At 39.1% G+C, this 243,793-nt stretch overlaps 2 protein-coding genes and 1 long non-coding RNA gene across 10 annotated transcripts; 2 read left to right on the forward strand and 1 right to left on the reverse strand.

Moving 5' to 3' along the window:
• Positions 1-104,596: 104,596 nt before the first annotated feature.
• Positions 104,597-191,403, forward strand: RET (ret proto-oncogene). Its single transcript, XM_030030314.2, has 20 exons — positions 104,597-105,106; positions 150,785-151,036; positions 152,727-153,020; positions 153,492-153,733; positions 155,452-155,653; positions 156,126-156,325; positions 161,381-161,639; positions 162,809-162,934; positions 163,801-163,911; positions 167,727-167,846; positions 169,436-169,692; positions 171,459-171,606; positions 174,874-174,981; positions 176,545-176,759; positions 176,868-176,990; positions 179,879-179,949; positions 183,997-184,134; positions 186,079-186,178; positions 187,823-187,970; positions 189,865-191,403. Exons 1-20 carry the CDS (start codon positions 105,058-105,060, stop codon positions 190,020-190,022), a joined length of 3,321 nt encoding a protein of 1,106 aa, XP_029886174.1. The 5' UTR covers positions 104,597-105,057; the 3' UTR covers positions 190,023-191,403.
• On the reverse strand, positions 160,750-206,358 carry LOC115348154. Of its 5 annotated transcripts, XR_003925753.2 has the most exons (7): positions 206,175-206,358; positions 205,485-205,570; positions 177,542-177,693; positions 172,019-172,145; positions 168,840-168,926; positions 163,273-164,032; positions 160,750-161,543 (listed from the first exon to the last, which is right to left on the reverse strand). It is a non-coding gene; the product is annotated as an uncharacterized LOC115348154 (long non-coding RNA). The 5 variants fall into 5 exon arrangements; XR_003925756.2 differs by lacking the exon at positions 168,840-168,926; XR_003925752.2 differs by lacking the exon at positions 163,273-164,032.
• A 69-nt stretch (positions 206,359-206,427) lies between these two features.
• CSGALNACT2 (chondroitin sulfate N-acetylgalactosaminyltransferase 2) lies at positions 206,428-242,989 on the forward strand. Of its 4 annotated transcripts, none has more exons than XM_030030732.1 (8): positions 206,428-206,531; positions 225,340-226,594; positions 233,865-234,081; positions 234,615-234,716; positions 236,447-236,625; positions 238,212-238,306; positions 239,757-239,838; positions 241,019-242,989. In XM_030030732.1, exons 2-8 carry the CDS (start codon positions 225,937-225,939, stop codon positions 241,309-241,311), a joined length of 1,626 nt encoding a protein of 541 aa, XP_029886592.1. In that variant the 5' UTR covers positions 206,428-206,531; positions 225,340-225,936; the 3' UTR covers positions 241,312-242,989. The 4 variants fall into 4 exon arrangements, with proteins under 4 accessions (XP_029886592.1, XP_040983104.1, XP_040983105.1 ...); XM_030030734.2 differs by lacking the exon at positions 206,428-206,531 and adding an exon at positions 206,602-206,723; XM_041127170.1 differs by lacking the exons at positions 206,428-206,531; positions 239,757-239,838; positions 241,019-242,989 and adding exons at positions 206,601-206,723; positions 239,382-239,708.
• Positions 242,990-243,793: the final 804 nt, after the last annotated feature.

Raw genomic sequence — 243,793 nt, forward strand, 5'->3', positions numbered from 1 at the left:
ACATCCCTGTGGAAAAATCCATCATTTATGTTAACATTTAGGAAGCTAAAACAAGCTAGATTAACAAAACCACATTAGGGACATTGAGAAGAAAATAAAGTCATCTCAAAATGTAAAATTTGTTAATGCAGTTTCCACTTCCCCATCTTCCACCACACCCCAGCACCTGTCTAGAGGGTGGAAAAGAAAGTTGGAAGCAGGCAAGGAGAAGGTCATCTCCCCAAATCAAAGAGGAGGAAATGCAAGGAGGAATCCCATGTCATGAGCAGCAGTCTCTCAAGAGGAGCACGTTCCTAAATGCCTAGTGATGTATGTAAGCATGGGTCAGAGAGAGGTGGGAACGGACTTAAAGGCAAATGTCACGTGCATGTGCAATTACAGAAGCAGATGAAAGGCAACCAACCAGGCACAGGAAGTGGGAGGAATGAAGGCTGATCTTATTCCTAATCTCTCATAGGTTTTTATTGTAAAATGTGCTGGCCAGATAGCTGTACTGGTCAGCAGAGGATATAAACAGCAGCAGGAAAAGGGCAGACATGCTTACTACCCCACAGATCCCAAGGGAAGCTGCACTGCAGCTGTACCATGATACGGTGGTGTGAGATGTCTCTGCCCTTGCTTGCTCTTAGCTGCAGTTATTTCGTAGTGAGTTCAGAGCGTGGCCCTACAGGCAGTTCTGCTGGCATAACTGAAGTACAGGAGAAATTGCATGACCTGGCTTCCCCAAGTCTGAAGCCCAGACTTCTCAGAAACCTCTAGAGAAGGATAGCTAAGTCTGACTGCTCAACCAGTGTAATTCTGGGCTCCCAGCACTGTCTGGGATGTTCAGCCCCTTCTCCTACATGCGCTACTGTCTACATGCAGTCTTGCTTCACCGAGGAAGTATGTGCCATCATCTTCTTTACTGGCCTCCATTTCAGAATATGCATTTGCAACCTCTTTTCTGCTGAGGATAAGCTCCTCTGATATTTATTACTTTTTAAAGGAAAAATATCTTGGTTCCTTTCAAGTTGACTTTTGTTAGTAAAAGCCCCCAAAAGCATGAAAAATACTCACTAATCTCAACAGAACAGTTAATAAATCGCCCTTCTATACATAAGCGTTAGGGTAGAAAGTTAACAACTGGTAAAAATATTTATTCTTATGTTTCTCACGCATGTAATGACATGTTCCCTGTGAATTAGATAGAGAAGGACAATATGAGATAGAATTCTGGCAAAATGGGCTTCTAAATGAAAATATTAAATGGTTTTGAAAAAGAGACAGAGTATTCATTTGCTGGAGATCATGATTAAATTGATTTTGAAAGGGAAGAAAATCTGAAAAATTAGAATAGGGAAAGAAAAGTGCAAAAAACTAGAATTCAGCTAGTAGAACTGCCAGTGTGATTAAATGAACAATTTCAGTTTAAATCAATAAAACTGTGTACTAAAAGTAGGGTTTTATCTTTAGCTATTGAAAATTGCAACATACCTACTGAAATGAAATTGTTGTGTGCTTATACTTTATTGTTACAAGGAATGTAATTTACCATATATAGTGAAATGATACCAATAGATCTGCAACATATTAGTTCTGAGTGGTTACGAATATAACTCTCATTACTTACAAGCCAGATTGTGATAGCCATTGTTGAACAGTCCTATTCGAGGTGTGAAGATCACTCTGAAACTGTATGCAGAGAGAATGCCTGATAGGAAATTCATTCAGGTGTCAGGGGCATTTAGTTACAATTATATCCTTCAATCTTACGTTTTAAATAGTACATCTGGATGCGACAGTGCCTGCAAAACCAGGATCAGCTGACAGCCACTTCAAGATCTGTATAAGGGTCTTACTGCTTGGCCTGTAGAGACCTTGTCATTTCCTGTTAAACTACACTGAGCTGAAGAAAAGGCAGGCATATATGCTGTATAAAATCTTCTGTGCTGTGCACTTAATAAATAGTGGCTCTGCAACACATATATATTTTGGCAAAGCAAAGCAGAATACTGATATTTGGCAGCTTTGATTCGCCCACAGTTGTCTTTTCTTCACCTTGGAAAAAAGAGTGGATTAAGCCATCTGTGTGGTACTTTTCCCCATTTGAGTATAGAAATTCTGCATTTAGAAAAATCCAGTTCATTGGTACATAAGTTGTAATGGCATGATTTGATTTTATGATTTTCCAAAAGCAAGAATCAGAGTTTCCATCCAAAGCTGTTGAGGAACACCGGTGATTGGAGCAATCTGGAGACCTTTGGAAGCCTATAAGATGAAGTCTAAACTGAAAGTTTATTTAGTGCTATTGGTAGGCTCTATTGCCAATACTACGTTTTTTCCTTTGGAAGGGAGAAATATACAGAAAGGCTTGAGGAAAAGGATGTAATATCCCCTAGAACAACCCGTTTAAGACCTGTTCTGTGCATTAGCAGCCAGGGAGAGAGCAAAAGAAACTCCTCTCCTTTCTAATCTTCTTTCCTGCAAGATTTAACCTACCTTTGAATGAGAAACTCATCAGACTTCGGGTATTCCAACTTGGCCTTCTTATTAATTCCCACCAAAAATCACTACTGCTTAGACCTGTCTTTCTCCACAGTTTTTTTTTCTCCTAACAATTAAAACAGTATTCGAGTGGGTTATATCACCACAGTTATACTATCCATAGTTTTAAAAATTTCTCTGCAGTAATATTTGAAATAGATGAAAAGGATTTTTTTGTTTGTTTGTTTGTTTTTTTTTGTTTTTTTTTAGTGGCAGTAGGATTACAGCATGGTCCTGAAGATTTTACACATGCTGCGTTGCTCTGTGGTGCATCTTGGCACAAACGAGTTATAACCGTAGGTATCAGTAACATGTTAAACTGTTCAGCAGAATGCTGCAGTGCAATGTATTATATGTATTGGAGGCAAAAGAAATATTTTAAGAAATGACCAGCTGAAACTGTTTTATCCTTCATTTGTTCATTACTCTAATTGGGCAAAGCTTGCAGGGAACCATGTAGGAACAAATTATAGTTTATAAATACCAAAAGTGTCACAGTTTATTGAGCCCATTATTCTGGTGATTTTCTGGGTTAAAAGAAAAAGTATGGGAAATAGGCTCTTTTCTTTCTAAGAAAGTGCAAAGGTTACTTTTCTGTATCTTATGATACGATGCCAGGCTAACCTGTAGGCTGACAAAACCATGCCACTATTGCATGGCTGAAGTTCATCCATTTGAGGTCTTGGGGAGTGTTTGGACGTAAACCACTTTTGAGAGTAGATTGAAGAAATACAGCTCTGGGACTAGCTGATTGTTATTCTTTAAAGTTTGCAGCTGTTTTAAGTTGCTTAAGGGTATAAAATAGTTAAGAGTCCTGTGGGAAATACTTTAGAGGGTAGAAAGCAGGCAAGGCAGACAAAAGAGAATGGAAAATACATTAATTACATAGCTTTTCAGCTTATCACTTGTTTATCACTGTGACATATGTAGCATTGTAGAAACACAAGCTGTGAGAATTATGTTTAATCTGTGTATTTCCTTTATGAATTAACTTTAAAGGAATTCAATCAGTCAGTCATAGTTTTTTACTTAATTTAATTACAGAAAATATCTAGTAATGTGGTCACAAACTGAGCATAAGCAGACTGATTGAAGGTCTCATGAAAACCCAAACAAAATGATCCCATAGCCCTAAAATGAGGAAGGTGGCTTTGCTGAATTGTATACTACTGTTACTTTCCAAGAGATTACTGTATCAAAATTGCTTGTTTTAAGCTACATTACTTTGCAGATTTAAAAGAGCACTGTGCTAAAAGCTGTAATACTATGCAGGAAGGTGCATCCTTTAAATCAGGTGCACTCCTGATTTGCCAGCTCCTGGGAACAGTTGCACAGTCTCACGGTCAGTCAGGAGACTTTGTTGTGCTGGGGAAGTCCATTTCTGACCTCTTGGAGAGTTAACCATGTGGTGGGTGGATATGAAATGATAACTTGTAGCTTGTTGAGGACAGGGCAGAGACATTTAGGTGCCACTGATGATTATTTTGGATGAACCCATTTCCCCTGGCACCCCCTCTGAATTTGTAGCTGCTGCTGTTGTACTAGAACTATCTAGTACGTTTGAAGAACAAATCCATATCCATTACATTACATTACATGGCTGGAAGAGAGTATCTTTACTAGGAATTGTTAGGAAAGAACTTCAGAAAATGAGCAATGGACTTAAAATAGTAGAATTTGCAGCTCAGGTGACTGGCATGAATTTCAGCAATTGATAAAATTATATGGAGGTACTTGAAGTCCATGGCCACTTCTACAAGAATTCTTTTACTAGAGTGACTGTGAATCATCTTGGGATACAGGCAGTAATAATAACATTAAAACCCCCTTATCTAACTAAAAATGCAGCTTGAAAAGACAATTACCAGATGGCTCCTGATAAAATCAAAGGCAAGTCTGGAAAACCTGGCCAAAATTACAGGAAACTCATGGTTATGGAAGGAGTATTGTATGACTTCTTCCAGATGCAGTATCTGCTGCTTAACAGTTACAGGAGATTAATGTGCCAGGCTTTTGGGAATACTAGCCATGAATTTTAATTGGGTGGTCATCCTGCTGCACATCCCCAAAAGATTGTGCTGGAACAATTTCCTAGTAGGATGCTCATACAGGGAAGATTAGTATAACAGAATCAGTTCTGGAGTTCATAATAATGGTCAGCCAGGAGTCACATCTAGACTGTCACTTCTTTTTTGTTTTGTTTCTAGATTTGGATTATTTTTTAAGTATGTATGAGAGCTCTGATGCTCAGGATGGTCAGATGTCCCAGGTGGTATTCAGCTGCAAATGATTCTGCTCCACCAGGAGGATATAAAGGGCGTTCTCCTATTCCTGGTTCTTGAGTCAGTCCTCCACTTTACCAGGTACCTTCTCTGCCTTTATTCTGAGTGTGATGTTTCCTTCGCTTATGCACAATATTTCTAAAGGTAGTGGCAGACAGGAGTAGCCCACCCTCTAAGAATATGCCACAAATAACATACAGAGAACAAGTCTACAGTAAGGCAGCAGGCCTACATGATTTCTTATTATCAGTAATTGTTTTGGTTTAACCCCAGCCAGCAACTAAGCACCACACAGCTGCTCGCTCGCTCCGCCACCCAGTAGGATGGGGGGAGAGATTCAGGGAAAAAAGTAAAACATGTGGATTGAGATAAAGACAGTTTAATAGAACAGAGAGGAAGAAAATAATAATGCTAACAATAATAAAATGACAATAATAATGATAAAAGAATTGGAATATACGAAACAAGTGATGCACAACGCAATTGCTCACCACTCGCCGACTGATGCCCAGTTAGTTCCTGAGCAGCGATCTGCACCCCCAGGCCAACTCCCCCCAGTTTATATACTGGGCATGACGTCATATGGCGTGGAATATTCCTTTGGCCAGTTCGAGTCAGCTGTCCTGGCTATGTCCCCTCCCAACTCCTTGTGCCCCTCCAGCCTTCTCACTGGCTGGGCATGAGAAGCTGAAAAATCCTTGACTTAGTTTAACACTACTCAGCAACAACTGAAAACATCACTGTATTATCAACATTCTTCTCATGCTAAATCCAAAACATAATACTATACCAGCTACTAGAAAGAAATTAACTCTATCTCAGCTGAAACCAGGACAGTAATATATAACACCTAAAAATAAATCTGTGATACCACAGGAATATGAGCAGGAGGGAGGAGAGTGCAGGAGAAAGGAAACTTGGAGCCCAAGGAGTTAAGCAGTGGAGAAAAGAGTAAATAGTTTGTGGGCCAGTTATATTTGTAGGGGAAAGGCTGCAAAGAATATGTGAACTGAAGACAGCAATAGGAAAAGAGCTCTCTAACAGGCTAAAATGATAGGCTCAGCAAGGAGAAGATGTAAACCAGGATGCATCAGGCTTTGTTAGTGAATTGTGTTGGGTACGGCGTTCGGAAGATCTCGCGATGTCACGGAAAGGTAGAAGGCTAGTCGTCGCCTCCCGATGACATATCAGTGATCCCACCTACCGTTGTTAGTATAAAAGGAATTAACTGCGCAATAAAAGAGGAAGTTGACACTCGCACTGTGTGTGTTATCTGTCTCTTCCCTGGTCCGGGCCGACCAGTGATCTAATCGTGGTACCTTGATATGTAGCCACGCTACAGAATTGTAAGTAACTGTGAGTGGTTGTCACCCTGGAAGAGAAAACGTTACAAAATTGTCCCTTTCAGGCTGTGAATAGGTGCTACTGTGAGTGAACAGAAGGACAAAAATATGAAGAAAGGAAGAAATGCCAAATATGTGGACAGAGTATTGAGTATGCTCTGGCCTGCCCATTTCCCATCCTTGCCCTAGTGTGTCTGGAGATGGAAAGTGGAAGCAATGATCTGGGAAGCTTTTGACTTCAGTCAGTTCAGGAGAAGATAGTCAAGTAATCTTAGCTGCTCACGCTGGAGGACTGAGGTGCCGAAAACAAGCCCATGTAGATTTTTCCTATGCATTCATGGAGCCTGTTTTGACTACATGGTCTCCAGCTTATGACAACTAGCTTTAATCTCTGCTGCAAAAAAGGAAAAATGTAAGAGCCAGTAAGCTGAGTGTAAGGGGTGTGAATTAAACAGCCAGTGACTTCATGTCCCTTCTTTTAGTACAAGGTGTATATACAGAATTTCTGCAGGTTTTCTCAGAATGGCATTGTACCTGTGAACAGTAAGGCATTAATGGTGGTGTTCATATTTAGATCTATCTTTGATAATGCATACAGAGAATTCCCCAAGCACTTCACAAAGTCAGAACTCATGATATTTTTCCTTTGCTTGGTTTGTATCTTGTCATTATCCATTAAGGCTGACTGCCCTAGCTTGGGACTGCTTTGATCCAGGTAGAGAGGTCACCTATCCCCAGGAACAAGTGTTATTACCCCTGTTCACTGAGGACACAGAACGCAGGATTGGTCCTCATTTACCTTGAAAAGACAGTTCAGTAGTAACTTCAGGGATAAGTCTCATCAAGAACTAGCTTGGTGAGTGAGCCCTTTCACTTTCCTGTCCTCCCTAGCTTATGCTTTTTTGGGGTATGTTTTTGATAAGTAGGTATCAAATGCTGTGCAGAGATGCAAAACAGTCTTCCTGAGTCACCTCTGCTAGCAGGTGCTTCGTGGTAGCTAAAATCTAGTTTCGCGGTAGATTCCCCTGTACTCTGGGAAGGTCTGAGGGCAAGGATTGAGCAGTGCTGTAGGAAAAAAGTGCTAGAAACATTCAATAGAAATAGAAGCTTAGACTTTATTAAGGTACATATTGAGGAATGGAGATCTATTTAGAGTTTTTCTGTCAAGATAAGTGATAGTGTTGTGAGATGACATTTTGTCTTAGATGCATAGTCTAAACAGTTCAGCTTTTCCCTTTTTGTTTTCCCAAATAAAACCACTAATTAAATCACTCAAAATCCCAAACCTGGTGAAAGGACAGCATTTTTCCTTTGCGTTTCTTGTGCTGTTGTTCCCATGGCCTTGCAGCTGTAAACTCTGATATTGCTGTTATGGCAGATTCTCATACTGGTGTGCAAGTTACCCCTTTGTACCCCTTTTTCTACCCCTTGATTGCAGCTTTTGTTTTGCAGTAGGGGACCCAATAATTTGCCTGTACAGAGTTTACTGTTAACTAGCCATGCAGCAGCTGTCCCTCACCAAAAATGCTCCAGTCTTTTCCTTCCTCCCTCCCTCCCTCTTTTTCCCCCGAAGTAACTCACTTTTAGACTCAATATATGCCATCAGTGATGGACCCTGCTAATAAACCATTGAGAATGTGATCCCCTTTTCAGCATCCTTTGTGCAGCACTCTGGAGTTAATGTGTGCTAACCCCTGTTATAGAAATACGTTCCTATATCATATGAATGCATCCAGAGGCTAAAGCTGAGTGCTACTTTAGTGTGTCACGCTTCTGTTATACAATTCTTCTTAAGTGATAAGGTTAAAAAAATGCCAATTATAAATGGAGTTTGTAACTGTAGTTTCTCACATGTTGTTGACATTCAAGGTTAGAGTTTCAGAGTTAGGGGACTGTAAATAGATGAGCATAATTGCAAATGCTACAAAATATAGGTTTAAAAATTAATTCTCATTATAGTGTCATTATTATTAAATTAGGAAGTATATTCAGTACAGCTAGGTGCTATTATGTCACCTAAATGTTCGAGGATCAAAAGAAATAGTTAAGATTTCTTCAGGTGGCTGCTTAAATAGAATTTACAAGTTCTACAGTGGCAAGATACTTATAACTGAGGCTGCTTTTCACATTAATCAATATTGCATTTCAGAGCAGAGCATTTCTAGTCTCAGTTACAAAAAAATAGTATTTTTTTTTTCAACAACTCTGTGAATTAATTAATGCCATTTATTCTTCTGATTCTAACCAAAGGTTGTCAGGTTCCCTTAGCCTTTGTATTGATCTGTAATATAACCTTCCATTTCCTGCATCTGCTATTAAGTGGAATAAAATTCATAATGGTTGTTCTCCTGAACAGCTGTTCACCTATCCAGTATTGTCAGGTCACCAGGGAAAGTTGCTAATACTTGAGGAGAACTTCACTGGTATATTGATGTCTTTTGTTGTTCAATTAACATTTCTAATGTGGAAGAATAGAGGATAGTATTTAATATGTCAGCCAGCCTTAAGACAACTCTGCTTCCATTTTCTAATGCCAAAACCTAATACAATGTTTATGTCCATTAGAGTTAAAATACTTTCCTTATTAGCTGCCTAAGTGCATTTTTCCAACAATAATAATGAAGGGCATTCAGTAAACTAAAACTAATTAATCTCCTCAGTCTCCTTTTTGTATTTATCTGATGCCAAAAGCAATATAGTTTTTTCTCTAAAGCAGATTAAAACTAAGCTGTGGATGGTGCCTCCTTCCTAAACAAAACCTGCAAAATTATCAATTTCCGCAACTACTGTTATCTCTTCTTTCAGAAAGCTGCTGCTCATTACTAACTGGGTTTTTGTTTATGCAGCTATCTGCCAGCAAAGGTTAGGCATTACTTTCTTATTGCTGCTAGAATGCAAGGAAGCTGCAGGGATCCACAACCCAGGACCTGCCATTCATACAGGAGAGGAGCATTTGTGATTCTTGCATAACATAAAAGAGACTCTCTAGTATCAGACTCTGCTCCAGCCCACCCATTATGGCAATTTTGGGCACCTATATGCTCCCAGAAGGCTTAATCTCCATGAGTAGTAGGTGAAACAAAGTCATACCTACTTCTTATTGCAATAAAACTTATTTGGAAATAGTGGAATAGAGGAAAGAAGCCAGAGCACACAGTGGTGCATCATAAAAGACATTTCCCTGGACATCTATAATTGACTCGTGCTTCTTAGATCCAATTCAGATTTTAAAGAGTTGTATGGGACCCACTGACATAGGACAAAAGATTCCTCCCTCAAGGCAGTGTCTGCAGTGCCAGGATCTTTCAGAAGGAATGAGTATGTTTTCCCATATAGGATGCAGTAAGTCATATAGGGGTCTACCAGACACACTAAGTATTAAGTTTACACTGAATTATAATTAATTTTTTGATTATTAATGAAAAGATGAACAATATAATTGTCTTAATTGTCTAGATATGAGCTTATGCTATTGTTTTGCTGAATTATTATGTATTAATATGCCAATATTTTCATGTATTAACTAGGTATTAGTTAACATGGAATTCAGATATTGCAAATGTGTTAATGATGTAAATCATTATTAACAAAACCCAGGTCTTTTCTGCCTTCTTCCTGTCATCCTTCAACCAATGACTCCTTTATCATTCCACTGTTCTATTTCAGAATGAATTTGGAGTGCAAAATTTGTGAGTCACAAGAAAACTTCAATGATCACCTTCTCTTTTTATCAGGACAATATCCTTATTTTAAGTTTTTAACTATGGAACTTTTCTATCAGTTTGCAACCTTATCTTTGACACAAAGCACTAACTTGAAGTGTTCCTTTGTAGTTCTTTTCTTTTTTTGCACAAAAGTTGATTTTTTGATTTCCAGTCTTATTCCACAAGTGTATCTCACACAAAGGTCCATCTGACCCAGTATCCTGTATGTACTGGGGACAAACCCACACATCTTGGGAACACTGGAAGATCAGGGCAAATAGCTCTGATAATTCCCCTTAATACTCTCCCAGCTTCCAGTCATTTTTTTTGTGGGATTTCCTGAACCCAATAAAATATTTTCATTTAATAATCCTCAATTCCTGAAGCAAAAACCTCAAGTAAAATGTACGCTCCAGAATTTGAATTATTTTCTCTATGGTTCATGCTGAAATTTTCTGGCATTTTTTAAAAGATTACTTTTTTTTGTTTTGTTTGGGCTTTTTTTACTTGCTCAGGACCTTCTCCAAGGTTAAAGGAATGGCCTTTTCCTGTTTTACTTTTAGAAAGTAAAGATGTGTCCATTTTAAGTTAAAATAAGTTAGAATGAATGTTGTAATTGACCTAAGTCTTGAATACACCTTCTTAGGAAGTAAGAAGAATGATTAAAAAGTTCTGACAAAATCTTTAAGTTTGCAGTTAAAGAATAAAATGAAAAAGAAGTGTTTTTCTTAAGTTATCTTACAGAATAAGATACTATGAAAATACCACAAGGTAGGAAAGTAGAACTGGATGTGATGATTTCTAATTTTTGTCTTTAAGTATAGTTGTGAGACAAACTAGATACTGGCCACAGATGCTCTATTACTTCAGTGGCTAACTGATAGAAAGAAAAAAAAAAAGTGTTTGGCTTTTTTTTTCTTTTTGTCAATATCTTTTTGCCTCTTATTCTCTTTCAGAAGGGAATGAAGTGATCTGAAAGGAGTGTGTCTTCATTTCTCTCATGAAATCTTTTAAAGATGGTACAGACTATAATTTTTATTAGGGATTTCCCAAGGAGTCAGCCTACCCCAGGAAGCTTAATGCTATCCAAAAGGATTCCTCCAAATGTTCAAGAGGATTTTAATCTTCTCTACACAACTTGCACCTGTTCTTATGAGCCTGACTCTGTTCTGGTTATCCATCCACAAGTACAGATAATTTCCACTATTTGTACTCTTTCTCTAAGTCACAATCTTCTCTGTAAGAAAATTCACTCCTGCCAATCCTGTGGTATGTTTCATTTTGCAGTCCCACATGGTGAATAGGGCTGGATAGTACTGGACAGTATCACGTAAAGGCACAACTTTTTGTCTGTATGGTAGCTCGGTAACTTTTTCTCTCCTCACCTCATTTCTCCTCTACCTCTAGCTAACAGAAATCATACTGGTATCACTTTAACACTTAAGAAGCCGTCATCCTCTTAATATCTTTTTGCTTCAGTCTCTAGGCTTGCGTCTCCACCCTAATGGTGCACAAGTTGCACTGGGAAGATGGACTTAACCCAAGAATTGTATTCAGGTCTGGGTGCTGTCTCTCATGGTGAGCCCTGATTTATTTATTTATTTAATAAAATTTGTGAGGGAAATGTTTCATATTTGATTTTGATTCCTTTCCATGTTGTCTCCAAGTGTCATGATCTTTGGTAAGTGTGGCAGTATGAGTTGCTAAGCTTTCAACACATGCTGTAGAATGGTAAAATATAGCTTCCATCTTCCTTCCTTTTTTTCCAAAGCACTTTAAGCAAATCAGCAATCTAATTATTGATTTACAAAAGGAAAGGAATTAATACAGCCTACCAATACCCTTTGGCGGTAAGAGTATTTAAAAGTGAACTATGCTTAAATTTCATAAAAGCCTCCTCAGCAAATCAGTAGAAAAATATTGATCTTTAAATAAGTATGTGAATTCTAATTGTGTTTTGTCTTTCCACTGGAGGACCATTACTTTATTTAGCCAGAGTTCATTCTTTAATTTTATAGTCTTGGTGTGTTGTCTACGAAGACTGCCTTTACGTTTGAGCAAAGCTTGTAACGACCCAGTTTTGCTGATCTTTTCTTTTCAAAAGAATGCATTGACATGTGAGAGCTAAAGAGAAGCTTTTAAGATCACGTTACCATCACCAAAAGTCTCAGCAACATATAACTAGTTTCCTGGTATAGAGGTATCTGTTAAAAGAATAAGTCACATGCTAAGTGCAGTAATTGTTTCTTGCTGTACTTCAAACTCGCAAATCAATTTATTCTGATTATAAACCACCATCTTCATAACATACACTGCAATTACATATATATTTTAGTCTTGGAAAACCACATACATCTGTAGGTCAATGCTGCTACTTTCACAAGTGGATTTTGACTAGTAAAATGGAACGGTCTCAGCTACTTTGTAAGTTTTGAAATATCTGATCTGGCTATTCTAGCATTAGAAGAGTTTGGAAAAGAGTAAAAGAAAAGAGTCTACAACCATTACACAACTCTACAGCATTCAGAGGCATAGGGAAAAGACAGGGAAACTGAATGTTTAACAATATTTTTGTAATTGGTAGTTTTGAAAATAAAATTTAAAAAAATCACTTTTTTGTTTAAGTGGAAAATTCAAATAGAAAGTTAGCTTAAATATTCACTTTCTAAAGCTTATGACAGAAACCTCTGTTTCTCACTGAGTTTTTCACAGAATGTAACACAGGAAGATTTTGATATTGAGGTGATACTTGAATGTACAGATTTACCTTTCTTTAGCTTCCCACCATTGCATGTTTAGTTCAAGCGGAAGTTTCTTACTGTTTCCTATGTTTATAGTTAATATATAATTGTGCATTGGTTTATACCGAGTCATAGAGCCTTTTGAAATCAAATCTGCAGTACAGACATAAGTCATTTTTTAGCTGCCTCTAGTCTAGTGCTGAGTGGGCATGAGGTGTTCTCAAGGAGACCTTACCCAAGTTTTGGAAGGGAGAAAAAGTTTGCTTTGCTTTTGGTTTCTTTTGGTCTACTATTAAGCTAATAGTAGCTTAATGTATGAGGGGTATATAAGGGAAGAATGAATGATGATACGTTGTAACATGGACTCTGGGTACCCCAATAAAAGGCCCTACCTGAGTTAGCACCAGAAACAGTATGGTCATCCCAGAGCAATGGGTCACTTAATTGTAGCATGGTGGTAGTAAATATTGCTCCTAGTAGGTATACTGACTGCAGTTGCACGTCAGTCTCTTCTCTCGAGTAGCAAGTGATAGGACAAGAGAAAATGGCCTCAAGTTGTGCCAGGAGAGGTTTAGATTGGATATAGGGAAAAATTTCTTCAGTGAAAGGGCTGTCAAGCGTTGTAACAGGCTGCCCAGGGAAGTGGTTGAGTCGCCATCCCTGGAGGTATTTAAAAGATGTGTAGACATGGTGCTTAGGGACGTGTTTTAGTGGTGGACTTGGCAGTGTTATGTTTGTGGTTGGACTCGATGGTCATAGAATCATAGAATAATTTGGGTTGGAAGGGACCTTTAAAGCTCACCCAGTCCAACCCTACTGCAATGAGCAGGGACATCTTCAACTAGATCAGGTTGCTCAGAGCCCCGTCCAACCTGACCTTGAATGTTTCCAGGGATGGGGCACCTACCACCTCTCTGGGCAACCTGTTCCAGTGTTTCACCACCCTCATTGTAAATGATTCCATGGACATGACTGACAGCTTACTTGGGTAATTCTGCTGTTGTGTGCTAGAAATTGACATTTTTGGAACTTACTTCTATCTGTATTTTATACCATGTTTGCATTTCCTAAAAAATATGTTGCAGCCTAATTTAAACAATCTGACAACAATGAGCAGTTGTTGGGCTGAATTCCAGTTCTTCAGTTTAACTCTTAATTGATGTTTTCCTGACTAAGAACTGAATAATCTCTGTGTACGTAGTGAAGAAATACTTTCCACAAATCCAAATTATATTGGGTAATTTAGGTGCATAAAAGCTCAGCCTAATGAACAAGTTACTGCAGGGTAAAGATTACTCAAATTACTCCGCATTAAAATTCAGTAGGGATTTAGTAACAGATTTAGCAACAGTTACAATCTCATTTTGCGTAGGCAATTCTGGAAAAGTTACTTCAACTGCAGTGGGAGAAATCTTCATATCATATGGAGAGAAGACTTGTAATAAAAACCTAACAGCTCAGCATCATTCAGTCATTTCATAGTGAACCTACTCAGAAAAAAAAGTGTGTTAGGGAGGGAGAGAATATCTGGATATTTATGTTCATTGAACTGGAGGAAAACAGCTTGGTTCATTACTAGAAATAACAGCTAGAAAAGAATAATGTGTAGCTGACACCACTACTGCTCCTTCTGGCATTTGCCTTTACTTTTCTGTGCTTATCATTTCAATTGCAACTCTGAAACGCAATTTGGAGACTCAGTGAAGTGTACTAAAATGAAAATGGAAGACAGGATTTTTATTCCGCGCCCCCCCCCCCCGCCCTCCTTGCTTGCCCGTCATTAAATCCTGCAGCTGTTTTAGTTGGGATCCTCATGTCATGAAACTGAAATCTTTATGGGAATGTATTTTCATTTTTAATATCCATAGTTAATATTGGTATCCTATTATGTTGAACAGCACATGAATATAAGTCTTGCCTTGAAAAACCTTAAAACTTGATGAAAAAAGCAACAAGTGAGGGCAGTGAGGGAAAACATTATCTTCATTTTAAAGAGGAACAATTGACACATTAGGAGAAAAGTATTTTTTCCAAAGACGCACTAGAGGGCTTGATGACAAAAATTGATGCTCTGTCTCCTCTAGCAACAAAACCAGTTCCAAGTCTGTTTTGTTTGCTTCTGTCCACTGCTGTTTTTCAGATTTGTGTTTTGTACTCAGATTATTTGTCTAATCACAGTCTGTCCTCAAAGCAAGTTGCAATGGGACCCACAGAAGACACAGTGAACTGTGATAAAGGAAAGTGAAACTACCGCCTGAGAAACTTGAGGTTTGAAACACTCTTTAGCTAACTTTTCCCCGAGGGCTCAGGGACTTACTGGATCATTCTCAGTCCCAGTCCAGTGCCTGACCATAAGCTATCATTGCTGTTTAGAAGGCATAAGGATTTCAAAAATCTCTGCTAAATGCAGCTATTGAATGCAAAAGTGGGTGCTGAAAAGAGCACATAAATGGTCACTTTGTTACAAACATTTGTTTGAAAAATTCCCGCTAAGCGTCACTATGAAACAACATGCAGGGTTTACTCTTAAGAATAAATGTTGTATGACATGTATAAAAGATCCAAACAACCATTCAAAAAAACAGAGCAATGACTGGTGGATTTGGGTGCTCTTTTTTAAAAGTTACTATGTTTGCATATTTCAGATTTTGTTGCTTTCATAGCACAGCTTCTTTTCAAAACAAATCAGAAAGCCCCAGACAGTAGGAACTCAGAAACATACAAATGGATAGCTTTAGGATGCTGATGGGAATACTGCCAGCAAGGTAAAAAGAAATATTAAAAAAGTGCCAAACATGCAGACCTGTCATCCTTTGCCTTAATGGGCACTTACAAATGTGCTACTTGCAAGAGATGTTCTTCCACAATATGATTGTGGTTATAAAACAAACAGCATGGTCAATAATATGATCTAATCTGATTGAAGAGGTCAGTTAGAAAATTATTACCCACTTTACAACCCATTAACATCAAACCTACATTACAGGAATGTATGTGATAGATTAAAAACTTGCTTACTTAAAGCAAGAAGGTCTAAATAAACTCCATTATAAATGGGTTTTTATATTTGAAGCAAAAAGAATTACCCCCTTGGTGACTGGAATGCAATGGGGAGAGTCAGAACAAGTTGCTGAGTTTAGCTTTTTAATCTCTTTGCCTGAATCCTATTTAGTAGATGTTTGGGGAAGTGGAAAAGACATTTTTGGATTATTAGCTTGTGTCTTGTGATTGACACACTGAGAAGGCTGCAAAAAAGCAATTCAAGGGAAATTGACGCTGTTGAATGGAGTTACTGGAATTGGGGAAAAAAAAAAAAGTAAGTGTTTCGCTTGATACGGAGCAAATTATTTGCTGTATCAGGAAAGACCCAATGACCCTTCTAATCTTGTATCCTGCCTACGATGTTGATTTATACCAGACGCTTCAAATGAAGATATAAATTGCCATAATATGTTTACTTGTAATTGTATAACAGTGTGCAAGGAGGGTATGTTCTTTCTTGACACCAACCTATGATCAGTATATGCCCTGTAGCATATGTATTGAAAGCCTCTGTCTTTATTCCTAGCTGATGAAATTGCAGATGCTGATGGCAGTCATATAAATTAATGCAGGTGGATGGAGAAGCGTGTTGTGTGGAAAACCACTCATGCTCACTGAATAGCCTGAATGTTAGCTAGTAAATTCTATGGCAAATTCTATAGGATGTTATGTCACCAGGTTGGGAGGAAACTCTGTTTGCCTCTGTAGTGCCCTTTATAACATGTAGCATCCCAGGAAAATGGTAACTCAGGAGAGAAAGACTGATTTCTGGCTCTAGTTTCCTGAGCAATTATGCAGGATCGACATGTATCTGTATCATCCGCTGGATCAGATTTTATCCAATGCAAGGTGTTATGTGGTCAGCTCATTTCTTGTCTCAACTGGCTTACCTAGATGCCAGCATAGCTTTTAGATATATTGTCTGATATTTCAGATTGCATTAGTTTTATTTCCTTGTGTGATTTCCTTGTGTAAATTGTCAGATACAAGCTTACTTACCAAGAGATGTTTCTGAGGGAAATCTCTGTGGTTGTGTTTGCATCCAAGGTCCCTGGGGAGTAAGGTAAGTTGGAAGGCAACACTTGTGGGTCTGGTCCTCTTTGTTTCTAATATCCCATCTCTGCTTGGGCCACTGCATGTATCCTCACCTGTAGTTAATATTACAGCTAGTGACAGCTATGTTTCATGTACAGTGCTGGGAGCATCCTGTGTGATTTGCACTTGATCTTTGAGTTCATCCAGTAGCTGGCTATAGTACCAGCCTGACAGGTTTTGCTGGTGGTCATAACCTTTGTACTTGCTCTGTGGTCTACACAACTTCTGTAGGAGGTCCAAGAACTTGAGAGTGACTTGTGACAGTGGACCATGCTGTAAATGTGAGAGTACTGCATTTGTGTGCTGTATTCAGGATGGTGAAGAGATAATAACAAAGGCTGAGCTAGAACAGCCCTACAGAAGCGCCTGAAGCCCCCCCTACATCAGACCGATGAACACACACTAGGTCATGGGGGCAACATACACAGAGGCTTCCCCTGCTGTGCTGATACTACGGTTTTCGTGTCACCATTGTTTTCCCTGTCCCTGTCTCCAGGCTGAAAGCAGCTCTCTAGCAAGACCAATTGCTTCTGTACTGTAGTGCTTCTGGCCACAGATCAGGCAGGCTGCTGTACCTCTGCCTTTAACGTAGGGTGGCCTGTGGAGGTTTGTACTACCAGTGATTTGAACATTTCTAGGCTGGCCAAGGCCAATTTACATTTGGCACAGAGACTGAAGCTCGGGGGGAATCTTCATGCCGTCATTCCTGCCTGGCATTCTTACCTGCCTGTGTTGATCTGACTCAAAGGAATTTACAGGTGACCTGACTGCTTGCGAGGAAACACTCACTTATCTCCTCAGTGGCTGCTGCATGTCAGTGGAATGTGCTTTTTGGCTGCCTGAGGAGGAATTGGATGTCCATCAGGACCAGACTTGAGAGTGACGCAAGGTTTGTGAGCTGGATCATATTTGCTTGCCATATCCATCATAACATCTGTGACAGCAAAAAAGGGGAGGCAGGGTGACCCACACTGTGCAGCTGCAAGAATTGGAAAGTCACTTCCACACAGGAAGCCCCAAATGAGTCCTTCATGCAGAATCTATTACTGTGTGGTCACTGCTTGAGTGATGTGATTTCCAAGCTGTCTTTTTTTTTTTTTTTTTTTAAGTGATAAGAGGGAGGAAGAAAACCTTTTCCTGTATTTCTGTTAGTGCTTATTCTGAAGCACTGTATCCCTCACAGTCTGCATACTCTGTCTGGACACCTGGCTGGCTGTGGCAGACCAAACCGTAAGCCCTGGGCAACATGTCAGGTTCTCTTTCCATAAGCATCCCTTTCATACTCTTTGTTCCTTCACGCCTCTCCAGGGATGGAATGGCTTGTGACAACAGATATAGCTATAAATGAGAAATTTTTCTACAAACTGAGGTAAGAACAACAGTACAAAGTTATACCACTAGTAAAAGCAAACATAAAGAAGCAGCAAAAGTAGTTGTCAGCCATTAAACAAGTATGGCTTCAACTGCTCTAAGAATTCAACGTTTAAAATAAGAACAAGTGGTGAACTACTGACAGTTTTTAACAAAGGCAAATCTTAATGCAGCTCTGCTAGTGTTAAGGCTCTATCAGCAGCATTATAGAAACAAGCAATCAAAATAGGGGTGCTGGTGGCTTCCATCTGCCCAAAAGGAAGAGAGAGAATCAAGAGAAGAAGGTGGTGCATCTTCAGAGCAACATAGGTGACTTATCTCTTGAAAACTAGTTTGGTATGGGACAGGGCAAGAATTAAGAGCTTTGAAGCACAAAATAGTCGAGAGGAATTGTACAAAGGTTAAATTGCTCTAAATTTAATGTTAATTGAAAACAAGTTCCTTTTTTATTATATTTGTTTAAGAATATGGCAAAATGAAAAGGTTTCTGAACAAATTCTGTAGTCACTGATCTTCTGTTCGCACATCTGGGGCTCTTTTATTGAAGTACCAAAGTTTAATAACAGTTGCTAGCGCTTCTGTTTCTTTATGAATACAAACCATACAGCAGAATAAAATTGCTTCTATGCTACAGGAATTGCTTTGGTCATGAACCTGGAATCTCTGAACTGAAGGGAAAAATGACAAATGGGACATCCCAGCTGATGCCAACAGGTTTCTTTTATCACTGGTCAGTTTTCATCACAAAGACTTCATTGGCTCTGGCTTTTTCTCGGTGACAAAAAGGGAAGTGATTGAAGTCCAACTAATATGTCTATACATATGGGGGACAGTGGTGTCACTGATGGTGGGGGAAGCCTGCCTTCCTGGCAGAGGTGGCTGCTGTGGACATTGTGCCTTGTCTGTGGTGCAGGCCACAGAAGTCTGTGGCTGTGTCCATCTGCGCTGGAAGGAGTGAGGCGAGAATGAGCATGAAGCCATGGTCTTCTCTAGTGCAGTGGGCAGGATTTTAATTTTTTAATTTATTTTATTTTTAATTATTTCTATTTTATCTTAGTTGGTTTGAATTATTGTGGGTTCATGTTTGTTTTATTTAAGTAAGTAACTTGAAGTTTTGGAAAGGAGAGTGCTGTTCAATATGACTGAATTCCTTCATCTGTTCTTATGAATGGAGTTGCTCATCAGTAAGTGGAATGTGACAGAAATGAGCTGAAATGGTAAAAAGGAATGCTGGTGCAGGAGGGAATTAATGTTTTTATATTGCTCGTCCTATTTAAACTATATGCTGTCCAAAGGAGATGTGAATTGAGTTTGCTGGGAATATTTAACAGACTATTTTTGTTGGATTAATATTGATTTCTTAAAGTTCATTTTATGTAATTGCCTTGACCTTGGCACTTGGGAGGTTGGGGTCACTCTCATGTTCTTTTCTGAAAATTGGAGGTATCTTAGTCATAATGTGATGCAAAACAGGTAAAACTAACATCTCAAACAAGATTGTTAGTATAAAAATACATTCCTATCCACCTCTAGTTAGTTCTTTGAGCACTTTATGCTCTGGGGATTGTTCAGCAGTATCAAGTTTATCTCTGTATATTGACCTGAAATAATAATGTGGAAAACAACCAAAACGTGGTTTTGCATTCAAAAGTATTTAGAAAAGATTTAAGATGATATTGTCTTATGAACCCGGAAAAGTGACACTTTCTGTTAAAAAACAGAACAATTCATTTTACTTTTTCTGTGCACTTTGGTGAGGCCTACTATGAAGGGAAAGGAAGTTTTACTGAGAAATCAGATTACTCTGTTGCACTGAAAACATATGTTAAACATGCAGGTCTAGGCAATTTTTTTCCTTGTATATCAGGACTGTAATTTTGTATCTGTTCCTTTAGGTCAAATCAATTTTGCTATGAGCTTTCTTTAGGCACAGGAATCTTACTATGCTGGAGCCCAAAACTGTGGGATTTTGGCTTAGTAGGCACGCTTACCAAGAGAATGTGTCCTTTTGCATTTTCGTACATTGTGGTTTTGGTTTTTGTTTTTTCGGTAACTTAAAGCTCTTTTTCTGTATATTGTGGCTGAGATACTGCTGCTTGCTAGAGGGCCACCAATGTTGATGTTTTAAAGAAATGGAAAAGTTTAACCACATACATAAGACATATTTTATTAAAATCCTGGCGTTTTGCTAAGCATTCTTTTAGGCAAATTCATAATCAACATTTTTCCTTCTTGAATTGCTGTATGCTGCTTTGGACAGTGGGCAGCATTTACTGGCAGCATTTACCAGCAGCATAGCTAGTTATTTTCTGTGAAAGCCCAGGCATTTAGTGCAGCGAATATCGTAACAACAAGCTATTAGCACTTTGCTGCTTCCAGCAAGAATAGCTCACTAATTCAGTTTAGTAAAATATGGTGATACTTTCAGTGCCAATAATCAGATCTGGAGACTTTCAGAAACAACAATTACGGTGTATCATTTCTGTTTCCCCCATGGCAAAGCCTTTAGGCACTGAAACTGTTTTGGGAAACCAATATATATAGTATTGCTAATGTTAGTGGTTCATTTATCTACTGAATCATTTCTTTGTTTGCTGTTTTGCTCAGTTTCTGTTGTTCAGCCAAGACAAAGCAGCTCTTTTTATGGAAAGGAAATGAAAGTACATAACTAGGGTAAGATGTAAACCACAAAGCTTCTGACATAAACAGGAGGCAAATGGCCTTGTAGCAGTTATGCATAAATGAATAGGTTGTAGTAAGTTGTAGCTGAGACCATAGCTATGGCCAGGATTTGTTGTGAGTCACCTCTGCGACCTACCGAGGGGAAAGGTAATGGCTAAAGCATCCAAGCAACGTGTCAGATTGCATCTGAAGAAACCTGTTAGGAAGTCTCAAAAATTCAGCTTTCCTAGGTGTCCCTCAAAAAGCAACTTGAGATTGTTCTGAGGGAGAGTGAGTTGATGCTGAGGCATAGATATGTCCCATCCCAGTTTCCTTAGCGCAACACATATGAGATGTTGACTGAGTACAGTGATATGTGACCTTCTGCCACTGTGTGTGTGTACTCTAAGTTCTCAACTGCGTAAGCTATCAATGCAAGTCTGCTGCAATAGCAAACGCGCCAAGCTGAGAAGGGCACTTTTATTACTGCACGCTGAGTGACTTGTTCAGTCTGGTTTTATATGAGGAGGCAGCCAACAGAAGACAAGGATACTTGGGAGATGGGTATCTCCCATGGGACTCTCTGCAGTTCATGTACTGGCGTCTCTGGATTCCGGAAGCAAACAAACCCTGACTGGCAAGAGAGGTTTATACTGAAGATGTGGGAGAACTACTAATGCCAGGAGAACCTCAGAAGACCTTGCTGAGAACATGTACAGACCTCATCCAAGGTGTGCAGGGAAAAATATTTTGTGTGAAGTGTTACATGAGAGGAATGTACAGGCGTGGGTCCTAAGGCTATATAATCTTTGGGTTATTAACTGGTCCACACACAGGGGCCTTCCTGATAGCCCAGAAGTGATAGAAAGAGTTCCTATCTCCTTTCTTTGTTTCTGAATCAGGCATCCCATGGTGGGGCTTTCTCCTGCCATGTTAACATGACTGGTTAACCACTTTGGGTTAGTTCTTATGGGTGAACTAACCTGAAAAAGTGTCTGATGTTAGAATTTTTTAAAACTCCACCATGATTTTCTTTTCAGAAGAGGAGTTTTTCTGAGATGTTACTAGAATTGAGGTCAGTGCTGTGACTCTCCGTCCATTGATATTTGACAACCTTGCTTTTACAGTGGTTTATGAAACCTTTCCGCTGGGCACTTTAATTGCAGACAAATGTGGTTTAGACTCATGCTGAAGATCTGTAGGTGATGACTAAATACCTATTTGCTGAAAGCTCAATTACAATAAACCTCAAGACAGCTGTACCTCACTACAGTTTTAGAAGTTTGCTATACCCTATGTGGCATCTAAGAGAGCAAGAGCAAAGCCCAGAGTGAGTATTTGTCAGTAGATGTGGGACATGTGGCTTTATGCTGCATGGGGAGGTTTCACCCCCTTTTCATTACGATAGTAGTAATTTTATGCCTAGTTTTTGTGGTAGATTAGCATGAAGACAGCTATGAATGTGTATGCAATAAGGCAGCATCTATTCTTTGTTTTAGGCATTCATTTATGGGGGTTGAAGAGTTGGGCACATGTCCAGAGGAAGAAAGGATGATCTCTCGAGTTAGTTATAAGGTAACAAATGCACAGGCAGGTTCAAAAAATCCTAATTAGTTCCAAGTAAGGTTACAAAGGGGCCTAATTAGTAGTTAGATTAACTGTCTCCAAGGAACATAGATAAAGTGTTGTGGCAAGTGGGATCTGCAAGGAGATGGGAAAGAGAAGAGTAACCCAAGCTGAACCTTTCCTCTTGCCTTACCTTTTGCCCTGTGTGGTGTGATTCTCTGAAGCATCTATTTGAAATGGTACTGTGTATAAAATGGAGTTTCAAAGCAATGCACAGATATTTCATGCCTCAGTTAATTTGTATCGACAATCCCTGTCTGAACAGCAAAATGCAGGCTTTTGTAGGAATTTCATATAAGGAAGTTTTGGATTGGTCTTTCTCATATTTCACGTGTCCCAGTTGTTTCGATTATGGGAGACAGGGATGCTAAAAACTGGAATTCCGAAGACTATTTACTCTTTTTCTTGCAGTGCATTACAGTGCTCACAGGTGAGAGGAGGAAGTGCTGGATTCAGGAAAAAGCATCAGTATCCCTGATATTGCTGGATCACATACAGGTAAAGTACACACAATGTGCCTAAGTCAGACCTGACTAACTGGTTTCTGGAATAGAACTCTCACAAAAGCCATGTTTAGATTTTGTTGAATTGCAGTTATATTTCTGACAAAGACTAAATTTATTTATAGATAATGTATTTTAAGTAATGAAAAATGTGTGTCAGTATTGGAGGCAAAGCAAATGACTATATAAATACTCTGTACCTTTTGTTAGATGTTTCAGTTAAATTTACTGATATTTAAAGTGTTGAAAATAAATGTTCTGAGATAGAACGTATATTCTTATGCGTGTGTCTAAATTTGGATTACAGAATCAAAAAAAGAGCTAGGATACACAGTAGCCTCCTTCGTAAACCTAGCAGACTAATCTAACTCACCAGGAATCAAACCTACGACTTCCTGTCTAAGCTTTGATACTCAGTTTGGAAAGCTGTATAACTAGATGCCATAAGCAAATCAAAATGTTGTCTGGCACGATTATAAACTTCCAAATGGTAGGTAGCATATAGAACAGTTCAAATGCTTGCCTCTATTATTCACATACTATTAATGTCATTTAGAACAGTGACTGAATTAGGCTTGCCTTGGGAAATTAAGGATGTTGCACTTTTTTCCAGGGATGGAGCACTGCCGTGGCCGGAATTCACTGGTACAATAGCCAGTTAGTGTGTATGGCCTCTGTAGACTTGGGGTACTAAGTTACTCTATTGTACAGTTTGCTGTATGACACTTGTGCAAGTATTGCTGCATGCTCTACAGATTTAAGTGCACTCCATTTCCCTAGCAATTCTCTGTTTCTACAGTCCTCTGTACTATTAGCATGTCCTGGAAAAGACCTTCTCCGAGTAAGCTGCCAGCTGGCCAGTAGCTGATACATGGGCATTATCTGCCACTGGGGAAAATCAGGGTGAATTTAGTCATTTAGAATACTTTGGCACAATGAAGTGTTGATCCCCTCGTGAATGGCAGTATGTTTAGATACAGCAGTGTTATTCTACCAGTTAAGTGCCAAAGAGCCCAGTGTTCCAATGTAGAGTTAAAGGAAAGTCAAGCCTCTGAAAATAAGTTGTATTGAGAAGAGCTGGTGAAACCCTGCTAGTGAAAGGGAAAGTACATAAATGAGGTAAGCATGCCAAATATTGTGTTAAATGTTACAGCACTGGTATGGCACTAGACTTTTTGCACATGTTCTTTTCAGGTTCCTGAATTTGGTTAAAAATGAGCTTGATGAACTAGGGGAAGCATGTCTCACTTTTAGACCTTTCCTCCTGAGCATGTTCCCAACAGGGACGCTGTTAAGTATCATGTTCCCAAAATGAATGCTAATGTAATGACATCCCAACACATTGTAACAGAAATTTCATAATGCAAATGGGAGTTGGTCGTCTTATGCTGTGATTTATCTGAATTACTCATTTTCTTATTTAGAAGAATATATATATTACAGAATCAATGCCCTGAGCCATGCTTGTTGGTCATGTTGCTTTTATCGCTCATGTTACTATTCAGAAAGATGCATTTTCTTCTTTGGGGAAAGAAATAGATACATAAAATTATTTCTGTTTTCAAAGCGTAGGTAATTGACAGACCTACAGAAAGACATTTTATAACTTTTCAGAATACTTCGTGTGTTAAATTCAGATGCTATAATGTATGAGCTCTATACCCTCCATATATCTAACTGGTTCTTCTGCATAATTGCAGTTAAAAGAAGTCCACAGATGAATCCAACTTCAGTTTGTACAAAAAAGTCGTCCACTGTAATACAGCATCCCAGATAGTTTCAGACACATGACTACATTAAATAACTCTTATTTATCACTAGACTAATAGTGAGTCTGTAAAAACTTAGCCAAGTGAAAATAGAATTGTGAAGTTTCATCTGAAGTTATCAGGCCAGCTAGTAAGGGAGAGAACTGTGGAGCTGTAGTAAAGATCTGTGTTGAACTAGACTCATTTTCTGAAGAAGTTCCCTCCCCCTTCTTTATCTGATAGGAATATGAAAATTAAGTTGTGATCTGAATGATCTGCAGGTAAGAGAACCCTAAGAGTGTTCAAACCTGAGGAGATTTTTCTTTTTTTTTAATCTGGTTTGTTTTGTTCTTTTTCACTTAAAATTAGACTATACTGAGGTCATATGAATAAAGTAATATTTCTCATTTTATTTTTATTTTTGAGCGGGCAAGATAAGAGAAAACCTTCCTATAGTTAAGACTGCATCTGGCTGCATATCATCCATCTACCTTTGATCCTATGCTGCAGAGATTTACACATAGGTCATATGCAAGGGGAATCCAACTGGTGTTGACAGCAGGTTAACCTGCTGCCCCAGCCTGCAGGCCACTGCTTGAGAAGACCTGGTAAAGGATGATGATCAGAGGTCAACTTCTCACAGATCACATGCAGAGAAACTGGAGCTCCCTTGCACATATTGCAAGGTTATCAGTTGTGTCTGAAATATCTGGTATCTTGTACAGCAACAAAAAATTATGTGCAAATCATGGTGGCATTTTATTTTATTTTGTACCAAAATACCGGCATGTCTTTTCACCTGGAAACCTCGTTTAATGCTTGGATGTTCCAGGTGAAATCTGAAGGGGATTTTCTAATGGATGCATGAATATTTGAGAAAGAATCTACACAGAAAAGAATAGGAGAAGTCTAGGTTATTTATTGTAAGTAGTATTTCTTGGCTACTCAGATATCCTTAACATTATTACTCTGTGCTTTACGCGCAGAGATTTTTCTGTATGGGGAAAAAATTAGAAAGCAGAATGCTCTGAAAGATCATCCTTGTCTGCCTTTGTCCCCTTTATGCTTGCACAACAAAAGCTTAAGAGTACATTAAGAATAAATGGCATTAATGTACTGATGGGAATACTTTAATTCAAAGTGGACAATACAGGCTGGATGAAGCCCAACACTTAAGGGTATGAAGCCAGTTGATTAATCCTTAGATTCTCTTTCTCATATGTAACATTGTATGCACTTTAAAGTCTAGGAAGGTAGTTTGAAAAGAATGGTAGCTCTTATGCCATAAAGATTTATCAAAAGGTGTGTATTTGCAGGTAGGGAAGTGCCATGCACCAGGACGTACTGAGGTATGAAATAACTTTCTGGCATTCGAGGAGCTAAGAAACTGCATCATGGAGAAAGGCTTTCTGTGAAGTTTTGGGAACATGGGAACAAAGCTGAGCCAAAAAAATCAGCTTTATCCTTTTTGCTTTGCCGGGGAACTTCTTCCAGAGTCTGTGAGCTGGTGCCCCCCCCCCCCCTTTTTTTTTAAATTTTATTTTTCTTTTTTCTTTCTTTTCGTCTTAGATGTGCCATCTGGTTTTCAATGTTTGTTTCTTTTTCCAAGGAGACAATATTTTGGGATAAGGAGTGTCCTTTTGCATTCAATTTCTGTGTGATGTTGGTTTACTGTTTAGATGTGCAATTTGTTAAAAAGTTTCTAGCAACTTGTGTTCGTCTGTAGAAATGCTGTTGGCTACCAGTATCCTTTGCTTTTTACCATTGCCATTTCCAATGCTGACAATTTGTTGTCTTTCAAAGATAAATTAATTTTTTTTGGAAGAAAATTAAATGCTTAAACCTACCAGCATTTGATAATTGATGGTTGTATTTTTTCCATATTCTACGTTGTTACTCCTATACTAGCTACAGTATTCATTACCCTTTTGGATCCCAAGCTACTATTCATAGCAAAGACAAGAATCTGCACAAGAAAGCACGTGGACTTGATTAATATCCTTAATTATACTGCACTGAACCAAAGGGTAATATTTCTTACTGGGTCCCGTTAATAATCAGTTATGTCTCAAAGCCCTTGGATCAATAACCTATATTTTTTTTGCTTGGGCACTGTGTTTTTATTGTATTAGTGTGAAAGTATTAGGATGAAGAAGGCTGCAAATGTTAACTAAAATCCTTCAGAAATTTGCTATTGATTTACTGAAAGTTTGTCAAATTGGAGAGGTTCAAACAGCTCAGCAGTTGGCATTTTTTAACAGAATATTTCTTAGAGGGTATCAGCCAGCTCTGCTGAGTGCAGGGCCATTAAGCAGGGAAATATTTTATATGGGCACGTCTTCAGCTCTTGCCTGTTTGCCTGGTAAGGCACAAGCTAATACCCACTTTGTGCTGGAGCAGCTCTTTACTTAAGCAACTGCGGCCTCTCAGGAGCACACTTATATATTACTTTAGATACAGCACTGTGTCAACAGCGCTCCGGGCTGAGGCAGTGGGATCTTAGCCTGTATGTTGTACCCACATACAGACATGATTTAAACTGGCTGTCCTTTGGCTTCAACTGTAAATTCCAGGTTAAATGTGTGGTATTCAGTAGTATTCTCCGTATGCTTTGTGATGGTTTGCGCTGCCACTGGCTCACTGCACTGGGGCTCCTCTTGCTGCTGTTCGTACTCTGAGTTTTGTCATTAGAGCCTCTACACCCATTGCTAAGCAAATTATCAATATGATGTGTCCTTAATTTCTTTGGCAGCTTCATGGAGCCAAGGTGATCGTGATAGTGGATCAAGCTTCTAAAGGTTCCCATTCATCTGCATAACTCTGAGAACTGTGCTGCGTGCCTGTGTATATGCAAGTTTGAAACTGTCCCAACGTGGAATTATTTCGTACGTCCTCAGTCCATACCTGTAGCTGCGACCTAACTGCAGCCATAATACTGACAACCGACAGGCTGCTCTTTTCTCCCTGCAATGTTAAATCATAAAGGCAAAACCTTGTATTGCTGTTAGTTTTGTGGAGAGTGGGGGAAAAGGAAATCCCTGAAGTGAAAGTGATAGGATGTGGATAACAGATTTTAATTGCTTCTTTCTCAGACTGTCTGTAGTCTGGTTAAAACAGATTTTCCTGCTGATTCATGCGAAAGAAGACAATGTTTTAAATATTGATGTGTATGTGAAGACTTTCTAAAGTGCTCAGATGGACATCTCCAACTATATTTCTCTGATAATGTTTGTTATGTTTTTTCTGATTGGCAGCTACCTGGCTCCAGTCAGGGACACCATCCCTCCTGACCATTGCTGCTCCCCAGGTAGTGTGGCTGGCTGACGTTCCTCCTGCTGGCACCCAAGTATTTCAGGAATGTCACTAACATAAAACCAGAATGTATAGATTTTTTTTTTTTCCCCTTTTTTTTGGTTCTGCCTTTAATTGGTTGATGAAATATTTCATTTGAGCCAGGACAAAAGCATTTTATTTCTAAACCACGAAGATGCCCAACAACTGGGTTTTTCAAGGTAACTGAAACAAAAAGAATCATCAAAATGTTTGAAGTCTATTAATTTCAGTTTTACAGATTTATTTTTTTTTAAGTTTTTTCAACTGAAAATATGGACTGAATATATATATAAATTTCTTTTTGAACTTGGATTCACAAACATGTTTTTCAGCCCAGGACTGTTTTGTGTGAACATGTTATCCACCTTCCTCCTCTCAAACTGCCCAGCTCTCTAACCAAGTGATTTCAGCAAGACAGCCATCTCAAGGCTTCTTGATGTAAAGACATTTAAAATAAGTTCAAAGGGTTAACACACAGGACAAGAGGAAGGCTATTTCTGTATCTGAAACTTCAGTAGGAATGATTTACCATGAACAGAAGAGCATATCTCAAAAGTAATCTTTTTATCTGTCTCTGCCTGCAGAAAAATTTATGGTGACCTAAGAATATCTATAATGGCACAATTTACATGGCACCTTTTGGCTGATGAGAAATAGCAGTCTCAAAATGACTAAAGGGATTAGGAGTTTTAGCCTTGTTTTCAAAAATAATGTACTCCTAGAATTGCTGACAACTTTTTCAGTTTTAATCATTTCACCAAGGCATTTATTACATGTATGTCATAACCCAAAATAATAAAGCAAATGGAAGCCTTATCAATCAGCTGGTTAAGTTTTAATGCTCTTTTTTTCATTTAGCCTTTTTTGGTCTCTGAAATGATTTTAACAATTTTATGTGGTGTTGCTTAACACAGCTTGAAGATGGATGTTTGTTATATGAATCATGTCATCTGGTATAATTGGCAATACTAAGTGCAAAGAAGACAGAAGTGTAATTTCTAAAGTATCAGTGGTACCTTCAGACTAAAATCCTATCAATATTTAACTCAGACTTCAGGTCCTAAATGCCCAGGTTTTCTGAGTAAGTGGCACTTGAACTTCTAGGACGCTTAAATGCTCAGGATTATTTCCCTCCTTTGCTCTGAATTCAGCTCATTATGTATTTTAGATGTGAAAACCTAAATCCTGATCCTGTGCAGAGTTAGTACAGTTAAGATTGCTTAAAATGTAAATTTTTTTTAGAAAACTGACACGTGTCTTCAGATACTATTGGAGAGGTTTTTGAGGTGTCAACAGAGAAATTTTTGATGAAAATAAGGGAGGGGACTTTGGAATTGTCTGATGGCCTGGTATTAGGATACTCACATGGCAGTGGGAGTCCTTGGTTCACTCAGATGCTGTTCCTCAAGGCAAGCAGCCAAGCACAGCTTTCCTACCATTGTGGGGGAATATTTTCATCACAAAGAACTTGATTTGGGGACTGTCTCTATAACAGCTTGGTTTGGTTGGGGTTTTTATTTTGGGTTTTGGGGGGGGGGGGGAAGGGAGGAGAAGAAAAATGTGATTGGCAGGAAGACTCTGTTTTTATGGTAGTGCTTCTTTTCTTTTAAATTTTTTCTTTTTTTTTTTTTTTTAATCCATAAATACCAGATTTTTGCCTCCTATTCTCCTCCTACTATAAAGGAATATATTGGGGTTCCCAGTGAAATGCCACTTGTACTTTAAGGGTAAGGAGACAAAATGTTAACCTATGCCTATTTACATACCCCCCCCCGCCCCGCCCAGCAAAGCCATACTCTTTTATTTCCAAGATTTCATAAGAACAGCCATAATGTCTTTACACTTCTGTATTCCAACATTACTTTTTCATTGAGTTTTCATTGCTGTGACTCCACTGCTGCCGTTCAACAGTTTTTTGTGTGTCCTCAGGTGATACATCCTTCAGAAAGGCAGTTGTAAAGATCACTTATTATATCCTATGTGACCTTTTGGTTTATAATTTTAAATGACCTGCAGCAGACTCTGCCTAAGGCGTGCAGTTGCTTTGTGGCATAGTGGTTTCAAATGTCAGTATCTGTTTTCATTCTGTGTGTATTTTGCATGTAGTTGTTTGTTAGCTTAGAATAAAGAATGATGTTGACATTTCTTTTGATACACAGAGATGGCAACAATCTTGTTGGCTGGCTCCACATTAAAAAAAAAAAATCTGTTATTTCCAGTGGGGAAATGCTTGGGGGGTTTTTTTTTCTGTTTTACTTTTGCTTTCCCCAAACAGGCTCCTCAAATTATTCTTTTTCAATCATTTTCTGCTTTCTTGTTAGAGGTAATTATTTTTCTACAGATCACTGTATTACTAACATGTAAATTCATCTGTCTGGAGAACACTTAAACCCTTAAATTTGAATGCAGAGAAGAATGCATTCAAAAACACAGGTAGAGAGTGTAGGTCTGTGGTGCTCTCTTTTCCCTTCAGTCTTTGCTGTATGCTCCTGTATGTATCCTGTATGGATACATCTTTGCTGTATGAATATATTGATCTTGTTCATACTTCTTATTTTTTTCACCTGAATTACTAAACCTATTGTTGATTCATTCTTTTCAACATGGAGGTTTTAAAATGTAGTGGGGAGTTTCAAAATGTAGTGCAGTAACAACTTTGTATGTACCCTTTTTACTGGCAGCTGATTCTGTTCAGTGAGTCAAAACAACACTGTATGATTGTTACTTTTTGTTTACTGGTCATTTAGTGACTGACTTTTAAAAACAAACAAAAAAACCCAACCCACAAACAAATAAAAAACTGAACAAAAATCCACCATCATTTTAAAATAATCCTCTTGGAACTGCACCTGCTCTTGGAGTCCCAGGAAGAGTTTTTATTTCTGAAGCTATGGTCTTAGAAACCTTTACTCTTGATTTCTAAACCCTCTTTTTACTCTGTCTTTCCCTTTTTTGGGGGGGCATGTGTGTGTAAATTCTTATCACTTTTAAAAAATATTATGCCTCTTTTTTACACCAAATAAAACATTTTTTTTATAACTTAAAATGTGGAACTATTTACACAAAGTATTTTGGGTCTGCCTAATTGGCAATTAGCTAAAACCCTTTGATAATCACCAATGAGACTTGCATTCCTTTTTGTAGAGAAAATGCTGCAAACTCTAAAAGGTTTGGGGGCTCTAATTTCTTTGCAGTAAAACCATCAGAGTAGGTGAAAAGGCAGTGTAACACTCAGGGAAAGTCATTAAAGTTTTCAATTTAAATTGATTACAAGGAAATGATATGCCAGAGGAAAAAACAATAGATGAAAAGAAGTGTCCTAGATGGCAAGAGAAGATGAATGCTGTATGTTTTCCCCACCTCAGATTGTCCATGACAAAGTATGATTGTCTAATATCTCAAGATGAGGAGGCTAATACAAGGCCATAAATCACGGTGAACAGCTTTTCAAATAATAAAGCAGTCTGCCTTCTTGCCAATAGGCCCCAAGTTAGGACCCTGAAATGTTGAAAACAAGGCGAGCATTCACCTCTGTGTGGGTGACAATGACTTCTGCATATTTTGTATCCAGATTGTCTGGGGATACAGCTGAGAGCTCAAGATACTGCAGATACAGCAGATTTGTAGCCTTCTTGTTAGTTACTTATACGTAAAGATTAATAAGAAAACCATGGAAGATGTGTGATGTTTGTGTAGAATTTAACTAACATCCATTATTTAAACTCATATAACCCATATATAAGTCTAGAACTCGGTTTCTGGGAATATTGTTTGTTGTATGGTTAGATTTCCCTGCTTCCACAGAGAGTTTTAAAGTTGGAGCTGGTGCTTATGCATGAGACATCGTTATTGGATCTCTCTTTTTCTTCTGACTCTTCCTTTGCCCAGCCTTATTGACTCTGTGAGTCTGACACAGAAAACATGCTTTTTCATATGGGAGGCTTGTATGACATATAAGAGCACATATACTCTCTAGCAAGATGTTCACTTAAGACTTAATTTTATTCCCATAGTTAAAATTTTAAAGAATCCAGACTGGGACCAGTGGAACAAAGTAGTATGAGAGAAATATGTTGATAATCTATGAGCATTTTGAGCTGCATAACTATGAAGGACATTAAGCTGCCCCATACTCTTTGAAAGAATTACATCAATAGCAGGAGAAAATTAATAGCCTTGTTTTAAGCAAAATCAAATATCTTGTATGATGACAATGTGCAAGGGTTTGTGAACAGCCAACACACTAATAGTTTCCCTGATGGAAAGAGGCAGAAGAGGTCCAAATATCAGATATCTATTTTGTAATTTTTCACTAGTGGAATTAAGTCAACTTGGCACAAAGCTGCGGAAGCAAACCCAAAAGTACAAAGGTAGTTGCTAAGAAGTTATAATTCTAGTAAGTATATCTCTATTTAGAAAGAAGTTTGGTTGGTTGGTTGGTTTTTTTTCTTTCTAGTGATAGAATACGGGACAGAACACAGGAGTAAATATAGGCAGTTGAAAAAAATTAAAATTTTTGTTAATCTACGTATAAACATCTAGTTAAATGGAAGCATCTTTCCTTTCTTTCAATTACAATGGAAAACTAAGAAACAAAAAACTTCATTCTGATACAGTTTTATTTGTACGTCTTTGCCTTGAAACTTGGAGTTTGTGAAGCTGGGATTAATTTGTCTTTCAAACACTTTAAACAGTACTAAAATACAGCAAATTTGCTGTAATATTTTTTTGGCCGTTCTGTGTTTCTGAAGTTAAGAATTTGATCTTGAGTTCAATAAAGAACATTATCATTCTCCAGAAATTGGTAAAAAAAACCACTAGATGATCCCAGCTAAATAATAGTTACAAAGTAGAGTAGGTAATTTACACAAATCTGAAATTTTAGTACATCCTCACTGCAAAATTGAAAATACAAAATATTTTAATGCGAACAAAACCCTAAAATGGAACTGAAACAAATTATCTCGGTGACTGCTGAACTTTACAGCAGTGTTATCAGTTAAGATACAAACCCTCTGAAATGTATCACTTGATGAACTGAACAATGTTTGACTTTTCTTATACTAGTTATCTTAGCAACTAATTGTATATGATTAATATAAATTGGAATAATTTGACGGGCTACTCAGTGGGAGAAGGGGGGAACTTGATTCTCTTCTGAGCCCTGCTGCTATGTAACTGCTCTGCTTTTAGCACGTTTGTTGCATCTAAAATAGAATAATTTCCATCAGGTTTTGAGATCTGAGGTGGAAAAGCACAGTACTGAGAATTATTATTACTGGAAGATACTAAGATATTACAAGACTAGATGAGCCTTTATGTACCTCCCCAAGTCTCCTCACACCATCTTGCTTACTTTTGAAGCCGCCTTCATTTTTTCTACCTGTATCTCTCAACTAAAACTAAAACAACAAAACAAAACCCCTCACTTGTTATAATTGGGATAATTTAAATACAAAAGAACTCTTGGTTTTGGCAGAAAATAAGGGAAGTGAGAATATGAGGGACCAGAGCTCTGAAGTCCTATTTCCTTTGCACAGATTCTAGAAAATAAGGAAAAGGAAATTTGTGCATATCTTTTTCTCTTTCTCTTGATTATCTTCTGTTTTAGAAGAATTAAAACATAAATTTGGCCATAATGTAGCTTTTCTAGTGCTTGAAAAAACTATTTTTCATCCATTTCCCATCCTTAGAAGCAGTGTTAGCCTTTGGTCCTGCTTTCATGACAAGGCCATGAAAACTAACTGTACAAACCCACAAGTTTTTTCAATGTACATCTGGACTAATCTCACATAAAATAAAAGTACACTTAAAATAAGAACTTTACACTCAAACTAATTCAAATAAATCAGTGATTCAATTGAGCTAAAGTTTCTGTTTCCCAGAAAAGGTAGCCCTTGAGAACCTCAAGCTTTATAACTGTCTTATAAAACAGAAACTGCCTATTGATTGCCTTGATCACCAGCGATCCTTAATTGTTTAAGAGGAAGGGAAGACTTGTTTCGTGTACAGTCCATACAGGCAGCAAAGGGAAAATTCCATTTGTATGCTGTTTAAATGTCCCCGTCTTATCCTTGTCCTATAAGACAGAATCCTTTTCTTGTAAGAAGTACACAAGGAGAGGAGATTAAGACAAAATGCCATTGATTCACTGCAAGTTAATCCTCCTACAAGGGAGGATTTATTTATGTACAACAGCTTCAAAATATTCTCTTTAATGTTACTCCTTCAGCTGGTTTGCCTTAAGTTTTAAAATGATTCTCTGGTAGAGAAACCCTGTCTTATCTCAGATGCGGGTTGTTCTGAAAACCTCCTTCTCTTACAACTAATACACTTTGCAGGGTACAGACTATCTTTCTGGAAGAAGTCCTGTGCTCAACATGGGCCAAAATAGTCTCAAGGCTTGATCAATATTGACAAGCTAATTTGAGCTAAAATAGTATGGATCTCAAACTCACATCTCTGAACCACATTTGGTTTGGCATGTGGAGTGAGTGAATCCTATTTCAAACTAGCAAATCCACTTCCAATTTTTAAATATTTTACTTAATAAGAGCATTTGACTTAAAAAAAAATAAAAACCAAAAAATTTCAAACTACAGAGAAGAAATTTAGAATGGAGCTTTCTGCGAGTCATCAGCACAGGTAATCTGTGTGAAAATTCAATGAAAAATATCTGCTTTCAGATAATTCCCCATCTAAGCCCCACGTAAATTAATTTTTTCAGTGGCTAACAGATGAAATCCCTATTTTAGTCTCTCTGAGAATGCAATATCTATAAAACATATTTGGGTTAGGAGAAAAGCAGGACAAGCTAGCTTTACCAGAAGTAGCTTCACTGAATGCATGTGTAAAACAAATACTGCTAGGACAAAAATTACTTTGTATTCTAATCATGATCGTATTTCCTGTTGTCAGTTGTACAAAACCAGTGCATCAAACATCCAAATGAGTTGAGATGTGTTTTGCTGATTACTGCAGCAGATGGTACATCTCAATTAGGGAAAAATATTTTCTGTTGGCTTATTATACTTTTAAATTAAATTCAGTTTGAGTGGAAGATCAAACATAACAAAACAAAGGATTTTTTCTGGTTCTTTCATCATCAGTCTGGGTATTGCACAAAATAGTAATGTATTGCATTAAGTAGTAACCATGAATGGCAAACAAAGCTGCTTATTCTGTTTAATTTTTTCCCGCCATAATATCAGTATGATGTTGTAATAGAATATGTTAAGAGCTGGAAACTGGTAGCTGAAATTAATTTAGTTTGATTTGCACAGAAGTTACCTGGAATGTGAAGGGATGATGGAAAATACATCAACTGTGCGGGAGAGGCAGCAGGTTGTTCAGGAGGTGATGGTATCTACCACTGCCTTACATAAAGGGCAACTGGTTGTAGAAGGGGTTATCTGACTGTAAGCGTTACAAGATGCGATTTGTTTTGCCTCTAATTTTGAGAGAAATACCCTGTTGGTAGAGTAAAACTTTATAACTCACTTACTGGATGTGGCAGGCACACTATCCTGAAAAGAACAGTAATCAAATATAAAAATATTAACTTGTTGTGTTTACTTATTTTGCAAAAGAAATAGTACCAGGACAGAAATAGTACCAGGACCAAAAAACTGAATTGAGAAGGCATGCTTGCTTCTGTTTCATTTGATTGAAAGCTGCTATCATATGGGATACAGTTTTTTATAAATTGCATTATAATCTTTAGATATAATAATGTAAAGTGAAGTAGTATTTCATTGCAAACTATAGGCTGGCTGAGAAAACAGAGTACTAGGAATACACTCGGCTAAGCCCTCTCAGCCAAGCAACTTGAGGATATAATGTTAACTGCTACAATTAACACTGATTATACATCAACGAATTGGGTAGCCTTAGAATTGTAAGAAAAGGGATTAAATCATCTTTGATTTCACAGCTCCTATTGAAGAAGCAGAAACACAAAAATATTTGTGTTACTAAGGCTGTGATGTTTACTTGGAGAAACATGTACTTTCATGATACTCATTTGGAATAGATCCTTAATCAGTAAAATAGTAGCAGTAATGCTTTAATTTTGCTGCTTGGAAGACTATTCTGTCGTATTCTGAAAAAAGCAAATGAGTTTGAGGGATTCTAAAGGAAATGGCCCACATTTATTCCTGCTGCAACCTCTTTGTCAATGGATAATGAATTACATCAAAAATTAGTTTTGCCTTACAGTGAAGATGAAACTGACCTTCTTTCAAATAACCACAAATGGGCAAAAGTGGTTTTCTTAGTCATTTTCTAGCTGAATGCTAAGTGTTTAGCATGATACTTCATTTATCATTCTAAATATTTAATTGTAAGACAGCTCTTGATGTTTTAAACTTCCTGTTTGGGCCAATGAGTTTCTGCCAGGTACGTTTGGAACAGGCAGTTCTGCTTTTGGCTAAACTATTTTCACTGACATCTATTTCTCAGCTTTTTTCTGTATCAGGGTATTTTCAACTATCAGGAATATTGCACAGAATACTTATAAATTATTATTGATCCCAACCAGGTTTGGGAATGTGGCATGGCTTCCTACAATGGCTCCAGGGCAACCATGAAAATACAGTTCTCTACTGTTTCTGGGTGTAAAATATAGTAGTCTGAAGACTTCAGATATTTACAATTTTAATTATCTTTGGAGTTGTACAAAATAATTAAATAATGGAACATGGTTGAAACTGAAACCACATAATATTTCATTTTAGTCTATTCAGCTGAAATTCCTTTGAAGTGTGTTTCAGAATAGCAGACTATCCCACTGTACTTTGTTTAGTAAAAATGGTTGAAATGTATCTGCAAGTGTTTAGCAGTTATGAGAACTGGCTTTGGGGACAGTGGCTTTATTCCTGGACAATGGACTGTTTTATTCAGAAGGTTTACTGCAAAATATGGATGTTTTGATGATGGCTAAAAGATTTAGTTCAGTAAAGACAAAATACTGTACGCTTTTTTTCTGCTAACCTCTGTGTATTAGTTGGTAGGCAAGAAGCACAAGGTTCACACTGTATAACTGGCCATCCTAGCTGTCATTACTGGAAAACATTTTTGACACTTCGGGTAGAGAAGTCAGTGCTTGGATGAGCTGTAGAAACAAAATTTTACTTCTATGCTAGAGCTGAATTTTCTGGGTCAAGTTCAAAGTATGTTGGTATATCTAAATGACTCAGTTGTTCCCTGGAGAAGAGCAACACAATTCTTCATAGTTAGTTTGCTAACCTTTTACTAGTTTTTATCAGAGGTTTCTAGTCACTTGGACAACTGTTTTCTCTGTTCAGCATTAAAGACAATGAATACTGACTACAATGAGAGTAAGTTAATTGTTGTCTTAGGATATAAAATAATTAGAAACTAAAATATAGTGATCTTTTGCTTCTATAGAAATGGTTGAATTGCCAAGCACACTTAAGTTCAGGAAAAAGTGATTATGAAAGTCAATATTGGTCAGGACAGCAGCCAATGTTTTCCTCTCGACCATTTCCTTGGACAATCAAGGAGAGTACCAGTGGACTTCTCTCATCTCCTTCCTACCTACTGGCATCTCTCTCTCTTTTTTTTTTTAAAGGCACTATTTTGGCATGTTGGACTTAAAGAAAATGTCAAGAAATACAAAGTCTAAAATGTAAAATATCAGTGCAGCATGATTTTAGCTGAAATGTTTTCATGTTCAGTTTTATTCTTAATTTTAGCAAGGGAAACTTTGCTTTCACTTATTTCACTTAAAACTTTCCTTATATTTAAAGGAATTTCCTTTGTTTTGCTCAGCTGTTTAAATTAAGTCAGCTAAAGCAGAGAACCCGAATGTCTGTCCTTTATGATGTCCTGTATTTTGGCCTTGATTAGTGGTGTTGCTTATGCTGTCACTTATTAGTAGATACTGCTGCTGCTCTGCTCTTTGATCCTTTCAGCCCTTCATTCTGCCATGCCTGGTGAATAATGATGATGGGGAGAGCAAGGTCTGCTTTGTTCAAGGATTGCAGGCCACTTCACATGCATTACTTCTTCAGCAATACTCTCTGATATTTATGAATGTAAAGCCCGATTCAAAAGTAGTGTAATGTCAAATGAATACAAATCCAGAAAGTAGAATGGGGTTTGGAGCAGGCCTTTGTATTGTGTTTTCCAAAGTGAAAAATAATGGTCAGTAGCTTTTAACTGTACGCAGTGACACTTCTAATGCTGCAGGGCTGGAAGCAAAGAATGGTCTGTGCCTTCCAGCTTTACTCGGCAGCCTACTGAGTTCTTTCAGTGATCCATGAAGATGGATATTAGTCAATAAACTGTGTCAAAAAGAAGGATAAAAACAGAGCTGGATCTTAATTACCATTGGGTCTAGGGTTAGGCATGGTTAGAATTAAGTTTCTGGCCCCTGCTTTTCTCTTCAGACATTTGTCTGAGATAATTCTTGTGAGCATGTTTCTAATTCAAAAGGGAAAAGAAAAAAGTCACTGGTATACTAATAGCCAACAACAGCGATGAGCTTCCTTGTACTCAGAGAGAGAAATTTGGCCCATGTCTGTTCTGCAAGTTTCCAAACGCTTGCTGGCTGCCAGCCTGCCTTGCCTCTGCGGCTGCAGCTAGGACAGCCGGCATTCAGCCCAGGCTTGAGCTCTCCCACGTATAGGGCAGGAAATGGGTCTGTGCAGATCTGTTGAAGAAACATAGTAAATGTGACCTCAGTATCCTACCGATGATTTTCAGGGTCTCATCATGTAGCATGTACACATAGTCTGGTACATGAACAATCCCATCCATTAAAAATAATGATAATGCCACCTTTTCTCCCAACATTCAGTTAAAGATTAAGCTTAAAATTTTAAATATATTTGTTTTATTGTATGCTTTTTTCCATTATACATTTGGACATCACTATGTAAGATTATATATTTAGATTCTCTTTGAGGCATTTTTACCTATCGTTAAAACTAGTTCATTCTAAATTCACCCAAGCCTAATTATCCAAATTGGCTCTAGCTACTGCTGTAACAATTTGGCCTTTGTAATTACACGAGGTCTTTAAACCAGAGATTATTAAATGTAAAAAGTTGATATTTAAGTGTGTGTGTACAGAGAGAGCAGGAAGTACATAAGGTAAGTTGGTATTTAAATGTGTGTGTTTGTATAGAAGGAGCACAAAGTACAGAAGGTAAAAGAACTGGAAACTGTTCAGATGCTTGCATATGCTTTCTGTTTCCTTTCTACTGCATAAATGCTTCCAACTACCAAGAAAGTTAATGTTAGCTAAATGTAAATTAAGATATATTTGTGTCCCAGTAAAGTAGTAGATTAGTACGGGAGAAAGAAAAGAGTGAAAAATAAAGAAAGTGTATGTTTAGGCAATGGCATTAGCAGAAAGAGACCTTAAATAAGCTTCCATTTAATCCTCTTCATTGTAAACTTGTATACAGATTTCTCTTGCAAAGACAGCTGAGCTAAATATTTCCTAATGTCGTCTTTTGTCATTGTTTCAGATTTCCACTGCAAGTGCATAATTGTGTTGGCTTAATGCAATCAATGTGCTTTTTTCTTCCTCATTGTGGGAACTGACTAAAACTGCAGAGCCTTTTGACCTTGAAGGTGTTTTACGTAGAGACAACTCAGTTTTCGTGGCAGGTAAATGAAACTGTTAGCTTTCTCATTGTCAGTCCTATTTATAACCCTTTTTTAGGTAATTGCAACGATGCTTGTTCTTTCTTTACTTTCATAGTCCTATATACAATATGAAATTGTTATTTAATACTGTAAGTCTAATGGGAAATAAGGTAAAGATTTGGAAAAAAGTCATAGAAAGAGTCATGTTGAAAAATACTGATGGCTAAGTATCCTGTTTGCAGCATTAAAAAACCAAGACAAAGCCCACAGCCAGCCTGCAATGCACCTGGCCTGTTGAGCAAAGATCCCCTCCCTTTCCAGCTGGTTCAGACTTATTCCAAATTTTTGTCTATTGGTCTTCTGTGTGGCTGTTACTGAGCAACAATAAATGCATACAGTTTTTGCTGGTGTTTTTTTCCCCTAATACTTTCTTTGTCTTGATTCTCACCGGATGTATGAGAAGAAAACAATATAAAAGCAGGGTATCTATAATAGAAGAATAGCTTTCTAATTTGTTTTTCAATCTTCAGTTTGAAGTAGAAAACCTTTAAAAATTTGAGAGTGTCCGTAGTTTACAATTTATAGGAATAAAGAATCCACCAGTATCCATAGTTTACAATCTGTAGCAATAAATAGGAAAAAAAAAAAAAAGAGATTAAAAATCCAAAAAACTTGATAGATTTCATAAATATGTTTTGATCTTTATTCAGTTAATATGTTTGGTAGTTCCTTTGTGCACTATAGTCTATTTTTCCTTTAACAAAGACCATGGTTTTGGCAGATGTTAAATTTTATTGCTTAAAAATATCAACATCCATGATAGATTATTATGTAGGTGACTGTTCTAAAGACATTACACAAGCTGGTAAAGAAAATTGCTTTGCAAATTAAAAATACATTTTTATTTGCTGCTTCAAAATGGTATATCTCAACCCGTGCCCTATTTTATGGGTGCCAAGATTATGTCAGGAATTAGGCAACTAAATATTGTGATAGAATGTGATTTAAATTTGGATTTGAATGCGTATTGGGAAAGAACATAAAAGGTACAAAGTTTGTTTCAAAAAACCCCACAAATCTAGTCGTATTAAACTGCACTTGCAGTGGCAGATCAGTTCTGAAAGACTTCCCATTAAGCGTGTGTTTGCGTGCTGGATTTTTTTTGGTTCCTGCCAAGACTTGCGTATATACTTAATACATTACTAATAGTTGTTTTGACTGTTTATACGGTGTATATTCATGCAGCACACTACAGCTATTTGTATTCCAGTTATGCTGACAACACTAGGAAAGCTCAGAATGACTAAAGACTGAAATATTACCAGCCAGTAGCTTTTGTTCCATGGTCCTCCAGTGGGCAGGCTATTGTAATCCAAATTATTGCCATAAACTAGAAGGAAGTTGTGTATCTCTTAGGTTTAAATCAGAAACTGTGAAACCAGAATCCTGATAGAGCAGCTGTAGACATTTTTATTTATTTATTTATTTATTTATTTATTTATTTATTTATTAAAACATCAATTTTTGCTTAAGGAACAAATAGGATTATTTGGGGGAAAATAGTCTATGAGCCATGTGCTTACCTCCCCCCTTGTATGGGAATCTCAGCATTAAAAAATGTAATGCAATTTCAGGGACTGCAGAGAAAAAAATAGCACCGTGGCTGATTTATGGGATCTGTATGTTTAAAGCTTGGCCAATTGACAGATAGTTAAGAACATAATTGTTAATAGCTATTTGTGAAGGATAAACATTAAAAATTAAGAATAATTTCTCTTCTTGCAAAAGGACAAGAGGTTGTAACCTGGAATAATGTATTGTCATTGAGAAAGGAGAAATTTGGGCTGAACATCAAGAAAAGTTTCCTGACAGGAAGTTTTATTAGACAGTGAAACTGAATCTCAAGAGAAGAGATAGGAACCTGCTAGGTTCAGACATTTAAAAGAGACTGAGAAAAATGTCAGGAAAATGTACTCTAGGGAACCAGGTACAGCTATTGCATGACTGGATATTAACCTAATATGTCTCTTTCATTTCCACCTTTCATAATTCCACAGTTCATTAGCCAGCACCCTCTTTCCTCTGCCCTCTGGTACCTCCAGGACAAGTTTCAGGCAATTTGTAAAAACACATTTCTTACAAAGCACGTGTAGCTTTTGTTCTGTGGCAGAATACTATCCGGCAATCCTTCCTTATGAGGCCACTTGTCTACCCAGACTTCTGCTGTTTCTGTTGTTTTTCTTTTATAAGGCTTTGACAAAGATGCAATTACTTTCAGTCCCATGAACACTGGTTACAAATACTTTTTTTTCTTTCTCGAAATAGGGAAATTCAACCCTAATTAGAATACTCCTAAAATGGACTGAGTTGGGGCTTTTAGAGGAAAAATGTGTGTGTTCTTTCTGCTTTCAGGCATTTTAAGACCTAAGCTGTTTAACAGATGACTTGTTTCATGAGGATATGAAACAAAAGAAAAAGACCTGTAACTTCGGTTGAAAAATTCTGAAAAGGGGACACTAATTCTTAGAAAAGTTGCATTTAAAAAAAAGTTTTTATGAGTCCCTTGCTCAAAGACGAGTTGCCAGCAGAATTCATAAGCTCAAAGTCTGTTCAACTTTGAAACTCTTGTTCACTCGTTTTATAATGACAGTTAATTTTCTGGCCTTGTCCAAGGTGTCAGGGCTGTCAGCTGTGAGAAGGAGGATTAGCGAGCAAGTCAGAAAGAACATTCTCCCCAGTGTGTCTTGTGTGTTGTCAGTGGCCTTTCAGCAGAGCTCCCTCCTGTACAGCTGCTGTGTGACATCATGGTGTGCGCTAGAAATTCCTGCAGACTTTTGCTGGGTAATTTGCTGGGAAACTGTTTAATCCATCTTGGTGTCAGCTTTGCACTTTTAACTATTTTGTTGCTTTAAAGAGTAGCAAACATTTGTTTAGAAAAATGAAATATTTATGTAGTAGATGCAAAAACCTGTGATGAATGGGCTATGTAATATTTTTCCAAGCTACTCTATTAATGTACTATTTTATGTGCTCCTAAGTTACTGGTCAGTAGTAAACTATTGCTTCAGTGTGGAATTTAAGGAAATGTGGAATTCAAAGAACACAGTTCTTTGCTGGGTGGTTTTTTTTTTCTTCTCTTCTGGAATGGGTACGTTTGGATGATACAAGGCTTTCCGCCTACAAAGAGATCAGAACAAGGGTTATTCACCTCTAACCTCAGTCACATCTATTTAATAAAGTGCTCTGTTCACAGGTTACCTTGAGAATCGGATGAGGACTGAGGCTAAATTTCTGCCTTTTTCCATGTGCCTGTGGAGGCTGGTTGGTTTGTTACAACTAAGTATTTCTTTGTTGATCTGTATCTGAGACAGCCAACAAATGGGAGTCATCATGTTGATGTTGCAGAAAATCACAGTTTAAAAACAACAAGCTCAACAAATTCCTTCATCTCCCCTAATCAATATTGAGATTAAAGTGTCAGATAAAATCCTTTGGGTAGTTTGTTGTACCTGAAATTAAAGACAAACATTTAAGAATATCTTTTACTTTCAGGTTTTTCTCACAGCTCTTTACAGCTACATGGTTAGGAGAAACAAGTTGATTTCTAGAAATTAAACAATATTGCTGTCAAACAAAATTACCTTCTATATACAATGAACATGTTAGCAATCTGAATAACAGAGCATCTCATAGAAATTTGAATGCTCCGTGGGCTGAATTATCTATAAAGGTTCCTACTTTTTTTAGTTCTCCTGTTAAAAAATTCGTATAAACTGCAAATTTTTTTTTTAAAGGCAAATTGATGATCCTAATCATGTTCTAATTCTAATCGTTATCTGCCTCCTTAGTATAATTATAATTAAAAAGTGTGTAACATACCTGCTTGGTAATATGGATATTGAGATGTGAAAATGACTATGTTGCCCAAATAAAAGGGCAAAATTCTTCTTTTTTTTTTTTTTTTTTTTCCTGCACCTACTATTGATTTGCACCACTGAAATAAATGTATCTGTTGAACCAATCCACCTGAAGATTTAGACGTTGAGGGATAGTTTTTAACGTTTCTTTTACATTTTGATTGTAACGTTGAAGTTGCAAACTGCTGTAATGACGCTGCAAACACCCTGCCCTTGTGGTGTAGCTACAAGGGAGAGGGGGGAAAGGTGTCCATGCAGGTAGCGCGTGTGCAGAGGGGAAGGACACAAAGCCCCCATGGTAAATACGAGAACAAAAACGATCAGCTTACAAAACCCAGTGACAGATTTGGCTATTGAGAAAAAATGCAGATGGTGACTATATATTTCATCAAAATGCCTCATGGGACTTGATAAAGTTCTGCTCTTGAAGGTTGGCATCTTCCTTCTCCTTGCTATCCTGAGCACCTGTCCCTAGTATAGCTTCGTAAAGGGTTGTCGACTTCCAGTTCCCACAGATGTTTCTTCAAATAGTTTAGGTTGCTTTCTGGTTTGTTGGTAAATACGAATGAGAGTGGAAAGCTCTCAGATTCCTGTGTCAGACTGCATGAGAAGTTATAAATTAATTTAGTGACTGGTGAAAGGTAAACTTTAAAATTTAAACCTAAATGAAGATACAGTCACCTTTCATATCCAAGAAATTAATTAGTTTTTGACCAAAAATAGAGCTATCATCTTGGCTATGAGCTGTGATTTAACCATGGCATCCCTCTGGAAACACAGGAATATGACTCTTCCGTGGTGCCCCCTTCCGGCATTTTTCTGATTCCTGTTTTATGAGAAAGATAAGACAATCTAGACCTTTGGTCCCGTGTTTTACAACGCACCTGAGGCATTCATTAATGGTCCGGAAATTATTTGTGTGTCATGTCTTATTGGTTAAATATCACTTATTTGTTTATGGCTTCATCCTCCTTTCTAGGGCTTTAGACATTTACAGTAGCAGGCAAGGGAATGCTTAGTATAAGATTATTTGGACAGATCAGCTTTAAAGCAAAGTTATACAGAGCTTGCTAGTGGCAGTCTTTCTCTTCCCTACAACTCTTTTCTTTTTTTAATGTTATTTCTTCAGCCAACTGGATTAATTTTTTGAAATTATTTTAAATGACTGTTTTCTCCCATCCATATGTGTTAAAGGACCCACCAGCATTGTCAATTTCTTCTCTTTTTCTCCTCCCTGTACGGAAAAAGACTTGTATTTTGTAAACTGAGACCCGAGCATGATGGTTGAATGATAAGCTGTTTTGCAGTGGCTCTGACACTGCTCATCCTGAGTTCTCACTGGGAGATGAGACATTAACCACCAGTTGCCCTCTGCAACTCACTGATAAGGGACCAGGGACACACATTTAAAACTAACTTTACACCCTAATGCAGGTGCTTGTAAGCACTGTTTATACACATTAATAGGTAGAGTATTAATTTTAGTAGATGACGCTAGGAAGAATACATCTATTTTGGGCTGGAAGCGATTGATTCGTGTGTATCTGCTCCATTTGGAAAAACAGATAGTCTGATTAGTGTCTCTAAGCTGCGTGCTGTGGCATCACTAGATCCAGACAGGGAGCTGCTGTATTTTTTTCAGAACTTTTTAAGAATTTATGAAGAAATTTGTTTCTTTTATTACTTTTACCAAACATTACACTGATGCAGTCACACTTCCCGGGGCAGTGCAGTTATACAGTGGGGTTTGTCCCCATTTTGAATATCAGTAGAGGGTTGTGTTTTTTAATTTGTTTTTAATGAAAATGTTCCTGACCTTTCAATATCAGCTCTACCCAGGAGGTGAATTATCTCCCAAGCGTTCTTTTTAAGTTTGTTGGTTTGCCCCTTCTCTTTCTTTTGAGAAACCAAAATAACTTTTCCTAAAACCTGTGAATAGAAAAACAGTTTTCCTTCCTTCACCATATAAAAATAGAAAGCATGGAGTTGCAATAAGCAAAGATTCAGATTTAACTAAAAATACATTTTGAACTATTCTGCCTGGACCTTTAATTAATTGGACCTTTAATACTTCATCCAGACTTAGCTGTTTCAGTTTTTTTAAGAAAGGTTTATTTCACCATTTTGTTCCTAATCTTGTTTGTTTACTTAGGTAATTTCCTCTTTGAATGTGTGTTACTTTTCATGGTAAATATTAAAGTTATTAATGGGTCTTTGTCATTCTGAACTGTTTCTGCAACATTTGCTTTGATTTAACTTACTGGTTGCTAATGATTTGACCAATTGATTTAACGTTTTAATTACATAACATTGAATTTTAAATTCATTTTAATTAAATTTTAAAAATTAATTTTAATTTAATTGTAAATTAATTTTCTGATCAATTTTTGAGAAGGGATTCCCACCCCCCAATGTCTTTTAATATTGCCTCATTTAGTCACAGTTGTTTTGAAAAAAACCCCCACCACGTGTCTGGTTGTATATATGAGCATGATGATGGTGTTGAGTGTGATTTTAAATTAGTTTAGTCACTGTAACTGATTTTGGTGCTCCAGTAGGAAGAACAGTTGATTGTATATTGTCTTCACAGCATTTTTGTAACCCAACAGAGGATTTGTTTTGAAATTTGTTATAGACATTAACATATGTGCAAAGCATTAGCCAAAGGAGTGGTTAGGATTTCCATTTAAATTGAAGCAGCAATTTATGCCTCTGTCTCGTTTCCCTGGGACAGCGTTTAGCCTTATGTGTGACTAAATATTTAATCTATTAAGCTTTCTCCTAAGGTAGCTTCACTGTGTACTTATTTTACTGCTGACTGTTTTTTTGACTAGTCTGCAAGTAATTGAGACTGGCTCTGTTTTCCATTCCATGTGTACCATATATATTTGCAAGGTTTTAGGAGGGTATTAAGTCTTCAGTTAAAATCTTAGTCATCTGAAGTCTCAGATGATGAACTTCAACTCTGCATGTAGTATGCATTTGTTCACATTTAAGTTATGTTTTCACTGTGCTCTTTTTGTGTCCTGTCACTCTTTTTTAGTGTAAATAATGCATTTTCATTTTTTTTACTTACATGAGGAAGAAATATCAGTAATTTACATTACAATGCACATTATATCTGAAAAAATGCAATTGAAAAACTTACCCTGTGTTTGTGGCACTGTGGAGCAACCTCCCTGAAAAGGCACAAGTCTTCTAAAGACCCAGGAGCAGGGGCCATATCCTTGTCATTTACATTACTTCCCAGACTTCTGAGCTGTGCCTGCTCTTACCCAACTTGCTGAGTTTGTATCTGCCTCTGGCCACCACCTATTCACCAGTTCCCCAGTTTAGAGCAAGTCTCTAAATCCCTCCAATCCCCTTCTCAACCAACATATACACCTTGGAAAATGGAAAACAGTGAAAGCCCTTACTAGGGATTTCATTATTTCTTTCAATGTTACATGCAGGGTGCACAGAAACTGTAGAGCAATATAAAAACAAATCTAGGAAGGAGAAAAATGGTCTCCTCTTGCTGCCCATTGGTGTGGATTTAATTTTATGGTAATTTTTCCTTTACAATGTCAATGAGACATAAATTATCACGAGGTATAAATGGAAAATCTGTTATCTAATGTCTGCAGAGAACAGCCTGCAGGATGAAGTTGTCTTTTGTTTAAAACAAAGCTGCATGTTCCTTTTGTTTTCATGGAAGGATCAATTTTGGTATATAGAAAACACAGGTTTTGCCCTCCTGAATCAGGTTATTGGACTGTTTATTGGCAGTATTTGGGAATGTGTGCTTTAAAGCAGGTCAGCAGAATTAATCTGTAATCAAACTCTTAGAAAAAAAAAAAATTCCTAAGTTTATAATATATTCAAGAAAGTGATAATAATTTGCTTTAAACACGAGCCCTTCTAAACAAAAGCTCCTTTTGTAGGTGAATGTGCAGGACTATTACACATCCGAATAAACAGCTGAATAAAATCCAAATAAAAATCCGAATTGGATTTTATTGAAGGAGACTTCTAGTTGTTTGTCAAAATCTTGGCTTTTCATGCCCAGTTATTCTGACTGTGATAGTGCAAACTGCTTGACATATAGATGCAGTTTGCATACTCTTGATCTAATAATTATATGTGCAGCTTGGTTTAGCAGTTGTTTTGAATAAACAAAACACAACCCAACCACCAAAACAAACAAAAAAAAAGCCCCAAACACTTTTACAAGCTGCAAATATGAGACTGCATGCAAATCTTACATCTGCAATACCTGTTTGAGATAGATAGAGGTAGTCAGGGAAGTTGTGAGTACACAGTTAACCTGCATGTCTCTTAGTGGTGATAGTGGAAGAATGAAAAATTTTGCTTGCTTTTCAGATCAATGTTAAAATTATTATAGCTGGCTGTTGGATGTGGGTAAAAATTGTAACTACATTATGAAGTTGTCTTTGTCAGCCACCTTATTGCTACAAGTATGCACTTTGCTTCTAAAAACTGTAATGTGACATTCTTTTGAATAGTTTATCTTAATGGGAAAAAGGCATAGAAAAGACAAAGAAACGACATAAAATTTTTAAGTTACTGAGAAAGGAAAACTGTCAGTCCTTATGTTGGCATTAGTTTCACGCCTTGGTCTCTCCCTGTGGCAGTTTTGTAGGGACTTTGCAGTTAACAACCAGAGGCACCGTTTTGAAGTCCAGTTTAGTGTCAGTGATGGGATCAGCTACCATGTGTTGTACCTTACTATTTTTCTCTCTTTCCTCTGGTTCCTTTCTCTGTCAGATGAGGAAAGCTGGGGAGAGGAGGCGGAAGCAGGCCGAAAAGTGTCATTCACCACACTTGTATTAAAAAGCCTATTAAACAATAACTAATGGCTGTTTTGGTTCCTGCTACAGCTTCACAGAGCACCAAAAAGCTCCTGCTGATTGATGAGTTTGGCCTTCAGAGGAGTCCAATACACAGTGATAAGCTGGTGCAGTGTGCTCCCACCGCGGTAGGAAGTAAGCGGCAAGAACCAGGTTGCTGCGTGCCGGACAGAGGTGAGTGATGCTACGGTTTTGCATGGCTGGGTTTAATGTAGGTTTTCCCAGAACTATGAACCCTGTTATTAGTGTTTTGCATTACTAACTGGTAAGTCTTATTTTTGTTGAAGAAAAAAAACCCCTGAACTTTTAAAGTCGTGCATTTTAATTATGCTCAATGTAGCACTGAAGAGTGCTCTGCTTGAAGTCACAAACATGAAAGCTCCCATAAACATGTATAAAAAGGCTTCCAACAGAAACCTTAGCATACTGATGTTCTCACCACATGTGAGACTATCCAAACAGAAATTCAGTAAGGAAAATCCTGGGCCAAAATTGAATTGATGCTGAATGACTACCATACAGTCAGTTGGCAGCTCAGCTGAGTAAAAATTAGTCAAGTACTGCAATGTTTCATCTGGTAATATCAACCAAACCAACAAGTTATTACTGTAATCATCCCTTCCAGAAAGCATAAAAGTACTGAAGTGCCTTAAAGCCAGGTCTTGGTCCTTCTGTATCCATCATCTTCTGCTGATCCTGAATACTCTGGCTAGGTGATGGTTCCTTTGCTTAGAGTTTGCCCAGTTTATAACAGAGATGGTTCCATGACTGGACTTCCACATGCTGTGGTAACTCAAATAGGTTTTAAGTATCTCTTAAAGCTTAACAGGTAGCAAAATATGGTTATATTTCTTATTTTTATCCTTGTAAATTGGGTATTTTATTGAGCTTTAACTGTATCAACCATCCTCATTTCATTAATCCTCTTTGTGTTGGTTTTTTTCTTCCTCCAATTTATTTTTACAGACTCTTTTCTTTAAATTGCTCTAGGATTTGTAATATTAATTCTGTTCCTGTTGAAGTGCCATAGTGAATTAGACTGCAGTAAAAATTTCCTGATGGAATATCCTATAGTTGCATTTTTCAATTGTATCATTTGTTAAGAATAGAATCTTCTCAAATTTTGTGATATTGTGTCTTGTGTCAGAACAAAAATAGCAAGAATCAGTTATTATTCTGAATCAACGCTGCAAAAATCTGATGTACTCAGAAACATTTCAGAAAAGTTTAAATGTTGAAGCCATAAACAAGTGAAGTAGAACATTGCTGATGTGTAAAAAGATGCTTCTAAGAGGAGGACTATAAATCAGTTTGCTAAGATGTATATGAGCTCCCTCCACCTGTCCTCTGATTTTGGTGGAAGAAGCATCCATTCTTGTCTACAAGTTTGTGTTCACTAGAATTTTAGAGAATATCAGAAGAAATTACCACTAAGGAATAAATTTATATCTTTTCTTTTTCTTTTAAAACTTATATTTAATTCGTTATTTATATTAATGACTTTACTTGGCAATTTTTCAGTAGGACTGGCAAAATTCAATGCTTTCCTTATTAGTTTCTATCCAGAGCACACCATATTCTCAGATAAATTTGAGTTAATTTTCTGCCAAACAGTATGTTTTCTGAAATTTTTTTGTTTTGCAGAAGTCTTGACTAATTCCCATGTTCATATTGGTCCATTGGCACTTCTAAGTTGAGCTCATTAAATCTCAGGAGTCTTCTCAGAAAGTCAGTTGGTGACAGGGTGTTGATTAAATTTGTTAACTGTAGAAGGAAATTGAGTCAGCTTTGGGTTATGTGATCTACAACTGAGCTTATAGAACTCATTTGCATTCCATTTCACCCTGTAGGAAAAGGTTTTGTCTTTGTTTCCTGCTTCACAGTAGATGTGGTTGCCAAACATCCACATTTCCAGACAGGCATCTCAAGCAGTCAAAAGGTGAATGCCTCAAATAAAACAGATACATATATATATTAGAATTTATTTTTTCTTGTGCATGAGTGAACTTTTTTTTGCTATGGCTTTTCTGTGTCAATGTTTTCCCTGGCTTGTAAGTGGAAGAGGGGAAAGAAACACTATATGCCATGGGAAACAGATATTCCCTTCTTGTATTAGCATATATTAACTAATTTTTATGACTAGCTTCTAAACATCTCTTTTGTTGCATCTCAGTATTCTGTTCTATCTAGTCCTGGGAATGTGTGCCTTCATACATACTGTCACAATCTTTGATAATACCAGCCATTTCACTACCAGTAGTGATATGATATGATTTTTTTGCTACACAGGAAATCTAAATGACCTGCTGAATTGGTTTATGTTGCAAAATGATGGGAGGCATGTAACTGCCGCAGACAAATTCTAAAATGATAATTTGCATAGATAAGAGGGCTAGCACTCTTATTCTGACAAAATATAGATTTAATACTTCAGTGTGCTTGTATTTTTCCTTATCACATTTAAAAGGTAATAAAGGCTTTTTATTTCTGTGAATGAAGTACTTTACATTTTGTAGCAGAGGGAAGATTATCACCTGCTGAGTCACTGAAACCACCTTGTTCACAGGTATAATTTTTTTAGCGTTCACATGGAGAGCCAAGACTTGAGCTTTGCACACCTCATGAAACTTAAACAATGAAAAAGCCTTACACATCTAGTAACTGGATGTGGAAATTAGGGAGAGCTGGATCCTTATCAGAAGTAGTGGTCACCAATTCAAGTGTATCTGTTGTTCCTTTGAAACTCCAGATCTCTTTTTAAAAATATGCCAGTTTCAGGTGCAGACTAGAAGTTTGGGGAACTGGCTTCCATCCCCACCTCTGCTGTGATCTTAAAATGTGACTTTGAGAAAATTTTTTCTTGTTTGTCCCATGGTGATTTGGGGATAATGTTCAGCAACACTTATTTCAGTTGCAGCATCCAAGAGAAGCAGTGGGTCAACAGACCATATGTGGTCCCTATATTTGTTTATTTCAATCTGTATATAATTAGCATTCATCTGAAAGACACGAGCCTTTTATTAAATTGACAGAGTTGCTGAAGAAAACAAAGAAAAAACCTGATGGTAGCCAGGTACAGAAGTTTTATATTAACAGTATTTTTCTTGTTAAGAGTACAGTGCAGGCAGCACAGTGCAAATTACACTCTCAGCTCTCTTCGTGGGTATCTGTAGAAAATATTATGTCTCTTGTTCCTCTTGTGTGCAGAATGCTATCAATCCAAAACTGCGTAACATGAATAAACATATACTAGCAACTGGAACGAGTCTGCCAAAACTTGTGTTTTTCCAGGCCTGGGCCTCCAAAATGGAGACATGTTTTTAATTAGCCATGTGATGACAAGATTAAGAAGGCAGGCACTTATTTTTACTTACCATAGTCCCACAGCTGTTATGGGCAAAAGTATAAAACCAGCTTTTGGGGTGGGGGGAAGCGAGGGTAATAATTAGAACTGAATTCCCCTAGTTACGGCTGAATGGGTACATTGGAATACTTAAGGCACAGCATTTGTAGGAGTAAATTGCTATAGATCCATTAAGTTAATTGAAATTAAGATAATTTAAACTTGCTGAGAATTTAACTATTATGGTGAAAAACACAAGGGAAGGCCAACACGTTTTTTTGCTATTCATTTCATGGGGGAAGGAAAGACACCTTAGGGTCTGTCTTCTGTTTGCCATGTGATGGGGCAAATCTGTGACTGTTGCCATGCCTATAAAATGGTATAAGTTCCATTTAGGGATGGACTAACTTTATAAAATAGTCCCTTTATTGACTTTGGAGAACTAACCTTGGTTTACAACTTTTGTACACCATATGTAAAGAACTTGGGGATCACTGAATGAAAGGTGGTATGGAGATGCGGATGATTTTACATTAATATAAATACAGTATCACTTGCTTGCTCTTACATGTCAAATTTTAGATCTTGAATATCCTCCTTCATTAAACTATATAGTAAAAAAAGGTCTACCTCTTTTCCCCCAGATAACCGTCTTTGAAACACTCATTCAAATATCTAATTATTTGCTGACTACCCTGAAGTTCAGTTTCTATATCTTAGTGCTGTGCACGCACCCTTTTTTCTTTCTCTGTGCTGGGAAACTGTTGCAAATGATTTCCTTTGGCTGGGTCAGGAAGTATTTTTCCATTTGGCTACTCTTTATTCCTGCTTTTCATTTACAGAGTAATTTCATAGTTAGGCACTAGGCAGCTGCTCTTCTAATGTGTGGACTGGCTTAGCATATAATTTTATTATGTCTACAGTGCACCAGGTTGCATTATAAAGTTTCAGACAAGGCTATCTCCTTCCTTTCTCATTCATAGCTTTTAGCTATGCCTATGCAATTAAATGGGGTAGCTGACTCTCTGCACATCTTGATAGATTCAAAGAGGAATAGCCTCTTTGGGTACTAAGGGTATTGTTTCTAGATTAGTTTAAGCCAATCTAATTGCATGCTGTTCCTGTTGACCCTTATTGTCCCTGTTTCTCCTCCTCCCCAGCTAATTTTCAGCTGAATTGGTTCCCTGAACCCTGTTCTTGGCATAGCTATGTGTGTGTGCCAATGACAGCAAAAAGGGAAAAGTAGGAATGAATAGGAGGGAGGAAGAAAGGACTGGCATAGTCAGGACTTGGGCCGTGCCAAGCCAGGACCAGAATGGTGCCCTCAGCGATGCATACTCACCAGGCTGAACAGCTGAATTTCATTTTACTTATGAAGGTGACTTTCGTGAGCACTCTTATCTCCTCAGTTCTGCTCTGGTAACACACTATACATTAATGGCAGAATTTGTTCTACCTTATTCCAGATTCTGAATCTTGTAAGATTCTGTAAAATTTGGAAGGCATGCTAAGTTAAAGGACATGAGTACAGGTTTTTATTTTTATGGTTCCCATGTTTATGTTGAAGACAGATTAAAGTGTTCATTCTGAGATACAGTAAGTCATTTTTAGCAAGCAGTATAGCAAATGTATTTTGTGATACTACTTTTGTTTTTGCAAATAGTATAGATTTAGGACACAGTGGTACAAAGACAAGACAAAAAAAAAGTCATAGTTATATTTCATGGCAGACTTTGCCTTGAGTTTAGGAAGGCCAGCTCCAGCATGTGCTTTTCTCAGCGGCAGAGCTATTTCAACTGAACGTAGTCATTCAGAGAAAACAAATAAGCTTTAATTCTTCTTAACAGATATCAAACTGAGGCATGCAGATATGCCCATCATATGTAAAGAAGCCAGTTGCAATCTCGTTAACATCAAAAGAAAGCGTTCTAGGCACATGTTCAGAGAAAGCACGTTCCTAGTCTTAGAGCCAATAGGAAACAATAGTCAGTGCTATTTTGATGTCTCCTGTTGATACACTTGAAAGGATCCTCACTAAACACCGTCGAGTGATGCTGGGGACTAAACTCTGGAATCTGGCTGCTCTTTCTATCACTGTCTTCAGTAGGACTCCCATAACTGCATGTATTTCTGAGCTGTCTCTTACTGTAGGATTTGGGGAACATGTATACAATTACTTTTAGAAGAATGACCAGTTCTGGCATGTATGTAACCTCAGCAAATTAAAATTTCCACTAATAAAAGCCAGAAAACAATTATAACAGCAGCCTATTTGCAAAGCTGAGACTCACCACACCGAAGTGACAAATTCTGGCTTTGTGAGGCTGATAATGGCAGAAAGAGGTTGGCTATAGCGTAAGTCAGGAGCTTATGAGAAGCTGTTGCCATTTAGAAAAATATTTCCTTTCTGTTCTTTATATGAAAGAGCTATAAGTAGTTGGTACATGTAAAAATGGGGCTTTCTGTAGCCTTGTGCTGAGGTAGTTCACTTGCGTAGCTGCTGTACCTATTCACTGTAGGTTTGTGGATCCCCTTTCTGTAGTGCCATTAACAAAATGTGCTAAACCACATTAATTTAATCCATTTCCATCTGGAAAGTAAGTAGATAGCATGGGAGGGGAATGAACTTTTATCAAGGCATAATTGAGGAATGCATTACTTGTTCTTGTCTAGCCATTTCCTCTCTCTGCAATTCTTTCACAAATTTGAAAAGACTGTTTTTTCCTTTTCTGCTAATAGGGACAGAAGTCATTGTCTTTGTAGATTTCAGAAGTGCTTTAGGATGTACAGTTGATACATGTATGTTGGAGCATGTTCTGTTTAGCAGAACCGATTTTACAGTGCTATTTGTCTGATTGTAGCCTCGGAGGAGATCAGGTGCCCAGGCTGAGATTACACAGCCAGCTCCATTTGGCATAATTCTGCAGTGTTGTTGAAAGGGACAGTCCCCACCTCTGTCCCTATCACTGCCAGCTGCTCACCCTGTTCCCTCCGTGTGCCTGAGTAAGTGTCTGTGTGATCATGCCCTGCACCTAGAACAAGGGACCTGATCCAGCCTGAGAACCAATCTTTTTTACTTAGTAAGTTTTCTGTTGAATCAGGTTCCTGACCTGGCACATGTTACAGTAGCATGGTTGTTAGTGTCAGCCCAAGGTAGGAGTAAAGAACTGGGAACAGAGGGTAAGGCCACACTTTATGTGGCAGCTTGTAATGATGTTGGATTAAGAAGATTTTATGATTAACTTCCTAATTATTACTTTTACGCTTTCCTTAGAAATGAACCATGTTGAGTACTGTAAGATGTCATTTTGCTTGTATCTCACAAAAGCCTTTTATCATCATTGTGTTAATGTGCATTTAATTAAAAGTGACAATGATGCAGATGATTGCTGTGGAAGTTCCCAATAAGAGTGGATATATGATCTGTTTTGCTGGAGTCATACCTTTCCGCTGTGCTCTTTTCTTGCACTGGTGAGATTGATTGCTTCTGTTGCCTAAATCCACATATTCAGAAGGGTCTATTGCGTGTGCGCGCTCTCACTTTTTTTTTAAATTTTATTTTATTTATTCCATTTAAGTTGTTGATATGTTTGTTCAGGGGTTATAGCTGATATTACTGATTTTTTTCCTTTAGGAGTTCCAGTGCTCCACTGTGAATCCCTAAAAGGAAGCAGAGATGGGCTACCTCTCTTTGGAACATACTGCTTGGGTTTTAATATGTTTTTCCCTGAGCGACTTCTCTGTGATTCCATACGGCAACTCTCCAGCATTGGGCTGGAAAGCAATTTCATATTTCCTTGCATTTCTCTGGCAGCACTGCCTTGGACTCTGACTAATGCTAACCAGTGCAATTATCTGTGACTTTCCTTCTATGCTTTCCATTTCCACTCAATCCACAGAACGGTATTCTTCAATCCACAGCAACTATGAGTACGATACATGAGATAGCTGGAAGAGGGTATTGAGGATAAAAAAATGAGATGGTAAACTAAACCACCACTGCTAAATCAAATGCATAACAGGTCTGAACTTAAGCTCTCTTCAAAACTCCCATTAAAATCATTGAGGATTCTGCTTCTACGCTTGCATGTCCAATGCTTTGATCTTTATTCTTGGAAGTCTGTGTTTGAACTTATGTCAGTCTGTTAAGGTATTTGAAACAGACAGTGTTGAATTGTTTTTGCTCTTCTGCACGTGAGAGCCAAGGCCAGCCTGTTTTTTTTCAAACAGATGGAAACGTTGTCCGTGTTCATATAGAGATGTGTGGAGAATCATGTAAAGATTCTCGTGTATGTCCTAAAATAACAACACCCACATTAGATGACATTTGTACTGATAGTAGGGATATAAGATAGAAGGGATAGTGGATTTCTGCCTGAGTCCCAGGAAAACAGGGTTATGCGGTCAAGAGTCCAGGTTGGTTGGAAGAGTCTCATGATACTGTGTTTGCTAGATGCAAAACGTGCTGGTAAGCATCTCCTGCAGGTCCCACTCAGCTCCAGCTGTTTCTAGCAAGTGATGCACAAATCCTAGAGGGTTAGTTACCAATCTCAGATAGGCAGTACTCTTTCTTGCTTTCATTTGTGCTGAATTTCAAGATTTTTCTTATCTATTTCATAGAAATATATATGAGAGGTTTCTCAATTTCTGTTGTTGGCCTCTGACCTTTGCTTTTGCTGTTACCTCCTTGTGGATTCTGATGTGGAGGAATCCACAGACAGATGGCAATACAACTCAGGCAGACGGGCATGTTTTCTGAAGAAACTACGTACGTCCTGTATGTACCAAAAAGATGTGGTATAGAATTTGATGATTTTATAGAAATACTGGAAATATGAGTATAAGATATACATGCTGAAAGAATAGTAGCAAATCATGGAGAAAGCAAGTAATGCAAAGGACATTGTTTATTGAAGTAAATATCATCTGCATTATTAGTTAGATATTTCTGTTTCTGTAGGAAATTAAAAAAATGGGAAAAATTGTCTCAAGGCTAATGTCCTTTTTTTTGTATATTGAATAGTTAAACATGTGATTTTCTCTTTTTTTTATTTCTCATGCAAAGCTTTAAACTTTTATATTATTGTTTCTTTGTTTTACCTTTTTTACAGTGTTACGTGCACAATACAGGTTCCATTTCCTGAATGTCTTTATTTTGAATTCTATTCCCCATCCCAAGTCTTCAAGTAATATTTGCTACCACAGTATCTGCCAGTTTGGATTACCTTCTAAACTCTGCTGCAAGAAGATCAAGTTTTTGGGAAACATTTATATAGCAATGTGTAGTTTCCTTGTGCTTAAACAGTGATGCACTGTGATCATCTTCTTTAATAGCTACTTTTTTAGTTTCTTAATGACATCAGTCACCTTACCGATTCAAAGGAGATTTGAGGATGGTTGTAGTGAGGCCAAATGCTGTAATCAGAGCCCCACTGTCTTCCTTTGATAAACCTTGTGATAGAGGGCACAAAAAATATTGATACTTTAACTACTGCAAGCTCCCCACCCCAGGTCCCTGTGTGTGCAAGCGCACACACACATACACATGTGCGCATTTAATCTCTAACACTGAAAATGTGCCTCTAGTTATGGTGGATAAAGACATTACTTGAGAGCTGGTGATGCAGCAAAACAAATGAGCTGCTGAATGAAACTCTAGAGTCAGAGGGTGCCTATTCATAGTTTTCCAGAAGGCTATTGGTTCTGGTTGCCTGCAGAAACAGGAAGATTGCACAATGTTTAATTATGTTCTGAAACTTGTTTTGCAAATGTTAAACCTAGGAACTGAAATTCTGCTGTTTCACTTGTCATGTAAGGAATTAAGTGTTAGTGAGCTGCAAAAAACCATCTCCTACTGATCATTTGTAGCTTGTGGGGCTCAGAGACAGTATCAGAGTGTAGCAGCAATAAAATAAAATTCTGTGTTTAATAGTTTTGGAGAGACGTAGGACCTAATGTGTTATAGTCCTGTTGTAGACCTATGCCTCAGTTCCACTTTTTAGCACCTGCAAGTTAGAAGACTGTTGTTGGTTCCACCCAAGCTGAAAGAAGCAGAAGATTCCTGAAAAATGTTGTGGTTTTTACACTGAGTTAATAGGGTACACAGAAAGCCAGAGTATGCAAAATTCTACTCTTCATTTTACTGCATAAAGAAATAAGAGTTTTTGCAAAGAAATAAAAAAAATATAGTGATACAACACCTTCTTTAGTTACCTCATATTTTCTTAGGGGAAGAAAAAAATAATAGAATAGTTTTATGCCAATTATCAACCAATTAACCTTTGCTTTTTCCTGAACGATGTCTACTATACTAATGTCTGCTTTTGATTTTGTTTTCTGATTTTATTTATTTATGTATTTGTTTGTTTCCAGGCTGGAAAGATTATCCTGTTGCACTGTAAACAACCACTGAACATTCTGAAGAGATTTCTCATCTGGGCTGTTTTGCTGGTGAGTTGCTTGAAGCCTGATGCTATAAAGATAATAGAATTAGCAGACCTAGCAGGCCTCATTATTTTTAATTACTATTACTGCTGCTCACATACTACATGTAATTCAGTAAAGCTGGAGTGGAGTGAGGGGGGGACCCAACAACTCTGCATTTCAAAATGGGCTATCATAGAAGCGGCTGTTGTCAAATCCTCTGTGAATTATGTGTTTTTTTCAGATTTATCGTTCTAATAATATTCTGGACAAATCTCAGAAACCCAACAAAGCAAAGAAGAAAAGGGAATGTGGGCCATAAATAGGTCAAAATCTAAGTACCTTCAGCTCGCATTTTGGTTCATTTATCAAAGCAAAATCAATTGTTATTATTAGCCTATTATCATCATCCTTCCAGTGAGCTGGCTTCCTTTTAATCAATATTTCTAATTAGACTACATCAAATACAGTTTTAAATTGTAGCAACCTAGCTCAATGTAGGCTAAATTTATATGCATATCTGTATCCATTCTTTTCATTCTATCTTTATTAATAAGATATTTCTTTACAAATAAGTAACAAACAGCTGTATTTCAAACAGCTTTGATATTTCTTTAGAAGTAAGTAATAAGCAGCTGTGTTTCAAACAGCTTTGAAGCAGTTATACATCAGAGTTGGTAACAGACCAACTACTATGTTGGAATGCTGTTTGTCTTTTATTTGTATGAACTGTGTGCTTTAAATAGCTCTGAATCAATCATTGCATTTTCAGGTCACAACGCAGAGAGACGAAGGACCGATGCTCTCTGCCATGGTTTCCATTGGCTCTTTTGGACTTAGTAAGTGTTCATGGAAGTGGACACAAACAGCCCATTTCCCATTCCTTGGTAGTTTCTTTTCATCCTATAAGTATCTGTTCTGCTCCTTCAGGGTTTGTCTGATAGCTCAGTCTGTGTCTCATCATTCTGATTTCCCTCTGTGAAATTGGTATTGCTGCTTTACGCATGCAATGCTAAAAGCAAAAGCAGAATTAGTCCACACTTGGACTGTCTTGCTCTCATGTCTTGCAGTGGTCAAAGCAGGGATTTCACAGCTTCTAAATGAGCAACAAAAATGCACTGTTGAAATTGTTGGGGTATTTTTTTATTGCGGCTGCCTATTAGAAGGCTCTGCAGATGGCCCTCTTCTTCCCTCCCATTAATACAAATACAGGAACTGTGCTATGGCGAAGAACAATTGTTTTGCTTCCCTGTAGGGATTTAGACACTAGTTAATGATGCAATAGCAGTTTCCATAAGATGTACTTTCCAGGACGATAATGTCGTTCTAGTTCAAGCATTCATGACTCAGGAGTACTCAAGATCTCTATGTCTCTCCTAATTTATGACAGCGAGAGAAGCCTTACCTCCACTATGTTTTCCCTAAGCATGTGTATACATGGGTGGGTGTTTGCACACATGTTTATGCATGTGCGTGTTTATATATATAAATCAGAAGCCTTTCTTTGGCTGTCAATGAAGAGATTATTGGAAGAAGTCTAATTCTGTTGCCTGTGTATGGAAGTAATTTTGAACAGTGAGGTCAGCAAGGGCACACTTTGTACTGCATCTTTCCAAATAATTCTGTTGTAGTTTAATTGATGTGACTCTAGGGCCATGTTTTGCATTTAAAAATAATTCTAAACCTTAGCCCATTTACTTATGTATATTATAACTGGTCATCCAAACATTCCTCTTAACAATGAACATATAAATTCAGAACAACCAGACCTTCCTTGACTGTGGTCCCCTAAATATGCAGTTTCTGTGGTTTTTGCTCTGACAGGCTGTTATGTCTGTTTTGAGTCTTATCCTTCCTTCAGAGTATGCTCTGGTGTCAGCTGCAGTTTTCAGTAATACTTTTATCATAAGGGATGTTTAAAAGCATAAAACCAAAGTGACCATTACCCTAATGGGAACTGAAGTGCAAGTAACTATATCAAAATGTTATTATGTTTACTTGTATGCCAGTCATATGTGCGGTCAGTATACATGTGTAGAGTGCAAAGGAGAAAGTAGTTTTAGAACTGGGACAAGCAGAATCTCTGAATGTTTCAAGGCACATTCAATTCTTTCTTCCCAAAGTTTCTTCATTCCCTTTCTTCCTAGGAGACTGTATAATCTAACATACCCACAGCCTAAATTAGGCAGGTATTGTGGAAGAAAATGTGTGGAAAAACCATATAATCAAAGATTGGATCACAATATATTTCTACACAGGACCAAATTTGAGTTACAAGTCACAATAGTTCTGGTGTTTCCTAACTTTTTAACACATAACTCAGCATGTTTATATTTTTTTCTGTTTTTTGTATATCTAATAGTGACTAGCCCTCATTTACATGGAATATATGTACTATGTGTGTATATAAGGGCACAACAACGTCAGTTTTCTGTTGTTCATCCCAGAACCATACATGGATAGGGTGAGTACTTGACTGCTAATGCACGTTTTGCCCACAGCTCTTCAGTTTGAATTAGACTGCTACTCATGTGAGTTCAGCAAACTGACCTGCTTCACCTCTCTGCTGTCTCTTTCTTGGTCTATGCACCTCTGCTATACTTTTCCATGGCCAAGATCATAAACATTTGAGAGAGGCATTGTGTTTTCTTTAGCACAAGTGAGCTTCATATCCTAATGAGTTGAACTCTTTAGACACCAGAGAAACACAGTAGGGAGATGATAATCTTTTGTGGTAGATTTCTACAAATATGCTGAAATAGATCTATTAGAATTAAGAATACTTTTATTCATATATGTATTCAAATACATCTATATTTTCATCCAACTGTGTTATACTCTTCCTAGGATAAAAGGTTGAAGTAATTTTTGAATATTAATTCTGTCACAGGATTCATGTGAGTCAAAGAACTAAATTATTCCACAGATGGTGAAACTGATGCCCTGGAATATTATTGTTGAGACTTTTGAAATGTGAAGAGGTGAGATGCCCTTTTGTCAGAGAATTTCAGTGGAATTTCCCTGTGGAATTCCTGTAGGCTCCATTACAAATCCCATCTTAATAATAGGCCAATGATCACAGAAAAGTTAATGGAGGAGCTGGAAGGAGAATCAGGTGTCTTTTCACCCAGATATCTTAGTCTGGGATATAATTATTTGACGAGCTCATCTGAGGATACAACAAGCTTCGCAAACTTTGAAGTCAGGCAGATGGATAGTATGCATAGTTCAGCATGTGAATACTTTTCGCAATATACTTGAAGGTACCTGATTCTGTGCCTCCCACAACCTCCTTTTTTTTTTGAATGTTTTAAAGGCTTTATAAAGTTCTCAATTAAAAATGCTTCTGTACATGGTATAAAACATTCCTTGCAATAAAAAATTACCTCCTCCAGTATTTACTCTGGTATCATAAGTGTTACAGACATTCGTTAAGGATTGAGGTCTGTGATAAGAATTTTAGTGTCATATGTATTTTAGAGCATTTTCTTCATCCATAGATATGAAATATGGCACTTTCTCATGTGATAGTACTTTGTAATTTAGAAACTTATAGTTAGTTGGGTGTGAATTAATCTTAACACACAGTACTCTAAAACCAGAATAATCAAGAGTGCTAAGCTAAACAGATCCTCTGTAGAAGTTGATCATGATTTTCTCTAAGCCATGTAAGCACTATTCTGCATATTTCCAACATACTCCTTATACTGTTCTGTGTATTTTAACTCAGCAGTTGTTTGATTTATTGTATATACACCAGAACCGATCAAAAGCTATCACCCCCCACCCCCCCCCCCAAAATACTGTGGGGACTCTGTGAGGCTCTATGAGGACTGAATTAGTGTATTCCACATAATTAAAGAAATAATGGGTACCAGAGTGTTCAAGCCTCAGCCTTTTAATCCTGATTTCAATGTTGTTGCATACACTTGGGCTCCTTCTTGCTCATTCCTCCCTTTTACTCTGGTGATGGGATGTGAGATGACTTTCATGATAGAGGAAAGCTATGAGGTTTCTGATAAGTGTAACAACATACAGTCTTCTCTGCAGTGGTATCCTAGTAGAGTAAAACGTCACTTGTAGGTCAAACAAAGCGTTTTGCCACTGGTAGCTGTTAGTCTTTTCTGCAACAGCTTATCCCTTAGATTCTTGGCCCTCCATCAGGGGGTTCCTTAGCACATATAGTACAGGTGACTGAATCAAATGGAGTCAACACAAAAGGCAGTATTTACTCACTGATTTTTATTTTTTATGTGAGAATTTGTTTGTATTGTAGCTGTGCAAGACAATTTTTTAAAATTTTTTTTTTTTAAATACATGGATTTTAAAGCACATTCAGAAGAAGAGTTAATATAACTTTTCCTGACTGATGTAGCTATGAAGAAGTCATGGCATTGGGCAGATGTGGCAATGAAGACAGCAATATAAGCACCTTCGAAGAATAGGTTTAACATAGGACAAAATACATTTGGTGAATCAGTCTTTGTTCAGTTAACCATGTGCTAAAACTGGTGGCCTGTTGATGTACTTGTCACAGTATTCAAGACTAGATATGTCATTAGCTGTCATGCACTTCACAGTACACAGGCATGCTACTGTGGGCACAATTGAAATCCTGCATTTGTAAGAAAGCTTGGGGATATGTAATATGGACTGGAGTTCATTTACATGGTGGAGGGAGGAGTGGGGAGAGCAGTTAAAGTTTTAGTACCTCATGCGATTCATGCTTCTGGGAAAATAGCAACACAGTCAGTTCTGTAGCATTCCCATTCATGTCACTGCTGAACCACAGCAAAGTGGGTGAAGTTTTATGAAGTTTCTGTATTGTAAATAGAAAAATACTGGAAATAGCATAGAAACAAAAATGTAATTTTTATTAATCAGAAAAAAGTTGCTACAATACATGAATACTCACTCATTCCTTTGCTTCTGCAGTTTTTCTTCCAGGCTTTGGGATGTTGAGGTGATTTTAAGAGCATCTTTATTTCAGAAGAAAGCAATTTAAATACAAATTTGCATGTTCATTTGTGGTTCAGGTTAATTAAAGGTCAATATTTTGGGACAGATTAAGGAATATGTGTAGTTTCCATGGGATGAACCTCAAAAAGATTTCAGTGGTTTGTTCATTCATGTGCATTTGTGTGTGCATATAAGGTATGGTACTTAAACATCTATTACAGAAAACAGCACACTGGGGATTTGGGTAATAGATCATTTTAATGTATGAATAGGTTACATTCCTAACTACTAGTTGCAAAGGGTTAGTTCGTATGGGAAGGGGAATAAAGTAAATGGCCAAGAAAATTTATAGTGTTGCAATTCAACAAAAATATTGATTAGAAGATGAGGAACTCCATTTTTATAAACTTAATCAACACTGATTGTTTGATATTCAGCTAGTAGTCTGTCAGGGAGAAACAAGAGCTATGAGCCTGGAGAAGGGGGGTGGGGAAAGCAAGCCGGCAATATTCTAGGAAAAAAACCCAACCGTAGAAAAAAAACCCAAATCCAACCAAAAACACTAACGTAATTTTCCAGAAGGCTAAATATTTAACAGGGGATAGAGATTGTCTATCTTTTGTTTTGTTTGTATTGCTGTAGAGTTGCCTGATTGGAAATTACATTTCAACAAGCAACTGCTGTATATATTGGCTTATGTTTTATTATGCTAATATTCTACTAGTGTCCTGTATTTCCCTAGTAATCATCTGATAATCCATTCCACAAAATAGTAGGTTGCCAAGATCCATTTAGGGCTGTGAGTGCCATGGCCAAAGGTCAGTGCCGGCGGAGCTCTGCTCCATGGTGTGCAGGTGCCACTTGTGTCACAGCCATTAAGAGTAAAACTAAAATCAATTTCGCTGCATCTTTGCAAGCTGGCAAACATAGTAGTCACCTCAGCAGAAAAAAAGACACAACTTGCACATGTGGCGTGCCTTTATAAAGAGCTGGACGGAGTCTGAAAGAAGTTTTAAAGAGCCTGTAACTCTGGTTGTATCTCCAAAACCAGCTGTTGTGTTGTCTCTGCTGCCACCAACCAGGACCTCTCTGCTGCCTTTGTATATTGTGTTTGAAGTGACTTGCCAATGACAGTCTGTGTTCATAGATTTGCTTAATGCAGTAAGGTTTACAGTGGTATCAGAGAGAAAGTGTTTCAGAGTATGGACTTCTGACTCTGGATTTAAAATTACGAAGTGTGGCATCTCCTCAGTATGTAATCCATCATGACTGTACGCTTCCGGGCATTTCCATGCTAGAGATTTTGCTCCACCTCCTCTTTTGGAAAATTGCCTTTCCTTCTCTCATTGGTGTCACAGAGAAGATGAACTCCTGGAAAGCTTTTCCTCCTGAACTTGAGATGATTCATCAGAAGGAAATTGATGACAATGTCTTTCAGGTCATTTAGTGAAAGGACACCAAAATAATTGATGTATCAATTTTTAAAAATCAGTTGAATGCCTATCAGTTGTCATAACAGTCTTCGTTACTTTAAAGTCAAAGTTTAATTCATGGTGAATTGAACGGAAGGGAAAAACATCCTAAACCCATTTGGCCCATGAGTGCAGTTTAAGTTGTAAGTATATGATTAAGGTTTTTTGGTTCTTTATAGGAGTTGGTTGTTATTTCTTCAGAGTTTTCACCTTATTTTATCCTTATTGCTTTTATTCATGAATGATTTACAAGCCCAGTGGTATAAGGCACTGAAGTACCAGTCACAAGGCTCCATCTGCCTGGATTGTCATACACGTTACAAGCACTTGTCTTTTACCTCAAAGCCTCATGTGCTTTCAGGGCCCCAGGCTGAAGGCTTCCTGCTTTGGCACAGCTATCTAGAGCAAGAAAGAAGCTGTAATTTTCCCTGCAGATGCTCTCCCTTTTAAATAGTCCCTGGACTGGGGAGCGATCCATGGCTGTGAGGAGGGGTGAGGAGCTGCTCCCGTGGTGCACCCTATAGGACCTGGGCTCTGTAGGGTGCCTGTCGCCCACCTTGGCTGCTGGGAAAGCCTTTCTCTCTTCTCTCACATGCTTTCTTGGTTCTGGATTGACTGGTGGATCACTTTGGTTTCCATTTCCTTCTGTCAAACTTGTTTTGGGCAAGAAGGCCACTAGTGAGTGCTCTTAAATTGACATTTTCTTTAGAAGCTATCAACATCCCTGGAAATAACATCTGTCAGGGAGGTGGCAAGCTGGGAATTGGGTGCCTGCCCGGCCATAGCATAACAAGGCTGCAGGGCACAATTGACTAGAGTGAACAGGAAAATTTCTGAGCCATTGATCCACAAGCTCACATAATGTGTAAAATTGAAAATGTAGCCTGTCAGAGGAAGCTAGCCATATATTTTAGAAGACCCTTAACCATTGTTCAATAGAAAACATTCTCTGGTTTTTCACTGGGGACTGTTTTGTGTTTGGGTTTTTTTAAAAAAATTGTTTCCTACTGGTAAAGATTGTAGTTTTTCCTTTTAAAACCATTTTACTAGGCCAGTTTCTCCTTCACGTCGTGTAGCTTTACATGTGAGCACACATACATGTGTAGTTGTTTACATAAATGCTTTTTAGACGGTAGCACTAAGAAGCATTTTGCATTATAATTCTGGATGGTAGGAATAAACACTTGGCAGGACAAGAAAGAGTGCCGAGACCTGTTTAACATGCGTTGTCACCAAGACAAATGAACATGTAACTACATCCTTAGAGAAGTCTAATGATCTTCCCATTTACTTTCAAGTTATGCTTATAAATATCAGTTGATTTCAGTGGAATTATTTCTGATTAGCACATATGTGAAACAGCCCCAGAGACTGTCACTTATTCCTCTTCTGTCATTCTTCCCTCTTTTTGAAGGGTTATTACTGTGCCAGTACTATATTTCCTACCAGAGGTTTCCTAGTAGCTCTGAGAAGTTTGTTGGAGCCTGCAGCATGCCTGCCTGAAGTAGTTTCTTACCCTCTGAATGCATTTTTTTGTCTCATTTGCCAAAAGAATATATGAAATAAGGTGGCTGGGCTGGGGCAGCACAACCTTTCAGCACAGCTGCCTTCTTGTTTAGTCCATCCACTCCTACTGAGCAGTAGCAATTACCCCTTGCATGAATCTTTTTGTCGTCTTAGGCATGAAGTGAACATCAGCTATTCAGAAACGTAATATTACGGTCTTTCCTCTACTTGTGGAGGAGGAAGCGATGGCCGGTTGGACACTGACTGCATATTTGTGTTTGCAATTCTCTTCAAGTTTGGGAGATTATCTTTTGTACTAGATGACGGTCTCCTACCAAAGCCTTTTAGCACACGAAGTTCATAATTTTTGTTCTTTTTCAGCATAAAATTGAAAGCTATACATGGTTTGAGAAATAGGTGTTTCTATACGTATAGATATGTACGTACATTTCACAAACTACTATTTAGCGGTGTCTGTCTCTGAAGGAAAATAAAACAGCTTTACTACATATTTAGTGTCAGTAATGGTAATTACACAGGATATTTAAAACGAAAGATTTTCTATGAACCTCACTACAGAGATAGCAGATCATTCCTGTAGGGCCCGTTAACGTTTACAGGTTTGAGAACAAAGTACAGTTAAAGACCTTCCACCTGGCTCTGAGACAGTGAGAAACAAACTAGAATTCTAACTTACCTGATATTTTAAAGAGTCAGCTGATGTAAAAGGAAACTAATGAACTGTGATGTTATTTTGGCAAGAATTAAAAAGTGAATGAGATCATAAGCACGTGTGGCTTTTCCTACAATCTCTGATGAGTTTCCCTACTTTTGATTGCTGAGGGCAGGTGTTTTTAAAGTGTTAGTCCTGTAAATATTCTGTATTCTAAGCAGCAAAGTAATTAGAAAAATCTAGAAAATTATGACCTAATGTCCCATTTTCCCTTTGGTGCTTATCCAGGGCACATTAAAACCAGTTTCTCAAGAATTAGGCCAATCCAGTTTGTGTCTAAAGTTTGCTCTGAAAAGTAAATATTGCTGTTTTATTAAAATGCTGAAACTCATTTTTTTAAAATAAAAAAAAGTAGTCAAGAAGATATCCTTTAAATACACTCATTCATTCAACTAGTGAACTTTTAATAGATATTAAATTAAGAAAAGGAGAAAGAGCCTTTGGTGAGGAAAGTTGTGACATTTCCTTCCTTACATTGTGTACCAGCTGTACTTGTACTCTTTTATGCAAGTAGAGAGGGAGAAAGGTTGTGTTTCCAAATCTAAAAATATTTACTGTGATTATAATCTTGATAGAAAAATCAACTAGACACCAAAGAAGTTCCTTATAATTATTTTATTTAAACTTTATCTTCTAACTTTTTTTTGTATGCAACTAAACTGAGACTTATTTGTGTACGTCTCTAGCCTGTAGCCTTTAATGCTCCTATAAAGATTAGTTTTAATACTATCTCAGTGTTTCCAATATTGCTGGTTCACATAGCAATTTATGCTCTTTATAAATTACCTAAGTTTTTGTTATTGCAGCATCATATGGATAAGTAGATTCGCCTGGATTTTAAAATGTTCAAATTTTGCTTGAGAAGTTAAGAAATCATAGTAATTTTTATTGTTTACCCATATTTATCAGACATTTTGCAGATGCAGAGCAAAACTGCTCGTTGCCTCAAACATAACTTAGGTAACTTTATTTTCAGATGTAAGCTTCTCAGAAAACGTTGAAATTGTTTTTCCAAAATAAAGCATTTTAAACTTGTGTTGCAAAATTCAGCTAACAGCTTTCTCAGAGCTAGCTGATTTCTGACAGTAGAATTATTTCTAGCATGAGTTCAAAAAAACTCATGGGGAGGCATAGGACCATGTGCAGTTTTGTTGCTTTTTTTAGGTTTTATCATATTATACGTCTGGGTAACACTTTTATTCAGGTGGTCAACAGGGCCTGTTGAGCCTTTGTTGATGGCTTAATATATGTATTTATTGTATCATCCTTGTGTTCCATGGGTTTCCTCCTTGAAGGGCAGAGAGAGTCAAATTCCAGCAGTTTTATGTGAAGACCATCTAATATATGAGAAGTCAGGTAGAGGAGAGAGGCGTGTGGACCCTCACCAAGATACTTATTTTTTGTTGTTGCAATGATTCATGGATCTGTCTGATCTCGCCCTTTTAGAGTACATGTCATTAATGAACATTGTCATGACACAAAATCAAAACTAATTTCATTTTGTAAGGGACACCCACAGCTGTGACTCTTGCTGTAAATATGATCATGTTGTTTTTCTGTCATAGTGATGACTAGACGCATGTAATGTTAATAAGATAGCATTTCTAGCAATGATAGGTGAGAAGGAGTTCAAGCTGTATTGTGTAAAGCTTAGAGTTTATATAAATAGGCCGATAAAGATATTTCTAGCTATTCATCATATTAAGACAGTTCACAAATCAGGTGCAGTGTTCTTTGCTTAATTTGAAACTGTTGGATTAGGTATTTTAAAAACCTAACATCAATATTATGAAGGAAGCCTACTATAAAGCTTTTCTATACCAGAGTAGGAGGACAGCTCTGGAAAAAAAGTCACGCATGGGATTTATCAGTTCAGTTATTTTTTTCAGTACTCTTGTAAAATAAAGACACAGTGCTTTATGATTGCCATGTGTCACAACAGCAGCATAAGCAACTGAAAGGTTTAGAGGGAAAGATCTTGTATCACCTACTACTCTTGGATAAAATCACCATTGAAACGTGATAAAGGGAATTTATCCCCCCAAGTTCTCAAGGCAGTTTATCCATTTCTGAAATCTGCTGTCATCAATGGATGTATTATTATGCCATACTGTAGACTAGAGAGGGACAGAAAATTAAAAATGAGCAACTGCTCCTGGGATCCCACAGTCACAGCTGGCCATCAATTTTTCTTTTTTTCTGTGATAAATCTACATGGGAAAACCTTGCTTTTTCTGTGCAAAACTTGCTCTCACATGCTGCATGACAGTTGTTAACAGTAAGCCGTTTAGAGATTAATATAACCCAGACTGTCAAATCTGAGTCTCCCTGTTCTTTCGCTGGTGCTTTTTGAGGACTAGTCTTGAAGTCATACCTAAATTAGGCTGCTTGGACTCTTGTCCAATGGAAGCAGAGCTATTTTTGCTGCTTTTTTTCTTGAAGATGATGACTTTATTAATTGTATGTGGTATTATTTTTATTGTTAATTTTGGTTTTATTATTATGATCTCTACTTCTGACCCCCCAAATCAATGTGAAATGGCTTGGCACATAGATAGGTCAGCTGTTAACTGCATTGTTTTGAATGTGTGTGCATTGTTGGCATATCCACATAGTACTCGCCCCAGTCATAAAGATTTTTTTGGTTCACTCAAGTGCCTTAAGGCTTTGTGCCATGATATTGGAATTTTTTTAATAACAGTATTAGTACTAGCTGAGCTATTCCATATTGTGTCACTGGAGTAATGCAATCTGTACCAGTGGTGTGATCTCAAGTTTAAGTTTAGGAAGCCAAGATCAGAAGTCTGCTCTGTATTTAAATATTTAATTTTTAACTGAATTGTGACATGGACACTAAGACCATATTGCATTGAGGACCACATTTAACCTATTTGAATATTATATGTTTCTATTAAGAATAAGGGCATTTTCAAAACGTTGGGTTTTTTCCCCCCAACACAGAAAATAGCTTGCTTTAGTGGACATTTAAAAATAGAGAATAATAGAATAGAATAGAATAGAAAAGAAAACAAAACAACCCCACCATGCCAAAAAAAACCCAAACCCAAACCAACCCAACAGCAACAGAAAACCTGATTTTACCTCTTCATTAAATTAGTCAACTTTTTAGTCTATTCTTGTGTGCCTTCTCATTAGCAGGTTAGTGGCAGAAATGGAGAACTGTTAGAAACAACTGCTTCTGTTCATTCTCTAATTACAGAACATCTGTCCTCTTCCCTCTCATTTGTAGCCCACCCCAAAGGTTTGATGTTGAAACCATTATAACCATTCTCAGAACATGAAAGCGTATAATTTCAACAGGTCAGTATTAACTATTTCAATCACAACCCCTTCTTATTTTCAGGTTTTTGCTGCAAATAAAAACTAGCATTAGTCTCCACCACCCATAAAAAAGAAAAAAAAAAAAAGACTGGAAAGGAAAATTTTAATTGCATTTTTCTGAAACTGATAAAGTTTAGAATTCTCTTACAGAAGCAATCATTAAGGTCTTTTATCTAGACCTCATAACAGATGGTTTTGTTAAGCAGTTTCACTTTTTCTTGAATGTACTATGATCTTGACAAATAGGCTGTTGACTACCATGATTAAAGAGAAACAAAATAACTATTCAACTTCCAATATAAATAGGCTGCAATTATCTAGCAAGTTTATGAGATCTGAAAATTAATATTAAAGCGAATGTTCTGGATCTGTGGTTTGTAGTTCTGAGCTTGTAATGTTAGTGTCAATTAAAATTCACTCTTGATGTTTAAGTGCTTAAGGATTGGTTTTATAAATCTAAGCTTTCAAATATGCCTCACAAATAACAGAGTAGGAAGAAAGAATGATAAGCTAATGAGTGGTAGGTATAATGGTGTATGGAATCCTTAAACTTTCAAAATCATAAAAGTATGGTAGATGATGATATGTGAAGGTAGAGTAACAACATGTAATTTTCTGAGCTCTGTACTGACCCTGTTCTATTAGACTGGCTTCTGGAAACTCCTAAATTTTAAGACTGACTCTGATCACGATTAGTGTTCACCTCAGGATAGATGCACTATGTCTCTTTGCATGTTTCTGTCTATAAACAGTGAGGATGCAGACTGGGAAATCGGGAGGTACAGTATAGTTACCAAGTCCAGGCACCTCAGTGGGAAAAAGAAATGCCCATCTCTCTCCCTACAGCTTGAGCTCTGTCTACGCATGCCACCAGCATCAAGCAGTGCTCCCAGAAAAATAAGGGTGGTATTATCTGTCTTTTATTGCTTTTAGTAGTTAGTGTTTGGGCAGATGCTCATGACAATGTTTAATATATTACCACTGTTAATCCTTATTTCTAAGGCCAGCTTTAAGTGAGAAGGGGAGATGAATCCTAATCTTCTAGTGGCTTCAGCCTGTACTGTACAGGAATCATTCCCATTTGTCAGAGCATGGTACTTAGATATTAGTATTTTCCAGATTCCCTGGTCTTCCTTTCCCATCTGATTCATGTTTTGGAGATTACCTTTCCTACTTATCAGAGCTTGATGACAATTTTGAGAGAGAATTGAAAAAACCATAAACTCAAATCCGGCAAAGTGTATGGAAGGATTTGCACCGCCTTTGGTACACTTTTGGGTGAGACTGCAAGTTGTTGCAAATCAACCTTATTTGATTCTTCAGCATTACTCTCCGTCCATCCCTCCCACCCCAGGAGAGGAAGCGGCATGCATGCTGGTCTCCTCTGATGAGGACGATGCACATTGCTCTGCACTGTGCCATTTTTTCCCTGGGAACCTGAAGGTGAAAATAGAGACCAAGAGGTGCCTACCACCCTCCTGTTCTCCCACATCACCGTGTCGTGACTTAAAGAATAAAGCACGGAGCAAAGCAGCTCTGGCAGTTTCCAGCATGCAGCTCCACATGCAGTAAATCCACTTGCACAGGCTCCTGGTTGAGGTGGTCAGCCTGCTCCTCCAAGCCTAGCTGGCAGCTCCACCTTAGGCGCAGCTACAAATTGTTCCAGAAATAATTTCCAAGTCACCTCCATTTTCATTTGGGACATATTGACTATTCAAAATTATTTTTATTTAATATTTTCTCTTCCTTCTTGTTCACTGTGGATGGCGTAAAGGTGAACTAAGAAGTTTCAGTTCTAGCTAGCCTAAAGCATGTAGTTTTCTGTTTGAGGCGCTGCCTGCGGTGAGCTAAATTCAGATTGCTTGTTGGTACTGAAGCTTGAACTTCATAGGAAACAATTACCCTTGTTAAAAGAACTCTGTTTAATGTACAGTGCATGAGAGGACAACAGGGAGGATCATTTCACTTCTTAATGGACTACAATTAAACTTAAAGCCAACTTTTGTCCTCACTTCCACCAGTGTAACACAGGCCAGGATTTTCCTCCTCTGAGTGAACAAAAAGTGAAAGGTACAGTTCTGCAGCTGCTTTGTTTGCATGGACAGTTTCCTGACAGTGAAGTACCGTGCAAGAAGCAGCTGCAGAATCAGGCCCTTTGTACACATGCACTCGTAGTAATCTCAAAAGAAATAGAATGGGACCAGCAAAATGGCACTTCAGCTCAAAGAAAAATCCAGCGTCTTCCATCTGCTCCCTGCTCTTGCAGCTGCAGTGAATTATGATGTGCTGTCACATTTATAGGGTGATTTCATCAACTGATTTATTTAATTAATTTAGATTTAACATTGTACAAAGGGTATGTGATAAAGTGGTGTAACTCTTTCCTCAGCCACCACACCAGCCAAGATTTATTTTAAGTATCCTCTGCCTCACTGTGTCCTCCCTTGTTCTTTTCAAGCAGCAGCCAAGAGAGAGTGTGAAATAGTGGATCAGACCTAAAGCTGCTTAACTAACAGTGCTGCCATGGAGCAGAACTGGCAACTTCAACCTTGTGCTATGATGCTACAGATAAAACAGCCATATATTCTTTCCACCAAAAAAATATCTATCATACCGATGCATCCCTAGTGACTCTTGAATCCGCACAATGTTTCATGTAGAAGTATGGATGCATCTGTGGTCAAATTGTTACTTGGGGTGCTAACATTTTTAAGAATATGCTTCTTGAATACCCTTCTTGGATAGGATCTTGAAACAGCACAGACCACACTCTTTTATTTTGTTTGTGTGGAACAATGAAGTCTATGAGTGCTAATAGATAAAATCAGTAGCAATACAAATCTATGCTTTTTTGTGAGTTTTGTGATTTGGTGTCATGCTGGTTACAAAAATAAGGGACTCTTTCCTGGTGATGGTTTCAGTAATAACAGTGCATTTATGTTATTCTAATGTATAATGCAGAAATAGGAAAATTAGGGAACGGTTTTTGGTAGCAGCTGTATGCATACATAGGAAGTCATGATTCCTCTGCTGAAAAACTTCATATCAAATAGATAAGACAAGTTAATAGAAGTATTCCAGATTGAACATATTCTGATATACATATGTGTGTGTGCATGTGAGAAAGAGAGCAAGAGATGTTTAATTATGCTTCTTGGCTGGGTGGACATAACTGAGAATCCAGAGGAAGTCGCAGTTTCAAAATTTTTTCTCTTAATGATTCTCCAGTGCTTGCTTAAAATGGGGGCAAGGGTTATGCTGAGTAAATCCCAGTAAAATACCAAGCACAGTTTAACTACGTCAATGTAAAATATCTACATTTATAACACTTATTTTGTAGTATTGATCATGCTGCAGTTATGAGCCATAAGAATTCGGTGAGTCTCATTTATGAGGAAATAAAACCAATTATTTTCAGTGGAAGAGAGAATGCAAGCAGTCAAAAAGGACTGAATATTTATTACAATGTGTACAGAGAAGTGGTCTGAGCATCTTTTGTGTGCCCCTGAATCATGGACTAGGCTTTATGAAGCCAGAGATGGTAGGAATATTTTCTGTGTTTCATCTTCATTTGTCTTGCTGTGTTTTTCATAGTCCTGAAAAACATTCAATCTTCTGAACTGTATTTTGTTATTTTATTTTCCCATAAATGAATATTTACTAAAAACATAGCTTATTTCTGTGGAATGAGACCACAGAAATAAAAGGTTTTTCACTAGTAGCAAAACTGTAAAATAAAAGCTCTGTAAAAAAATGTATGCGTGTCATCTGAAAAGTTTCAATGTTCTGTATTGTTGGCTGTTCTGATTTTACAGTATTGGATAAAATCAGTGCAAAGGGAAAAATGCTATTACAGAAAGTAGGTTTGTTTCTACAGTGCTAGAATTATGATTGTGACCCTAGAATTCCAGGCAGCATTCAAAAAACAAAATTGAAGCAAAACCCAGTAATTTAAAGTGTTAGATAATCATAAAAGGAATCATCACACGGTAGTTTGGAAAAAAATGAGTCAAGTGTAGGAACTATATCTTGGTTTCAACAGTGACCTGGGTAATTAGAAGTTGAGAATGTCATTGAGATACAGACTTGCTTAGACATTTTGGAATTTTATTAATTTCATAATGAAAAGATAGAGATGGGAGGGAAAAACAGCATAGACTGTTCAGTATTACAGAATTATGAGCTAAGATTAAATTACACATAAGATCTATTTTTGTAATAATACCCATTTCTAAATAATTTTTACCTGATGTCTACAGCTAAATGTACATATTTATGCCACAATCAAATTAGATTTGCTTTCTACATCAGTGTAGTTTGTTTATCTGAGTTAATAAAATTCAACCCCCCCAAAAGAGGTTTTGTAATTGTCGTGTTGCAGCAGAACCACATCTAAAATCAGAGCTGGTTCCCTGTCACTACTGCATAGATTAACTGCTGTTCTTATTGAGCAATTCACCTTTTGATTATCCAATCAATAAGAACACTTACAGCTTGGTATGGATACTGATGCCTGCCGCCTTCTCTCACTCTCTATTTTCTGTGATTTCTACACCAGATACTGCTTGTCATGGACCCATGTCCTGTTTTTTCTCCCTAGGAGGATTATTTTGGCTGCCCTAGCTGAGTGCATGCGAAGTCAAGGATTCATTCTTGTCAAAAAAAATCTCTAGTAAGTGCTTTCAAATCCAAAGCAGCAAGCAAGTTGATAGTTATGGGGAAATATAGTAGAAAATACTATGTTTAGTCAGAAATTGTATCTATTAGTGTCGGGGGGGTGTGATTTTTCTGGTCCTATCACGTTTGGCAGATCCTTTCAGGGCTATGTTTAGTCTTTTTTCAGTTTTACCTTTTTTTTCTTTTCTTCTTCCTGCTGATGTTAAAGTTGAAAACTAGCACCACCCATGTAACTTCCAGACCAAACTGTGGTTTGCCTAGGAAGCGAAAATGAAATGCTTCTGAATCAGAAGTCTGATCTCCATATGGATTCTCTCAACATTACTAAGAAGCTAACAAAAAATTATCCCCTCCTGTCAAACTCGGAATGTTTGACTTTCGTATCCACTTTTTAACTAGACAAATATGTATGAACCTGCAAGATCAAGCAATTCACAGAAAACAAGCTAATCCATCAAAAGTCTAACAAATCAGCCTTTAAAAATAGCCTCAATACTATCCTTTAGTCCTTAACAAACCTTGTATTATTATTACTTTGTTATTAATGTGCTTTTACTAGTAGCAGTAGTAGTCATCTGAGAGGTCTTCATCAAACTGGACGTGATTTGGTTAATGAAGTAATGGTGCGAGATATATTATTGCCCCTAGCCCAGGAGAAGAGAAAAGTGGCTAAGAAAAAATGGATTTATTTATCTTTACTTATACTATACAAAATGATCATGAGACTTTCTGTGGACAAATCAAAACGTTCTCTGTTAGACACGTTTACAGATTCCAATGTTTTTTACACTAAACCACTGGAGGAGCTTATAGAGAAAAAAACTCTTTCAAAGATTTCTCTATAGGGTTCATTACTTGCTGTTTGATGGGAAAGGAATAGTAAATTGCTTCCACTTCAAAACAGAACATTAGTGTAGCTATTCCAGCAGAAGACTCCACATATACATAGCTAAGAAAAATATCTAGAATCACTGCAGTGAATATTACTGAGAATCAGAAAATATTTGAAACCACTGCTCATTCACGAGAGGTAGCATCTAATTAGGTGGCAGATTAAGACCTTGGTCACAGTAAGATCATCTAAGTTGAAGTAAATAACACGATGTGTGCTTACTATGCAACTTCTTGCCAACTTCCTCTAAAGTATATGTTGAAGACAAGGTTCTTGTGGATCACTATTTGAGCCCTCTAGTTTGCCTTTTCTAGCAGTACTTATCTCTTTGTGGTCATCCTCACTACCCAGGTTAGACTCCTTTTTCTACTCCCAGAATTTTCCTGCCTCATGTACTGTTTATGGCTGTCTTCCTACTCCTTCTGCATTTTATGCCCCATAGCCTTTCTCTTCAGTGTCTGCCTCTGCACTGTGTGATCACTCCATTTTCTTTCTGCCCTCAAAAATCTCATCTCCCGTGTCATGCGTTTTAATTCCATGGCTGGTTATACATCAGTGGTGAAGGGGCCATCATCTTCCCTGAGAAAAGTACAGCTTTAATGCTCTGTAGCCATCTGAAATAGTAATATCCTTCTGTGCACTTGCCTAGGCTATAAGCATGCTGCACTTAAGCAAAAGGAGCCTGTGCATCATATCGATAACAGAAGTATGCAGTGACTATTTTGGTCATTTGAAGCAGATGAACAAGAGACAGTGAGCAAAAATACCCTCTAACCAAAATCGGGAGGAAATGCTGTGAAAATTGCAAACTACATAGTATTGGCAACTCTTGAGTATTACAGCTGTGTAAATCCTTCTACTTGTTTGTCAAGAAAGGCAAAAATACCACTTTGTTTCCAGAGATTCATGCAGTCTTTTGTCTCTTTTTGCTTTCCCTGCTCTTCCTTTGACTTTTATGCTTGAACCTTTGGTAGAGTACAGGATAAAAGTCATCCAAAATTGCCAAGATTTGCCTGGTTTCACATTAAATGATACAAAACCTCTGAGTTCAGCATCATTTCCACCCGAAATCATAAATCTGCTTACAGTAACTCAGCCTGGGATCATGGAGAAAGTTTTTAAAGGGCCCAAATGTAGGTTTCATAATAAAACCTGTCAGCAGGTTTGGATTTCATTACAAACAATTTGTGCAGTTCTTTTTCAAAAGCATGCATGAAACTGAGAAACTAGCCAAAAGACAAATCTCAACTGAATCATGTAGTCACCAGAACAAGGACCTGAATTTTGCCTACTGATCATGGAAAAAAATGCTAGTAATGTTCACCACTGTCCTTTTTTTGGACAGAGAAAGTCATCTTGTGCTGCTCAAGGTTAGAATTTTGGCAGTCTATCTAGTCTACCGACACAAAAAAGCAGCCAGATTAAAAGCTTTCGGAAAGTTACCAAACACAGCACATATAATGTAAAAAGGTGCCTAGTCTACCAGAAAGTAATAAATGTACCATAAGATATCAAATCAGGAGCAGTTGTCTGATAACTGAAAGAAGACAGTAGGTTAATGTTATGTGTGAAGAAATGCCTGCCTATAGAATTATCAGAAGCCATAAAGGCTGGAGTTGGTCTGTCCAAATGTTCATGTCTTTTTGATTAGTATTGAGATGAGCAATAAAGAAAGTATAATTCTAAAGATTTCTGTCTGCTATAAGCCATGCTGCCATTTTTAAAAATTAACTTTTTAATAAAATGACAGGACTCTGAAGGCCAAAATAGCTGATATCTTTTAAAAATGGGGAAATTACTAAACCCATGACTAGAATTTGAGAAATTGTCATGAAACTACAGCATTCTTGCAGACATATCATCCATGCTCAAGATATATGACAGGACTCTGAGCACCTATGTGTAATATATCTTAAATGGCTTGCTAGAAAGGTCTTGCTAAAAATATTGCTGCCTGTCTTCATAATTGAATGGTTCTAATATGTGCCTTTTAAAATGCTTATGTCCAGAAATTGTAGTAAGGCTACTGTACTTCTAGAAGTTCCTTAAATGGGGGGTGGAGTGGGGTGGAAATCACCTGTTTTTATGTGATATTGATTAGAATATGATATATTAATTCACAATGTCCTTCTGATTTTTTTATTTCTTTAATGAGTAAAGGGGATTTCATTTAAAATATTGAATTTATTTTATATTCTTCATGAAACACAAGGAAATGCATTTCTCTTAATGGAGAGTTAACTAGTCTTAAGGCTTTACGAGTTTCTTTGAAAAACTGTGTGTCTATGTACTATCTTCCAGTCCTTTACATTGGATGTTTAAGAAAAATATTGGAAGAAGCCACGATGGTTTTAAAAGAGAAGCAAAAATCAATAGGCAGCTACTTAGAGTATTGCAGGATGCAGATAAGCAGCTTTGCAAGTCTGAACTTTGCACAGCAACATCAATACAACTTGTAGAACAATGAACTTCAATACAAATACTGTGGAGGGAGAGAGGAAAAATGCCTCTTATAAACGAAGCAGTAAAAGGTGTTAATGCATGTTGACAAGAGCCTGCTTGAGTTATTTACTGTGTTCAAATACTTTGCAAACGAATTCCTAGCAATAACTGCTTCAGAGAAAAAGGCGTGGAATTGATGTGGCCTATTTGTGTGAAATGTAACCTTCTGCCAATACGAAACTAACACATCAAGAAAGGGTTCATTTCCACAGGGTGTATCGAGAGAATAACAGATTATTTTTTAATTGCGTAAAATTTAAATGTCTGTATACAAAGAAGTATTTTACATGTGATAAATAATATTTCAATGTAAAAGAGTCGAAATATTTTGTGCATCGTAGCTTCTTAAATGTATGCTCTAAAGATTATATTGGCATGTGTCCTGGATAACTGCATTACACTTATGAGTGGTGAAGGCATGAATAAGTTATTGGTTACACTAAAGAAAGGATGTGGTGAGGTGTAAGAATTTTAAGTACCTGGTCTTTATGCCTCAAGAAAATAATTCATTGCATACCTGGCTATTTATTCAGCTTTCTAAAATGGAGTAGTGACAATGATCTAGCCTTCAGACTTTCCAAGCACTGAGTAGGGCCAAAATAGTAATTCCAGATGTAAAAGACAAATGCTTCTGTGAAAATTCTACCTTTCCTGGGAAGGCTGGCTTCTAGGAAACTCTTGGGCAATCCTTTGAAGAACTTCAAGTGATCATCTGTCCTCATGCCTGTGTCTGGGAGGTCTAATAGTCTGCCAGGCTTCTGGTTTCTTATTTTGGGGGAGCATCTGATAGCTGTCTGACTGTTTTTCCTGTCTCTTAATATGTATACTGAGGATGAATATACTGGAGACTATCTGGCTTGGTCAGTCAAAACAGTTGTTAAAATAACCGGTGGCCCCTGAACTAGTTGTTAGAAATTGCTATCAGAAAGCTCTTAGGGTCCTTGTAGCTGCTGCCCCCCACTTCTCTGTAACTTGGACTACATGTATGTTCTTCGGGGGGCGATTGTTCTTTCCCTGCCCCTGCACACCCAAGCCTTTGAACCTTGGCCTCATGGATCCCACCCCACGCTGGAGTTAGGCTTGACAGCACTGCAGGAGTTGTTGGTTTGACCTTCCCTAATGTGTACATGGAGGATTTTTAAAAATTTATTTATGTGTTTATTTTTATTAAAAGCTGCCCACAACAGTTTAGGTCCAGAAACTGAATCATCTCTGAATAATAAATTTTTTCTTTGTCCCCAAATTCTCCTGCTGCTTTATAATATATGAGTAAACACTAGTGATTTCTTACTCGTCAAGTTCACTGTCAAAATCAGATGAGAAATCAGCCACTGCTTATAATACCAAAAATTAGTTTACATCATAGGAAGTCCTGGACATTTTGGTAACGACAATACTTAAGTTTAAAATGGATAGCTAGGAAATCTAAGGAAAAAGGCTAGACTTAGTCACATGAAACAAACAGTATAAGCATGGGAAGCAATGATGTGCAGACTACGCATCTTGGTTCGATTCCCAACATACACGTATTACATACAGATCCTAGCAGAGAAAATGTACCTTCTCGACTGTTACCTAGATCGATTATAAGCAGAAAAAGTAAACATGTTCATTTTTATGAAAATGTAACAGCTAAATGTTTATCTATTTCTACATATTAAAACTGTGAATATTGCAGTAGCAGGGAAAAAAGTGGAATTGAATGTTGTTTTAATTAAATACATAACGAAAAGTGGCACTTCATTATGGCATAAGCAATTTCAGCTACTCTCATTTAAATGTTCAGAACAATTTAATATCTCATTTTTAGATAATTGTAACTTTCTAAAGATTGCAGGATTTCATGCATTGATCTTGGCCCAGAAAAGGAAAAAAGCTTTCAGTGAGCATTCTTCAGTATACAAGGGAAAACAAAAGGCTATGGTGCTGTAAGAAGCCAGAGATCAGATCCAGGGATACGCCTCGGCACCTTTGTCAATCCTTGCAGATCATTTAATGCCCCATGGCCTCAGAGAGCGCTACAGACTTAATTCTGTCTGCCCTGATGCCTCCTGAATGTCACCCAAAAGTTGTGCTTTGTCCCAGAGTACTTTTATTATGTAAGCCCCAACCCAAAATATTGTTGGGGGGGGGGGCATGTTTTGTTTTGGTTTTTTAATTGTTCAGGACAATTCAGCATAAGACCTTTAAGATAAGATGACAGTATTGCAAAACGGCCAGCTACAATTTCAGGTATGTCTTTTGGGAAATGATTCTAATACTGTGATCCTTCTGAATCAAAGACATTAATCCTGCATGAAAGTCAGTAAGAATCAAACTGTTCTTGTTGCCCTTCTGTCTTTGCTGGATACTTAAAGGTCTATCCAAACTTTAAGGCATTGCAGCTTTTATTGTTTTGTGAGTGTTAATAAAATTATGGACTTATAAAGATCTGAAAGAGTTGGTATGGTTGAAATAGGCACCCAGATTGGTAAGATGTTTTTTTTAAACTTTCTTGGAACACTTTATATCACTTTCTTTTGGAAATTTGAGTCAAGCAATTTTTTGAGAATTTTAAAATATTTTGAGTATTTCTGCTTCTAGTAAAGTTGTGTGAGTATTTTTGCTCATGGTGTCCCAGTTAGCATGGAATATGTCTAACTTCTGTTGTCTTTAGTGACAAAGAGCTACAAATCTGCTGTTTTCAGCTAGCTGCCTGAATTTTGATATTTATGCTTGCCTCACCCACAAGATAGCTTGACTGGTCTTTGTTAATAGCACAGGTTAAAGCTAACCACATATCTCTTCCTAAAGCTGAAGCGTTCAGCTCCAAGGACAACAACTCCTTAGCAAGTGAGAGGACAACACAACTCTATTTGCTTCACTGCAGCAATGCTGTGGTACATCTGCTTGAAGATCCAGGTCCATGGATTTTGCTGATCTTTTTAACGTCTGCGATAAGATATTGCTATTGTGCGCTTTGATTGTTTTCTACACTTTTCTCTCCTGCAGTGGCAAAAGTAAATCTAAATGTTCACTGTAAATGGCGGTGGCTTATCAGCATTCTCTGCTATCAATCCGATAGGGGTTTTTTTGTCACACCTCTGCCCTCTGTGACTACAGTGATTTGTTTCTTTTCTGTCCTTCTGAGACTAATGTTATGTGGTGTTGATTTGAAAAACTGGTAGAGTGGCCAGCCTTTCATTTGTCTCGGGGAGGACACTGGAACTAAATCATTACTCCATTGCTGAAGTAAAGGAATTATGCGGGAATTGTTCAGCAGTGAGGACCCTAAGCTTGTTCCCAGAACAGTTTGGCTTACTGAAAAATAACTGCTGTGTGAATAAACCCCTGTTCCTCATCTAATATGCCACAATATCCATCCAAATAAGTGAAAAGGCTGTTCTTTGATGTATTTTATGTGCTTATTAACACGAACCACTTAGAAAATAGGGTGTATATTTCCAAGGGAAGTCAGAGATAAATCACTCATCATTTTAGCTTAATCCAAAATCTCCTCTGGACACATTTGGAAAAACTCTACTTAATTGTATATTTGTTCAGGGATATCAATTTGTAATTTATGAAGTTGTGATGCCAAATGTACTGTTTCTGCAGTAGGTCATAATTCAACACTCTGAGTACACAGCAGCATACTGTTGATACTCAGCCCCAAGAGAGGGGATGGGCAAAACATTTGAAAGTCTGATTTCTAGGACTGATTTCGGCAGAGAGTAATTTAAATAATCTATCAGTTTCCATGTCTTTCACAAGGATTGCTTCCCTTTTAATTCCTATTTTCCTATATGGGAAATGGGGCTTTATCTGTAAATTGCTGCATGCCAACCTTTCCTGTTTCAATTTCTAAAGATTTTTTTTTTCTTTCAGATTTTTCACCTATGATGTTTGTATGTGCAGTATTATTTAATCTTAAGGAAGAGCAAAGTGGTGGATTTTCATGGTTTTAAGGTATGAACACTGTCATTTTTGGGGCATCTACTTCCCTTTTGACTAGGAAATGAAATTTCCAAACTTTACCGGCTCAGCTGCTCTTTCCAAACCTACTGGGCACATCTCTGTTGGATGCAGTTATATTTTGAAGAACTACTTCTTCCTACAGAGGAGAATAAACAGCAAATATCCAATGATTTGTTTTGCCTCTTAGGCTTCAGTGTTTGAAAACATTTGTTATATGGAAACAATGAGTCAGGTAATGTAAGAGGAATTATTAGTGGGTTATGGATGATGCTAAGCTCTTTTTATTCCATATTAATGAGAAATCAAATGACTTATGAGGCCTTTGACAAATGTATAAGCACAAGTTTAATGCTCTGAACTTCATGAGGAGCTGTCACTCACATTTAACATATGAGGAAAACATTGAAATTGGGGTTTTCGGTGTCAGAAAATTAAAAATACTGCTTTTAATAATGGAATATCTCCTCAGCTGTTTGGAAAATGGAAATGTAAATATGTTAAACATATTTAAAAGATGTGGTGCACAAAGTTTTATAATGAAATGCAAACCTAATACACAGACTTGGTTCACCAATATTGGCTTTTGCATGTATCAGCAAGCTGAGTCAGATTTTGGAGAGATTTAACTAATTTATGCTTACTCATTTGAGGGTTGGTTTGGGGGAAAGAGTCAGAATATACTGTCTGCTTATTCTTTTAAAATGCGGTCTGAATACTTTAAATTTTTTAGGACATAGGACAAGTAATTTTAATTTTACTGTCCAGATTGCACTAAATAGCCTTTTCCATACTGTATTTGCTAAGCAAATTCTATCTGTGATAAATGTAAACAATGTGGAACGGAAAAATGCTCAGAATTTGAAACTTGTTCTGCAATGATTTCCCACCTAATCACCATTATGGTTTTTTGAGAACTGTCTCTGAAATGGAACGCCCTAAATAGACAGTCACTTATATGCATTACTTACTCATACGTTACTTGTTTTCTGTGATTTTCTTGAGATAATCAATAGGGGCAGGGACATTGCTGCTTGAATTTTATTCAAACTGATCAATCAGGACAGAAAATTAAGGCATTATTAACATTCAAACTGCATTTTCACTTCCCACAGAAATGTTTTTTATTATTATGGCTAACTGTGTCAGCAGCCAGACTAGACATAGACTCATTGCCAATTAATATAAAAATTCCTTTCTTTGATTTACTAGGAGAGACTGAGGGGACAGAATTGTTTTATTTTATTTCATGCATTTCCTTTCCCCAGGCTTCACCTGATTGAGGTATTGGCTCTCTGTGGGTCAGTGTACTTTAAAGTTATTAATTACTTCACTTCAATCTATAATACTTAACCAATTTATTTTTGTTTTAAGCTTTAATTATGTTTGGTGAAAATGTTGTCAGCCAGATGGGATTTTAGCAACATAATAGAGCCGATAGCTTTGTTTTGTTTATAGCAATACTGGATGACGCTGAAGTGTTCATCTGGCCAATGTGGACTCTTTAAGATAAGAACCCAATTTCTTTTCTTCTCTTTACCTGGGTTAGGATTAACAGTTTGCATTATCAAAAGGATATTAGTACATGACAAGCCTACAGATATTTCTAACGTTATTTTGCTTGCTGTCATTTGCAGCCAGCATGAAGGCACTGTCAGCAGAACTCATACATGTTTGACTGCGGCTCTGGCTGTACAGAGAAGAAGGCAGCTTCAATATTTACCCTCCAAGATTTGCTTCTGCATTTCTTAAAGTCTTGTTTTGTGATTGAGCAGAAGAACGCTGTATTTTTGTTGCTCTGAGAGGCAGAATTTAGAAACGGAAAAGTTATTAGATTGAAACAGCCATTTCCCTGCATCCTTAGTACAGAGAGCAACTAGATTAAGAGGTAGGTATTCAACTCTTCCAACCATTCTCTCCTTTGCTGGAATGATTAAAGTCCAAAGGACTTTGTGTTTGGTATCATTTAAAACCAGCTGGGCAAGAAAAACCTTTTCAAAATGCCTCAAAATAGTCTGCCCTATTCTAGACATCAGTGATAGCCGCTCTGCTATTTCTATACTTTTCAGTTGCCAGTCAGGACTAGGAGCACATGTTCTCTCCATAATAAAAACAAAAACCTTTTCAGTAATCAAATCCATTAAACTCTTAACATTTTTATCCCAAATTCCACATGTATGCAACATACCATGATGCCCTAGTTTACATCCATCTGTTTCTTTAAGGTTAATTCTCTATGAGAAGAGCTTGCTTTTGATATCCTAGAGAGATTTTAATACCTTTTAAATAACGTAGAAGCTCTGTTTTGTTTTGAATAACAGCTATGGCCTCATGAGGTGCTTCCTCCCATCTTCCTCCCTTCTGTAGTACAAATGCATTCCTTTAAAGGCAGCATCTGGGCTGAAGTTTTCTCCCGCTTATATAAAACCAAATGTTAAAAATGAATTTTAAAAAGGTCATTGGATGGGCTATGAGTGCCGATCAGATATAGATGTTACTCAAAACTGAATACAGGCAAGTGCCCTTTTGCCTAAGATCAAGTTTAGCTCTGGTTTAATATCTGATACATCTTACATCTAGCGTTTTCAAGGGTCATGCTTTAAAAAAATGGTATGTAATTTCCACTACTTTTTTTTGGTATTGTGTACTCTTAAAGATCTAGGATCCAGCCTTTCAAATGTCTTTAGGTGCATGTATTCATTGGAAGTTGAACACTTTTACAATACCTTTACAAATTTGGCCCCCAACTACTCCAGCTCTCACTAGTCTGTAAACAATTGCGTGGTAACATAGGTTGCTGTGCTGCTGATCCTGAAAGACAAACCTTCCCCTTCTACCCTGCTATTTTCAGTGTGTATAATCTTCACGCTCAGAACACTGTGAAGATTTGGATTGTCAACATGTACCTTGCTGGTTGGAAAATGCTGTCTCCTGCCTCCTGGGACTGCTGGCACTCAGGAAGCAGGCTGAGCTGAGGTGCTAACAGTCACAGAGGAAATAAAAGGGAATAACCAGAGTTTAAAGAGGAAATGTACAGAGAGACAGAAAATGCATGAAAATCTCTTCTCCCCCTCCAAGTCTCATATTTCTGTCACGTGGAGCCTTTGCCGCACGGATTTGGCAGGCCCTTTAGTGGAACCTGTAGCTATCTGGCAAGAGTAGGGGCATAACGTCAATTTATCTGAATCAAAAAAAGAGACAGAGTTTACTGAAGCGTGAATTTGCAGTGTACCTTAAAGGGTAGGTGTGGATATACAAGCAGAACTTCATGTTTATATTCCCATCGCATAAGAGAGATTTTCACAGAGATTTTCACAGAGATTTTTCTCTACAAACAGTATCACATTCAGCAGAGATTCTTAACACAGAAAAGACTTACACAAGGTATGCAATTCCATGCCTGCCTTGAATACCTGGCTCAGTTACTGAATATTAAATCTTGTGGGTGTACAAGGAAGCACTGAGAGAAGATGCACAGAGAAACATAAACCCTATATATATATATTTTTTACATCTGCAAATTTTTCTTTGGGGTTGAGCATGTAGTCAGCTTCATTTTTCTAGAAAATACAAAGTTGGGAAATAATATAAACATCATACACAAGTGAAAGGCAAACAGCATGCAGCCAGACCAGAAAAATGAAATTCCTGACTGTGATAATTTTTTAACATTATGAGATATTTGTGGTTGTGTAGCCTGTGCAAAATAGATCAATAAACTGAAAAGATGTTGTTCAGAGAAAGCTTAATCAGTTTAGGTTTCCAATTGTCTTTGACTTAGTAATTGCATAACTCTGAATCCTTTCTACCTGTCGCATCTCCTCACAATTACTCTATTTCCCTTTAGTGTCACCATGTCATATCTTAAATTAGTTGATAATGACTCTGGTAGAGTCATACCTTGGATTTTATAACCTGTTACCAATTTTGCATCTGAAGTGTGGACCTCATGGTACTGTGTAATGTTAATAAATTCACACTGAATTTAGAATCTATAACTGTTTATCACTTGGCTTAGATAAAAGAGAAATTGCTGATCTGTTGGTTGTTTATGAGTGTCATAACCTGAGCCGTCAGGTATCAGGAAAACGGATACTGAGGCTGTAAAGAATTTGGTTTCATTAAACATCTTAGACACCGCTGGAGTTTGTTTTCTTTTTTTTTAATTTGATGCAAGATCTTTGCAACAGCTTACTTGAAAATGCACGTAGGTAAATTTTCTGAGCTGTATTCATTTTCCCATGTCCACGCAGATAGTGCTTTGACTTTCAAAGACTCCTAAACCGCGGAAAGAGTGATTAGCTCAGCAAGAATACTATCCTCAGCACATCTGAGAGTCACATGCAGAGGGCTTCAGTTATTTTAAGCCAACACTTTTGTCTAGAAATAGCAAACCTACTGTGAGAAAGTTGATTATTACAGCAACTGGATGCTGGCACTGTGGACAGCAATGTGGATAAAGGTGTCAGCAGAGCTGTGTGGTCAGTTATTTCTTGCATGCCCAGAGCCTAGTAGCAGCGCTACGGCTGACCAAAGGTTCGGGCTAACGCTCTGATGTTACTCCTGTTCTGGTTCCTGGCGTTACAAATCATGCTCTATTGACAGAGGGGTCAGTCCTCCGAAGGTGTTGTCATATGATAGGGGATGCTGACATTACCAGTGCTCCCCTAGCAGAAGGCAATATGTGGGTGTGAAGTAGGCTTAGAGAATATAAGCTTTGTACAAACATTGTGCTCTTTCTGCAGGTTAATCAGGTCTTTAATAAAAGACCATGGAAATGTCAGCAGTCTGAACAAATAAACCAGAATTGTAACTGAATGTTCATTCAAACAAAGAAATATAAACCCTTTTTTTATTAATGTTCTTCACATAGAGAGGGAATGGATTAGAGTTATAATTAGGAAATATATATTTTCTAAATATTATCTACAAGCTTCAGTACATACTGGAATATGCATTACACATTAATCTTATAGACATGATCACAATTTAAGGCCTGCCGTCCAAATTTTTTTGATGAAAAATGTTGCTTGGTAAACAGATTAAATAAATGGAAGAATTAACTAATTAAGCAACCCTTTGTATTGGATTAATTAAGAGATGATAATGATAGGAGGAAAGAAAAGATATTTTTTTGTATCAAGGCAAAAAGCCAATCATGTATCTTGTTGGTCAGAAATATAAAATGCTCTTTAGCCAACCTTTTCTTGCAGGTAGTGGTGAAATACAACTATCTATGGAAAAATATTTTTCTGAATACTGGATGATGAGACTGAAGAGTGACTAATAATACCTGCTCTTAAAAGATCCCATTATTGTGTCTTGAATCCTAAATTAGGTATAACCTATTATCTCTCCAGGTAGTAGTATTCCTATGATAATTTCTGGGAGGGTGTTGGGAGGTTTTGTGTGTGTTGTTTTTTTGTGGTTTTTTTTAAATATGAAAACTGGCTGACAAGTTGGTTTGCTTGCTTGCTCTTCTTATAACACTTCTCTCTCTACTCTTAAAATACTGTATTAAATTTTTCTCTGGTTTATCTGCAAAATAAGGTCAAAATAATGACAGATCTCCTAATCAGTGGAATGTAGATAGACAGGAAAACTGTTCTTTTTGTCTACTGCAGATAGATGGGAATACAGTTGGTAAAGCAAAATAGATTAAATTGCAGCGAGGAAAATTTACATTTGGTATAGGGAAAAACATTTTCTATCCTCTAATATTGAGGATATAAAGCATTAGAACAGAAAGCCTAGCCAGGCTCTGGAATTTCCATTTTTTAAAGAAATGTTAGACAAATATTAGTTAGGAATGACAGTCATGTCTGATCTTTCTCCGGAACAGAGGATAGACTGTGTAACCTTTGTAGAAGGAGGAGTATGGAAGGAATCATGCATTACCTGTCTAAAAAGACTGATGAGAAAGTCAGTATGTATCTCATAATTTTTCACCATATGGAATGGTTTCTGCTTTTGTTGTTGTTGTTGTATTGTTTCTTTTCATTGTTTCCAGATGAAATGGAACAGGTTTTCCTAAACGCGTGCCGTAGACCTTGCTGAAGTTTGAGAATACTGCAGAACCATGACCATAGCCTCTGCATCCTCCCTGTACTCTCAGATTTGCCACTATTTGCATTGCCCAGCTGGAGAGAAGGTTAAAATGAAGATTTATACTTAATGACGCAAGGTAAATTCTAACTGACATTTAGTTTTGGCGAGGCTTCTCCTCTTTTCCATGCTGAGCTCTAAGCTCTGGTGTTTGGGCAGTTTTTGAGACAGGTGTGGTGTAGTGCCATCGTGTGGATTCAGGATGGGTGGAGGCAGGAGATAGGCTTGAAAAATAAAAGTAGGTGTGGGGCAGGTGTACAGGTAGTTCAAATCACCACAGCCAAAGAAATCAAAGTGTTATTCTAGATGATCAGGTTCTGAATAGCCAGTCCTCCAAGATTTCTTGGATACTGAGCATCATTTAATCCAGTAAATTGCAGAAGCAATAAAAATATTTAATTGTAATCCAGAATTTGTTTATCACAAGCAAAACAATGGATAAAGAACAGTTGTTTGACAATATTCTTCTGTCCTAGATGCCTTTTTTCCTTGCATATCTATCATGCTTATTGCAAATGTCAATGCAGGTTGGTCTACTTGCAAGAAATTTTTGCTCTAACCATGATAGTCACCTAACTAAGCTCAGTAGCATAAATAGTGTTAATGATGCCAGGAGAGTGGAATCCAGAATGGGACTGTAAAAAGAGGCACACAGAACAGTCTGTAGTATGAATACAGCTATGGCAGTGGGACTATAAACTGTTGTATATATGGAAGCAACTAAGGCTGAAATGGGGCTTTTCAAGGAGTCCCCCAAACCAGACCATATTTTGGAGTTGCTATTAAAGAGAAATACATGGATGAGATCACCAAGTGGGATGTGAATTAAAATATAATGTGATGCATTGTGTTGCAATTGCCTATGGAAGACAAATGCTTTATGGTTTGCTATGTAGAAAATAGTAGTGCGTATTTTGAAACTTTGTAATGAGTAAAAATAATAATCATTCATAAAAATAATAATTCGTGCAATAACAGATTAGAAACCTGTAATGGCTGCATTGTTAGATGAGTATTCTGCTATTGGGTAGCTGATCTAGCTTGCTGATTTTAGACCAAAGCTTGTTGAGCAGTATAAGAAAGTTTTCATCATCATTAGTCTTTGCAGAAAGGTGTTTGAGTGTCTAACAGAGTTCCTGTTGGGTACTGTCCCTGTCACTGAACGTATTATCCAGACATTACTGTTGATAACTTTGCCAGTGTGTTTATGAGAAAGGCCAAAATCTGAAGAGGCACAGACTAAACTAAATCCTTCCTTCCTTCCTTGTCAAGGCCTTGATGCTGTATGTGGATAGGAAACCTAATGCTACCTCTGCAGTGCCTTTCTCATGGATTAATAGCAGAATTTAGTCTCCCTGCATGTTAACACGCACTACCCCCTCAGCAGCAATAAATTCACACAAAAGTACCAGCAGTTCACCAAAAACATTGAGTCCTGTGCTCTCTTGATTGACCTCAGGTGCACTATGCCTGAGATTTCATATGACTGAGTCTGCTTGATGACTTGTGCATGAGAAGAGCCTTATTACTGCTTTAATTACTTATAATGAAGGATCATGGGACGGTGATGTCATCATTTTAAGACTTGCTATGTCTAAGTGCACTGCCAGGAAGAGGAAAGATGAATGATGATTTATGTACCTTGGACAAAATTCAGATAAAAACCACTTCAAAAATGTTAATTATTTGAGGTCATTTTCTATTACATAGGATCTGTTCTTCAGAATTTCTTACAGGTTAATAGAGATGATTCAGGAGTGTTCAGCCTGGATTGGTTTGACAGGAAAAAGCAGCAACTGTGTGGGGGAGGGAAAAGAAAGAGACAAAGGGTGTGATTTATCAATGTGCACTTCGCTATTTGTGACTAACAAAGAGATGGTTCACAAATGTCTCGGACTCAAAGCTGTGATCTGTCAGAACTGCTGAGCTGGGGAAATACTACTACTAAGTAAAAAATAGATTGGTCAGCAATTGCAGACTTATCTGTAAGCAGGTCATCCCATACTATCTATATGTGCAGCAGGCAGATCATTTTGCTGGGTTAGGAGTAAGATAACTTTGTTGCAGTGTTGTCTGTTATCAATCAATGGTTTTAATTAGTTACACGATTGACTAATAAAAATCCTCACTGATTAATTAAATCTGGCTAACACTTGCTTTATTATGAAGTGAACTAAATACTTTCTTATCAAAATGCAGAAGTTTTTTACCATTTCTGAGGGAGTGAAGGAGTAAAAGGGTACGGAGGGGAAGGAATATTGACATCTGTCAGGAATAAAGATATTAAAGGTACTACTGCTCAGTGTTAGTCTGATAAAAATTATTTGGCGGCTCTGTGATAGTTGTGAGGATCCACACGTATTTTTTTGAAATCTACTGCCATTTGCCACAAATCCACTTTTTTGTAATGATGAAAGAGATAGAAGTGTAATAACATTAAACCCTATGTTCTGTAATAATGCTGATTACATCATCACCTGTAGATACTCTTATATTTACTAAATAATAAACCTAAAGCTTATTTACAGTTTTCTTAGCACTTCAACTCAAACACAGTTATATATATACACACACAAACGTTCTCTCTGCTTTGAATGAGCAAACTGTGTTATCGTGGGTAGTTCTGTGCATGTGAATTTGCTCATTATAGATCTGAGGCAGGCTGTGCTGCAACTAGCAGGACCCATCACAGTAAACAAGTGATGACATTGACTTGGCTCACAAGATCCTGATTCCCCACACATGTATGTCGTTATATCTTGTGGTAATATCTATGGAGTGGCAAATATGTTATATATATCCCAGAAACGAGTTTGCAGACTGCCGGGAAATACTGAAAGAGCAACAACCCATCTTGCATGGAGCAGTTAAGCTGCCATTAATATTAGCAATCTAAATGTGTACTTAGAAAGTAAGCTGTTAAACTGAGTCTTCCGGGGGAATGGCCTAAGCTGTACTACATGTAGGGTTGTAGCACTTTTAGATGCTAGGCTTTAAAGTGTGAGCCTTGAATAAAACAGATTCTAAGTAAATCCGATAAGCAAAGCAATTTCTCTTGGCATATGGACCAGGATTCAATTTCATTTTTCTTCCCCTCAGTGGCTTATACTATTCTAGCATTGAATACCTTTTCATTTAATGTTCCAGTGTCTGTCACTGACCATGTTGGCTGTTTCTCTTGATTGAGAAAGTGTTCTTGCTTACTTGTTTCTGTCTTGAGACATGCATTTTATTAGACTAGTGACCCAGAACGTTAATACAGTGATGTGACTGAAGCCCTCCAAAGACTATCGTCAGTTCATCCACAAGCCTAGCAATCTGACTAACCCCTGCAGGATCAAAATGAATTACATCATTATAATCTTCAAGGGATGGAGGCCTAAGGAGAAAACATCAAACTGGCTCAAGACGAAGCAGCCTAGTAACTGATTTTCAATGATGTCAAATAGTGCGTCCTTTGTGAGGACTGGAAGTCACAGGGAATGAGCAATGTACACAGCAAAGCTTACCTGGGGCTCCCCGCCAACTTCCAGCAGTCAGGTGAAACTTTCCTTTCTCTCCTCCTGCCCACCAAATACTGTGGTCCACTGAACAGGTCTGTAGATATTGACTCTGAGCTCTGTTCCCAGCTATGCTACTGAGTCTGGGCAACTCACTTCATATCACAGTCCGCCTTTGTGGTCTCTAATAATAAATGTGTTTTTCACTGAATCCCTTTCGAGATGGGAAATACAAATCTGAGAACACACAGCATGGGGTTAATGTTCTTGCAACTCTAAAAGAAATGGGCATGTGAGTTATTTCTACAAACAATATTGTATTTATATTACAGAAAGATAAATTATAAGCTTTTTCGCATAGCAGCAATAAAAGCAAAATATGTTGTTCTAATACTTGTAGTGAACTCTTTTTCTGTCAGCTAGATAGGAAGTAGTAGTAATGGTTTTGCCACAGCAACTATGTAAATGACAAATACTCCACCCCTGCTAAGGCACAGTAGCTCTTTCCTTTGCTACCTGGTGGTTTAAATGCCTATTGTTGGCTGTAGTTTCTCGAGCCATTCAGCTATTTTGGGTAGCTAATGAATGATCTGCTTTCTGCAAAGGAAGAGTATTACTGTAATTACTTTGCGTATGTAATATTTTCAGCTACAAGTATTCGTTAAGCTTTAGATCACCCTTATGCAAGAGCAGTGAAGCAGATGATGTGCAAAAGGGAAAACTGTCACTGCCAGATCCTGTATTTCAGAGCATGTCCACTCACCCAGCGGAGATGCAGCGCAGCTGCCTCAGCCAGGCTCTGAGTCTCAACTGGCTGGCGACAAACTTGCTGGGATTATTCACTGGAGCCCAGTGCAGCCCTTCTACTCCTAGCTGTGGAGTCAAGGTCTCTGCGCTGTGCTAGGGGGATAAACATTTGAACAGGTGAAATGTCCTGTTTGGGAAAGAAATTTCCTGACTCCTTTAAATTCGATCATGACTCCTGTCCCAAACGCTGCAGGCTCTAACAGCTGGGGCTAGCTTTAGATGCTGACGATGTAGATTGCGGGCTGATGTGAGCCATATGTGAGCTGCTTGCCGATTTGTACTGGTCAGCAGCGGCAGCAAAGCCACTTTCCTAGGCTTGCTGAGTAGCTTGGAGCAACAAGGCCACTCTTGCGGGCTCTGTCAGCAGGCTCTGGGCCACTTTGTCATTGTGACTTGCAGCTGGTCTGGAGCTACCCAGTACCAAAGTCTAGGAGATGACTTGGACCTGGGACCCTAACTTCATCAGGAAGCTGATCCTGGTGGGCCCTATACAGGTAAGAAGCCTTAAGTTATTCCTGACATTTTACTCAACATTGGTGCTGGGAAGGTGACTGTTGGACAGGGTATTGACAAGGACTGAGCTTGTCCTGCCTGAGGGTGTCCTGCTGGATGGTATTCACCGCTCCGTTTATGCAGTGATGCACGTCCTTAGTTCAGGTCCCTTCACTGTGCTTCGTGTTAGCCTTAGTGGCCTCGTGTCCATAGTATATGATCTTCAGGGAAGTACTTGAACCATTGTTAGCAGAAGACTCATATAGCAGAGAGAGGAATTATAGAGAGAAGTACAATAAGCTGTAGACAAGTAGAAAGAGTACCTCAAAGTTCATGGAGGAATCTGGAAGTACAAAAAAGAAAAGTTCAGAGGACAAATTTTTAGTGTGATCACACAGTGGAGGTATTTTGAATTCCTATTCACGCAGGATTTTGTAGTGACATTAAGTCATCCTGCCTAACCTAAGCTCTGAATCATCTTTATGAAGTCACTGCAGGTTTCTTATGGCAATAATCAATAGAAACTTCTTTTCAGTCTTATTTCAAGCATTTCCTGGAAGGAAAAGTTTTCCTAGGCATTCTATCTCATGGGTAATCACAGGAAGTTTAAAGGGATAGACATGTTGCTGACCCAGGTATAATGGCATTTCAGGACGTCTTTAGAAAGACTGGACTGGATTCAAAAAGAACACGCAGAATAAAATAACTTTGTCTGAAAAGTCCAGAAAATAGTTTGATTCACATTCTAGAGCAAGACTCCTAAGCTAACACCAACGAATTCAGGATCTGTGAGAGACTGTTAGGTGATGTTAAAGCCTTGAAATCCAAGGTGAAAGATGTTGAAGGCAGTAGGTCCTTTAAGATGTTTTCTGGGTTGTGGCTTGGGGTTTTTGTTTAATAGCTCAGAAGCTATTAAACAGGAGCTCATCAGCACTGAATGTTATGAACTTCATGCTCTGACAGTGTGGTTCCAATTGGTTTGGGCTAGACCCTCTTGTCATTTTCTGTCTATTTAAACTTCTTCAAGTCCCCAGTGACTTGGAAATCAGCTGTGACAGAGCAGGCATTCTTGTTTTCAGTTTTCTGCTGAACAAAACGTCAGCAGGTGACCACCAGTGTTACCTTAGTGTAGTTAACAAGGTTAAAGAGTCTTAATCTACGGCCCTTTCTTGTGAATGTCTTATTATTCTGACACGGTTTCCTACTAGCCTCTTAGATGGTGAGTATTGAGGACTGTCAGCTTAATGTCTAATGTTGTACCGCAGTGCAAACTGCTTAATTTCATGTCCTCTTTTCTGTGGAATCTCGTTAAGAATATTGTGTTGGGTGTGCAAAATAACAAAAGTAGATTCACCAAAGGCAGTGTCCCGTCTAGCTTCTTAGAAGACTCTATTAAGCCAGTCTCAGGTCCACTGAGCCAGTGCTTTTCTGTGTTTTCTGGCCAGTGGCACAGAAAGATATGCTTTGTTTCAGACAGCTAATTTTTTTCATGTGCCATCAATATATAATTCTTTTTAAATTTGGTTTGACATTAAGTATCTCTTCTGTGTAGATGTACAGCACCCCTTGAAAAAAGCAAGTACAACACCTCTGCAATATTTTCTTGATAGAGTTGGGACTGTGGTCAGCAGAGTGCAATTAAAATTCCCTCCAAAATAATATACAAATAGTTACTATTATATAGGGAGTCAAACTGTACTATACAGGGAGCCCTTATCAGTTCAGGCTGCTTCCGTGGCCCCACCGCAACTTGGGGCACCTTCAGGAGAACCAGCCTGCCAGTGTGACAAGGGACTGCATTCCCTGGCTGCAGAAGTCAACATCGTGTATGTTAACATCACTACAACTCTCTGCTCTAGGATTTTATTTCTTACAGTCTCCTTCATCAGTAGTTCAAGGGATTGCAGCTTTTTTTATAAACCAGATATTCCTTTCATTCAGAGATGCCTTATGCAAAGCGTTCGCTGAGGAACCAACATAAAAAAATTAAGACAAAACCACCTTCCCCATGGGAGCACTTCCTCAGTACATGTTGATGAAACATGTCAAGACTCTCTAAATTGACTTCTTAGGTTCACTGCACGGTTCCCCTTTCAATCACAATCTTTTGTCCTGTCTGTGCCTTAGTTGTACATATTTTTTTCTCCTTCAACAGCTGATTTATTGGTGGAGAGACCAGCTGTGCCTAGTTTACATGAGATGTATTACAGGGGGGCTGAAAAGGTCTGGTTTAACTTAGAAATATTGGAGCTGTAAAATGTTGATTGCAAGTTGATAGAGCATTGATTTGCCTGATTTCTGTTTACCTGGATCAGTCAAACCAGTTTCTCCCAGGTGTTAACTGAGTAATATTCCAGTGTAGTAAGTGTAATGGAAAAAAAGATAATTCCAAATCATATCTCATTAATTTTGTTTGTCAGAGTCTAAGGGACAATAGCCAACGTTCCAAAATGTTCTCTTCCACTTAATGAGCGGTGTACCTGCTCCATAACTATTGCCCCTCATGAAACACCACCTGTGTGGCCTTGCTTGTATTCGCTGAGCTCTTAGATTTAGTTAAATGTTGCTGTATCTGCTAACGAAACTGAAACAGCTGTGTTGAATTGCTCTGAGTTACTGTGTAGTTGTGAGTTAGAAACAAGAAACTATTTCCTCGATATATGCTGCTTCAGAGAAATTCCAAGCAAGACAAATTTCTCTGAGCTAAAACACAGGCTTCACAGCCCAAAGAGAAATAGACTTTAAGTAGCTGAACTGACTGTGCTAACTTAAAAGAGAAACAGCCTAGCCATTGATAATAGGAGACATATATATGACTGTCATCTTGTCTTGTAATATGCATAAATTAAAAATATGATGGTAACCTACTTTTGGTTATCTGCTTTAGGTGTTTAAAGTTCCTCTTGTTTTTCTCCCCTGGGCTCTGATTCCTACTCTTCAAGTTCATGGAAGTCAAGACACAAAGGAATAGTAGAATGAACTTCTGAGGGCTTATATTATTTCTGTGCACGTGCGTAAAGGTAGGCGTAATTTCACTACAACAGAAATATTTTCATCTACCTGAAAACAGGAAGAATAAATATGAGTGATTTGATTTGCAACACCAAGACAAAAAATACTTTTAAAATAATATTTTTATAATATGTGTGTTACAGGCAGAGTCTAGTTTAAAGTTACCTCGTACTGTTGTTGCTGTTTGTACTAGAGAAACCGCAGTCAAGAGCCTTGTTGTGCTAGATAATGGGTAACTGCAACAGAGACTCTTATCTCCTTTCCCCAAAATACAACTTATACAGTATTTTGCACTTTTGTATAGGTAAGTGTGTCTTTTCTAAAAGAAATGCTAGGAAATGCTCTTTCAGTATTTACTTTGAAAACCTGCCATGACCTGGCATTTTGAACAGGGTCCTAAGGGAAGAGAGGACCGGGTTTTTCCCATGTCCTTGAAAATCAACCCACATCTGCCTGTGCGTTAAGCCTCTAACTAAAGGAACTTGCACACCCAGCACTTTCTGAAGACTTTCTGCTAAAATCCCAGAGTGATCCATTTATCTGTAATGTGTTCTCCGCTCTACAGAGCCTTAGGGCCGTGAAGGATGTTAGAGGGTCAGGGACCTCTTGTCTTGGGGTGAATCTCTACTGGGCTGGCCATGACTTAGCATCTGTTTCTCCTTTTATTGGTCTTAATGATTTTGAGAACTTTGTAGTCCTTTTTAAGCTCAAATTATGATGGAATTCCAAAGTTAAGGGGCAGACATGAATCATGGGACTTTTTTGTTCGTTTTATGGTGGTGGTGGTGGTTGGTGTTTTGGGGTTTGTTATAAGGAAAACCAGGTTACACTAATATGCTTGGCATCTTGTGTATTTATAATATATCATGTCTACCTACAGTAACTGGTCCAAGAGACTGCTGTTTTCCTTTGAAATGGTTGTTTTCAGCCATTTAAACTCTTGTGGTAACTTATGCAGCACTCAGTGTGGTTCCATGTGAAATTTTGATTTTAAAAAAGATTTTAGGAAATTACATACTGGAAAAGTTTACACTTGAGGACAGTGTTATAGCATTAAGTACTCAAAATAGGAACCAAGTTTAACTTTTCAATCTGAGTTCACCCCCTTTGTGCAGAGTATTTGTTAGAGGATATGTAATTGTATATTCTTGCATTTACAGGACTCTAGCCTTACTCAATGCACAGGAAGAACAAAGCAGAGTCCTCTTTTAGTCTCGGGTATGTTATTTGGAGGTTAAATCTTTGGGTTGGACCCCACAAATTTACAAGTTCCAGCACTAGTTCTGACACTGACTTCTAGCTGTACCTGAATGAGACTTAGAAGGCATATTAATGAGCAAATAAAAAATGTATGGAGCAATCTCCCTTCTCACATTTCCTCAGAAGCAAGCTCTTGATTTCATTTTTAATGTAATGTTCTTTAAATGTAGAGACTGTGTGCATGTGTAATAGAAAAACACATCCTGTTAGGTCGACAGAATGCAGGGGCAAACGTGCCTCTATAAACCATGGCGCAAAGGGAGATGTGTGACCTGACTATCTGAGTGCTTTCTTTTATGACCATGATACCATATATTTAAAGATACATTTTAGTATGAATCCAGATCTCTTGAAATAGCCTAGGATCATATTTCGTGGTTTCTAATAATTACAATTTAGTAACATATGGTGCTGAAAGTAAATCAGATTATGTAGATCATTTAACCCAATACAGGTTAACTTAGAGGTGAAGTCCCTTGTAAGTCCTGAATCTGATATTTTTATACTAATTCCTATAGTGACAAAATTAATTGTTATTCCATTGAATGTGATCTGCTCTTCATTAACTGTAGTGTGCCTTCATGCTTACGTTCATAACTGAATAATGCTCATGATTTTGTTGGCTTTTCCCTGGCAGAATATGACCCGATGACTTAGGAGATTGAAAACTATCAGATTACTGTTTCTCCTTATGGTATTGGGGCAAATCCCCCCAGTAATATAAGTTATCGTAGCTCTATTCTGAAGCTGTGAAAGTTTAGAACAACCGAGGACCTTACCTGCTTTTACCATAATGCTGTTGTGTTACAAATAAGACATAGAAGATCTACCTTTTTTTTTTTATTTTTATTTTTTCTTCTAGTACTAGATCATACATAGGAGTAGCAGGGTCTACCACTTCTGCTGCTGGTGGCTTCTCTTGTGGAAGTCAAAGATTTGAGATCATGCCTAGCACCCTTGGCCCCAGGCTCTGTAGAAGCTCTGCCACGGGTTTTGTTTGATCTGTATGGGAACTCTGTAAGGTGGTGAGTCAGCAGCTACCATGCTTTTCCAACCACTTGGTTCCCACCATGGTATCCCATTAGAACTGGAGACTGCTGACTCTGGCAGAACCCCACCTGTGATTGTGGGTGACGTTGCCAGCAGCACTATGGCATGTACCAAACCTTACTGTGGGTTGCAGGAAGAGTAGCCTGGCTGGAAACTCTCTCTTAGCTCCCCCACACAGAGATGTCTGTGCAAGGAGAGTGAGGCCTCTTCCCAGTGGCAATGTGGCAAAGGAAAAGCTGAAAAGATTTCAGAGCTTTGTTGGTGAACTTAAAGCAACTCAGATTTTATACTGCTCAAGAAAGGTACAGTTTTGTTAGTCCAATTTAATTACATTTCATATTGAACCCCAAGCATTTGTATATTTTGAGTTAGCTTCTCTACATTGTTATTTATTTTTTTAAAATTATCATATCTGAAGCTCCTTAGATTTGCTCTTCAGGTTTGAAACCTCTAGGGTATGCTGTCATCAAATTTTCAAGTTCTCTGCAGCCAAGAGTACTATTTAAGGAATAAATAAAATGAAAGCTGAGGTTCACAAATACTTACTGGGCATTTAGAAAGTATCCCAGCTTTATTTCACTGTTACTATTTTTATTAGAGTTGGTAATGGAGTATTTTTTAGGGTCATCTACATACTTCAGAAATGGTTTTGGTGAGCTGCAAAACATGGTGGGGAGATCTGACTGTACGTTGAACAGAATCATTCTCTAACGTGCTCACCTCCCCCAGGTCGCTGTAGGGGTACTTTAGCCTGGGCAGTGAGCAGGAAGCTTGCCTTGGCCATAACCCGGCTTGTAAGTTCTTTATGAATAAGTAGGGAATTGAGCTTTCACATCTCTCAGGTGGGCTATTATATTTGACACCAAATTTTAAGAAACAAGGATGAAAATAACCTTTTTATCGTTATGATCATAGTAGCACATTATCTACTGGAAACGGACCTGGAGAAGAGTCAACAAAGGATGTTTTATATTTTGTTAGCTGTTTTCAATTTATCAGCTGCCAGTTTCAATATATGTCTCTAACTAGTTGTACTGTAACTTCTGGAAAAATATCTACCCCCTACCATTCAAATTCTGATGGGAGATGTGTGAATGTGCTTGTGCGTGTTCATAGTGTTTCCAGGCAGAGTCAAAATGTTTGTTTAAAAGCTAGAAAAATCCGGTCTTCAAAGTTCAGAATAACTTTACTGCTCATACTGATGTGGAGAGATTTATCATACTAATGTTTGTTAATACCTTAGGGAAATTAATGCCTCTTGAGTAACGGAATAAATGTTGAGCCTCAATGCCAAGGTGCCTGTGGGTTACAACTGCTGGGATTATGTTATAGTATGGTTCCAGGCAATAAGGATTGCCTGTGCAAATGAGATAATCGTGAGTCATCAGCCCTGTTGCTGTCCCCGATACTAGCTGGGGGATATTCCTGCGGCGAAGGAAAGGCCGCCGCTGGCGCAGCTCCGCCAGATGCCCTGCAATGCGCACATCAGCCTTGCGACATTGCGGGCTCTCTTGCACGGGGCAGCGCGCATCATGGCAGCGAGAGGTTTACATCCTGTTTTAATCACACTCCTGTAATCCTGCTGGTCCACAATAGTATACAAAATGCAGATCTGGATTTGACTCTGAGTTTTGAAACTCATGCTACTGGAAGTACAACAGTTGAGCGTCAGTGGGTGCATCATGATGAACACACACCCCATATGCCTTTCAACTGATAGAAGAGGTAGCATTTGTGGCACTCCCAGGACTACCCTTAGAACAATGACATGAAAACTAAGCTATAGTTGTCAGTTTTCAGGGCTAAAGTAACCGGACAGGTGGAAGACAATGTGAGATTCTTAATGGAAATGAAACAAGAAAACACCCATTGTTCGCAAGTGTTGGGAGAACTTGTTTCCTATTTGCATGGAAACATTCTAGCATAGTCATCCTGCGCTTCACATAAACCTGCAGCAATAATGTCAAGCAGGTGATAATTTTGGATAAATCAATGGTTTGAGAACTATTTTATTACTGGCTTCTGATGGCATCAGGCACTGAGGTCTGTTTTGCCCAAGAAAACAGATGGCTATGATTTATGATTTCATGGTGGTTTTGATAGTTAAGTTTATGCTTTCGGTGAAACAATCCGATGGCCAGAAATCAGGCATTGTTGTGGATTAAAGTATTTTCAAAAGCTCTGTATTATATTTACAGTGACACGAACTACCCTTTGTTGGAGGAACTTACAGTCTTATTGCCAAGAAGCAGCAGTGGGGTCTGATGAGGGCAGTCGCTGTGGCAGCCAGCTCACGGGAGGGATAGCTTTGTCAAGTTGACAAAGGATTTTGGTTCTTCCTGGTGTAGCGCAGGCTCACGATCTGCCATTCTGCTTTCCCTCACGCAGCATTTTCACTGATGCAAGTCCCTTGTTGCTGTTTTCATGAGAATCCTGGTTTTGCTATGAAATCTATGTGTTGGACAATGCCGAGCCCTTGCTTAAACTTCTTATGATCAGGACAGTTAGTGGCATTCTTTCTCCACAAGAATGATTTATTTCCTCCTGACTTGAAAGAAGTATATTCTTGGTTCCCTCCTCTAGATGCTGCAGTGGAGACATTCCTCAGCATAGGTTTGCTGCTTTCTCATGGTAACAGGTGTTTCTGACCACTTCATAGCACTTTTGGATGAGTACTCCAGGAAAACACACTGCTCTTCCGGTGATCTCAAATGGACAAAAATTAAATAGATGGTGTGGATATTGCGCCATTTAAATGTGAGCTCTACGTAACAAGTAGAGAAGAAAGGAGTAGACAGAAGGATAAGAAAATAAAGCACAGGGATTGTGGAAAAACATGTATATAACAACTTGAATTAAGTATGCCACACAGATAAATTCTTTGTGATCAAACCATCAAATCTTTCATACAGTTACAACTCGGATGGCACTGAACAGATATTCTTCCTTCGGTAGATCTAATGGTAAAAGGACAGATCAAATTTTGATCCTGAAAATGACAAAGTAGTGTTAAGTGTTAATATGCAATTTTTATCATTCTAAAATAATTTTGTCCTAACATGATCAACAATAGCACTTCAGACTCTGAGACTACAACAACCAACATCATAGCATGGGGAAAAAAGTGTTTAAGTGCTGAACTGGTCAAGAACTGGATTTCAAACACAATGTTCTAGGAGGAGTTTCATCTATGAAAATATTTTGGTGTTTGTGTGTGAATATTTGGAAAACACGGAAAGGTGGAACAGTCCTCAAATGTCCTGCTCTGATGCTAAATGAGCATGACCTAAGACTTCTGATGAAACCAAGAAACAGTTATCAATTAGCATCAGTTTCAGGAAGCATTATCATATCAAGACATCTCAGGGTGCCTTTATAAAAAAAAAAAAATTCAATAATTTAATAGCTTAGTCTGCTGTGCCAAATGAATGACTCAAAGCAGGAGGAAAAAAAAAAAAAAAAAGAGTATGAGCCATAGTTGCACAATTGCACCAGTCTGCAGGAAAGTGTCGATTTATTTCCAAAGTATTTTTTCTAGGAGAGTGATGGGAGATGTCAAGATAAAGCTCGAGCTTGTCTGGAATGTCAAGGACACCAAGCTTTTTATTCCCCATTTACTAGCACTGATTTTCATTCCATTTTCAAAAGGCCTGCAAAGAAACCAAGCGAATGACATGAACGTCTATTTTATGCGCATTCGAGCAGAAGTTAGCTGTTGGAAGGAACAGAAGAAGCTGTTGGTGGTTGTAGGCTTGTATTCCTCTAGTAAACTCAAGGGCAGATGCTTCACAGCCTGTGCTGGGCATCTTTAGGGGTGTGGAAACAAGGCTGGGCAGGAAGGGTTTTGGTTTTTCCCCCTGAAGTTTGAATTCTGAGTGAAAATTCAAAATGCCTCCATTTTGATAGGCTTTTGCAGCGTTTCATGAGATGCTGCAGGGAAGTTATTTTTGTCTTCCGTATGGTAGGCTATGTTTCCTGGATGAACTACGTTTCCTCAATATACCATCACTTTTCCTTGTTTTGAAGGCTTGCATTGTACTGGAGAACCATAAAGGAGAACAGCTCCAGGAAGGATGGTGACTATATTAACATTAGAGTGATGATCACAGTAGCTGGAACACCGAAGACACTAGTATTTAGTCCCTTACTTATCCAAGTTGGCAACTTTTCCCCATGCATGCTGTGCGTAAGCTATGATCCTCTGAAAAACGTATAAATCTGCTTAACTTAAAAGCCTGGAAATCAAATGAAAAAATTATTCTGGTGACCTTACTTCTGCTGCTTGTATGACGAACACGATGGCATCTAAAACCAGTTTTAATGCGCTGGAGCAGAGCCTGAAGTTGGCAGAAGAGTACAGCTTTGGCTTCAGTTGCTGAGATGCCAGAAGAGATTGGAAGTCCTTGAAATTCTTCCAAGAAGTCACTTTGTCCTGGATGGAAACTGGCATTTATCAGTGCAGATGATAGTGGTGTATTTTAGATGGCATCAATATTGATTTGTATACTGTGTGAGCTTTTAAATATGATTTAAGATAAAGCTCAGCTTAACGTAAGACATTTCTCCACAAAGCATTGATTTAATGTTAATGTTTTATACGTGGCTTTCTTTGCTATAGCCTTTGCCTTGGTTTATGGAGACGTCCCAAATATGCTTCTCAGTTCCCCCTTTCAGGCATTTGTGAAAGCCCCACAAACACTTGCGCACGTGAGTAAGTATTCAAAAGTTTAATTTATACTATCTGTCAGGCAGCTTCGAATGCAATCCATTTATGGTGGTCGCTAGCGTTCATCCCAAATTCGTTATTCCCCCTTCAGGTGCTTGCACGTGGCTTATTGTTTTCCCAAGCCTGATGAAGACCGTGGGAACGCTCGATGGACATCTAACAGAAAAGTTAAAACAGGCTAGGGTTTTTTATCGGTTCTGTAGGGTAATTTCTTGTATATTTGCCTCTTACGGTGTTGGGTGTTTTAAGCAGAGTCCTCCCCAAGGCTAGAGAGAGAATTTCCTATTTGAGGTGTCTTTAAGCGATCTACAGCAGCTCTTGCTAGGGGAAATCGCAAGGAGCATCATTCTGCTGTGTGTGTGTGTCTCCTCGCTGCCGCTCGGGCGTTTCAAAGTGCGAAGGCTGAGAAAGATGAGAGCTGTAGCTGCTGCTCTGCCTCAATCCTGACGTCGAGGTCTCCAGAGCGGCGCGGCTGTGTCGAGGCAACATCAGCCTTGGGGAGGGAGGGGGGAGACGATATTTCCCCGGCAGGCTGAAGATGACCTTGGGAGGAGAGGTGAAGGGAAAGGGGCAGGGTTTTCCTTCAGCCCGAGAGCTCGATGTGGCCCCTCCGGGCGGGCGGGGGCCGCTGCCCGGCGCTGGGGAGCGCGGAGCCTGCGCGGGCGCGGTGGCGGCGGGCGTCGCGGGGCTGCGCCGTGCCCGGCCCGGCCCGGCCCGGCCCGGCCCGTCGCGGGGCTGCCCGGCGGGGTCCGGCGCGGCTGCCGCAGCCCGGGGCCGCGGCGGGGGTGGGTTTGCCGGGCGGAGGCAGGTCCGGCAGCGGCGTACCGAATGCTCTGGGCGGTGTTTGTTAGCGGCGGCTTTTTCGGACCGCTTTTCGCAGCGAGCCCGACCCGTTGTCCAAACGTAGTTTTGGTTTGGCTCGGTAAGGTTGGGTGGTTGTTTTTTGTTTTGGTTGTTTCCCCCCCCTCTCCCGCTTGCGGTTTAAGAGTGGCGTTTCGCCGCTAAGCGGGATGCTCGCGTTCCGGCTCACTTTGGTTGCCTGCCAGGTAGAGCTCATCTCTCACTGCATCCTCCTACCATCAAGCAAAAATTGTCTTCTCTGCCAAGGATTAATTATTCAGCACGTTTAATGTGTTTGGGGCGGGGGGGGGGAGGCGGCCACTTGGATACACCCTGGTGCCGCAGCGCCTGTCCCCGCTTTGTCTCGCACCTGGTGTGTTTGCGCGGCTCGCCTGTCTTCCTTCCCCCCCCCCCCCCCCGCCCCCCCCAGCCGCCGCCCGCGCCCCGCTACCTCCCCGCGGCGGCCGGGGGACGCGGGCGGGCGCAGCGGGACCCCGCGGGGGGCGGCCGCCGCTCCGCGCCGCCCCGGCCCCCCGCACCTCGGCCGCGGGGATGCTCGGGGCGGAGCCGCCGCCGCGCCCCCTCCGCTCCCCTCCGCGGGCGGGGCGGGGCGGCAAGCGCGGGGCGGCCCCGGTAGCGCGGACCGGCGGCCTCGTCCGGGCGCGGAGGAGGGGCCGGGGGGCTGGCCCCAGCCGGGCGGTGCCGCCGGCCGGGCAGCGCGGGGGGCTCGGCGGCGGGCGCGGCGGAGCGGAGCGGGGCTGGGCTTCGCCTGCGACTTCGGCTTCTCCCCGCAGAGCCCGAGAGGCGCCGGCACCGCTGAGGGGAAGAGGGCGCTTCTGCCCGGCCGGCGGCGGCGGGGCGGGAGCCCGGAGGACCGACGCGAGGAGCCGGCGGAGAGGCGTCCCGAGGAGGCACCCCGGCGCGGTCCGGTCCGGTCCGGTCCCGTCCGTGCCCGGCTCGGCGCGTCCCGTCGCGGCCCGCCGCCGCCCCGGGCCATGGGCCGGCCCGACTGAGCGCCCGCGGGGACCGGCCCGCAGCCCGCCCGGCGCTGCCCGGAGCGCCGGCGGCCGAGGCGGGGCCGCGGGAGTCGTGGCGCGGGGGAAGATGCCCTCCTCCGCGGGGCGGACGGCGGGCTTTCTCCTCCTCTGCGGGGGTAAGTACCGCCGCGCCCGGCCCCGCGGGAAGTTCGCGGGGCTCGGGTGATGGGTGCCACCGGCGGCTGGGTCCGGCTCCGCAAATCTTTCCCGAAATACAAACACGGTATAAATAACCCGCGTACTTTTTCTTTGCTTCTTAAGCTCTAAGGCTAAATTAGAACAGATGTGAGTTTCCTTGGTCTTTGAATTTATGATGTGAAAGGGAAGAACGTGCAAGTGTATTCCTATTTTAAGTTTCTAAAACGTTGCTCCTTCTCTGTTGTCCCCCTCCCAGAGCTTTTTGCATCATCAGATCGAACGAGGTTCAGATTCATATTTTGGTCATTTCCATTTATCAAAAGTTATTGGATCGTAACTTAGACGATGCTACCCGCAGATGTCAAGTTTCTGAAGCAAACAGAAAATCCATTATCTCTCTCTCTCTCTTCCGTATGGCTTTGTTTGCCAATGCATTTCTGATGTTTACATGAATAAATCAAAGTTGTTGTTTGCTAGAGAATGCCGTACAACCTTGCACAACAAAAATGGATTTATGAAAAAGGCAAACCCCAAACCAGCCTGGTAGTTCGCTAGTTGGTATAACAGAGCGAAAAGTGCAGTATTAGTTCTGTACTTGCGATTCTGTGTAAAACGTGCGACTTGTTCCTTCTCCTTACTGTTTCAAATTAATTGTATTAGTTCACAGTGTCTTAAACTGCTCTCTGTAACTTGCGCAGATTATAAAGCCTCTATTTGATTTAATTTTTTCTTCAGTATGGTGAAATATTTCCAGTTGCCCTTATGCTTTCTCTTCCTAGTACATTAGTGTTAAGGCCTGATCTTCATAAAAACTCACTGGTACTCAAATCTAGGATGTCTGGGAATAAACTGTGGGATATGCTACGTCTAAACACTTACTAAAAAAAATAGAATGGGTTGTATCCCAAGTCATTTCACTGTCAGGAAGAATTAGCCATACTTGTATTGCTAACGGATGATCTATCACACCTACTTTGCTTTTATCTTTGGCAAATCCGTTTTCTTTAATGGTTTTGGCAGAATTAGGAGAAATGTAATTTACCTAAGTTCTTCGGTTTGAGGGGTATGTTTTCATTAGCCAAAATGAGTCACATGCATTTGCTTGAAAATGATTTTCAGCGATTTCCGTTCAAGCTGGACAGATGATCTTACTCCTATTCATGCTGTGATGCCCCAGAATATTGTACGTACTGAACTAACTGGTGCTTGGAAGTCCCAAGCTGCTTTCTAGTATGTGTTCTTTTTTTTTCTTTGTTTGTTCCCTTTCAGTTGGATGGTCATTTGATTTTACTTTTACTCGTATAGCTTGATATGAATTTCACTCTGAAAGTCACGGGTGGGGAAGGGAGTTGTCTCTGTGTGTTTGCCCCACTCGAGATGGATTTCTACACCCTTCTGCTTTAAGTATCAGACCTAAGCAGTTGGAAATCAGTTTGAAAGACTTTTTATTATTAAATGTGACCATAAATTGTTAATTCTTGGATCTGTCCGTAGCTTGGAGGAATATTATAAGACTTAATTTATTTGAATAGGATAGACTGCCAAGTAGACTTTTTTATACCACTTGCTTATACTTATAAGTGCAAATATTAATTTTGTTTATGCTCTTAGCTTTGACTGGTGAGCCCTAATACTTGATTCCTCTTAATTTTTCCTAAAACTCTGGGGGAGAGAAGCTGTACACATTTAGGATCACACTTTAGGGTAATTGTATTCATAGTTATTTCAAGAAGTCTAGCATATTAGCAATGTCGTATGGGTGTCTGTTGCTGAAGAAGCACTGTTTCACATTGTTTAGATGTGTGACACTAATTCCTATTTATGTAATAAAAGCTGAGTTGACAACAGGGGTAAGATGAGTCGTTATGGCTTGGAGGTATTAGCAAAATCCCTGCATGCATAGAGTTCCAGTTTAGAAAGAGAGCTATCTTACGTGTGATGCTGCGGTCGGTCCGCTGGCAGGAGGAGGAACGCAGTGAAACTTCGGCGGGCTCCATCCTGGGGGAGAGCCAGAGATTCTTCAACGGTAATATGTCATGCTCTTGCCAGGTGTTGTGAAGGAATCTCTCTTGCCTGGGCAAGCCCTTGTCATGGAGGATTCCCGCCCAAAGTTAACATGCAGTGATACCCTTGCACTCGCCTCCTCTTGGTACGTCTTTGGTTTATCTAACTGTGGGGTTTTGGAAACCTTGAAACTGCAGTAGTTCTTAAAACATGTGCTCACAACTATCACAAAGGTTTTCTCTGACTTGGAACGAGATTGCATTTTACCAAGTGAGCTGGATTAATCTATCTGGTGAGCGTGCTGTTAGTTGAAAGGATTAGATCTGGTTCTTTTGTATCGGTGGGCTTCAAGAGGCACACTGGACCATTTGTTCTGAAGCAGAAAGGCTGCAGCCTTGTTGCCTTTGCACCATAAGCAATCTGTGAGTCTCTTGCAGGCACTGGTGAAACAGAGAAAATAAAAGGAATGTTTCTTCTCACATTAAGACTTCTTTCTCTTTCATCAATATCAATTAAAAGAAATGCATATTTTTATTATGGAGTGTGCACATGTATCTTTCCAAAGTTTTGCATCTTGTCAGTTGCAGGGCTTCAGGGTGTTCACTTGCACACCGCACGGCATGGCTGTTTGGCACTGGAGTTTTGATTCATTTCTGAAAGCTCATTGATAGAAGGACCTTGTTCACTTAAGTGTAGAAAAGAGTGCCTGTGGGAAAGACTTGGTAGGATTGTCTTGTCTGGAAAGTAATTTTTGTTATTAAAGGGAATACTTTTGAAGAGATAATCTATTTTCAGTGAATAAAATGAAGTTTGTAAGCGTTACAGTATGCATATTTTGTAAAATTGGAAGGGAAGCCTGCTTCTACATGGAAATGATAGAGATGCTACTTCAACAAATGTTCTCTCGAATACAGATTATTCAAACTTTTTTCTATTTTATTGACTGCGCTATGAAACTACTGATGAATGTATTAGTTCTGATATTCATTTAAACACTGTATGGGATCGATTCTTACAGTGCATTTTCATGCTGCTTAGGGTTACTGTTAAAGTTTTATTTCAACTGGTTACAATTTACAAGAAGTCCTGGCTCAACTCATGCATCCAGATCAAGGACAGACTTTAGAAACCAACTGTGCAAATATTGACTTTCTTCTCTCCAAAGTTTAGATATTTTGTGTAATATTTGTATTTCATGATAGAAAACGGATGTTTTCCCTAGGAAAAGAACACCTATGTGATTCTTCCAAAAAAAGAGCACCTATGCACTAACATCTTTAGATCAAAACAGTGCTAATCAGATCAAACGGTGGAGCACAGACCATTGACTTAAGTCAGGGACCAGGCTAAAGATAGACATAAATTTTTTTGTGTGCCTGTCATTTTGGCAGTGAACTGGTCGAACAATATGGGATTTCGATTTTACTTTCTTTAGATTATAACCCTGGCTGTAGGGCAAGGGCAAAGGGGAATCTGTGGAGAAAAGTGAGAGGCACTTCATTAGATCTTAGGTGTCTTATTTGGAGAGGGCCTAAGAGTTATGAGGAAATTTCAAACCTTGCTGCTCTTTTTGGTTGGAAAAAGAATATTAATTACAATACTTTGGTTCTTTCCTACATTGTAGTTTTTCTCTGCCCAGAGTTTCAGAATCTTACGTGCTGGCTCTTCCCCAGGCACCTCAGCCTGCTGGTGGTGCCAGTGCTTCCCTTCCCTCCGGTCACCTGCTTCTGCCTGCTTGGACCGTGAAACTGCTGCTTCACTCGCCCAGGACTGACTGATTGCGGGGTTCATCCCAGCGCTCCTGCTAATTTCTGGGGAAGGTGCCTGGGCCCTGTATGGCCCTCTAGCCTTAGTGTCTTTCCTCACTTAATTCCAATTCCCAGGTCCTTCACCTTCCCGTTCCTCCACAGACGAAATTTTGCAAGTTCGCAACCTGCAGCGTTTTCCATTTCACAAAAAGTAATGGACCCTGTTGGGTTTTTTTTAACTCATGCTGATAGGATCCATATTTGTGCTATATTTAATTCCCTTTACTTCCTATTGTTGTTTTTGCTGTACCTTCTGTCCCTCGGGTGCCTGTATTTGCCTATCTGCCCATCTTCTCGGGGTGTGTGTCTGGGCAATATGCAGTATTGCCTTGATTAGTTCTGCCAGTCAGTCTGTTGGAGTCTTGGTCTTTGACTTCATTCCTGGGTTTTCTTACTATCATAAAGACAGTGTAAAGGAAATTAATATGAAGATTACAAAAAGCCAGCATTTTGATGCTAAAAACCTCATTCATTAGGCTTTGATTAACAGACAAGATTTCTTGTAGTATTAACATAAGCAGTCAGTTTGGACGACTGTTGGTTCAGCACCTGAATGCAAGATGCACATTCAGGAGCATGCCCACGTTCAGTTTTCCATCTGTATATCATATTAGACTATTTTAATTTTTTTTTTTTTTTTTTTTTTTTTTTTTTTTTTTTTTTTTTACTGAAACAACAGACACGTCTGGTGAGAAAGCATGTATTTTCTTCCCCGTTTCTTCCCCTCTCCCCCACTTTGGCCCCTGGCAGGAGGGAAAGGATTTGTTCGCTTGTTGCTGTACTTGCATTCTTGGCACTGCTGCTCAGGCTGGTAACGAGGCGAGTACTAATTCTAGTCTTTCAGGGTTTGAACTGAGGTAACTGGTTTGAGGGAAACCAAATAGTAGCTCTCTCCTCAGTACCTCATTTGGCAACTGTACTGTTTTATGCATACTGTGTATTTAAAAGAGACACACTAACAGTAAACAAGCATTCATAGCTCCCGCTCCTCCTGGGCTGCTATCTCCCCCATAATGCAGACCAGCCAACACAAAGATGCTGTGGGTTTGAAAAAATCCATACTGTAGGAGCTTGGTGTTTTCTAGAGAGCCTTTTCGTGTGAAGGCCACTTAGAGTCCATCTGCAGTGAGGAGAGGGTTTGCTTTACTCGTACGTTGGCATCCTTCAGCTTTCTGGCAGAACCAAGAGTGGTGCCAGCTGGTGATGGACTGGAATTGTCTCTTGGTTTTGAAATGTAACAGATTGCCCGACACTGCTTATTGGGTGTGAGCGTTTGTGTTAATAACATTGCAAAACTTACTTTAACACGGATGGCGATTCCTTACGTGAACAAGGTGTATGTTAAGAGCATGGTCTTTCACATTCATGGTGCAGAGGCTATTCTTAGCTCTTACTTTCTACTTTGGTTTGGTTTGGCAGAAGCAGAGCTTAAAAATTCACCAAATTATTCAGAAGAAACTTTGGAATTGTTCATTCTCCAGATTATTTTTTTAAACTGTTACATTTTGGAAAGCAAACAACTGAAGCATTGCAAGGATAAATAAAGCAATTACTGTAGGAGAAGGATAGATTTGAGGTTTGCATATTAGTTGGGTTAGATCAGGATTCAAGTTCAGTTAACAGCTGTGCTACAGATTTGCTCATTGTCTCATACTCTCTCTCCTAGTTTTCTGTAAAATACCACCATCAATAATGTTCTCCTTTGTATGTCATGTGCATTGTTGATTGCCTATCACATAACTCCATACTGGGGCATACTGGAGCTGATACAAAGTGGGGAAAATACACTGGAAACCTTTACAGAATCTCTAAGAGTGTTGATGCATCAATAAAAAACAGCATCAGAGAAGCTGTAGGTAGCTGTAGAATAAAATCTGTTCAGAGGCTTTATTTTTACAATGGGGTCTTGTCTTTCATCAGAGAGATACATTGGCTACTTGCACAATGTTTTGGCAAAGTCATCATGAGCCTTGTGACAAGTTTTCATGTATATATGTTGCTAATTAATAAGGTTATTAAGAAAGTTTTTGTTAATAAAATAGTAAGTCAGCTAAGGTGTGAATAGCCAGATGAATTTTGCTCCTTTTGGAGCTCAGGTTTTTTATAAAGGTATCTAAAGCCATCTTATTCTTCAGATGTCTTGTCTTTTTTCCCCACATAAAGAGAACACAAAACTGGTTTTCTTAAAGATTACTTCATAAAAATAGCTGAATAGTTTCAGATTTCTGGATCTTCAAATGGGACCATAAACACACCAGACACATTATTACCTAAAAGAGATGCTCTGTAAATCTGCCGAAATGAAGATGATCATCAGCACTTTAGAGCTTAAGGGAGAATTACAGTGATCGCAGTCAAAAAAGGGAATTGGAAACTTTACTGGGATAATAGTGCCAAAAATGTTGTTCGACTGAATTACTTTAGAAATTTGGCTAACTAAATCAGGTGATTGTAAAAAGAAAATGGATATATTACTCCTAATGGCTGTCTAATGGCTTTTCAGTGTATGCATTTAGAAAACTAATTAAACATTATATTTAACTGATATAACAAAGTTGCTTGTGTGCTGTAATGGGTGTTTTTTTAAGTGTCCATTATGGCTTTCTTCTAAATGAGGCAAATTTCAAACTCAAATAATGAAATTAAATCCAGGTTTTTCTCCTGATTCAGAGACACCAAGTTTTCTAATACAGACAATTCTATTATCTGTTCTTTTCACATGTGAAATGGCAAAACTCATATTGACATCAGTAGACCAGAATTTCACGTATCTCTGAAGCCCCTTAAAGCTAGTTTTGCCACTGAATTAGAGCAGGCATCCAGTAGTCCTGTCAGTGCCATTCCAAAGCTGACTTGGAGACGAGACTTAAATCTCCCAGTGGCTTTAAAGACACACAGAAGTTTCTCTGGTTTTGTGAACAGTAGATGCATAATTTTGGGTAGTTCTTTACCACACCATTCCTACGTTAAGAGCTTAGACTTCAGAATGGTCCCTAACAAGGATGTTGCAGAGCAGCTACCTTTGACTCCCTTAAAAAGATACTTCTACGGTGACGGGCTTCTGGAGTTTTCTGCCGTTGTTGGCAAGGTGGCCTTCCATGTCCTATTATCTAAAAGTAGACATTGAAAAGTATTTCTGTGCAAAGAGAAATGAGCATGTAAGAGATATGAATGGTTTACAAAATGTTGGTGAGAAGGGATTTGATTCTCTAGGTTATCTTCTCCACCCCCTGCCACTGTGTTCCGCAAAAATTACCGATCAGGTTGAAAGCAGCTCTTTGTGTTGCTGCTGTGTGTTTGGGAGGGAGATACTGACCACCAGTGTTCCTGCTGTTTTGCACAGAACGGGCGGAGGGGAGAAAGAATTCAGATTAATACAAATAAAGTGGAACATAAAGTCAAAGAAAAGCTATGGCTGAGTGAAACTTAGCCCATAACAGTCCTCTATGGCTTTAAACAGCTAATTTTTTTTTTTTTCAATTAAATGAATTATGTCTGTATGGATGGGAATACCCAGTATAGAATGATTGATACGTACATTTATGACAGTCATCTCAAAGTAGGAGAGGGTTTGAAATGTGCACGTACTCCAGGGCTGCAATCAGGCTTTCTTTTACAAAAATAAAAACAGGCACTGGCAAATTATATGAAAATATTTCTAAGTTATATTGCTATTGCTTTGTGGTCTGTAAGACAAAGGGGTGCTGTTCATGAAATCTAAATAACAGCAAAGGGAAAGGAGAGGATACAAAAACTCTCATCAGGAAAAGGCTTAAAGTTTTGATTTTGCTAGGAAAAGCAGAAGTTTATTTTCCAGGAAAAAATTATTAAAAATTCAAACTGGGAGTAGGGGAATGAGAGTGGATTGGGGTAGAGGGCATTGGCTGTTTTGATACTGTCATGTGAAATTGCACTGTGGTGACTGGGAAGTTCTGACAGGACCTTTGGAGAAAGTCTCCAATGCTCGTTATTAACGACAACAAAGTGCTGCTTTGGCACCTCCAGTATGAAGAACATCATTTTGTAAAGCACTGTAACGGAGCCTTCTCACATTAGGCGTACGCTTAGGTTTATCCCCTATCAGCAAAGCATTTTAGGCTGGGACTGATGAATCGAAGCCGTGTAGAGAATTCCACAGAAGTTCCCGAAGTTAAAACTGTGGCAGTACATTTTCAGGTGCCAAATTTCTCTTTGCTACCCTTTGATGTAAACTTCCCCTTTCCTGGTGTGTACCTAGACTAACAATTGCCATGGGTCTAAAATGCAGGTTTTCCTGTTGTGTGAGTAACAAATTACAGGTAAGCGTAACATCTCAGACTTCTTTTGGTGCCTGCAGAACACAAAGGCTCAGCTAGTTTGGAAGCAGCACATGTTATTACTCAGGAGTGTAGGTGAGGTTAGCTTGCACTGAGCTCTGTGTTGCCTCAGTTTACGGTATCTAGGCTAGTACGTTTAGAGCTAATTTGGATATCTTTGTCCTACCATGTCATCTGAGGGTTAGACACAATGCCCCTGACCACTTTCTCAGTGTGACTAAGGTACGCATTCGAGACACTTTTCACTGACAGCACAAAGAAAGTTGTCTCTATGTGTGTATATTTATTTATTTATTTATTTATTTAACTGGATAGTTTTACTGAGTAGCCTTCTTAACAGTCCAACTAACTTCCCCGAATTAGACCAGGTAAGATCTGCCCTTAACTTCCTATAGGCCTGTTGTTTCCGTGAACTGTAGATGTTTGGCAACGGTTTCTGGTGCTCCGCTACCTTGGATCGCTTGTGCTGCTGTTGAACGGTGAGTTAGGTACTAGGTACCCCACTTGTATTTTGATAGTCACAGTGCGTTTCTTTGGAAAGAAATACAGAAACAAATACAAAGAAATTATGATTGCCTGTTACTGCTTTTGAGCAATTCAGGGTAGAGGTTTCTCTAGTTGAGCCTGTGGATGTCACTGAACTAAAAAAGACTGAGGAAGATGACTTCTGTGCAATGGCTCATCCCAATCCCAATTATGAAACAAAAAAAAACCAATGGGAGTGTTTAAATTTTGGGTTTGAACATACAAGTTTTAAAGTAATGAGGGGGAACAATATGGCTGTAATATAAATTTTATTGCACATTTCAATTCAGCATTGCTGACATGCTCTGAATGAGAAAGCATTTTAAACAGTTTTATTGCTTTTATAAACTTTTGCCTTTGTGAAGATCAGAAGAGTTGTCCTAAATTGCTTTGCTAAGGACTTTTTGGATAGTGAGAGAGTTTATAACATACATTTTCCAGATTTTTTTTTTTTATTTTAAAAAAGAGAGAGAGGGAGAAAGAGAGAAAACAACCCAAACGTTTAAAACTTAGTTTCTGTGAATTCAACAACAACCAGGATCATCTTAAGAGAGTGCCATAGATCACTCATAAAACTTCTGTAAAAAAATGGAAACATTTATAATTTTTTTTTTTTTTATAATATTGAGGCATTTAACCAAGCCTGTTCTTGTTGGGGAAAGTGCCTTTATTTAACTCTTTCTCTTAGATTTTAGTCTAATGAAATTTGAAATGAAAATTGGACCAAAAGTTTCAGGGCAGTAAATGCCTAAAGAAAATAAGTAAGAATAGAAAGCCTAAAGTTTTACTTCTTGCCTTTTCTTTTTTTTTTTTTTTTTTTTTTTTGCCCCTACCCCCTTTAATATCTGGCTGCCACAGACTCTATTTTTGTTTGTATTTTTATAATTTTTTCCAATAATTTATTAAAGCCTTGTCTCCTGGCATCATGCAGTTAGGTGGGAATTTTTCACTTTATTGAAAAAAATTCTGTCCTTTGTCTCAGCATAGGAAATCTTGGCATCATGGCATACATATCCTAAGTACCTGACAATTAGAAAGCAAAGTAGAAGAATCTATACAAGTCTCTACTTCAGCATTTCAGAATTTGTTTGTCCACAACGCAACTTTTAGGAGACACGAGGGAAAAGCACGTTATTTAAGTGTTTAGGTTGGTAATCACAAACTCAGTTTAGCTTTAATATAGTAGTTACATGTGTCAGAGCAATAAGGAGACTGGTAACAAGGACTTATTTTATGAAATGTTCCGTTGCTAAAAAATCCCTCTTACAAAAGATTCCCCCTTCTCCCCCCCGTTAATCCTTTGTGGTGGTGATAGTGCAAGAATTACCACGTGGAGTCACACCAAAAGTCAGTCTGGCCCAGTAGCGTATTTCCTGATGATGACTGGCAGTATGCAGCTTTGAATGGTGCATTTTGGCCTTCATACTTCTTGGAAAATGATGGCTAATAACAAGAAGTTTAGGAAATGCTGTTTTTGAAGAAAAATAGAAACTATTGGCAATATTTATTCACAAAGACAAGACAACTGAGAAAGCACAGAGTTCAAATTTTTCAGTTTATGCAGAAGTATTATAAAGATGGATGTAATGGTGAAAATGGGCTAATGGTGGAAACAATACACATAGGGCTTATGTCGTAGCAAGTAAGATTCAGGAAACATTTTGGTGACAGGGAGCTACAGGAATTGGTTGTCTGCAGTCACGGTGGGACTTCTGTCACTTGGAGTGTCTTAAGAACAGGTAGGACAGCAATGTATTGATGCTGGTTATGTATAATTGGTCCTACCTTGGGTGAGGTAGGTGACCTCTGTTGGAAACTTGAATTCATCTTCTTATGGTTTTGTGCTTACGGTGTAAGAAATAGGACAAAGGCAGCCTTTATGTCTGCTTAAGTTAATGCCTGTTTTTTGATCAATCAGGGCTCTTTAAGAGATCATGATAACTTGAGTCTGTGGTCAATGCCATCTGAGAGTTGATATCAAAATACTTACATCGTTAATCATCGACAGCTGAAGAGACAGGAGCTAGATGCTTTTGATTTCAAGACAAGCTTCTGGAGTTTCTGGTTCCCAGAATATCCCCAGGGATATGTTTGATATGTGGTGGTCTTTGTCTTTTTAAAAATCAAGTTCGAGTACCACGCCCAGCATTCTCAAATCCCAGGCAATGAATTGGGGACCTCACACTGGCACTGAGCATTTCCAATTAGGGCCTTGAAAAAGTCTATATACCTATGGCCTAACCTTGTCATCCAGAAGAGTAGAAAGAGTGCTGTTTTCTTCAGACAGCAAGGGAAATGCACTGGAGTGATAATATTTGTTGAAGTAGACACAGGATTTGAGGATCTATTTTCTTAAGAGTTAAACTGGATTTGTGGTTTGGTAGGCAGTTCTTATTAAATGAGAATTTAATGATAGCAGAAAGACCATGAAAAAAAATCAGTGCCGGCATTATAACTCTACTGTCAGTATTTTCCACCCTGAATCCTAAATTGCAATTGCTGGGACCATTTGTCTGTCTCTGACTTTTGCTGCTGAGAACTCTCCTCTAGTTTTTGCTTTTATCAATGCAATGCTTTGCTAGATTTTAATCTTTTGAAGAACTGCAGCTTGTATTTTTCCATTGTTGGTTTGGTTTAACAGTATCTTTCGCTGCAATAATGCATTTGTTGTAATTCCACAACATTTTCAAATTAAGTGTTTATGTTTAAATGTGCTTAATTTAAAATAGGGTTTGGGGCATGAGCTGCTTAACTGCTGTTGGTTGGCAGTACTGATCTCATGGAAGGAACTGATAAGGTGTTTTACAAAATAAAACTATGGGGGAATATGGTGCAGTCCTATAATGTTATCTTATTTCCTATTCTGAGAAGATTTTTGTTTATCCTATATGTGCCAGCATGGCATAACAATAGGTTTATCACATTCTGAATGCAAGATAGAGGCAGGAAATCACTATGACGAAGAGAGAGACTATTATTCCTCCTTTCCGAGGACTGAATTCAATCCTAGTTAGTCTTGATTTAAAGCAGAATTGTTACCTTGTCACCTTTTCTGGCATTTGGACAGAAATCTACAAATGTGTGGAACTGCTGTTGAAAATGAAATTGCACTGGGCTACGTGATTACCTTTCCAAATGTCCTGATAAAGAGTGCAGACACTGTCACAGCATCTGTGATTTTTTTAGACATGTGATTTTTGTCTGGGAGGAATGTTTTGTTTGGATTTCCCCCCCCCCCCCCATCTAGCTTTTGAATAGCTTATGAGTACCATCAGTCTTGCAATAGAATGAAAACCTTGAGCCTTAACTCTTTTCATTAATTAAAAAGATAGGAAGGAGCATTATTGTCACAGAGCTGACTTGGAGAAACTGCAGAACGTTTCATCTTCCCCTTTTCAAAACAGACAGCTCCTTTTAGCAACTTTAATTACGACTGCCCTTAGATATCACTGGATAATAGATGCAGATACACCCATGTATCACGGAGTATATTGCCTGAACTGTTAAAAACACCAAAGTTTTTTGTGCAAAGACTTGCCTGTACCCTTTTTTGTTAGAAGCCTATATGTAGTTGGGGTTAATAAGAGCCCCAAAATGTAGCCCTGCTTAGAAAGAATGAGCTTAAAAAAAAGTTGTCAATGAGAGAAGAAATTAAAATAAAAAAAAAACCATAACAAGTTAATTCAGGTACTACACTCCAGCTTCTGTGCTTCTCTTACTTGCTTGAGGAAATTCCAGCAAAGTTGGTGTTAAAATGCATGTTTCTTTTCTGTTGCTAATGTCAGATCTACTTAACAAGGGAAACATGAACGAAGTGTAGGGGAAATCAGGAAACTGTCAATGCAGAAACTACGGTCAAAAGCAGAATGGGCAAGATTTTCATATGACGGTTCGCTAGTGCATTTAATGGGGTCATAATCTTTTCTAGCATCACTTAATGAAGATTGGTGTTTCCCCTAGATTTTAGGTAACCTGTAGACTGTATATTAATTAAAACAGGAATGAAATTGCCGCTACTATTAATAGCGGGTTTTTTTTTCTTCTTTTAAAGATGCTATACTTGCTTCTGGAGAGCACATTGAGACTAGTTTCCATTCCTTCTGCCCTGGTAACTTTTCCCAACATCAAGTAATGAAAGCCAAATTTGGTGACAACTTCCAGAGTTTGCAAATTACTTTGGAATAAAAACTGTAAAAGGGGGGGATTGCTCCATTTACCTCAATGAGACATTAACACTGAAGTCTTAAAGTCATTTGAATGTGGTCATTAGTAGCTCTCTCATCGCTGATCGTTTTAGTAGAGCTACCTGGATAAACAAGTTACCCATTTGAATTGTTGTGGGAAACAAATGACCAGTGATGGGCATCATGATCACTGCCAGAGTTAGGTGAATATTTAACAGGGTCTTCAGGCCCTTGGCAAAGACCATCTAGCAATCCTACCAATAGAGTAAGACACAGAAATTTTGCAGTGGCTCTCTATTTTAAATATCTATGGTTGTTTTTCAATAACAAGATGTTGTATGGTAAAATATGAAGTGGGAGGTTGCAGACTGACATAAAATGAGTATACTAGAAATTAAATACACCACATGGACTGTTTTGCTGATTTTATCTCACTAAATAATGTTACTGTTATTTTGAAAATGCTGGAGGGAAATCAGGTGCATTTCAGGTGCTTTGCATTTGCAGGAGTCTGGCTTTCTCATTATAAAATTAAGAGTCAACTTGTCGAGTACACAAATAAATATGTGTAAGTTTATTTGGTTTTACTCTCTCTGGAGTGGTACTTTTAAAATTATGGTTTAGTTCAGTACATGATCCAGAGATGTTGGTGGTTTTTCTCTCAATGTCAGTGTTTCTGTATTGTGCCTCTGGCAGCTGAATATCCATGGGAAAATGTGTTAAATTTTGATCACTGGCTCTTGAACTGTGGGCTTTATGCTACTGATGGTCTGTCAACCATAGTAAAGATCCAAGAAGCCATATTAAATGACTACTTCAGTAGTGCTTGCAATTAAAACCTTGATGATAAACATGCATGTTGTCATAAAAGAGAGGATGAGGATTGAGGGACATATAGTGGTATAAAATGCTGGGAACTCCTGTTGCAGGTGGTGATATTCCATAACAAATTTTTTATTAACTTTGAATATGCAGGTGCCCCTCCTCTCTTTTTTTTTTGGGGGGGTGGGGGTGGGGTGTGTGTTTGGTTTTGTGTGGAAAAACTTTAATGTACCTATTTAATGGTGTAAGAATAACACGCCAATTGAAAAAAGTCAAAGCAAGCAAAAAATTCTGACTGTCAAATGGCTTGAGGGCATTTGTTTGCCACTATTCTTAAGGCACACAAAAAGGACTGTAAAGTAACTTTCTGAAACAATGGGCATTTTCACTATAGGAGGCTTAAAAAAATGTTTAAAAATAAATTTAGACTCAAGCCTTCTTCCAAATACTAAAAGTTTGTCTGATCTGTCTGCAGCTCTCAGGTTACTTGGTTTGTTTCAATAAGAAATCTGTAAAGTAAGGATTTATCTGCTTGATCTGTAAGGTAAGGATTTCCTCTTCGTACACTTAGGCCTGTCAGATCTGGTCCAGGACAGTTCTGGGCACTGATGTCATACTTTATATGTTTTAGCAACGGTTTATTAACACCTATTCCTGTCAGCAAAGCTGGATACATTTGTCGAGTGAGAAAGTGAGAAACTACCGTTTCTTGTCATACTGTCACATCTCCCAACAACTGTGGTATTAAGCCTTGCTTCCCTACACTCGGTATGCAGAATGAATGAGGCTGTTTTAGTATGACTTCTGTTTTTATAGTTAACTGAGCTTTGAAATTGTCTCCTAAATCATCCTTGCCAATAGCATTAACTACCCCTTTGCTGGTAGTCCGAGATTATTCTACAGTAAGTTAAAGGGTAACTCATCTTCTTTTGTGATGACAGGAAACATGGAGGGATGTAAAAGATAATGGCTAATTCAAAGCAGATCACTCCACTCTGCTTCTGGAAATCCATCAACTCCATTCAAACACAGATCTGAAATTTTGCAACAAACTTTGAAAGCTCTTTCCCTTTCACTGCTTCAGTAAATTGTTATCTGGGGGAGGATGATGCAGATGCCCTTGAATTACGATGCCTTTCATTACGAAGGGGTGAATTGCACATTAGCCTGGCATTCAGAAGCCTGAAGGATTCAACCACTGTGCTTTTGCTGCTTCAAAACAGGTAAAAGAGAGATGCAAAGTAGATAAGTGATGTGGTATTAAAGAAAGGTCTTTATCCTTCCTTCTCCTTTTGCAGAAACAAACCCCTGAAAATACATCATTTAAAAAATGTGCTCACGCAGAGATGAGTCATCCCAGCTGTACGGCTGGACCAGGGAGTGAGGTGACAGGGGCAGGTGGAACAGCAGAACAGCAGGTGAATTGATCCTTGAGTAAACACCTGTGTTTGCTTTTTAAAATTTTCTTCTTAAAGACAGCTGCAGCAAGGGAACAAGAAAACTAATGTAATAGCAAGCCACAGAAGGGTATTTCAGAGAGGTAGTTTTTTTAGAAACAAGCTGTATCTAGCTCTCTTCATATGGCAGTTCCATCCATGCTTCCTTGTGTTCATCACCTGGGGTTGCTTCTGATACGCAGAAGCTAGTTTTCTTTGATAGCCAGATTGTTGCTGCTGTCATTAGCTGCTTCAGAGAAATAATGTTATTTACTGCGGATGTGGGGGTGGGATCAAGAAAACATTCCTGCTAAGTTTGCCTCAGTCTAGATCAAGAGCATTACCCCTTGATTTACTGTGTTCTTCTGGAGCAAGGCATCCTGCAAGACCTCGAGCAGAGCACATGAAAATGACCTGGCAATGTGCGCTCGCAGCCCAGAAAGCTGACCGTATCCTGGGCTGCATCAAAAGAAGCGTGACCAGCCGGTCGAGGGAGGGGATTCTGCCCCTCTGCTCTGCTCTCGTGAGACCCCACCTGGAGTACTGCCTTCAGCTCTGGGGCCCCCAACATAAGAAGGACATGGACCTGTTGGAGCGAGTCCAGGGGAGGGCCACAAAAATGATCAGAGTGCTGGCACACCTCTCTCTCCTATGAAGACAGGCTGAGAGAGTTGAGGCTGTTCAGCCTGGAGAAGAGGAGGCTCTGGGGAGAGCTTATAGCAGCCTTCCAGTACCTAAAGGGGGCCAACAGGAAAGATGGGAACTCCTCTTTAACAGGGAGTGTAGTGATAGGATGAGGAATAACGGTTTTAAACTGAAAGAGGGTAGATTTAGATTAGATATTAGGAAAAAATTCCTTACTGTGAGGGTGGTGAGGCACTGGAACAGGTTGCCCAGAGAAGTTGTGGATGCCCCATCCCTGGAAGTGTTCAAGGCCAGCTTGGATGCGGCTTTGAGCAACCTGGTCTAGTGGAAGGTGTCCTTGCCCATGGCGGGTGCGGAGGGGTTGGAACTAGAGGACCTTTAAGGTCCCTTCCAACCCAACCTTTCCTATGATTCTATGAAAAATCAGGATCAGACTGCTTGCTCACTGGGAAACTGGACAGTGAAAAGACTGGTTTGAGACTGGAGCAACCCACTCTTTAAACGCTCCAAAAAACCATAGTAAACGCTATGTCCAAGACAGATTTAAAGACAGTTCTGAGAGACTCTGAAGACAGGGGAAAAGACTAGATTCTTCTGCTACAGCTGCTCTTAATCTTTGAGTATAGAAATACTTAGGCAGCATTTAGGTATGACAGTCGCAAACACTATAAAAAATTATGAATTAGATTGTTTTAGCTAGGCTGTGATTATAATTACTCACAACTCTTGATATGTATCATGTACCATGAACCATTTTTAATTTCCTGAGAACAATGCAACTTAAGATATCTTTCTTCATCAGGCTGTTTGATTTATTGGAAAACTGCGAGATCCATGTATCTCAAACTCTGTTAATGATTGTTGTGTATCATTCCTACTGTGAAAAAGTGAGAAACATGGTAGCTTGTGTGTGTTAAAATGTGAACATACATTTTAACATGCTATATATCTCCCTGTACAAGCTCTGTCAAAGATGAATAAAGCAAATATTCACTGCCATCCCTCCACAGTCATTGTAAAGCAGAGTAGGAGTTGCTTTATTAAAGTGGTCTTTCTTCCTATGCTACCACATGCAAAAGAGATTTATTGAAAATAGAGAAAAAAACTAATGAAATAAACAGATTGACAGTGAAAACCACTATTCCAATATAGCTACACTGTTTAACAAACACCTTGTGGAAAACAATACAATATGCCAGCAAGGCCGCTTTTATTTTCCAGTATTTCTTTACAAGCTAATCGACAGTGTGCTTGATAAAATTAGTCTTGTTTTGATAGATGTATTTCCATTACAAGTAAATTTTATGAAATGAATTAATTTGTTTCACTTACTCCTTACAAAGTCAGTATGTTACTTGAGAATCAAGCATTTCTTTAATGCCAGTATGTTAAATGATTAAGGAATAAATAAATAAATAAATGAACTAGTAGGAAATAAGATAGCCATCCCCCAAAAAGAGTTTAAGTTTTGTCCAAATGCTATGACAAGCTCTGCTGCCTTCGGAGGGCTTGGATCAATCCTTATGACTCGCTCCTTAAAAAAAAAAAAAAAAAAAAAAAATCCCTGAATGTCTGCATCCACAATCTTATTATCCATGATAAATCAGGAAAGAATATTTTGCACAAAGTTGGCTATTGTCTGAAAAGTTTATAGCTGTTTAATAAAACAAGTAATCAGTATATTTTTGTTGTAAGGATGTACTTGTTTTTTCCAGATAGTACACTTGCATGCTTCTGACTTGTAGTATGGTTCAGGCTTCTTTTTTATTGGCAGCTTTCATGATTTATGGCTTGATGAGTGACATTTTATTTCCTATTCAAGGTAGTAGCAGCTCAGATTCTTCAATTAATCACTTTTATAAGTAAAACTGATGCACTGGATAGTTAGAGAGAAATTTTCAGGCCAGGGTCTTTGCAATATTCAAATTACCAAGAAAACCATGGGGACAAACACAACCTGGTGCATGCAGATATATATGAGTCAGAGAAGATTAAAGAAGAAGGCTGTAGCTGTAATGTCTAGACGAGCATTTTTGACTCCTAATCCACTACTAATATGGGGCTGTTTTTTTAAACAGAGGTGTTCAAAGGGAGCTTAAGGTCTATTATGAATTTTCCCCTTGTGATAGAAGTGAAATAACTTTGGATAGGATCAAGCTTTGTGGATTTCAGCTGCAACACTCTCATTAAGCTCAATTTCACCTTTTGTGTTGGTTTTGAGACCCTGTCAGAATTTCATTTGGCACAGAGAGAGCAGCAAGTTCATTGAGGAAATACAGAGTTTTAGAAACCATGATTACTTTTATAGTCCTGTGGTATGTAATCTGGCAGGACAAGTGTCTGTGCCCAAAGACACTGTAGTTCATATCCTTGTGTTCATGATTAGATTTAATTTCTTAATAAAAACATTAAGTGTGGTTTAGGGAGAACACTGCAGTGTCAGATGATTAGTGGTGGAATGAAAAGACATGCTCTTACTGGAAATCAAGTGTTTTCCTCTGATTTTAAGGCATACAACAATGAATATGATGCTGCTAATGTGCATTTTTCACTCTTAGCCTTAGAAGTAGAGGAACACTTAAGAGCCACATGAGTATAAATGCCTCAGAAAGAAAACTAGCGTAGGTATCTCAAGGGAGGTTTGTTCATAGCTTGGAAAATAATAAGAACTTGAACGAACACGTTATTGTCAGAGCTTTTGCATATCAGATTCTTTATGTGGAAGAGAATAACGTACGTGATCTCATGGGGTTCTGACTGCTGAGAAGGCATCACACTGGCTTCTCAAGAAGTGCTTGATAGGCTGCAGAGGGCAAAATGTCAGATGAGGGGTTGGGAAAAATGGTTTCCTTGTCATTTCAGTTCTTGGCCAAATCTCTTCCATTTCACCCTTTATTTCCTCCTCCAATTTATGGTGATAAAGATCCAATATTGTAAAAGCTCTTTGTGGTCTGTGAATGGAAAAGTACTCATAGTTCTAGTAACTAAATATTACAGTTTTCTTGTTTGCTATTGTCAAGCATTGCTGTAAATTTTTAACCATTTCAGTATACAGCTTAGTGGAAAAACTTGTCTTTGTGTTTCTCTTAGAGATAATTCTTATCAATTTCATCATGTGAGAGGCTGGAGCATAGTGGGAATGGTGGAAAAAGATAAATGCTGTTAATTCACTTTTGTTGGTTTAGGTAGGATTCTCTCTTGGGTATTTCTTCCATTCGATAGAATCAGGCAGTACTTGGGCCTGTTGTACTATGGTGTTTGTTTAAAGGCAGAATTCCAAATACATTTGTTGGCTTCTCTCCTGAAACATGACTATAACAGGGACATGGATACCTTAGAGAGCTAAATATCCTGCAGTCTGGTTTGCTACTGATGTGCATACATAATTTCCACTGACAGTAATGGGAGTTACATGTGTATAGAAAGCAAAACAGACCCTTAAAAAATGTTGCTCAAGTAATAAAAGCTAGTCTAAAGAGAGTGTGGAAGTAGGGAGTGGGAGGGTGACCTTTTTCTTTTTTTTTAACTTGCCTTCTCTTTAACTTATCCTCACTCCACTACTGTTAGCTTAATGTTATTTTTATGGATTCACTCCTGATTTATTATGGCATGAGAGGTAAGACGAGATCCACGTGGAATAGGTAAGCAGAAGATGACTTTAAAATATACTTACTCTAAAGAGAATGAGAGAAAACTAAAGAGGCTGGGAAAAGTTTTCCCTTCCCTACTCCCAAAAGAATTGCAAGAGAAGTTTTCCCGTGTAGCGGTTGTACGGTAGAAGAGTCTGCCATACCGCCGTGCCGCCAAACACCTTTTGCGCGGCGGCAGATAGTGGCGCTGGGTCCGTACCGCCAAGGCTCGGCGCGCGGTTGCCCTCGCTGCGGCTCTGGCAGGGCTGCGCGGAGCCCCCATGCGACTGAGCTGCTGCCACCGGCGTGGGGCTCGCTGGCTGCCGCGAAGGAGCTGGAGCGTCCTCAGCCGTTGCCGGGCCCCAGGGCTGGCTGCGTGCCTCGCTCCAGACCAGGGCGCTGCTCTGCCTGCGTAAGTCACAAATGAAAACTTAAAGATTCCCTTCGGCAAAACAAACCGGCAGTCCTGCGTCCCAGTAGCATCCAGGGTCCAAAACGTGAAACTCTCCCCCCCGGCGTATTTAATGGGAACGTCACTGGCCTTTGCACGATATGTTTTATTTTGAACTCTGAAAACAAGAGACGTACCTGCTTTGGGTGCTGTTGGGATTTTGAGTGTTTTCCTCGAGCTTCGAATGAGAAGGGAGAAGCGAATTCCTGGATAGTTAGACCCAGCAATCTGTAGCCTATCCCCTAATGAAATTTTCTGCAACCACTGTGTTTTCGTTGTTAATCAATGGACGTTTGTCCTCAGAAGAAACTAACCCTGGGGAGTGTAAGAAAGGATAAAACTGTTGAGAAATCTAAATGTTACACAAAAGGCATAAAAATCAACTTGTCCTTTTTCAAAATAGCTGAACATCATGGCATCTTAATAAAGGGAGTGCTAGAATATGTTCTCCTAATAAACCTCAGTAAACCCTCTAAAAATAACTACACAGATATATTCTAAGTTGATTAGCAGTAATTGAACTGACTTAATGTAGTTGGATGATGTCATGTATAATATTCCTCTAAAGTAATTTCTGTAGACAAGCCATTTGAAGTCCTCTTGCAGCCAGCATAAACATCTTTGTGTTGCTAAACTGAGCGCTCAGACTAAAGCACTCAGTGGGAGAGCTCTGACATCTGACTGCTTTATCTTGTTTCTTTGAGCTACTGTGGCTTGCCTGTTAGAAGCAGCTTTGCAATGACAAATATCCTTGTTTTAGTCAAAATGTGGAAACTATATAATTGTATAACAATTTAGACCTGGTAGTTGTAGAATAATAAATGCTGAAGATGGAAAGGACCTTTGGAAGTGTCTGGTTTCAAAGTTTCCCTGTGGTATGCATTTCCAGTGTTCTCTCCAACTCGGTTCAGCCCGTCCCAAGCAATGGGGACTGTTCCATGGTCTAATTCCTCTCACTAGAAGGAAGCTTGGAAAATTATTTTCCTAGGTTTTGGTCTTGTTTTTGCATCTGCTTATACATTTCCTCGTATATCTGCTCTTGTCTTTTTACAACCTTTAAAAGCTTGTAGTTGCTTAATGCAGGTGGTGTCTTCTAAAATCTTTGTAGCTTGGATTGTTGCTTTTGTGGCAATGGTTTTGTAGGGTTGTGTGGGTTCGTTGGTTTTTTTGTTTTGTTTTGATTTGTTTTCCAAGGGCTGAGACATCCATAACTGATTTAAGTTTTCAGTGTGGTACAGGGTGTAAATGTGGTTTCTACAGAAAGAAATTGCTGTGTCCTTACTCTGAGTTTTTTCTATTTACTGACCTAGATGGCTTTAATTTAGAAGCACCTCTAAGTTTTTCTTCATCAGCTCTCTGTGTTGTTGACAGCGTCCCTCTTTGTGCCACGGGGTACTGGGGTATCAGTCATTCTTGGGTGATTTTTGATTGGGGCACCAGTATATCAATTACTGAATATTCATTTTGCTGATACAGTGGAGAAATGCAACTGTCTGAGATTTGCAGCTGCTGCACTGCTCTTTACTACATCTAAAGGTCAGGAGCGATACCTTGTGAGACAATTTCATAATTTTGCTGATTTATTTCTGAAGCCACAGGATTTTTTTCTTCTTTTTTTTTTTTTTTTTTTGTCCAGAATGATTGGACAGCGATTCAGTAAAGCACTGATGTGCAAATCCTGTCAGAAATTTGCACTAACCTCCTGAAACTGTGAAAGTGCCAAAGGTACTGTTAGTTACAATGCTGCCCTTAATCAAGAGGCCTGGCAAGTCCAGGACTGTAGCTGCTGTTCCTGTATTATTAAATATCAACAGCTAATAGCGTGCTTAGTTACTACTAGTTGATTCTTTGAATAACAGCTTATGGGGGGAGAACACATCATGCAGCCGAGGGGAAGAGTCCTTAACTTCCTCTTGAATATGACCCTTAGGAGCGGGCTTCATCATGCCCATATTTTGCCCCTTTCCCTGTTGGCCTTTGAGGAGATTTCTTTCCTCTTTCTCTCATAATGTTGCTTTGCCAACTGTCCTGGATTGCCTGCCCAGAGCACTTAGCAGTTCAGTTTTCCCAGAGGGCTTGCGACATGTTTCTCTGGCTCCTGCCGGAGCGCGGACCTAGCTGGCTGAACGGGTGTCTATTTTAAAACCTCTGTTCTCTGTGCGCTTAAGTGATATGTCGGCTGTGACCTTCCGCAGAATCGGATGTATGTCTTCCAGGTTTGAGCGTTGCTGGTGAAAGCTATTGTCTTCTTAGGAGTGGAATGTCAGCAGGACAAGGACTGACAGGCTTTGGAGCCTTTCTGTCTCTTAAAGACAAGTCTTAGTCATTCAAATCAGGATTGAACCTATAGTGTTTTCAGAGAGGCTGACAATGCCATTTTTATGTGTAACAGTGCACTCTCTATTCATCAAGGAAATGACCGCAGAAATGTGTACCCAGCTGTCTCCGTATCAGTAGCATCTATGCATAGCAGCTGCTGATGTTTGCAATGATCATTTCCTATAAGACCCTTCTTATTTTGGTGGATAAGCATCAAAAAATCAGTTAAAATCTTGGAACTCGAGGACACCTAAGAGCCAAATGCAAAACTATTTCGGTAACACCACTGTTGCGTTGCCTTAATCCCTTAAATTTAAGCCGCCTTGGATGACGTTCCCTACACAACAGGGAGCTGTGCGGTATGCCCTGCAGTCCTCGTCCTTGAGCATCCCCCGCTGCAGCCCCGGGCTCGGGTCCCTTAGACCAGAGGAGCCTCTGGGGCCCCGCAGCACCCCGCAGACCCGCGGGTGCTCCACGCGCTGCGTGGGAGCAGGGTGCTCGCATCTCCTCCAGCTGCGCAGGAGATGCCTGCGGTGCTCGCTGCAAAGCGTGCCTTGGCCATTAGCAGATACCATCTGAGCAAAGTCCTGCTCTGATGCTTTGATTTTTTGGTTGTTATTTTTAAATCTGTGTCTCCGCTTTCATAAGAAGACTTTTAAAAAAATGTTTTTGAAAGTCCTTTTTGTACAATTTTACAAGAATCACAGCAAGAGAAGAGATGATATCGCGACCAGGGCTTTAATCTATTATTTATTAGACCTCAGTTAAATGAGGTGCCTGTGACAAAGCAGGGTGTGTGGTTTTGGTTAAGTCCCCTGGGTCCACTGGTATGCAGTGTATTAGGACTGTCGGTGCAAAGCAGTCTTCGAGAGGAACTTTGTATTTGGATCGTAACCCCCCTTACTATTTCCAGCTCCTCTTTGCAAAGGAAATTATATCCTTAAAGGCACAGATTGTAGATGGATTAGGTCTGTGCTGAAGACACAGCTGTGTTAGAGATTTTACCTGATGGACGTAGTTTTGCCAGCAAAACCCATTTAGATGTGGTCCTTAACCTTTCTGTGCCGCAGTTCTCCAGGTCTAAAATGGGGATAAGATTCTTGACAAGTCAAGGAGGAAGTGGCAATACATTAAAATATGGCGAGACCACTTAGTACTACAGCGATGGGGAGGGATTCTGTAACGAGGAGATATTATTTCATGTTTATGTTTTTAAGGGCTTGGGAACACCAATCCACACAGAAACCACACCGTGTAATTTGTGTTCATTATTCTATGAAAACCCTCTGCAAGAAAGAAACATTTTGCATCTTAGAATAGCTTACAGCTGTTGTAGAACTGCACATTCAAACTGTCCTGTGCTTTTCCTGATTGGACAAGTAAATATTTATCAACATAGCGCTGGGAATGCTTTTTCTTGTCCTCAGTCAGATGTTGTGAAAAGAGCGTGAGGTCTGTGAAAAGGGATGAAAGAAATGTGCTGGGGATTTAAAAACTTTGTTTACACTACTGAACAAATACGAATGCATAAACAAACACGGCTATTTTTTTTTTTTTTTTTTACTCTTCAGATGTTATTAAACCATAGGAGTACTCATCCAGTCAGCATGAGAAGTATTTGATCATTTTATGCTGTTGGGGTTCGGGCAGGAGGAAATGTGGACTGGGAGACCTTGGACAGTGAGATTCTTTGTGGCTGTTTTGGTCCTTAAAGCGGCAGTGCCCCATCAGACACTTGTCAGAAACCTTATTTTTTCATTAACCTTAAAGCCATCTTTCAACGAGCGTTACTTCGTTGAGAACAGAACGTACCGAATACTTACTTACAGGGGATTCTCGGGGCAGGAACAACCTTTAAGCTCACATTTGAGTTTTCCAGCCACCTGCCAACGTACACAACCAAAGGAAACCGAAATGATCTAGCCGACAGTGTGGGTCGATCCAGGAGGCCGCTCTAAGCAGGTGTTTTTTCAACCAGTTGTTAGAGCTCCCAGTCCAGGCTTTGCTTCCCAAGCTATTGAAGCCTTCCTCTGTTAGATCAGTGACTTGGAACAGTGATCAGTGCAGTGGGCTTCTCATTTGCGTGGGCTCCTGGCAGGAGGTAGACTTCCTTTATTTTGAAGTGCCGATAAAAGCAGGACTCAGTTGCTAGGCTCCTAGCCTACATCCGGGTCAGCTACGTATTGTTAGGATACCTTCATTTTCTAAGGTGGTTAGGTTGCTACTAGAATGTCTGCAGTGCACCTATCCTCTTGACAGAAATTCTAATGAACTATTCATTTACTTTGGCCCTCTTTTTTCCCATTAATGATATCTAACCAATAGCAACAAATTATCTTAATACTTCAGTTTCACTGTTGGTTGGTTGGTTGGTTTGTTTTGGCTTTTTTTCCTCGAGTTCTGTGAACAGCTGTAGTAGTTGTCCTTACATGGAAAACTGGCAAATTTGTAGTTATTACAAATTCAGTTCAGAGAGCGAAGCCTAAAAAAGAGGAAGAGTTCAGCAGTATGCTTCCCATGTTTTTAAGAATGTATAGGAAAATACAGACAGAAAACTGGGGAACAGTTGTACTGAAGTAGTATATACAGTAGATTAGACACAGAGACGCTTTTCTCTTTAGGCATACCAATTCATAATTTGTATTTGTGACCACCTAACTGTACAACAGTATCTTTTGTATGATACCCTGCTAAAGCTGTAATTTTTGTAATCACCTAAAAGTTTTAAGAAAAGTAAAGAACAAATTCATTGAGTAGAGTAGCATGCAGAATATGGCACTTGCCTGCTCAATCTGGTGTTGTAGTATCAATGAAGATTGATTTAATGATGTTTTCCTCATAAGAAGTGTTCAGGAAAGCAATTTCCCGTTTTTTCCTAGTACGTTGTCCAGGAAAACAGAATTGGAATGAATTCTGTTAAAGTTATTGGAAAAATCATGGCTGCTTTCCTCCTGGAAAGAATAATGGCAAATTTATTGGGACATCTGTTTGGTTATTTGAGGCGGGGGGGCGGGGAATAAAATTGGCGTGAGGTTAACTTGATTTTTTTTCGGAGTGGTTATTTAAAATATTATTTGATTGAAAATAAATATTTTGGATTTTAATTAAAAGTACATCCAGTGCTTTTCTGGGTGCACATGTTTATACACATGCAGGGTAATAAAAGGTCATTGTTGTCTTACTTAGCTGCTCCTTTGTGACATAGTTTTATTCCATTCATGGGAGAATAAATAGAGAAAATGTAATAATAAATCAAACTTTATTGTGGTTAATGCCTTAAACATTGGAAATCATCTGGAATCTGTGATCAAATTACCAACCACTATTATAATTATTTTAAGTACCCATTTGCTGTTTCCATGAAAATAATTAGGAGCAATAGTGAACTGCTATGTTACTTAGCACGTTTGTTACCAGTTTTTCCTTTTGCTGGGACTTTTGGGAAAAAAAAAAAAAAAAAAAAAAAAGGAGAGGTGGGAAGAAGCTGAGTGTCTGGAGGTAATGCTGACTTGGATTAAGTTAATAATGGTATTTCCATTTGGAATGTTCCAAAGAGTGAAGTACAGACCCAAATTAAACTGTATGTAAATTCAGCCTTTTTTGAGGCTGAAGCAAAACAGGGGTTAAGATTTTTCATGTCTCTCTCTTGAATTGTGGTAATTTCATGAAATTGCTCTGCAGCTGATCTGGGCAGGAAACCAAACCTCTCAGTCTGAAGACTGATCCAGATCTGTAACTCTGAGAGCAAATTTGTATACATGGAACTCAATATCACCTCTTCAGTCATTCAAAAAAATTTTAATTAAGGCATCTTTTTTAGCTCACTTGTAATTTCAGAAGCTTATTCCCACTAGTTTGCTAATCTGCCTCTGTCTCTTACCTTTACCAGATTTATGTAGCAAATTATGCACAATGTAAAAATACATTAAACCATTTGAAGTATTATAAATGTCACATGATCTGAGCAGCCAGAATAATTTTTAGATGCTTAGAATATGTTTTCAAAAACTACTTCACAAAAATAACCTAACAGTCTCCAAACTCATGATACCTTGGAGGATACCTGTATTTTGTGGAGTCAATGTTATTGGGCTGTAATGCAGATTAATCATTGTAAATTGTAAGAGTGCAGTCAACCTACTGAAATGAATTCATCCTTAGATATTTGCTGAACACTTCTACTTTAAGGCGAGAAAGGTGTGGGGTAGCTGTGTAGCCTGACTTGTGAACAGCCTGTGGTTGTAGTTTCCCTGAATGAATTTCTGCTTTTCAAGGTCTATGGTCATGGTGGAGTTTTAGAAGAACAACTAGTTTAGATGTTAAAAAAGTCATGATGGAGAATCTGCGTTAAATCCAGATAAGGTTTTCCATTGTAATCTTTGTGCTGAAAATTTTACTCCTGTTTCTCTAGCTGTGAGCACCCAGTTGTTGGATGTACTTAATCTTGGTTTACTAGTTTCCAGAATCTTGTTTTGTCTTGTAGTTTCTGATGGTTTCTGTTGAGTTATCCATTAAAACATCTTTGACATAAAAGCACATTCATAGTTTTTTCAGTGCAACTGCCCGATTAAATGTTGTGTTTCCTCCATGCGCTATTTTATAGGTATCCAAACAGACTGTAGAGGATTTGGGTGTTCCGTCTGTTGTCTGAAGTACAAGAGCTGTAGTTCGTTCATTAGGAGCATGAGGCTCAGGGTTGCAGATTAACCAGCTGCACCGCCTGCATTCGTGTGGTCACAACCTTCCAAATTTACCCCATCATGAGAGGAAGAATTAATTATAGTCCTAATTGACTGTTTCCTTGGATATAAGCAGGAAGGAACTGCTAGGAGGCAAAGTGATTAATCAGTTACGCTCGTTACATCAATCAAATGTGTGAGAAAGTTCATCATCCCAAAGGCAGAGAAAAGTGATCTCAAAAGCCATCAGCTCTTTCATTGGGGTTTTGCTGTGTTTGTCAGTTTTCAGAGGGATTGCAAAAAATAAGAAGTATGTGCAATTGACCCAGTCTGTGCTCAAAGATCTGTCTGGATTATCGTGGGAGAGGTAATACAGCAAGATGTTCTCTTATCAGACCTTGCGTGTAGTCCTCATTAAAAGACCTTAGCGTGTGTTTTTCATGCAGATGGACAAGTCGCATGTATCTCCCAAACAAATAACTCGATGCCGCTATCTCATCGGTCCTGTCAGTTGTGCCAGTGAACTGGAAGCCTCTTGGTTGCAGCCTCGGTGAAGTGAGCTCGATCTAGTGAAACCGTAAAGCCTTGACTCGCAGCTGGCAGTGCCTCGTAGTGGTCCCCCGGCTGCCAGCCCTTCCTCTCCCAGGGAACACGTAGCACTTTGAGGGCAAGTGAAAAACTTCTGGAAAATCCCCTTGAACCATGTTTTGGCTTATTTTAATAGACTGGATTGGAAACAGCAGCTTTTAAAGAACAGTTCAGTTTTCCTAGCTTTGGCTGGCAACCTCTGTCAGGGAGAAAGGGAGGCGAGAAAGGACGGGTAAGCGCTCTTCTCACTGGCACTGGAGTGCCTTTGTACGGGGCTAGGCACCACAGATCTGGGTTGTCCATACATACAGCCCTTCTTCTGGGCAGCGTTGATTTAAACCCAGCACGCTCCTTTACTCTTGCGCAGCTCTGCAATGCATCCGCACAGCTGAGGCGGCGGTGCGGGAGGGGAGAAGCTGAAATGTGGGTGAGAACTGCTTTTGCTGGTGTTGCCAATAACGCAAAGGGCTGTGGCACTAAGGTCCCAGAGCCTCGAGGCGCAAGCTCAACGCAGAGCGTACGAGTAACTTCCTTCGCTTCAGGGGAGCCTCTCATGTGCTTGTATTTAGCCACGTGAACCGTGTTTCCAGGACTGGAAACTTCGTTGCCGTGCATTATTTTAGGAAACAGTCCAGTTTCACTCGCTTTTATCTGTCGATAACTAGAAGCCCAGTTCAGATGGAGACAGAAGGCTTTCTGTTTGCCTGAGCTCTGGGCCAATCTTGTGACAATTCAAAGAAAACTTGGGAAATGAAGCTGCACAGGAGGTTACGAGGGGTGTGAAACTGTAAGAAAAATAAAGCTTCTGTGAAGTTAACATTGGAAAAATTAATTACAATTTTATAAGGTCCACTGGATGTAGTCATGTATTCAGATATAAAATCTGTACCTACTAACTGAATACTCTATCTGGAAAAAAGCATATGAGCAGTTATGCTAAACAGTTCTTGACTGCAGCTAAAAGATTAGGGTTCAAAGTCTGTGTGTATCTGTATTACTACTTTTGTTTGATTTTCCCAGATGTGTATTCATGCTTATGAATGAGCATGTACTAGTACATAGTCTAGTCTGTGGGTAACTAATATGAATTTTAAGTGTTGAGATGTATATTGTTTAAATCAGAATAGAAATATGAGGAGTATTATTCTTGTCTTTGCTTTGTTTCCGTATTTTAAACATTGGACTCGATTGATATGCTGAATGTTAGCTAGCAGCTTCACTTATGAGCTTTCCAGGGTAAATTAATTGTTTTAGAAAACAGGGTTTTCTGCATACTTAAGAAGAGACAGATTTAATCCAAATTGCTCCAGAAGAAACACGATTACAGTTTAAAGAAGCAGTTTAATTTTTTTTTCTGATTCTAATTAGGATCTCTACAGTGCTGTTTGTTTTAGCATGTATACTTGAGTCTGGATTTTATTTATATATGTTTGCTTTTATAAATATCAAATCCATAGCTGCATCAAAAAGTTGCTACTTTTAATGTTTTAGCATGATGCTACATCTTTGGCAGATGTTTCTCATTTTGTTAAATGAAACATTTCTAGGAAGGTCATCTTTCACTTGCGCATAACTTTTTTAAGTTTCTTGAATCAAAGGTAGAATATAGGAAATAACATTGGGACTGTAAAGGTGTCTGTGTAATCAAAATGTCTTTTTGGGTAGCATTCTTTTGGCCTCAGCGTAAAAGAGGTTACCTTAAATAATAAGGCAAGTGGCTCTAGGTGGCCTTGCTTGAGTAGGGGTGTTGACTAGATGATCTCCAGAGGTCCCTACCAACCTTAAGCATTCTGTGATTCTGCGATGTGCTGTTTTTTAAACAAATCTATAGCACAAGACAATGATTTCTGAACAAGTGCCATCTGTTTGTGCCTTTCCAATTTTCCTTTAAAACTGGAAAATATATTGCTAACTAGATATACTTGAGAGATGGACAAGGTGTCTCAAAAAGGAACCAACCTACCATGACTAGGGTAATGCTGAGGAAACGGAAATATAGTCTGCAGGTGAGCAAGCTGCTTTACTCCAGATCCAAGCCATATGGGCACGGAGGTTGCCCATTCTATTCTGGACCTCAGCCTTATGACCATGGAGGTCTGCTCTATAACTCTACTCTCTGCCTCTTGCTTCAGAAGAGAGTTATATTTTGCTCATATAGCTGTGTAAGTTGATTTACTCTGCCTTTATTCAGAGAAAAGTGAATTAAACCTGTAATGAATAAATCTAATTTAAAAATTACATTGTTGATCATCACTGCAGCAACATGCAAGATCCTTTCTGAGGTTTGCCAATCAAATGTATGAAGTACAATACAAAATAAAATGTATGCAGCTAGGCATTCCCATTTTGAGAGTCAGAGCAACGTGATCTTTGTAAAAAGCGGTATTTTGGCAAAATTGGGTCAGCCAAAGAGCTTTGAGTTGAGTAGGTCCACAAAGTCCTTACGGCATCCAATAAAAAATAGTGGCTTTAATGATATGTAGACTGACTGACTCCACTGGGCTTTTTGGTAAAGTAGCGTCCATTCAAATGGATGGGGATCATTGAAGAATTACAGTTGATGTGCTACATTAATTTTGGTTTGAAAGGAAATATTGTCCAACCTTAAAAACAAAATATTGCTGAATTACAGCCACAGAGAAACATATTAAACACATTAAACTCTTCTAAGAGTGCTAATAGTCCAAATACCATTTTGAACATAAATTCTGGACAAAGAAGTTTTAAACAACATTCATCCTTACCCAGGGTGTTGTTAGGAGCTGAGACTTTTAAATATGTTTTCCTTAGCCTAAGTTCTTAAAACATAGCACTTTCTCATTCTTTTTGACTAAACATTTTTATGCAACAGTCCCCAAGCATACATCTTTCTCTCCTTAGGTGTAACCCATACTCACGCATTTATGTCATTGTGGATACGCTAAAATTTGTCATCTTACCCTGTCTGCAAGTATTTGCAAAGTGTTGCCTGTAGTCTCAAACCCGGTGAAGTCTATAGGGTTCTTGACCTCAGCAAGTTTAGATGAGGCCAGCAACTGCATTAAAAATAGATATTTTCATCAGGTGTGCCTGCACTGTCAGTTGGTCTGAGTCTGTAGTCTGGTAGAGGCTCAGCATTCTTCACACGGTAGCATGAACTCACGTGCATTTAACCTGTGGTCTCTGAGGAGGAGAGCTGAAGTGCTGGACGTCCAGGCTCTCCTTTGTGAAGGCTGGACAGGCTTGGCACAGCAGTGCCAACTGTGATATCTCCCAGCCAAATAGCCTATACCTTCCACCCAGCTCTTCTCAAACTATTTCCAATCTAAGAGCCAAGACTGCTGATGAAAAATACCTGATCCTTAAAACTTGAAGCATTTAAGGAAACTTTTGAGCCCACTGTGCATCCTTTAATGAGACATAGTCGTCAGTCTGTGGTTTCAAGATTCTCCTCTTCCAGCGAGACGGGTGAGATGCTGAGCTTGAAAATTACCCCAAAGCGTTGGCAAATAGTAGGTCCGCTCCTATGAATCTTACCCTCATATATTGCTACCTGAATTTCCATCCTCAGTTCAGTGCTAACTATAATCCATGTAACTACGCATCTGATGACTATTAGTTGTTTTCCATCTTTCCAAAGCACTCAGTGTTATGTGCAAGTAGATAAGTGTGTGCGGAAGGCCACGCAGTCAGTAAGGGAGGTATATTGTGTTTGCATCACAAGAAATGGGGCTACAGGCTGAGCGCTTCCAGTGCTCTTGACGGTTTTTTTAAATTTTTTTTTTAATGTAGTATAAAAATGTTGTATGTGTGATGCTATCCCTAAAAATGTTAGTGAGCAGGACACCTTTGGAGCAGATCAGGTAGCCTTCATCTAAATTGCTTCCCACAACTCTCTCGTCTCTCAGTGGACTACTGTATTTGCAGCATTAAATGGAACTGGTACGCTGAAGGACTTGGAGGCAGATCTATGCAGAGTACCTCCGGAGGACTGGGCACAGCGGCGTGAGGGTGCCAGGCTTCACTGGCAGTGTCTTTGCACCAGAAGCCAAGGGGGTTTTTTTAGCTCTACGTTGTGTTCCAAATGCACAAGTCCGTGGGGTTAGCTAGCTGAGCAAAGTTTTCTCCAGTGCATGGAAAAATATGGGAGGTCAGACCCCTTTCTAATAACATATAAAAACTAGGGAACAGTCACTGGAAACAGCAGTGCCTTTGGACTGATTCATGCAAGCCTAAAGCCAGAATCTTATCTCTTTCCTTGAAATCAACGTTTATTAAATTAGTAATTGCTTTAAAAGTGGAGAAATATGCAAGGGACTGACACTTACTTATTTTCCTTCTGACCGCTTTCATCTTTGCCAGCCGGTGTGTGGGAACTCCCAGCGAGTGCCAGCGGAACTTGTCAATGTTCATTCCAGAGCAGAGCAACAGGAAAGCCACAAAATACTTTTAAGCAGCTCTGCCATCACTTTTCTCACACTGAAGTCTCCTTAGAAAAGTGAGCAGTTGTCCAGTATATTTTGCTGTCCTTCACTCGGAAAAATATTAGCGTATCAGCAAAAGAAATGCGCACCAAATACACAAAAAAAATGACACCTGTGGTTGGTTAATGCTCTGGGAAAGTGCTCATCAGTGAACCTCTGAGACATGAAGGTTGATTTATACACTGGACCTTTTATTCTGCAGCCTGAAACTAGGAGAGTGTTATTCAAGAAAGTTCCTGGGTACCTGGCTTAGTCGATTGTTGTATGCATTTTGCATCATACACATAGCGGCAGTGTTTAGAGTCAGTGCAGATCCACGTTGAAACTGAAACCGAGTTTCCTATTTTCAGAAAGACCCAGATTACTAAACAATGCTTTAGGTCACTTTTTTTTTTCCCATAATAATCATCTCTGGAGTTCTGCTCAGGTTTTGAATACAAAGGTACACAGATAACATTTGTTATGGATATTTCATTATGTGGCAGAGATCATGTTGTATTTCCTCCTTCTTCCCTTTTTCCATTGTTGGTTTTTTTTGAAATTGAAACTGCAAATTGGAACTTTGATCTGAAATTTCCTAATCCAGCATTTTTTGATCCTGTGTAGCATAAGATCTCAGGAGTTTAGTCCAGCAGGTTGGTTTTTTCCATTTCTTTTCTTTCTGTCACACTGACTTCACAAATTCTAGGAAAGTTCAGCTTCAGTCTTGAGCCCTGAGCCTGTCAGCAGAGATTTATGAAAGGAAGAGTATGCCCTACTGCAAGCGTTTTATTGTTAGGTGTAGCATAGAAAGAAATCTGAAAGTTGTAAAGGTTTGTATGTTGTGGTCTCTCTTTGGCATGAAATGTAACAGCTATCCTTAATGATAAGGCATACACTTATTTATTCCCATTTTAAGTTTAGGCTTTGTTAAGTTTTTACAACAAAAAGCAGCAAGCCAGGCAGCTATTTATTCCTGATCCATGGAAACTCTATTTCATGAAAAAGCATTCATGGAAAAGTCAATGCACTTGAGTCTTAGCCATGACATAAACCCCTGCTTGGTTTGCTGATGCAAATGTGTTTGTGGTGGTGGGCTCTTTTTAAGGCACAGGTAAGAGTTTCTGAGCAGAGAGACTAAATCTGCAATTTTGAATTTACATTTCTGTCGTATTCAGCTGAAATCTGAACTTCTATTTTCATTGTGCATTTTAGTCTTTTAGCCTGTGAATATTGCTGCCTTGAGAAGCAAATAGGGGAAGCAGAAGAAATAAGGCTTTTGCTGACACTTAAATTCAAAACATGAGCTCTTGATGAAATGGTGCAGCAAGCACCTTTGCAGAGGACTTGAAAAATCAAAATGTCTTGATAAAATGTGCATGGAGATACTGTGCTGGAGCAAGACCTGATTACTACTTTGCCACTGGAAATGCCACTGGAGGTGTTCTCAGCTCATAAACAGAGCAGAAAGCATTGATTTCACGATCTGAGAAAAATGTAAACGTGTAAACTTTGGCTTCAGTATTCTTTTTGGGTCGGGTTGCCCAGGGGCTAGTCGGTGAATGACAACAGCATTTCCTTTGACTCTGGGACTGTCACTTACACTTTGTTTATGCATCAAAAAAATGCGATCAGAATGACTGCTCTGGTAGTCTTACAGTTCAGAATAAATGTCAACATCAAGGACTATCTGTGTGCATCAGTGCAACCCAAGACTCGGTACAGACCTTAATGTAGAAATTGCTAATAATTAAAGACAGTAAGTGATCAGAAGTTACCCAACAGAAATGCTGCTGCTTTCTGATTAGTGAAACCTTTATCAAAAGTGACTGTGTGAGAGAAATAATGGAATTGTCTTGTCTTCTATTGGCAGTGGAGGATACAAACATGGGGCAAAGATTTAACTTTATAGTAAAGACATTTTTAAAGTAAAAAAGACCTTGAAATAGCTATGAAATACGTTAAGCAAATTCAGTCTTTAATAATCAGAGGAGTATTGTTTTGTATTTGATTGTTTGGCAGTGTGTGATTGTTTTGCGTGCCCTGTAGCAAGGGACTGGGCTAGAACCCAGAAGTTCACCTAAAGGAAAATAAAGCTTTTGTAAACTCCTGTAAAGGCCCCTGCTATTCCAGGTTTTATTAGTGCTTTTATTATGGTTTCTTTTAGGCTTCTCTAGTTCATTCCTATAACTTGCCAGGCATACAATGTAGTTCATGTCTGTCTTAAAGCTAGCTGAGAAGAGCTGTCTAGAAAAGCCATCAGTGTCAAACGTGTATCATTAGTGTTATGTCAGCCCGTTTCCAAGCCTTGTCAATACAATTTCTGCCCTTTTGCTGACAACATTTATGCTTTAAGACAACAGCATAATGACTAGCTACTGTGCGGTAATGACTAAAAGTCCCCAAAGGAAAAGTTCCTCTGTTTTATTAAACATGATGTTCACAGCTGGGATAGGGGGGTTTCTTGGGTTTGGGTTTTTTTTTTTTTTGGTTTGGGTTGGGTTTTTTTTTAATGATGGTGGGTGTAATAGGGATTTTCATGAAACTATTTTAAAAGCAGGTCTGTATTGTAAGAGCACTTAAGAAAATGTCTTGTCTGCCAGGGTGTCCTGAGGAATTAAGGGTTCAAATGCAGATGTGTCATAACAGTATTTTAGGTCTTCTCATATATTTTTGTTTGAAGCATATATGTATATTTCTTATAAGAAGATTATATAAATTAAAAATTTAAAAATAACAAAATGACAAGATCCTATCTTCTGCATTTCATAGATCACCTAAATTATAATAATCTGCACCTAAAATATAATAATCTAAACCAAAATGCTCTGTTAATTCATGACAAAACTTTAAATAAATAAATAAGTAAATAAGCTCACAATTACACTGAGATTTCACTTCCTGGATTGAAAAATTGAATTGCAGGCTCATAGCTCCCTTGAGTGTTTGGAAAGAGAATAGCAGCTCTTAATAACAGCACACTTTCCTGTGAGAGGTGGATGTTCCTATCATTACCATTTTTCTGGCAAATTTTCAACCACCAGCAGCAAAAGTTTTCATTGATTGCCTCCTGCTGTAAGGCAGTAATGATACTGCTGTCTCTTTCTTTCATGAACTGCGGGAATTGGAGAAAATGAGGGAAGCTAGAGGTATTGGATATGGATAAAACACAATTCAGGCAGAGCTATTTCCGATGTCACTACATAAGGTCTAGCAGACTAATTCTTACACAGCTGCACTAAATATAGAAAACAGGTTTTCCAATGCAACAGTGGAGAATCCAAAGTAAAAATCGATCAAGATGCTGTAAAGTCAGCCACTCCCTAGAAAATGAGGAGGTGTCGCGTGCACCTTTTCTCTGAAAATCAGATCCCTTTTGCCATGGCTAGGGTGGAGGAGCCACTGTTATTGATCAAGAAGAATTAAACATTGTGCAATTATCCCGAACCAATACTGTTACCATTTGGTCAAGGGTTACCGTTTTCTTAATTGTTACAATCCAGTGATGGTAAGGGGGAAAAAAGCTATTTGTGAGAAATATTGGTACATATGTCACTTGAGTGTGTTTGCCCTGTGAAGGTGGCTTAGGCATAGGAAATAGATGGAGGTGTTTGTGGTTATTAGCATCAGAATTGCACTGAGCTGTCAGAAAGTGATCCCTGATGTCTGACTCTGTCTATTTATAATTGACAGGAAAACTTGCGTTCATTTTGATGATGCAGAATCAAGTGCAGCTGGAGGAAGGGAAATGGTGAAACTTGAGCTAATGTAGTAATGGAATGCAGGAGTTTGTGCATATACAAATCTTTGTCATAAATTTACAGTTAATCGTTTTTCATTCATTTTCATGACTTGGGATTGTGAAAATTTAGTACTTCATTAAGGAATCAGCACAGTGATCTAAATCTGTATCTTAATGTAGGAAATGCTTTGTGATACTGATGTCCTTTTGACTAAGATACTGAATTTAAGCTTATTTGTCTTTACCATTAAGGAACCTTTCATCTATCAAGTATGATGAACAATTTCCTCAGATAAAAGTGCCTTGTGATTTATTTTTATTTTTTTTGTGAAACAAATATATTTAGTTGTCAGTACCTTCTTCTCCAAATCACTGCTGTAATGTTTACCTTGCATGTGAGCTCAGCGCTGTTGGAGTAAATATATGTGAAAGCTAATTAAAGTATAACAAGAGTTCAGAGCACTTGTGTGTTGCTAAATTATTAATTGAGGATTTTATGGTTTGGAGATTTACAACTAGTGTTTCAGTTTTAGCACAGGACAGTGATACATACATCGCTGGTCTTCTCTAGCTTCTCACTATCACAATCTCTGCATATACATAATGCATAAACACATCTAGAAGGCACACAGAGAGTGTGCACAGAGGGTGAATAGAACAACAGGTCTTTATTTTCAAAATTAGAAATAAAACAGCAGACTGAGACCACCTTCTTGTCTTGGCATCTCTTGTCATATAATGCAGAATAATTCTACTTGCCAGAAATACAAGCAATGTGAGTGAACCTCGAATGTGTTGGGTTGTTGGGGTTCATTGAAATTAGTGAAAGCAAAAGAAAATTACTAAAAAAGCAGTGGGAGATTAGGGTGACCCAGTGGTTGCAGAGCCTGTCTACAACAGAGCTGGGAGCTTTATAAAGAAGGTATTGCAACACTTACACTCAGTTTTGCCTTTCTTCTTGATAATCTCATACCCTTTCTACAAACCTGCATAATGCAGAAAAGACAGGACCATTTAAAATGTAAAATGAACCTTTGATGACTTGAATCTCTTACTTGTATGTCTTCAGCAGTGCTAGGTTAGCCCCTAGTCCTATCCAGTTCCTGCTGGGGGGGAATACGTTGAGAGAATGCATGCTATGAACCATTATTATTCCACTTTACCTTTAAAAAATAACAAAGAAGGTACATGGGATTGTACAAGATGTTTCCAGTGATAGGGAAGTACTTAGAGCAATCTCAGTAGAGATGCTTCCTGGTTTCTGATGCTGAAATGGCTGAAACCTTTGTCTATCTCCAAAGATTGAGCTACTATTTTTTAAAATTAATTGCTCTTGGGTTTAGTGTTCCTTTTGCTTTAGGCAGATTCACGCTGAATAAGGTGCTATTTAGTTACAAAAAAGTGATTTGCATTATCTCATGCAAAAATAAAAAACCATTGTTTAAAATATTTCCAATTAACCTTCCATATTAAAGTTGGAAAAGGCTACGTAGTTTAGGCATGGGGCACAATCTGAATCTATCGTTAATCCTGTTTCTTTTATTGTTTGTATAATTATTAGACACTTATATAGATGCTACTTCCGGATCAGGTAATAGAAGAAATAATGTCTTGACATTATGGATTTGTGGATCGATATTTCTCTTATGTTTACAACCATGGGCTTTATGATCCTGCATGTGACTGTTGAGCTGAGATGTAGGGAAAGCCTTTCATAGGGACACTGTAGTGTAAGCGTTTCCTTTTGTTTCTGTATAAACAGACTAAGTCACCTCCAGGTAGTCCTGATGGTTCTAGCTGAACTATTTAAAGAAAAGAAATGGTTGAAAATACAGCTCTGTGTGTGTATGCATGTATATTTTCACAAATGCTTAATCCAACTAATATTTTTTTAGGATCTTATTTTAATCTCGATACATACGTAAATATGTATGTACACACGTGCACTCTACCTGCACAAGTTTCAAGTGAAGATTTTTACCTGTCATCTACTGTAAGCAAGCCCAAAAAAACCCTCAAGCTTTGCAGCTTTTAGCAAGGGCTCTCTTTGTGAGATCATTTCTCTGATGCTTGTAAACTCAGGATTAGTTGTCAAAGCAAAATACAGAGAGGTCATTGGAAATACAAAAGTACAGAATATGATAAATCGCGTCTGTACAGAGCTGAATTGGAGTGGTATAAAAATGAAGCATTATGTCATCTTCATTTTTTTATGCTGCCTTGTAAACACCCTAAATTTGACCCAGATGTAAATAAATTACATTAAATATTTATTAATGTAATTTGTGCTGCATTACAATAGTCAGTCAGTTTCCTTGTCTTGCATTTCAGCTCCGTACTCCTACAGAGAAAAATTATATCCAGTTGCTCTCAAGCAATTAAACCATACCTTAAAACCGGAGTATTTAATCACACAAATAAAGAGGAGTGACAGAATCAGGATCTGAAGAATTTTCAGGAACCTCTGCAATCTCTTACAGAAACCTTCCATGCACATTCATTACTATGAGGGATGGTTTAAGTTTTAGTAACACTGGTATTTAGAACAATGAAGCATCAAAACCTTGCCTTTTTGCTAAAGTAAAAAAAAAAAAAAACCAGCAAAAAACCAAAACCCATAAGCAAGCAAGAGAAAGGAAGCTTCTAGCCTTTTTTGCACTTACAGAAGTTCAAAAGTGAGTTTCTAAAACTTACCTAGAAGTACAGGCTCTGAAAGGAAAGCATAGGCACAGGTTTGACCTTGGTCTGAACTGGGCATCAGTGAACTAGTAAGTGGAGCCTTAGCAGAAGCATTGTCCCATTCTCTGGTAGATAGTGTGCTGCGCAGATTTTCCGTTCTTGAATAGAGACAAAAATGAAAATCTTGACAGCTCTCACAAATCTGATTGAAATACTTTCTTTTTGACAAATTTAGGGTTTGTCTTTGATCTTGACATTTTGAAAATTTATGTTCAGTATGCCTGATACAGGAAGCAAACTTTCTTTTGGTCTGATCCATCTTTTGGCTTTACCAGGTCTATCTCATTAACGTCTTGTAGAATTCATTCTCATTTTCCTTACTAACAGGTTAATACAGGTGGTCAACTGAGCTTTTTTATCTAATATTTTATCTACTTAATTTCTATGTTTTCAGTCTAAAATTCGGGGTTGTTTTCAATATGAGCATGGGAATCTGGTGAGGAAAATCACAAGAGAGGCAATTAACTTAAAGCAGACCAGTTTAATAGGTCTGGAATATATTCTAGTTAAGTATTGTTTCTGCTTACCATTACTTTGCAAGGACCTGTTCCCTCTGGAAGTATCATGTTCTGTAAAACATATGTATTTCACTGATACTGCTGCTCTTGAAATTCATTCTATCGTTCTCTTAACAATCGTGCTGCATTTAAATGTACGCAACAGGTGAAAACTCCGCAATTACCCAGCTCTGTAAATTTTGAGCACACTTTCAGAAAATTCTGGTATGAAGCTCTACAGTGATCTTTCCCCAATCCACTCTAACGTAGGGTCCAGACGAGCAGCTTTATAAAGAAGGAATTAATTTCATTTTCACTTTAACACATTTTCTTATGTTCTCTGGTTCGTATCACATCTGTTACAATTTCTGTAATGAGCAGCTTAAAAATAACACGCCTAAAAATAAGTAACGTCATGCCGCTGAGCCGCATTAACGGCTCGCTAGCTAACGAAGTGTATGCCAGTTCCTCTATGTGTCATTGTTCCAGTGCGTTTGAGAGTCGCTAGGAGTTCTACCTGGGCGCTAACGCTGCAGCCTGAACTCAATGAGCCGGTGGCAGAATTTGACTGGACTTCTCTGTAAGAAAACCGGGAGGAGTTTTTAATAACTGCGTTTGCGCAAGAACCGGTCTCCCCGAGCGGTGGTCGTACCCCTGGGGCGGTGGGGGAGGCTGGCTTACCCTGGCACGTGGAGGGGAGCGTGGCGGGCCCGGGGTCCCTCCGCCGCCGCTGCCGAGTCCCCGTGCGGCGCGGGCTGCCTCGCGCCGTGACCCCGCGGTCAGCCAAGGCCCCCGTGGTCAGGCGATGGGCGAGCGGTGCTGCGTGGCACGAGCTCCTCCCCGGCCTGCGGTCGCTGGCACTGAAACTCTCACCCTGGCTTAAAAAAGGGAACTGTCAGCTTGTGCTCTGCCGCGAGCTGCAGGTGGGAGCCGAGCTCCAGGGCGGTTCCTTGTCGACGGGTCCCTCTCGGAGGTGTTCAAATAGCTTTTCAGGGTGCTTTGTTTAAACCGTGGGTACGTTTTGCCCTGGTGAGTATTAGTTCTCCGAGGGGTTATCTCGGGTGATGTGCAGCCAGGTCTACTGGAAATAGTTCTTCTGTGATTACCTCGTAAATGAGTCCCAGCGCAGTGAGGAGTTCCTCGTTTTAAATCCTGCTGCCGAACCGAAGGAAAGGTTGCAGCGATTCCCTACGTAATGTGGAGATTGTTCTCTCTGTTAAACTGTCTCTGACTGAAGAAACATCCATCAAAATGCTGGCAAAACCACTTGTATTCTTACGGGATGGATCAGCCTGTGTTAAATGGTGGATATTGTCTTGAATACCTTGCAGTGTGTTCAATCCCTGTAGCGTTGTTTCCAGCTATGCTGTTTCGGGCTACCTTTCCATTAAGTGACAGTGTTTTTTCTAAATTACTGGCTTTTTGGTTTATGAGGGTGAGTTTATTTCTTAATTCTGTAAGGGCTAGAAGGGCATTAAGTGGGCAAGCCCTTTAATTAAAATATACAAGTGCATTGCTGCTCTTGTTCTCTGATGAATCGAACACTGAGTATATTAATACTAGTAATGGAACATAATGGCTCCTTTTCAAAAGTAAAGATAATTATTTCACGAACACAAAACTAACCTTGCTAGATAATTGCTTATTGAAATCTGATGCTGTGCAACAAATGGGGGATTATTAACAGCAGACTCCCATGTTCATCTGTTATATCATTAAATCCTGTATGTTACAATGATAGGGCTATCATTGCATTAAAAGCATACCCCTTTTCTTGGAGATGCATGTAAATTCTTGATTAAGGATTTTGATTGCATTAAATTGTCGTGTTGTCCTCCAAAATGCTGGGGAGCTCTGCGTAAATATTGTCAGATGTGGGAGATTTTAATCTACTGGAAAAAAGTGTAACTTATAACTTGAACTGGTGAAAAGAAGGTGGAAGGTAGCAAACTCTCAGGCTAGAGAGACAATTTTCAGATTACATGAGTAATGAAACCCAAAATAACTTTAAAGAGATATATTAGATTTCAGTCATTTGAAGTCTTTAAATCAAGAGTGAGCCTTTTGTTCAAATAGATGGTGTAACTTAAACCAACCAGCGGTCATTTAAGCTTTGAATTTTCGCTATGAGCTACATAAGACACCTGCTTACTTAGCTTGAGGCAAATGGTTTGGCTAAGCGGAGAGCCTTGAATTTGAACAGTGCACTGCTTCACTGCTTTAGCTCTTAGGTTCTCAATCCCAGGTTCAAGAGCAAGCTAGCTGCTGCATTTTACTGACTGGCAGTTCACTGGCTGCTACGACCTGCACCGGCTTCTCTTCAGAAGAGGATGTTTTGGATGGGTCTTTTGCCTTGTGGACCAGGGGGACGGGATGCTCCTGACAACTGACCCTGCTGTGTGCTGGTTGTCCTCTCTTCTCACCATCTCCAGTGTGCTTTGAGATTCTGCAAGTGATCCACACAGACCTGAGATGGTTTTCCAGTTATCTAAGTGCGTCCTTTCCAGAGCAAATCTTGTGACGAGGATTATTGGCTTCAAAACAGGTTTTCTGAAGTCTGCAATGGTACCTTGTAAGATGGTTACAAACATTGTTTGGGACAATGTCTTACAGTGAAGTCTTCCTCTACACTAATAAAAAATTTCATGCCACTTCATTTTGTGACTAAGAAGTTATATTACGTATTTCATCATCATGGTTGATGGTAAGAGTTTAACCTTGCTATAGTCAGTTTAACAGTTTTCATCGAGAGTAGTCCGCCAACGCTACTCAAGACTATAGTGGCAAGCATAAAAAGCACTAAAAACATGTAAAGTTTTCTACAACAAATGTTGTACAAAAAAATCAATTTGTATCAAAAAAGGCATTATTTACCTAATCATTCATGACTGAAAAAAGCCACGTGAAAAATTGCCTTATTTCAAAAGGCAATCATGAAGGCTTCAAAGTATATATAATCTCATTTCTCCACTCTCATTTTATCTGCTTTCTCTCCCTGAACTGGAAAACTGCTGTCATAACTGTATCTATTTCCTGTAGGAGCTATTAGTCAGTAGCATTACATCCGCTTAAATGTGATCACTTTTCTGTATGTTACTGATATGCTATTATCACGTAATATTGCTCATCCATCAGAGGTTGCTGTGTTTTCCGCGCTCATTGTAGAATAGGGGAGAGCTGAAGTGTCCTCTAAAAAAAAGTTCAGATTCCAAAACATTTCAATAACTCTCTCTCTCTCTCTCTCTCTCTCTCTCTCTCTCTCTCTCTCTCTCTCTCTCTCTCGTTACTCATCTATGTTACAGTGCACAGCCTTCTTGTGGTGTATTTCAAGGTTGTAACGTGAAATGTTTCTCTGCTTTTAATTCCTAAGCAATAGCACTTTAACCATCAGTTTTGAGTGTAACCATCTCAATTCTTCTTTATTTAAATGGCAGATTCAATAAAAACTCCATCTGGCTTCCATAGGAAGCTTGCACAAGTCCTTGGAAATTGATTTTATTTTATTTTTTTTTAAGGACACAAGGCACTGTGGCCAGGATTAGAACCTCTTCCTCCTGCAGAATACTTGCCAGATGGCAAGTTTATTGAATCTGGTTTTAACTTACTAGGGCTTAAAGGAATGAACGCAGCTCGGAGAACTGGGTGCTACATTTCTACTTCAAAGGTCTCCTTCAAAATCAGCCTCCAAAGATTTATATGCAGAGTGTAGTTGTGACCTGGGCAGTCTGTTGCATACCTCTCATCTCTTTCAGTGCTTGAAATGGAGTTAGAGTGTGACACAAACCACTTTACAAAATCCCAGTAATTTTGTGATCAGCAGGACTGGGTGAATCTCGTTATGTGGCTAAATCAAATTTATATTTTTTTATTTTATTTTATTTTACTATCTAAGTTTCTACAGTGTTGTAAAGTCTCTTAACTTGAAATACTGGTTTTCTAAGTAAAACGTGAAAGTATGTCATATCTACTGGTGTCACTGAAAACTATCCTTAGGTGTTGTCCTTAATACAGAAGTATGCTCTGTACTAAAAACTAACACTTTTGATGGTCAGAATTTAGTTTCATTAGCTTTTAGGTTTGAATCAGGGAGAAAAAGATCATGCTTCTACTTAAATTTCTTACAGCGGCTTTTCCTAATTTCTTGAAGTGGCTTTTATATTTGTCAAAAACATCTCTGATTAATTAGTGATGCAAATTCTAAATTATTTTATGAAGGACTCCTCCTCTCTCTTCAAAATACAAAGCATTGGTTTGCATTTCTGTTATCTACAGAGAAATCAAATTTTTATATTACAGGATTTTTTCCCCTTTTTTCTGAGAACAGAGAAGACTGCTCCTGTCAACTGATGCCAAAGAATTTCAGAGAGTCTGCAGCATAAATACTAACTTTTTCTTTCCAATGCAGAGCAGTCAGGATGCTGACCTCTGCTGAGGTGTAGTTGCATGCAGAGTTTCAGACGTTTAAGTGGCGATGTCTGTCCTAATTATTCATGTGATTTGTTAAACACGACTCCGTACATACTAGCGTGCAGTGTGGGCCCAGATTTGTAGAGCGAAGCATGTAAAGTTTAACGTACTTATTTAAGACAAGGAAATAAATAATTACAACTCAAAATATCCCATTTTTCCCTTTTCTTTTCCAGTTTCACACTTATACATCCATACTGTTTATATATGTTCTACTTTCTCTATGCTCCTTTTACTGGAGGTGATTTCATGTCTCTTGCTACGGTGCCAGTTCTTGCACTGCGTGATGTGTTTGTGATGTTGAGCACACAGCATCACTTGCATTAGAACTGTTCACGCCAGTCTTAGAAATAAGGGAAAAAGCAAATATTCCTCTGTCCTGTAGCTAATGTTGTATAAGCCTCATTTGTATACATCAGTGGGTTAAAAGTCATTTTTTTAGTCTTGAGCAGTGAATTTTCAGTGTTGAACTTCTTGTGAGGAAGTTTTCATAATTCTAGAACCAAGATTTTATAGAAAATACGTCAAGGATATCTATTTGCTTGCACTGGGACTGGGCTTACTATTTGGCTATCACCTTATCCCTCTTGTTAACGAACTGGTTTGTTAGGACTTCTAGCAGTGCATATTCACCAGGTTTTCCTGCACTTCAAAAAAGACAGAGGGACTGGAAAAACATTTGAAATTTATTATGAATGTTCAGGAATCTACATACAAAAAAGATGGTAGCACCAGAATCAGAAGTAATAGTCTTCTTCCAGACAGGGGACATCAGGAGTTAATGTTTTTCTCAAACTCTCCAAAAGATTGTCATTGGCTTCCCTTTGAATTAATTACTTTGGAGTGAATTCACCTACCATATTACTACTTTACCACTTTATTCATATATTGCAGAGTATATGTAGGGGGAAAAAAAAAAAAAAAGGGGCCTCTGTAAATCCAGGGATACTGATGATGTCAGGAATCATTGCAAGGTACAGTGGTTTCTGTGGTATTTCCAAATGAAATTAGAGGTCTCTTGTTTACAGTTTGTTTGCAGTCCTCTCTGTTCAGTAGAACAGTGTATGGATCCAATAATAATAAAAAATAAATACGTGCTACAGCCTGATACTATTTTGAAGATGTTTTGGCATTATGTCCCTAATTTTACTGCTGTATTACCATCGTTTCCAGTTGTATCTGGCTTGATTTAAGCTAAGCTAAGTTTTGTATCAGTAACATATGGAAACTGTTATTATTTTCATTTGTTCAGCAGATGTGTGAGCCTTTTATATGCCTTATTCCTTATCAAATCAGATTAAATGATGCAAAATTCTGCAGTATGCAAGTATTCTTTTGTATGGGAGCAAGTAGTGACTGTGAGTGCAGGTGAAGTACAAGAGTGACAGTTCCAGTGTTTCAGTGCACACCAATGCAATGAGCATCCCTTTGTACCTTCCTTGCTTATCAGGCGTTCCACTGTCATCGTATTTGCAAGCAGTAGAATTGGAAGGAAAGCATTGGAAAGGCATAGGGAGGCCATTGCAGGGTGACCTGGTAAGATGAGACTGGCTGAAGAAACAGGTATCGGGGCAGTTGAGCCCTACTAAATGTAAATGTCTGCAGTGTTAGAGGGGTAAAAAATCAGAGAAGAACAATGGGTCAGTCACAGTCATGGTATTAAAAATAAATGTACATTTCCCTCCCCATTTCAGGCAAGTCAGTTCTCAGCTTTCCCATCTGTCATTTTTTAAATACTTGTAAGACTTTCATATCGATTTTATTTAAACAACTCCCATTTTCTGTACCAGAAGTATCGTGCTGGCCTGTTTAGAAAGGGAGGGAGCCACGAAAGGACTCCTATGTAAGAGAAGCTTTATGTAATCCAAGGAAAAGTGTGCGGGCCATCGATACATTTCTGTGTTTTCTCTCAACAGAGAGTGTGTTTAGGGTTTTAAAGCGTGTGATTTCATCAAAGGTTTTCTCCTTCTTTGAATATCATCTGTGAGAGAATGAAATGACAGCTGAGCGCTCCAGATACGAGCCTAAGTAAAATTTGGCAAGCAAAGCTTCATTAAGCGTTCTGCTTAAACTGGGCCGTGTTTACAGCAAAGCATTTTTGCTTTCAAAAAGCAGATGATTTTGTAACTTGAACATAAACTATAGGCCAAATTTTTGGTGGCTACGTCCCTGGCTTGAGGGCGGTGAAACTATACTTACTTACACCAGATGAAGATCTACCTTTTCCCACATCTTTATTGAATGCTTCGTTAATCTCTAGAGAATGAAGCCTTGGTTCTTTGGAAATGCATCTCTTAAGAAAATGCTAGTGCAAAAATCATTTAACTTGGAGCACCTCTCCTCTTGTGTGCCTTCCTTTGCAGCTGCCTTTGGTCTCTACTTCCCCAGGAAAGAGTACTCGGAGAATGTTTACATTGATCAGCCAGCAGGTACGCCACTCCTGCGCATCCATGCCTTGAGGGATTCACATGGGGAAGTGGCCCACTTTCATCTGTGCCAGAATCTTGTCATTTCTCGAGCAAGATCCCATGAAAATCATTGGTTTCAAATCAGAGAAAAAACAGGACTTCTCTACCTCAGTAAAAGCCTGGATAGAGAAGACTTTAACATGCTGTGTAAGTATGAGAAGACTAGCTTTTCTTGTTGAAGTATCTGTTGTTAAAGCAAAGTACATTCAGATCATGGGATTTATCCATCAGCATATGAGCATCAAATTTGGAAAAAACACGTCTGCCCTTTTAAAATGAGGAACCAGACCCAAAGAAACCCACAACAAATGCAGGGAACCATATGCCAAAGCAAACACTGACCTGGGACAGATCCAGTTGCTCATACTGTGGACTCCAGTACAGTGGGAAAGTTGCACTACTCGAAATAGTTTTTTCTGCATTTCACAGCTGTATAAATCACAGCTTTACATTGAGATTTGCAGTTTGTTCATCTACTCATGCAAATTAAGCCAATTCTACTGTGTTAATGCTAGGCGCTTAATGCCCAGACCAATGCAGTTAGATTAGTTCAGACTCTTATATAAAACAGTCCTTGAACTCTGGTAACATGGATTCACAAAGTACATTTGCATGCAACAACAAACAGCTCTTGGAAGAAATGGTTAAGTGTACCTCTCTCCCTCACTTGAGATTTGGCCTTGTTAGAGAAGCTTACTATTGAACGACAGAAATGAATTATCTCAGTTTTTTCCCCTTCTTTTTTATGCTCTAGCACTAAATTGGTTTTGGTGATTTTGATCTATGAGGAAATTAGGTATCATTAGATGGTGGAGAAGGAAATGGGTGAGGAGTTAATGGCATACTGCTGTGATCAGTTGCAGAAATTCTGCTGTTGGAGAGAGACTGTAGTAACTGTCTTGAGTCTGTAAGAGCCATATATCAACACTACCCTTTGACTTAGGTGCCTTGATGTTGAAATGTTCAACTTCAGACGCTTACAGCTTTATTTTTTAAGTGCTGAGTGCTTCGTATCTCACCCATTTTCACTGCATTTTTGGTACTCGGTCTTCATGAATATCAGATAGCTATCTGTAACTGAACAAAGAAAGAACAGCTATCCAGAACTTGAGAGTCTTGTTTTGTTCATATGGATCAAAGTGACCTAGAGCATCTTTTCAAGTTAATTAGATCTGTTACAGAGATACTATCATTCTCACTGTAGTCAAAGCAAGGTAGTCAAAATAATTAAGGCTTGAGGGTGTATTAGTAGATGCCACAGGTTGGTTTTAACTTCTATGGTATCTTTTGACCAGCTCTTTATATTTCAAAACGATGAAGCAATTTGTCATCTAAACGTAAACAGTTTGGCCCGTATCCTTGACTGGTATAAACTATCAGAACGCTGTGACTTAAATGATAGTAGTTATGGGTCTGTCCTGAATATCTGTTGCCATTTCAGGCACTTTTTTTCCCTGCTGCCACCCCACTCTGTCCTAGTACCTCCAGAAACCAGTCCTATCAAAAAGCTGATTACTAATAGTGGCCTGGTTTATATCAGTGTCTTACAGACAGAATGCTGATATTGTTCTGTAAGGTTCTACAACATAAAATTGGTGCTAACGCCTATAGTTTTTTGGCTAGTGGAGTTACTAAGATTAAGGTTTAAGGTCTTCCCACCAGCAGGTGACGTATTGAAGAATTGTTTTATTACATAATAGGACTATATGGTTGTTTGTGGAATAATGGACTAGAGTACAAAATGAGTAAAAGAAATGTTGGCTTGTCTTCTGTAAAATATTTCTGGTGGTTTGTTTTTTTTTGTTTGTTTTTTTGTTTTTTTGTTTTTTTTCTGAAGCTGTAGGAAACTGGATGCCATTATCAAAGGTGATGCTGTATGTCTTCCTTTCATCCCACCCTTTCCAAGAGAAGGAATGCGATTCTGCTACGCGCACCACAGTTTTCCTCTCCTTGATCAATGCTACTGCACCAGCTTGCAGTTCCCTGACAGCAAGGCAGCTTTGCTTCACAGAAATGGATCTCTCCTTTCACATCAAGGAGAATAAACCACCTGGCACATTTCATCAGCTCCAGTTACCCTCAGTTCATCATCTGTGTCAGAATCTCAGCATTTCCTACAAACTGCTAGCAGGTAAAACTAGAACTGAGCCGCTCACGTACCAGCAATAGATGTAAACAGGTGCACTGTTAAGATCTCTTTTGTAGTAGATCCTCTAGATTGATTCTATAAAGGAAATTCCGTTGCAAACGTGAACTGAGCCTGAAGATTTTGCCTTTGATATATACAGAGGGGATGGCAAGGAGGACTGTCCCCTTCTGTAAGGAAAAGATTGGTTTTAGAAGTTTGCACCTGCAAAGAGCAGACTGGGAATATCCTGAGCTTTAAATTGTGCTGCTTGTAGACCATAGGATCTTTCCGTCTCTTCCATGTTTTCTGCCTACTCTAATATAACCCCACAACTCCCTTCTGTTTTACTTCCGAGTTTGCCTTTTATCATGCAGGCCAAATGGATTTACTGTATTGGAAAAGAGTATTAAAGAAGAAAACTATCGGAGTCCTGTAACGGGAAGTGATTGTCCCTATTCGTACTGTGTTTTTCAGCTGAAGGTATGCCCTTTCGATACAATGAGAACACCACTGGCGTGAGTGTGACACAGCGCCTAGATCGAGAAGAGAGAGAGAGATATGAGCTGATTGCCAAATGTACCGTGAGAGAGGGCTTCAGGGAAATGCAGGTTGAGGTGCCCTTCCTGGTGAATGTGTTAGATGAAGATGACTCTCCTCCCTTCCTTCCCAATGGCACCGATACTGCAGATGCTGTCGTGGAGTTCAACAGGAAAGAGGTAATGTTCTCCTTTATCTAGTCCCTGAAGTAGGAGTGCAGCAGTGGAGGCAGGACTACTGGGAAACACCGTGCTCTGGGTAATGGATCTCAGCAACGAGCACATCACCACACCATACTCTACAGACCTGTGATTGTAAAATGCTGGGTTTGTAGGATTCCTCTCCCCCGAGTTATATCTTATGCAGACCCCAAAGAATGAAGAGTTTGGGTTAGGAATTAAACAGTGTAAAGAAATGTGAGCAGTTCCTGAGGTCAGGATGGACCATTGCTGAGACTGTGGTCAAGATCACCATATCTCCCCATACTGAGCTCTGCTCTGTATTTGTTACGGGGTTGCTTCCCCTAGGTGGCTAGAATTGCTGTTGTTAGAGCAAGTGTATGTGTGTATCATCCCATACATGCAAATCTATATAAGATATTGGGACTACATTCAGAACATATATTAGGATGCTGTACCAGTAACAGAAAGCTAAAAGAAGCAGTTGCCTTCTGCAGACAAACATTGTACCTGCAAAGGTGTTAAAGTTTCCAGTGTCAGGCTGTTAAGGGAGAGCTCCAGGGTCTTGCTTTGATGGTGTCCTCCCACTTTTCCCTTACCGTGCCAAGGTGATCTTTCAGGAGGTCTGAACCCGTGGGTGGCTTTGTGTGTGCCCCCTGCACGCATACAGCCCTTGCTTCGGTAGAGAAGTATAGAGGTTGGCTCTTTGGCTCTTCTACCGGAGCAACAACCCTTTAAAAATCAATGGTATAAAGAAGGCACTTCTTTTAGGGCCTAAATGATGCATTTTTTGTGAGAGAACTTCTGTTCCGTAACAACAACATCTTTTTTTGTAGTCAAATTTCCCCTAAAAGTACATTTTCCTCTTATTTGTGTCTGGAAGGGAAAAATAATGATTTTGGGAGTTTGCTGCCACCTCCCGACTAGAACAAGTGTTGACAAGACACCTATGAACACATTATATTGCCTGGGCATAAAGTAATTCCTTTTTACTTTTGGTAATTTTCAGATTTGGGAGTTTCATTTAGCTCTGTATGATAGAAAGTGAAGGTCTCATAAAATTGTTTTCTAAAATAAAATATCCTCTTCGAAGTTACATGCCTGCAAAGTGTTCAGAACGTAGTGAATTTCACTGCCATTTTGCAGTGAGGAAAAAAATCATTACATTTGGAAACTAAACGAACTTGAAACAACAGAATTGCTAATAGAAATCTTAAAGGCCTTGTGGCTTCAGAGTCCAGGTAGACAACAGCAAGCTAGTAGACTAAGCAGAAGACAAGACAACCCAGGCCACTTCTGTCATTTGGGTAATGAGTTTGACCTGTCTGAATGTATTTCATGTCTTTTAAATGCACATATTACTTACCTGCTTTTTATTAGTAGTATTGTAGAATAACATTGATTTTAAAAAATGACAAAATCAAGAGCTGTGCTTGTGCACTCATTTCCTCCCTCAAAAGTTTAGCACTGTATTTAGACATAGACTCAAATGATTATATGACAAGTTCTTTTTCACTGCTGTCTTCTTTTGACCTTTCAACTCAGATTCAGATAGGTGTGAAATAGTGGTAACCTTTAGCTTAAAATGAATTTGAATGAAAGTGGGCTTGAGTGAAAGTTGTAAGGTTTTATTTGACCAATATTTCAATCTCTTAAACACGTATCAGAGGAAGAAAGCTTCAGGTCATTCAGCAATGTCGTTTATTATTTCCTTCTAGGGAACTGTTCTTGCAACACTAACTGTATACGATGCAGACACCACACCTATTTATCCCCTTGAAAGCAGCAGAAAGAAATACACAGGAACCATCATTACTGATGACCCCTGGATAAGTGAAACATTTCGGGTAGAGCACATCTTCGATGAAATCCACTTCAGCCCAAACGGCAGCCAAGTGAGGGGAACTCGACATGAGTACAGTAAGGTCTCTTTCTTCAGATAAAGGAGAAGTTGCTTGTTAGTAATTGACCAATAAGCTCTTGAACTTTTTCAAGCATTTTGTAAATATTGAGCCAAAGAAAGCTGAGAAATTTCAAGTGAAGCAAATGCTGAGTTTTAAACATGTACTGAAAAAAATGGAGTTTGTGCATCTCTGGGATAGGGAGCGTACGGGATGATGTTGTGTATACCGATAACCAAGAGGTTCTGATTGCAGGGTTCTCAGCATGGTAGGTAGAAGGGAAGGGGACGGGACCTCTCCAAACATCTTGCATGGCACAGAGCATAACTCCATAGGAGCATATTTTCATATTTAACTCACCTTCTGTCTCCTGTTAGGAATAACTCTGATATGTATAATTTTGATACGTATAATTTTGTTGGGATTGCAGTATCAAAATACACATTTGCAGATAATGTGGGTCAGTAATAGACTAATCTTTTCCTTTGCAGAACTGGTACTGAATAAAAGTATTTCAGTCACAGAGCATCGTTCCTTCCAGTTGGATGTTTTGGTGAATGACACAGAATTTCATGGCCCAGAAAGATCGGTGATTCTTCATTTCAATGTCTCCATCCTCCCTGTCAGCATTCAGTTTCCAAACATGACTTACCAGTTCATGGTGAACAGAAATGCTGAACGCTTTGCACAAGTAAGAACTGTGTTAATTATACTTACACGGTCTTAGAGAAAGAGCTTAATAAATAGATTACCGGGGCAAGATGCCTTAAAGCATTGGTTTTAGCTGTTTTAAGTAGAATTAATGAAAAATGTGGTATCAGTGATTGTTGCTGGATGCAGTGGATAGGAGGTAGACTGGAAACTAGCTCTCCTGTCACGCAATAACAGAGGAAGGGCCACACATGGAAGTATTAATAGAGAAAAATAACATGTGTTATAGACAGGAGGGCTTGCAACCATGAGTGGCTTAGGCATGAATAACTGGAAAAATGTCAAGGGCAAAGAAAGAAACTTGTCCCAGCTATTGGAGTCCCAGCTGTACATATTCCAGTATGTTAATGGCTTTTCTGTAGATAACGGCTAGTTAGTAATTAATGTGTTTCCTAATCTAACTGTCCTTTTAGCTTAATCACTACCATTGCCATTAATAATGCCTTCCAGAAACACTTTCTAACAGGTTGACATTAATCAGGTGAAAATTACAATGTAATTCCTATGGAACATGTACATTAATAAAGAACTAGTTCAATATAATTAATGTTATGAAAGTGAATATTAAAAACATCAGTGATGAGCCATTTTGGGAGAGCTGCTGGAAAGTATACCTCACAACTAAATAAAGCTATAAAACTGCCTCTGTATTTGTAGCAGAGAGGAGGACTGAGACTAAAATGTGGTGATCCCAATTGCAGAGAAAACCAATTCATTAGAAGACTTCTAAAGAAGAATTCAGTTTTATTAATATTTAAGCTTCTGGCTAATTGTAAAAAGAAACAAAAAGGAAAGATAGATATATTAGGTGTTCTTATACTTAATCTGATGAAATGCACTATGGCTTGATAGCTTTTCAGAGTACGGAACAGGTCTTACATGACCAATAAAAATGCTACTGCTTCGTCAAGAGACATTTTACCTGTAGTCTCCACTGAATATCCTAAATAAGAGAAAGGTACCAAGTGTGCTCACATAGTGGGCTCCCTACAAAAAGCTACTTCTTTATGACATTTTGTGGTGCCTTGTGGCTGCAACTTTTAAATTTGCAGTCTATTAGAAACTTCAGAGCATATTCTGTGCTTTTTGTGCGGAACACGATATTTTTTTGTGTTAGGTTTGGGGTTTTTTGTAGCACCAGATTGTGAAAGCTTTATTCTCAGCAGTGTAAAAAAACTCTTGCCTGGAGACAGGGTGAAAACAGTGGGTTTCCCCCTAGAAGAAATAATAGCATAGGTGTGTAAGATACTTGTGGTCTAGCTCTTAGCGTCTAGAAATGGGCTGCAACTGTATGTATGTCACAGCATGACTGTAATTGTAAAAAGTGTGGAAACTTAACTTAGGTATGTATGAATATAGATGAATTAATTCATTTTTGGGGGGTGTGCATGTGTGTGTCTATATATGTATACATATACACGCAGGTTTTATATATAGGTGTATGCATACAATGATATTATGAATGAATGAGTTCAAAATTAAATTTGGTTAAACCATGTTTATCTGTGCATACCCTAGATTGCTTGAACAGATTTGTTTGGAGTCTGGGAGCATATAGTTTCCTAGGTCCAGAATGCAAAACAAAACAAAACAAAAAAACCCAGAACAAAACCCAGTTAACTTTTAAAGCTGCTGGTTTTGCATGTTGTCAGGACAGTCAAACATCTGAAAGGGAATTTTAGGGCTTCTAGAAACCATGGTGCTTCCCACTAACGGTGCAGTTTCACTGGGTGGCAGTAGTAGCAGGGAAAATTGTTCCTGGCAAGAACTCCCAAGTCTGTGGGAAGAGATGTTTCTTTGTGCTGCCCAAACACAAATTCACAAAGAGATTTTGTTCTGATTCTCAACCAGCAAAGTGCAAAATTCATCCTGGCTCTGGAGGTGGTGTTCTCAATCAGTTAAAGTGTCATCCACTTACTTCCGAGACTGGGTTTGAATTTACAGTGTGCTCGGCTTGGAGCACAAGTCAATGTAAGCAGCTTAGTCCCCAGCACTTCACATTATTAAAGTCGTCTGCATAATTAGCCGTGATGTGCCAGAGCAGTGAGGAAAAGTACTGGGCCAAATCAATATGAAGGCTGAACTGTCTCTTGCCCTAAGGAAAACACAAGAGCGTGAAGAAATGATTAACTGCTGGGCTGATGCCATTTGTCTATTTGAGCAGCTAAATGAATTGAATAACAGAAGCATGGCCTGACAGTACAGGCTTGCCCAGTGGCATTTAACTTATCAAAGGACTTAAAGCTCTATTGACATTTACCGAGACAAATGATGAATAACATTGGCTGAGATTTTTAGAGAGGTTATATATCCAAATGTCCCTGGAATTCAGTGAAGAGGAACATTATCATTATCCAGACTTTATTAAACTCTGGAGCTCAAAAGATGGATTTTTCTGTTCCTATTTCTGATAATGGTATTTCTGTGTTAACTATTGAGAGTCTTGCAAAATGGACCTTTGTAGGTTACTCCCCTGTATGTTGATGTTAATCCCGATTACCAGGCTATTTTTCACCCTCCTCATGAGAAAGAGGAGCTGCCTGCTTCCACCTCCTTCCCCTGGGGCTGTGCTGAGAGCTGTGCTGACTCCAGAACCTGTGGTGCAGAGCAAAGTTACAAGCTTGGGCTTTCCCACATGGAATCAGGCAAAAAAAGAAAGCCTATCTTTCTTGTAGAAATTTCGGGGGGGGGGGGGGGGGGGGGGCATTTTTAGCTTCCCCTGAAAGTATGCAGAGAAAGCAAAACTGGCCCATGTGCTACTCTAAGGATAATCTGCTCTTCAGGGACCCCGAATTTATGGGCTCTTCTCCATCCCCTTTGCAGGAAATTTTTGTTCATAAAAAGGTGCCTGGAAAAAGCAGTTATGACAGAGTAGGCAGAAAGGACAGTTTAAGCTAGTCTATATAAAGGTTAATGCCATGGAACAGCATTATGTTCTCCTACTGCCTCAAAGAAACACCATCTAAGCAGTTGCAAAACACTGCCAGCTGCAACGTAGCACCAAAGCTAAGATGACGTGGTTCTGGAAGGGACTTGTCTAGACCTTGTGTCTAGACAGAGTTTATGAACAGTTGAAGTCTTGTCTTTACTTCCTTTTCTTCTTGCCAGTCCCAGCATGCTGTGGAGAGGAGACGGCATGGAAGAAATGGCCTAGCTTCTGATTGCTTTAATAGTCTTTGTATGTTATCCTGCCACCAAAAAAACCAACAAAAGTGGTGCCAAATGACCGGTCAGTGATGTGAATGGGAATAATTCTTCAATAAGAATGCTAAAACCAAGATGTACAGATACGCTTTTACCAGCAGTGGTCTTACTTGAAAAGACATCTTAACTGCAGCATTTGAAAAGAATCCATCACCAAGTTCCCTTCAGTAACACCCCACCCTTCACATTGTGGTTTTCCCTGCAAGGAAAGCCAATGCCTCTGGGCCTGATCCGAATCCCACTCTTGTAAATGGAAAAACCAAAGTGAGCTTTGGATCAGTTCCTATAGGAGCTGGACGGGAGACAGAGCTTTACATTCCTGTGCTTCTTAGATAAATTGTTTCAGACTGAAGAGTGCTCTAGCATAGATATTCTGGCAGGCAGAAGGTCAAATATGGCAAAACAATGTATTTTCATTTTTAGATGAAAATGTTTTAAAAATTGCAAATGGGAAACAATGAGGTTCTTACTCCTTTTAAGGCTTTCAGAGAACTCTGCTGGCGAGAAACTTTTTGACTGTAATATTACAAAAATTATGTATTGGCAATTTCTATCTGATTTGAAAAGAGTCTCAGCTTTGATCTCGCTGAGCTCTTTGCTTTCTCAAGCAAGACCAAAGTTTTTCTCACTGATCGGCCTAGAACAGAGTAGGGACTTGTGATAAATGAATTTAGTCCCAAACAGGATTCCAATCAAAGTTTATAATTTATTAAATGAATAAAGACAAGCAAACAGCGCTGGCCACATCGGGAGTCTCTGCTCTACCAAGACGCCCACTGTGAAAAACAACCCAGCTTCTTTTATAGTCTAACAGTAGTTACATATTCATACTAGGCGTGTCCTTCCAAAAGACTTTCCACCTCCTGGTTGTGCAGGTGCAGTAGTTCCCCTAGAAACTTCTCGAACTCTCCTCATTGGCTGAGGGGTCTTCAGTTCTCCTAGAAACTTCTCGAACTCTCCTCATTGGCTGAGGGGTCTTCAGTTCTCCTAGAAACTTCTCGAACTCTCCTCATTGGCTGAGGGGTCTTGTATACAATGTATCTCCTACCACGCTCCTCACCGCTCGGGCATGCCAGCAGACATCCTGTGCAACAGGCGACACCCTGCACAGCACCAGCTGTGGCCATCATAAACCCAAGCAAGTTCGCAACAGACACTTCCCCCCCCAACAAATGCATATAACAAATTGCTTACACACTGCCACTTCAATACACCCTCTATTCATACATAATAAAGATCACCCCGTTCGTAACCTCGCTTAATACTATGATAAATGCCTCAGTTCTCCCCTAGGATCTCTTGTTTAACACTGCGCAGTTAACAACAAAACCGGTTTTGGGCTGGCAAAAAAGAACTATATACGTATCATCTGTTTCCTCCCGGCCTGCGGTTATACGAGGACTGACAAAATGGTTACAGTGAGGGTCACATTTTATTATGCGGCCCTAGCATTGTTTATATTGACACGAATCAGATGAACACTTTTCACAGACTGAACTTAAGACTTTCCCAAATCACAGGGTCTTGTTCTCCCTGAACGCTGCTGACCATCAGCAGTAGGCATCAAATATCACTGAGTCTCTGGGTCAAGGCTTTTTGCATTTCCACTGCTAGCCTGAAAACAATGGTAATGCTTTACCTTTCATTTTTACTGAGAATAAATCACATTTGAAGCATTCACGTACTGCGTTGGTAGTAAAACATCAAATCTGTAAACCCAAGATAAATGCCGAACTTTGCAAGGTGTAATATGCTCAATTTTCTTTCAGATATATTTGGGAATAGTTTTGTTTCTGTTGTCTGTGATTTCGTTGTTGGTGTTTGAGCCTAGATAGGAAAAATCTGCATTGAAAACTGTATGAAATTCCGTGGTGTGAACATCACCTACAAGTTACTGTCCCCCAGCGTAAGCTGTTATCCCGTCAGCATACTTCAAGGCCGAGAAGACAAATATGGAAGCCTTTATGTGAATGATTCCTCTGTGCTGCACAGACCTGAGTGCAAAGAAATACAATACACTATTCAAGCTACAGACAAGCAGAGCAGGAAACATACCAAAACCCTCCTCACTATTGTATTGGAAGGAACTCGTAAGTACCTGAGTCAATTGAAATTATTTACTTATTTACCAATGTTACTGGTCTTAGGTGGTGTATTAGTAGGGTGATCTATAAACTGATGGCATTAACAATGAAAATGAGTCTGAGCTACAAGATACAGATTGCAAAATTTGCATTTTGAGTTCCGATTCAGACGTGCCTGTAGCAGATACTTGTTTGCAGAACAAATGCACAGAAAGGTGGTGTATCATATGCAATTCCTAATATTCATGATGACATTTGATTTAGAAGAATCTTTTTTGTGTGTCTGTGTGACCTTTATTTTGTATTTCACATATTTCTATGGAAGAAAAAAAAAGTGTGTGTGGATATATATATCAAACCACAGATCTCTGGCCTAAGTATATTTATTCAATCATCGTTCTCCCCACTTCTCTCTCCAGTTTTTCTTTTTTTAAAAAACATTTTTGCTTAACTTTCATGTAGTAATTGCACTGGCTTTATTTTACTGAAAAGTTCGTAAGGGCAGTACGTTAGAAGTATTCTGTAACAGTCACAGCAGAGGAGGACAGCACACTGCATACGCTGGAAACATAATAATTTCCCTCCAAACCATATCGCGCTTTATGCAAAACCTTACAATTCCACCTGATAATTGCCTCTGTTCCCTTCTATCATAGCAGAACTCCTATGGCAAAAGCGAATGGCTTAAGGAAGAAGAAACAAAAGCCTGCAGGGGGCTTTTCTTTTTGCAGGAGCCTTGGGCTGTCTGAAGTTGCACATTTCTAGCTGGTGCTCTTTGGGCTACTACTCATTAGCCCAAGAACTAAGCGTTTTCCCTTAATTAAAAGTATTGTATGAAGCTGTAAGTACTTGTAGTCTCCGTTTTTCTGTTATCAGTATGTTAGCACATTTCTACAGTTCTAGGCATTGACAGTGTGCTATCAAGCAAAGATAACCATGCCATCTTGATCTTGCCGTTTATCTTTTATTTCATGGAAGAGAAACACCTGGACTTCAATTGTTATCTAAGTTTACTGATAGTTTGATCAGTCAGTGTTCAGTCTTTCACTCCTTTCTTCATCTTTCTTTCCTTCCTATCTACCCCTAAGAATGGAGTTTTCCTTCTGATTTGAGCTGACTTGCTTGTGCATTCATCTCCTTTGTCCTGAACTGACAGCAAACACTTTTGCCAACAGTTTTAAAAAAAGAAGAGGACTGCCCTGACTCTTGTGCTGTGAGTAAGCATCATGCTGAATGTGAAGAGTGTGGTGGCCTGGGAGTGCTAACAGGAAGATGCCAGTGGAGACAGGGGAGTGGAAAAGGTACATTTCTGTTGTGTGAAATCGAGCTTCTCTTTAGGTGTAACTGTGCATTTGACTTCCAGAGATATTAACTGATTTATTGTGGCTGAACAACATGGTACAGTAAACTACACAGAAGCAGGGGCTAGAGAAATTAATCATAATAACTAAAAGAAACATGCACTAGGAAGGAGAACGAGGTTAAGTTGGAATGGTCATTCTTGATCTTGTCCCTGGTGATGTTGAACACGATACGTAAAACACCAGGTAGTGAACTGGGTTTGCAGCAGTGTAACCGGAACGGGTGACTTCGGCTTACGAGATAATCTCTGTGACCACGAATTGAGTTTGGAACATACCAATGAGCCTCTGAGGAGGTATGCCTCAGCAGACAGTTAGCGAGCGCAGAAGCAGTGTCTCTGTTTGTTTTCTGTGGTCTGTAGCACAGATCTGATGGGTAACAGTACTCGACTCTTCCAGAACAATGCTTCTGTGCCGATGCTTTATCCCTTCAAACTGCCCGAGTATCACAAATTCTCTTCGACTACTTGTAACCTTCATATTCAAGTATGTGTGAAATTGTGTAGAGACATCCTTAGTTGTGAAAGCCGCTCTTCAGTCTCAAAGTGGTCAGCTAGCTCTTTTTCAAGTAATACTCACTGTAACTGCAAGTGACATGCCCAAAGGGCTGTCAAAAGCAGAAGACACAGTGAAAAATATATTTCTTCCAGTTGCTTTTAGCTGTTGTCTTGCCTGTTACTTTAGCAGATGATGTTTATATTCATTGATGTTTATTTTAAAAAGAACAGTAACCTGTGCTGCGGTGCGTCAGTGTGCACTTCAAAGCCTGGTGGTATTTGTTCAGCTGCCTGTTTCTGTGTTAACAGGGATCACCACAAACTATTCCACGTGCACCCCGAGTATCAAGACTTGTCCAGATGGCACCTGTGATGTGGTTGAGAGCAAAGATCCGGCTGTGTGCCCCCAAGACTGCACAAGTACGGAAATGTTTTAGGATGGGCTTTTCTGTGTCACTGCTGATCACGGTTCAAATTGCGCTTTCTTGATCCCAGATACCTTTACAAGCTCAACATGTTTAGCATCTCTGCATTGTCATACCTGCATTTGAATCATACAGGAGAGTTAATGTTAGGGGGACTAATCTTATTCTTGTTTAAGCCAGTCAGCCAACAGGTGTTGGCTGACAATGATGGAAAGATAAGGTTTTCTCAGTAATTCTCATTCTTCTCCCTCTGTTAATTCACAGGTAGTGTTTTTCAGTGGGGGTATTTGCTCAAACAGGTATAGGATTTAGGCAAGTAAATGCCCTATTTCCAAACTCTAGCACAATATGATGGAAACCATGCCTATTTGAAATCCAATTTAAATAAGTAAGAAGAAACAAATTTCAATTTAAAATAAACTTGCTTACAGAGGATCATTTGGGGAAATGCACCTGGCCTTATTTGACAGGTGACCATCAAAATGATCCAATGCCTTATCTGTTTGAAGATACAGGCAGAGAATTATATGAACAGCGTTTCTGAAGGAAGAACTGAAATGCATTTGTGTTTTTTCTTGAACACATCTTTCTACATTCTGCTCATATGCCTGCTCATACCTGCAAGTTCACAAATCACCCTGAAGATAAAAAGGTTAGAAAAACAGTGTATTGCACTTGAGCAATTTCAGTCTTTTATAAGATGATAATTTTTAAGTGGATCTTTTTATCTATCAGTATCTAATTCAGGTATAAAGACATAGATGTTTCTTGAATAATTCTTCTGGCTCTGACATTGTATACTCCAAGTTTACGTTTTGAAATGGAGTCTTAGAGGAACTAGCATTTTCTTACAGGCTAGGACTTGTGTTCTTTTATAAAATGAATGAATAAAGAGGCATCTTTGTATTTTTTATATGCAAGAATGGGATTGTGTATTGTAAATTACTTTTATCACAAAGATAATTATTTCATTAGAGTGCATGAAAACAATCCTTAAAGTGGCAGAAATGCTTGAAGTGAATGCAAGTAACTTCTCTAATGATCTGAAGAGAATTCTGTATTGGTAATAACCACAGTCAGTTGTCATTCTAAAAGTGGAAATATTTGTGCCAGAGGCTGCAATGCTAAAACATGTAATGTGCAACATATGCAGCATCAGATGTTTTGCTCAAAAGAAGCCTGAAAGAAATACTGTCTTATTAGATAATAGAAGCAGGCAAGTAAGACAAGCTTTCAAGATGTTATGTATGCCTTTCTAATGCCTGAGTTGGGTAATTTTAAACATGCTTTGATGCAATTCAGAACCTGGGCTGGTGCCTGAAATCAGTGTATTTACAGACAAGGAAATGAGTGTGTTTTGGGAGCTCAGACGTGCAGGAGTACCATTATACCAGCTTTTACAGGAAGGGAACATTTCTTTGAGAATGGCAAGCAATAAATAGAAAGCCCCAGATGCGTTAAGATCAAGGATATTCTTTACGTACAGACAGTTGCTAAAATACTTATTTTTGTAATTCATCTATCATTATGATGGCTATGTACTTGAGTCCCAAAATTGCTTTCTTACACTAACACTATTACATTCGAGGGCACTCAGCTGAAACAACTGGTGCTGTGGCTGTGCCTATCAAATAGAGGCAACCTAATTGCATTCTAAGCAAGAGACTTTCTTGTAGTAAGTAACTGCTTTGGGGCTGGTTGCAGTGTGTGAATCTGACTGAACATTTGTAAGTGACTCATCTTCGTAGGTTCCTCTGAACTTTGGCTTTCTGATCAGGGAAAAAAAAAGTACAGTGCTTAGGCTTCTACGTTGCTTTGTATGTCTTTGTTTTTAGTGGTAGTTGGACGTTGTCTTTGGTTTTGCCCAACAACCAGTGGTTTTACTTTCTGAATTTCTGGAGTTTCTACGTGGTGTGGGATAGGGTCACGGTTTTCCCTTTTTCCAAGTGACCTTGAAGCAGGGAAAGCTCTTTCTCACCACAGGGCAATGGAAACAGCTAATGATTTAAAACAGGAGCATGTGGAACGCAACACAATTCAAAACAATATTGATAACTCTTGGAATTTCCCTACCAGCAACGCATTGGTAAAAAATACATTTTTGGGTCTCTGGAATGCTTATAGAAAGCTGCATGTTTCCAATGTATATCTGCAGTGACAAGGTACTCCTTTCCCTGCTGTGTAAAAACCCCTTATCTTCAGATCCCTCGCTCAAGAACAGTTTAGATAGGACCTGCTCATCCCCTGCTTCCTGCTTCTTCCAGGTCCTCAGACATAGTCAGATCTAGATAAATACATATGATTTTTCTGAGGCTAATGGAAACTTTATTTCATCACCTCTCCACAATCGAGAAAGTTGGCTGGTGGGGGGATAATCAAGAATTTTTGGGAACACCAGCACTTCTTCAAACAAGTGTCAGCTCAGAGAGCAGGGACTCAGGACAGTCTCTTCCAAAATGAACCAGCTGAGCTGCGTACAATTTAGTAGATGTGGCCTCTCTACAAAGATGGTCAAAATCTATTTTGTTTAAAATACTCAAGTCCCTGTTTCTCTTTTTCTAAAAAAGGATGTTTGCCTTTACGTTGCCAAAAAATATCCTCTTCCTCAATTTGTGTTACACATCCAAAGAAATGTAAAAGAAACAGTCATTCATTCTACTATCGACTTAGATGGGATAGAGGAAAATGATTTGAAATAAAAAGACGACTACATTGAAAAAACTTGTTCATCTTTTGAATCCCTTTATGGTTTAGGCGATTTTTCTGAGAGGTAGTTAAACTTGCAGAACTAACTTGATTGGTTTCTGTCTATACAATGCTGTTTGTGACTAAAGGCAGTTTATAGATGAAAAATGTCACAACTAACGGTCATTTTTATAATGTATGCAGGAAAAAAGTTATTTACTTGGAAATACAGTTGCAATTACTTTGCCTGAAGAATGCCTCCTTGAAATCAAGAGTAGCTCTGTATGAGTTTCTGCACTTTTTTCCTAATATTAAACAATGAATTTTTAGATAAGGAAAGATTCATTTTTTTATCACTTACACTTGGCACTTACTCTTAGTGCTTTCACTGGAGTATCCTGTGGCATTTTACAGATGTGATCAAGTATCGTTACCTCCATTTGACAATGGAACAAATGATATCTAGAACAGTACACTGACTTTTCCAAGGTAAGAGGAAATTGTCATCAGAACCAGGAACGGAACTCAAGTCTGCAGACCACTGGTCTGTACCACTGGACTGTACATCAACTCCTGAGTTAAAAAATACGTAAGACAATGGTGGAGAGAAACTAAAATAAGTAGGCTAGAGAAGATATTTTAGGGAGAATTTTAAAATGTAAGATGACCTCACTGATACAGAACCATAATGCTTTATGAGGAAACTGAGTCAGGACAGCCATGAGATGAACATTTGAGGTAGATGTTTGGCATGAAGTAATGGGATTCTATATAAGGTTTTAAGGGGTACATGAAATTGGGAAGTATCTCAACCATGCAATGCAAAGAGTACTATTATATTTTTACTATAGGTAAATTTTAATCCAGTCTTCCATAAAGGGAATAACTGCTAATCAGGGCTAATGTTCAAGCAGTCCAAGGTCCCCCTCATTTCAGGATCTCAGAAATTTCAGAATTTAGACTCTCCCCTAATTCTCAGGAATCCCTGTCATTATTGCTGCACTGTGCTGCCCTGTCAAATTTCAGATGCATACTAGGATACACCCGTGGAAAACTTTGAGCCTTTTTTTTTTTTTTTCCTTTAACTGCATGTGAGAATCTTAGCTTGTGTCTGTATTTGATTAGGTGGAAACATTATTGGTGGTCATGGGAAAGGCATTGGAAATCTTGGAATTAAGTCAGGACACGGGATTTGTTACTGCTTCCCAAGACAGAACTGTTACTGTGAGAAAGATGATATCAAGGGTAAGTCTAAACATTATCTGCTGTTGTCATATTAATCTTTTCCTCTCTCTGTACCTACCATCTGTATATATACAATGATCTAAACTCGTCATCATGTTAATAAGCAATATCTTTGGTCAGAGACTGCTAATACAAAATTAAGAACTGGCACCTTGACTTCCACTATGGAGCCTGAAAATTTCCAGAGGGGGTTATTTCTAGCCTTGGCTAAAGATTTGTTTTTATCCATTACTACATGACAAACAGGTTGGTCGTCCTTTGATTTCTAGCAGCATTTGCATTTCAGTGAGACTCACCTGATATTTGCAAAGACAGCTAGGAGACTTAGAATAATGACTTCTATTACTTTCAAGTAATTCCAGCTTCCTAATCATTTCTGAAAATCTCGGCTTCAAAATGTCAGAGATATCCAGCACCCATTGTGTTAGGAAGAGTGGATTACTTTTTAAATTGATCTTTGTTTAAACCGAAAAGCTCTACACGGTTGTTTGAAACAGATTGATGGGGGTTAAATAATGGTTTTTTTAAAATAGTTTTTATTATTGCTAATAACAAACATAACATGAAATATTTTGCATCTCTAAAACCAAATTGTTTAGAATATATCTCAGTTTGCTCTTTTGAGTAAATTTTCTATAGGCATAGCAAAAAGAGGAAGCATTAAAGCTTCTTGCTTTTTTTTTTCTTTTGCTTTTGTTTTCTTTTTTTTTTTTCTCTCCATTCTACAAAGGTATTGTGCTGTTTCCACTTATTTCTGAGGTAGAGCTTGCAGATGTAGCTAAGTTAACTATGTATCTGAAGTCAGGATTATCTGATGAACAACAGCACAAAGGACAGTATTTTGGATCTCACAGTGTCTTTGGGAAGCGACCCCCCCAGGGATGCTGTCTAGGGGCACTTAGACTTAAAGAAACTTAGCTTCCAAAGAAAGATACTAAAAGTGCTTCTGCAAAAGGGGAAGTAGTAAATGGGTAGTTAAAAAATGCATATTACCTGAGAAGCAGTTGCAGCATTGGGCAATGTTTTCAGAAACAATTATTTTGCTAAATACAAGGCAGAAATATTCTGTCTCCTTATAATCTAAAAAGATGAAGAGAAATATTCTTTAATATCTAACAATTGACATAATGAATTAAATTCATATTTGAACAAAATTTTATTTGGTGGGTTGAACAGCTCTAACATAAACGGTTGTCCACAAGCAAAATTCAGTCGTAGGTCTCCAGAGAGATAAGTGGTATCAGAAGATCAATATATGGTAGGCTGGGTCTTAAAGAAGAGTGTCAGAAGTAGCCTACATCTATAAAGATAAGGAACACGGGGTCAAGCTAGCTATCCTTACATTTACATAGGCAGTTAGGCAAACAATTACCTGCTGGTGTCCAAAATAATATAAAAAGAATTGGTAGGGGCAGTGGGCATATTTGCAAGTTCTCAAATTTCATTGAGAATTCGCTATTAAGTTTTCCTCTAGGTTGTTAGATTATTTTGAGTTCTGTTTCTGTCACACCCGTGTATGTTATATGCACCACCAAATCAGAAGTAGGGGACAACAAGCAAAGTTCTAAGAAGCTCTTCTTGGTCCACAGAGCAACTATGTGATGATGTGTGCAAGACTGTGATAGCAGGGGCAGTGCTGCTGTCCTTCATCATCTCCGTGCTGCTTTCTTCCTATTTCATCCATCGCTACCACAAGAATTCTCCAAAGCCACCTATTGCCTCCGCAGAAATGACGTTCCGGCGCCCAGCCCAGTCCTACCCCATCAGTTATTCTTCCACTAACGTCCGCCGGCCTTCTTTAGATTCCATGGAGAACCAGGTGTCTGTAGACACCTTTAAAATACCAGTAAGCCTGATGTCATTTTGCATGCTCTTTTTTGATATCTGTCTTGTTCCTAAAGAATGTTGTTTATGCATGCAGAAAATGTTATAGAAATGCAATCTAGTCATAGAAATACCCAACTAAAATAAGTAAATCAGAAATCACGTGTACAGGCAGGGAACTGCAGATACTTAATGAGTAATTGGATAAACGATATAATTTACTCTATAAGGCAAATATATTCCATTAATTTGAGCCGACGGTTTTTTTCTAAATGTCACTCTGCATTTGACAGTAATGTGGTTTTACTTTAACATTGTCCAATTAAATACTAATAATCAGTGGGTTTGTAGCCTCTGTGATGAGCCATAGTACTACAACAAGGGTAAGCTTAAAACAAAACAAAAAACCCCTCTGAGATCCGTTCCTGATTTCTGATACACAGACTGTAGGTGTCAGTTGGAGTGGCAGTTTTACCCACATTTAAAGGATTTTTGCCAAGTCATACCATCGTATCTTTAAGCTAGTTTCTTCTGTGTTGAATCGCATACTACCAAGGATCCCTGCCAGCTGGTGCGTTTTAATGGACCAACATGGTAGAGAAACACTGCCGCTTTCTATGACATATATGGCAACATCGTATCTATTTGAATGTTATATATTGAGGTCTTCGCAGTCCTTGTGCTCTGGTTTGCTTTAATTTCTTGTCTGGTTTGTACATCTGTGTCCTGGTTTCAGCTGGGATAGAGTTAATTGTCTTCCTAGTAGCTGGTAAGGTGCTATGTTTTGAGTTCAGTGTGTGAAGAATGTTGATAACACTGATGTTTTCAGTTGTTGCTCAGTAGTGTTTAGACTAAAGTCAAAGATTTTTCAGCTTCTCATCCCCAGCCAGCGAGAAAGCTGGAGGGGCACAAGAAGTTGGCCCAGGACAGAGCCAGGGCAGCTGACCCAAAGTGGCCAACGGTGTATTCCATACCATGGGACATCCCATCTAGTATAGAAACTGGGGGGAGTGGGGGCAGGGGATCGCCGCTCGGGGACTAGCTGGGTGTTGATCGGCGGGTGGTGAGCAATTGCACTGCGCATCATTTGTACATTCCAATCCTTTCATTATTGCTGTTGTCGTTTTATTAGTGTTATCATTGTCATTATTAGTTTCTTCTTTTCTGTTCTATTAAACCGTTCTTATCTCAACCCACGAGTTTTACTTCTTTTCCTGATTTTCTCCCCCATCCCACTGGGTGTGGCGGGGAGCGAGTGAGTGGCTGTGTGGTGCTTAGTTGCTGGCTGGGGTTAAACCACGACAATCTGTCATTGTTTTGCAACCTTAAGGCTTAATAATGCTAATTTCGTAAAAGGAGGATTGTCGTCTGATGAATTCTTAAGGGAAAGCCTTATTCTGTGACTAAAACTGATTTACTTCTCTGTGAAGTCCAAGGTCACATATTCATAGTTATTCTCGAAGCAAGCACTTATCCCGTATTACTTCATTTTTCATTTGTACCCAGTTTCCCAGACCTGTAAATATAATCCATTATCCATAGGATACACGTACAGCCTGTTTTGAAGGAAGTGTTTTCAAGGTAATGGAAAAAACACTTGCAAAATACCTAGAGATTCAGAAGCTTTTATAGGAATACACTGACACTGATAAAAAGAGCAACCAAACATTATACAGTAAGCTGTACCTATTCTGGAAGAATGGTCTCCTATTGAACATTAATGCTTTGGGTGTAGCTAGCCAGTCCTTTTCTTGCTTCATCTTACAGGGTTCCTTTTCTCTCCTGCAGGAAGATCCAAAGTGGGAATTCCCTCGGAAAAACCTAGTTCTGGGCAAGACTCTTGGAGAAGGAGAATTTGGAAAGGTTGTCAAGGCAACAGCATTCCGACTCAAGGGAAGGGCTGGCTATACCACTGTAGCGGTGAAAATGTTAAAAGGTACATTCCCATCTGGGTCTGAAATGATTTGAAAACTATTTGTTGTAACCTCTGAATGGATTTTATGAGGGGCTAGCATGAAAGTAAAAGGTCAGCTAAAAACAACCAGTGTCACAGCCTCTGTTTCTTCCAGCATTCTGTTATATTCTGAAAGATTTTTGACTTTAGGGAGCTAGCATCACATTGATCCAAGGGAGTAATTTCCACAAGTAATTCTAATTAATGATGTGCAAGGAGCCTCTGTCTTAACATAGAAAATGTATTTAATTTTGTTTGGCATTGATGGAAATATTGCAAGGGTTTGTTAAAGCTTTCTGATTTTTTTTTTCCTCTACCCACTTTTCTTTGACAGAGCTTTAAAATAAATCATGTTATAATCATGTCAAGAGACAGAACAGACCTATTAACTTACTTTTCTGATTGAGAATTCCATCTACTTTCATACTTTCTGATCTGCTTTTACGAGGAGCTCTGCCAAACCGGCTTGAGCAGTCCAGTGCCGTCTCATGGTGTCTTCAATTTTCGCTCAGACTTTAAAGCTGGGGAAGACAAAGTATGCCTAGATAATGTTAATATGATAATGTGAGACCTTGAGCTCAATCATTCACTGCTGCTTCTAAGTAAAAACATGTCCTTATAGGAAAATGTTATACTTATTACCATTTCTATTATATGCAAGTTTTTTTTTTAAAAAAAACCCTACATCTGCTGCTGCTTGAGAGCGAAGATGCTGCATATCCCATCATTTTACCAAAGAAATAAATGAATTATGAATTGCATGCCTGCATTGCAAGAGGTTCAGTGGAGAGTAGGTCATGTGGAGAAAGTCTAGGAACTAAGTTTTTTCAGAAGTGTAGTTAACCATTATAATACTCAAGTAATGACCTGTATATCATTATCAATAGAATAGTCTTAGTCATTGTTTTATTTCATATTTATTTGTGCACTTAGTGTCACTGCTTTTTTCTAGCACATTTTCATCAACAACGTGTGACTGAGTGAAGATTGCAAGACATAGTAGTAAGAATGTTGCTTTTACTTGCAGATAATTTAACATTCAGCTTTCCCTCGCTATTATGAAGGAAAGAATTGACAGAATTGATAATGTGAAGGAGTAATCCTTTTTTTTAAGCACCTTATTAAAATAAATTGATCTGACATTTACAGTAATACTTCAGGCTCTAATGAATCCCTTTGTAATGTAAATTACATTGCAGATAGTTACCTGAAATTCCATTTTCCAACTTGACTGTGGAGAACATTTGTCATTCTGCAAATATTTATCTGTTGTTACAGGTTTGACTTTACTGTTAACGCATGACAACTCAAGTATAAGAAACACTGCGTTAGTTGACAGTGGTCTTTATTAATGTTGTCAGGAAGTATAAAGGACAGTTATTTTGGATCAGGCCAACATCACCCATTCTTTCCCTGTGACAGATGCAAAGGGGATAATTTGTCCAAGTATTAAGGACTCTACACTGCCTGATCTTTAAAAGGGAATAGTATGTATACCAGTATGTTAATGGAGAAAGCCTCTTGCTTATTGCGTAAAAGGTATCTATCTCCTGCCTGAGCTGAGTAGATGGGCACAATCTGTGGTTAAGAACAGATCAGGGTAGGACTCTCCCCACTTTGTCAACTTGGCATTATCTACTGGGGAGGGAAGAAGGAGCAGTAAGTGATTATCTGAGCCAAAATAGTCTTGGAGCTATGGATGGAGGTTTAAAGGAACAGAGGGATAATTTTTTTCAGCCCATTATTACCACTTTTCTCATATGAATTAAATCTGACCTCCTGCATGATACGAATGCCCTCATTACAATAAAATTAAAGGGGCAAACACCAACCAATACATAAACAGGCATTATTCGCAATTCGTAAAAACAAGGGGCATAAAGCTTCAGAGCTAGTTGTCTCCATTTGTGCACTATGAACGTTACTTTTTCCAGCAGACAAACAGGCATGGTACACGGGGAACTTTGTTCTGTTCTTGCATATGCTACACAGTTCCAGAGCTAGAAAAATAGGACTTTCTCACAGGTATTAAGTTGATATTGTTCATTTTTGTTTTACATAAATGCATATTTTTGTAGTCCCTATCAGTAGTGAGAGACCATCCGATATTGTACTCCCTGGAGTAGAAGACTGAAGTCTGAGTGCAGGCTCAGACTATAAGATAATATATAGCAGATACAAACATATAGTACCGATACAAACGTATAGTAGAACAGAATAAAAAAATTATCGTGACCAGGGCAAACTATTAGCACACGTATTTTAAATGGATATGTAAATAAATCCTTTGCTGCTTACAGCCTTTATGGAAAAACATCCAGTACAGTACCAAAGAGCAGAAGCTGAGCTTGTTTTTTATTAGCGTTAAGTAAAGGTGACCACATACTTGTCAACTCCCCAGTAATGACACTCTGTAGGAACTATTCCAGGGAGGCTCTGTGTGTCAGAGAGATTAAGAATGAGGTAGAAAAAGGGTTCTCTCTGACCTCTGGTGTCTTTATGACTAGAGATCTCCTTCAAATCCCAGTGCATTCAAAGAGGAAGTTTGTTAGAATAATTCTGCAAAAACAAAATTATTGAAAGGCTAAGAAAGCCTCTAGGGGCTATATATTGTCATGCGATTCCCACTGACATCAGCGAAGTCTGCATATATGTCTCCCAGTAAAATCAATCTGAACTGTAGGTTTAGCTTCTGAACTCTAAACTTGGATGTGTGCTACAAGTGTAAGCCAATAGATAAGTGGATTTTTACTCCATCAGAAAATGTATTTAGGAGTAGGAAGGCTATATCATGGGAGTTTACTGAGCGAGTCTTTTTTTGTTTGATCAACATAAAATCTTGGCTTTCATATGCTTCTGAAGCTTCGATTGCACCGATTCACCCTCAAAAGTTGCTTCAGAACACTAGAAAAGGTCTGTAATAATTTCACGGCATCTGCAAGACATTACAGACTCTGGTCCTGATTCTTGGCTGACCTACTCTTTCTGTAGTCATTTGTATCAGGGCAGAGTGATGATCAGAGCGGATTACCGCGCCAGAACAGCAGCAGTCCCATTCACTCGGTTCTGATACGAATGACTGCAGGACAGTGGAGATGGGGAAGTTTCTCCCCTGTGGGAAAGTACACAGTTTTCCAACCTCTTGCTAATTCCAGGAGAAATGGTTGATCTCATACTTCAGACAGTACATAGAGAACTCTTGAGTAACGCTTTCCTAACCACAGCTGTGTGTTTGGACACTTTCTGCAGAAAATGCTTCCCAGAGTGAGCTGCGAGATCTACTTTCAGAGTTCAACCTTTTGAAACAGGTGAACCATCCTCATGTCATCAAACTTTATGGAGCCTGCAGTCAAGATGGTAAATATTAGAAGCTTGTTATTAAGATGAAAATGTCAAGCAAGGAAATAAAGAGCAGTTCATTGATGGGTTTGGACTGCTGCTTAATAATTGCTGAGCACTTTTAAAATTTGCTGCTTGCTGAAAAAATGAGGGACATATAAGAAAAGCAATTTTTGAAGGGAAGGGGAAATGCTAATTCAGTGTAACTAAGCATTCTTGCCGTGGTTTTCTTCAATACACATTTTGATTCTGAAGCAATTTTAAATTTAACCAATCTACTACCAATTCTCTTCCAATCAATATATATTTTTATATTAAGCTGATGCTCAGTAAGTGGTTTTGAATATGGGTAATATTTAAAGTTTAATGGAGTTTTCAGTATTGTTATTCATACTAAAACAATGCTTTAAGGCTTGAGCCAGGGAGTGAGATCTCCCTTTGAAAAAAAAAAAAAACCAAACCAAAACAAACCAAAACCAAACCCCTACAGATCCTTTTGTTAAAGTATAGCTGGATAGTTAGATTGATACTCAGTTTTCCTCCTCTGTCATAAAACTATCGTCTTCCTCTTGTTGTGAAGTAGTTGCTAAAAGCCACAGTCATTGAAAGGTATATTTCAAGGGGAAAATTTTCAGACACATGTATTATAGACTGCCAGTGAAGCAAATTTTCATTGTTGTGCATAGGAACTGATCTGAATGATTGCTGTTCATTTTAAATGAAGTTACATGGCAACATCCTCTTCCTTTTGCATCTGTAATTACGCAGCCTAAAAGCACAGTATGCATGTTGCAACCTTGGGCAAAGGCCTGCCTTCTATGCCCACCCCGTTCTGTTGCAAGTGGCACTTTTAGTTGTAGACAGAGAATATAATTCAGGACTGAGTCATCTCTGAGTCTTAGTAAGGTAATGGACCAGTGGGGTGGGATGTTTTGTTTTTTTCTTTTCAGTACAATGTATTTTTTCATCCCAAAGGAAATGAATTGTTTCTGAGTCACAGGCTTTTAATAAATATCAAGCTAATTCATTAGCGTATGAGGTGGGAGGGCTTTGATACAGCAGACAAATGTATTAAGCATTAAAGCACTGAGTGGGTATTATTCATGTGGGTAATGGGGAGGAGAAACTAATGGATTGAAATGTCAGAATGTTTCTAAGTGCTCTGAAAAGGCACCTTAAATACAGCACTGGAATTAGCAGGTGATTTGTGAGCTTAGTATCACACACTCAAGAAATGGTTGTTTTGGTTTTTTTTTTTTTCAAAATTTCTCCAAGTTAGGCTGTTTCACAGATCTGATTTCTAAGAAGTTTGTCTCTTTTTAGTCTCAGATGATCTAGATGAGGGAATATAGGCAAGAGCCTGAATTCTGCTTTGATTTAGGCTGAAACTCACTCCCTTTGCATAGAGGATGTAAGCTAAAAGTATTCCGTGGCTGATTCAGTGCCTTTTACGTAAAGGCCAGAGGTGTCTGGAGCCTCTGGTTGTTCAAAACAATGTGTTGATTAGAAGAGCCTTTTTTGAAAAAAATTGAAATGGTTATCTATTAATTGTTTACTTATCAGCGTGTTTGTTTATTTCAGGCCCACTATATTTAATTGTGGAATACGCTAAATACGGCTCCTTGCGCAGTTTTCTCAGGGAAAGTCGAAAAGTAGGACCAAGCTATGTGGGTAGTGATGGCAACAGAAACTCAAGTTATTTGGATAACCCTGATGAGAGAGCCTTAACAATGGGAGATCTGATATCATTTGCATGGCAAATATCACGAGGAATGCAGTACCTTGCAGAAATGAAGGTAGGGCAGTGTAATAGTGATCTGAGCATGTCCTTGTGATAGACGGACATGTCAGCAGTCGATTCCTCCACAAGAAGCATAAACACTCTTGTTGGTTTCTTCCTAAAGCTTGTCCATCGTGATTTAGCAGCCAGAAATGTACTGGTGGCAGAAGGGCGCAAAATGAAGATTTCTGATTTTGGCCTCTCCCGTGATGTATATGAAGAAGATTCATATGTCAAGAGGAGCAAGGTACAGTGCATATTAAAAGCAGTAGTGGGAATTATTACCTAATAGTGAGAATGAATTTATACTGTAGACTGGAGCACAGAAGAAAAAGATAATAGCTATTTTTTATTAAGTTAGAATAATTCTCTATTTTAAAGAAATAAAAATGAAGATGAAGCAAAATTATGACCTTAATCAGTGGGACAGTAATATATATATATATATATGTATGTAAAAGATGTATCATATTTAAGTCACCATTACCACCTCCACCTCAACAAAACCGATTTATTTCTAATACGTAAAAGTTAATAAAAGTAAAAAAAGGGTCACTATGATGGTTAAGGCCTTGGAGCATCTGACATGCGAGGAGAGGCTGATAGAGCTGGGTTTGTTTAGCCTGGAGAAAAGAGGGCTCAGGGGATCTTACTGACATGTATAAATACCTGATGGGAGGGAATACAGCCAACAGAGCCAGGCTCTTCTCGTTGTGGCCCAGTGACAGAACAAGAGGCAATGGGAGCTATTTTAAATATGAGAAATTCCATTTAAAAAAAAAGAAAAAACTTCTTTACCGCGAGTGAACACTGGAACAGGCTGGCCAGAGAATCTCTGTCCCTGGAGATACTCAATATCTGGCTGGAAACAGTCTCAGGAAACTTGCTGTGGCTGACCATGCTCTGAGCAGAGGGGTGAGGTCCCTGCCCACCTCAGCGGTTCTGTGATCCTGTGAAAAATTGCAAGACAATACGTAAAAACAGGATGAGATCTGCTGTTTTTTAAAAGCAATGTGCCAAATAGACTGTAATAAATTATTTCTTTTTCTTAAGGCTAGAGAGCTCACGCAGGATGCTTAAAAATAGCATGTTTTGTTAATGTAAATACAGAAGAATGACACCTTTTTTCATTGCAGGAACTTTTTCGTAGTAACCTTTTTTACAGGTAGAGGGCAGCCCATTTTTAAATGAGGTGGGCCCCCTCATTTATCCAGTTCCTCATCACACTCCTTGAAAACACAAACAAAAAACCCCATCATTTTTCTCTCTTCCTATTCATAATTAAAAATATAAACAAAAAAATCCCAAGGGGTTGAAAAAAACGCAGACACTTTCTACAAAGAACCTAATTTCAGGAATGATCACATCTATGTAGAAGACTTGAAGCAAAGCCCTCCTACAAATAAATACCTCCAAATGTTTGAAAGATACTAAATCTTAATCAAAATGGTACATCATAGGTCAGGGTAGATTAGGAGCTAATGCTACCTGCCAGAGGTTATTTAAAGCAGTTCTATTTTGCCTGCCACAGTGAATTATTGTCAGGTGCCTAGGTAACAGTTCTGTCTGCTTGCAGCGCTCATGGCAGGATTCAGCATATGGTAACGTTTCACCTGCAGGACTGTGCAAAGGAAATTTGATGGAAAGACAAGCTGTTGAGTCACATCATGACTTTCCTGAAAAGAAACTCTTGAGCATAATAACTTTGAGACTAAGAAGATAAGTTAAGGCTTGTCATTTATTTATTCTTGTAAAAAATACTGTCAAATACAGCAAACCAAATTCTGCTTTCTGCCTGTTTGCATCCACCTGGCACCGACATCAGCAGAACTTTTACAAGTCAATCCCAAGCTAGACTGTGACATTCACTAACACTACTTTTTATTGACTCTTTCCAAGCTGAGTAGTGTTGGTTCAGTTCCCTCTTTGACTTAATATGAAAGACTTGCCAACAGAATTTTTTGTGTGTGAAAATTTTAGAATTGAAATGAAAAGATTTCCATAAATACTGTGAATTTTCAGTTTAGCTTTCCCTGTTTTTTCAGGCCAGTTTGTGTGAATGTTTCTTAAGTCAAAATAAGTTGCAAAGAAAAAAAACCTTTTGGAAGACATGATCATATGTAAAAGGACTTTTCACATTCATTTAGCTATCTTCTGGTGTATGTGGTTTACTTTGATCTATACCAGTTGCTCTGTATTTTAAAAATGACGCACTTACATAAAAGCAGTCTCATTTTATTTGGCGGGGTGTTGATGTACTGAATGGATATTTTCTCTTTACTTCTGAGACGTGCGTCGACAGAGTATTACTTGGAGCCTAACAAGCATCTGTCTGCTTGCATAGGGAAACAGGGAAAAGAAAAAATTGAGAGGAGGGAAGAAGGATAACTTTCAAATCCTACTGAAACAGTTGTTGCATATATATATATATATATGAATTTAATGAGAACAAGAAGTAAGGCATATGAATGCTAGTGATATTGTGAAGGCTATGAAACATCTTGAAAATTTTGTAAAGCTAGTTTTTCATGAATATCTGGGGCAGATTTCTCAGATTTTATCAGTGAATTTCTGCCAGTGGAAAAGTAGCAATTTGTAGATTCAATTTAGTAACCAGTAACCGAATATGACTGTCCAGGTACAGTTCTGAAACCAAAGGTATCTTCACATCTAGGTGCTTCCATTTATGCATCATCCCTGATATAAACGAGATGGCTCTTCCTCTTTAATCATCATTCCCCATCATTTTTGCATTTGCACATTTCCCAAAAGCAATGGGAAGACAGATGTTCACGTTTGAAGAATATAACTCTTTGGATGAAAGTGTTTGTTAAAAGGAGAGTCGAGTTTATCTGACTTTAACTGGTGGCCATCTGGAAAAAACCCACACCACCTTACTGTATGTAATTAGATTACTGAAGTGTGTGGAATGAAATGAATGAGTGATTTCAAAAGCTCTTACAATTGTTCTCCTCACTGTTTTTCTTACGAAATGCCAAATCATTCAGTCCACTGGAACATATTAGAGTATGGATAGAATATCTGTTACAGTTTTGAAAATAAAAACCTTGGTTTTCCACTTGGAAACTTAATTGTCTGACCAGTAATTGCATTGTTGCTTTTTTTTCCTCCTAGGGTCGGATACCTGTTAAATGGATGGCCATAGAGTCCCTATTTGATCATATCTATACAACACAAAGTGATGTGTAAGTGTAAATTCTTGCATTCTTTATGGTGTATGTACTTATTTAAGGAGATGAGGGAGGAAACACAACAAGGTACATAGTAGCCAAAGCTGCTACTCTTACAGGGAGACATGAAGAGCACAGCCTAGATGGCACAGTCAGCTGGCAATAAGTAAGATTTTTGCTGTTGAATTAAATCTGAAGAAAAGATTATCAGAGGTATTTAGGTACATAATTCCTGTTGAAATCAACAAGGGTTGGGTCTGTTCATGTGACATGGTTGCCTTTGAATATATAGACACAAATTATTAGTCTTTGCTAAAGATAATGGTCATACCCAAACTTCCCAGTTCCTGTTCATTACTTGTCTGTAACACTTGCTGGCAGGTGAGGGAATGGAGTAGGAAGAAAAGAAGAATTTAATGCCTGGCCTAACTCCTATTGAAATCAATGACAACACTCCAATTAATTTTAATGACAGCCAGCTCAGACCTTAGGGGAATACTCTGGTTCCAGTGCAAAGATGCAGGTTCATTTGCATGATTAGCAAAACAGAGATCCTGAAGATGGATATGCTCCTATCTCCACCTGTGATGATTAGGTGGTAAAGCAACCACAGCTAAGCTGTCTTCATGTCTGATAGGCAAGGAGACAGGCAGAGGAATTTTTGTATACATTTAACTCAGGATCAGATACTTTCATTTCTTTCTTTCCGGGATGAATGATGCTTGTGAGTAGACACCAGGCAGACACTGTAAAACTACGTACTATTTATTTAGGAGAAAAACCTCTAAGGGACTGCAAAAGCAGCTATACTTATAGGCCTGATTTTCTGCTAGGTAGCATTTTCATACCTTCCAAGTTTCCCTTGAAAGAGGATCTGAGTAAAGTAATGTTTTCATTAAAATCAAATGAAGTAAAACCTACCAATCTCAATGATGTTTCACTTTGGGGGAAAACACTTTGATAACAGCAGTATGTGCAAATAGGAACCTTTTGAGTTGTACTTCTAAAATTATTTACATTCACTTTTTACTCTTCTCTCTGTAGATCAGAGCAGTTTTAGTGAAGTAAAATATTTTGCTTGCCTTGGAAATTCTTTACAAAATGAATTTCCAAAATATTTTCATTTACTTCGTTTCACTTGGAGTAAGAAAAGAAAAAACATTGGGGTAATTCTCAGGAGAATGCCGCTTTTACTTGGGTCTGCTTACAGGTTTTTCTGGGTCTCTTTATCCTCCTCAGAGCATCCGTTGTGCTGACCTGCTTCTTTGCAATGACTCTTCCCAGAAAATTGTTAAATTAAAAACTTCTTAGCGTATTTTTAATTTCTTAATTTTCTGCAAAACAGATTTGTCACTATGGTTTGGGGCCAGAACAGATTGTGTTGTCATGTAAGTGCCTCTTCTTTGATTGTTGATTGATCTTCTGGATCCAATACCATTCCTCCCTGTTTGTTTTCCTGATGGGCTGCTATTAAGCCCAGGAGCCCATCTCTTGTACGTGTGATATAATGCCACGCGGAGATCGCCCAGCAGGCGTCAAGCAAGCTAGCTCAGAGCCCTGGGCAGCATGCTGGTGCTGTGTAGCTTTACTGCTTCCCAGATCTGGATTAGTATCTCCATGTAAAGCCGTGCTGATTTACCAGCTTTCTTGGAGATGCATTAGATGTTCTTAACAGAGCAATGCATTGTGCTTTGTAGGTCTGCTTCAATACAATGGCATAAAAGGTCTAAATATCTGCCATGCTTACACAGTGCCTTTGACTCACTGGTGAGGTCGCCTTCACTATTCATGTTGTTATACATGAAGTAATCAAAGAGTGTTATATAGCAACTCCTAATTTAGCCAAGTCCCTACAAAACAGTCCTGAGACACGCATAGAGTGTTGCAAAGCAAATCCTCTCTGGCGCTAGGTTCTATGAATGCCATTCTAACAGCAGCAAACTGATAAATGAAGTACTTTTTTGCAGCATTGATTGTTATTTTAGATAATTACACTCACTGAAAATACTATTTTATTAATATTCTTTGTTGTTTGTGGTGATGCAATTATATTTTAGGTGAACATATATATTAATATACTCAACAACCATTCCAATACGCTCTTTTTTCTGATACTCTGTGTTTCTGTTTTCCAGCCTCTTCCTTCTAAAGCCTTTCTGTGTAGTTAGTGGTTAGCCGTGCTTAATAGCAGTATCACTTGCCAGCATTCACAAAATCCCATTTTTGCTTCAGAAGTCGATGACATCAGTGGAAAGCTAGCCTACTGTCTTCCTCTTCACGTATTTTTCTTTCTTGGCTTTTTCTGATCACATTTTTATTCAGCAATAAACATATGACAATTGGAAATTTTTCATCTCCCATTTCTCCTCCCATAGTACTTAATTTGTATAATGATTTGAAAACGTTGCAGTATTCTACAGCATTCTATTCTAATATGCCCATTTACTAAACAACCTGAATTGAGAAATTATTCATCTGATTCCTCCTTCCATATTCTGTAAAATTCCTCTTAAGCAGTAGAGGTGGATTTTAAAAATAAAACCTGCCACGCTACAAAGTTTATTTGAATTAATCATGGACAGAATTATAACCTGATGGCAGAGCATAATTGGCTTCAAAAAGGGTATGAGGACGTATGTTAATAAAGTATATGAAAATGCTATAAATATTCACTAGCTTTCAAGAATGTGCAGAGTGATTAAAAATTAATTCCATGAATGGCATTAGGGAGAAAAATGGCAGCATACCACTGAGGACTCTGCGAGACTCACTTTGGCTTCTCTGCCCATTTTGGAAGTTTTACTGGTGTACTTTTGGGGTTACCATTGTTCTTTAAAATGTGAGAAGCACAGGTGGAATGTAGTCAGACAGGAGGTGAGGTTTGTGGCTAACATTTTGAGATGGAATTTTCAAAGGGAATTAGACACTGCTGTTTGGCATTAGGTGTGTAACACTTCCTAAAATCTTCTTAAAAGTGGAGTTTTCACAGAAATGACCCAATGATGAGAGCACAAAAGCTAACAGTTGTCATAAATTGTGTGTAATTTTGCTTCCAGACGCATCCCATTGGGTATCCCCTTTGAGTGAAACAGCGTTGGCTGGTTTCCTTCATTTTGAACATCCAAATTTTGGCAGTTCTGTCAGTTGAGCAGGTTCAGAGTAAATTTGTAGCTTCTTTGTGTCTCGAAAAAGCTTTCCAGTAAGGAAAGAAAAACATTTTTGCCTCTCTTCTCCTGACCTGCCCTCCAAAAATGGATGAATTTAATCTGTCTAAATATTTCCAACCCATTGAGCAAGGTCTTTCTGTTTGAGCTCATCAATAAAGTAGGTTAAAAAAGTTGCCATTTCTTCTCTTCATTTCAGAAGACAGTTTCTTCTGTCTTCTGTTCTATGTTAAACTATATTTTAGGCATTTGGTGTTTCCCAAATAAATTCCTTCCTCTTCTTTCATCAACTCTTAAGAAGAAAATTAAGTCCTGAATCACTGAAATGGCCCAACAGACCAGCTGAAATCAAAGGGTGCTGCTTATGATCGAAATAAACACATTGTGCATATAAAGAAACACCATCTCACAGTCAAGACAGCAAACCAATCTGTTGGTAACTCGTTGAGCCAGCCTGTGTAATTTAGACAATTATTTCTGAATAGGACTATAAGGGCTAATTAGGAAGGTTAGACTCCCTCTGTAGCCAAAGGAAAAAGAGAGGCACCTCCAGGAGCACTGTACAAAAGAGAAACAAGCCTTTGGGCTGGGCCACCATGGGAAAGACTTTATCTTTCTGCTGCCTAGAGGAGATGGGCCTTCCTAGGATACAGTTAGCTTTTGTCAATGGATAAAAGAGGGGTATCGCTTATCCCTACTGTCTTGGTTGCTAATCTTTTTAATGAAGGTATCTGGGAACAAGGATGGCCCTGTATGCATCTGTACAGCCCCTCTGGCTCAGCAATGTCTTGAAGTCAGTTGAGTTCTCAAAACACTAGAAAGAGATATGTTAAGTGAAAGCCACACTAAGGTCTTGAAACCTACCACTCTAACTAAAAACTCATTTTCTCTTTTTCAGATGGTCATTTGGAGTTCTGCTATGGGAGATTGTAACTTTGGGAGGCAATCCCTACCCAGGTATTGCTCCTGAAAGACTTTTTAACCTCCTAAAAACAGGCTATAGAATGGAGAGACCAGAAAACTGCAGTGAAGAAATGTAAGTAGCTCTTGATCTGATTAGACTCATAAAACATCTCTTGAATAAATACATTTAAAAAAAAAGGTTTAAATAAATACCACATAAATACTATTCTGTATATCTAGGAGGTATAATCAAAATATGTAGTGCTCGAAAGAATGTAATGAAACTAGTGAACAGTTAAGTGCAGGAAAACAATTGCCAAAATATTTGTAGGATACCGAATAACACACTTGCCAAACAATTAAAAGAGTTTGAATATTCAAAACTTTTGAGGGTGGAGGGAGGAGGAGAATTTCATAAAACAGTGGTAGCTGAAATAGTCAAGAAAATGTTTCAGTACTTTTCTGCAAATGAGATAGATGTTCCATCCACAGTCATTGTCTATTAGATGTCCTGGCATTACATAGGAGAAATGATACCTTGACCCAGAAATCTATACCCTAGAAGACACAAATTTTCTGTGACTTGATAAGCCCATGGCATTTTCTTTTCTGTTTGGAGACAGTTCATATTTTATTGGCTGATTTATTAAAACACTCTCAATGTGAAATATCTTCTCTCTGTGGTTCTTCCATGGCATTTGGAGATGAGGCATGATTATATGTTCAGCCTGCAAATCTGGTCATGGTCAGTTGTTTTTTTTTAGACAGTTACCACGCTATAATCACTCTGACATCTCTTTTGACTGATTTTCAATGTGAAGCATGCTTTGGCCACATCTAGGGTGAGAAAATACAGTATAAATACTATAATTTTATTTTTTTTAATACCATATACAGAGAAAAAACATTAAGTGTTTCTGAATTTAGAGCAGGGTAGAAGTTTACAAGTGTCAGTGGCAAATATCCTCTAGCAAATACTTAATATTGAATTTTTTTTGTTTGTTTCATCTCAACAGGGAATAAGACTTCATTCCTCAAACATATGTTATTTCATTGATAATTATTAGGTTAGGCAAGCTGACCACATCTGCATTTCTTTTTCTTATTCAAGCCACATCATGGTTTTTCTAACTGGTTCAGATTTTTTCTGGTTTATTCAGAAATTTTTCTGACAGCCTTTCAGAGCCCACTTCAAGGACTGTTTTTCTTAAATTGCATTCTCTGCTTTACCCAGTTAAGTAAGAGAGAGATCACGGATGAGGGCAAAAAATGCAATGCTTTTCAATAGCTTGCTGTAGTTCTTGTAGGCAACTATTTCCACAATTAGAGTACTTTTGTGACTAGATCACTTAGTCCTGAAGACACTTGAGTTAGAAAAATAACGTGAACGGTACAGGTTGGAGAGTTACACATCCAGAACTTGGCCATTGTCTGTCTGATAGCCACTCAACTATAAAACTTTAATTCTGCTCCCTTTCGTTTCCATGCTGTATGCTATAGAAGGCAGTTAAAGACAGAATAAGAATAGATATAATCAAAATAACAATAATAGAAGTAATCAAAAGAATGTTAGTTTGTGCAAATGGTCTTAGGTTAGGCTTCACTGAAGAAAAGTTTACAGAAACTTTTCAGAATGTAAACAAATGAAGAACAAAATTTACTTTCTGATATAACAGCAGAGTTCTTCAGGTTGAGATATGCACCTCCGTGATGATATGCAAATTTCTTCAGTGTCATATGCAAACAAAATCAATTAGAAATCTGATATGCTGCCTACACATGAGGTGGTCCTTTGATAAAGTGAAAATAATGAAAGAAAGCTAAGACTACAGTCCTTCAAGGACAGCCAAGTGCATCATCATTTAAACTCATAAAGACTGATGACAGTAAAAGCCCATTCTTCTAAATGTCAGTTGTTGATTCAAGGGAATGTTTAACAGAACACACAACAAAGATTGATATACTTACGGATGGCCTTCATGCCACAGTTCAACTTCAATACTATAAATTATTTCCACAGAAGCATGACCCACTTCTAACAATTTTGGGGTTTTTTTCACCTTGCGGCGGGTCACAGGTACAACCTGATGTTGCGCTGTTGGAAGCAAGAACCCGATAAAAGACCAACGTTTGCTGAGATCAGCAAGGAACTAGAAAAAATGATGGTGAAGAGTAGGGTAAGTGTGGGAAAGCATGAGTTTTAGAAAGTTTTTGTGATCCTCTGAGTTTGAATATAGAGAACTATGCTTTTTTTTAAAAAAAAAAAAAAGTAATTTACTTTTCATCAAATTTTGAAGCATTTACATATCTAGTTTCTTCCAAATGCATCCAGTTTTTTGAAAGCAGTGCTACTTCATATAGTGGCTTTGGTGACTTCAACCCTAAATGCAGATGAGTTATCCTTAATCTGTCTGGCTTCTTTAATTTAAAAACAAAAATTAAAAATTACTGTGAAAAGTTACTCCTAAATTGCACTCCTGAATAAATAACCCTAGGAAGCCTAGAACTAGAAGAATGCAGTATTTCCTTGAATCTGATTTAGTTACATGATGATAGCAACAGAGATACAAAAGCTGTATGATTCCAACATTTGAATTACTTTAAAACTGTTATAATCCTGTATAGACTTTCTTTGAATGAATGGATGCTGAGGTCTAAAAATAAGTCCAAGTTGTATATATTTATAAAATGTATACGCTCCTACTTGCCCATAAACACATAATTAAAAAAAAAAAAATCTACTAGTTATGGGAAGGGGGGCAGTTACAAATGAAAAACAGAGGAAATACTGTGACCTTTATCAGATTTGAGAATGGGTTGGAATTTACATTGGGTGCAAAAGGGACTAATAAACAAATGGGAACAATTTTGTTCAGAATGTGAATGTAAAAATAAGTTCTAAATTACAAATGGCAAAGTGAAAGGTCTAGGCTGTACATTAAATCACTCTGACTTGTCAGCCACTACCTTACAGCTGCTGAGAATTGGTAGGCAAACAATCTGCATGTCCAATGACAGACTTGTAATACAGAGGCTGGCATGTTTTCTGAAATTTTCATCATTAAAACCAAAGACAATCCAAAATAGCGCTTGACAAATTAGTCATTTTTTTCCTTGCCTTTCTGAATGAAAAATTCTGAAGATTTTTCAATGTATAAAATTGGGTAACTTTACCTTTTTAAAGTTTAATTTCAGTAAATTTGCAAAGGAAAGTCCATTTTGAAGGGAAAAAGTATATTTTAGATAGTTGAAAATGCTTCACATTTGGTTTTTTGCATCAAAGCAATTCAGCAGCATAGATGAAAACCTATGAATTCTTATGGTTGACCTAAATATTTAGTTTTAGAACAGCAGCAGCAAAAGCTTTACTTGGCAATATTTACACAACTAATTTTATACATAATTATGTAATAGCTTTTGTAAAATGATTAGAAGATCTGAGTACCTTCTCGTTTAAGCGCGCATAGGTATCTCTCTATATATATTGCAGGCGTACATGTATCGGGCATAACAGTAACTGAAGGTCGAACGAACCAGCTAGCACAGCCCTTTAACTTCTTGGTTATTTTACTGAATTAAGTAAGGGAAGTATTAATATGTCTCTAGCATGTCTAGTGTTCTGGCAAATCAGATACTTCCAGAGATGCTATGGTTGCAGAAAGGGAGACCCTATGCGGGTGCCAGAGGTACTATCAAAAGACAAATGCAGTGGGGTCTGTAGCTACTCGTTTTAAAGAAACCAGATGCACATCTAGCCTTTATACCCAAGCAGGAACACTGCCACATACGTTAACCCAGCTTTTTCTGTGTTCACTTCTTAGGACTACTTAGATCTTGCGGCTTCCACACCTTCTGATTCCTTACTTTATGATGATGGGCTCTCAGAAGAGGAGACACCACTCGTGGACTGTAATAATGCTCCCCTCCCTCGAACCCTCCCTTCCACATGGATTGAAAACAAACTCTATGGTAGAATTTCACATGCATTTACTAGATTCTAGCAACACAAAAAAAATGATTTTTCTTCTGCACTGTTCTCAGACTCTGTAACCCCATTACAGTGTTTCTTGTCTGAATGAAGCCAATCAAAATTTGCTTGGAAGCTTCTTTTGGGTTTTTTTGTTTGTTTGTTTGTTTTTTCTTTTGGTAAATGTCAAAGTTTGCATCAGGATCATCCTTTAGTCATTTTGCAGCGGTGTTTAAAATAAACATTTTTAAAAGGATGTGAAAATAAGTAAAATGACTAGATATCATACAGTAAAAGAAAAAAAGATCAGGGAAGTATTCTCAGGGGAAATATAAAATGCTAATGAGTATCTAATTCAACTATCCTGTTGGGGGAGGCTAGGAACATTTAAAGTATGTTAGATTCTGCACCTCTAATTTAAGCAATAGACTTTTTTTCTTTTCCAATGCTGTTTTTTGCCATAGCTCAACGATAGCACCCATCTGCAACATTTTTCGTTTTATCAATATGGATTTCTAAATTTCAGCTGCTGTTAATGCATTCTGGATCCATAAGCTGAAATGTCTATTTAATGTATCATAGAATGAAACCAGAGTATTATATACAGAAGGTAGAAATACTGTATATAAGTATTATATACAGACTAAATCAACATGTAAAGTCCTTTGAAAATTGAATTAATGGTGGGCATTTTGAAAATACACTCAGCTGTTTTCACGTCCTTTGATTTATTATGAAAATGTCAGTACTAAACCTTGATTGAATGATGTAGCAAGTGTTTTTAAAAAGAACATATGCTTTCATATTGTGATGGTGAGATGGACAGTAAAAATGGTTCTTGCCAAAACTCCTACATTTTGTCTCCTGATTAAATATTCTACATGTTTTTAGATATTTACTAACATCACGGATTTTTTTTTCATTCTTCAAGCAGTATGACTTTTGAAAAGTTGGATCTTTTAGCTTAGAAGTTGCCATTAATACATGGCTTTGGGTCTATTTTTGATCTATACCCTAGCTATAATTTTCTTTAATAGGTTCCCCCAACTCACGTTCACTTTGTGGCACTTAGTGGCCAGATTGTTAAAAGAATGCAGTAACAGAAAAAGTTGCCACTGAGGTTGATGGCAGATGCCGAATGCTTAATAAGCAACAAAATCAGATTTCTGTTTTTGAAAATCTTGGCCCTGGTATGGTTCTCTGCTTGTACAGCTGGATCAACATGGTGCTAAGCACTCTGCTTCCATTTTGATCACTTGTGCCTAAACTGAGAAGCAGTTACTGGACTCAATGCAAATAATTACATGCCTGAAATACATGTTTAAATGCGGAATCAAGACAGGAGTGCTCAGGATACTCAGTTGTGCTCCTGGGATTTCCTAAAATTAAGCAGGGGATCCCTGGTGAGGGTGTGAGAGTGTCCCCAAAACCTCACTGAAGCCAACGGAAAGGCGCCCATTTAAGTAAATGGAAATACTCTCAGTCATTGGAATGGACTTTGGATCCTGTCCCAAATAGGTTTATTAATTCTTGGAGCACTTCCTGTACAGCAAGAACTTCCTCTTGCAAAGCAATATATTGCTATATGATTGTTAAAAAAGAAAATTATGGAAAGTTGGAGGCTCATCAGAAGAAAAATTATTAGCTTTTTATTATGCACATGTGCGTGCGTGCACATAATTTTTTATCAAGTAAGCACTTTATTTTTTCAGGGTTTTTGCCTACATCCGAATTTGTGCTTCAGGGATTTTGAAACATCATTTATATGAATTGATTTGGGACAAAATCCAGTGGACTGGCTTAAAATATTGAAGGGAGTTTTGCCAAGGGCCTTACTGTCTGCACATGAAGTTATGGTTCTTCAGTGCAGAAAAAATTATCTGTTTTCATTTTTAGGCATGTCATACCCGAACTGGCCTGAGGAGAGCCCCGTTCCACTCACAAGATTCGATGGCACTAACTCTGTGTTTTCAAGATATGCAAATGATAGTGTATATGCTAACTGGATGGTTTCACACTCAGCGGCAAAATTTATGGACAAGTTTGATAGCTAAAATTTTCTTTGTGAAAGGTAATGGACTCCTGAGGGGAACAAAGATGCAAAGAATGGAAAGTCCATTGGCTCGTTCTTTGTACAATCAACAACTAACTTTTAAATTGGCAAACCCTTTTATTGGTAGTTTCTAAAGTGTGTTATTCATGCTGAAGACTATAATTGGTGATTTCCCCTTTCAGAAAACATATCGAGCTGGATAAGAGTTGTAGTTCCAGTACTTCTTTCTAGATTGCCATTTTGCATATGGTTCCATTTGGCAACTTCTTACTGCAAATGGCCTCGCACTTCATTCTTGCTGTTTTTTAGACTAACCATCCTGTGTTACAGCTTTCTTGGATGTGAAAATGTACTTGAACTGCTACTTTTATAGTGGCTGTTAGCATACGACCACTTGATCTAAGCAGGAAGCACAAACAATATATGGAAGGGAGGGGGGAAGTAGGCTCCCAAATTACTGAGTTTGCTATCAAATGAGAAGTGTTACGATGATGTTGGCACTAACGAAGCCTGTATCGTGGTTTGGAAGCAAACATTAAGTAACTCAATAGAGGACTTGAGATTCAACATTTGAAGTCTTGTAAAATGTATTGTCTGTCTTAATGAGAAGAGAGTTTGTTTTATTAGTCTTAACTTCTCTTACCTTTAGCACAACGGAGATAAATTTGATACAAGATAAGCTGTATAGACTGATGGCAATCAAGAGTGTTCATCTGACACAATTTACTTTCTATCACCTACATCTTACTAATGTTAAAAAGTACAATCTTGTACAATCATAATTCCTCTTATGAGTTCAAAATAGACAGTACAGGATTTTTAGATTGAATTCAAGTGAAGAGATTTCGGTTGCAGTCATGTTCAGTGGGTTGGAGTCCTCCTCTCAGCTCCAAATTGGATACACTGCCATGCACAGAACACTGACAATGACGTAACTCCAAAGAAACCTATTACCTTGAAAGTCATGAGTAAACAACACTTGCACAGCAAAATTGGTCTAAAACTCTACTGTTAATGAAACTATACAAGGAAAATGTCATCGGAATTTGTTAAGGTGAAATATAAAAATGTTGTGCTTACAACATTGACTTGATATTTGGGAGAACAATCAGACTGTGGGTCGTGTTCTATGTGGAAGAGTAAATGATCAGCACTAGTTTTGTCTTTATTTGTAATCTAATATGGTTAAAGATAACTTTTTGTTTGCTACAAATGTTGGGACGTAAATCCCGAGTGACTTGTTGTTAGCGTTGTGATGGTTATTCTAAATAATCCAATTCTACCAAAGCTTGCTCCTGTCACTTACAATCCAATTTAGCTGTTTTCAGATGTTGTTTTGTGTATCAACTTTATGTTTCCATTAAAGTCTGTGATTTCAGAAACAAGAGAGTCAGACTGCCAAAACCCGAACACAGATTTTCATTTTACAAAAAGTGGGATATAAAGTGCCGTGTTGGAATTCAAACTTCTTCACTGTTGGATATCATACTCGATCCTGTCCTGGTTTTGGACAAGCACTAAGCAGAGTGACTTCTTCTTTGTATAAACATTTGCCATGTTCCATAATGCTTATGTACGATAAACAGATGTAGCTATTTATACAGAAGGGGTTCAGTTGTGATATAACGGTGATCTTCAGTGGCATGACACAACTGGCAGCATGCATACTTTTAAAATAAATGGCACTGAAAATTAAGCCCATTATATGGGCTTTTTTTTCTATTTGGACATCTATGAAAAATGGAGAGAAAAATGGCACTTGTGGTAACTTTTTGCTTTGTCCAGTCCTTTTCCTATATTTGATGTCTGTAAATGGGAATTCTTTATTTGCCATGAGCAATCAAGGCATTAAGACTTTTGTGGTTGGTTGGTTTTTTTTTTATTCCTCCTTAAATTAAGAATTTCTTTTTATCAGCTATCTCAGCAAGTGTTCAGCTGGGAGATGTGAAGCACCCAGTTTCTAACCTGAAAAGCCCTGCAACAACATTGCTGTACAGTAGGTGAGTGGGATAGTAAGTGATGCTGAAATAACCAGTGGATGCAGAAAGTACTGTGTATTTTAGACTTCCAGCATGAGCCAATGTTGTTTCAACCGTTAATTCCTGTGAAAAATTTCACTAATAGTTATTGTCACCTATGTTACCGGACATAGATTCTGCATATAAAATACATACACTGTTCATAATTATAGTTGCTATACTCAGTTACCTGCATTAAGTGCAGCTTAATGAAAAATTCTTCACAAGTGTTTCATAATCCAGGTAATTTTGACTCCCCTCCTGCTCATGAATGTTGATAAGGAATAGATTATTATTTTCAAGTATTCACTCATGATTGGAAAGCTTCTTATGTCCTCTGTGTATGCTATTTTTGTAAATATTTCCCTTGAAGTGCTTCCTATTTGTTCTGTGTTGCCATTAGTCATAATGGTGACAATCTTGTTTCAGTTCCCCATTAGAGAGTACGTGTACTTCCCATGTGGGGAAAAAAGCGATACTGCAGATGATTATTTCCACTGGTGCCAGAAATACTTACGCACTTGGCTGCCCTGAGGAAAGTGAATTCGAAGGGAACAAATGACTCACCTAAATGCACAGGTTGGAGGGAATAACTTTCTAAAAAATTCTGCCAGCCTTTTCTAAATATCCACAGAGATGACATGGTTTACCTGGTCTGTGCTTTGAGTTGTGACAGATGGGGGAGAGGGTGAATCTCGTGTGTCCTTCCAGTCATTACAGCAGCACAAGGAAGTTATTGTAACATTCGTTGTTACAAACTTTTCCAGAGGTATGATACTCAGAAAATCTACTGTGAGGTTGCAGATTTTAATCTGCAGATGTTAACCTGTTTCATATAATGGAAATTTTAAAAAATCTTGTCCTGTGAATATGAGGTACATAGGATTTAAATCATGTGGTTTTATCTACAGTTTGTCATGCAAAATGTGCATTAATCTCTATGGTACACTCAACTGGACCTAAGTAAATCTCAGATACGTACAGTAAAAGCAAGTTTCTATTCCTTGATGTTTTATAATCAATCTTATATGAATAATACAAGCCTCAAAGTATATCTAAAAAGAATATTTCTACTGTAACTTTTAAAAGTTCAAAGAAATTACTTATAATTTTGAAATGCTTTGTGTCAAAACTCAGGCCACCTAAAAGCCCTCTCACTGCAGCTACAATGGTAAATTTATAAAAAAATACTAGAGATGACATTCAGCAGCACCAGCTCCTAGGTAGCACCAGGCAATGTTCCCCATAAACAAGGTGCAGATTGTCCATAGTGAGATGAATGGTTTGACTTTTTCAGCTTAAGCTATCTTTCTGAAGAAGAACCATATGATTCCCTAAAGATATATAAAAGTATATAAAATCTTAATTAGAAAACCTAAGCTGTTCAGGTCTGCTGCATCTAACTTCATATAATTTAAGCAGCCCCTCTGAAGTTAGTGGGATCATTCATGAATAAATTATTCATAAATATTTACTGGCCTAAAATCAAATATCCCAATAGTCTGCTAGCAGAAGTACAAAAGATATTATCAAAATATGGACAAAGTAGCAATAGCTCAGGTCTACTCATCCCTAGCATAATATTGTAACTTGTCTATCTAGAAGCAGTATTTGGAAGTAGGTACTAGACACTGGAAGACAGGTAAGCACAAATATATCTTTAATGTATATCTAGAAGAGACAGTGAATGAAATATTTTTCAGTATTTATCAAGTTCTTCAGTAAAGATGAGTTACTCATGTAAGCTGCGTTTCATGTTTGTTTCTCATTTCCAATTCTTTGGGACAGCAACTTGCGTCTTCCAGTTACAACAGAGATACACATACTCTTAATGCATTTTGAGAAGATGAACAGTTCCTCTCTTTTCAGGGTGTGTTTTTTGTTTTTACCTGGTTTTATAAAGGGTTGCATAGTATGTCAACACAACAAATTTCTTGCTAACAATGTATTTCTTTGAGCTGTTATGGAAGTTCATTTTGCTGGTAACGTTCTGAAATTAAGTAAAAAGGTTTTGCCTACCTAAGTACAGACAAGTACACCTCCCCTTAAGCTCATCTGAAATAATTAGCTTCTTTCTTTGGGCTAATGAGGTACATTTCATAGAAATCCAGCTTCATCTTTCATATGGATTACAGGCCAATCTGAAATGGTATGAACAATTTAAGAGCATTGCAGTTGTACTTTATATGTCAAGAAATAACTTTCCAAGTTTCTCTATTAGAAAAGAGAATGAAAGAAAAGCGTGTTCATTTCCAAGGTAGTTAAAAACATTAGTAACTTTTTAAATCAATGACAATGTAATGATTGTTGTCATTAGGTATCAGACCGAGAGTTTGATTCTATCCTTGCTGATATAAGCAAATGTGTATTAACATATAAGATAACTGGTTTAAGTGCATTTTTACCTTGCCACCAGAAAAGCTTTCCATTTAATCAGCTAAGCACAGAAGTTTGTAGAGGTTCAAACCATTACACTGATAGCAAGTAATGTGCATATTTTGAATAAATAGTGATATTTACAGTAGGTGTTTCTGCTTGGTTTGGGTTTTTTTATTGACTCCCAAATATAAAAATGGATTGGGTTTTCACAAAGCACTCAGCTTTGACCTAGGTCACCTCCCATTACGTCCCTGATAATCCTTTGCTGATTTTAATGGAGAGAAAGTATAGCCAATGGGCAAATCTTGACTCAAAATTTCAATATAAAAAGATGCTTATTTTATCACAATATCGATGTAGTGGAAAAACCACTAGTTGCATGGTTAGAATTACCGAATATGTCTGTGCATAGACACAGATTTTTAAAATGTGAGTAGTAAAACCAGTCACTGTGCCTGCCTAGTCTGTAGTTAAGGGGTAGGTGCAGTCAGCCTGGTACCTGCAGAAGTCCCCATGGGAGCTTAGGTTAGCCCAGCATTTTGCGTAAATTTCCTCTGGTGTTTACAAGATGATATACAAATAAAGCATAAAGTTAGAGACTTGAGGGGGAAAAAAAACCCTGATGTATCAGCTTCATTTTTCTCACCCTCTCTGCAAGAGATTGTTATTAACAGAAGCAGGTATTATGATTATTTCTTAACTCCAGAAATGCGTTGGCATGTCCCAAAAAAGAAATAGAAATTCCATGCTTGCTGGAAAGCATGTCCGTTGTACCAGGACTAGGTTTTTCTGTATTTCATAATCTCTAAGTGGAGGACAGAAGAGAATGTAAGCCAACACATCTAGGGCCTTAAGTTTTAGAATTATGTTTGCAAAATAGTTTATTATTGAATAGTGCAGGGACATATGATTTTAATCTTTCCTCAACACTGGTGCCAAAAGTAGTTGTGGAGTTACTACATAGCACACTAGCACTACTTCTGTTGGACAAGGAGTCAACAGATGACTGCAAGGAGCAGATGTGTGGTCTCCTCCTCTGCTACCACCCCACTATTCCCTTACTCCCCATTTGATCTGATCTGGGTAGGAACATGGATTTGCCCACAGGAGGCTTTTCCATATGCTGAAGCCTGCAGGGACAGAAGGATTTGAGATGGTGAGGAGATGGGGACCCCTTCTTCTATTCATATGCTGCAGGAAGGGGTTCCCTACCTCCTCGCTCTTGAAGCTTATGAACGGACAAGCTACTGAGTGGACAGAACTGGTGAAGATGTATGTCCTGTCTCCCGGGCACAGGGCTCGCAGGGAGGCTCGCCGGGAAGCGCAGGTCTAGTCTCACACTCATGTTCATAAACCTGCATCATAACAAAAGCAATCTGAAGTTAAAGAATGGAGGTTCACCTTAGAAGTGTAGTCCTGATCTGAACTGAGAAGGTCATGTACCTGTACTCTCTGACGTTAAGAGAGGCTTGGTACCTAATAAACATAGCGTGGTTTGTGATTGTATGTGCCCAGAGCTCCGACGTTGTTACAAAAAGAGAAAGTTACCCTTACATAGAATCATAGAATCGTTCCGGTTGGAAAAGGCCTTTAAGATCACCCTGTGGGGTTGTAGCTAACACATCTCCTCCCACAGAAAGCTGTAGCTGTTAAAACCCCTTGGCACTTCTAACACTGGGTTCTCATTGTTAAGCAATCTGTTTATATGATTTGCTTTAAATATGCAATTATCACTAGCCAAAAATGTTCAGATTTTTAATTTCAACAAATTCCCAGCAACAAAAGGAAGGTTTAGAAGTGCTAAAATAAACCTTCTGCATCTTTAGGGGCTTCAGAGTTGTGAAACAGATCCAGTCTGTGTTCAGATGCAAACGAAGCAAGTTTGGTTGGAACACATATGCATTTCCTTAAGTTTTTGCCTTATGCTGGTAGACATCTCATTTAGAACAACTCAAGAAACTTTGGACTGCCAAACTTAAATTTTTTAGCCTGTGATATAGCCACAGATTTGAGTTCTTGTAGAAACTCAGCCTAGATCTGGATATCAATCAAACATTGCAGTTTCCAGTCTGATTTTTCTGCATTCTGCAGGTCACATAAGTACTTGTTAAAGCCCTTATATAATTTTTCAGCTGTTCAGGGCTTTCCCTCCTGACATGATTGTAGTTGAAAGAGTTTGATGTGAGCACTGATTTTCATTTGCAACATGTGCTATTTTCATAGCTCCCTGCCAATGCAATTTCCTGTCTGAATTTACTATGCTTAAGAATGGAAGTATTTTAAATTTTTTAATAAAACTAAATCAAATGAGCCTGTATTATAAGCATTTGGTTTGCTAAGACTCTTGCTTGCCTATATTTAGGTAAATTTTAAGGTTATTTTGAGGAAAAAAAACCAATTCCATGTCCTCTTTTAGATTTGGTGAAGAAGTAAGCTCTAATCAATAAAACAGTAGGATATACTGATCCTACTTGTTTACCAAATTGCTACCAATAACAAGAATAGTATCCATTTATTCAAGAGTATTTCGCAAAAAAGGAAGAGATTTGGAGTAACTTCATTACAACCTTACATCTGTTGGGAAGGAAAATGTCAAAAGGGTGGGATCCCGTGTAAGTGGTGGCTGATATGACAGATGAGGAGGCTGCTCGAGAGGGCTGCTCTTGCTCCTTGAGAAAGCTGGTAAAGGGTTCCTCTTCTTTAGATGACTGAAAAGTTTGGAAGAGCATTGTAAGGACTGAGATGTGGGAAAAGCCTATGGAAATATCCAGGAGATAAATACCAGATTTATAGTGTATTTTTAAAAATGTGTATGCAGCTTCAAGAATCAGCCAGCAAGAAGCAAGCAGAGTTCACTGTTCTCCAAGACAGTTTTTGTCTGGTCAGGACTGTCGGTAATTGATTTGACAGCAGAAGACAAGAATGATTCTTTCTGCTACTGGGTATAAATAATTGAGAGAGATTTTAGCCTTGAGTCAGGAAATCATTCAAACGCTTACTTAACTGGTTTTCCTGTGCAGAGAGGCTTTCTGAGCAGTGGCCTGGTCCAGACATAGCAAATAGAAAGGCATTAAGTTTATGCTCATTTTAAAGATTTTTATTTTAAAACATGACGGTTGGAAGCTTCACCCAGTGTTGCTCTTCCAGGATCATTTGTTAAAATCAGCTGTGACAATTTGTTAAACAGTGAGCAGAAACAGATGATGTGGGTTTTTCTACAAACACTACTGAGAATATTTTAATTTATACTGAAAGATATTTTTCACCATTTTTACATGCACAAAGATAAAGTAAGCAATCAAATTAGATTGCAACAAGTTGTCATCAGAGACAACTTTTTAACCAAACAGAAATAATGTTTATTGAATCATTTTGACTTGCTTAACTGAGACTCCATTATGGTTTACTAATGTTACAAAATGTGAAATAAATGTTTTGAAATGCTAGGCCTTAAACTAGCGATTACTTATAATAGTTACCATTTCAAATGATAATCATATACTTATTAGGCAACACAGAACAGAACTATTTATTCATGGTATTAGACCTTGAAATGCAGTAATACAGATAGCACATGTTATCTTCATTGCTATAAAAGGCATCAAACATACAGTAAAGACGTTGTCATACAAGATTTGAACGTAGCTCAGGGGAGCAAAGGGAGAAGGTACAGTACTGTACCTTGCATATTGACCCTATAATCCACATTACAGCCCAAAGTGCACAAAAATATCACATCCCCCTCAGCAGTTGGGCAGCACCTCCTCATGTGTCACAGGTAAACAAGAGTCCCTAGTTAATCTGCATACTGGAGTTAGGCTTATAAATAAAGATTAGAGCTTTTATCCTACTCGCTTATTCCGCACAGTCCCCCGGTGGCTCCCCGTCCCCCGTGCGAGGTTCGCTGTGCCCCGGGCTCCCTCCGCAGCAGGCAGGTCGCTGCTGGCCTGGGAAGCTGGGCAGAAAGTTGTGCCGGGCAGCTGCTGGCCGTTGCCCATCCCAGGGAAGGGATGCCCAAGGACCCCTTCCTTTCGGCACCACCTCATCTTCCCAGAACCCCAGCCCCGCTGGGTTTTCCCCGCCTAAATAGCCTACGTGCAGAAGCACAAGCAAGCACCGGCCTAATCGCCAGTTCTGCCCCGCGTCTCGTTATCAGCTGGAAGATTCGGGACATGCTGCTTGCGTTTAGCCCAGGTCTTGCCAAACCTTACAGCCAGCCTGTACCAGTTGCAGCCATCAAGAAGCAGGCTTGTGACTGAGACCAAAACTGTAGACATTTGCCCCACACAAACATACACAAAATAACCAGCAGCCTGTTAGCAGTCACAGGTTAAGCTATTTTTTTCACCTGCTATATGCGGCCAAATTTTATAAACCATTCTCCATTTGTAATGAACAGCCTCACGTTTTGAGTACGCTTCAGTAACTTTACTGCAGCCTGCACGCAATGTCTAACGTGCTTGCATTGCAGAAACAGTAAATTTTAAAAACTGTTTATCTCTGTCCTTATCCTGTCATCGATACGATTTGTTTTTTTAAAATAGTACAAATCGTTGCTTGTCTAGCACAGTCGAACTGGTAACTGACATTCTTGAAATCTAAAGAGAGAAAAAAAAAATTGAATAGAAATGTCATAACCGTTCAACTCGTTCTAGTAAATACTTCTGAACCTGATATTCCTTAATTTAAATGGGGCGCAGGCTGCCAGATCAGGTCTTTGTCATTCTAGTTCTAAAAATAGGAGCAGGAAAGGAGAAGCAGGAACAAATTTTCCTTGCTCTTGAGAAGTGGGAACAAATGCAAGTGAATTTCAAAGCGTCTTGCTATTCAGCTGTCCTATGATTGCATTTCTAATGTAAAACCTTGCTTTGAATTAATTTGATTTGGAGATCTATTTTACTGACAGATGTGAGCCATTCTAAGATTCTTGTTAGCAAAGCTTTTTCTTAACAAAGATAAAACAATTGTTACAAGTCAAAAATTAAAGAGGAGCTTGTGAGACCACTACTAAAGTAGTGCAGTGACACTTGATCCTGACTTTGCAAATCAGTTCATCTTTACCAATTGGTTTTATAATGATAATAGTGAAACCTCAACAGTGTGCTTTAACATGTTTCTCAAAATCAGCCACTGTTTTTATGCACCACAGGAACAGATGCCGATTTCCATGAAAAATCTAAACACAGTGTTTTCAACTGCTCAGTTGAGGTATGGTATTTTTTTCTGGTTGTCTGTTGATACTCTCTGGTACCCTGGAGGGGTCCCTCTTGACGAGGGAACAGCATACGTACCATCTTCCTTTAGCCCTTTCTTCAGACTATTTCAACACTGCAAGAATTTTTCAGTCCTTGATAGTAAAGTACTACTAATAAAATCAAAGTCATAATGTGATTATTTCCATGTCATTTTATGGGAGGAATAGTTTACAAATATGGAAAATGTTGCACTTAAAAACATTTTAATGATGTTTATGCAACAACGAGTGGTACCAGAAAAAAGAGAAACAAACCTAACTTACTTTATGAACCAACTGACTGGAGTTTGGACTCAAAGGGAAGGTAACATTTTGGGAGCAGTTAGAGACAGGTGTGTAGCTAATACTGTGTGCTGGTTTTGGCTGGGATAGAGTTAATTTTCTTCATAGTAGCTGCTATGGGGCTATGCCTTGGATTTGTGCTGGAAACAGTGTTGATAACACAGAGGTGTTTCAGTTACTGCTGAGTAACTGAAGAGCCAAGGCCTTTTCTGCTCCTCACCCCACCCCACCAGCGAGCAGGCTGGGGGGGGCACAAGGATTTGGGAGGGGACACAGCTGGGACAGCCGAACCCAACTGACCAGAGGGATGTTCCAGACCGTATGACGTCACGCTCAGCATATAAAGCTGGGGGAAGAAGGAGGAAGGGGGGCACGTTGGGAGTGATGGTGTTTGTCTTCCCAAGTAACTGTTACATGTGACGGAGCCCTGCTTTCCTGGAGATGGCTGAACACCTGCCTGTCGATGGGAAGCGGTGAATTAACTCCTTGGTTTGGTTTGCTTGTGTGTGCAGCTTTTGCTTTACCTATTAAAACGTCTTTATCTCAACCCATCAGTTTTCTCACTTTTACCCTTCCTATTCTCTCCCCCATCCCACCGGGGGGGAAGCGAGTGAGCAGCCGTGTGGTGCTTAGTTGCCAGCTGGGGTTAAACCACAACACACTGGCAGAAAAAAACCCCAATAGTGGATTGGAGTAGATAGATATTGCCAAAAATGGGCCAGCACAGTACTGACAACGAACACGAGAAGTTTCTTTGTCTCTGGTCCTGTCTATTGTACAAAGAAATGAACACCAGCTTTCTACTGTTTACTAATCTGTCAGCATGGATGATCATCTCTGTATTGTACCTCCTTACAGCTTTGTCTTTATTTTGTGTGGAAGGTGGTGGTGGTTTTTTTGACTTCTGGACAGGCCCAGTGGGTACAACAGATTATGCAGTAAGGCATATTAAATACTGATATACTGAATATTTTGTATAAAACATCTCAGATTGAGGAAGCCCAAATATTTCCCTCTATAAAGATACTGTATTTAATGTAGATAATTATCTGAATAACTTGAGATTTGGTGCATGAGGTTTTCAAGTACAAAAGGAACCCAACCAGATAACCAACCAAAAGACCTTGATAATTTATACTGTTATCTTCTCAGTCAAGGAGCGCTCATGAAAGATTGACTGGCTTAAATCTCACATATAGAATGATCTAGCTTATTTCTCTTTCTGCATCCTAGACAGTGAAATCTCAGTTTAAAAAGTAATTTAGTAGGATTGATTTTAAATATATTACTTTATAGTTTTAACAGGTTACTGTTCTGCAATACTGGAGAAGGAAAAAAAAGGAATGTGTAATTTTTGGTATGTTTTGCATAATATTCAGTCCTCTAGTCAAAGTCCTCCTAATTTGTTTTCCATTCTAGGTACAGAATACGGCTGCTTGGACTTTGTTTCAGAGCTGCTTTATTGCCAATGCATTTGTGACAGAATTGTCTTCTCTTTTTAGAAAAATGCGTAAAGCACTTCCTGGTGTTATTACACGGAAGCTATATAGTAAAAGTGTCTTGGAATAGTCAGAAATAAATCAATATAGAATTCCAATGCTACATACGTGGATTACTTTCCAGACGTCTTGTTACTGGTTAGTCTGGTGTGATACCCCGGTGCAGTTGCAAGTGAGCGGTGAAGCTCTGGGCATACGACCCATTGTGCCTGCCAGAAAAAATAAGGCCATGTGGCCAGGAAAAATGATCAGCTACCACTGCAGAATATTGCCTGCTGCTCTTGGGTGGAGCAGGCAGCAGAGCCCGGGCACCTAATGCAGCTCCCTGCAATTCGCCTTCTGTGCATTCCTGTTTCTCTGCAGCACAAACTAAAGTGACGCCGTACTTCTTGTACAGTAATGTTTCTGGGATCTGTTTGATACCATCAAAGAGCTCAGCAAACACTTGTTGCTAACACTGACTATATATTGATTTAAAAAAGAAGTTATTTTAAGAGATTATATCCGAACAATTCTGATATATCCTTCCATATGCTTTTCTAGATGCTAATACCATTGATAAACTAAATTGTCACTATTCAAAATAACAACAAGTAGACTTTAATAAGCATTTTTGACACCAGAAGAGAGCTTTTTCAGATAGTAGATAAAGTAATTAAATCTTATTTATGTTAACTTATAGCTGTGATTGTATTGATTATGTTTTCCGATAAGGAACGTCTTCTATTTTCATGAATGAGTACAAAAATTACTGACTCTGCTTTAATGTATGAAAGGACTCTATATTAATTTAAAGTTGGTTGATACAATCTGTACAGACTGTTTTCTAATGAGAATTTCTGAAAGGAAGTAATTTAGCAACTGTGATCCCAAAACAGCAGAAAAAAACAATCTATAGCAGTTCATTTCCCAAACATTATATAAATTATATGCTTCTGGGTCCAAAATGGAGTACATTATAATACCAAAGAATTAGTATTTGCTTGATACCAAACCACTACATAAATAAATGCAGCCCTTCAATATTCAAAGACATGGAGGCCAAAAGTCTAAGCACTGCGAAAATCAAAATGTTGCAACAATGCAAAATAAAGGGAACAGTAACAATAAATATAGGAAGATTGCTGCATGGTAGAGTTGCTTTGGTGTGCTGGTACGAAGTAAGTTTACATATGCGCTGTCTCTCCCAAACCTATCACAAGTCAAGAGATGACTTCAGCCTCTAAAGCAGTGAAGTAAAGCATCCAGACCTTCCAAGCACCTGTAATACTCATCGCAGATGCCCAATGATAATGATAAGACAGTAATGGTGCCCTTTTTACTTTGGGAGGTACACATAAAGCGAGCCCTAGGTTAGCCTTTCAGTGACCTGGCTGATGCTCACACTATAGCGTCGGTAACAGAGCCTGAGGTAGAGGTTACTATTCCCCAAGCCAGACATAAGTTAATTCTACTGTAACCTCTCCTATGACCCCTTATTTCATAGCCCATAGCAACAAGATGTGTTTGGATAGGATCAGCGACAAAGGGTTATGTAATATAATTTGGAATAAAGACTCAAAATGAGGATTTTAAGGGAAGAAAATATAAATCAAGATGATTAATATAATGTAGGATGATTTATTTCAGGCTATTAAAAATTCTTTATACTTTTGGTTGCGTTGTTCAGTATCTGTAAATAATTTGCAAGCATTAAAACAAGGATAAAGAAAGTGCCTTCACATGGGATTGTGTTGGAATTGTGCCATCAGTAAGGCTGAGCTGTGGTATTTGACAAAAAGCCCTGTGTCAAGGCAAACTAATGACTATTGTTTGGCAATTAAAGCTCTGAATTTTCAGGCAAAATAACAGACCATTTTTCTTCATACATACACATCTCTTTTCGGCTCGAGAGGATAAGAGAACAAAAATAACCACTGTTGAAGGATTGCTTTTCTTCCTTTTCTCCTTTAGTCTCATTTACATTACTCCTTTACTTCAGCATCATGTTCTCAGATGAGCTCCTCTCTCTTTTTTTGTATTGTTTCTTCCCCTCCAGCCCACACATATGCTTTAAAAAAAAAAAAAAAGGCAAGAAAAAAAAAGAAAATAAAAAAACCAAAAACCACTAGAGGCTGGAGCTAATGCTGTTCTGGAAAACTCTTCTTTTTGAATCAGCTATTGCCAGCCACTTCCTTTCCCCTAACTGTACCAATTTAAGAATACTGTTTACCAAAGTTTAGCAAAACATTTTTAAAGTCTGTCTCTACATCTCTAAAATAATCATCCTATCACATTATTTTAATACAATTCAAAGCTGCGTCACATATATATATATACACACCTATAGCTTTCAGATGCTAGGAGGTCTGCAAATACCTAAGGAGAATCCCCAGGCTGAAATGAATTGTGTCTTAAAACACAGACATTTGCTAAATGTTTTATTGCCTGCTTTATTCACAAACAAACCAGGAATTCCTCTGCAGGCCTGTAAGACTAACACCAAATAGTGTTTGCTATACAGCAAATAGTGCTGTAACATCTGTCAGCATAAATATAGGTCTGAGTTATGAAGGAATGTCTAATCTTGGACTAGCTCATTCTGTTAGAATAGTCAGGAAGTTATACACAACATCACTGCGAAAACATCATTTTTCCTGTCGTGGTAGACCTCTTATACAGAGATGACTATGAATACCCAAGTTGTTATTACCAGAGTTTAAGAAACCCATTCTTCCTTCCTTCTTTCAATCTGAAAAAAATAAAATAGTATTTCTGGAAGTGAAGGAACTCTGATAAATAGAGGAAACCAGCACTTAAAAGGAGAAGAAAAAATATTCTGTGTACAATCTCCTGTAATGCACTGTAGAGATCTCCCCACATAGTGGCAACTAGCTCTCATGCAGGAAAGCGGTACCTGGGAAGCCTGAAGGACACTATTCAGAGTCTGGTTGCTCTCTGTAGACCAACCAGTGGGTGATGCAGGGTTGTCAGAGTTTGTTTGAGATCTACGTTGTAGCATTACTTAATGAAATCAGTAATTTCAGTTTTTTCCATCCTGTTATCTTCTTGTACTTCCAAATAATATTATGTCTACAGAACACTGCGGTCTCCAGTATCAGTAAACTAACACTGGTGTCTGGTAAACTCGTACCCATTTACCGCAACCCAGAAGACAAGCAGGAGCTGAGGGGTACTCAACAGTCATCTGGAATACACAACACTGAAACTTTGCACGATGTCAGGTTTAAAACAGTAGTGTATTTACATACTGTTTAAAAAAAAGGAATGAACCCATGTTTACCTAGTTTCAGGAGTGCATACGTGAAAATCTAAAACCTTATGATAACTCTTTTCTCCATGATCCTTTTCATATATGTATTTTGATGGATACCCAACTTTGATGATCCAGCCTCATGACAAGCTTCAAACGATAGGAAAGGGCCCGCACGAACAGCTGGTCACACCAGCCAAATGTGCTTTCCCTATTAATGGACCAGAGCAGTGAAGTGGAGCGTGACAGCAAAGAGTAGTAAGAGGGTTCCCAGTCCATATGGAAAAACCCTATCTATTTAAAATCACCGTTTTATTTAAGGTATTCCCTGGAAAGATCTTTGTTGTCCAACTCCTTGAGATCGAGACTGAACAGGCCAGGTCTGTGGACACCCAGCCCCCTCCTGGGCTGTGTGGTATAGCTGTTTATGAACGAACGGGTTTCCGTCTGCCTGAAGACAAAGGGCTGCTCTGTGCTAAATGGGGTGCAGACCTCAACAGAGCAACAGCGTGACAGAGGAGGCAACCTCTGGTGCTGAGACCAGCGGGGGCTCCACTCTGGAAAGCACTCAGTGCCTACCTCTCAGGCAGGTGAGCAGTCACAGGCAAACCAGCAGAGTGATGTCAAGTGAGGGGTGCAGGTCTTTACAGAATAAGCCTTTACTTGCTTTTGAGTGTGTTTGACTCTTTTTGATGAGCGGGGCCGGTCGCATTTGACATACAGTTATGAAAGAACTCACTACTACCTTACCCGTTTCCTGAACTGTTCTTGGCCTTACCCTTTTGAGCTGTTAGAGGCCGCCCTTCACGCAGATGGCTGAAAAGGGCACAAGACCCTAAGCCTGGCTTCCTTTCAAGTCAAGCCCTGCAGAAAAATAATAGTAAGAAGAAAAATATAATGAAACGTTCTCCTGGAAATACAGAACCGTAAATAGATGTTTGGGCAAGTAGAAAACAACGGTCAGTAAATTCCGCTTGTCGTAGACCCTGCGCCTGCAGCATAAAGGCCACATCGCAATTCCGCGGTTTTGCTAACGTTTGAAAAACCGGCACGGCCGTGCTGCTGCCGGACCTCCCTTCACGTCCGCAGCCGGCGCAGCGGCAGCGCCTGCCGTCCCTACTTAGGAGCCTCTCCTGCTGAGAGGAGCCCAAGCCCGCCGTGCCACAGGGTGACCGGCACCGTCCGCGCCGGGCAGCTGTGCGAGGCAGAGCCTGCCAGGTCCGAGGGCGCACGGAGCGAGCGCGGCCCTCGGCGGCGGCCTTACGCGCGGCGGCCGTTCCCGTCACGGGGCCGCCGAGCGCCCCGCGGGTCAGCGCCCGCGGCCGGGCCTCCGACGCGCCCTTCGTCCCGCCGGGGCCGAGGCGATCCGCCGGGGCCCGGGCGCCTCACGCGTGGCCTAGCGCGCCGCGGTGAGAGGCGGGCCGGCCCAGGGACGCGCTCCTCGCGGGATCCGCCCGTCGCTTATTACCGGTCGCCCGCGGGGCTGCGTGTCACGCTCCTAACGGGAGCTCTCAGCCTCGGGATGCGCGGGGGACGGGGCGCGGGGCGGACGGCAGGCCGCCGCTCCCGCCGCGCTAGCGGCCGCTGGGCAGCGGCCCCGCCGCCCCCACCCCCGCTTCCCCTCCGCCGGCAGCCGGGGGCCGCCGCCACGTGCGGGGGGGTGGGGGGGAGGCGCTCCCCCAGCGCGGCGGCGGCCGGTGCCGCCCCGGAGGCGGTCGGGGGCGGCCGCTGCCGTCCCCTTTAAGGGCCGCGGCGGAGGCGCCCCGCCCGCCCGTTTCCTAGCGCACAGGAAGTGGGGCCGCGGCTCCGCGGCGGGGCCCGCGCGGTGAGTACGGCGCCCCGCGCCCCTCCCGCGCGTGTCCGTCCCCGCGCCGCCCTCCCCGGCCCGCTGCGCTCGCCGCCCGGCTCCTCGGTCCCTCACCTGCCCGCCGGCCTCCGCCCGCCGAGGGGGCTGGCCCGCGGCCGCCTCCCCTGCCGCCGGGGGAAGGTGCCGAGCGGCGCCGCGGGAGCCCGGCGGGTAAGCGGCACCGCGGCCGGGCCGTGCCCGTCCCCCGGCCGGCAGCGGGTCGGGCGGCGCGGAGCGTGTGGCGGGGGCTGAGGCGGGGGCTGCGGGGAGAGGGGGGCTGCGCCCGCCCGGCTCTGGGGGAGGCAGCGGTGCCCGGGGGGCGACGAGCCGGCCTCTCTCGCCGGGGCTGCTCCGGGCCGGCCTCGTGGCGGGGGCCTTGCAAACCTAATCGGGTTTTTATCCTGGCGCTGCCCCAACAGTAAATTTCATCTCTCTTCCTCCTCGCGGCTGCGCTTCCATTGTGCGAAGTAGCCCGGAATGTGCCGGAGAGCGCGGTTTTGGGGATGCGCCCGTCTGGAGACGGGGTGGGAAATGCCGCGAGGTCGAACCCCTCCGCGGAAAGCATCGCTGCTGATCGCCCTCATCTCGCTGCAGCCGGGCGTGATTGGTGATAGCGCAAAGCCGGAGCGGTCGTAATGTCACCTCCCTGCTCCATCCAGTGCGTGGGCCGCTTGGGGTTTGCATTTAACTTGCTCAAACTGCTAGAAGCACCGACTCTTTCCATCAACGCCCCCCCTACCCCTCCCCCCGCAGAATAGAGGAAAGGGTGGTTAAGAGGGCACATAATTATTTTTAGTGGGATATTTAGACTTGTTTAACTATGGTTTACACCTCCTGCTTTTTGTCAGTCAGGTCCTTGCTCAGTAGTTCTGTGCTCTTGTAAACTGTGAAAGTTGGAACCTTTTGATACTGAACATCAAAAATAAAATGGTATCGTTGTTACCAGTCTATTAATCCTGAAACTAACTCACTTCTAGGAGGAATCCTAAAGCAGAAACGGGGGTTGCAGTTTGCAAGACAGTTTTTAAAGCTGAGTATACAAAAAGTTAAACTTGATACTAGGTGTTTTCAGTGAGGTATAATCCAGATCTGCTTAATTAACATGGACTTTATTCTGTGGTTTTGTAGTTTGTATTGTTTTCAAGTCCCTCTATCAGGTGGAGATGAGACACTGATCTCTTCTGCTAAGCTTGTAGATGCTGGATAAGGACTGAGTGTGTTCTGTTGCTCTGATGGGTAACTCGGAAGAGCTGCAAAAAGAGTGGGGTGGTTTTAACACAGAGTGAATATCCCTCAGGCTAAGGTCATGCAGTTTACTGCATTGTTTTTTCTTTTTTTTTTTTTTTTCCTTTCTTTTTTTCTTGGAGACTGTAAATGCCAGGGCCCGTGAGTAAGACAGTTTCTTCTTTTCCAGCATGTGCTAGCTGAAAGTTCCTATCCTGCTTCAGTGTGTTTGAAGGAAACTTCTGACTGCCCTTTATTTATTAGCTAGATAGTGAGTCCCCAAACGCTGTCAAAGACAGTGGCTTGGAAGTATTCCCAGTAGCTGTCAGTGGAGGTAGATGCGTTTTGCGGACGGAGTGTTAGCTATGGGCTTCAGTTATACCCTGAGGCTTTTATGGGAGACTCTTGCCAGTAAGTCCTTACGGTAAGGATCAGGAGACCCACACCGAGTGTTGCTACACCACCACTGTCCTAAACCCTAGGTAAGCTGAGAATGGAAGGAAGAACGATGTTTTTGAAGTACATGACTGTACAGCACATAGAAATTGTTTAGCTTGTCTGTTCCTGGAGGAAACACATGAAAACTTAAGTGTGATTAAGATCAGTTGATTGTGAATAGTTCTTTCCCTTCTTGATCCCATTACTTTGTTTCAGTGTCTTCCTCAGGCTTAAAGGGAGAAGGAAAAAAAAAACAAAACCAAAAAAACGCAGAAAACTCCAAACCTATCATTAAGGCTGCTGCATCATGGTTGAAGTTGCAGCAAGTTATTCCTGAATTTAAATTCTTTGCTTTTTAAGTTCCAGCCCGGGGATATGGGTCTTCCGAAGTCAGTGAGAAACATCATCTGAGGGCATAGTTAAATGATAAGTAGCTGTGGTCTGTTGCCAAGAAAACCCACAAGCATATCTGGCACAACAATTTCTACCCCTGTGCCACAGTCTGCTACTTTTATGCTTGCCAGAAGTGTTCCGTGGACTGCTTTGTAGAAAGAATCACCAAAATGACCTGAATTTTTGCAAAAGACAAAACTAAACTTGAGGGAGGGAGGGTATGAGAAATATGAGGCCAGGTTTTTTTACTGCAGAAAACAAATTGCACAATATTTTTCTTAACTCTGAAACAGTCTGTTGTTATGAAGCAAGCTTCATGACTTGCAGTATTTTCTCTTCAAATAATGCTGAAGCAGGATCATGGAGGTGGGATGAAACTCAGGCTCTGGATAAGGATTTGGGTGGCCCTGGAACTGATAGTGTGCTTGGCTTTCAGTTAGTTCATCTGTCTTCTACCTTCGTAGAGGACCAGCCCTCCAGGATGAACATATGGGAAGAAACCATAATAATCTTGCATCTGGAAAAATAAAATAACAAATGGACAGGTATTTCAAGCTCAAGACTTTCTTTTAAAAAAAAAAAAGTCTTTAAAAAAAAAAAAGGAGTTCTCAAAGGGCACAATGGAAAGAAAATGTTTCAGGAGCGTAATAGCTTTTGTAAAAAAGAAAAAAAATACTGTGCTTTACCTGTGCAGCTAATTATGTTCTTGCAAACTTGGTGCTGGAAATGGGAAAATGAAATTGTAACTCACAAGATGCTCAGAAATGTAATGCTTTTGTGGGGGAATGGGAATATAGTTTTACTTCTGAGTTATAGCCACAGCTTGTAAGGAGAATTTGCGGAAGGGCACTTCTCACTGCCTGCTAGAACAGTTTCATTTTGAATGATGACTAGAAAAGCCTAACACTTCCATTCAATATTATGGTTTATTAGAAAAATCTGAAAGTGTACAATGACTTTAATACTCTTAATTTCTTTTTTATGAAGCTCTTTTGAAAAAAAAAAAAAAATTCCAAAGGCAGGAACAGTACTGCAAGTTGCAGCCCTCCTTTTGAGTGTCTTCTGGTGCAAAAGGAGTGGGACAGGATTCTTGCTCTCTGAGGCCTTTTTTAGGTGCATCTAGCTGCTGCTTTCATCTAAGCCTGTTTAAAAAAATTTTTAGTAAGGCTCTAGGTATCTTGCATATACCTAAAAATGTAGACAGATGGGTTAGACGGCTTAATAGTTCTTGGGTATCTTACACCTTGTTGTGTGTCTAATTGGTGGTTCTGATGGTCACTGCTAGCTGAGAAACTTTTTTTGTAAAAAGTAAGAGTAACTAGATAATTATTGCAAGCTATATGTAGTCACTAAAGATCAAGGTTCAAGGGGAAAGGAAAATTAGCTGTTTTCCTAATCCTGGAAGATGTTGCTGCATGTGAAAATATGGCACACTAAAATATGTGTGGGAAGCTTGTACTCTTTCTACACTGGCACTAGGCTGTCCATACTGCTTCTCTTCTGTGTATGGTAAGGCTGGCAGGAGGCATTTGTTCCGCAATTATTTCAGAGTGGAGTATGGTGGGAAGAATATCTTGGAATGATCTCTGCTTTACCATACCTGTTTTTAAAGGCTTTTCCCATTCACAAGTCAAATGCTCTAAAACTCTTATTAGCGAGTTGATAAAGCTGGCAAGCTGTTGCAGGTGCTGGGAGTGCAAATGTAGGCATTGGAAGGAGCATCAATGGAACATCAGTGTTGCAAAGCGAAGTTCAGAGCATCCGAATATGACTTGAGGGAGGAAGCTATCATGTGAGGAAATCTTGCACGTACTTTTTTTTATCTAACCATTTCCTGCCATTCTTAATCATCTCCAACTGTAATAAAAAATAACTACAGTGATTGGCCTGTTTACTCGTTAGCATCTGCCTGCAGTACATATGCCTTCCAGCACCATGTTCCTCTTGGGTCTAATTGCTTCCTTTACCCCCCACCGTGGTCCTGGGAAGTTCTTGGTCTGGACCCCGTCTGCCTCCCTGGCCTGCCGTGGTGGATGGGCATCTCTCCTCAGTAGGCGCGTTTGAGGATCCTGTTGTTGGCAGCTGTGTTGGTGGGTGACAGAAAGGGCAGGTCTGCCTGTGTTTTTCTTTCATCTTCTTCCTCTTTCTTATTAAACAAATCTTTCACTGGTGGAGTGGGTGGGTGATAAAGGGCAGGTCTGTCTTTGCTGTTTTTCTTGCCCTTTCTTCCTCATACTAAGCGGTGCTATTCCACTGGTAAAGCAGCTTCTGGAAGAGGATCCTTCTCCTTTATCGTATTGGGCTTCCTGGTAGGGATGTCACTTAGGGCAGCTGTCTGGAAAGCCTGGATCAGCACCTGATGGCCAGCATACGTGTCCTTATGGTGTCGAAAGTGAGTCTATCCATCAGCTTCTCTACTATGGCCAGAAATGACCCAAGTTGTCAATTAATGCATTACTTCAATAGATGGAGGGGCAAGGATGTTTACCCATGGGAGTTTGAATGCAAGTACGCAATAGGCAGCTTAAGAAGAAATGTGCAGAACTGAAGTAGCACAGCCATCTCAGCAGCATAGGGGCGGCTGGACTGACGCTGGGAGAGAGTTGGGCGGGCAGACACATTTGGCACTCATCTTCCCAAAAACTAAGGGAACTAATTTTACCCTTCTCTGGCATACTGCAGGGAATTTCTGTTAAAGGAAACTGATACTCCAGTTGTAGAACAGCAGTAAAATTCTTTCATGGCTAATGAATCCTCTGGAGATGGGTCCTGCCACATACTCAGTGGCTGTCACAGGCAGCAGTCCTCTCTGAGCTGAACATAACTCAAGACTGGTTCTCATGTGTTCAAAGGTAAAATAATATGATACAGAACAGCAAGGAGTTAAAGGTGGACTTAGAAATACAATACTTGCATGTATTAAATATTTCCAAGTAAAATTTCTAAACAGCTTAGGGTTTTTTATCCCTGTATAGATAGCTGCTTCTCAGATTTAACTTTGACAAATGATCATCAACCACAAAAGGAGGTTAACGTGTCTGCGCTGTTGATCATGCTTTTTGTCAAGACAGTACATCAGTGCGTTCATAAAAGATCAAAGTTGTAGGACACCCAAGTTCTTCAAAAAGTTGTGTACAAAGCTAGGCGAGTTTTGTACTAACATACTATGCTGGAAATCAGGGTGACCAGTCCCAGATAATCTTGTAAGAAAAAATGGCCCTAATAATTTTTCAGGTGTCAGATGCAAGAGAAACGCATGGAAGGACAGTTTCTAGCTTGCAGGTGTGTAGTTGCAGGAAGCTGCGAGAGTTTAAGGCTGATGGCTGAGGTGCTGCTGTACAGAAGTGCTGCAAATAATTCCGTTTGTAGATGTTGTGGGTATATCCTATGACATTTAACATGTGTTAGTTAATTGTAGCAGGGTGGCTAACCAGGTGGATTTTCCGCTACTCCAGTGTGCGTCTGGTGTTTGCATATGTGTATCTTTGTAGTGTCCTGGTTTTGGCTGGGATAAAGTTAATTTTCTTTCTAGTAGCTGGTATCGTGCTATGTTTTGGGTTCAGTGCGAGAAGAATGTTGATAACACACTGATGTTTTCAGTTGTTGCTAACTAGTGTTTAGACTAAATCAAGGATTTTTCAGCTTCTCGTGCCCAGCTGGCAAGAAGGCTGGAGGGGCACAAGAAGTTGGGAGGGGACACAGCCAGGACAGCTGACCCAGACTGGCCAAAGAGATATTCCATGCCATGTGACGTCATGCCCAGTATATAAACTGGGGTGAGTTGGCCTGGGGGTGTGGATCGCTGCTCGGGAACTAACTGGGCATCGGTTGGTGAGTGGTGAGCAATTGCATTGTGCATCACTTGTTTTGTATATTCCAATTCTTTTACTATTATTATTATTATTATTATTATTATTATTGTAATTTTATTATTATTATCATTATTATTTTCTTCCTTTCTGCCCTATTAAATGGTTCTTATCTCAACCCATGTGTTTTACTTTTTCTTCCCTGATTCTCTCCCCATCCCACTGGGTGGAGGGGAAGCGAGCAAGCGGTTGCGTGGTGCTTAGTTGCTGGCTGGTGTTAAACCACAACAGTAGAAACAGTAGAAATAATACCTAATTCTTCTGGGCTGAGTTTGCCTTGCTGTTACAAGGGCAGGTGTTGAGTAGCGATGCACAGGAAGCAACTGAAGCTCATGGGGAACACTGTTGCATTAAAGCAGAGGAAATGAGGTAAATGAGCTTGTGTTTTGAAGCACATTCTGAAAATACAAAATGCTAGCCTTGAGCACAGTTTAGTGTCTCTGGAATTACATGGAGGGCTATGTCATCAGTTTCTATGAAATAAAATCTGTCCTGTAAGAGTGTTTTGGGTGATAGCTTTCAGATGACTTGTGGTAGCACTGCTGCTGACTCTTAAAGGTTTCCCCAAGCAGCGGTGTCAAAAATTGTAAGACGCTTGTCAGCACTGTTGATGCTGCTCACAGCCTCAGGGGCAGCAGATGGCTTGCATGTCTTCTTAGTGCTCTGATAGATTGGAACTTAAGACTGCTGAGTGATAGCAGTTTAGTCCGTCTTTCATGTGATCTGGGAGCTTCTGATACGGATAGAAGTCTTCAGAAGAAGACTTACAATTTGCAAAGTAAGAGGATGAGTATCGGTTGGGGTTGGTTCCGGCTGGACAGAGGCTGGCATGACTGGTGTGCCTGCCTTTTCCCAGCACAGTCTGTAAGCAGTGCTCCAGTAAGATGTCTGTGCAGGGCAAACTCTGCCCCAGTGCTCCCAGTGTTTGGAACAGGACTGAGTTTTAACATCCAGAATGCTGTATTAGATTCTGCTGTTAAGTGCTACTAAGCATGTTTCTTTGTTTTTGTTTTTTTTTCTTTCAGATTTCAGATATAATCCAATGACTGAATTTTTTGCATTTAACCCTTCAGCGTTGCTCCTTAGTTGTGTAAGGTCCTGAGCTTCTATTAGAGTTTTACCTAGCTAGGTGGAGAGGTAGAAGTGTGATAGGGATTTAAGTTGACTGTCTGAGGTGACAAGAGGAGAAGGTAATAGAACTTTTCACCAATGTTCAAATGTAACAGAAGTTGCTGACAGTAGGACCATGTGTCAGATGTGGCACTTTGAACAGTTTGTGACAAGTGTCTGTGGTAACAACCTGTATGTCCCTGCTGTGAAGGAAAACTAGAAAAAAAAACCCCAAAACTTGTGGAATATGAGCACAATGGAAGAATGGCACAGGGAACCTGCAAAAACAGGTTTACAGAAACTCCTAGCTTCTCTCCCCTCCAAATCATGATCATCTCTTCCTGAAGAGAAGAAAAGGTGGTCCAAGTGGTCCAAAGACTGACTTCAGGGACTTGAAAAACAAAACAAAGAGAGATGGAGCAGAGTAATGTGAAGTGTTGAGTGGTGTTTCTATTTTTCATACTGCTATCTTTTTCAATGCAAGGCAACTTTAAAAAAAGAGTATCAAGATAGATAGTTCTGACAAGCTGCTAGCTTCTCTGCTTTCAGTGAAGCCTGGTATTCCTAGTCCTTTAAGAGTAAGTTAATGCTTATTTATAATGTCAAATTGAAAAATTACAGATGACGTAAGTGTATCTAGCTGTGCTTCTGGAATGCACCAGATGTTTCTCAATCATTTGGCATCCAGGTTTCACTTCTGGTGACATATTCATGGCTGATTTGTCGTGCTGAAAGCAGAACCTTAACTACTATGTTGATTTTTAGCCATTCTAAAAATATGTCTAGGTTCTGTTTCTCCTTCTATCTTAGATTCATGGACTGAGGAATAGCAAAGTGAGCCCAGTTTTGAATTACACATGTGAACTTAAGCTAGCCAATTCAGTTTATTTAAGAAAAACTTTAGGATGATTGATTTTCAAGGCACCATTTTTCTCACGATTTCTGTATCAATTTGTTTTTTAAACTGGTTTTAGATATTTTAAAACTCTTGAGCCAAACTACCAGTTGGACAAAAGGCACAGAAGTGTCTTCCAGTGATCACTTCAGGAGTTTTATTGCTCTTCAAACTTGCAATGAAGAGATTTCTGTGCAAATATTATTTGGTCCATGGTATCCCCACAAAATGGGGCAGTAAATCATAACTTTAATGAGAACGTTGCTGTGGTAGTACTTGGTGCACAGTTGTCCAAAGAAACTTTTTAATGACATTTAAATCAATTGCCTTTATATGTTTCTGCTTTTAAGGCAGATATTAATAGAAGTCTGAAAGTCTTTTTAAGAAAGTCAGGTGCACTTGAGAATTTAACTTCTCACTGTTTTCACTTCAACTTTTACAACTGCATCATAACCTGGATTTTTACCTCCTTGAAAATAGTACAGCTCTTACCATAGAAAATTTGCAGAAAATGAAAAAAAACCCAAAACATTTTAATTCCTCCACAGGATTGTCTCTAACTGCTTTTTAAAATGCTGGCTAATTAGCTGTGCAACTGTTAGAAAGGACAGCCTGGCTAAGAACTGTCCTTTTCTTTGGGTAAAAAAAGAAATCTGTGTGTGATGACCACCTGTTAGGTACCTTTGAGAGCCTCAAAGGGAATCTGGTTTGCTCTACAGCATTTTCAGTTTTGCTTTACAAGTGTAAGGAAACTGGATGCATGACCTCTCTCCTTACATCCCACGGTGGGAAATCTTCCACTGGCTCTGTATAAACTTGGATGACAACTACCCTTTAAAAATAGCACAGGAGTTTACATATATTGGCATATATATTTTTCACTATGCTCAGGATACAGTAACCATGTTGTCTCGATCTCCATGCATCAAGAAGTAGATAGTAATTAGAGAGATGTGAGAAAACAGAATAAGACTTGATTCTGAGAATGTAGTTAGATGTGGTACTTGGGTGAAGCAGTTCCAAGAAAGCCACGTGATTATCAGCTCTTAGTTTTTGCCTGCTACCATTCCCACAATGGACAATTAAAGTCATTCTCAGTGTTTGGTTTTTTTAATGAATAGAAAATGGCATCAGTGAAAATGTAGGTATGCTGTGCAAATGCTGCGTACACGAGATCATCTACTGTTCTGTTGTGCTAGCTGGAACACGTTCATCTTGTCTGGGGGAATTATTTAGCTGGGGCCTTTTAAGATGTTTATGTACTTTGGCTGTCTAAATAGTATTTTACCTTTACTCGTTCACTGTAAGGTGATGCACTTTAAGTGTAACTGGTTTTTCTGTCCTTTGAAAACAGACTGTTTTCCTGCACAAAAAACCCCCTCCTACAGCATTACCTGTTTGAAGACTACTGGGCATCATAAGTTTTATTTCTGCTTCTTGCTGCAGCTGTTGCTCTATCGTACTGAAAGGAGTATAAAGATTTTGCTGCATGTACTCAAGCAGAGACTACTGTGCATCTTTGAAGATAAGCTAAAGTTGCCATGAGACCTGTGATGTAGTTTTGCTTAAGCTGTCCTCCGCAGTAACACAGCTGTCCTTTTGCCCTTGATGGAGGGGGCAGTGTTGGATGCACTGTTTCAAGGTTCTGCCAGCCTTCAGTGAACAGGCCTGAGTAGTGCCATCAGTTGGGTGAGGTTGCTCAGGTGGTGTGGCTGGACTGGGAACCCACCTCGCTGCCATGTTACAGTTGCCCATATAATTTATACAGTCCCTCATGGACAGTATGTTGTTAATAGGGTTATTGCAAAGCACGTGATAAAAGTAGGTCAGATTCTTGCCTAATGCTCATGTAAAAAATGACTTATTGTTTATGAGATGTTAGGAATACCAGTAGAAAGTGCTTCCCTGACAACTGTACTAAGGTAGCTACTTGTGCTTTTGTTCCCATTTCTAGGTTGAACTTTAACAACTTAGAGGCTAGGCAAAATAAGTGTAGTCATATAATACTGCTGTTTCTTCAATTCCCTTACAGTAAGGGGAAGAAGACTTGCTTCTCTAACTTTGGAGTTTGTGGGTTTTTGCCAAATTTAGAAAGGGGAATAATGCCTACAGCAAGCTAAATAGTGTAAACTATAGGAAAAGGTGTGTAAAATAGAAGTTATTTATCTTACAGAAGCTGAAGGTAGTGAGTCTTTCAGGATAGCTGTTCAATAATAGTAATTTAAAAACAAACAAGCAAACAAACAAAATTCCTTCAGCTAGTCTTACCTAGGACATTTTACCTAGCTTCTTTCTTGCCAAGCAGATGTCTCTTCATAAAAATAGTAAAGTGACTATGAGTTGACTTTTATTTCCTGGCCTTATCTGAAATAGGGTAATAACTAGCCAGTGTGGTTAAGGTGTAGCTGAGTGGGTTTCAAGTTCCAATTTCGATTCAGCAGTTTCCAGACAAATGGGCTTGCTCTGGCTTCACTGAAGCCAAGGCAGGGCTCCTATTCATAAGCTCATTGCTTATTTTGGATTAGGTAAAAAGTAAATAATGTGAATAGCGTTGTTCTTTCATTTGTCCACTTAACTATGTAATGGATTCGGTTTTGCGTAGGAACAAGTGCCAGGACAGACAGTAATTTGCTGGCTTCTCTAACTTCTGGGAGATAAAACCACTTCAGCAAAAGGCCATTTTTTTTCCTTGTCATTTCACAGTAGATTATGTAAGAATTGCATTTAAGCCGTTTCAGTGCAGTTAACGTTTCCTTCATTTGAGGATGACAGCATGATTGCTTTTTCCAGGGACTGTTGTGGCAAAACCATCACCATTTCTAGGTTGTTGGATATCACCTTCTGCTTGCTTTCTCTGCTACGTTAGCTGTAGCACTGAGAACGGAGACAATAAAACCTGTATTATTTCCTGTTCTGAGAGCTTGGCATGCTGATTTATCTTTTGGTCATGTATGCAGGGTGGGGAAGGGGTATGTGGTGCAGGAGCAGGACAGGTCCTTCACACTGCCCTGATGGTCTGCGTTGCTATTGTAAAAACACATGCTGGTGAACTTGTTGAAACTGAGGCAGAGATTTCAAGAGAGGGTTTGGGAAGGGTGTAAAGAGCAAGACCTGCTTGATTGTCCTTCATAGGCTAAACCTAGGTAGACTTGATCTTACGATGATTGAACTCCACTATAAAAATGACACCCTACTCTTTTCTATGCTTTCTTCTTAAAGAATGTTAGTATAAAATGTGCTGCTTCAGTTGCATCTCCTGAAAAGATGCAATTAGTAAACAAGATCAGAGCCTTGGAAAAGGCAGAATTTCTTACTGTCTCTAGTGTTGAGAGTGAGTTGATCTATTGCGTGAAAGAAGGGAGATAAGAAACCCTGTATATCTTCCCTGTGTACTGGAGTCTCTAATGTGACAGTGGAAATTTGTGGCAGGTTTGTCTTAATTTTATTTTGCAGCACAGCATTTCTGCTGGCAAAAGAATGATGTTGCTTTTGTAAAATAAGCCATTTGCATAGGGAATATTATTTTTTTTTGAGTAATAAATCCTGCAGTTGTCATCCATCACTGAAGCAGCTTTTTCCTACAGGTTCCCATGCCTGAACTACTAGTCCCTGGTGTACTGTGAGTACTACTATGATCCTTGTGCCAAAGGCATGAATTTTTTTCCTTCCCATTTAGGAACTAAACAAATGTCTGAAGTTACCTATTGCAGATATGCTCAAGCACTTCATAATTCATCAGAGGCTGTTCATAATAATAGACTCATTTCGGCTGGAATAGACCTTTAAGATCCAACTGTAAACCTAACACTGCCAAGTCCACCACTAAACCATGTCCCTAAGCACCACATCTACGCGTCTTTTATATACCTCCAGGGATGGTGACTCCACCACTTCCCCGGGGCAGCCTGTTCCAATGCTCGACAGCCCTTTCACTGAAGAAATTCTTCCTAATATTCAACCTAAACCTCCCGTAGCGCAATGTGAGGCCATTTCCTCCTGTCCTGTTGCTTGTTACCTGGGAGAAGAGACTGACACCCACCTCGCTACAGCCTCCTTTCAGGTAGTTGTAGAGAGTGTATAATGTATGCAGTAGTTCTTGTGTTGACACTGTGGTGTTTTTTTTCTTCTGTGTCTTTAATTAAAAATTAACTAAGATGCTCAGTGATCAGTGTGCAGTCACTGTTGCCCCCCTGCCCCTTCCATGGGACTCCGGCTTTGGCAGTGTTTACCAGTGGGAGTTTATAACAAAGAAAGCTGAGGGAGACAAAAAACCCCAAACCTGTGAGTCAATATGGGCAGTGCTAAACTGATAGCTCAGCATTATCCCGGGTTGTTAGTTGATGAGCAGTCGGGTGAGGCTGGCTGCAGTAACATAGATGACTGCATATCTGATACTGCTTGGAGTCTGCCACGTGACTGATGGGCACGAGCTGAATGCAACTGTTTTTCGTATTTATCAACCAGGTTGAGCTAATAAGTTCATAAGAATTAAGGTTTACGCGTTTTGTGGGGTTGAGTTAGATCTGATGGAGAGGTGCTTCTGTTACCTAGTCTCCCAAGGCAGATGTCTTTGGTTTTTTTTTTTAAATCTTGGACTTCTGGTTTAGATCTGCAATGTCTGGAAAAATAACCTTCTATAGAAACTGCTCTGTCCTATTTGAAGAGTGCTGGTGTGTGCTCTTACAGGTTTTGCCCTATACAGGTTTGTCCCCATGAGCATGCCAAGGTAGTATGCCGTGTAATGGGAATGCTGGGAAGGTACAGAGGAGGACACCAGGAAATTTTGATGACAATCATAAAAGGTAGCTGAAAGAAAAATTCACTTTAGTGTCTCTCAGATAATGTGAGTAGCAAAGCTGCAGTTCTGTGCTTACACACTAAACTTGCATGTTGTGATGTATTGGAACAGCATATTATGCTCTAAACTTTCAAAAAGTTGAAAATAAGCTGCTGCTTCTGCCTGATGTGACTGATTTACTGTGGGCAGTGGTTACAATGTGTATAAGCACAACTTTCAAATTCTTCAGGTTATATTATTAAACTGGTAAGGTCTAAAATATTTTGTGATTATTTTCACTTTCCTGTTGGTTTTCCTGAATGTAGATCTTGTTTCCATAAATTGATAGTGGCTTTCCACTTCTCTCCCATCCAGCAGTGCGTGTGTGTGTGTATGTGTGCATGTGTGCTGAGAAGGCAGAGCTGTAGCTGAAAGCAAGTCAGATGGTGGAACTGTGCTTAAAAAATGTTATTTACAGTCAGTCCAGTGAGGGTGAGGTACTAGAATAAAGATTTGATTTCTGTGGAAAGTGAGAACTACAGCCTCTAACTCTTCCCTTGGATATTTTTTCTCTTCATTGCCTTTCCCTTTCTGTTAACCTTCCCAACAGCAGAAACATCTGACTTTGGTACTTATTTTACTAGAACTGTATAATAAAGCCCTGAACAAATTTCTTTGTGTCTTTTCTGAAGCTATACCTCAGCAGACTGTCTAAGCAGACATGATGTGTTTCTGCATACTTAAGGTATGGTTTTGAGGTTTCTTGCTCTAGGATTTATGCAGATTGTCTGCACCAGCAAGGACAGCCAACTTGCTTTGTGGTGGTTTCAGCAAGTGAGAAAATAACTGTGTGCACAATGTTTCTCTAACGTTCACAAGCAATTCTGTTTTCAGTGACACTCTGAAGAAGAGTAAGATGGAATATTCAAGGGGTGATATTGGACTTTGTTTTCATTGTATAACTTGCCAAAGAGAGGAGGATGTGTGTGTGGAGAGGGTTTGAGACAGTGAATCTCTGTGGCATCTGGGTGAAATTATGAACAATAAAATAACTATGAAAATCAGCTGGAATTTCATAAGCAGCTAAGCTATGACCATTTAGGGCATGCTGAACGAAAAGGACATGTCTAAAGTAGAACATGCTAAAATGAGGAATGTCCATACAGTCTGGCATGAAGCCAAGTGCATACTGAATTAGGTCACTGCTTTAAGTGTGAATGTTTCCCCTCTTTAGGAAGACATACTCATCCTTTGCAACAAGGAACCAAAACAGAATGCTAATATAATGGAAACAAATTTAAAAGCATTTTCAATTAGCATGCTGGTCTATTCCCTTGTGCTTAGAGAATCAATGAGCTCTTTTGTAAGGAACAGAAACATTTCCATAGTTGAATATACATAAGGCCCTGGAAATGCAGAAAGAATAACAACCAGTTGCTTCTGGAAAACTTGCAAATCTTTATAAGCGTTGTATAAGCCTCAGAAATCTCATTCTTTGGCGATGATGGGGAGTCTTGCAAATAGACCTGTTCTGAAGAATTGAAATAAAGTGAAATATCAGCATGTGCAATTTAAAGATTTGGAACTTAATCTTTAAACACTGAAACACTGATCCCAGGGACTTCTGCATGATTACTTATTTCCGGGTAATGGTTTGTTTTTTTTTTTTTTTTAATAAACTTCAGAATGTACCATGTGACACTGAATTAATTTTCCTATTGTGATTCTTGGGATCCTCTGTGCTTTTGTTAATTCTGAAGTTTCACAGCCTGCTTTCTCTTGTAATCATCTTCTACAGCCTGGGAGTAGTTACTGGAATGCCTAAAATAGTGCTGTGCCAGACCTGATTCATATCAAATTTGGGTTGTAAATATGCAAAACTAGTGCTTTTCTGAAAAGAGAGGATGGTGAAATAGAGGGCTTGTAAACCCTCCTTTTCTGATGGGATGAAAACTAAGATTCTTTACTGGCTTCACTCACTCCTTGAGAGATGCAAGATGAAATCTGTGTCTGACTCCTTTATGATGACTCTTCTCAGCAGAAGTAATACTGGGGAAAAAAAAAGAGAGATGTCCAAATTGGCTCAGTACCCACTGCTTTAGCAAACTAACTTACCCCTTCAGCTCTCCATGTGCAATTTAAAATATTAATGTCTAACATAACTGGTTGCACAAACATTCCTTGCCTTTAAAGGCCACAGGGAAGTTGTAGTGGGAAAAATGCCTGTTCTTTATGGTGTTGCACGAAAACTGTCAAAGATAAATAGGCAAGGCCCATCTCTGTGAAAAAAGGCTGTCTTGTTAATAAGATTGTTAGTAGCTCTCTAGAAAAGGGTTTCAACTAATGAGGGACTAATTAGAGCCTAGAAGGAAAAGAACCAGGAGCTCTCTACAGCCCACCACGTGTAGTTTCCATTGCTTTCCAAATGGCGTATTGTTCCTCTTCCCTAAGCACCCCTTAAGGCACTGCTCCACAGAGCAGCCCTCTAGTGTTAATAGGTAAAGTGCCAGTAGGAAGGCTCAGAAATCTGCAGTTATTCATAATCTTTTGTTCTTGCATTCATGATGCAATGCAAGCGGCGAGTCCCTGTGGAGGTGGGCTTTCTTAATCCATACTTACCATAATGATGTATATTTGGCCACAGTTAAAGTTAAGAACAGAGTTGTTCTTTCATTGCCCCGTGCTATTGTGTGAGGGAATCTTAATCTCCCAGCACATTGTGTCCTCTTGACACCGCATCAGGAAATCTGTTGTCATTTGCTTCTAAAACATGAATGACACCAAAAGAAACTTAGTGAACACAGGGCAATTTATTGGTAGAGCAAGAATTGAATAAAGGCCTGCTAGGCTAATGTCCCAGCCTCAGGGGTGTCTGTTTATCACTTAACAACAGTTACTGATTGTTTAAAGCCCATGGTGGTAGGAGGTTTTGTGACTTAGGTGGCTTTAAGTTAGAGGTTCAGTGATGAACCAAATCTGGCCATGGTTTGCAGCTGCCTGCACTGCCCATTATCAAACTGTACCATGGTAGCCCAAATAATCTCTTAAACCAGTCTCAACTAGGAATACCAGCTCCTGCTTTCTAGTACATGCTTTCGTTTTCTTTAATTATCCTGTAAAAGTGAGGAGAAAGGTAAAGGAAAAACACAAAGCTCTCTTCATGTCCTGCTGAGCTGTAAGAGTCAGCCTTGTTTCCTACCGTGTCCCCTGTACCGAAAGCATGTCTTCATAACTTGAAAAGCTGATTTCTGTAGTGCAACGGTAGCTGTGTTTGTGTATACAGCGATGCAGAAACGCTGTTGTTCTTGACAGCAGTAATAAGGCTGTGCAGTGAAAAATAGATGGGACTGGGTGCAAGTCAGGTAGTTTGATCATTTTTCAGTATGCCTTGACTGATCCAAGATGTGCCAGCTTCTGCATGGAGTGGCTTTACTGCAGTCTAGCATTTATCTAGGTTTAAATAAACATATGGTTTCTTATGTTATTAATTGTGGCTTCACCTTTTGCAGTCTAACAGAACAAGAATTTGGGAAGAAATGTGAAAAAACATCATATAGGCAACTTTGTACTAAAGAGAGCTTGGGATGATATTACATCATTTCTGTGAACTGTTTTTATCCTGTAGATTGTTTTTTCTCTGTCTCCCTTGATTCACCACATCTGGACCCTGGTCAATAGTCTGAGGATACATCTGGTGTTTATCACTCTTTATAGGCATTTAACTTGCATTTATATAATGTTGTGTTTGTGCAGTGAGAAGTGACTAACTTCTGTCTTATTTGGACTTAAAAAGATGTCATCTAGAATTCAGTTGATAAAACTGTTACTTATTTCGAACCAAAGTGTCCAGTAGCTTTTTACATGAGTCCAAAAAGCTTCAGTTTCAGATAACTATTGCCTTTAAGCTGCTGTATTAAGAGTTTCTACATAATGGATCTAGTTTATTCATGAGCAGGGTCATAGGCAGGGACTAGAAATGGTAACGGCTGCTTCAAGCAGTCCTGTAGGCTTCAGCTGGACAACTCCAAGGTGTGCAGCTCTTGCAAAACTTAGTCTGCATGCCATGCATACAAACTTAGGATCAGCTATCGCAGGCATTGGTGTTGGTGGTATGAATAAATTACTTAATCTTTCAGACCTTGTAATTGGAGCTTTCTTGCAAATGAGGATGCTGAATATCATGATAGCACTGATACATGGTACCTGGTTCTCACTAAAGCAATATCCTGATGCTGGAAGCCAAATGGGAAGGGAGAAATGTCACAAGGACATAACTGGGGACAAATGTTGCAAGGTGTTTGTTGTAAACACATAGAGTGCATGGTGGCACTGTGACTCATTTGCAAGGACGGAGGAAGACGGGGTTTCTGGCTGCTGGCAGTGTTAGATAACAATCTGTCCAACCCATATATAAGGAGTATTGGAGTAGGCAATTTCTTCTAATCTCGTAAGCATACTGAAACTAAACTGAACTTACTCAAGTCCTGGAACTTCCCCCAGACAATAATTACACAAAACAGTCGAAATGGATGTAGAACTAGTAGATCCCTGGATAAATTTTAATGAGCGTATTTGCTACAACCAAGTTTTAAACAAAAGTATTTTGTTAATGTTAGAAGGTAAACTAACATGCATTGAGCTTACTTCTTAGCTCTTTATGCTGTCATTGAAGAGGCCCACAAACTGTTTTGCTGACTTGTTGCCGAGAGGGATTTTTGGTACCCTCCTCTTGCCTAACTGTAGTCTTTTTTGCTGGTCTTTTCCTCTCAGCCCGTTTGGTCAGTGGTGTAAGAGGGTGACCCATGCATATGGTCAACACCTCTTCATGCTGGCCTACTGTCCTGGTTTCGTCTGGGATAGAGTTAATTTTTCTTCTTAGTAGCTGGTACAGTGTTTTGGATTTAGTGTGAGAATAATGTTGATAACACACTGATGTTTTAGTTGTTGCTAAGTAGTGCCTATCCTAAGTTAAGGATTTTTCAGTTTCCCATGCTCTGCGAGGAAGCAGGTGCACAAGAAGCTGGGAGGGAGCATGGCCAGGACAGCTGACCTGAACTAGCCAAAGGGACATCCCATAACATAGACTGTCATGTTCGGTATATAAACTGGGGGGAGTTGGCTGGGAGGGGTGGATCGCTGCTCGGGCATCAGTCAGCAGTGGTGAGCAATTGCATTGTGCATCTCTTGTGTTTTCTTGGGTGCTTTTTTAATTATTTATTTTATTTTATTACATTTCTTATTATTATTGTTATTGTTGTTATTTATTTTTAGTATTACATTTTATTTTACTTGTTATTCAATCGTTCTTATCTCAACCCACAAGTTTTACTTTTTTTTTTTTTTTTCTGATTCTGTTCCCCATCCCATTGTGGGGGGGTAGAAGTGAGTGAGCAGCTGCATGGTGCTTAGTTGCTGGCTGGGGTTAAACCACAACACCTACCCAAATCAAAAGCTGGAAATGTTAGTGAATGGATAGTCTGAGTCTCCCTTTCATCAATCAGGAATTAGGGTTTGAATTTGAATTTCTGTTGAATTTGGCCTATTCTGAAATTCTGTTTCTGTGAACTTTGATATTTAAATCTGCAATACTTTATTCATGAGTGAATAATTATTCCCTAAAAGATATTTATATAAAGGAAAAGCAAATGGAAATGCAAGCTTCTGCTGCTGCTGCTTCAGAAGAGTTCTTGGAATTTTTTTTAGTTTAGAGGAGTAGGAAGGGCATGGGTTTTATTGGTGGTTTTTTCCTCCCACAGAGGAAAACAAAACAAAACAAAACCCAAGAAGGAATGGGGGAGTTAAAACAAATAGAACTTGATGAGACTAGAAGAACCCTTACTGCTTTAGCTAGCTATGTGAAAAATGTATTTCATTAGACTGTCCATATTGCTATTTTCCAGACACTATGTCAAAGGGAATCACTGATGGGTAATGCAATGGAAAGAAATAATGTTTTCTTTCTCCTTTTCCCACCCCTTTCCCCAGCAATCCTTTGCATCCATGTGTTACAACTTTATTCATGTGTTTTCCAAATGACCAGCTGCTTTGTAGTTCTAATATGCACCTTTCTTTTAATTTTAGGTTCTGTCTTCATTTTGCTGACTCAGACCACAGATTCCAAGGAAAGGAGGGGGAAGTGGAATAAAATACTCAAGTGCCAGAGGAAAAGCCAGACTAGCCAATGAAAATTATTGTTACTAAACTGTAGACTGCTCTCACTTACACATAGTGGTGGGGGCAAAAAAACTGCTGTCGATTCAAAGCTTATAAAATGACTTTTGCAGACTTTCCTCATTGAACTTCAAATAGGCTAAAAGCTTTCAACTAGGGTTGAGTTAAGGAATGGAAATATGACTCCTTGCTGGTGTCTTCCATCTTCCACCCCCTCTGCAGGGTTTTTTGTTTGAGGTAGGAAATCCTGAACAAATTGTATGGCATCAACAAAACTTACAGTTGATGGTTATGGATGACATAGGAACTTCAGATTTGTGTCTCTGCAATGACCCTGATTAAGGCAAAGGTTGAAAACCACTTATCAGCTACTTTATCAAAACTTGTAGTAACTATTATGGTTATGCTTTCTCTCTCTTTCTAAGATTTGAACTCTGGGGTGATGTTCCCTGGAAGGCATGAGCAGATAAGTCATCTTTTTGGATTGGAAACGGAAATAATACGAGAATGCCCAGAAGAGGCTTAGTAATTCAAGCCAGGACTCGTTGGCTATTAGTGGGCCTTGCTTTACTATTCAGTTTAGTCTTGCTTATGTATTTGCTCGAATGTGCTCCACAAACAGATGGTAATGGATCTCTACCTGGTGTTGTAGGCGAAAACATGGGTAAAGAGTACTATCAAGCTCTCTTGCAGGAACAAGAAGAGCATTATCAAAACCGAGCTACCAGTCTGAAACGTCAGATTGCCCAGTTAAAGCAAGAGCTTCAGGAAATGAGTGATAAATTGAAATCCCTGCAGGAAAAAAAGAGCCCCAAGGTCAATGGTATGAACTACCAGGGCACCAAAGAACAAGCATCCAATGATCTCCTAGAGTTTCTTCATTCCCAGATTGACAAAGCTGAGGTGAGCGTGGGGGCCAAACTGCCTAGTGAATATGGCGTCATTCCTTTTGAAAGCTTTACGTCCATGAAAGTATTCCAGTTGGAGATGGGGCTCACTCGGCATCCAGAAGAGAAACCTGTTAGAAAGGATAAACGAGATGAATTGGTGGAAGTTATTGAGGCTGGCCTAGAAGTTATCAATAATCCAGATGAAGAAGATGGACAAGATGAAGATGATGGAGTAGGAGAGAGGCAGCTGTATAGTGAAAATGATTTTATAGAAGGTATGTTTATTACATGCTTTCCAGCCCATTAACAGAATGTCACAACAATCATTTAATGGTGTTTGTATTTTTAGGGGTTTTACCTACTTGAATGTAGTCTTGAACAGTAATTACACAGCAAGAACCTTTATTTCTAATGATGAGAATATTGCTGCTTCATTATCTTGTGTTTTGAGTAGGGAGCAAGAAGTCCATTTCAGAAGAAGGGCTCATAAGAAGTGTACGGGAGAAGCTGTATCCGCTTAAAATACTGAGGCATTCATAATTGATTGTAGCTGAAGTCAGTGTGACACAACTGCTTATGGTACTAAATAACTGAAAGACTTCCAGTGAAACTGGTGGCAGTGGGAGGGAGAAATTTGATTCATCTCTCTTGTTCCTGCGTAGTTAAGCAATTCAGTAGGAAGCTACAGGGTTTTTCTTCACTCATCTCTATGCCACTTTTAGTTAATATTCAGGCTTTTGACCCTCTTGGAGTTGGCATACTCGTACTGGAGGGAGAACATTGGTAGGCTAATGTGTTCTGGTCATGTCAGCTGAAAACTTGGTGTCCTGAATAGACCCTTCATGGTATGCTAGTTATGGGGTCTGCTAAGCTGTGCAACCTTGAACTGTTCTCTTGTTCTCTCTCGGTGCTTGTAAGTTTAATTACAGAACACATATTATTATAAAAGCAAATATAGCAGTTATGCTTTCAACACTTAGTGACAGCCTTAAAAGAGGCATTAGTGATAATTCCTGCAGAAGCTGGCTTTTAAGGTAGTGTAATGCTGATGGAGATAAGTATTATCAAAAACTGCCCTAGTACCTTTCTTTTGTATTTACAGTATTAAATACAGTTCATGCTGCCATAAAACCCCCAAATGTTGGACCATGTTATAAAAGCATTACTGTAAGAGCAAAAGGGATTCTGGACCTCTGCAGTACTGATGTCTGCACTATTAAGCAAACATGCTGGAGAAAGGTACCGTTGGCCTTGAAATAATCAGTTCTTTCAGTGTAAGATGATGTAATTGGTCTGAAGCACAAAAAGTCTCTGCTTTTAACAGCTACTGTGTTTAAAGTTTAATGCAAGTACTCTTCTTCCTTCCAGAAGGTGGGGCGGGGCGTAAAATCCACTCAGCTGTGTCAGTATAATACAGCCAGTGCAGTGTTAGGATTTTAGTACAGTTTTCACTTAAGACCATTATTTTATCTGGAGGTACTCATTCTTGCAGTCTTATAATTGTTTTCTTTTTATATTAAGAGTGCAGCTGCTTTCCTTTGCTGTTTTAGATACTGCTTATACTCTAGAGGATTTTTTTTTTTTTTTGCCATTACCAAAATAGCTGCTTATTTTTCTCGGTGTACTGCCTTTAATGACTGCAGACCTCTAAGAAAGCAAGCAGATTTAGGACCTTACAGCTGTACTTCATACCTCTGCCTCTGTTCACACCAGTATATTGAGAATTGGTTTTGGAAATCAAACTAATTTTCTTTTGCTGTAAAGGCAGTCTCTTCAAGCATAAAGTTAAAGGAACTATAGAAAAAGGAAAGTATTTTTATGCTGTAGCTCTTCTATGGTGTGTTAGCAACTAGCCATAGTGATACATATCAGTGTCTTTTTTTAGACCGAAGTTGTGGGTTGTGTGGGCATTCTGTTTTTTTGTTTGTGCGAATACTACTGGCTAATTTAGACACTGGGTCAGCAAAAAAAAGGCCGCTTCTGAATATTTACACCTTTTTTCCTATTTTTCCAAAACTTAGGGGTGAGAAATGGAACCAGCCGGTAGTGGTACCTGCAGGTCCCTCGCCCTGCAGCCCTGTGACTGGGCTCTAGCGCACTACCTCTGTTGTCAGTTTGTCCATCCTCGTTTGATGGAAGTCTACTTGGAAAGCTGATGCCTTTCCATTTGGAAAATACTGCTCCCTTAAGCTATCATAAACTGGTGGGTCCAAGTTTCATAGCAGACTTGGTGTATCTACTGAAGTCACAGCAGGTCCTTTAACTGTCCGAAGAGCACAACTAAATTGTTGCTGGATTAGCATTGCTTATTTAGGAAGACAGTTTGTTAACGTCAGCATGAGTTAAAACAAATAATGTAAGTTCAGTATCTTCTTCAATTGCTAATAGATTATTTTGTAATAAGTGATTTCGGACTATGACTAGAGTTTTACACAATTTGAAACAGGAAGCTGAGAAGCTTGGTGTATGGATTGGTTTTTTCAGTCCTAGGGCAAAAGAGAAAACATGAGACTGCATTAGTTAGTACATGATCATAGTATTTTATGCTTAATATAGGTAAACTGATTTTGCTTTTGTTCTGACTTGCAGGAATTTTTTCTCAAAACTAATGCATATCTATCTACAAAAAATTACCCACAAAACTGTGCCACAAGTACAAGCTGAACTAGAAACAGGCATTTTTATTCTGGAAGTTTTCTAGCTTCTTACCTCAACAGGCTAAATTTCCATGTAGGTAAAGGTTTGGTTCTGGGAATTATTTCAGCTTTTTTCCTGGACTTGTGAAATACTAGACTAAACCTTGAGCTATGTAATCTTTTGTGGTATGTACTCTCAAGTGTATTAGTAAATCCTTAGAGAATTTGGTGGCTGTTTAAATAAGGTTAGAATCTCTTTTCTTATAATTTTACCTGATGGTATCTCTTAATCTCCACTGAGCATGTCTGAAGTTCTTCCCCAGCATTTACATTGCCTCTGATGCCCAGTCAAACATCACTGTCTTGATTTGTAAAAGCATCAAGAATTTTTTTCTTATTGTATTTTAGAGTTTACCTATATTGGACTCACTTGTGACAACAAAGACTAACGACATGAATTTAAAATTAATCTGGCTTCTGTCTATTTAAATTTGTCTATTTTATAAATAGAAATTTCCTAAATAAACTTTTCAGAAAAGTATACTTAATTACTCAATAATACGTGGTAGTCTGAATCTACTGATTTTCATTACTCTAGCACTGCATAGGCCAAAAACCTCCAAAATACATGCTGATAGATGCTAACTGTCTTGTTGCTGCTGGGTTTTTTTGCTCTGTGCCCTCGATTTAACTGTTCCTGCAGCTCCTTTGCTGCACGCTCAGCCTCTGTGATCTGTACATGAAGATATTCTGGCTTCTCCCAGTGGTGCAAGGAAGCTGTATCCGCAGTTGGGAGCAACCTGTTCAAGTGTTATCCAAACTGATGTTATTGTTTTAGTGTTGTGAGACAAAGTAATGATCCAAATCTGTTCTGGAGTTGTGATTAGGCAGAGCTGCCATAGCCACATCATGGCTATTGGCAGGCTTTGAGCAATAACACCAAGTAAAAAAAAAAAAAAAAAAAAAAAAAAATATTTGCAAGTATGCATTGCAACTACGAAGATACTCTCTGAAAGCTCCAAATTACTTTTCACAAGGCTCAGTTGACTTGCTCTGCTGATGAAGAGAAAACCAGCAAGTTTCTCAGCTCTGCAGGGCTCCGTTTGCTGTATTGTATACCTTTTTTGCTTTGCTGCAAACCAGAATGAAGCTTCCAGAATTCTAGTATTAACAGAACAATAACAGAGCCTTCATGGACATCTGTACTTTACTATCAGTGTAACTGGTTTATTTGGGTTACATTTATCAGTGCAATGGGTTTATTTTAGCAAGAGATTAAAAGCTCCTCCATTGGATATACATTTAAAATTAACCTTTGGAAAATAGAGGTATTAGCATTTTTTCAGAAATTAATTACCAATTAGGTGATCTCTAATAAAGGTCTTGTTATTGAATGTGTACCAGAATTTGAGTGCTGCTGTTTGGGTCCATTTCTCTTGCTTCTGTGTTTCTAGTTGGAACTGGGCAAAGGCCAGAAACTGTCTTTAGGTCTGAATCTCAAGGGACGACTCTCCACCCATCCTTGGCATGTAAAAATTGTTTATCTCAACGCTGTAAGCTCAAAGGCAAAACTCTTCCAGAGTCCTTGCCATCCATAAAATGCTGTGGACTGTTTGTCATGCAAACACCCCCTTTAGTATGTCCTGCATAAGACCAGAAACTGGCCAGTGTCCTGGGAACTTCAATGCAGAATTTTAATGCACACAAAAAAATAGGACGTGTCTTAAATTCCATAGACCAAACCATTTCTTGGTAGCTTTCTTGATGGTTGTAAAATAAGTAATAGTATTTGAGGCAATAGAAGAACAGCATTTTGGCTTTGATGGTAATTGATCCCCAGTGTTCCTAGATTTAATTTGTTTGGTGAGAAACAGAACTTCTGCAAAGGCAGTAAAGCTTCATGGACCAGCAATAACAGCTGTTAAATTATTTCTGCTGCTTTTTACCTCTTTGCTTATAGAGCTCTATTTTGGATGGCAGCCAGTGTATGCTAGTTGGAAGGTGAGATAGCAGGCTTTATTACATGAGTCAGTCCCAAGTGTTAAAAACCTGAATACACTTAAGAAGTAAAACAGACGTAGGTTCTTTTTCTGGCTGTTCTCAATTCTGGCTTCTGTGTATACAAGCCTTAATCCCATAAAAGTATTCAAATTAGTAGATTATCTGTGGAGGTTAGCTCATGGTAAGGAGAATAACTCGAGGAGCACATACTTACTATTTAAAAAGTGTGGCGCTGGTAGGATGTTGAGATTCAAAAGTTTAGACTCTTACATTCCAGCAACTGAATGTTGGCAAGGCACTACTCAAATTTAGACTTGCATATTAACGTATTTATGAAGTTACAGCAGCATTTTTTTTTTTAAAGTTACTTGAATCTACAAATTTTTATTCTGTCCTATAGCCTTCAGTTGTAGACTGACATCTAAGCTTATCCTTTGATTAAAGATAAGCTATTGGCAACTGACATGCTTTTTAAAAGCTTCACTTACCTTGTAAATGGTATTTTCATCTGTAAACAGCTATTGGATACTAGAGAAAGGAATGTAATATACAATACCAAATGTTAATTTATGCAGGCGTATGGGTACAAAGTATTTGCTGTGTACTGCATGAGAGCATGGTGTGCAAACACCATGGTGCATCAGCTGCTCCAATAACCAAGAAGCTGCTTTCAAGCTACAGTGCTGGACTAGGCAGCACAAAGTGTTGGAGTGGAAAAGGATTGAGAGGGATAAAAGACCTTTTTCTGCTTCTAACAGTCAACACTGTGGAATTTCATAGTTTGAAACACCCTTTTTGGTACTTGTAATTAATACTGACTTGAAACTGTCATGCTTTTCCAGAGCATTAAAATGTGGTGCATATTTTATGCAGCTCTGTGTTCACAAAGAAATAAATGCGGATTTCTCCGTCTAAAAGGAGGGCACTGCAAAACTTTGTTCAAAGGGTAAAAAGCATTTAAGTTGAAAAGTTAGATTCAGTCACCATTAAATTCCATTGCGATGGCACCAGCTTGTTCTGCTACACCCTGTCTCCCACAGACCCTGTGTGGTGGTCATCCACGTTTCCCATGGGGTCTGCCAGTGCACATGCTCGCCCACAAGAAAGAGCGCATTACAGAGCTGAATACTGGAGGGGAATGGGGAGCTTGCTGTGGAAGAGCGGTTGTTGGGTGGACACAGGACAGAGGCAGAAAGAGGGAACGTCAGTGAATGAAACTGGATTTGGTTTGGGGGAGGCTGGAGCAGAGGATCATGGAGGGAGTTAGGCAGGTTTAGGGAAAGGACTCTGTGAGGGAGCCTGGAGTATAGAGGAAAAAAGTTGGGGCAAGGTGGTGTACGTGTTCCTTTGCTTCTCGTATTCGATGAGAAGGTAATGGGAGGAGGGGAACGTGGAAGAATATTGGCCTGGGGATAGGGAGAGAAGCAAAGCTGTAAGATCACTTCTTTCTAGTTCCTGAGATAGACAAAACCAAGCTCCTGTAAGTTTGAGGGCTGCTCCCTTCACATCCCTTGACCCCTCTTGATTTCAGTTGCAAAAAAGACGACAACAACAACAAGGACAGTATCAATACTGAGCGCAAGAGACAACCCTTTGTGTCACCAGAACAGTTCATCTACCCTGTGCCCTGCCACCTTCTGTCTGGGTGGGAGGCTGGGAGAGGATTTCAGCTGCTCTGGAGGCTGGCTTGCAGGAGAGGCAGTTCAGGCCTGCTAAGTGAATGGAAATACACCGGTTGCATGGTGTAAAGGCAGGTGTGTTCATCTTGCTTGGGGATATGCAGCTTTTCATAACTTTCTCAATGGTCTATGTGGCCAGCTCAATTGAAAGTTGTTTGGTTCCTAGTGTAGCTTATGTTTCTTCTCTATAATACACCTTTTCCTTGTGGGGGAGAGAGGAGAGCTGAGATAGGATGAACATAGGGTAGTTCTGTTGGCGGATTTTTCCTGTCATCATTTCATACTCTCAGATTAGTATAGATACGGGATTACCAACACCGAGCTCAGTTCAGTCAAAGCCATAGATGACTCTCGGTCTTTTCCTTTGTGGTGTGACATTAGAGAGGCTGTTGGCTTGAGTTGCTTCCTTGATGGTTCTTAAATGAAAGCGATAAGCTAACCTAAATATTTGTTCTGAGTGGGATAGATTTCCCTGCCTATTAGGAGTAAAACGTCTCTAAATAGATAATCCTGTTTACAGAGTTCTGGTATTGTTTTCCCAAAGTGCTACAGCTATGTAGAAAACTTCTGCTTACGTTTTTAGAGGACCATAGCTACAGTATAACGCCGTTATCCTTACTTATGGGATAGAAAGCACTGTAGCTAGTGGTCAGCAGTGAAAACAGTTCTAAAGCATTCCAGTATTTATTGCATGGATTATTTTTTTTTAGATATCACATTTCAGATTTTACAGGCTTTGTCAAGCGAGTTATTGTGTCATTTGTTCTGCCCACAGCTTGTGTTGTGTTGATTGCTGGCCAGATGATCTCAGCTTTCACTGTGGACTAGCTCAGGGGAAGATCCTTACTGAAGGGCTTAAGAACAGGCAATATTAGATTTCAGCCATGCCTTTCCATAGCAAATAGTTGAATTCCCTTTTTCTTGGGAGTACCCAACTCTAATTGCTCCTGAGAAGTTGATGTAGGACCATAAAACCTATCTAAGAAGCAGAGGACGCTGGAGGTTGTTTGAGACTGTTTTTCAGATCTGGTCTAAGAAGGTAGGAGGGTGATTGTGATAATCGGTGGTTTGTGGATTTTTTTGTTTGTTTTTAGGAAAACCCCAGAAGCTTTCCCCCAAAAGCTTTATTTTTCACTTCTTTCATAGTTCTCAGGAAAAAAACAGTGTTTCTGAAATACAATTGCTGGGATCTTTGACTTTACAAATTACTTGTGTGACTTATTCTTCAGGTTACTATCGTACAGAAAGAGATAAGGGGACACAGTATGAGCTGTTTTATAAGAAGATGGATGGCATGGAATACAGGCATGTCACCTTGTTCCGACCTTTTGGACCCCTCATGAAAGTGAAGAGTGAAACGGTCGATATTTCTAGATCAATGATTAACATTATTGTCCCTCTTGCTGGAAGAACTGAGGCATTTGCACAATTTATGCAAAACTTTAGGTAGGTGCGTGAGATTGTATAGTGAGCTATATTGCTGATTTTCAGTATTTTGTTTCATTTTCAAAATTAATTTCTGTTCTGGTGGATTGGCGGCAGAACTAATGATTCCAACATTGTGTGCAACTGCCTTGGGATGTTTGTAATCGAACCAATTGTGTGGAGAAAATATTCCTTCTAAAAGTATTTAAGAGATTCTCAAACTGCACCAAAACCCCTTTTAGACTGAATGCCAGGACCACTGTGAACCTGGACACAGATGATCTTGAACATCGTTTCTGTATTTACGACAGTTTTTGAGCTCCTGTTTAAAAAACAAGGTGTTGGAATGAGACACACAGTATTGGAACCTTCTGATTCAAATGGGAAAGATGGGGAAAGAAGAGGGAAAACATCTTCTGTGTTTTCTTTAGAAGCTAGTTGAAGTCTGACCAGAATACTTAAATCTGCTAATGCTTTTAAATGCAATAGCTTTACCTGAAGCTTCTGTTGTGTTGCAAGTAATTGTTAATATCAGCTTATCTTTGTGCTTATAGGGATGTGTGTATTCATCAGGATAAGCGTGTTCACCTCACAGTGGTGTATTTTGGACAAGATGGGCTATCAGAAGTAAAAAGCATCCTAGAATCCGTAGCTAGGTAAGTGTGTCGATCTAATGTCAGTCAATACAAACTATATTGATTGGCATTTAAAATGGTTTTTAAAAAGGATGAAATAATAAAAAGAATAATTTTATAGTCCATTACAGGTTAATAGGAAAAGTAAGCTTTATTTACAGTACACTATTTTTTAGTTGGCATTTTACAGCTTAAGTTGCAAAAGTCTCCTGAAGACTACTAAAAATCAAGTTAATAGGCGAAAAAAGACTAACAGCAGTGGCTTTGACGTTTCTGTCTGACAGTCCAAAAAAACAACAGGGGTGAGTTTTTTAGTGAATATTCAGTTGTGCTAACTGATTGATCAGAATTACAGTTCTTTGGAACTGGGATGCACATTTTGATAGTTCTTCCACTGGAGAATCAGTTTTATTTAATGATAAGGAAGAGGAATGTAGTCAAAGTAGGCTGGTGGGCTGCTGAGTGTGAGAAGTTAAGTTTTGCCCTCTGTCCTCTAGGTACTAGGTAATTGGGCCCATACTTATCCTCTGCTATAAACCAACTTTAGACACCGTTTGTCTCGGCAAATACCGTTACAGTAGTATGGATTTAAAATTCCCAAATGTTGCTTTTCGTTGCGCTGGAGGGATGGGACAGGTCGTAACGTCTGTAAGCCTGTAGCCAAGGGGCTGCGTCTCTCTCTGCCTGAGCTCTTGTGCTCGTCCCTGAGCTGGGCCCCTGCTCCCCGTGTTAGCCAAGAAGAGCTGGGCTCCCAGGTATCCATCCCCAGCTCGCAACGCAGGCCAGGGCTCTGCTCGGTGAAATGTATTAGGCACAGGTGAAATGTATTGTGTCGCTGGCTTAATATCTGGTGGCGAGTCGGCCTGCCGTGCACGGACATCTTCTGGGAAGGGAGGAGTGCTTCTGCCTTCCTCTCTCAGAGCCTCCCTGGCATCTAGCTTGCCGAGTGCCGGACGCCTCTGTTTCTGAGGCCTCTCTGCTGCCTGCCGTGCTCCCCGTGAGACGTCCTCTTCTTCTCACAGCACTGAGTCAGGTTCAGTGCTGCGAACTCACTGGGCGTTTATCTGGTTCTTTATCTTCTTAGCGGTGCTACTGTTGAGTATCTTCGCTCTGTTCTCAACAAGCATTGACCTCTGAAGTGTCACCAAAGTAGACACTTCACTTTGCTTGAAGATGTTCCCCGGGTGTATTTCCAGTCTCCCTTTGCTGCTCCTTCCCTCTTCTGCGATGAGTACAGGTGTGTGTGCTACTGGTACGAAATAACGAGGAGAAGCAAACTGACTGGGTTACGGTGGCATCGCCAGACAGATGGCCTTTGCCTCGTGAGTTTCGTAGCGTCAGGACTCTGGCTTTCTGTTTCTCTCTGACACAGTGAAGACAGAGATATTGCTCTGTTAGTCAGGACTTCTTAGTTTGTGGGGACAAATTTTAGATGGCATTGTAATCTCAGAGAACACTTGAATTCACGTCAGTTGCCAAAAGGCCTTTTAAATCCGTCTGAATGATTAAATGCAAAGTGAAGTTATGAAGTAAGACTGGGGTCCATCTTTTTACAATGTCTAAGCTCTAACGCTTAAAATAAACAACTAAGTGGAACAGGATATTTTTTTCTCATCCCGATGATATAACTTTTTTTAAAAATTTCCGGAATTAAATTACTGTAAAGTGCTGAAAAAGTATAAATGGTCCCTTCCGCCGCCCTCCCCCCCCCGCCCCGATTTATTTTGGGTTTGGTTCTGTTTTTCTTCTAGAGAAACTAACTTCCACAATTACACGCTTGTCTCTCTGAATGAGGAATTTAACCGAGGCCGGGGACTTGACATGGGTGCCAGAGCCTGGGAAAAGGGCGAGGTCCTGATGTTCTTCTGTGATGTTGATGTTTATTTCACAGCCGAGTTCCTCAACAGTTGTCGCTTAAATGCTGAGCCTGGTATGTCCCTTTACAGTTGCTGTAACTGAGTCTTCTTGTCTTGTTTGGCTTAAACTGGCCTGTGTTGAACATATAGAAAACTAACTTGAATGGTGGAGCTTATTCAATACCATGCACCTAGGAAAATGAAAAATTCTCTGTGCACAAAAGACAATAACTTTTGCCTTAGTGTAGCTTGTTTTAAGGACATGGGGTTTTTTGTACAGTAAGTACAATTTTCACATTTTCTTAAGATTTGGCTGTCTAAAAGAAAGCTGGACAGTTTAATTGCTTTAACATGTAAATTTGTATAGCAAAACTCAATGTAGCACTTACAGTGGAAGAAGATTTTTGTTATACTGAAATCTCTAACAAGTTTGGTTTATGTCTTCTCACACTTGTGTGGCCATGACATGTCACATACGAATAGTTTTCAGTAGAGCTACACAATGTGCTCCTTACAGAGACTGAGCTAATGTTCCACATTTACATCCCAAGCTCTGAAATTTTCTGACCATTTTTCTCAAGTTTGTATGAAGCTTGCTTGTTCTACAACCTTCTGCCAAGAAGGATAAAGCTTTCTTGAGTTAACAGGTGTGCTAGTTAAGACCTTCTCCTGTCAAACATTTGTTTGGGTTCTTTTTTTTAATGCTTACTCTTATTCCAGATTTGTTGCAGCCAGAAACCATTTTCTCCAAATGTCAATTTGGAATGAACAGATATTTTTCTTCACATAATAAACAGGCACAAAAATCTGCTATAAGCCAGATACTTGGATTCTATTTCTTGCTTTTTCTTTCATTTCTGTCTGTCTCTGCACTTCATGAAACGAGTTGTATAAATAATTGGAAAAACTTTGGAGAAGAGCATCTTGTGAGCTTTCTCAAGGGAGTTTGGCAAACTGCTTGACAATTCATACTGACGCTTTGTCACCTTTGCTTCAAATGAGATCTGAAAATGCTTCTCACGTGTTCAGAGTTCATGCCCAAATCAGGGTACTAAGTTTTCTTGCGGGCTGTTGTCAATACCTTTGCAGCACTGGCAATGCAAGAGATCCTTGAAAAATATTTATCTGGCTTCTGTAATAGGCATAGAACCAGTGTCACAGCATGATCAGGATACTCGTGATGCTTAATGCCCTTGCAGGGGACATCCTGGATGTACACTCTTCTAAATGCTTGTGGAAAGAGACAAGCTCATGAAACTCAAGCTATGCAAGGTGTTACTTGGACTTGGTTATTTTTTAGCTTTACTGCATACCATTATTGCAGGAATTTTTCACTGTCATCTAATGTGATATTGTGATATATAATATATATAATATTTTATACGTATGTAAGTATGTATAACTATATATAAATGTATACCTGTGTATACCTATAGAGTATATATAAATACGTGTACATGTATTTTTTAATCCTGTGGGCTCTGCCCCACTAGATGTTATGGGCTACCTAAATGGGAAATCCTAGCAGTTAGACGTTCTATTTATTTGTTTTCACTAGGTGGCTAATAGCTAATATTTTACAGAATGAGAATATTTCTGGTTTCCTCTTGCCTTCAGAAAGTATGCCCACAGTAAGTAACAATTACCTTTTGACTTCTAGGGAAAAAGGTTTTTTATCCTGTGGTATTCAGCCTTTATAATCCTGCTATTGTCTATGCCAACCAAGATCTACCACCCCCTGTGGAGCAACAATTGGTAAGTAGCATGATTTAGTCTGGATAGAACTAGTTGTGCTTTGTATAAAACAAAATTAAGTGTAACTTAATAGTCTCTTTGGGATATCTTATGACCTTTGGCAGTGCATATCTAAACAGTTTTCTCCATTATGGGCAAAGCACTTGAAAGAAAGTCTTATCAAACAGTACAAAACTCGTTCTTTGATAAACTTGGAGTTCTACCTAGATTTAAAAACCAAAAATGTGCTATTAATCAAATGAAGTTGGTAGTTCTGATCTATGGCTTAATTCTGGCTTGGAAAGCCAATATTTTAGAAGGATAACACGGCAGCAACTTTCATCTTATGTTCCAGCAAACAAAGAAGTGGTGAAAGGAAAAAAAACTATGAACGGTGCTTGATAAGCTTCTCTCGGAATTGACTCTCTTTGCTAACTGCCAAGTTGCAGGAATTGTGCCAAGTAACTTGAGATGGACTAAAACGTTCAGTCAGTTGCTTGCTTCGTGCTGTGGACAGCTGTGCTCTGTGCAGATTGTTTCATTACCTTTGCCATCCAACATCTGCCAGAACCATTGGCTGTTATAGTGCTAATTTCATCTTGCTTTTGGAATGAGAAACACTGCTTCTAGGGAAGCTTGTAGTCAAAATAATAAACAAATAAACCCCACAAACATTCAAGGGAATAGGTTTAAAGATAATTTGGGGCTCAGCAGAATGAAGGAGGTACTGTATTTCTGGGTCTTTGTTGCCTGAAGGTGGAATGGCCACAGTCAATGTCCAGCCTGACTCTCTTTCAAGAAACTGCATAAACGAAACTGGGTTTTGCAGCTGGGACTTCTCAGGTAGACTGGTTTGGAGGAGAGAGAGTGCAGCACAGCCTTACTAAAAGAAAAGAAAAACATAACCCTCACTCCCTACGCTGTTTGCAGGGATCCTACTGAAAGTAGGAGGGAAGCTTTTGCATGTGGCTTCAGGTAGTTACAGCTGAGAGAGCAGTGAGCTCCTGCCTGACAACTCGGCTGGTTACTTTTTTGAATTGAACAACTTTATGGTTGCTGACTTCAATCACAAACCTTACTTTTCTTGCCATATCAGAACAAGAAGAGACAAATGTGGCCTTAGAAACCGGGTACGAATTGGAATATCAGGAACAGATGATTTGGCAATAGACTACCAAAAATTTACTGCTTGGTCTCTGCAGATAATAGAAAATAGAAGTGGTGTGGCAGAAAGATAAATGTGGAAACTGCAATGAGAGTAAGTATTTGAAATCGGATGGCAAAGGGTGAAGTGAACAGCAGGTAATTAGGAAGCCCACATCTGTGCGTGATACAGAACTATTAGAAGTGTATGTGCTGTATCTTGCACTGAGCAAATGATCGGAAGAGCTTAGCTTTCTACAAAACCAAGTGCAAGGTACCTCCTTCAATGTATTTTGCATTTCAAAATGATACTGTTTTAAAATTGCAGGTACACAAGAAGGATTCTGGTTTCTGGCGGGATTTTGGCTTTGGGATGACTTGTCAATATCGGACAGACTTTCTGACTGTTGGTAAGATGAAACTGTAAAAAAAAAAATAAATTTGTGTGTTTAAAAATTGAAATCTCTCTTCTTATCTAACAACAGGAGTAATGCATTTATTTCTTTTATTATTTTCCCAAGCCCAGCAGTCAGACTTGCTTGACAAGTTTGACCAATGAGATAAATAAGTTTTTTTAGATTTTGATGTCCCATCTGATGAGAGTTTGTTGAGTCACAATATTTTTTTAGCAGCAACATATCACTCTAGAACTTCTAAAAATCTTTCTTTTTTTTTTTTTTGTACTTTGTGACTGTCTGAAGCAAGTTAATCAAGTTTAAGAAACACATCCCTCAAGTAAACCACTAACATAGACAAGAAGCTTTCAAATTCTTTCTTTTAAATAACCTTGAGTAGTTGAATATAGTTGTTCGAGGCTTTAGAAGTATGCTTTGGCACCGCCTTGTGGCATGCTGTTAAAATTGAGAACAGCTTGGTGTGCTTAAATAAAAGAAGACTGTCTTGAAGATAGTCTGCCAGAAGGTGTAGTGATATAGCCCTGTGTGCTGTATAATGGCTTGAATGCAGGATGATTTCTAATAGCAGTCATATTGCTGTGTGTATGGTATATGCTAAATAAAGACTTCATAATTCTAGAGTTTTGAAATTGTGCGTGAGTCTGGGTCGATTTTCACTATGGTCCTGGAAAGGCAAGAGAACTTAAAATGGTAGAACAGGTTCCTTTACTTAATCCAGCTTTCTGAGTTGTGACCTAGGGAGTAATTGCTGGCATTTTTAGAGAGGGCTTTTCATATGGTGCATGACTGCTTCATTTTCCAGCTGCTAAAATCCATTATGATTGCTAAAAATAACCCAAAAGTATAGCCAGTGAGGTTTGCCTACAGTTTTCTGCAGCTGTCACATGGGATGTCATGCATAATGCGATTTGGAGACACTGTTCTAAGAGACTTTCTGAAGCCAGCAGTGCATGATCTGTGTCCTGGGTAGTTTCCACCACAAAGGATGTGGTATGCTTGAAGCTCCTCTCCCTCAATTTGGCATGCTTTGGCATGGAGAACTTGGAAGTTAATTGCTCCAGAATTTCTGGTATGTTGTAGAGATTTGGTAATATGTTACACAAGGAGTGTTGCTCTTTTTGCCTTACATCTAGCCTGTGTGCCAAAATAACATCTTCTGATATTGTTTTTATAGGGGGTTTTGACTTGGAAGTGAAAGGCTGGGGCGGTGAGGATGTTCACCTTTACAGAAAGTACTTGCACGGTGACCTTATTGTGATCAGGACACCAGTCCCTGGTCTCTTTCACCTCTGGCACGAGAAACATTGTGCAGACGAACTCACTCCAGAGCAGTATCGCATGTGTATCCAGTCCAAAGCCATGAACGAGGCCTCTCACTCGCACCTTGGGATGCTGGTCTTCAGGGAGGAGATTGAGACTCACCTCCGTAAGCAGGCTTACAGGACTAACAGCGAAGCAGTGGGTTAAATGTCACCCCCGTGATATTTGATGACTTCAAATTCACAATGAACCAGCATCATTTTACAGCCTTAATTCAGCTTAAAAATGCAGTGCCTCTCTTTTTCAGTGAAGAAGAGTTTAGAGGGTTTTTGGTTCTTCTGTTTGTTTTCCGAGTAATGCTTTGACTGATATGCTATTACCTACATACCTTGCAAGTTCAAGCACCTCAAATAAATTGGAAAGCGTGTGTGGTTCAAGGAAAGTGTCTTCAGTATCGACTGGAAAAATCAATGGAATGTACAACCTAACAATTTTCCACACGGTACATTTCAATTCTTATATTTGCATTATTTTAAGAATTAAATTAAATAATCTTTTGTGTTGTCTTGAGTATTTTCAGTCTGTGTGGCTCACTGTGCTGTGACTTTAGAAGGACTAAAATACACTCCATTGTAGAAACAAGAGAAAGGTGTGAAAAAGAATCTTGCCCTGAAAGCTATACAGAACATCCTGACTGGTACACCAACTGTTCAGGTTGCTGATTTCACAGCAAGGGCCGCATTTGCTCTATTAACAGACATTCACATGGTTGAGTATAGAATAATTCATGTGAAGGAGGGGAATGAAAATCTTTTAAAGTGGAATTTTAGAGCATATAATGTAATTTCACACTGCAAAAGAGACACCACCTTCTTATCTCGGTGGTGGATCAGGCAAGTTGGGAACATTCCAGCTGGGCGTTTCTGGGTCTGGTCTTTTCCCACAGTCGATGCCACATCACAGAATCCCTTCTATAAACTGAGCTATGCTATTAAACTTGTTTGTTTAAAGATTTTTGGCCCCACTCCTCCTTATTCAAAGGCCTTGCCTGTACATCTCGTCCTTTAAGTTGAGGAACCATCTTTCCATTCCCATATAAATTTATTAGAGGCCCGTTTGCTATTATGCCAGTATTGTCCTTTTGCTTTCTTTTTCTGGTATTTTCCTGACATGTTTTCAGAAGGCAGTCATATACTCATAGTGTTTTGGTGACTGAAAAAGCAAGTGCTGTTACAGTCTGTCTTCATACAGTGCTCTCCATTCCACTGATTATCCTAGTAGCCTTATTCTTCACTTTTTCAGTTGAGGGGGTTTTAGGGGTTTTGTTTGTTTGTTTGTTTTTTGAGCATGCATAAGCAGAATTATGCTGTGGTCTCATTAGTGCCTTGTATAATGGCACTACTACTTCGCTACTTCCCTTTTAGGTATTTTGGGATGCATAAACAGTTTAAATGCAGGCAGGTCATTTTTCTCCATGTTGTCTTATATGCTACCATATGGCATGCCTCATTTTTAATACTTTTGTTTATAGAATGAATGCTGAGAACGCTAATTCTGTGGTTAAACCGTTTGCATGGTCTCCACTGAATTTAGAAATTTAGTTGAAAACCCTTCTCAAACCGGGTGATTAAGATCTGTTGATGAATTCAGTTTGCTTCAAGAATTCTGAAGGCAACTAAAGATTTGAATGGTTGACTTCTGAATAGCAGATACGCTGTGCAAATAGTTCGGGGCACTGATCCTTTTTATATGTACATAAAAATTGCCTTTATGTAACTTATTGTGGAGAACAGTGTACTGTATTGTACTTAGAGTGAAGAGAATGCATTGCAAGACTTCTTGCAATTGATATTCTCAGTATAATAAATGGAATTTCTGCATTTTAGAAATTGTTTTAAGCTGTTTCTTTGAAATAAGTTTTTACAATAATATTTTACAAGGCAGATGACACACCGGATTCAAGTAATAGTATTTGCAGCGAGAAGTTCAACCAGCTCAGTTTTGTATCTCAAGTGAAATCTACCCAGACCAGATACGAAAGTGCGGAGTTAGTTCCCCAGACAACTTAAACTTATACCAGATGTTATCTTACTTTAAGATATGTTGGTAGTTCCTAACAAAAATAACGAGGTACCAGTGAGGAAAAGATTAAATACATAGGCATAATGATTTGGGGTAAAGATGTGAGTGTGACCTTCTGCTGAGACTCCAGCCCTTAAAACTTCAGCTGCTACTGCTGTCCTGGCTCTGCTGCACAAGAATAAGCATGAAAAATGCCTCTCGTTGACACCACCGCTGCTTGGCACACGCTGGGATGGATACTGAGGTAGTGCAGAGGTGTTAAGCATTGCTGCGGCTCAGCCACTACCACAGAAGGATCCGGTTGTCCTAGTTTCCATGTTTTAGGAACATAGCAGGCTGCTGATGCTGATAGCCACATCTCTTACCTTCTGCTATTTTCCACTGGGGGATTGTGCTTATCAGCAATGGTGAGGAAGGAGAACAGTGTCACCTGCCCACATCTGTGCGATCCAAAAGAGTCTACGGTGTCGATGCTGGAAGGCAATCAAGGAAGTCTGGAGCTGAATGCAGTCAACAGGAACCGCTTTTGAAAATGTTTTTTCCATTCAGCATCCCAAGATGTGGAAGTGAATGCATTGGAGTTAAAAGGAAGTCAGAACTCTTAGAA

The sequence above is a fragment of the Aquila chrysaetos genome, chromosome 11, assembly GCF_900496995.4.
Source record: "Aquila chrysaetos chrysaetos chromosome 11, bAquChr1.4, whole genome shotgun sequence".
Taxonomy (NCBI): Eukaryota; Metazoa; Chordata; class Aves; order Accipitriformes; family Accipitridae; genus Aquila; species Aquila chrysaetos.

Coding starts and splice junctions, on each gene's coding strand:
- RET (XM_030030314.2), top strand. CDS start 105,058: ATGCCCTCCTCCGCGGGGCGGACGGCGGGCTTTCTCCTCCTCTGCGGG. Junction 153,021..153,491: donor TTCCTACAAACTGCTAGCAG/GTAAAACTAGAA, acceptor TGTGTTTTTCAG/CTGAAGGTATGCCCTTTCGA. Junction 156,326..161,380: donor ATGCTGAACGCTTTGCACAA/GTAAGAACTGTG, acceptor GTTTGAGCCTAG/ATAGGAAAAATCTGCATTGA.
- CSGALNACT2 (XM_030030732.1), top strand. CDS start 225,937: ATGCCCAGAAGAGGCTTAGTAATTCAAGCCAGGACTCGTTGGCTATTA. Junction 236,626..238,211: donor TCGCTTAAATGCTGAGCCTG/GTATGTCCCTTT, acceptor TTTGACTTCTAG/GGAAAAAGGTTTTTTATCCT. Junction 239,839..241,018: donor GACAGACTTTCTGACTGTTG/GTAAGATGAAAC, acceptor TTGTTTTTATAG/GGGGTTTTGACTTGGAAGTG.